The sequence below is a fragment of the Lepidochelys olivacea genome (genome assembly GCF_965140295.1).
Source record: "Lepidochelys olivacea isolate rLepOli2 genome assembly, chromosome: 7".
Classification (NCBI taxonomy): domain Eukaryota; kingdom Metazoa; phylum Chordata; order Testudines; family Cheloniidae; genus Lepidochelys; species Lepidochelys olivacea.
In genome coordinates this window covers 85,178,194-85,428,707 of record NC_140417.1, presented here as the reverse complement: position 1 = coordinate 85,428,707, position 250,514 = coordinate 85,178,194, and the positions used below count along the sequence as shown (strand labels likewise).

At 43.5% G+C, this 250,514-nt stretch overlaps 4 protein-coding genes across 6 annotated transcripts; 1 reads left to right on the top strand and 3 right to left on the bottom strand.

The window, feature by feature from the left end:
- Window positions 1-841: 841 nt before the first annotated feature.
- On the bottom strand, window positions 842-23,930 carry PPA1 (inorganic pyrophosphatase 1). The gene is made up of 11 exons (XM_084633955.1): window positions 23,768-23,930; window positions 20,274-20,338; window positions 15,241-15,294; window positions 14,013-14,132; window positions 12,517-12,603; window positions 12,030-12,156; window positions 10,829-10,956; window positions 8,453-8,538; window positions 6,682-6,751; window positions 5,310-5,349; window positions 842-1,212 (listed from the first exon to the last, which is right to left on the bottom strand). The coding sequence occupies exons 1-11, from the start codon at window positions 23,829-23,831 to the stop codon at window positions 1,181-1,183; spliced, it is 873 nt and encodes a 290-aa protein (XP_084490081.1). The 5' UTR covers window positions 23,832-23,930; the 3' UTR covers window positions 842-1,180.
- Window positions 23,931-24,565: 635 nt separating this feature from the next.
- On the bottom strand, window positions 24,566-68,492 carry NPFFR1 (neuropeptide FF receptor 1). Its single transcript, XM_084633017.1, has 5 exons — window positions 67,687-68,492; window positions 62,248-62,418; window positions 54,053-54,227; window positions 29,005-29,103; window positions 24,566-24,842 (listed from the first exon to the last, which is right to left on the bottom strand). Exons 1-5 carry the CDS (start codon window positions 67,691-67,693, stop codon window positions 24,749-24,751), a joined length of 546 nt encoding a protein of 181 aa, XP_084489143.1. The 5' UTR covers window positions 67,694-68,492; the 3' UTR covers window positions 24,566-24,748.
- A 39,913-nt stretch (window positions 68,493-108,405) lies between these two features.
- On the bottom strand, window positions 108,406-222,349 carry LRRC20 (leucine rich repeat containing 20). 3 transcript variants are annotated; one of them, XM_084634351.1, is made up of 5 exons: window positions 221,849-222,349; window positions 201,565-201,694; window positions 183,384-183,533; window positions 151,098-151,265; window positions 108,406-111,419 (listed from the first exon to the last, which is right to left on the bottom strand). In XM_084634351.1, exons 1-5 carry the CDS (start codon window positions 222,050-222,052, stop codon window positions 111,259-111,261), a joined length of 813 nt encoding a protein of 270 aa, XP_084490477.1. In that variant the 5' UTR covers window positions 222,053-222,349; the 3' UTR covers window positions 108,406-111,258. The 3 variants fall into 3 exon arrangements, with proteins under 3 accessions (XP_084490477.1, XP_084490479.1, XP_084490478.1); XM_084634353.1 differs by lacking the exon at window positions 221,849-222,349 and adding an exon at window positions 221,610-221,693; XM_084634352.1 differs by lacking the exon at window positions 221,849-222,349 and adding an exon at window positions 204,959-205,115.
- EIF4EBP2 (eukaryotic translation initiation factor 4E binding protein 2) lies at window positions 221,643-247,428 on the top strand (the record flags this gene model as incomplete). Its single annotated transcript, XM_084634354.1, has 3 exons — window positions 221,643-221,781; window positions 236,824-237,000; window positions 238,541-247,428. 3 exons carry the CDS (start codon window positions 221,643-221,645, stop codon window positions 238,570-238,572), a joined length of 348 nt encoding a protein of 115 aa, XP_084490480.1. The 3' UTR covers window positions 238,573-247,428.
- Between the last annotated feature and the right edge of the window lie 3,086 nt (window positions 247,429-250,514).

The window sequence follows — 250,514 nt, the reverse complement described above, 5'->3', positions numbered from 1 at the left end:
TTCAGAGACAGGAATAGGAAAACAAGGTTTCCTGCACTTTCAACTCCCCCTTCAAAGTTAAGGAGGCAATAAACTAGTCATTGAGCTGACCTAGTTGAATAAACTAAAGAGAAAATCTCTCTGCAGCTGCAGAAACTACTGCCATCAAACATTGGTTTAGCACTTCAAACTCTGGTTCCAGGTACTTAGCTACCAGTTCAGTAGGTTTGGCTTTTTTTAAAAAGCTTAGCCACAAAAATGTATTGCTAAGTATCTTTAAATATTTTAATAGTTTAAACCTTAACATAGATTGTCAGTTTCAGAATGTTAAATAGGTTTATTTAAAAAACCAAACCTGTATTTAAATAAAAGTATCCAAATGTATTTAAATCAGATTAGATTTTTTTAAAAATCAGTTTGTATCCACCCTGATATGAAATAAATAGAATTTTTGGCTAACTGGTCAGTTTTAGTAATAATGAATTACTTGCAGCAACAGCACTTAGAGTTGATTAAATTTGTGTAAGTTAATATACTCAAGCAAAGGTTTCTGTGCTTTAAGGTCTTGCTGATGCACAGGAGTAGGTGGTTTGTAATTAAGAACTGCCATGGCAGTTGAGTACTGCTCACCTGAGTGTTTAGGTATATGCATTTTTCAACCAAGGCACCACATTTTTACAATCACTGAAATTAAGTGTCGTGGTCCTTCCTCCACAGAATCCTTGTGCTGTGAAGCAAAAGATGAGCATATGCAGCCTTTGTCTCTTGATAGAAGAAATTTGTTTATTTGATTCAGAGTAGCTTTGTGTTTAGACAGAATACTGGGAGAGAAGAGGAGGAGACAGGAATCCACAGAATGAACTTCAGCAAAATAATTTTATTTCTTACTAATGTACAGTGAACACCCATCAAGTATTCTATACACAATTGAGTTGAACAATTACTGTTGTGATGTACAAAGATACATATTGAGACACATGAAACTGCTCTTTTACAAAATGATTGCATTTAGTTCTCCACATGACTTTAGTACATCTTGAACATGCCACATTGGTAGATATGCAATTCTGTTATGATAAGTTATCTATAAGACAAGACTGTTTTTTCCTCTGGAACTGTAAGCTAGTATTTCTCATTCCTTCCCCTACTTAGGGCTTCCTGGTAGGAGAAATGTAGGCATTTCAACATCCACCTTTAGGTCTTAGTTTTTCTGGTAATAGAACCACTTGTCCACTGTAGTCAGAAAAGGAAAAGAAAAAGGGAAAAGAAAAAAAAAGGTTTAAACCCAGTTATCATTGTACATTTAGTTCAAGTTCTCCAGGACCCCACAGACCATGAATATTTCTGCAGAAGAGTTTGTGGACCCAATGTTATCTGCCTGTGGCTATTAGGGGTTACTTACCACTCAACTCTTTCAAACTTTACTAATTTCCTCAACCCCTGGGACTGTCAAATGTGATTTTGGAACTGCTCCTGCTCCCACTGCAGTCAGTGGAAGCTTTGCTATTAACTAGAATGGGAGCAAGACTCTTCTTTTTGGCATTTTATCAGTATTGCTAAGTAGAGAAGCAATTAGAACGGTAACAATACAGACTTAAAATTAACTAAGCCACACTGATGTTTGCAGTCCTTGTACTTAAATATTTTGCTATCTCAGATGCAATACATAAATTAATAATTTTGTAGTCAGGGATTACAGTAGCCTACAACCATGCTGATTTTATTTTTTAGTTCCATAATTCCCTAGCATCTGAGACATAAGAGTGTTGAGCAACTGTTCCCAGAGACTGAAGTCCTCCTCCCCTCCAGCCTTCCTACTACACTGAAATTAATGTTTTTACACAATAGTGCACTGCAAGCATTCTGCACAGGGTCTAAGGCAGTACTAAATACTTTAAAATTCCAGAAGAGTTCCTGACTAGCTGTGATAAATGAAGGGGGGGGGGGAGGAGGAGGAGAGGAGAGTGGCTCCCTGCGATGGGCACCCAGCTAGCCAGCTGTAAAATCCCTCCTGGTAGCTGTTCTTTACTTGATTTACCTGTAAAGGGTTAAAAAGTCCCCCAGGTAAAGCAAAAAGAAAAAAAGCGGGCATCTGACCAAAAGAGCTAATGGGAAGGATAGAACTTTTTAAAATTGGGAAAAGCTTAAATTAAGCACCCAAAATAGCTTTCTTGGAGGTTAGGTTAAAGGTTACAAGCAAACAAAAGCATCTGAGGTTAGTACAGAGAAGTTCACAAGCCTTAAAAAATAAACAGAAATAAACCTAATTGAGGTCTTCCTAAACATTTCTAATTTACTTAAATATTTTGGTTGTTAAAAGTAGTTCTAGATATGATTTTAATATTTGGTTCAAACTTTACACAGCATTCCTGCTGCCCCATCTCTTCAGCCCAGAGAGAACAACAAAGGGAAAGTTACTTTCCCAATTTTAAAAAGTCCTAGCCTTCCCATTGACTCTTTTGGTCAGGTGCCCACTGTGACATTGCACCCCATAATGCTTTATAGAAATATGCTTATGAATGTAAATATGGCATAACTGGAATATGTTTTATGCTACATGTGCTATGTAACACATCTCTGCAAAGGTTATGATCTACTGCAGGGATTGGCAACCTTTGGCATGCGGCCCATCAGGGAAAGCTGCTGGCGGGCCAGGACCGTTTGTTTACCTGTAGTGTCCACAGGTTCAGCCAATTGCAGCTGGCCGCGGTTCGCCATTTCAGGCCAATGGGGGCTGCGGGAAGTGGCATGGCCGAGGGATGTGCTGACCACTGCTTCCCGTAGCCCCACTGGCCTGGGGCAGCGAACCATGGCCAGTGGGAGCTGTGATCAGCTGAACCTGTGGACACTGCAGGTAAACAAACAGTCCCAGCCCACCAGTGGCTTTCCCTGGCAGGCCGCGTGCCAAAAGTTGCCAATCCCTGATCTACTGAATATATTGATCCTATTTGTATGCATGTATCATTTTTGTATTTGAAGTTATAAATATTGGCTGTGTACTTGTTTGATTTTAAGTAGCCTCAGTGAAGCATTTGGTCAGCTTCTTGAGAAGACAATTCTCAGTAAGTGCCCAATCAAGAAACACTTAAGCTGACAAAAGACTTTGATAGATGCCAATCCACATCTGAGCTTTCCTGGGAGCGTTCCTATAGAGAAGTCATGCATAGACATGTGACTTGTCCAGGTGACTCCAAAACTCCATCTTGTAGAGGGGATTCTATACAGGGGAGGAAGGGATTTCCACCCACAAGAGAGAAACTATATAAAGCTCTGGGAGACCCCTCCATTTTTGTCTTCAGCTGGCTCAAGAGGAAGCCTCCCCAACCCCAAAAGATACCTGAGAGAAACTGGAACAAAGGATAATTACAGGGGTGTGAGTGATTGCTGGACCCAGAGTAGAAGGAGGCTAGTCTGTAAAAGAAGCTTACTGGAACATCTCTACGGGCGAGATTTCATCTGTAATCACTTTCTTACTGTATTAGGCTTAGACTTGTGTGTTTTATTTTATTTTGCTTGGTAATTCACTTTTTGTCTGTTATTACTTGGAACCACTTAAATCCTACTTTTTGTATTTAATAAAATCACTTTTTACTTATTAATTACCCCACAGTATGTATTAATACCTGGGGGGGGGGGGCAAACAGCTGTGCATCTCTCTCTATCAGTGTTATAGAGGGAGAACAGTTTGAGTTTACCCTGTATAAGCTTTGTTACTGTAAGCTTTATACAGGGTAAAATGGATTTATTTGGGATTTGGACCCCATTGGGAGTTGGGTATGTAAGTGCAAGAGACAGGAGCACTTCTTAAGCTGTTTTCAGTTAAGCCTGTAGCTTGTGGGGGGATGTGGTTCAGACCTGGGTCTGTGGCTGTAGCAGGCTAGCGTGCCTGGCACAACCAGGCAGGGCTCTGAAGTACCAAGCTAGCAGGGAAAACAGGCTCAAAGGTAGTCTAGGCACATCAGGTAGCAGTCCCAAGGGGGTTTCTGTGATCCAACCTATCACACCCACTTTTATTTTTCTTTATCTGGGGGACTTTTTAACCATTTACAGGTAAAGCAACAGCTAACAAGAGGAATTTTACAGCTAACTGGCTGGCTGGGTGTCCATCAAAGGGAGTTACCCCCCTTCCCTCCCACACACACTTAATTTATCAAGCTAGCACTCTCTCCAAACTTAGTTAACAAGAAAGTTTAATCTGTGTTTCCCCTTCTTAAGCAAACTTCAAACTTGTTACTTTAGAACTTAATTACTACACTAGACTCTCCTTGGCAACAAGGCAGCCATTTTGATTACCCACTGATTAGACAATGGTGCAAAAAGGGCTCTTAGATTTCAATGAATCCTGAGGCATGGAGTTGGGAGCATTACCCCAAAAAGTTGTGTGGAGACTGATCCCTTTATGGGGTGAGGGGCTTCAAGATGGCAGCTCATTTCAGGCATTTCTCTTTATTACACAGTTATGATCCCACAACTCCCGAAGTAAGGGAATCTGTGAAAAGGTTTTAGTAACTGACTTACTCTAGGACTGCATTGGTGCTAGCAGCCTCAAGATTTTAAGGTTAGAGGCATGTTATAGCATCATATATAGAAAAAAGGATGGATGACCAAAGAATGCTTATAGTTGTGACAGCTGCTTCAGTAATGGCATCATCAATCATTTAACCTTTTAACCTTAACCTTACTAGGAATATCCAATTACAAGTTTAAAGATACAAGCATATTCAATGAGGCAAAAGCATTTTTAATGAACCTGTCAGACAGTAGCAAATGCTTTAGAAACTGACTAGAGAGAGTATTGGTTTTCTGGCAACTTGTCTGGTTTTTGCTACTTACTTCTGGCTCCTGGGGGTATGAAATCAAGCCTCTCTTTTTTCAGCTCACTTATACATTGCACTATTAATAGATATGTTATCCTACTACTGTAAACTTTTCCCCCTTCACTTTTTTGGCATAAAGTAGAGAGGTGTGGATTCTGCTGCATTCACTATGCTTCCAGTCCTCTGGATTGCTTTTCCTAAAGCTCAAGAAACCTGCTAATCCCAGTATTCCTTCCTCTCTCCTTGCTAAAGCTATTCAAACAGCAGTTAGAATGCTTGATGCTGCAGCATCTTCACATGTACAAAATTAGGAGCTGAGTGGAAAAGTTAGATATTTTTAAACAGTTACTTACAAAATCTAGAGTTCTAAACAAAGCTTTTAGTTTATTTCCAATGCTTTTAAAAAAATGTTACCATACTTAAAATATTTGCAGTAAATTTTTCCTATAGAATCTCTCTTAACAAACGTTTCTTAAAGTCACTTTGGAATGAGACGTAGGTGTTAAGGCTTACCTTCAGGTGGTATTGTATTGGGAGTTCCACAGGGTGGTACCTGATAAATAAGACGTGCATTAATGGTTTATGACTATGGAATCTATTGAGGTACTGTTAAGATCTGGAGACTACTATGCTTCTTGGTGTTCCCAAAGCCCGCTCTTCACTAAACTAGATTTAAAATCCAGGCTATATAAATATGGAGAGAGATTCATACCAGCCAATACTGGAGAACTATAGGTGATTAAGAACACAGCTATATATTGTCAGTATTCTGTAAATCAGTACAGCTTCTAGATAATATGGAAGTAATCAAGCCAGCTATTTTTTGGTGGCATTCTGCACTAAGCATATCTACCTCTACAAAGGCAAGCAGATAATATTCTATTGTCTTTCTGCAGCCATAGCTATTTAATGTCCCAATACTGGATTCCAAAAAACAAGAGCAAAGGACATTTAGAATTAGTTTTGGATTCCAGGTTTAATATTTCCCAAGGAGTATTTGCTTTTCTAGTGATAAGACGAAAATATATTGTGGCTGGTGACAATTCCAGTCCACAACCTAATGAAGTGTTCTATCCTCAGAATTTTACCACGTAATTCTGACACAGCTATAACATGACACTTTTAGAAAGCAGAGTAAGTTAAACAGGTTTATATCTTCATCTATTTATAAACTGGTCTCTGCTTCTGATAAGAATTATTTTAACATATTGAAAGGATTTGTTCATTACCTATCCATTCACACTTTTTTGCATCACTTCTATTAGAAATTGCCTAATATTGTGGTACTCCAGACTTACAGGTATAGCCAAATATTCTGAAGTGCTTGAATTCCTCACCCATTTAGAAGTTTTGATTAATGCAGTACACATTAGATGTCAGACAATGCATTTGACAGGAAATATTCTCAAGGAATCAGAAGGGAGTCCTTTGGAAGTCGTTCTGTCGCAAATATCATGCATTCTGAGGGCAAAGGGTAGCCTATACTTTAAAAACTGAAGTTCATGTTATGTCTAGCTATTCATTTTCAAAAAGTTCTTCAAACATTTTAACTTCAAGTCATTTACATGAGTTAATGATACAAAAACAAGTACTTTGCTCCAATTAAAACAGTGTTTCAAAAGAGATTCCATCCCCAGATGAGCTGGGCAAGTAGAAACTCTGAAAAAAGGGGTTTCAGTTTCTGTACACGCCTGCACCTCTGCTGACTAAAAGTTCATGCTTAGATTGGCCGTTTAGAGTGATTTTAGCCAATACAACAAGTTGTTCCTACAGGGAAAAAAGTGTTTCTTTTAGTGTACCACCTAACCTCCTTTTGTCTTTTCTTTATAATCACGGACACTCGGTGCTTTAAAAAATAAAGATACCCAAATCTATTTGTACTTACTGCTTCCACAGTAGCTTTAGCAGATTCTTGACTAATACAAAAAGCGCTGTCTGACACAGTTGTATTTGCGCTAAAAGAGAAAGGTCAATCGTGAGAGCCAAGTTCTTTCCCCAAGAGTATTAGACAACAGCATTAATGGTATTAAGGTTACCAGTTTTAAAAAACACAGGCTGAAGGCTCAGTTTTTGAATGAGCTACAGAATAAGTTGCTAATACTAGAGTAACATAAGAACGGCCCTACTGGGTCAGACCAAGGGTCCACCTAGCCCAGTATCCTGTCCTCTGACAGTGACCAGTGCCAGGTGCCCCAGAGGGAATGAACAGAACAGGTAATCATCAAGTGATCCATCCTGTCGCTCATACCCGGCTTCTGTCAAACAGAGGCTAGGGACACCATTCCTGCCCATCCTGGCTAATAGCCATTGATGAACCTATCCTCCATGAATTTATCTAGTTCTTTTTTGAACCCTGTTATGGTCTTGGCCTTCACAACACCTGGCAAGGACTTCCACAGGTTGACTGTGGGTTGTGTGAAGAAATACTTGCTTTTGTTTTAAACCTGCTGACAATTTCATTTGGTGACCCCTAGTTCTTGTGTTATGAGTAGTAGTAAAAACACTTCCTTATCCACTTTCTCTGCACCAGTCATGATTTTATAGACCTCAATCATATCTCCCCTTAGCCGTCTCTTTTCCAAGCTGAAAAGTCCCAGTCTTAAAATCTCTCCTCATACAGAAGCTGCTCCATACCCCTAATAATTTTTGTTGCCCTTTTCTGAACCTTTTCCAATTCCAATATATCTTTTTTGAGATGGGGCAACCACCTCTGCACACAGTATTCAAGAGGTGGGCGTACCATGGATTTACATAGAGGCAACATGATATTTTCTGTCCTATTATCGATCCCTTTCTTAATTATTGCCAGCATTCTGGTCGCTTTTTGTCTGCTGCTGCACATTGAATGGATGTTTTCAGAGAACTATCCACAATGACTCTAAGATCTCTTTCTTGAGTGGTAACAGCTAATTTAGACCCCATCATTTTGTATGTATAGTTGGGATTATGCTTTCCAATGTGCATTACTTTGCATTTATCAACATTAAATTTCATCTGCCATTTTGTTGCCCTGTCACCCAGTTTTGAGAGATCCTTTTGTCGTCTGCCTGAGTCTTAACTATCTTTAGTAATTTTGTATCATCTGCAAATTTTGCCACCTCACTGTTTACCTCTTTTTCCAAATAATTTATGACTATGTTGACTAGGACTGGTCACAGAACAGACCCCTGGGGGTGACCACTATTTACCATTCATACCTACCCTTTGTTTCCTATCTTTTAAACCAGTTACCAATCCACGAGAGCACATTCCCTCTTATCCCGTGGCAGCCTGCTTTGTGTAAGAGCCTTTGGTGAGGGACCTTGTCAAAGGCCTACTGAAAATCTAAGTACACTATATCCACTGGATCCCCTTGGTCCACATGCTTGTTGACCCCCTCAAAAAATACTAGTAGATTGGTGAGGCGTGATTTCACTTTACTAAAACCATGTTGACTCTTCCTCAACAAATTATGTTCATCTATATGACTGACAATATTGTTCTTTATTATAGTTTCAACCAGTTTGCCCGGTACTGAAGTCACGCTTACAGGCCTGTAATTGCCGGGATCACCTTTGGGACCCTTTTTAAACCCCTAACATAGACTTCTATTAAGTACTCCCATTTGGTTAGAATTTTTAACAAAAAAGCAGTGCAACAGAAGAGTTGTAACCTACCAATTGATTTCTCCTCCATCTGTTTTTTTAGATATTAGAGCTGTCCAGTGTTCATGAGTGCTTTTGATTATGTTAATTGCAAAGTCCTAAAATTAAAAAGGATAAATTCCATATTACTGGCAAATACTCTAATGATCCCCCATTCTGTCAATTAGATAGGAACCAACAGAGTCTAATGTTTATAGTAGATATTTTAGAAGAGCAATTTTCTTGCTATAAACAGATTAAGTATCTCTACTATTATTTTGCCCTCTGTCACTATTAGTATTATAGTAGCAGCTTGAGCTGCTAAATGAGATTAGGCCCCCTTTGTGCTGGGTACTCTACAGATTCCTAGTAAGACACAGTGCTTGCCCCAAACACCTTAACAGACAAAATGGGGGATTATAAAATTTCTCTTTCAAGATGGAATCAAGATGCTGAAGGAGACATAGTAAGTTTGTGGCACACAGAAGAACTGAACTCTGATCTCCTAAATCTCATCCAGTACCTTTACCATAAAACCATTTTCCTCTCTCACTAACAGAGTGTCTACATTAGTGAAAGAGGTTGATGTCTGCTAACATGTGTTGGCTGATCCTGACCTAATCTCTATCCCGGGGTGGCCAACCTGAGCCTGAAAACGAGCCAGAATTTACCAGTGCACATTGTCAAAGAGCCACAGTAATACATCAGCAGACCCCCATCAGCTCTGCCCCCGCTCCCAGCACCTCCTGCCCACCAGCAGCCCCATCAATCAGCACCTCCCCCTCCCTCCCTGCACCTCCCAATCAGCTGTTTCGAGGCATGCAGGAGTCTGGGGGGGGGGGTGGGAAGGGGAGGAGTGAAGGCATGGCAGGGGTGGGAAGGGGGGCAGGGCCTGTGGCAGAGCCAGGGGTTGAGCAGTGAGAACCCTCCAGCACCCTGGAAAGTTGGTGCCTGTAGCTCCAGTCCCGGAGTCAGTGCCTATACAAGGAGCTGAATATTAACTTCTGAAGAGCCGCATGCGGCTCCGGAGCCACAGGTTGGCCACCCCTGCTCTATCCTCCTTCCCTAGTTTAAGCAAACTCTTAGATACAAAGTACTGAAACACCTAACAGAATGGGTGCGACAGAAAAAAAGAATAATAGCTATGTAGACTAGCCGTGACACTGATCAGTTTTTGGAACTATTTTCTGAATATTTAAAGGAAGGGGACATTTCCAATTAATTTTAGGCACAAATTATGTTAACACTTTTTTCTTTTACACATTTAAATTCAAAATACTTTTTAGACTTATGTGTAGCCTGACACACACACGAATCCTTTTCTAGCATATGATCCAGAAAGTGAAACTAGTAATGTAATGGTTATAGTCACAGCCAAGTGAAATGCTTAGTGAATATGGTTAAAAGATTATTTTTTTAAAATTCTTGTTTCGCTAGTTATAAATAATTGGAAAGAGAGGGATGCCATCAAAACAAAATCCTTACACCCTGAGGAAATCGGTGAGAATTTCAGAATACATGTACAGTAACTTAGAAGAGGTAAATCAGCTCCTTGGTTATAGCAAATTAGGACAACACGTCTGAAGGAGAAGGGTGTGTACACAAGTGCACCACCCAGTCTTCATGGGCTACCTGTGTGCTTTTGTCACCTGCTAGGAGGCTCTAACAGGCCAAGATATGGGGGGGGGGGGGGGAGGAGAGAAGAGATCAGTGAGATAAAGGGAAGCACCAGTCATGCCCCCTTTGTTCTGGCTAAGCTCCACATGTCAACAGAAAGTCATTGGAGTTACTGTGCTGGTTCTATGCCAGAAGATCCTGTGTTCTGGAGTGATCCTCCTGTAGAGGGATACACCTATTTTATGTGTGGTTTCCAACAGCTGGGGGTGTTCAATAGCTGCATTGCACCTGAGGATGTAACCCTTAGTGTTTCTGCTAGCAAGCAAAATAAAGATGGGGTTGGGGAGAGCTAGAAGAGGAATAAATCAGTGATTTCTATTACAGTAGATAAAATAAAGCTTAGTCAAGTGGCCTAGGTTTTCAAGTGAAACTTCAGTTTTGCAGTCACACTAACATTTAAAACAAAAAGGAGTACTTGTGGCATCTTAGAGACTAACAAATTTATTTGAGCATAAGCTTTCGTGAGCTACAGCTCACTTCATCAGATGCATTCAATGTAGCTCACTAAAGCTTATGCTCAAATAAATTTGTTAGTCTCTAAGATGCCACAAGTACTCCTTTTCTTTTTGCGAATACAGACTAACACGGCTGCTACTCTGAAAACTAACATTTAAGTATACAATATGTGCCTCATGCTTAATGTATAGACTATTGTTCCTCAACTGTAATGTGCTTTTTGGACAATCAGATTGGTTTTACAGATTTACAATAATGAAGAGGTGGTTACATTACCTTGTCTTTAAATTCTCCATTAAATGCAAACTGGTTTTCTGGCTTCCCATCAGGAACCTTGTATCTTCTAAACCAGTCCACTGTAGCTTCTAGGTATCCAGGTTTTATCTTTCTGACATCATCGATATCTAACAGCAGGGAGGAAAACAAAACAAAAAACTCTTCTTTATCATGCAAATAGGTGCAGTCTTAAACTAGTCTGTGCTATGCGTATAATATATTTTTGTCCAGACCACCTTGGAGTCTCACACTACTGAGGAAGATAAGTATTATGATTGTTGGCTACAGTACAACACCTGAAACATCTCCTAAAGAGTGTATGCCTAGCTCTCATGAGAAGTCATTTGTTAGGGACAAGTTTGGCTAATGTACTATAAGTCAATTTTTAAGATAGAGGGTGGATTTTACATATCTAAGAAGAAGATTTACCTCCCTGCCCAAGTTCATGTCAAAAAGACAAGAAACAAGTTAATTTGAGACAGCAAGAAGTAGTCAGATTTGAGGCTGGTTGATCCTCAGAGTATATCCAACTGTCAAAAGCACAGAAGAGTTATTTTTCAAAGATAGGTATTGATAACCTTTAATAGGTCGGATTAGCCCAAGTTATTTTACTGGAATCTTTTCTGATTTTCAGGGGAGAAGGGGCAGAAGGAATTTTGACCTTTAGTCAGGAGAAACTTGAGTGGAGAACTTAGGTGTGTTTTGTCAGACACCACATGCTCATTTAGCTGTATGGACCCGATCAAGCCAGCTGTTGCTCAGAGGTGCAAATTGTGCCTTGTGCCTGCGCCAGCAAAATCTTATGAGTGCTGTGTATACAATTCACCCTCAGTGGAGTTTCTACTATCACCTTCCCTCAGGGTTTTGGCTGCACAAGGGTAACCAGCTCCCACTGGAAGCTTCCAAGCGACCTCTACCAGCAGAGGTGCTAAAGGATTGTGCTGAACTAGTACACCCTTCTGCGGCTTAGGCCAGCACCACTTTTAGGAATATGTAGATCCCTTGGCACAAGAAGCAGGATGGGAGTGAAAAAGGGGGTTGGGTTCACCTTGCTCTGCCAAGGCCCTGTGCAGAAGCCGGCTAAAATCTAGCTCTAGGGATTTTAAATGCAGATTTTTCCAGCATGAAGGAACATTCTGTTCAAAACCCCCAGTTGGGTAAGTAAAAGGCCAAAACAATGCCTTCCTCCTGTGCTACTTACTGTTATAGCTGGCTGCTTCAGGGTCTTCAATATTGATTGCCATTACTTTCCAGTCTGTCTCCCCCTCATCAATCAGCGCTAGTGTGCCCAGAACTTTCACTTTAATTACTTCTCCTCTTGAGCATACCTAATTAAATAAAATTTATTAATTATTTCTACCAATGTGCTATGGGATGTGCAACATAAGACGAATTACAATTCAGTAAAATGTTAACATTCAAAACAAGTTCAGTAAGAGGATCAATACAGAAGACTGAATGGCTGGAAACTAATGTAAATCACACCACTGGGTAGCCATTAACTTGAACTTTGACATGAATTTGGGGAATTAAGATTCATTACATTTCAGCACCAGAAGTCTCCATGGCAGCATTAAGAGAAGCCAAGTTCTTAATAAAAGACCCAGAAGTTAGGTGGTCTCTGAAGTCAGTTAATTAACGGATTACAGTTCTAAGAAATAAACATCCTTTGTAAGATAGCACATTACCTTGCTTCCAATTTCACACACATCAATTGGATCATTATCTCCATAGTAGCCAGTATTTTCATCTTTATGTCCTGGATTCTCCCATGTCTACGTATGAGAAAGAGATTTTTAAACTAGATGAGAGCCCCAGAGATTCAAAATGTACATGAATGGATGGCTGTGAGTTTTTCATGCAGGCAGCAGTTTTCTAGTGAAGAAGCTTAATTAAGATGGAATGTTTCTCCACTGGGTTTCAGCAGGAAGAAAGTCAGTTTTGATTGCTGGTTAGGAAGTGTTCACTTTTTACATTTGTTTACACAGCCTGTTTACTTTGTCCATTTCCATTTGGTATTTCTAGATCAGGATAAGCTGCATGCTCACTTTTTCTGACTGTTCTTTTCAACTACTTCTCGTTATCAGAACTGACCTCACTTTCTCCTAGGTCAGAGGGAAGGATACCGAAAGTTAGCAGGATAATTAAAAGACAAAACAAGATCAGTGTTAAGATAGCCCTTTTACAATAACGAACTTGTAGCAGCATTATTTACATATTTATGCTGGCAGGCAGGCAGCCAAATCTGTCCATCTTTGGTGGTGGAAAGTTTGTCCACACACTGCCCTTAAATTCAGACAAAGTTCAGAGAAGGATATGGAAGAGATCCATTCTGTACAGGTTGTCATACAATGTGTTTTGTTAGCTACAACATTAACTAAAAACCTAGCTTTTATTTATACGAGATAGAAAGTCTATTTCTAGAAAAGGCCAGGACTGTTCAAATTACTGATGTGAAGCCCAGCAGAATGCAAGTATTAATACTGTATCTTATCTAAGGTGATTTTAGTATATTTAGCCATAGGATCCTAAAGTATGTTCAAGTTATGTATACATTAATGACTCTCTTTGTGATATTTCACTGTCTGTACACAACTGAATGTAGGGTCTCCTGACAGGCTGCTTTTAAGAAGAATTTGTCTGGGAAATCCAAGTCAGACCATTAGATGAAGCACCAGGGGTCTGAAACTTACACATGGGCACAGAATCACTCCCATCAGAGAGCACTTACCAAATGCCTAAAACATTCTTCTCATATAGCAACATTCTTCAGTGAAGACTATCCACCTACTACTAATTTCTGAAGACTGTTGTTCAACTGAATTGATAGTTGGTAGGGGTCATTGTAGCTTAACAGCTGGCTTTTTATTACTGGTATAAAGCCAGTTTTATTCTACATCGGTATTTTACTGCAAGTTTATATTTTTGTTAGTTTGTTTACAACATGACTTGCATACTTACCTTCCTCTTGAGATTTCTGTCACTGTCACTACATATTTCCCCTCATTAGCATTTTCTATTTCAGTTTCAGTCTGAATAGATTCAGCCTGGTGTTTTGTTAGCATGGTAGCATTCACATTTTTTAAAAAAAAAAACATATAAATATGTTCAGGATGGTGTTTGTGTGGCTAATATCTAGTTTCCACCACAAGAAAAAAGGTAAGATATATGTACAAAGCAATACCTGTGGGATAGCACCGTAATTCCAGATATAGCCCTTGTGGGGAAATACATTAGCAACGTAACGCAGCTGTCCTTTCTTCACATCTTGTTTAATTGGGTTTAGAGGATCCTTTGTTGCAATCTGAAACAGACAAATGCAGTTACCTGCACATTTTTTACCTAACTAAAACGACGACCATTTAGTCACCTAGACCCCAGATGTTCAAAATTAGGAATCTGAATCTAATCTGAAAACTTATCAACTCCCTTCAAAGTCAACAAAAGCTGTTAGATTCAGTACCTTTGAAAGTCTGGCCACACAGGCAAATGCCAAAATATGCCCAGAGGCTTTTTTTCTTTTTCATAGAAAGTCTTGGCCTGGGTTCTCCAGTAAAAATAAATACTATTGACATCATGGGTAAAATTTGCCTCTGGAAGAGTTGCTTAAAATGGTATCCAAACCAGTCCTATTTGGAATGAGCCCCTTACTTGGCGATTAAGATACATTACAGATTGTAGTTATTAGGATACAGGCTCTCCCTTAGTGATCCAACTAGTCAGGGGCCAGAGGTAAAGGAAAGGCTACTCCCAAGGGAGGTATTCAGATAAGCTGGAATGTGGAAGCCTTCCAAAATATACAATTACTCTTAATACCCAAACCCATCCTTCTTAAATTATGCTTATATAGCCTGCAGCCATTCCAGTGCCCAAGTAGTATGGGCCAAACTAATCCCTTTCCTGGAGGAGGTCTCGTCCACTAGGCATCTGGGGCTTCAAGCAAGAGTCTTAAAGCTCCACCAACACCTGGGTCTTGGACTGAAGAAGACTACACCTCACATAAGAGTGATCCTGGCCTACTATTACAGTGTTCCTAGTTCATTTAGCAGTTAACTACAGTAGAACTATGATTTAATAAGTTTTCATAAAACTGTCCATACTCTGCAATTTTTTTATACAGCCAAGTGTGCTTTGCAACTGTTATATACCTAAACTGAGACATCAACACTGGTCAGAGCTTTTAAGTTTCATGATATTTTGCTTACTTTAGTATTAATACATAATAAAGCTAGTTACCAAAGTTTTACATTTAGGTCTGTTAACTTGGCTGTCTTCTGCTTGTTCCAGAGCAAAGTTGTACTACATTAGACTACTTTTTTCCTTTCAAAAAAGCCACACAGATTCAGCAGTGCCAGAGATTTAAGAATTAGAAGCAGCCAGACCTTCAGTTATGGATTTTATCTTCCACTTACCTCCATCTTTGCATTTGTCCATCGAGGTACTTCCACAACCATGTTGAACACATTCTGAAACAAGCAAGAAGCAGATCAGCAAAATCTCTCTGAAATGAGAAATACATCCTCATATTCTAAAGGAAGCGCAAACTAATCAAAAGCAGGTTTCAGAGTAACAGCCGTGTTAGTCTGTCTTTGCAAAAAGAAAAGGAGTACTTGTGGCACCTTAGAGACTAACCAATTTATTTGAGCATGAGCTTTCGTGAGCTACAGCTCACTTCATCGGATGCATCGATGAAGTCGATGAAGTGAGCTGTAGCTCACGAAAGCTCATGCTCAAATAAATTGGTTAGTCTCTACGGTGCCACAAGTACTCCTTTTCTTTAATCAAAAGCAGCAAGTTATTTAAAGTTCTAACACATTTTGCTGTGTCCAAGTGAGATAATTTTGTTGTATCTTGATAAAATCCTGCTGCTCAGTCAGTTAAGTGTCAACAGTAAAGTGTTCAATATTCAGACTAATGTTACTCCTCCCTGCAAGCCCAGCATTAAGGCTATTTTATATTCTGACAGTAGGTTTTTTACACTGTTGGTGCAACACGCATCTTTTCAGCAACATAACTCCATGACACTAGTAGATCCTGAAATACCAGTTTTAAATTAAGTTTAGTAAACATATAACAAGAAGTATCTCATGTGAGTTTCTAGTGAGAAACAAAATGGAGTCCAAAGAAAGCATAAGCAGATCCATGACACTAAAAGGTTTCATTTTTCATTTGCAGGGTGAATATAATTGAGGCAGTTCTAAGAAAAAAATGCTTCTGATAGGCATTCTACATTGCAGAAATACAAACTCCACCCCGACTAAAAAAAAAAAAAAACAACCAGAGATCTCCAAGATATTCTGAAAATCATCCCTCCCCGTGTAAAGATGGCCCATCTATAGCTCAGGCATATTTAATGTAGTATTTTATGTATTTTAGTAGGTGCAAGGATTGTCAGGAAGTCAGTAGAATCTCAGTTATGAGCATGTTGGAAATGAACATTGTTCGTAACTCTGAACAAAACGTTATGGTTGTTCTTTCAAAAGTTTACAACTGAATGTTGACTTAATATAGTTTTGAAACTTTCTATTATGCAAAAAAAATTCTGATTTAACCATCTTAATTTAAATGAAACAAGCACAGAAACTTTTTTAAAAACTTTTCCTTTAAAAAAAAGTTTAAACAGTACTGTATTTGCTTTTTTGGGGGGGGAGGGCGCGCGCGGGGGGGGAGTCTTTCTTGCTACCTGATTATGTACTTCTGTTTCCAAATGAGGTGTGTGGTTGACCAGTCCGTTTGTAACTCTGAGGTTCTACTGTATAGAACTGTCTCTTGCAGTACTGAGACTATGGGTGCGACTTGGCACGAAACTTCCACCGAGATGAGAGTTAGACCAACACAGAGTACTTCTTCTGAAAGTCCCATACTAGAGTCATTTCTTCCTCCAGAGCTCAGAGCTTTTTTGTATTTTTTTTTAAAAGGCCTCCCCCACAACTAAGACTGGCTTATTTTTTTCTCAAAGTGCTGAGTACCTGCAACTCCTGGCTCCAAATCAACCGTTGGTTCATCTAATCCTCAGGTTAAGCAGCATTAGTATTTCAGAACAGTTGTATCAGAGATGCTAAATCCCTTGCACCTGCATTTCACCAAAGTTGGATGACTAATGGTTTGCAATCAGTGTTACATGTTCTCCAATTTCAGTTTACTACACCTACTCTTTCAATGTTAGGGGCTCTTCTCTGTGGTTCAGAGCTCCATTAGTGTTTGTGCATTGCTCTACTAAGGAGGGAGAGAGAAAGATCCATTAGTGTGGAAAATGCAGTGGATCAGAACAGAGTAGGTAAGGTGTGATTGTTCAACCAGTGCTTAAGTGTATGGAAATAAACATAACTTTTGAAGGGAGGGAGAGGAGGTTGAAGGGTATTAGCTAAATTCAAGATAAGGCAACTTCTGGAAACTTGTGTATATGTAGAAGCTAGTTCATATTTGGGAAATTAAGTGGGTGAGTTTGACATGGTTTAGAAGGCATGATTAATACATTAAGATAGTGTGACTTCACATTTGAATACTAGGAGGACAAGAGCCCACGTACAGATAGGTTTGGCACATCTCAAATCTTAGACTGAAAAATACTTCACAATCCTCTCAAGATCTTAAAAATACCAGGATTAAGAGCTAGAGTCAGTGTCCAGACAAAGTAACGTAACCTTTTGCCCTAAGCTGGACTCCCTAACAAAACAGCTACTGAACCAGCAGAGTAACCAGGAAAGTTCCCCGAGATAACCATGCAATACAAAGAAAAGTAACACAGTCAACACTGCATTGTGTAGTTGTATACAATATTAATCACACTTGTTTCTCCCCAATGACTTTTGTACACACACCCCACAGACACTGATGTAGTGTGCTGCTTGTTTACCAATCTGAGATTAGCAGTTAACCGGTAATACTCCAAATCCTGAAGCCGATAGGCACTGCTCCAGACACCTTCCCATCCCTCCGCTCCAATTTTTGTTTTTACCCAGTTCAAGAAAGACTGAGGAGAATGAAAGTATAACTTTTGTTGTATTTTATTAGTCTAAGTTACATTCCAGAAACGTGCTTTTGGAAGTTGGAAGTTTTGCACGAGTTGATGGGCAAGAAGATACTGCTCTCCACCACATTTGGCATATAGTGCTTTGTGAGTGGCCTTAACTTGAAAGTGTCTTCTCCTTACCACCCAGCTAACTGCTGCCCTTAACACCCTCCCCAAGTTATACATAAACTTACACACTACATAGGAGTTGGTCTTGAAAGTATCTTGGTTCTGCTCATATGAGGTCTTGCACACACTACTGGAAAATTAGAAGATTTGTTTCAGCCCATCTTCCCTTTATATCCATAACACCCCGGTTAATACATGAAATGCTTCCAAAATGTTTGTCTGTATCTACTTTAGTGGTATAATTCTGACAAGTCAGAAAAGATATTTTTACCAGGAGGGTTTACTGTAAAAAGCAAGAGCTAGCTAGCAGACCGTGCACCTACCTGATCTTCTGGGCTCTTGCCTCTTCTCTTACCACCCTCAGAATTCAGTCATGCTAACCCTTTCCCTGCAAATGTGCACTACTTCCTCAAACCATGTCAGAGGAAAATTTTCATGGAGAGGAAACCCATGGGCAGAACACAACAGTCCAAGGAGAGGTTGGGTAGCTTTCACTCGCTGTATTCACAACACAGGATGGCAGTTTCCCAGCTTCCCTTTATTAAACTTGAGGTTTTGATATGCATATGCTGTGGTCCAATGAAATAACAGGAGAACTGTCTTTCCTAGACTAAGGAAGGAGGAATGCAGAGGGTGCCAAAGACTAGTGCATAGATTTGAGCTTTTTATTTTAGCGTGTGCAACATCTTAACAGATAATTCATCTATTTTTTAAAACTCTACATTTTAATACTAGTAGCAAGTGGAAATAAAATGGCATATGACCAGCCAGCTCTCTACAAAAAGTAGTTATTAAGGCAGCACAGACAACTCTACTCCCATCTATAGGTCCTCTTTGTAAGATTGAGCTCCACAAATAACTCTGCATAATAGGAGATTAGAAATAGTACCTGAGGAGGGAGGAGGAATGAGTTTAAAAAAGAGGGAGGGGGAAAGAGACATCCCTGTGACACAGATTTGTATTTGGAGCCAACATCTTGATCAAATACTGACATTGCATAACTTGATACCATTTCACAATTTGTCAGAAATCATTTTGAAATGCTGAGTCCAGAAAAACCTTCAACTCTGCTACAGAGTTTGACCCATATTCAGCACTCCCATGGATGTCAGTGGAAGTACCACAGCAGTTCAAGGGGCTTTAGAGACTTTAAAAAAGGAAGCAGTTCTCCAGATGTAATGGAAGAGAGTCTTACACTACTCCCATCACCACAGCACAAGCTTTGCCAATTCTGAACTAGCACTATGTTTGGACAAAAGTACCAAAAGAGGTGGTAAATACCCTGGGAGGGGGAAGGAGGTGGGGGGGAAGTACACACAATGAAAAATTCCTTCCACACAGCATATCATTCCCAAGATCCTGAGCTGCTATTCAAAAATGGTGCAGTTGGGCCAGACCTTGAAAGCAAGTTGGAACCACCATTTTAAGTTGCAGGAGCTGCCAACAACCTTAAGGACTTGTTATGGCACCCATGGATCACAGAGAATGCAGGGATTCCCCAGCCACACTCCTCTCAGAGCAAGATAGTTTTATAGGAGCTACTGGAATGGCTCTGGGTAACCTGATGATCTCGCCATACACTGGGAGGTTACTTCAGTAGCTGGTTAAACTGGAATTACGACAGATCTTCATTTGGAAAGTGACACAAAGCAGCCCTAATGCAGCTAAGAATTTAGCCCCAGAACTAAGAAGCACTTCAGGACGCTGCAACGAAGACATACAACAATTTCAGTGGAGCTTATACAACAATTTCAGTGGAGCTTTACATAAGGATTCTGCTCATGGTATTAGGGCCTAAGTCATCACTTTTCAAATTCTTCTACATTAGCATTCTTAGAAAAGTTTACAATTTTTATAGCTTTCATCCATGAAACCAACCATTGCATAGCTCTCATCCATGAAACCAACCATTTCCAGTTTATAAGACGAGTAACAATGTTATTTCACATGTCTAAGTTAATAAAGTTAGTTGCCTAAGTGGCTTGGCATCAGAAGTTATTTACTAGTTCCAAGGTACAGAAGACCTTATCATTCATTTTATGGCTAAGTTTGTACGGAATTTCCCTTATCAGCAGAGAAAGTGCATGATGTAAGATTCCACCTAACCCAGTTTGCTCAGTTAGAGAAATTGCAGTTGCACTGTTTAGCCAGCGGCCAACTACTATCATAGTTTATGTTGCAGTTATTTACCACACAGATGCACTGAAAGGAGAAACCAATAGTATCTGGAGGGAAGAGATTTCTAATAGAAAAGTTCTCATAGTGGGAAGCTAAGAACCTGCTTAATATAGCCATATACATTACCTTGCCAGCAACTGGATATATTGGAATATCATGGAATGGTGAAATGTAGTGTCCTTTATCATTTTCTGAAAGAACAACATATTAAGCTAGTAAATAAAGATGCATTACTTAGCGCTAATGAAAATAATTTAACTATTATGGCTATAAAGTTGTCTTTATTCAAATGCCTAGCTTAGAAGATGTTGACCATGTCCTGAAATAGTAACAGGGAAACTAATGTCAGTGTTACTACAGGCAGGTCTACATTACATCCAGGATTGACGCTCTGAGATCGATCCACCGGCGGTCGATTTAGTGGGTCTAATGAAGACCCGCCAAAGCGACAGCAGATCGCCCTCCAGGCAACCCCTATACTCTACCCCGACAAGAAGAGTAAGGTAAGTCGACGGGAGAGTTTCTCCCATCGACCCCTCGCGGTGTAGACCCCGTAATAACTTGACCTAAGGTACACTGACTCCAGCTACATTATTCACATAGCTGGAGTTGCATAGCATAGGTCAACTTACCGCAGTAGCGTAGACATAGCTTAGTTACAGTTCCATTGCTGCAACATAGGTCTTATAAAACTCCCCATGTTTCCTCCAGAAATACAGCACAAGACTTATTAAAAAACAGCCATCACTTGTTTGCAGAGCTCACCTTAATATTTGCACAAATAATATTGTAAAGGATTTTTTGTTTTTAAATAGAGGGCTGTGAATACATGAAGGAAGTAACAAGACATACCTTCTCCAAGTAAGGCATGATTATGCTGCTGTGTCTATCTCCCTAATCTCAGCGCAGTTTAAAAGAACCAACAGATAGAAACATTCTATTTCAAACTCTAAGGAGAAGTTGATATCACAGGTGCATAATACCCTCAAGTAGTTAGACAAAGATCCCTGGGAATAATGGAAGTAGAGTCTCTAATGTGTCACATTCTATGGGGGAAATGGCATGGGACAACCTCAGATGACACCTATGGAGGTGACTGTCAAGATTATAAAAATATTGATAATTGTCAAACACTGGCTGGAAGAAGGACAGCAAATTACATCCAGATCTTATAGGAAGTGGTCTAGATTCACTTTAAGACCACCACAAGGTTTAATTAGCTTGCAGATATAATTTGTCTTGGAGCTGTATCCTAAGAGCTCCCCTAATAACTACATACAGAAGCCTTGTTAATAAGCAATACTTATACCCCTCCCAAGTGCTATAGATCACCCAGTAAATCAAAGTGGTTCCAATATGTATGGCACATGCAAAGGGCTTATTTGTTGAAGGCTACCAGCTAGTTAAGGTTGGCTAACCTCATTCATGAGTTACAATCAGACATTTCCACCCCCTTCTAGCACTGCTGCACACATTTTCCAGGGAAGGGTGGGGGGGGAGGGGAAACATCCTCACCTGCGTACCAGGAATGAGTCTGAAGCTGTTTCCTGCCCCAGCTAGCAGATAACTGGACAGAGTATGAGTGGGAATGAAGCCAGAATCCTATGCTCAGCAAGCCCAGCACCCTTGCAGGATCTTTGCAAGACTATCCTGCCCAGGACTGCTAGTTACTAATTTAAAGCACAGTCAGCGTGCTCAGTGGAAATGGCTATTATCTTTGATGTTCGATAAGTTGAAACAAAATGGTCTGCAAAACTACGAAAATAAAGAAGTAGTGAAGACCAGGACTGGGAAGTTCACTGTAGCCTGGTGTAGACATTCTGCTTTCTTTCACATTTTGGTACAGTTCATATTTAGAATTGCAGCTGATATTTAAAGCCATGATGGCAAGAGTGCTGCTGTTACAGCCTGCGTAGAACAGAACTTTGAGGGATCTGAGAATTAACAGTTTCAGTTTGTAGGTTTTCTGGTATTTTCTACAGACCTACTTATTTCAGCATAAATGAGTTACTTTGCTAGTTGCCCTCAAGAGAGTTGTTTGGTTCCCCCTCAATAAAGCAAGACTTTGGAAATCTGATCATTCCCAGCAGACAATGTGAAACAGACAGCTATTTCTCCTGTTGACTGAGCAATACTCATTTTAACTCCCCACCCCATTTTCTCTCCTGCTCCTACTCCATGAGTCGGAAAGCATGGAAAGATTCTGTTATTCATACCTGTGTATTACCAATTAGTATCACCCAGAGATTTTATAATGTAATGGACAGTGTCTGCTTTTTCTCTGTGGAATAAATTTCAAATCCTAGCAGGTCAATATTAGATATTAACTCTTCCTACTAAACAATACAGTACTAAATTATCACTTTCCTAGAAAGACTGTATTGGATACAAAATGTTTCATAATCTCAGTTAAGACAGCCATTAGGAGATTAGTCACTTAAACGGCTAAGTTAGAGAAGCCGGCTAGGATTCTTAGGCTATCTCCCTTCAGAAAATTGAGTTGGGAACATTGTATTAAGTCAAGCATTTTCTTCTGCTGAGGTGCAACAGAGCAGGTCTATTATTTGTGGCCAGTTCAGTATCATGCCCTTTTACTCCTAACGATGGAAAGCGAGCTACTAAGGAAGCCAAACAGATGATGCAATACTCAGAGCCAATTTTGTTCTATCCTTCAGTCCCAGCACAAGTTCTTACTTGAGAGCTATGACAAGTTGGGAGTGGATACAGTTGGGAACTACTTCTCTCTCTGTAATCAGGCAGAAGATTTAGGGGATGCAGGCAGAGCAAGTTGATGGCATTATCAGAGGTGTCAGTTTGACATGTCTGGTCAAGAATAAGAGGAAGAGTTAAGTCGCCACTTCACTGAGGGAACAACTAGGTCTTGTGGGCTTCAACGAAGGATTTTGAAGAGCTGATAGGTGCATGATGAACAGTCTCAAGGACGTGGTCCTACAAGCAGCTCGTTTCCCCTATGATCTTTCTGCTCTCCCATGCATTTAAATGTGGACGATACCTCCCTCCCTCCACATTTTCACCCCTTCTACGTTTAAAAAAAAAAAAAAAAGCAGCATAGGAATAGAAGATTGGCCCCAGGCGAGTTGACTTTGGCAGGGCGGCTGCTCGAGACACGCAGCCACGCTTTCGTTGCTTCCCCGCACGACAGGTGACCCCATTCCCACCAGCCCCTGCACCCGGCCAGTGCCAGGCGGAGCCCCGGGGCAGGGTGCCTCCTAGGCCAGCGCCCCAGGTTACCGCCCTAGACAGCCCGGCCAGGCTAAAGGCCGTTCCCCCGGGGACAGGGCTGGAAGGAGCAGGAAGCAGAGAAAAGCCCTTTACAGGATTATCTGGCGGCAGCGGCAGCAGGCACCTTGGCCGGCCCCACCCGCGCCACGCTCAGACTTTAACCCGCTCGGCAGCCGGGCCGGCGAGGGGCGGGGGGGGCCAAGGCAGCTCCGCACGGATCTGGTCAGCGGGGCCGGGCCCAGCCCCCCGGAGGCGAGGGGGCGACCCCAGGCCGGAGGCTGCCCCCAAGCCGGGCGCTATGCCGCCTGGCCTCCCCCGGGGCGGGATCCCATCGCCCGGGCACCCCGCGCGGAGCGGGGGGGCCGCCGCGCACTCACTGAAGAAGACCCGGTACTCCAGGCTGTTGGGGGTGGCGCGCTCCTCCAGGCTGTAGCTGGCCATGGTGCCACCGGCAGCGAACGGGACAAACTGACACACGCCGCACCGGCTCCTTCACCAGGAACGCCAGCACTGCCGGGCACAGCACTGCGCAGGCGCCGGGCCTCTCCCCCCTCTTGCGCCCCGCCCAGCCAGCCCTCAGGAACAGGAATGCGCAGGCGCATGGCCAAGTGGCCCTCGGACGGCCTCAGTGCAGAGAACAACGCTGCGCAAGCGCATTCTCACGCCTCGCCTACTTCGAGATAGTGGCCCATTAGCGCACGAGTTGTGCGCATGCGCGCTCTTCTCGGCCTCGCTCGAGCGGGCTGTCAAGAGCACACGTGGCTTTCCCCGCAGTGCTCGGCCCGCTTTCTTTCCCCGGCCGGCGGAATATTTGGCACCCCGAAAAGGTGATTCCCCCTCCGGGGTCCAGGTGGCGCGTGCCGCTGCGTCCCAAAGCCCGCTGCATATTGACTCGTCTGGGGCTGCCTTTTGGTCTGTAGTTCACGTGGATGTGCGGCCCGGCCCTGCCCCCAGAAGTCAGCGCAGTTGGGTTCTAGGGGATCCGGCTCAACCCTCTTCTAACTCTGCCCTCTCCCTATCAGGGCCAAAGGATTCGCGCAGGGCCCTGCAGCCCTTATGGCACAAGCATTGTCACAATAAACGTTAACAACAGCCAGAAGAGCGATGTTTTATTTCTGTAACTCGTGGCCAGTGATACAGTAATGTCATTAATACCATTTTGTACAGCATGGAGAGAGTGGTTACCAAACGCCAAATAACAATTCTGATACAGGAGGGCTCTATTCACAGTTACTAGAGGCAAGAGGTAGTGAATACTGATATATTAAACAACGAGAAGTACTTGTGGCACCTTAGAGACTAACAAATTTATTTGGGCATAAGCTTTTGTGGGCTAAAACCCACTAATTGGTTAGTCTCTAAGGTGCCACAAGTACTCCTTTTCTTTTTATGGTGATTAGGGCTTTCCTCAGGGTTAGTTTCTGTCTGAAGGGGTAAACAATGCAACGAAACCTATGAGAGGAGGAAAAAGAGTATTGCTTTTAAGTTCTGCTGAGGTGCTTACTCTATGTACCAAGGGACATTTATAGAGGCCTTTTCTGACTTTTCATGCAGAAGATCAAGATTTGAGTCCTCCCATCCTGACTTCTGTCCCTGTAAAGAGGTACATTCATACTGGAGCAAAAATGATTTCAAACCAATAATTGTACAAGATGCAGTTTACTTGATGAGTCATTTTTCTCATCGTCAGACATCAGCCTGCATTGTGGAGCTAAGTCATTGCACAATACAGAAGAGTGAGAAGTTTAGCGGAAGGATGCTGTAGTGATTAGGTCTTACAACACAGGCTGATGTCATAGTGTATGTGAATGTACTGACCTGGATCACAAATAAACTCCTATTGAGTATTAAAGAGCAGGGCTATATTCACATGTCACCGTGAAAAAATATAAACCCAAGAAAAAAACAAAGAAATTACAGTTAATTGATTTGGTGGAACCTCCACCCCCAGCAATTCATGGTTCAATCTCTCCCTTTTGACATTTACAAGTGCAAATTGCTTATGGAATGTAATGAAAACAAAGATGATGTAATATGACTCGTTAAAAAAAAGTGATTTTTTTAAAACAAAAAGTTTGATGTTTTATTCCTTTACATGGCCTAAAATATCATGCAATGAAATGTTTTAAATGGGCATTGATGTTTTAGGAATCAGCACACTGAACAAGGTGCTGAAGTTCCCTGTAGCCTCGCCTAGAATCAGCGGTACATTTTCTATTATATGCATGATTTTTTGAAATATTTTAAGCAGTCTGGACCTGATTCTCCCTTACCTTGCCCATTGCACAGTCATTTATGATCCTGTAAAGTGAATACTGAACACTGCCAAGTCAGAATTTTCCACTCACACTGGTCTGGGCAGAAAGATGCTGTAGCGATCAGTTGCTGTAAGGGATGATCTCATGGTGTTCCTATGTCTGCTTTTTCATATAGGTGCCATCTTGAAAGAGGAGAACTGGAAGATTCTTCTAATTTTTGGTTCTCGGAATCCTAGCTGACAAAGTGTGGTGACACTACAAGGTGACATCAATGTGTGTTCTAACATTACCATGTGACATAATGTGATGATGGCAATTTGGAGGAAAAAAGCAAAAAACTCTGATGAACATTTGGGTTTTCCTATGTTCTGTAAAGATAGATCTCTCAATCAGGAAACTGACTGGAAAAAGGAAAGATGATCTAGGTCGCGCCTATCTAAATAAGAATGTTGGCAGATGCATTGTCTCGTCTTACCCAGAATAATGAAGAAGGGATGGACAAGAAAAATATAAACTGATATTTTTCAGCCTACCAACACTACGTAATCTTGTGAGCATTCATTTGTCTGCTATGCTTGGGGGTATCTATGTTATAACACATTCTTTCCTCAACTGAATGGCCAATGTGATAACATGGTTCCTAAAAGAGATTATAAATGTTTTTTCTGCCCATATGTGAAATAAAGTGCCATAACAGACTCCCTTACCCATGGCAGACAACTGTTTGCACAAATTTTTTTTTTAGTGTAGACGAGCCCCTACTCTGCACACATTGACCAGCAGAGGATACTATACCTTGTATGGCACAGAAAGGCTACATAAAATCATAGAAGTGTTGGGCTGGAAGGGATCTCAAGAGGTCATGTAGTCCAGTCCCCTGCACTGAAGGCAGGACATGCCCACTAATGGATTCATTTGCAGAGAGCATTCAGCTGTGGCACAAGGAACCCATCCTCGGTATTTCCTACATCTGGTATCGGGGCATTTTAGATATTGCCTTTCCAATGGTTACTGACACAAAGAGGAAAGGACTTTGTTTATTAACACAATGTAATCTGTTGTCCAGAAAAAGTGATGTTACAACATTTTTCAGATTGTATCTCAGACACCAAGGCCTGGACTGTAATACAATCACAGCTGTGTTGGGGAAACCATTTACCCACACAGCTGTGTCACAAGTGTTTTGTAATGTGGCATGCTTTTGTAAGTGTGGATCAGACCTAACAGTCTTATAGTCACATTAAGGGTTAACATAAATGGTCTTTAGAACACAGTTAGCTAAAAGTTCAGGACACAGCTGTGCTATAATGGGTATCTTAAAACAACTGTAACTGCAGTGTAGCTGGGGCCAAAAATTGTAATTACAGGGAAGCACCTAGAGGACCTCCACACTTGTATTTTCTAAAGGAAGGGAGCTGAACATATCTAACTGAAACTCCTTGCTGGCTCTGTTTGTCAGGCAAGTGTTCTTTGTCTCTTCAGCTAAACTAACACTATTGATAGATCAAGTCTTTTATGCATTTCCCACAACCTCTTTCTTGCACCCACTCATCCACCTAAAGATCAAAGGCATTGTAACATATTTTGTCTTACTTAATTTTGAACATGTTTAAACACCTGGTTTGCTTTAATGGGTAACATTCTGTTGGGATGCTGTTTGCCCTCCATCTGAGCTCTAACAGAATAAAACATCTGCCACAGATAGAAGGATGTTTTTTGAGTCACAACATCAGTTTTCAGTTGCTGAGTCACAGATTTTGCTGCATTTAAAAAATACAGATGAGAGAATCCATTTTATTTTAGGGGTGAGTATTATTGTGCCTTTTGTTAGCCGCTCACTGGGAAATGTTAGTCTGAGTAATGAGCTATGTCAGAACTGTATCTCAAACTCTCTCACACAGAGCTCTGTGTTACTCACTGGGAGCTATTTATACAATTTCAGAGAAAGTAGGAGGACAATCCATATGCTTTCTACCAATACCATTGAGAACTGAATTCCATACCTATAGTAGAAGAAAGGCAGTTCACTTTTTATGATGACCTACAACCATTATGTAGGCATGGACCTCTTCTGTCCTAACATGTTACCACACTTTATTTACATGGCTACTGTGATGAAATATGAATTTTTGCCATTTTAAAGGAATCCTATGTGTGCCTCAGTTTCCCCTATGTGCTGTAGTGTTGTCCAGGGGATAGAAAGGGTGGTTTGCTCTCTGCAAAGACTCAGCTATGAATGGTGCCCAGCTGTCTGGGGTTTAGGCTCCATATCAATGGAGCTTTTGAGAAGACAATGGCAAATCCAATCACTGGGACTTTGATATCTAGCAACCAACAATCATGGATGGCACATCTCTCTGCAGGAAGCCAAGCAGTGTTTGTCCTGCTGGAGAACAAAGGACTGGGGAGGTGTCGGGAGAGCGGTTAAGGATTGGCTGCTGGAGGAGTCAAGGACACATGTGAACTGGGACGAATGGAGGTCAGAAGGACAGGACTTTGGATTCTGTGCTGACCAGGATGGACTCTGCTGTAATTTTCTTTTCTCTGTGCTAACCAAGGACTTCCTATGCTGTGTTCCAGTTGACTAATAAACTGTTCCGTTTTATAATGCTAGCTGAGTGTTACTGCAAATGCTGATGGAGAAGGTGCTCCCTAAGGATTGTGCAAGTCTCCCTCATGGTCTTTCCTTGTTGGACTTGCTGAGTGGAGTTCACAGTGTGAAGCGGGGGTGCTGAAAGACCAGAGGTCCCGCCTAAGGAGGTAGTGAAGCTGTGTGGCTCACCTTGGAGGAAGAGTGAGGCACCTAGGGGGGCTGGCACATTGAAGGGTTCCTTCCAGAGAATGTTCCTTCCAAAGCTGGAGCCATAGCACCAATCCTGTGGATCCATGACAGTTACCTTTCTAGCTTCCCGGCTGCCGATTGCACACATCTTGGACTTACATGCCAATATATGGTAGGCCTGAATCTCTTCTTTCCTTTTTGTCTTCCTCTTCTATTTTCTTTCTCTCTCCACCATCACACACATTTTCTATTGTATCTCCTGGATCCCAAGTGAATGGGGTGAGGGACTGATGGAACACAAACAGCACTCAGCCTGTATGTTCTAGGGGAGGAAAACAGGTACCATGAAGATGCAGTATCCTGCCACCAGATGCGGCTCCCCAGAGAAACAGGACTGAAATGACCACAAACCTTGCTCTATGCATCCGATGAAGTGAGCTGTAGCTTACGAAAGCTCATGCTCAAATAAATTGGTTAGTCTCTAAGGTGCCACTAGTACTCCTTTTCTTTTTGCAAAACCTTGCTCTGTTTTTAGCAGGCAAATGGCTAGAACGAGAGTACTGTGGACACGTACCTTTCCACTGCAATGGCCACCAGAGTGAAAGCTGAAGAGGAGACAGACATCCCCTGCACCAGTCCACTCATTTTACACATGATGTTGTCAAGTGGCCAACTTGGAATTACACAGATAGCATCATGGGGACACATTCCTTAAGGGCCTAGACCACCAGAAACCCACTTTGCAGAATAAGCTGCATTCACCTAGGGTTGTGCAGAGCTGCCAAACCTAAGCCTTGTGAACAGGCTGATAAACTGCCGGTCATAAAACATGACTTTCAAGGATTTGTGATCTGTCTGATCTAAATTGCACTGAGCTGGCGCTTGGCAGTTGAGTAATTTTCTTTTCTAAAAGAAAAAAAGCAGAGTAAATCCAATTTTCTTCCATACAATGTGGGTGATGCCTAATTCACAAGCCTGAGGATACCCCATTTAACCCTCAGTTTCTACCTTGCATTTTGGTCGCAGTCTTTCTGACTGAGGTCTGGACCAAACCCTGTAAACCATCAATGCTGCCACTAAATGCAGTTAGAGAACTGTGCAGTTTTCACAGCTATTAAAATTTGTACAGATGTTCAGCAATCCCCTGCAGATATATTCCAAAGCCTGTAAATGTACCAGTTTTAGCTTGATTTCAGCATGCATTCAGCAATTTCCTCTAGATGTACCCATTGGTCATGTGATTACAAATCAGTTTCTGAATTGGTACTAGGCTTGTGGTTTGTTATCACACTAACATGTCCTTTAGTAATGTAGTGACTTTTTAAAAAGGTGTGGATAACTGTGGGCCAGCATGAGGTGAGGATGATACTAAGCCATACTCCAGTCCATGACATTCTGCATAATTACATATTCTTTAAAGTATACCACATTCTTCCAAGACCTAGTGAATAGCCAGACATAAATGTCATCCCTGGTCATCCTCTTTTAGAGTTGTATTGAATATTTCTAACATTAATAACCAGATTTCCATTTTTGTACAACATCTGCACAGGCACTTAGCTAATAGTCTAACTCAATATTTATTACAATGTGGTTCTTCTATGAAACATGACTTGTTGTAGGGCTTTCTTTTCTTGCTCACTATTTCCAAGTCAAATGTGCTCAGTATACAAATAAAAAAAGATATTTTTTCTAACTGCCAGCTCTGTAAATGAAACATAGGATATAAAAGCCAAGCTGGACTTCTTTGGCTTGTACATGATACTCAATAAAGGTCCTGCAATCGGAACTTAGTTAACAGTTCTGGTGATGATTTACATGATTATCCAGTTCCCTAAACCTGTGGTGAATCTGCAGGGTGCTCAGGAGTTAAAAGGAGAAAAATAAAATTTTAGTTACCAAAATCAGCAGCTATGACTGAATAAATGCAGGGAGCAGATTGGCTGAGTAAGAAGGGCGATTTTTTTGCGTTGTCCCTTGCCAGAGTAAGTTTGCACTTTAAGTACAAAATAACTATATAAAAGCAATGTTAAGGTTATTTTTTGTGTCAAAATATGTAAAGAAATGCAAAAATTAAAGGTTTGTTTTTTACTCTGAGAAGTGGCTGTATAAAAGTGACACCTTCTGATAAATCACTTTGGGTCCTTTGTGTATTCAGAGTCAGATCTGCTTACCTCAATGACAAAAATACATGTGATTCTTTTTCCTCCTGTTAGCATTGCAGACATAACACAGCTAAGTTGGAGTGAACCTGATCCTATTCTATCTTGTGTAACCTCAGCAGATTTGTTTGCAAGGCAAAAGGGTTGTACAGAGGTAAATAAGAGTATAATCTGAAGACACTAGAGTTGCATAGGACCTAATTTGGCCAGCAAGAACCTTAAGGTTATTACTCTTCAGATAGAAAGAACCCAGTCTAAATATCAGACCCAGATTGAGTTTTCAGGACTGGCAGATAGAAAAACATCTTTTTTACTTGTTAATTGAGCACATTTGGTAATCACTGAGACACAATAAGGATGGAACCCCACAATGGCATTTTTACAGAATCGCTTTTCAAAGTAGAAAAAACGGTTACCTACCTTTCGTAACTGTTGTTCTTCGAGAAGTGTTGCTCATGTCCATTCCATTTTAGGTGTGCACTTGCCCACGTGTGCAGTTGTAGGACATTTCTACCTTAACGGTATCCATAGTGCTGGCTATGGCGCCCCTGGAGTTACACTCCCATGCAACAGTATATCAGGCATTGCCAACCCTGCACCCTCTCAGTTCCTTCTTGCTGGTAACTCCAACGAGGGGTAGGAGGGTGGAAAATGGAATGGACATGAGCAACACATCTCGAAGAACAACAGTTGCGAAAGGTAGATAACCTTTTTTTCTTCTTTGAGTCCTTGCTCATGTCAATTCCATTCTAGGTAGGCTCAGAGTTCACAGCTTAGCAGCTTGCAGTACTGCCCTACCGAAGCCAGCATTGTCCCAGGCCTGCTGGGTTAACGCATAGTGGGACATAAAGGTATGGACAGATGACCAGGTGGCTGCTCTGCAGATGTCCTGAATAGACACCTGGGCCAGAAAAGCTGCCGAGGAGGCCTGCGCTCTGGTACAGTGGGCGGTGATGATCGCCAGAGGTGGCACTTTCGTTTGGTCATAGCAGAAGTGAATGTAGGCCGTGATCCAAGAAGAAATTCTTTGAGTGGATACAGGGCAACCTTTCGTCCTGTCGGCCACGGTGACGAATAATTGTATCAACTTATGGAACAGCCTGGTTCTGTCAATATAGAAGGCCAGAGCCCTCTGGACGTCCAAGGCATGTAACCTATGCTCCTCCTCCGATTTATGCAGCTTTGGAAAGAAGACTGGTAAGTAAATGTCCTGACTCGAATGAAACTGAGAGATGACTTCGGAAAGAAATGCTGGGCCTGGTCTGAGCTGGACCTTGTCCTTGTAGAAGACTGTGTATGGTGGCTCCAAGAGGAGTGCCTGAATTTCGGGTACTCGGCAGGCCGACATCACTGCAACTAGGAACGCGACCTTCCAGGAAAGGAGAAGGAGGGAGCAAAAAGCCAGAGACTCAAAGGGGGACCCGTGAGCTGCGTCAGCCCCAGATTCAAATCCCACGGCAGGACTGGATCTCTGACTTTTGGGTAGAGGTGGTCTAGGCCCTTAAGGAATCTGGCTATGATGTCCTGAGCAAAAACCAACCTGCCCTCAAAGGGTGGGTGGAAGGCTGAGATGGCCACTAGATGGACCTTGATGGATGAAAGGGACAAGCCCTGGAGCTTGAGATTCAGGAGTTAGTCCAGAATAAGATCCAGAGAAGCCCATTCGGGATGGACACCTTTGTCCACGATCCAGCAGGTGAACCGTTTCCACTTTGCCAGGTAAGTCGCTCTGGTGGAGGGCTTCCTACTTCCCAACAGGACGCGCTGAACCTCAGTCGAGCACTGCTGCTCCTGCGAGTTTAGCCCCTCAGCAGCCAGGCCGTCAGATGTAGCGTCAGATGATGGAAATATGGAAGTAAGCGTCCTTTAAAATGAGAGCAGCATACCAGTCTCCCAGATCCAGGGAAGTGACAATGGAGGCCAGGATGACCACGTGGAACTTCAACTTCTGGAGTGACTCGCTGAGGCGACGCAGGTCTAGGATGGGTCTGAGGTCCCCTTTTGCCTTTGGAATTAGGAAGTAGCAGGAGTAGAATCCTCTGCCTTCCATGTTCTGAGGAACCTTTTCCACAGCCCCCAGGCAAAGGAGGTTTTCAACCTCCTGAACGAGGAGTTGCTTGTGAAAAGGGTCCCTTAAGAGGGACGGGGAAGGGGGGTGGGAGGGGTGGTTGACTGTAAACTGCAGGGTGTAGCCCGAATAAATGGTATCTAGCACCCAGCGGTCCGAGGTGACACAGGACCAGGCCGACTGGAAAGGACGGAAGTGATTGAGGAAAGGGAGGGTTGAATCCAGTACATTGGCTGCGGCGCCATCCTCAAGCGCACCCTCAAAGTGACTGCTTCTGGCCTCCCTGACTTCTGGGAGGGTCAAGTTGAGCAGCCAGACAGGAAGAGGACTGGTAGCATCTCTTAGGCCCTTTGTCCTTGTTCTTCCTCTGTAGGGGCCAGACCTGGGAGCCCCCCAGGACTTAGACTGTGTGGGGGGAGGAGGTGGAGGTGGAGGAATGGCTTCCTGGACTGCTGCGGGGTGTGCAGACCCAGGGAATGGAGGGTGGCTCAGGAGTCCTTGAGCCCATGGAGCCTAGAGTCAGTTAGCTCAGAAAAGAGCCCTGAACCTTCAAATGGCAGGTCCTGTATTGTGGTCTGCATCTCCTGAGACAGCCAAGAAGCCTGCAACCAGGAGCTGTGTCACATGGCTACCGCTGACAGGACCACCCTGATAGCCAAGTCTGTCACATCCCAGGCCATTTGGAGGACTCCGCGGGCCACCACTGAACCTGACCACTGCCCCTCCGGTAACCACAGTGGGGCTATCAAGAACTGAGTCTGCCTACTGACTCTGGTAGGTGAATGGCGGGGCGACGGGGAATAGTGCCGCCTGCTGGAGGAGCAGTACTGGGGGAAGCGTGACCGACGTTGAGACCACGAGCGAGACCTCCAGGATGGGGACCGATGATGAGGAGACCTTCTGGGAGAGGGTGTCTAGGCAACCTATGGCCAGACAGTCGTTGGTACCAGGGGCGGTGCCATGAGTCTAGTCCCCTGCCTAGTAGGAGGGGATCTCAATAGAGATCTTGGCTGTCCGGCTGGCAAGCTAGGATGCGGTGCTGGGTCCTGAGGCCACAGCAAGGGGGACTTGCGTCTGTGATCCGGCGAACTGGGGTGTTTTGCCAGTCTATGCTGCAGCACCCTGGTGGCCTTCCCCTTTGGTGCCACAAGCGGAGATGTGTTGGTCACCTGGTGTGACACCTGTGGAGTCAGTTGGCCTATCTCCTTGGCCGCCGAGACCGTTTCGGGCATTGCGGGCCTCATCATAGGCTGGGAACCCTTGCCACTGTCTGGGGTGTGGACTGGGTCCTTGGCGGGGCTGGTGGGTTCAACCTCTGCGGTACCCCTGTGATTGTCTGTAGCAGGTGCATGGCCTGACAGAGGTCCTTTGCCTGATGCGCCTCTGTCCTTCAGTGCCGAGGGGCTTCGTTTCTTGAGCTTCTTCTTCGGCACTGGTGAGACAGAGCGGTGCTGGGCCAAGTCCAGTGCCAGCGGTGCGCCCTGTGCCGAGGCCAAAAGTGCTGGGCGTAGGTGCCTCAGTGTAGGGTTCTGACACCAGATGAAGAGCAGCCTCCATCAATAACTCCCTCAAGTGGATATCCTGCTCTTTCTGAGTCCGCAGGCAAAAGTTCTTACAGATCCGGCATCTGTCCTTTGCCTTCTCCCAGAAGCTTAAGGCAGCTATCGTGCAGATCGCTGATTGGCATCGGCCTGATGCATGACACACATGGCTTAAAGCCAAGCGAGCAGGGCATACCCCGCTTGGGGCAAAGTCCCAATGGGGGACACTCTTGACCAAGGGCTTGGCTACACTTGCAAGTTAGAGCGCATTAAAACAGCCCCAGGCGCCCTAACTCACGACCCGTCCACACTGGCAAGGCACTTAGAGCTCCTGGACTCTGCAGCTGGAGCGCTCCTGGTAATCCACCTCCACAAGAAGCATCACGCTTCATTTGGCCTTATATATATATTTAACAGCCTAAACAGTAATCAAAATATTTTATATGTTGAATATATAAATAAGGTAATATTTCTAGAAGAACCTTAGCTTTGGCATTCCCTGTTACCTTCACCTTGCACTAGTACATTTGTTTTTATTTCACTTTCTGTAGCAAAGAGTTGGTTCAATTTCCAATCTGATTCTCACTCCCTGGGTAAACAAGATCTGGGATTGCTGTAGTACTGAGGTAGTTCCCTCAGGCCTAGGGGAACGGTGGTATCTTGCATCTTCTCTGCAGGAACCCCACCTCCTAATTTTAGAAAAGTTGTTGCTGTTGGGATCCATAAGGACTGCAGTCCAGTTGCCCAAGAGTGGGGAACCCAATATTCAAGGCAGGATGGTACAGAGTGGGAGAAATATAGAGACCTTTAGGGGCCCTCCCCAGGAAGTGAAGGATTCCCATGGGAGAAACTCGGGAAGACTGCTTGTTATTCTTGTGATGAATGTGGCCTATCTCAATTTGGATACTTCAGTTTTCTCTCTACAGATTACCAACAACGTTGACACCTAATGACACCCCAGTTTGCATGGCTGCAGCACAGAAGACAAGTCCTGGGCAGGCATTATTTCCAGTCTGTAGAAAGGTAAAAGAATTGGCAACCAACTCAGCTTTGACTGCACCGTGCATTCCAAATCTCTAAAACTTCACAGTCAATTTCTAAGAAAATATTGTTTGGTGTTTAGTAATTTACTAGAAATTGTTCCGGAAGTCAGGCTGGAAAGAATGAAATGAGAAGCCACCCTCAAAACTTTCATGAACAGAAGAAAAAGTGTTAATTTCCATCTTCAACACAGCACCCGTCAGCTGGTGGAAAGAGTTGGGGAGGAACAAGATTGCCTTAGTGTAAATTATACAGTCTTGTTTCACTGTTTGCCGCATTTCAGGATCATAAAGCTAGTTCTGTATTATGATGCAAACCCGATCCCAATGGGCCTAAGTGAGGTCATTGCTTACCTAAGCATTTCTGACATGCTACTAAACAACTTGTTGCCATAATTATGTGCTCTGCTGGGAGTTATATTGATTAATGCACCTGACACTTGTGGAAAAACATCTAGTGCATTACCATTTACATCATAGGTAGGCTGTACATTCTAGCTTTTCTATTGCACATATCCTCTTAATTGTTGGGTTAGATGGAACCAAACAAATTACTTGTTAAGCAGCTATAATCTATTCTCATTTCATAGGGGGTAGTGACCCTTCTGCAGTGTATTTGGAAATAGAGGAGCATTATTACTGAACTATGTGCAGTGAGATGTGGGAAGTATTTGATGCAGAGAAGCAGTAAGAAACAATTACCTGTTATATTGTACTCCATTTATGTGTGTTGCATCATGTGTAGGCTTTAACGAATCCTGCTAATTACCATGCATAATGTGATTGCTCTGTTCCATTCACACTGTGAAAAATAAGCTAGCCATTGTGATAATTTAGGTTGAAAGAGAGGAGAGAAGTTTTAACCTATTATTTATCTAAAATGTCACACACTGCAAATGAAACATTACAAAGATAATATTTCTACAATAAAGTGAAAAAAGGAGGTTTATGTAGACACCAAATTTGGTGAAGTTATAACAGGGATGCATTTGGGCGATGCTCTTTATAGTTCACAATTTATAAGAAAACAAGAAAAAATGTCCTGATCTTTCAAAAATCTCATTCTTTGTTGAGTCAGCCTGTGTGACACTGCTGCCCATATTTTTCATAGTAATATTATGATAGGATTGTGTCATAGTCGTAATGTATTTTATGCAGGATAGATCATGTGAGGTATCATTGGAAAGTTATGATTTACTGAATATGATTATTCTATTTGTATGCATGTATCATTTTTGTATCTAAAATTAGGAATATTGAATACATCTATACTACAAAAGTGTTTGCACCTGGGGAACGCGCACCAGACAGAATGCAATCAGTCCGGCTGGCTAGCTGGGGACAAGTCAATGGACCATTAGAGAGAACAATAGGTCTTTGAAGATGCTAATCTCCCGCCTTCCTGAGCAGCTTTCCTGGGATGCTATAAACTGCCTCTGAATCATGGCTGCTTTGACACTGCAGGGTCATGTGTTCAAGTCACCTGGTATTGGACTTCATAATAGAACACCAGTATTTTTTCCACAGAGGGGTGGGTGGGAATCACACTGAAAGACAAAAGATTCCTGCCATATATAAAGCCTATTTAAGTCAGGGGAGTGAGTTAATCAGGGTTTGTTTTTCACTGAATCCTTGTTCAGGATGACTGCTGTGAACATCTAAGGGTTTGTCTACACTGCCAATTAACGACAAAACTTTTGTTGTTCACAGGTGCTTAAAAAAAGCTCACCCCCCCCCCGAAAGACAAAAGTTTTGCCACAGCAAGTGGCAGTGTAAATAGCTCATTGTTGGCAGGAGAGCTCTCCTGTTGACAACCCGAATCCCCGCTTATAGGGGGTGGAAGTACTTTGTTGGCAAAAATGCCAACAAACAGCGTTTACACTGCCCGACTTTTAGCGACACGGCTGTCTCTCTAAAAGCTGTGTAGTGTAGACAAAGCCTAAGAAACAAAGACAAAGTGGGGGAGAAGTATTGAGCCCAGGGTGGGAAGTTGTCTGGCCTGTGAAAGAACTACCTGGAGTTTTAGGCTGCAAGCCAGGGTGGATAAAAATCAATGATTTAAAAAAAAAAAATTAAAAAATCAGATTTTTTTTATTTAAATCGGATTTTTTTTGATAAAATGCTTTTTGAGGGAAAAAAAACCTACTAAAGATAGCTTTGAGCTATAATGTATCTTAATTAAAACTATCTCATCATGGAATAGGGATTATAAATTCTAATTCTACAGTATGAGACAATAAGAAAAGGAGTACTTGTGGCACCTTAGAGACTAACCAATTTATTTGAGCATAAGCTTTCGTGAGCTACAGCTCACTTCCTCAGATGCATATCGTGGAAACTGCAGCAGGCTTTATATATACACAGAGAATATGAAACAATACCTCCTCCCACCCCACTGTCCTGCTGGTAATAGCTTATCTAAAGTGATCATCAGGTGGGCCATTTCCAGCACAAACACTTCCTCAGCTCTCATCCCCTAAAGCCCCTACTCTACTTGCGCTATATTGATGACATCTTCATCATCTGGACCCATGGAAAAGAAGCCCTTGAGGAATTCCACCATGATTTCAACAATTTCCATCCCACCACCAACCTCAGCCTGGTCCAGTCCACACAAGAGATCCACTTCCTGGACACTACAGTGCTAATAAACAATGGTCACATAAACACCACCCTATACCGGAAACCTACTGACCGCTATTCCTACCTGCATGCCTCCAGCTTTCACCCTGACCACACCACACGATCCATCGTCTACAGCCAAGCTCTGCGATACAACCGCATTTGCTCCAACCCCTCAGACAGAGACAAACACCTACAAGATCTCTGTCAAGCTTTCTTACAACTACAATACCCACCTGCAGAAGTAAAGAAACAGATTGATAGAGCCAGAAGAGTTCCCAGAAGTTACCTACTACAGGACAGGCCTAACAAAGAAAATAACAGAACGCCACTAGCCGTCACCTTCAGCCCCCAACTAAAACCCCTCCAACGCATTATTAAGGATCTACAACCTATCCTAAAGGATGACCCAACACTCTCACAAATCTTGGGAGACAGGCCAGTCCTTGCCTACAGACAGCCCTGCAACCTGAAGCAAATACTCACCAACAACCACATACCACACAACAGAACCACTAACCCAGGAACTTATCCTTGCAACAAAGCCCGTTGCCAATTGTGCCCACATATCTATTCAGGGGACACCATCACAGGGCCTAATAACATCAGCCACACTATCAGAGGCTCGTTCACCTGCACATCCACCAATGTGATATATGCCATCATGTGCCAGCAATGCCCCTCTGCCATGTACATTGGTCAAACTGGACAGTCTCTACGTAAAAGAATAAATGGACACAAATCAGATGTCAAGAATTATAACATTCATAAACCAGTCGGAGAACACTTCAATCTCTCTGGTCACGCAATCACAGACATGAAGGTCGCTATCTTAAAACAAAAAAACTTCAAATCCAGACTCCAGCGAGAAACTGCTGAATTGGAATTCATTTGCAAATTGGATACTATTAATTTAGGCTTAAATAGAGACTGGGAGTGGCTAAGTCATTATGCAAGGTAGCCTGTTTCCTCTTGTTTTTCCCTACCCCCCCCCCCCCAGATGTTCTGGTTTAACTTGGATTTAAACTTGAAGAGTGGTCAGTTTGGATGAGCTATTACCAGCAGGAGAGTGAGTTTGTGTGTGTATGGGGGTGGGGGGATGTGAGAAAACCTGGATTTGTGCAGGAAATAGCCCAACTTCATTGTCATGCACATTGTGTAAAGAGTTGTCACTTTGGATGGGCTATCACCAGCAGGAGAGTGAATTTGTGTGAGGGGGTGGAGGGTGAGAAAACCTGGATTTGTGCTGGAAATGGCCCACCTGATGATCACTTTAGATAAGCTATTACCAGCAGGACAGTGGGGTGGGAGGAGGTATTGTTTCATATTCTCTGTGTATATATAAAGCCTGCTGCAGTTTCCACGATATGCATCTGAGGAAGTGAGCTGTAGCTCACGAAAGCTTATGCTCAAATAAATTGGTTAGTCTCTAAGGTGCCACAAGTACTCCTTTTCTTTTTGAGCATACAGACTAACACGGCTGTTACTCTGAAACCTGTCAGTATGAGACAATATATTCATGTAATGTTTAAGAAAAGTTTTGTAAATGAGTTCCAATAGTTCATGGATTAGGGACCCAATCTTATGGGGTTCCAGGGGCTTCTGTATAGATTATTTCGGTTAATCTTTCTTTCTGTCTACCCAGTGGGACTCAGTGCTCAGTCTAGAAGATACCATCAGAGATGTATAGTTTTGCAGTTCTCAAACGGTGGATTTGTTTCTCCAGAGATAATATGCTTGTTAACAGCAAAAACGTTTTTAAATAAATAAATAAATAAAATATAGAGGTGAGAAATAACAGACCTCAACCCTATTGTCCCTCTGCAAATTTGTGTACACAGAGTCAATCCCTTACCTCTGTCTAAAAGTGCAAAGTTTCGAAAAGTTCAACAAATAGAAGATTGTTGGGAGTGGAATAGACCTGGACAAGGAGAAGGTTGTTGGGAGCGGAATAGATCTGGAGATAAATGTGAGAAGAGAGGGACATGCCGTAGAAACAAAAGTGAAACTGTTTGAGCTGCATATTCCAGAAGTCTTGAGGTCTTTCTGAGTGTAGCCTTCATTGATTTGAGATCTACCATACCATTCTCTCACTAGAAGGAAAAACTTATAATGGCAGCAGGCCATAAAAGAGACCCAGTTTGGGAATAAGAATCATTCAAAAATATATGTTTGCTGATGATGTTTTAAAGAAAGTCACACCAGTGAACTGGTGGAAGTCACTTAAGCACTTGGATTCAGAGACTGTTGAAATGATAATCTCACTTTTATCAGCAGTAGCTTCTTCTACCGGTGTAGAAAGAATATTTTCTTCCTTTGGACTAATTCATTCCAAATTGAGAAATCATTTGGGACCTGAAAAAGCAGGAAAACTTGTTTTTTTTCCCTGATTATGAACAAACAAGGTGAAGACGACTGAGTTAGTTGCAGAAGCCAATATTTTACGTTTCTCATGTTGACCTGGCTGACATAGTCGATTTAATTTTTGTTGTTTTTTTTAAAAAATATTTAACTATCTTAGTTAAAAACAATTTTAACAAAAACAAACCTGATTTTAAAAAACTTGACTGTTGAACTAAATTAAAAAATTCATATGCTTCTTTGGTTAAAATATTATACGTTTGCTGTTGAAGAAAAAAAATCCAGAATACATAATGTTGTTGTTTTAGTTAAATAAAACAATTTAAATGTCTGTCTGGTGATGTTCTCCTCCTAATACAGCATGGCAAGAAAATCCTCCAAATATTAGTGACTAACCTGTTGAATTGGAGATAGTTCACCTCCCAGTGACTTCATAAATATCTGCTTCAATTATCTTTGGTAAATGAAATAACCAAACAATCATTCATTTTCTGATGTAGCTGTAAAACTAATCTGAAAAGTTTTCAGGATAAATCACTTAAAAAGGTATAGTATATACCTTCTAAAAATGAAACCTACATTTATCTCTGAGTTGTGAAGAATATGTATTAAGGTTATAACAACCATCAAGAATGCACTTTTATGTAGAAATCCATGATTAAATTGAGTCTTCCTGTTTAGTGATTTAAATCATGATTTAAATCAATTTGATCTAAATCAAATCCACCCTGTTGCAAGCAAGAGCAGCTTGCCTTCAAGAACCTCTGAAATCTGCCTAAAACAAGTTTTAGGATGAGAAATTACTATTTGTAACCAGTTTCTTTAGTATCTTAAGCTTATATTGTGTTTTTGTTTTATTTGCTGGGTAATCTGCTTTGATCTGTTGGCTATATCTTATAATCACTTAAAACCTATCTTTTGTAGTTAATAAACTTGTTTTTGTTTTCTCTAAAACCAATTGTTGGAATTCATAAGGGTGGGGAGAAGAGGGCCAAAAAGCTGTGCATATCTTCCTCCATGTTGTCACCCACCACACCCTGATCTACAATTCATAGGGACATCTAAACTGATAAACAAAATCAGGTTATCCTAAAACCCGATAATCCCTATCTTCCTTCCATCTCTAAATTAATTGACTGTGCAGTGTACAATTGCTGTCTGGAGTTCCTCTCCTCCAATTCTATCCTAGATCTTCTCCAGTCCAGCTTCTGTCCCTTGGACTCCGCTGAAACTGTTCTTGACAAAGTCTCTAATGATCTCTTCCTAGCCAAGCCTCAGAGCATCCTCATCCTCCTTGACCTGTCACCTGCCTTTGATACAGGTAAGCATGCTGTTTTTCTTGGAATCTTGTCCTCCCTTGATATCCATGAATCTGTCTTCTCCTGGTTCTCTTCCTAATCGTTCTTTCAGCATATCCATTGGGGAATCTGCCCTACCCCCACGCCCACCTTTCTGTGGGGGTTCCACAGGGCTCTGTCCTTGGTCCCTTTCTCTTCTTCCTCTTCATCTTATCTCTGGATAATTGCATCCACAAACAAAAATTCAACTTACAGCTCTATGCTGATAACTCACAGATCAACCTTTCTGCTCCAGACCTGTCTCTTTCTGTTCAAACTAAAATCTCAGCCTGTCTCTCTGACATCTCCTTGTGGATGTTTAGCCATCAACTCAATATGGCTAAAACAGAGCTCTTAAGTTCCCCCTCTCCCTCAAACTCTCCCTCCTATTTCCTTTCTCAATCACTGTGGACAGCATCAATCCTGTCTCCTACTCAGGTCCCTAGCATGGGCATCATCTTTGACTTGGACAGCTCTCTACGGCTATGTCTAAATTTTTCTTGAGTCTATCTGCATAACATCTCTAAAACACAATCTTTCCTACCCATCCACACAGATGAAGCTCTTGTCCAGGATCTCATCATTTTGCATCTAAATTACTGCAACAGCCTTTTCTTTAGGCTCGACAAGTGCAATTGTGCGCCTCTCATATCCATTCAGAATGCAGCTGCAAAGATTATTTTCCTAGCCTGTCAACCTGATCATGTCATGTCTCTCTTTGCATCCCTCCACTGGCTCCCCTTCTCCATCACATCAAACATAAGCTGCTTGCCTTCACTTTTCATGTCCTTCACAATCTATTCTATTGCCCCTTTGCTATTGAGAGGTAAATTCCTACCTCTGATTGGCCAATGATGCCAGCCTTTATTGCCCACTAGTTACATTTTCAAACAAGCACTTTGTGCTTTCCCTCATGCTGCCCTTCCCACTTGAGAGGAGCTCCCCTTAAACATCCACAAAGCTACGTCATTATTGCTCCTTAAAACTCTCCTTTGGTGTGCTGCCTACAAAAAACTTGATGGGGTAGGCCACTGGTACTACTGCCTATGATGCTGACCAATACTGTCTCATGGTTTCCTTATACTCCCCTGTCCATCTGTTCTCTCTTGTCTTACATTTAGATTGTAAGCTCTTTAGGGCAGGAGCTGTCTTTTTTCAATGTTTGTAGAGTGCCTAGCACTATGGGGTCCTGGTCCATGCCTGGGGCTCCTAGTTATGGTAATACAGAGAATAAAGAAGAAAACTCAATATCTAATACAGAGTGACCCAGAAGGGATGGGGGGAATTTTAATGTCCTTTCCCCACCAAAAGAGCTGGCCAGCATTATTAAAAAGCTCAGATGAGTGCATCAGCTTTTTCTCTGTTTTAAATCTGGCTCTCACGCTCTGAACTGCAGCCACCATCTTTGTGTCTGGCATCCTAAAACTAGACAGGGTTCTCTTCAGAGTCTGGTCAGAGGGATCATAGTCTGTTGAGCAATTCTGTAGCTTCCCTCCTTTCCATAAACTATCCACTATGGCTTACTGCACCATGGTGTTGTCTGTTATATAGTGCAAACTACCTCTTCAGTAAATGAATAACCACTATATAAGTATTAGAGGGTTTATATCTTTGTATTCTGTAGCCAGTAGAGAGTGATGTTATCTAACACATTTGACAAAGTTTGGCATTCCGTCCAAGAGGGGGCAGTGGTACATGTACACACTAGCCATGACATTAAAGACTGAGCATCTCTATTTGCTTACAGGGCTAGAAACTGGGAATTGGGCCCAGGTTTCCCACCTGACAGTTTAGAGAACTAATTACTAAGCCACCAGGGAGGTAGAAAATTTAACGCTAAATGTAAACACCGATTTTTTTTTTTACTGTGGTTTCAAACTGGACTTGCAGCAGGGTATTAAATGTGCTTATGTTAATTATTACATTGTAGTGTCTAGCATAGCCGGTAGTTAAACTATTTCACTACAAGTTTTCTCTCCTATTAACATTCAGCCAGTAGGGAGGTGGAGAGGATGGCAGGACAAGCTGAGATACACAACATACCATATGACATAGAGGAAATTACATAGTGTACAGGACGTCAGGAAAAAACTACTTGATACCTTTCCCAGACACAAAGATTCCAGTATTTAGGTTCAGGTATACTCTGAAAAGTGGTACTGTTAAAATGATATGAGACCCAGACGGTTCTTCTCATTGATAGCAGTGAAAACGTACCAGGGACCTGAAAGCTGGGTTCTTTCTACTTCTCATACTGTCACCAAAAATACAGATTTTGCACTAGACCTGGCTAGCACTTATGCAGGTGAGCAGTAACAGGAAAGAGTAGGGAGCCTTCTCCACTTGTGCAGCTTGCATAAGGGTCAAGCAGAATTTCAGATCCTGATCTCAGAGGATAATTCCTTTCTAAAGCACAGGGACTGGAGAAGAGAAGATGGAGCCAAGGCTCCACTCCATTATGCTGAGAAGAATATGTTGAATCCCTTGAATGAGGTAGCAGTTTCACAGAATCATAGGACTGGGAGGGACATCTAGTCCAGTCCCCTGCACTTATGCCAGGACTAAGTATTATCTAGACCAGCCCTGACAGGTGTTTGTCTAACCTTCTCTTAAAAACATTTAGTGATGGAGAGTCCAGAACCTCTAGTTGTTCCAGTTCTTAACTACCCTTAGAGTTAAGAAGCTTTTCCTAATGTCTAACCTAAATCTCCTGTGCTGCAATTTAAACCCATTGCTTCTTGTCTTGTCTTCAATGGTTAAGGAGAACAATTTATCATCCTCCTCTTTATAACAACAACTTTTGACGTACTTGAAAACCGTTATCATTTCCCCTCTCAATCTTCTCTTCTCCAGACTAAACAAACCCAATTTTTCCAACCTTTCCATGTAGGCCATGTGTTCTAGACCTTTCATTATTTTTGTTGCTCTCCTCTGGACTTTGACCAATGTGTCCATGTCTTGGCTGAAGCATGGTACCAGAACTGGACACAGTACTCCAGTTGAGGCCTTATCACTGCTGAGTAGAGTGGGAGAATTACTTCTTGTGTTTTGCTTACAATACTCCTGCTAATACATACCACAACGATGTTCACTTTTATTGCAACAGTATTACATTGTTGACTCATATTTAGTTTGTTTTCTACTATAACCCCCAGATTCTTTTCTGCAGTACTCCTTCCTAGGAAGTCATTTCCTATTTTGTATTTTCTAAGTATAGTACTTTGCATTTGTCCTTATTGAATTTCATCCTATTTAATTCAGACCATTCCTCCAGTTTGTCAAGATCACTTTGAACTCTAATCCTGTCATCCAAAGTGCTTGCAACCCCTTCCATCTTGGTTTCATCTACAAACTTTAAGTTTATTCTCTGTGCTGTTATCCAAATCATTTATGAAGATGTTGAATAGAACCAGACCTAGGATAGATCCCTGCAGGACCCCACTCGATATGCCCTTACAGCTCAGTTGTGAACCATTGACAACTACTCTCTAAGATTTTTATGATTTTCCAGGCTGTTGTGCACTCACCTTATAGTAGGCTAGTCTAGGCTATATTGCTCTAGTTTGTTTATGAGAAGGTCATGTGAGGCAGCACCAAAAGCCTTATTAAAGTCAACATCTACTGCTTTCCCCCTTATCCACAAGGTTTATTCCTCTGTCAAAGAAGGATAGTGGGTTGGTTTGACATGATTTGTTCTTGACAAAACTATGTTGACCGTTACTTGTTTGATTATTTGCTCCATTATGTTTCCAGATACCGAAGTTAAGCTGACTGGTCTATAATTCTCTGGGTTGTCCTTTATTCCCCTTTTTATAGATAGATACTATATTTGCCCTATTCCTGTCTTCTGTGAGTTCTCAGAGATCATCACTAGTGGCTCAGAGATCTCTTCAGCCAGTTCTTTAAGTATGCTAGTACGTATTTCATCAGGCCCTACCAACTTGAAGACATCTATCTTGTCAAAGTTATTCTTAACTTGTTCTTGCTCTATTTTAGTCTCAGATCCTACTCCATTTACACTGATGTTCATTATATTAGTTCTCCAATCATTGCTAACTTTTTTGGTGAAAACTGAAACAAAAAAGGCATTTAACACTTCGTCCATTGCTGCATTTTCTGTTATTATCTTTCCCTCCTCTTCTAATAACGGGCCTATCCTGTCCCTGGTCTTTCTCTTAATTTCTCATGTATTTTGTCACCCTTTATATATCCCCGCTAGTTTAACTTCGTTTTGTGCTTGGCCTTTCTTATTTTGTCTGTATATGCTTGTGTTGTTTTTTTGTATTCATTCTTTGTAGTTTGACCTAGTTTCTACTTCGTGTATGATTCTTTTTTGAGTTTCAGGTCATTGACAATCTAAGCCATGGGGGCCTCTTACCATACTTCCTATCTTTCCTGTGCATTGGGGTAGTTTGTTTTTGTGCTATCAGTAATGTCTCTTTAAAAAACTACTAACTCTCCTGAACTCCTTTTTGTATGCTTCTCTGCACACTGGGGATCTCCAAGAAGCATTTTATTCCTTGAGTCAGAGTATCTGCAGTTCTCCCTGTGGGGAGGGGTGGTGCTGCATCACCCCACTGGCACATTTTAACCCTCTGTAATGAGAGCTGAGTTGAGTATTGTGTTGATGATACTAAACATGAAGCAGAATATACTGCGGCTGAATTGGTTCTGCCATGCCAGCAGGAGTAAAAGATGTTGCTTGACTATAAGTGAGAATATATTGTGTGCTTGGAAAACTCACAGAGAACAGACTGAGTAAAAAAAAAAAAAGTGATTTTTTACATATGCTAGTCATTTTCCTAACCAAAATTATGTTAGTTGGTTTATACTCTCCGCATTCCTATTTTAAACACCACTGTAATGCTAGTTTCCTTTTGTACTGGGGACCAACAAATAGAACAAGAGTATCAAAAGGGTACTTATATGAAGGAGAAAGGAATAAGGAAGCCGTCATAAGTGCCACAGAGGATTCAGAGAGCTGCTAGGAGGGTTGGGGAGTGGGGCCCTCCAAAAGCTGGGAAGGACATATGAAAGATCCTGAGTAATAGCGTGATCCAACCGTGTCAAAGAAGTTGTAAGCGGGTCAAAAAAAGCAACAGCAAGAGGCATGGGAGAAGTAGAGAATATTAATGTTATTTTGTCTCTTTCTTGTGTCCAAGATAGTGGTCTAATCCCATACCTGATCAGCTTCCTTATTCATTTAAATTGCTGCTATGTGCAGGGTTCCCAACATCTCTTCTAATTGGGAGCCCAGGGCAAACAAGCCCGGTTTGATTTATCTTCCCTAACAATGTTGCACTCCTACAGTTGAGTGTCCTACGCCTGTATGAAATAATCTCTAATAAATCCAGTGCATTTAACTTGTGAGTTTGATCAGATCTTTTTGCTACTGAATGTCTGGTTAGAAGAATGCAATTAAATGAGCCTGGTTTTATTTTTACTGTAATCAGTGACTCTAGCATGAAAGTTTCATGGATCATATATGACATTTAAGTAGATGGAGGGAAAATAAACCCAGCTGGTTGCACTGAGTTTGAAACACACAAAATTAAAAACAACAACACTGACAGATTCTTCTAATTAATTCATGAGCTTTTTTTCAAGTCTCCATGGTACATGACAAGAGCTCCAATGGAAGAGGGTTGTTGTAACAAGAGAGAATAAGAGCACCACAGCCTCCTGTCATGCTTATTTCAGACATCCTATCATATATTTTGCCTTTCAGAAATGTTCATGATGATAGGGAAGAAAAGAAAAGCAAATTGCTGCTTTCTTCTGAAATCTACTTGCTGCAGAGAAACACAGCCAGCCAAATCTACACTCAACGCTACAGCCCACAAAAGAAAAAAGTATCAAAGGGAGAGGGAGGCAAAACAGCTTTTAGGAATTAATTGAATTGCTCTGCTAATAAATTTTTTCTGTCAATCAAGTCGTTATTTGTATTTTAATGGCACTCGGCGCTCATGATTACAGTGTGCCATCTCATGCAATTCACTGGAAGATGGCTTCTCTGTTGAATTAAATGCAGCTATTTCCCGGCCCTTTGGTTTTTGTGAATTTAGTAGCTGTGAAAGGTGGAGATTGCAGTCTGGTATTTACTCACAGAACAGATCAAGAACCACCAGTGACAGTGACAACTAGCTTCCCTACATGTGCCTCCTCTCTGATCTTGAGGGACTTTTTTTAGAGGAAAGAAGGGAGTTCATTCTTCAGGCCTAGTCAGTCTTTCATCTCTCTGCTGAGGTTACCACAAGGGTGCCAACGGGTGCCAAGTATGGCTGTTGTTTTATCATGTGGTTACTTGCCCACACAAACGACTGAAACCATCAACTTCTGGAGCTGCTCCACTGTACTTTTCAGTTCTGATATAGTTTCACACATTTACATTGCCAAGAAAACCTTTCCAATCTTTGAGGGATGAGAAAGAAGATACTGCCAAAGGCAGGGAGACTGCCATGCAGTGGATCTGAATTGCTAATATCTTAGCCCCCAATTTCAGGAAATCTACATGGTGTTTTAGTGGCCCCCATGGGGGGAGTTCTCTCCAACATCACCCTCCTGGTATTGTTTCTGAAGCAGCCTATGTTAGGTGATCTGCAAATGATACTGGAAATAGGAAATAAACTGGCATGTTCTTGATGTGGCTGACAGGTGTTGGAGTAAGGATGGGAAGAAGGGGAAATCCAAAAGAGAAAGACTGGATCTCTTATTGGACCTTCACAGCATTTAAAACTCCACTGCACACTGCTGCTGCTGCTTCTTGCCAATGATATTCTGGGTTCAGCAAACCTTTATAGCATCAGAGTGCCCACTGGGTTATAATTTGTTTGTTTACCATTATCTCCTGAAAGCTAGTAATATATAATTCATCCAGAAACAGTCAGCTACAAAAAAGAAGATGAAGAAGCAAAAATACAGATTTCAGAGTAACAGCCGTGTTAGTCTGTATTCGCAAAAAGAAAAGGAGTACTTGTGGCACCTTAGAGACTAACCAATTTATTTGAGCATGAGCTTTCGTGAGCTACAGCTCACTTCATCGGATGCGTACCGTGGAAACTGCAGCAGACTTTATATACACACAGAGAATATGAAACAATACCTCCTCCCACCCCACTGTCCTGCTGGTAATAGCTTATCTAAAAAAGAAAAGGAGTACTTGTGGCACCTTAGAGACTAACCAATTTATTTGAGCATGAGCTTTCGTGAGCTACAGCTCACTTCATCACTTCAGCTGTAGCTCACGAAAGCTCATGCTCAAATAAATTGGTTAGTCTCTAAGGTGCCACAAGTACTCCTTTTCTTTTTGTGAATACAGACTAACATGGCTGTTACTCTGAAGCTTATCTAAAGTGATCATCGGGTTGGGCCATTTCCAGCACAAATCCAGGTTTTCTCACCCTCCACCCCCCACACAAATTCACTCTCCTGTTGGTGGTAGCCCATCCAAAGTGACAACTCTTTACACAATGTGCATGATAATCAAGGTGGGCCATTTCCAGCACAAATCCAGGTTTTCTCACACACCCCCAGCCCCATACGCACACAAACTCACTCTCCTGCTGGTAATAGCTCATCCAAACTGACCACTCTCCAAATTTAAATCCAAGTTAAACCAGAACATCGGGGGGGGGGGGGGGTAGGAAAAAACAAGGGGAAATAGGTTACCTTGCATAATGACTTAGCCACTCCCAGTCTCTATTTAAGCCTAAATTAATAGTATCCAATTTGCAAATGAATTCCAATTCAGCAGTTTCTCGCTGGAGTCTGGATTTGAAGTTTTTTTGTTTTAAGATAGCGACCTTCATGTTTGTGATTGCGTGACCAGAGAGATTGAAGTGTTAAAACTTCAAATCCAGACTCCAGCAAGAAACTGCTGAATTGGAATTCATTTGCAAATTGGATACTATTAATTTAGGTTTAAATAGAGACTGGGAGTGGCTAAGTCATTATGCAAGGTAACCTATTTCCCCTTGTTTTTTCCTACCCCCCCCCCCAGATGTTCTAGTTTAACTTGGATTTAAACTTGGAGAGTGGTCAGTTTGGATGAGCTATTACCAACAGGAGAGTGAGTTTGTGTGTGTATGGGGGTGTGTGTGAGAAAACCTGGATTTGTGCTGGAAATGGCCCACCTTGATTATCATGCACATTGTAGGGAGAGTGGTCACTTTGGATGAGCTATTACCAGCATGATAGTGAGTTTGTGTGTGTGGTTTTTGGGAGGGGAGTGAGGGGATGAGAGAACCTGGATTTGTGCAGGAAATGGCCCAATTGATTATCATGCACATTGTGTAAAGAGTTGTCACTTTGGATGGGCTATCACCAGCAGGAGAGTGAATTTGTGTGGGGGGATGGAGGGTGAGAAAACCTGGATTTGTGCTGGAAATGGCCCAACCTGATGATCACTTTAGATAAGCTATTACCAGCAGGACAGTGGGGTGGGAGGAGGTATTGTTTCATATTCTCTGTGTGTATATAAAGTCTGCTGCAGTTTCCACGGTACGCATCTGATGAAGTAAGCTGTAGCTCACCAAAGCTCATGCTCAAATAAATTGGTTAGTCTCTAAGGTGCCACAAGTACTCCTTTTCTTTTTGCAAAAATACAGACACTCCTCTCCACTCTCTCCCACAAAAAAAAAAATATGTGGGAGAGAAGGCCCACATTTGCCACTGACATCTGCCCTAGAAGTTCCTGCTGTTTTGTCTCTAAGAGTTGGTATAACTCCGCCTTCTTGTGTAGGAAATAGATATTTGCGCAGAGTTTCTGCATTACTGGCTTGATTCCCTGTAATGTCACAAACTGTAGAAAGTGGGAAGGGATTTCTGTCTTCAAATTGCTCAAAAGAGATATAGGTAGATCAGTGTTGCCAAGTCTTGTGCTATTTGATGCTTTCATTAAAGCCCCAGTGTCATAAATATAAAGGGAAGGGTAACCACCTTTCTGTATACAGTGTTATAAAATCCCTCCTGGCCAGAGGCAAAGTCCTTTTATCTGTGAAGGGTTAAGAAGCTCGGGTAACCTGGCTGGCACCTGACCCAAAATGACCAATGAGGGGACAAGATACTTCAAAATCTGGAGCGGGGCAAAAGGCTTTTGTCTGTCTGTGTGATACCTCTGCCAGGAACAGATCAAGGATGCAAGCCCTCCAACTCCTGTAAAGTTAGTAAGTAATCTAGCTAGAAAATGCATTAGATTTTCTTTGTTTTGGCTTGTGAAATTCGCTGTGCTGGAGGAAATGTATATTCCTGGTTTTGTGTCTTTTTGTAACTTAAGGTTTTGCCTAGAGGGATTCTCTATGTTTTATCTTCTTTATATTATCTTCCATTCTGATCTTACAGAGTTGTTCTCTTATCTTTTTTTTGTTCTTCTAATAAAGTTCTGTTTTTTAAGAATCTGATTGCATGTTTTGGGTGTTAAAAATCCAAGGCTGGTCTGTGCTCATCTTGTTTATTCTCAAGCCTCCCCAGGAAAGGGGGTGTAAGGGCTTCGGGGGATATTTTGGGGAAATAGGAACTCCAAGTGGTCCTTTCCCTGTTCTTTGTCTAAATCACTTGGTGGTGGCAGTATACTGTTCAAAAACAAGACGAAGTTTGTGCCTTGGGAAAGTTTTTAACTTAAGCTGGTAAAAATAAGCTAAGGGGGTCTTTCATGCGGGTCCCCACATCTGTACCCTAGAGTTCAGAGTGGGGAAGGAACCCTGACATGGTGGCAGAGCAGTGGGATCATTTTGAACCAAAGATCATTTTGAACCAAAAGCACAGACCTGAAGAGGTTTTTTGTTTGTTTGTTTTGTTTTGTTTTACTGAGAGCAGCTAGAGGGTTTTCTGTCTCTTCGTCTGTAGGCAGAGGTGTTAGTTTTTTAACAAAAGGATTTTTCTGTAGGCTGAGAACAGCTATCAGAGGCAAAGGTATCAGGTTACAGCACAGTGAATTGGGAATTCACAAACAGGTTTTTTTCCTTTCTAACTCTCGGGTATAGCTAGGTTAAACACAGAGAGGCTAGGATGACAGAAAGCAATGTCCAACAGAAACTGGAATTAGCCAGATTGGAAGCTGAGGAAAGACAGAAGGAACATGAAAGACGGGTAGAACTCAGACAGATGGAAACTGATGCACAACCAGCCAAAGAAAAAGCTGCTAGGGAGGCAGAAAAAGCCAGGGTGGAGGCAGAAGAGAGACAGGAGAGCTATGGAGGCAAAAGAAAAAGAAATGGAGGAGAGGGAAAAAGAGAGGAAGTGCACTGGAGATAGAGAAAGCAAGGGCTCAGCAGAATATACCGAATAACCCTAACAATCCTTCCTCATCAATCCATATATGGGATCGACTATGTCCACAGTATGATGAATCCAGTGATATTGCTGAATATTTTCTCACCTTTGAGAGAGTGTGCACACTCCATCAAATTCCTGACGCTCACAAGATGACCACATTGGTTGCTAAATTGACTGGAAGAGCTCTGGACATATTCAACAAGATGCCTATTGAGGAGGCTTCTGACAATAATACATTCAAGGATTTGGTTTTAAAAACAATTTCAAGTTACACCTGAAATTTACAGAGTAAAATTTCGAACCCTTTAGAAGGGCCTGGACTAAGTAATGTGGCTTATGTAAACCAGATGAAGGATCTGTTTGATAAATGGCTCAAAGGACGGGATGTAACTAGCTTTGGAGGAATGCGGGATTTGATGGTACAGGAGCAATTTCTGAATGTGTCCAAGGATGATATAAAAACAGCGTTTATGGGATAAGAAAATGGACTCAGCAGAAAATCTTGCTTCATATGCTGATCAATATGAGCAGTCCCAGACAACCAGAGAGGCGAGGCAAACCGGAACAAAACGGGTGGAGGGAGGAGAGAGGAACAACCCTGGTCACAATTTGAGCAGATACCAGAAGGGACACCCTCAGACCACACCCTACTATCAGGGACAGCCCAAGGCCCCAACTACACCCCAAGGAACACTCCAGACACTTATCGTCCCACCACACCATTCTCCAGCAACCCACCTCGGTCCAGTGACCAGTCAGCTGGGCGATGTTTTAAATGTAACGAGCCAGGGCATGCAAAGGCCAACTGCCCCAAGAACCCCAACAGATTACAGTTCATTGCACCAGAATCACACCAGAGGTCCTCAGGCCCAGATGCCTCCCAGATAGCCTCAGAGTGGAGGGAAACTGTGAGTGTGAGCGGGAAGAAGATTATCGCGTGGAGGGACACTGGAGCACAAGTGTCGGCTATCCACCAATCCTTAGTGGACCCCAACTTAATCAACCCAGAGGTCCAAGTGACGATTCAACCCTTCAAGTCAAACTCTTTTGACTTATCTACACCCAAGTTGCCTATCCAGCACAAGGGCTGGTCAGGAATGTGGATTTTTGCAGTCTATGATGATTATCCCATTCCCATGTTGCTAGGGGAAGACTTGGCCAACCATGTGAAGCTAGCTAAGAGGGTGGGAATGGTCACCCGCAGCCAGGCTAAACAAGCTTCCCCACCTATCCCTGTTCCTGAGCCTTCTACCAGGGCCCTGTCTGTGTTACCGGAGACTCAGATGGAGATGGTGGAACTGGATCCCCTGCCAATGACTGAAACAACTATAGTGGAGCCAGTTGCAGAAACCCAACCAAAGCCAGTCCTAGAACCGGAATTGGCAGAGCAACCAGCACCAGAACCATTGCCAGCACTGAGTCCAGCGCTTGCAAACCCGTCTACAGCTCCAACACCAGAGGGCACCACCGAGCCTGCACTGGCAACAGCAGTAGATAAACCTACACAAGAGGCTCAGCCGGAGCCTGAACTGCAACATAGTGCGCCAGCGGAGAGCGGTTCACAGTCAACGGAAACTGCCCCATTACCTGCATCACTTCCAGAGGGACCAAGCCCAGGAGTTATGAATGTATCAGGTACAGTGCACAAATGTTGGGGCCTGTATGTCTTCATTGGAATGATGTAGACTTGGCAAGGAATGAGCAGGAAGAGCTTGGGGATTCTTACTGTGCTGCTGTTTATACAGTCTGTGAAATGGGACTAAAGGGAGAACATCAGTTTACAGAGTTGCTGGTCCCTTAACCCTCAGAGACAAAATCACGATATTCAATGTGCAAATCATAATCAGAGATGTTCCTCTCTGCCTGCATTGAAGTCCACCTTTGTTTACAATATTTCCACCAGATCTCATTCAGTACTATTCACAGAGGCCCTGCCTTTCTCTCGGTTCCTAGGAGAGGGACATCCAGGTCAAAGATCAACAAATTCTGTTGGAAGGGTGGAATGGTGGAAATGTGGAAAAATTTGCCTCAAGACCTGAGACTTATGATTTAGGAAATAGTTGTACCCAATGTTCTACATTACTTAAGCCTCAGACTAAGAAAATCCAACAGTCTCGAACAGATTCCTCCTCCAGTTCCCCCAACCCTTGGGACTCATAGTTCCTAAGCCGCTTCTTTCCTTCCCTTCCTTCAGACTTTTCTTTTGTGATCTGGGTCACTGTTCATTCCCTTGCTTACCTGTGATCAGGTTGTCCACTAGGGTGGTTGGCATACAGAAGGTGCCCACCAGCAGATCGTGGATGGCCAGGTTGAGAATGAACATGGTGACGGTCCACATCTGCCGATTTGTCAGCACGGTGACACCTGGAAGCATATTGCCAGTGTAGCCAGACAGCCAGCCCCCCACTCTCAGACCAGCATTGCTGGAAACACAGGAGGAAGCAGGAACAGGGCACTTAACATATATTCCAGCACAGCCTTTGAAGCTGTGAAAGCACAGGTGTGCTGCTACAATGTGCCTCTGGGAACAGATACAACGATTAAGCTCACAGCAGGCAGAGGCCCTGTGACAGACATGGCTGTTAGCCCCTACTAAATAGCGTGATGCACACACACCAACATCCTAGTTGGGAAAATATTTACCCTGATAAAAGAAATGTCCAGTAGTCGACACTTATTGTTTCTCTCCTTTGCAAGTGTAAACTACTCTTGCGAAAGCTGGCGTCACCCCGACAGAGCAGCCTCAATTTGGCATAAGAAAGGAGAAAGAGAATAAAGGAGTACAGAGGTATAAGTAGGGGACCTACAGCACCATGATTTTTGAGTGCTTTTCACTATCTATCTGCTGGTCAGATAAGTGACAGCCTCCCAAGGCTTCTGCAGCTAAGAGGGTCCCTACGCCTTGTCCCTTATTCGTCTTTCCGCGGAATTGAGTGACCGATCCTGGCTTGGCACCGCTGGAATCGAGAGATGCAAGGAGGGTAAGAAGCACCCACACCTGATCTCCTATCTTTAGTGTACACATATTTTGAAATAGAGCTCTATACTTTGTTTTCTTTCTTTGGGATTGTGGCTTCAGTTTTGTAACTTGTTTGTGTGTGTAACATCTCTACATTTAAATAAGTAGGCACTAGCAATTTTGTAACCACATGATTAGAATCTAGCTTAATAAATTTTTGGTAACCATTTATGCATAAGCCTGACTTGTTTTCTCTGGTTTACTGTAAAGCAGCCAACACAATTAAAGAACCTCAGCCGTTTTGGCTCTAAAGCCTGGCCATTAGGTGAGAGTACTAAGAGCCTAGCGTTGAGTTGTGCCGCCTCCACGGGGCAAACTCTTGGGGCACCTGTCAGTCAATCCTGGCTGCCCGCTGCGAAGGAGCTCTGAGCTCTAGCAGTTAAAGTCACGGGTGTGGAGAGGCTCTTAGTGCTGCCATTGGGGCACCTGTCAGTCAGTATTGACTGCCCGCTGCGAAGGAGCTCTGAGCTCTAGCAGTTAAAGGCACGGGTGGTTAGGACCTTGGGGCATCCGTCAGCCTAGCCCGGGCTGCCCGCCGCGAAGGGACAGTGCGTCCTAGCGGTTAAAGTCACGGATGGTATAAACGGGCATAGCTGGCACCTCACCAAACATCCTTGGCCGTCGGCTAACAGAAATTGGCGTCACGAACAGGATTGTGATATAGGCTGCACTACAGTAACACAATGAAACCAGTCATGATAAACACCACAGAATTCCCTGAGCTAGAGAAAAGTTTGACCCAAGAGGGATGGGGAAACCCTCTGTGGAGCAAAGAACTGCTGGAGAAATATTGGGGAAAACCAGCAGAGATCTGGCAGCATTTCTGTAACTGGAGAACTGCCTGCAAGATGAAGAAAGGGAAAGGAAAAGGTGCTTGTATATGGCTGCTTACTAACGTTTGGCAAGCTGCCTGTAAGGATTATCATGGTCTGGCAATAGAATTTAATAGGCTGCAACAGGAAAGGGACACACTGCGCCAGGAATGCCAGAATTTAGATACCAGAGTAAGAACACTGAATAGGGATATGGAACATCTTCAGAAAAGATTACTTCCCTTAATTGAGAAAGAAGGGATAGAACGAAGGGAAAAACTGGAGACTAAAACACGCAGTATCAACCGGGCTAAAGTTGAGACTGCTCTCTGGCTAGACCCTGAGGAATGGGATGGAGACATTTGGGATTCAGCAAATGAGTCCCCCTCCTCTGAGGAGGAAGGTCCCTCTGTAAAATTAAGACCAGCTATCACACATCACAAATCAGAAGAACATGAGGAAAATTTGAGTGGGGCAGAGCTGGATGAAGAAGGGGATGACAATTATCCATCCACCTCTTCAAAAACAAAGAAGGGAGGTAAAAAGGGAAAAGGGAGTAAAGCTCCAACACACTTTACCAAAATTACCACCCGCCAATATACTCCCATGGAGTTAAAAACAATCCAGGGAGATTTTGCTAAAAAGCCTGAGGAAGGTATAATAGAGTGGCTGGTCCGCCTCTGGGACACTGGGGGTGGATATATACGCCTGACAGCCCAAGAAACTGAGCGCCTTAACTTAGGTGCAGGAATATTCCTGGAACATTCAGAGGGGAACACCCCTAAAACACTTTGGTCTCTGGCTTGTCGATGGGCAAGAGGTATTTACCCAGCAGACCGAGATGAACCCACAGTAATGCACTGGACCAACATAGATGAGGTAAAAACAGCTCTATTAACTGTGGCTGTTATTAGCATGCTTGGCCAAAACCCTCAAGAGTTAGCCTATGAAAGCCCATGGGAGGGTCAGGTAGATGTAGATGATCTCAGACCCCTGCTTAAGGGAGTTCCGAGTAACCACAGGGCTATGGCACTGTCCCTTAGATCAGAAGCTGCAGCACATAACAGTACCTTTCGGGCACTGCTAAACCTTCTGGTGTCATACTTTAGAGAATTCGGAGACATCAGAGCACTGACAGGCAAAGCTAAGATGCGTTCCCTTCAGGGAAACAAGGGGGCACCATCTAAAGGACATAAAAACAAGCGAGAGCCAACCCAGGAGGAAAAGGAGCTTAGAGCCAAGTTGTGGAGACAATGTCTGGCTTTAGGTTATCCCAGAGATGTGATAAATGGACTGCCCACAGAGCGGCTAAAATTATTCACCACCTTTAGAAGAGCTGACTGGGAGACAACTAATGCTACTCCCAGTGCACCTCTGCAGCTCTCTCCTCTTTCCCCACCTGCAGACACCCGGTATACTCCATTGCTGCAGCAACTGCAAGAATTACCAGAGCAGGGAAACTAGCTTGCGGGGGCCAATCTCCTCTCCTAATAAACCAGCTTAAATCCAAAGAGGAGAAAACAACAGCAAAAGACCCCCGGATACATGTAACTGTAAATGACAAACACATTATTCCTTTCTTAATGGACACAGGGGCTCAAAGGTCCATGATTAAGCGAGAAAGTTTTCAGGGCTCGCCACCTACTGGCGGAAAGCAGGTACTTGTTACAGGGGTAAATGGCAGTACCATAACTTACCCATTAGTTAAGATAAAACTGGATATCCCATTGCAACCCCACCATCAGCCCCGAAAATATGAGGTGATTTTGGGCAATGCCAACATACTGGGCATGGATGTTTTAAGAGGAAAGAAGGGAAGGATTAATGGGGAAAGATGGGCTTTTGGAGTCAGTTCTGTTCCTCATGCCACCCACCTGGAAGAGGAAAGCCCTCCCCACTATTCTGTAAACTTACTTAGCAGCGCGCCTGCTCTCCCGCCCTCAACAGTAACAAACATAAAGCAGTATAATGTCCCAGCTGAGGCCATAAGCCCTGTTACTGACCTGATCAAAGATTTGGAACAGCGAGGAATTTTAATTCGTACCCACTCTCGCTTTAATTCTCCTGTGTGGCCCATCAAGAAACCAAATGGCAAATGGAGACTCACTATAGACTATAGGAAGCTAAACAGTAACACTGGACCATTAACTGCAGCAGTCCCTAGCATAACAGATATTGTAAACACCATACAAACCTGGGATAAACCCTGGCTAGCAGTATTAGACGTAAAGGACATGTTCTTCATGGTCCCTTTGCAACCAGCTGACCAGGAAAGATTTGCTTTTACTTGGAAAGGTGTACAATACACTTTTACCCGAATGCCACAAGGGTTTAAACACTCACCCACTATTTGCCATGGGGCACTGGCAAAGGTCCTAGATGACCTTATACTGCCACACAATGTACAAACTGTGCAATACATTGATGACATCTTAATAGGTGGGAAAACCCCAGAAGAGGTACAGGAGGCTATGAATCAAATCAAAGGAGCACTAGAAGCCCTTAATTTAGAGTTACCAGCTGAGAAATGCCAAGGTCCCTCCCAAGAGATAAAATTCTTAGGTACTGTATGGATGGGAGGTAGGAGGTCTGTGCCTAATGACACTGTGCAAGAGCTAAATCAGGCACCCTCCCCTGAAAGTAAAGATCAATTGAGACAGATTTTGGGAACCCTGGGGTTTTGGAGAAAACATGTACCTGGCTTTGCCATTATAGCCAGACCATTGTACAATTTGTTAAAGAAAAGTGCTGCCTGGGAATGGGCTCCTGCCCATGAGGAAGCCCTCAGACAACTGATAGGGGAGATACACACCTATCAGGCTCTGGGTCCCATACATCCTGAAGCCCCATTCCATTTGTACCTAACTGTGGGAGCCACTGGAATGTCTTATGCTCTCTGGCAAGAAAGTGACACTGCTCCCAGACGACCAATTCAGTTTGGTTCCAAGTCATGGCAAGGGTCACAGGCTAACTACACGCCTTATGAGAAGGTGCTTCTGGCAGCTTACACAGCCTTGAGAGAAACTGAGGAATTAACTCAGGATAAGGACATCACAATTCACACTCCTCTTCCAATCATTAAACCTATATTGGAAGGGAAAGAGTTACCACCTGGTGTAGCACAAAAGATGACTATCCAAAGATGGGCACTTTACATACACCACAGGGTAGGGAGTGCAGACACTGCACAAAACCCCACTATGATTCAGGAATCCCTATGGAAAGTAGGAATGCCTGATGAATACCGCCTACCACCACAGCAGTCTCCCATTAAGGATGCTGCCCCATTTGATCCTTCTAAGCCTGAGGGAGTATGGTTCACTGATGGCAGTGCCAGGCTGGTCAAAGGAAAATGGAAGGGAAAAGCTGCAGCAGTGCCTGCAGACACCTCTGCAGCACCCCTAACTGCTGAAATTGATGGGTCAGCACAACTTGCAGAATTAGCTGCAATTAAACTGGCCTGTGAAGCAGGAGCCACCGCAGTATATACGGACTCCTATGTGGTATGGGCAGGTGCCACTCAGTGGATCACTAACTGGAAAAATAACCACTGGGAAATAGGAGGTAAACCAGTCTGGGGACTGGAATACTGGAAGTGGTTATATCAGCATGCCCTGCAACAACCCCTGTCTATAGGACATGTCTCAGCTCATCAGAGGAATAATACCCCAGCTGCACAGTTAAACAATTTAGCTGATGCAGCTGCCCAGCTCTTTACCACACAAGTAGAATGGGAACGCTTATATTCATGGTTACATGATAATTTAGGACACACAGGAAGTGATGAGTTAGTGCAGCAAGCACATATCAGGGGGTGGCCTATCACCCACAGACAGGCTAGAGACCTGGTACAAGCCTGCACTATTTGTGCTGAGACTAGAAAACATATAGTAGAAGGACAAAGGTTTGCCAGGCTAAGAGATGGAAAAACACTATGGGCAACCTGGCAGGTCGACTATGTCGGACCACTGCCCACTACAAGGCAGAGGTGGAAATACATCTTGACTGGAGTAGAAATTGTTTCAGGGATTGGTTTTGCATATCCAACCCGATTGGCAACGGGGTTGTCCACAGTTATGGGACTAAACCGCTTAACAGCAATTGTCCCAATGCCTCAAGAAATCCAATCAGATAATGGTTCGCATTTTAAGAATAAACTTGTAAGGGAATGGACCCTTAACCATGGAGTCCAATGGACCTTCCACCTTCCATATCGACCTCAATCTAATGGCATGGTCGAGCGCTGGAATGGGTTGCTAAAGAATCATTTGAAGCCTACTGATGGCACATGGGGAGACAGACTGGACGAAGTGGTGCAGAGATTAAACAACAGACAGACTCCTACAGGAAGTCCAATCAGCAGGGGATTCTTCCCTACAGGGAAAGCTATCTCCCCTGCCAGAACACCACTGCACAGTTCCAAGTATGCTCCCGGAGATACTGTTGTGATTAAACACCCAGCCCTGGGAACCTTTACCTGCGTTTTGCACGCCTATAAAGAGAAAGGTGTATGGAGTGCCTTAAATGCTGATAAAAGGCTAATAACCATTACAGAGGCTTGGATCGCATCCAAGACCGGCTGACCATGTGATTTATTGCAGGAATGGTCCCATCGTTCCGAGCAACCTGCCAGCTAACCTGTCAGCAAAATGGATCATGCAGCAGACCTGTTTGATCACTAGAGACTACTATGGACTGTTGATATATTTGCCATTACTTATAATAGCAGGTGTAATTTTTGCTTTTGGTTTTAAAATAAGTTTTTTAGCTAGAACACGACCCACCAGAGATATGTTCCTGCAAGCCCTCATGATCCTTCTGTTGGCTCCAGTCACCTTGGCAATACCAGAACATCCTCTTCGGGGAGCAATCCAAACCATCGCCTCAGCTGCTGGTGCTACAAATTGCTGGATGTGCACCTTGCTAGATTCAACCAATGGACTGGGAATTGAATTTGTACCACTACATGCAGTGGCTGAGAATGGACAAACCTCATGGATGCAATGGTTAGCTCAACACTTGGGATTCTCCCTCTCCCCGTTTTACATTCGGTTGTGAATACTGTTTTAACCATTTTAATTATTGTAATTGTTTTTTGTGTAACTTTATGTATTATGAAGCGTTTGATTCAAACTGCTCTTTCCTCCACGCAAATCAGATACCTAGAGCTAAAAAGGGATCCTACCCAATTCCGCGAACCCTCATCCTCTAATTTGGTTGTTGGGTATTTCTAGATTTCCCCAAGGAGGGCAAGAGGTGCTGGCATCACCGCCACCTTGCAATCTGGGATGTAGTGTGGTGCATCAGGGGGTGGAATGTAGCCAGACAGCCAGCCCCCCACTCTCAGACCAGCATTGCTGGAAACACAGGAGGAAGCAGGAACAGGGCACTTAACATATATTCCAGCACAGCCTTTGAAGCTGTGAAAGCACAGGTGTGCTGCTACAATGTGCCTCTGGGAACAGATACAACGATTAAGCTCACAGCAGGCAGAGGCCCTGTGACAGACATGGCTGTTAGCCCCTACTAAATAGCGTGATGCACACACACCAACATCCTAGTTGGGAAAATATTTACCCTGATAAAAGAAATGTCCAGTAGTCGACACTTATTGTTTCTCTCCTTTGCAAGTGTAAACTACTCTTGCGAAAGCTGGCGTCACCCCGACAGAGCAGCCTCAATTTGGCATAAGAAAGGAGAAAGAGAATAAAGGAGTACAGAGGTATAAGTAGGGGACCTACAGCACCATGATTTTTGAGTGCTTTTCACTATCTATCTGCTGGTCAGATAAGTGACAGCCTCCCAAGGCTTCTGCAGCTAAGAGGGTCCCTACGCCTTGTCCCTTATTCGTCTTTCCGCGGAATTGAGTGACCGATCCTGGCTTGGCACCGCTGGAATCGAGAGATGCAAGGAGGGTAAGAAGCACCCACACCTGATCTCCTATCTTTAGTGTACACATATTTTGAAATAGAGCTCTATACTTTGTTTTCTTTCTTTGGGATTGTGGCTTCAGTTTTGTAACTTGTTTGTGTGTGTAACATCTCTACATTTAAATAAGTAGGCACTAGCAATTTTGTAACCACATGATTAGAATCTAGCTTAATAAATTTTTGGTAACCATTTATGCATAAGCCTGACTTGTTTTCTCTGGTTTACTGTAAAGCAGCCAACACAATTAAAGAACCTCAGCCGTTTTGGCTCTAAAGCCTGGCCATTAGGTGAGAGTACTAAGAGCCTAGCGTTGAGTTGTGCCGCCTCCACGGGGCAAACTCTTGGGGCACCTGTCAGTCAATCCTGGCTGCCCGCTGCGAAGGAGCTCTGAGCTCTAGCAGTTAAAGTCACGGGTGTGGAGAGGCTCTTAGTGCTGCCATTGGGGCACCTGTCAGTCAGTATTGACTGCCCGCTGCGAAGGAGCTCTGAGCTCTAGCAGTTAAAGGCACGGGTGGTTAGGACCTTGGGGCATCCGTCAGCCTAGCCCGGGCTGCCCGCCGCGAAGGGACAGTGCGTCCTAGCGGTTAAAGTCACGGATGGTATAAACGGGCATAGCTGGCACCTCACCAAACATCCTTGGCCGTCGGCTAACAGCCAGTCATGCACATCAGGAAGATGAGGATGTAGGCCAGGAGGAACAGGGCAGCTATGGGGGCGGAGTGCTGATAGTGAGATGAAAAAGCGTACTTCTCCCTGAAGACACGGGTTCTGCTGTCATTCTTGGAGTATGGTGAGCTGCTGTTGGAGGGGAGAAAAATGTCCCCTGCGGGAAACAAGGTAGAAGAATAAACTCGTGAAGGCCCCATTTGGTAAAGGGATTATGTGATTCACATCAAACCTTTTCCAAGGCATTATGTGGTTTATTTTTATTTACATTTTCATGTTATATATATAAAAAAATAATGGTGCATGATTTATGACGAGGCAAAGCTGGACAGAATAGCAGCATAAACTGGTCAAATGACTCAGCAGAAACCAATAAGCAACTAGCAGGTCTTTTCTTCAAGGATTAATATTGAATAAGAAATGATAAGTTTGATAGAAAGCTGGGTTAGATTCAGTCCTATGGCCCCTGGATGCAGAGCCCATCCTTCCCAAAGACTTTCTCCCCACGTAATCACTATTATAGCTCTTCCACCTTAGGATCTGTGTGAGGGGAGCGGGAAGCTCAGCAGGAGTTACTCTCTTGACCATCAGGGCCAGGCACTGCAGTGCCCTTGCCCTATCACTGACCAATTTTCACTTGGCTCATTATTTGCTGCCCACACACACATTTGACAGAGATGTCATGAATGGTTCACACGGTTTGGCGAGAAATCATTCATAACTGATATTATCCCTGCAAAATTCACACTCGTTACTAGAGATGTCACAATGATTTAATTAACGCTTGCAAAGTCTTGCTATTACCAACTACAAAAAGCTACAAATGAGTGGCATCTTACTGCCATTTTTGTCTCACCAATTTTGACTAACACCACCAGTCTTGGTTATGCTGAGAAATAGAAGCAAGATCCCACTGCAACCCCCCCCATATCCCAACTGACTTTCAGCTGAGTGGAAAATGTAAAAAATGTGAGGCCCATTCTTTGCACTTTGCAAATTCACCCAGGTTCTAGCCCCTGCAGGTTCTTACAAAAACAGCCTCTTCAGGTACGACCTAGATGTCTGCCTCTCACTGAGAGAATCAAAGATGAAGTAGCTGTAAAGTGCAGATTAGAGCAAGATACTGGGGATCAGGGCCCACAGTTTGCAGGGGCCCTGGGCTCAGCAGTTAATCAGAAGCAGAATAGCAGGGAGTGGTACAGCATACAGCCGAGTGCTGTAAACTGACTTCCTGATGCAGTGGACTTGGATTGTCTGGGTTGCCTCATTCTTGGGAGGATGATCAAAGACTGACTAGCAAAAGCAGTGGGAGCTGGTAAACCTCATTGCCAGTGGTTTTGGTTTGTAAACTCAAAATAAGGGATGGATTGGAACCAAGTCCAATTTCACAGAAACCCCAGAGTTAGGAGTTTCAAATGTGTATTTGGATTTCAACTCATCTCCACTTAAGACTGGGAGAAAGACAAATTCACATCCTACAGGCTAGCGGGAGGAGGGTTAGGGGGAAAATAGAGGAGGTAGAGGAGGGTTGGGGGAAAGTAGCTTGTTTGGGGAGGCAGAGGAGAAGCTGTGCAGAAGGCTCCAAAACTTTGATGGATATAGGCTTTGATTAACTTTAATACACCCTTAGTAGTCATGACCTGATGGGTCCTGTGTCCCTTGGGTCACTTAGGGGAAAGAGGAAGGCTCATAGAGGCTGCAAACCTTTTGCATTTTATTGTTATTAATTATAGGATGGGGCCAACCCAAGCCCCATGTCCAAACAGTCTGTACTTTGGAGATATTCTGGCTTCAAACCCAGCCCTGTAGTTTTCCTGCTTGAGCCTCTGTAGTTCTTAACTACTCAGTTATTCTAATTGTGATTTTATTCCTCTCCTGTTGCTGGTGTCCTCTGAGCTTCCAAATTACTATTAACAGGCTTCTTTACAGCTTTTCTGAATGGGACTTGTCCTGATTAGTGTTTCTTTTATCGTTATTCCAAACACTTTCTCTTCCACTTTCTCTTTTACCCTTTGCTTGTCTGCCTCTCCTGTACAACATTATTTGTCCTGAGATCTCCTCAATGATAACGAATGATGTCCGAATTAGAGCTAATGACCCTAGGGCAAAAAGGTGAACCTCACATGGTCATACTGAAGATGCCTTTGCAAACTCAGTTTCTTGGTCTGCTCCTGCAACTGCATCCGTAAAGACAGAGCCCTGAACTCATGGAGACGCAATTCAAGATCCAGGACCTTGTTTTGTTTATTTGAAAATGTGACAATCAGCAGTGATGAGAGATGTTATCTGGTCTATAGATGAAATGTAATAAGGAAAATATAAACCAGATATGTGAAGTGGCATGCGAACTATAAACTTCCCACAGGGAACACGTCACCTTTGCATTCCTTCATTATGATTAATAGTAAACAAGTATATATAGTACTTGGTGTGTTAAAGCATTTGATTTCTTTTGTTTTAAGTGACTGTAGAAGCAAAGGTGCAGTTGCACTTGAAGAGAAGTTCTAGATCTCAAACAAAAAGCTGCCAGTTCAGGTCTGCTCTGGAAAGTGTAAGAATGGCACCATAGGATTCCATGTTTATTGTTGTTCAATCATTTCTACATCAAAGCTGTTTAATTCACAAGTATTAAGCCCATCTCCTGCCCCCCACCCCCCGAAAAAAAATGCTGCTCCTCAAAATCAACCTGCAGCCTTAAAGTTCAGCTCCTCTTTCTGGCTCATGTATCACTAACATTAAAGATTAAAATTCTGATCAGAATCTAGTGGTTAATTCTGTTGAAGATGTTCAAACCAGAATAAACTCACTGTTTGTATTGTAGTAGCACCTAAAGACCCCAGCTGAGACTACAACCCCATAGAGTTAGACACTGTGCAAACAAATAGTGAGACATAGTCTTGTCTCAGAGTTGACAATCGAAGTAGACAAGGCAGACAAAGTGTGAGAGGAAAAACAGAGGCACAGGGAGATAAAGGGACTTGCCCAAGGTTGTACAAGTCAGTGACAGAGCGAGGAATAGAACCCAGTTTTCTTGAGTCCCAATCCAGGGCCCTATACTGCCATTGTACCACTCATCCTTTGCCTCTGCAGGGCTGGTAGGAGCACAAATTGAAATTCATCAGCAGAGTATGCCCCCCCACAACTCAGAATTCACACAAAAGGAAGAGACTGGTTGAGTAAGAAAGCACCATTTCTACATACTCTCTTTTCATAGTCAAACAGCACTTTCAGGAGCTGTAGAAGTTACAGCACATTTGCTTGTCATGTTTGTGCATGCCAAGGATGTGCTTTTGGTAACAGCAGGATGCAGCAATACAGGCTGCTCTTCTGGTGTCACTGTGTGAACAGTGGAGTATAACTTGGCTTAAAGACTACACGTCCAATCAGAAGAAGGTACTGGATTGTGTCTGAGCTATCTCTGGTCAGGCAACTTTCATTAATCAGAATAGGTAATGTCGATAGTTAACATGGCCTGAAACTTTCCATTGCAAGACACGGTGTTCAGTTGCTAGACCTTGGCCAAACTTTAAGTGTTTAAGTAAAATTTCCCATGCCAGTTGTCTGCTTAAGGCAGACATTTTTTTGGAAAATTTCAGCTAAAATGATTGAGCCATTTTTGAGAACAAGATTATGGTAAAAATATATTATTCTGCCCCTGTTAAAAATAATTGCTATAAAACATTTTGTTGAGAAGCTCTAGCTAATCTATGCTTTGCAACAGGGACTTGAAATGTGGCCGGGGAGTCACCTTGGTGTCAAGGAAGTGTCTTTTGCCAACCCAAGGAAGATTTTGCCATATTTAGGTAAATTATAATCACTGAAAAAAAATCTCAGTTCACACCATGCTCAGTAGAGACTTGTTAGAATTTGGCAGCTAAATCCTCGGAAGAGTCTCTCTCTCTCTGCAATTGCTCCTTCCAGCTGCTGGGGGCCATGTTGGTGTTAGGTACAGGAAGACTCTCGTGTGCTCTCGGTGTTTCCCGTGCTGCTGCCCAGTAGCACGGAGGAAAAGGGAAGGAACTGCCTGACTCTAATGCAGAGAGGAGAAGAATGGGGTCACAGAAAAGGGACAGGTGCAAGAGAGGTCAGAGAATGGTTGGAGAAGACAGGAACAAGCATGGAGAGGGGCATAAGACAGGGATGGGGGAAGGGCAGGAGCCATTGAAAGATGGGAATGTGTGTGGTGGTGAGGGGGAAGAGCAGGAATACAGGCAGGGACAGGAACCAGGGGAGAATAGCAGATGGGGAGGGGACAGGAGCTGGGGGAATGGAGGGATAGATGCAGAAGGGGATAAGGTGAGGCTGGGGTTGAAACACAGGCAGAAGGGTCACTAGTTGAAGGGTTTGAGTTGGGCACGTAAGTAGCCTTCAGTCAGGAAGGATGCTTTCCCCAGCATTTATTTTGATCAGTTGGGAGAGTCATCTGTGGGGGGAATGCGAATATTGAAAATAGGGTCCTAGGCATGTTATTTCCCTTGCTGATGTAAGGGTGTCTGAAAAGCCTGATTCACAGCCCTCTGAAGTCAATTAAAGTCTTTCCTTGAATTTCATGGGGGTTTGGATCAGGCTCCTTGTGTGATTATCCAGGCGTGAGCTGTTATGTGCTTATCCAGAGGAATCCACTTTGGTCACCTGTGATGTGATCCCAGATTATATCAATGCATTTCAGTGTGTAAATTGAAATTTGCTTTAGCATGAATCTTCAAACTGGTAAAGTTTTCTATGAAGAAAATTAGTATAGTATTCTCATCAAATGTGTGGTTCCACATATGTATGAAGCCTTGATAGCTGGTGGAAAAAAGGCTCCTTTCTTTACTCTGTACTTTTATTAAAATGGCAATTAAATTAAATGCAAAAAACTACATTATTGCAATTTTTAGATATTTCTAAACCCACAAGAGCCAGGAAATGCAAAGTTATGGCTTCCACTGCAACTATAACTTGACTAAATTTAACTTATACTAGGTATTAAGGCTTAAATATTAACAGCCTAGAGTAACTCTCTCTCTCTTTTCAGAGTAACAGCCGTGTTAGTCTGTATTCGCAAAAAGAAAAGGAGTACTTGTGGCACCTTAGAGACTAACTAATTTATTTGAGCATGAGCTTTCGTGAGCTACAGCTCACTTCTCTCTCTTTCTCTCTCTCTCACACACACACACACAGAGTTATGGTTGTTGTGGAAGCCACAGAATGCATGTTTCCTCTCCTCCTTCTCTCGTTCTCCTTTTCTGCAGTGTTAAATAGCTTTCCCATACATTTCACAGAAGACAAATATACCATAATAAGTTACGCTATAAGAGACTGAGCCAAAGCCCACTGAAGTCAGTGAAAAGATTCCTATTGACTTTAGGTCAGGCCCTAAGAGAACTGAATTGAACACCTGCAATATATATTTGACAAGGAGATAGAAACTGGATGTCCTCACCTTCCATGACACAGCCTGACCCCGATTCTTGCTTCAGTATATTGGAGTGTTGTATTGTTTGCAGGTAGACTGGAGTCTTCAGATCAGAGCCACTCCTTTATGTTTCTCTTTATCTAGCTGCAGCCTCCTACTATCAGAGAGGGAGCAGCAACTCTGCTGTGGTGATGAATGCTATCTTGATCCACTGCACTCAGTCACTCACCGCAGGTTCTCAGAGCTTCAGGATAACTCACAAAAGATACCTGCAGAATTGGAGCTTTTTTCCCCTCATAAAATTCCCATAGAGTTCAAGGGTTCTCAATCCTCAGGGCAGTCTACTCCAGTTCCAAGGAAGGAGATGAAGGGAGGTAATATTTTTGTCCAAGTCCAAGAAGACAGTCAAGTGCAAGAACTATGTTAAAGCAATGGGGTTATTAGTTAAGGATGACTGGAGTCCAGGCTGGAGACTTGGTTAAATCCACAGACTTTGTGGATACTGAATTTGCAGCTATTCCAAAAATGCTTTTTTGGGGGAGGGAAGAATCAGAATCCTTTTGCAAAGACACCTGTTGAAATGCTTCCTAATGCTCAGTCCCTTTGATATAGTCTTTGTTATGGGATTAAGACATCGCAAAATGCTCCAGCCCTCTCACTCAAATAGCTCCAAAAATTTCTTCCCACCATCAGAGTTGCAAGCTGAGCTCTTGGAGCTGTTTCCAGTTCAGCTGGAAAATGAAGCACATGTTGTTAGCTCATCAGCCCTCTTGCATTCTCTGTGCATGACTTCTGTCTCCGCTCAGCTTCTGCTCCTCGGACTCTCTACACACCAGCTCTTACTGCTCAGCCGCAAAGAGGCTGATTCTATTAGTTAGGGGCAAAGAGTGTGTGTGTGTGTGTGTGGCGAGGTGTGTGTGTTCCAGTAACATTGTCATGGTTACTGGAACACTTGCTGGATGTACAGGCAAACAGCTGGTCAATTAATTACAGTATCTGCAGCCACTCTCATTTATCAACTGGGCAAAGGGAAGGGTTTAGTCACGACACTGAATAACAAGAAAAATCAGACTTATCTCCGGCAGCCTTTTCTGGTCTTGCAAGCTGATAGTGTGAGCTCTTGCACCTTGTCCAGGGAACAGTGTTTTAGTGGCACAGTGCCCCACAGAATCCGTTAACCCGAGTCCGAAGGGATTGAGTACTATCTCAACTTTTTGTCCAGGTAGCAACTGGACACAGAGTGACTCCTTCCCCTTGTGCCGGTGAACATGAGAGAAAAGGTATAGTGCTGATGAAGGAACGGCCAGCGAAGCAGATTTTCTGTGTTGAGAACAGGTGTCAGGATCCTGACAAGGGCAGTTAGGACCAAGGATCAGAGCAGCATCAAACCCAAGGCTGAGAGTAGTAGAGGAGTTCATAGCTAAGTTCCAGGCTGGGATTAATATCAACCATCAGAGTCCATGTCATGTGTCAGGGGCCAGGTCTGGAGGCAAGGTCCAAATCAAGCTGAGGTGAGAGCCAGGAGTTCAAGAGCAGGAACAGCCATGGCAGCTACAAGAGATCCAGTGTTCTCTGCTTGCTTCCTGGGCCGCTCCTTGGGCTTATATAGGGTGAGGAGCCATGAGGCTGCTGCCTGTCAGATCCCTTGAGACGGGACTGCCCATGGTCCATGTCCACAGCAGGTCATGGAGTGTGAGCTGGTTACAGCTGTTGCTGGGTGGCAGTGTGGAGGTGATTACTGTCTAACAGCTTTGCAGGGCTGGGTTCAAGATCCACTGTGACTTACATTAAGGTAATCAATTATCTGCTATTTGTAAGTTTTCACCAAATAGCTTGGACACACACATTTCAGCCTAGGGGCTGTTTTTAAACTCTTCAGTTTGTCTGTTCCTGGGATGTGAGGGGAAGGATGGTTCAGCAGTTAGGGTGTTAGCCTTGAAGACTCATGTTAAACGCCCTACTTTGCTATAGTCTCCCTGAGTGATCTTGGTAGTTCACTTAGGGCTTGTCTACAAGGGGCAATTTACCAGTATAAATGATGATGGTAAATTTCTCTGTGTAGAAAGGCTCTTAGTCTCTCTGTGCCTCAGTTCCCCATCTGTAAAATGGGGATCATAGGACTTCCCTACCTCACAGAAGTGTTCTGAAGATAAATTCATTAAAGATTGTGGGCACTTAGATATCACACTAATTGGGGATGTGGAATCAAATAATTGCCTTCAATAGATAGTTTGTGAGCTAGATGATTGGTCTACTTTGTCAGTTCTGACTGGATGCCTGAAACTTTTAAAAACAGGAGACTAATCATAGAACTGTAGAAATATAGGGCTGGAAGGGACTTCAAGAGGTCATCTAGTCCAGCCTCTCCTGCTGGGGCAGGACCAAGTACAGCTGGACCACCCTGTCCAATGTTTTTCTAACTAACAACCTGTTGTTAGTAAGTAGTGAACAACACACATTCCATAGAAACTTTCAAAATAATCACTAGTGCTAAAGTTTGCCAAGTTTTCAAGATTAACAAAATTTTTCACCACAGCAAGGCAAATATTCAAATACTTATGACTAATATGACTCCAGAAATAATGGTGGACAAAACTTTATTTCAGAAATCCATAGTCAATCTGCTTGCTATTTGGCCAACACTAGTCAGAACAACATTGAGCCATTTGAGTGTCCACCTATGAAAAAAAAAATACATGCGTATGCTTCTAAAGCAAAACAAGTCCCCCACCCTCCTTTAAAAGGTAAGAAAGTGATGGAAGTGAATCTTTGCCTGCTTTGCAATTCAAAGAGGCTCAGATCCTCCAATTAAAGGGAAATGAAGTTATAAATAATTTATAGCGCTGTAAATATGCACAGCCCTTAGTGGTAGTGGTGGAATTGTGGTGGTTTATTTGGACAGAACTGAATATGCAATTGCTTTTTAGCGAGGGGGGAATTGTACCGAGTCACTTTTTACTATTTCTGTAAAGTTGCCTTATTGAGCTGATTCCTACCAGCAGATGTCTCACTCCTACAGAGCATGCCATAGCCTGAAAGACGCCCTTACCTTAACCAAACGTTTTCACAGAGTGCAGAGTGGCTTGGCAGAAGGCTGCAGCATTGTCTACGAAAGAGACCAAAACTCTTTTCTTGGGCTGCCCGAGGATGAGGATGAGGATGGTGCAGGGAATATATTGGTTGTTCCCAGGGCCAGGAGGAGAAGAAGAGGGAAAGTGACAGCTCAGAGGAAAGATTAAAAAAAACTGTGGGTGTACCATGCCTCTGCCAGCCAGTTGAAGATGTGGCACTACAAGATTTCACTTGTAGTTTCAGATGAAACTTCAAGGTAAAATTAGAGCCAAAAGGTAACTACTAGGCTGATGATATAACAGGTGGTGGTGCTAGTATTAGTTATTACTACTAGTAGTACTATAGCCTCAGCCACCACCAGTCCACCTTACTTCTGCCTTCCTTCAGGCTCTCAACGCTTCCTCCTATACTTCCTTCCTGTCTGCTTATATAGGCCTGGGTGCTAGGGGGCATTTTCATCCAATTAGCCCCGCAACTGCATCAGCACTCAGTTAATTGGTCTCCTGTCTTTCAGTCAGAGCTGAATTAATGTAAAGAGGTGGGGATTTGAGTGACAAGGTGCTGTGTTAGCGCCTGAGTCCGCACACCCTGTTACAGACATATATAAGTATTTTTAACTGTCTTTGGTGCAATATGTGTCTTGTCCATTATGGAAAACGGTCAATAACACTGTGTACTTTGCTCTGCATTTCATATCCCCTCACATCTCCTGTTCTGCTCTTTGGTCTGCTCCTCGGCCCCTGCTTCTTTGCCACATGGCCCATATCTCCTCCTGTACCCAGCACAACATTTCCTGATGCCTGGTTCCCTTCTCCCTGTACTTTCCTCTGCCTTGGGTGCTTGGCAGCTCTGGGCTGCTCTGTGGCTCTGGTCTGGTCCCTGATAGCTCCTGTTTTCTCTTATTCTCTTAACAATCAGTAGGCTTCTTCTTATTCTCAGCTGCTTTTACAATCCTCCAGGCTGTTCTTTGCAATGGCCCTGGTCTACACTACGAGTTTAGGTTGAATATAGCAGCATTAGATCGATTTAACCCTGAACGTGTCCACACAACGAAGCCATTTTTGTCGACTTAATGGGCTCTTAAAATCGATTTCTGTACTCCTCCCCGATGAGGGGATTAACACTGAAATCGACATCGCCAAGTTGAATTTGGGGTAGTGTGGATGCAATTCGACGGTATTGGCCTCTACGAGCTATCCCACAGTGCTCCATTGTGACTGCTCTGGACAGCACTCTCAACTCGGATGCACTGGCCAGGTACACAGGAAAAGCCCCGCAAACTTTTGAATTTCATTTCCTGTTTGGCCAGCATGGCAAGCTGATCAGCACAGTTGACTGTGCAGATTTCATCAGCAGAGGTGACCATGGAGTTCCAGAATCGCAAAAGAGCTCCAGCATGGACCAAATGGGAGGTACTGGATCTGATCACTGCATGGGGATACGAATACGTGCTATCGGAACTCGGTTCCAAAAGACAAAATGCCAAAATATTTGAAAAAATCTCCAAGGGTATGAAGGACAGAGGCTATAACAGGGACCCACAGCAGTGCCACGTGAAACTTAAGGAGCTCAGACAAGCCTACCAAAAAACCCAAGAGGCAAACGCCCACTCGGGGTCAGAGCCCCAGACATGCCGCTTCTATGATGAGCTGCATGCAATTCTAGGAGGTGCCCCTACAACTACCCCACACCTGTACATGGACTCCTGTAAGGGAGTCTCACGCAATAGGGATGAGGATTTTGGGGTTGAGGAAGATGATGAGGAGGTGGAGGTTGAAGATAGCGTACACCAGGCAAGTGGAGAAACTGTTCTCCCTGACAGCCAGGAACTGTTTATCAACCTGGAGACAGTACCCGCCCAACCCGGGCTCCTGGACCTTGAAGGTGGAGAAGGCACCTCTGGTGAGTGTACCTTTGTAAATATAATACATGGTTTAAAAGCAAGCGTGTTTAATGATTAATTTGCCCTGAAGACTTGGGATACATTCGCTGCCACTACAGCTACTGGAAAAGTCCGTTAATGTGTCTGGGGATGGAGTGGAAATCCTCCAGGGACATCTCAATGAAGCTGTCCTGGAGGTACTCCCAAAGCCTTTGCAAAAGGTTTCAGGGGAGGGCAGCCTTATTGCGTTCTCCATGGTAGGACACTTTACTACGGCAGGCCTGTGGCAGGCACGTAGTCTGGAATCATTGCATAAGAAAACATGGCAGCGTGTTGTCCCGGTGTTTGCTGGCATTCAAGCAACATCCGTTCTTTATCTCTGTGTTATCCTCAGGAGAGTGATATCATTCATGGTCACCTGGTTGAAATTGGGGAATTTATTAAGGGGACATTCAGAGGTGGCCGTTCCTGCTGGGCTGTTTGCCTGTGGCTGAAAAGAAATAATCCCAGCTGTTAGCCACGCGGTGTGGGGAGGGGTGAAGTGATCATCCCAGAGAATTGGGTGGGGGAGGGTTTAGTTGGGTTTGTGCTGCACGTTAACCCGAAAACATCAGCCCCTCCTTTTAAATGGCCAATGTGTCTTTTTCAATTTTAATCTCCCTTTTTTTCCTCCCGCAGCTGCAAATGTTTCAACGCTGCAATTAGCATCTCCGTCCCAGAGGCTAGCGCAGATAAGTAGGTGAAAAAAAGGTACTTGCAATAAAATATTCTCTGAGCTCATACAGTCCACCCAAACTGAAAGAGTCCAGCAGAATGCGTGGAGGCAGACAACGGCAGAGTCCAGGAAAGCACAAAATGAACGTGAGGACAGGAGGGACGTGCTCAAGAGGACAAGTGGCGGGAGCAACAGGAGAGGTAGCGGGATCAAGCGGAAAGGTGGTGACAGCATGATGGAAGGAGGCAGGATGCAATGCTGAGACTACTGGAGGATCAAACTGATATGCTCTGGCATATGTTTGAGGTGCAGGAAAGGCATAGACCACCACTGCAGCCCCTGTGTAACCGCCCGCCCTCCTCCACAAGTTTCATAGCCTCCTCACCGAGATGCCCAAGAACATGGGGGGTGGGGAGGGGGAGGCTCCGGGCACCCAACCACTCCACCCCAGAGGACTGCCCAAGCAACAGAACGCTGGCATTCAATAAGTTTTGAAATGCAGTGTGGCCTTGTCCTTCCCTCCTCCCCCACCCCACCCGGTGCTTCTCCCCCCCCCCCCCGGGCTACCTTGGCAGTTATCCCCCTATTTGTGTGACGAATTAATAAAGAATGCATGAATTTGAAACAACAATGACTTTATTGCCTCTGCAAGCAGTGATCAAAGCGGGGAGGGCGGTTGGCTTACAGGGAAGTATAGTGAACCAAGGGGGCGGGTTTTCATCAAGGAGAAACAAACAGAACTGTCACACTGTAGCCTGTAACTAGAGCCTAGAACTGTAGCCTGTTCAACCATGAAACTGGTTTTCAAAGCTTCTCTGATGCGCAGCGTGCCCTGCTGTGCTCTTCTAACCGCCCTGGTGCCTGGCTGCATGTAATCAGTGGCCAGGAGATTTGCCTCAACTTCCCACCCCACCATAAACGTCTCCCCCTTACTCTCACAGATATTTTGGAGCACACTGAAAGCAGTAATAATAATGGGAATATTGGTTTCGCTGAGGTCTAACCAAGTCAGTAAACTGCACCAGCGCGCTTTTAAACACCCAAAAGCACATTCTACCACCATTCTGCACTTGCTTAGCCTATAGTTGAACAGCTGCTGACTACTATCCAGGCTGCCTGTGTACGGCTTCATGAGCCAGGGCATTAAGGGGTAGGCTGGGTCCCTAAGGATAACTATAGGCATTTCAACATCCCCAACAGTTATTTTCTGGTCTGGAAAGTAAGTCTGTTGCTGCAGCTGTTCATACAGACCAGAGTTCCTGAAGATGCGAGCGTCAAGTACCTTTTCCAGCCATCCCACATTGATGTTGGTGAAACGTCCCTTGTGATCCACCAGTGCTTGCAGCACCATTGAAAAGTACCCCTTTCGGTTTATGTACAGGCTGCCTTGGTGATCCGGTCCCAAGATAGGGATATGCGTTCCATCTATCGCCCCACCACAGTTAGGGAATCCCATTGCAGCAAAGCCATCTACTATGACCTGCACATTTCCCAGAGTCACTACCATTGATAGCAGCAGCTCAGTGATTGCGTTGGCTACTTGGATCACAGCAGCCCCGACAGTAGATTTGCCCACTCCAAATTGATTCCCGACTGACCGGTAGCTGTCTGGCGTTGCAAGCTTCCAGAGGGCTATGGCCACTCGCTTGTGAACTGTGAGGTCTGCTCTCATCTTGGTATTCTTGCGCTTCAGGGCTGGGGAAAGCAAGTCACAAAGTTCCATGAAAGTGCCCTTCCTTATGCGAAAGTTTCGCAGCCACTGGGAATCATCCCAGACCTGCAACACTATTAGGTCCCACCAGTCTGTGCTTGTTTCACGGGCCCAGAATCAGCATTCCACGGCATGAGCCTGCCCCATTGCCATCAGGATGGCCAAATTACCGGGGCCCATGCTTTGAGAGAAGTCTGTGTCCATGTCCTCATCACTCTCGTCACCGCGCTGCCATCGCCTCCTCGCCTGCTTTTGCAGGTTCTGGTTCTGCATATACTGCATGATAATGTGCGAGGTGTTTACAATGCTCATAACTGCCTCGGTGATCTGAGCGGGCTCCATGCTTGCCGTGGTATGGTGTCTGCAAGAGAGCACGAGAGCAGAGTTGCAGGGGAAGCAGTGGTTGGATGACCAGTTTTGCAGACCTACTGCACCGTCTGCTGCCAGGACACAACAGCTGAGCGGGCTGCATGCTTGCCGTGGTATGGCGAGACAAGAGCAGCTGAGCAGAGTTGCAGCGGAAGTGGCCCTACGAGACCACCAGGAGAGCAGGAGAGAAGAGTACCAGCGGAAGCGGTGGATGATGACAGTCATATAGAGGACCTGCGAGGTGGATTCATAGCATCAGGAGAGCAGAATGGCAGAAGAAGCAGTCATTCGATGACGATGGTTTGCAGACCTACTGCACCGTCTGTTGAAAGCAGTATGGCACCCACATGGAAAAAAGGCGCAAAACGATTGTCTGCTGTTGCTTTCACGGAGGGAGGGGCGACTGACGACATGTACCCAAAACCACCCGCGACAATGTTTTTGGCCCATCAGGCATTGGGAGCTTAACCCAGAACTCCAGGAGACTGCGGGAACTGTGGGAAAAGCTACCCACAGTGCAACACCCTGAAAGTTGACGCCAGCCTCTGTACTGTGGATGCACTCCGCCGACTTAATGGGCTTAGTGGGGACACACACAATGAACTGTATAAAATCGCTTTCTAAAAAATTGACTTCTATAAATTCGACCTAATTTCGTAGTGTAGACATAGCCCGGAGGAGGAGTTATTGCCACGTGACCTGCTAGTGTTCTGAACAACACCTTGCATACATGGACCTCAGTCTGGGAACTACTGCCATAGATCAAGACAACCAGATCGTATAATCAAAAATAAAAGTAACTATAAAGAACTAAAGTCATGTCTCCCTGAGCTAACACAGTGCTATCCTCTGTAACTGTCTTCACCAAATGGAACATAAAATGGCTACCAGTCTCTGCAGACAGTAGAGTCCTTAATGATTTAAAGTTGCAGTATGCAGAAAGACAAAGGATAGTCAGAGATCTACTGTAAACACCACACTGACTTCCTGCTTTCCTCACAGTGTGAAGCTCAAATGCCTTAAACAATGGTTTAAAAGAATCACTCTCTTCTAAGGGCCAAATGCTACAACACCCTGAGCGCATTCAGCTCCCATTGACTTCAGTGGCACAGGACACTCAGCATGTTACATGAGCGGGACCTGCACCTAAGCCCCTTTTCCCCATCCGTTTTGTTTATGGTACTTTTAATATCACTCACTCTGGCAGAGAAAATAGGAAGTTCAGCTTTCTCAGGCTCTTACAGAGACAATTTAGTTATAATGTAGCAATACTGTCAGTCTGAAACAGCCGTCTCCTTCACGATCTTACAAATTCAATTTTAACTTTTAGCAAAAGCTCTGAGTTCATATTTAATTGACTGTGACACTATTCACTTCTGTTTCACCTAAAACATTGCATGGTGTGGATGGCATTCTAAACCAGCTGCCGTATTTCACCCTGGATGTGGCTCCGTTTCAGTGGTAGGTGAATCAATCACTAAACTGTATGTCATTTAGCATTGTGCAGAATAATCCAATACATGTAAAGGGTACTATACAAATCTATAACAACAATATTTTCAGTGTGGGAAATTTCTAATTGCTCATATAACAGGTTAGATTTCTGAGGATGATGTTCAGATAGGCAGATTTAGAGCTGTCCAGAAAACAAGAATTCTATTTTGTGAAAAATTTTGAGGTTTCGTTCTGCATTAGGATGAAACTGAGACTGTTGGAATTTTTGTGTGAAAAAGCAAGGCAGTGAAGGGAAGAGACATCTCCCCCTTTCACCTTCTCCCACCCCAATAGCCCACTGAATCTGCCTGATTAGAGCTAGGACTTGAATTTTAGCAACTCTGGGCAGGGAAACTTCTCTCCTGTTAAAAGAAAAGGAGGACTTGTGGCACCTTAGAGACTAACCAATTTATTTGAGCATAAACTTTTGTGAGCTACAGCTCACTTCATCAGATGCATACTGTGGAAAGTGTAGAAGATCTTTTTATACACACAAAGCATGAAAAAATACCTCCCCCCACCCCACTCTCCTGCTGGTAATAGCTTATCTAAAGTGATCACTCTCCTTACAGTGTGTATAATAATCAAGTTGGGCCATTTCCAGCACAAATCCAGGTTTTCTCCCCCTCACAAACCCACTCTCCTGCTGGTAATAGCTTATCTATTCTCTCCTGTTGAAACTGTTGGACACTGTAGTTAAATAATTAAATATCCATTGTGCCAAAGAGACAAAGTGAGAGCCTGACTCTGTAGCCCACTGATTAAGTCACTCATCTGGGAGGTGGGAGATGCACATTCAAGTCAGTGCTGCAGATCAGGTGAGTGGCAGGGTATTGGCTGTTCTGGGGTGGGAGTCTCTGTCACTGACCTGATATTCCATCCTGGCGCTGAGAAGCCTTTCTGACCAAAGTTTCATTGAAAGGGATAGTTTTCTACAAAAAGTGTTGGTTTTGATGAGTCAACGTTTTTCTGACAAAAAACATTTGTCAAAAATCCTGAAACAGCTGTAGGCAGACTGTAGCTGCATATCGGGGTAACTCTATTTTCACTAAGAGGGTGGTGAAACACTGGAATGCGTTACCTAGGGAGGTGGTAGAATCTCCTTCCTTAGAGGTTTTTAAGGTCAGGCTTGACAAAGCCCTGGCTGGGATGATTTAACTGGGAATTGGTCCTGCTTTGAGCAGGGGGTTGGACTAGATGACCTTCTGGGGTCCCTTCCAACCCTGATATTCTATGATTCTAAGGGGGCACATTTACGGCCTCTATTACTTTTATATTTCATCCAGACATGGCTGATTTAAAAAATTTAGTCCACCTGTTGGATCTCTTAGACACAGCCTCTTGGCAGCCAGCCAGAAAGCTGCTATAGAAAATCGCAAGCTGAGACAGGGATGATTTTCATTACCGATGAGCAGCTCCTCCATCTCCCTGGCAACTCATCCAGATGTGCCGCTTGTAAACTATTGTTAAATTCATAGATTGTTGTGGGGCCAGCAAAGCATCTTTCAGAATTTATACTGCAGTCTGGGCATATTAGTGGATAACTCTGATCACTGACCTTGTATTACAAATGCCTCTTGGCTGTTTGTTTCTATTCTCTGAATATTCCTCTTTTCACCACTGCCTAATTGAGTTCACATTTGTTAGGTTAGCTGACAAGACTGTAGCTAGCTGCTTCTCAGTAGAGCAAAGAGCTATTTAATTTCAGTGATTCTTGATGTTTGTCCGTATTTGATGCCCATACTTCACCATCTCCATTTTAACTGTGTTATACTGCAAGGCTAATAAAATTATTTTCAGAAATAATACAGCAAACCAAGGGGCAGGTGAGCAGAGGGGAAATGATACAGGAAGGAGAGGAAGCAGCAACTGTAATAGGTACTTCAGCCACTCTCAGCCAAGACTCCAGGAGGCAAAACAGATGAATTAAAGACTGAACTGTTCACAAGGATTTCTTTCTGCATTGATAAAACGTACATTTGGGGGACTGTCTCCAGAGAATTTAAGGTAAGGTAGCCAGCTTTAAATTTAGTGCGAGGTGAACTGGATTGCTCAATGGATTTGTAATAGAATAAGATGTCTGTTAAAGTTACAAAGCTGATGTTAGGATATAGATATTCAGGCCTGTCTGCAAAGGCCTGTACTTTAAGAATTTAGGTGTATTCTTATCGCTTGGCTAGTTCTAGAGGTATAAAAGAAAGAAATCACTGTCTGCTGGTGTAAGGGCCTTCTCTTACTGTGACAGTCTGAGGCCCTGTTCTTAGGCTAAGGCCTTTGGCTAAGCAACAGAGGCAGCCATAAGCTGGGAAGCGAAAGGTCACATCCTCACATTCCAAACTAGTCACATTGAAATAAGGTGCTATTGGGCTGTTAGGCACTATCAGGACAGGACTGTATTCCTATCACCTCCAGAGAAAGGGAAGTGCCTAGAAAATGTAAAAGGAAACTTAGTTTGATAGCATCCTGTCTGGCAAGAACTCACTTATCAATAGCTGGGATGTGAAATCCTCACTTCTGTATTGTTTTGTCATTATAGTTCCCACTTTGCTATTGTTTGTCTGTATAATCTCTGTCTGGTTCTGTGATTGTTCCTGTCTGCTATATAATTAATTTTGCTGGGTGTAAACTAATTAAGGTGGTGGGATATAATTGGTTACATAATCATGTTACAATATGTTAGGATTGGTTAGTTAAATTTCAGGAAAATGATTGGTTAAGGTATAGCTAAGCAGAACTCAAGTTTTACTATATAATCTGTAGTCAATGAGGAAGGGTGTGGGTGGGCATGGGGGTAAGAAAATTGGAATCATGTTTTGCTAAAGGGGGAAATGGGAACAGGGAATGGGAGTAAGGAAGTTGGAATCATGTTTGGCTAAGGGCAGGAATGGGAACAGGGACACAGGTGTAAGGCTCTGTGGTGTCAGAGCTGGGAAGGAGGACACTAAGGAAGGAAACTGGAGAATCTTGTGTTGCCATGGTTATTGCCAGGGCTTATATTCAACTGGAGCTGTCTGGAGTGGAACTCCAGTAAATATTTTCACCCCCCTGGAGTTTTTATAGCATTCTGAGGGGGTGGCGACGGAGAGCGGAGGGCGGGGGAGGGCTCCAGGAAATACTCTACGAGAATTTAAGCCCTGATTATTGCTCTACCTGTCCAGTGGAACTTCAATTTCTAGGGCCACAAACTAGTAACAGTTATGTCTATTTTTAGACATGGAGAGGTCTAGATTAAGGTATGGTGAGTGCATTTTGCCTACTCTCTGCTCTACAATAATGTCTATGCAAATGTGCATGTAAAGACAAGAAGAAGTTTGGATCTCAGTGGCAGAGATTAAAGCATTCAAAGGGATCAAGGAGGTCTCGGTCTTTTTCTGCATTTCCTTTATATTATAAATACCCTGTCCTATATAGCCATTGCCTACTGCTGTAAAACACATCCATGTCAGATTACTAATTTTGGTTCACCATTTTCATTATATTACTCCTAGGAGTTGTTAGACTCTTGACTAGTATCTGATGATGGACAGGTATATCAGGAAAATCCCCATAGTATTACTCTGGGATAACTGCTTGCTGCTGCTGATAATTTAGCTTTTTAACAGAGAAACTTGCTGCAGCAGAATATGAACATCATTGATTTTTATTTCAGATAAGCAAAGGCAAAGTGGGAGGACAGTAAGGGGCACCTATTAAAGAGAAAACTCCTCTTGCTGTCTGCCATTATGTTTTTGTCCAAGAAAAACTTTCCCATCTAACCTGGGTCTCTTTCTCTCTCATCTCATGTTTGCCTGAACGTACCTTCATGTTCATTAAAAGAAATGGATAACACTTTAAGACTGGCAGGCACTTGGACTGGCATGCACTCTCATTCGGAGTACTGAAATGAATACCACAAAGGGCACCATAACAATTCCTTCTCTATCTAGCAGGGAACCTGGAGATGTGTGAAGGGGAGGGGAGAAGACAGAGGTAGTGGAGGTGGGAATTAATGCAGTCCTGGGTTGGATTCAAATGAAATGATCAGCTTCAACTTCAGCATGCTGGGCTTATAGCCCAATGTAATGCTGCTGCACTCCCCACATATGCTATATGAATAGCAGATTCTAATACACAGAATACAGTGGCTGGTCTCTGAAGAACTCTTTTGTAGAGGGAAAAGATGCAGCACACTATTAACAAGAACAATCCTGACAGGAGGCTTGAACTCAATTCTCCTTCTCCAAATTAGCAGGGATTTGGAAATAATGTTAAGGTAACACTAGGTTTTTGGGGAAATATTATGGCCTACATTTCTGCTAATAATTCTCACCTTCAGCCCTGAGGTGCCTCCTTGGGGGGGCCCACAGCTACATGCTGGGAGTAACAGGCTTGGCTTAGCATTCAGGAATGCCCTGAGTGCTAAAACCCTAAATTCCCTAAAACCAATACTCAGGAATCAGGGTATGTTCCTTCTCAGTGGTGCTGGGATGACACCAAATCCATTTTGCCTTCTACCTGCCTCCTTTGAGGGCAACTTCTTTCATTACTGTCATAAATATAAAGGGAAGGGTAAACCCCTTTGAAATCCCTCCTGGCCAGGGGAAAGCTCCTCTCACCTGTAAAGGGTTAAGAAGCTAAAGGTAACCTCGCTGGCACCTGACCAAAATGACCAATGAGGAGACAAGATACTTTCAAAAGCTGGGAGGAGGGAGAGAAACAAAGGGTCTGTGTGTCTGTTATATGCTGGTTTCTGCCGGGGATAGACCAGGAATGGAGTCTTAGAACTTTTAGTAAGTAATCTAGCTAGGTATGTGTTAGATTATGATTTCTTTAAATGGCTGAGAAAAGAATTGTGCTGAATAGAATAACTATTTCTGTCTATGTATCTTTTTTGTAACTTAAGGTTTTGCCTAGAGGGGTTCTCTATGTTTTTGAATCTAATTACCCTGTAAGATATCTACCATCCTGATTTTACAGGGGGGATTTCTTTATTTCTATTTACTTCTATTTTTTATTAAAAGTCTTCTTGTAAAAAACTGAATGCTTTTTCATTGTTCTCAGATCCAAGGGTTTGGGTCTGTGGTCACCTATGCAAATTGGTGAGGCTTTTTATCCAACATTTCCCAGGAAAGGGGGGTGCAAGTGTTGGGAGGATTGTTCATTGTTCTTAAGATCCAAGGGTCTGGGTCTGTAGTCACCTAGGCAAATTGGTGAGGCTTTTTACCAAACCTTGTCCAGGAAGTGGGGTGCAAGGTTTTGGGAAGTATTTTGGGGGGAAGGACGCGTCCAGACAGCTCTTCCCCAGTAACCAGTATTAGTTTGGTGGTGGTAGCGGCCAGTCCAAGGACAACGGGTGGAATATTTTGTACCTTGGGGAAGTTTTGACCTAAGTTGGTAAAGATAAGCTTAGGAGGTTTTTCATGCAGGTCCCCACATCTGTACCCTAGAGTTCAGAGTGGGGGAGGAACCTTGACAATCACCAAGAACAAACCTTCACAACCCAACATGATAAAGATCAAGATCAGGCACAAAGTCAGTTAAATTCCTGATGGGCTTTGGACTAGTGGCACTGAGCAAAATTTCAATATTATTGCATTAGACCACTGAGTCTTATTAACAATGTCCTGCTCATGGCAGCATCTTACAAATATTGTTATAGCCTTAAAGTGCCTCAATGAATTGAGAAACCTGATTTACTGTAAAAAGAAAAGGAGTACTTGTGGCACCTTAGAGACTAACCAATTTATTTGAGCATCTAAGGTGCCACAAGTACTCCTTTTTTTCTTGCGAATACAGACTAACACGGCTGCTACTCTGAAACCTGATTTACTGTGAGAAGGCCCACTGAATGTTAAACTTGACATTGGCTATGCCACAGCATGAATTCCTCTTCTTGAGGTGCAGGAGAACTTTCCCTTTAAAATATCTTGTGAAAAGTGGTGCACTGGAAATTAGGAAATAAAATGTATGTTTGCCATTGAACTGCTTCTCCAACGGAGAACAAAACACAGGAAGTTTCACACTGACCAGTTTTGGTGGGACACAGGCTTTTTCAGGACAGTATTTCACCAAAACAGGCTGAGAATAAGAGCCTTTTAAGAGAGGGAGCAGTGTCATAGCACGTGTTCTGTACCTACGGTGAAATCAGCTATTCCTCTAGACAGGCCTGAGATGCAAGAATCCACACAACATGTAGGTATGAATCCCACTTCCTGATGCTATCCAAAGTTTGTTTTAACCCAGAGCTAGTGTCTGGGTCATTGGAGTCATGCGTAACCTGGCTCCATATCTAATGATTGCATCCCCTCACTCCTGGACCACGGCTTAAATTCTCATTGAGTATTTCCCAGAGCCCTGGGGTTTGGGGCTTCAGCCCCATGGGGCGTGCCAGGACTCAGGGCTTCAGCCCCATGGGGCGTGCCAGGACTCAGGGCTTTAGCCCTGTGGGAGGCGCCAGGGCTCAAGGTTTTAGCCCCATAGGGCACACTGGCGCTCGGGGCTTCAGCTCTGTGGGGCATGCTGGGGCTCCTGTGGATTCGAAAATATTTACCAGAACTCCGCTTTGGACAGCTCCGACTATGCAGAGAGTGAGCTATAAATGGCAAAGCAGTCCTATTATGCTGCTTTTGCACACAGTCTATAGACTGGATAAGCAACTGATAAGTAGGGAAAAGGATGAGAAAGACAGAGCCAGCAGAGGATAAGCAAAATACATAGGTGGGAAGAAGAGGAAAGACACAGGAAATAGAAAAGTGAAGAGAAAGGACTTGGCTGTGGGGAAGGGTGAGACAGGGGACGATAGAATATATGAAGGGGTGAGAGAGAAAGTGAAAAAAACAAGAAGACAGGCATGAGAGAAGGGAAAGATACAATAGAGAATGTTACATGACAGTTCTATAGTCTAGGCCTTCCTGCCCTTAATTATACTTAAGAAAAATGGCTGTCACCACTGTTTTCCCCATTTTTCCTACTTTCATCTCTCCCTCTCTCATTACAATGTGTGGCATCACTTGGATCAGATCTCACCACAGCCAGACGGCAGGAGGCTGGTCCAATCTTCAGCTAATGTGCTTCTTCGTAAACAACATCAGCTCTTTTCTAACCAGACTGGTGGTGAGTGCTCGGTGAACATTTTCTTTTTGAGAAACTGCACTTACAAATGATTATTTAATGAGCGCTGTGCAATTATTTATTTCATCACAATCCCAAACACAGTGAGAACCCAGCACTGGATGACAGCACCATTTTCTTCTGAATGCCTGATAATTACTGTTCACTGCAAACACAGGGAACACAGAAATATTTAAGAAATACGAAGTATTGCTTGTTGTGGCAGAGAAAAAGAGCTGCAGTCAAGTGATCAGCTACTTATGGGGAAAGCAATACCCACAAACTGCACCATTACCTTAGTGGCTTAATACCAAGAGGAAAGATTGTCTTGACGTTAAGGCACTAGTCTGCAACTCCAGGAGCATGGGGTCAGTTCCTGGCTCTGCCACAGCCTCCCTGTCTGGCCTTGGGCAAGTCACTTGATCTCTCTGTTCCCCAGTTGTAAAATGGGATAATACTTCCTTTGTCTATTTAGAGTGTAAGCTCTTTGGAGCAGGAGCTGTCTTTCACTGTGTGTAGGTACAATGTCACAATGGGGTCCTGATTCAGTTGGGGCTTTGAAGTGCAACCATAGTACAAATAAATAATATTTTTCTGACTTTCCAAAATCATTTGACTTTTAAACTGGTGTAGTTTGCTCTCATTGCCACTCATTTCCCTTCATTCACCTTGGCTTTAAGGGGCAGTGACTGGACGACAGTGTCCGTCTTATTCTTGATAGTGGACTGTCATTATGCAAACTTTTCCACTGATAGCTAAAGCCCATCCTTCATACCATGAAGGATCTGGTACTTCAGCCCTGGGCTTCTCTTGAACACATTATGAATCACGCTAAACTATGTGGTTGGGGAATCCCCATCTTTGGAGGCTTTAATAACAAATTAGAGAAACATCTGTTAGGGATGGTCTGGGAATACTTGGTCCTGCCTCAATGTGAGCAAATGGACTAGATGACCTCTGAAGGTCCTTTCCAGACCTGTATTTCTATGATTCTATGATGCTCAAACCCCCTCCACTCCTCAGACATGTTGCAGGCTTTAGTCTGGTTACTGGACACAGGTCCTTTCTACACTATGTGTTTTAGCCATGTGACCTCACCACGTGACAACTATGTCCCTTAACTAGCTTACATTTATGAAGTAGATGGGCTCTTAGAATCCCCCTCCAAAACCGTGAAGTCATGATTTGTCATACCAGAGCAGGCTATTTAGGGTGACTAAATAGCATGTGTGAAAAATCAGGACAGGGGTGGAAGGTAATAGGCGCCTATATAAGACAAAGCCCCAAATATCGAGACTGTCCCTATAAAATTGGGACATCTGGTCACCCTAAGGCTATTACACCCTGATTTAGCAAAGCACTTAAACACAGACTTAACTTCAACCACATGCATCCCTATTCAGAAACCACTTCACTTCAATGGGATTTAAATACCCGCTTAAGTGCTTTGTTTAATTGCCGTTTTAATGCATCTGGTTCAGCAGTATCAAGCAGTAGGTTGGAAAATCTGCCCAATGCATCTGGTCAATCACAAACAGCTGTACATAGAGGGTCAGGGGAAGGGAAATCTCCCCTCTCTGCACAGGTAATTAATTTATGCCATAAAGTATGAGATCCACCTACTATTGTTAGGTTATTTTCCATGTGGTAGAAGTGGACAAATGGTAATACTCATTAGATTAAACCAGCCCTTTTTAGATTCCCACCCCAGTATTTCACTCAACAGCTTTCCGTGGCAGAGAACCTCCCAGGCTGACTATATGCTGCAAAAAAACACCATTGCCTTGATGTGATTGAAAGTGACTACCATTTAAATGGAACCTAGTGGCCCTTGTTCTCATGTTGTGGGTGAGGGTAAGGAGGAGACTGATTGATTTTCACTATAACCTTCATAATTTTGAATGTCTCTAAGGTGCCACAAGTACTCCTTTTCTTTTTGCGAATACAGACTAACACGGCTGTTACTCTGAAACATTTCTAGGCTAAACAGTCTCAGTCACTTCTGCTCCATTTCGAGGTGTCACTTGCTCCTGCTGTGTTTCAGCTTTTAAATTTCCAAATGCTTCAACTTTTGTCAGCTATTGTAATCTGGAGATTTTTAGGGAAAAAAATCATTTAAAACAAATGCAGTGGACTAAATAATTGATTTCCAACATGGAAAGAGCCAACACCTCCTGCTCATTTCCTATGATGTACTGACAGACAAGCTTTCTGTTGACATTCAGTTATGTGGAAAGAACTCATCACATTGAGGTCAAGGGGGTAGCAGTGACAAGCTTTGTGATGATGAAGAGCTGAGGTCTCTGGCTGCCCCTGAAGACATCGTAAAATAAGCCAATGCCCAATTACCAGCCCAACTTTTTGAAGATGACTAGAAGGGAGTTATTTAGAGTTGTCATTTCCCTCCACAATCACCATCAGAGGATTGGGACCATCACTACTTGTTAATGCCTCAAGACAATCAGCTGGCTAGATCAGAAGAGTGACAGTCCAATTTAGTGGGCATAACATTCCCAGCCTAATGAGATGGATCTTTTACATAAAAGTGTTCCATATGGAATAAAAAATCTAAACTACTACTTTGTGAGTTTTTTAGGGTGTGGGGTGGAAGGAATTACATAAATGCAAGGTGCTTTACAGAGAGTGAGTGCAGATTTACAACATCTCTGCAATGGAGATATTATCTCCACTGTTCAGCTGAGAAAACAAATAAAGAGGCTTGCATAAGGTCACACTGGAAGAATGTAGCAGATTTAGGAATAGAACCCTAATTTCTTGACTTCTAGTCCCCCATTCCTGTGCCTTAACCATAAGACCCTCACTTCCATTCCTACCCTCTGTCTTTATCAGTGAAACTCTTCATGAGTTACTTGAAACTTTCCTTTAGATCGGATTACAATTGTTTTCCCGCAGAAGCAATGTTCCAAATGAGAAGTGAGTACATAGGTACTTAGGTACCACACTAAGGGGGGGTGGTATTAAAAGCTAGATAGGACAGGACTTTGGTATAAACCCCTCTCACAGTGTTGGAGAGCAGGTGGCTCTGCCTTCCCTTAGCATTCACAAATAGCACAGAAACTGATGCTCTTCATTTCTTGTCATTTCTGAGACATGCCATGGGCTGCAGAGCTGATGAGGCTGGCTCAAGACTCTAATAAGACAGGCAAAGCCTTTCAGCTGATGTAACTACCCAGATCAAAGCATAAAGTCCTGACAGGCCCATTCCACCTTGCAACTGGTTCATTTGCAGCTGCCACTGCTAACATGATCTCTCTTACGCAGAGTATAATCTCAAGTGAATGCATCTTAAATAAACAAGAGAATGTAAGTGAATGATAATTCCTTCATATCCTCTGCCGACCTGATCTGATCTAGTGATTTTTGCTCACTCTCTTCCCTCGTGCCTGGCTGTGCTTATGATGAATATTCTGTGTCATGACTACACAATAGAACAGAACTTGGTTTCATGTTGTGCTTTTCATACTTAAGAAGGAATCCTAAAGAGCTTTACAAAATGAGCCAGATATTGTGAGGTCAGAGACTGCGTAGGCAAAGGCAGCAAACATTACGCACCAAGCAGGAGCTCATGCACAGCATAGCTAAGTGAACCTGCTTAACTGCGTGCTGGCCAGGACACCAATCTCCTCTCTTACCTTAAACCAGGGGTGGCCATCCTATGGCTCCAGAGCCGCATGCGGCTTTTCAGAGGTTAATATGCGGCTCCTTCTATAGGCACCGACTCCGGGACTGGAGCTACAGGCACCAACTTTCCAACGTGCCGGGGGTGCTCACGGCTCAACCCCTGGCTCTGCCACAGGCCCTGCCCCCACTCCACCCCTTCCCGCCCCCTCCCCTGAGCCTGCCATGCCCTCGCTCCCTCCCCCCACCCCCAAGAGCCTCCTGTATGCCATGAAACAGCTGATCAGGAGGTGCAGGCAGGAAGGGAGAGGCGCTGATCAGTGGGGCTGCCGGTGGGCGGGAGGTGCTGGGGGGGGAGGGGCGCAATCTGATGGGGGCTGCTGACCTATTACTGTGGCTCTTTGGCAATGTGCACTGGTAAATTCTGGCTCCTTCTCAGGCTCAGGCTGACCACCCCTGACCTAAAAGAACACAAATATGTCAACACCAGCAGGCTGTGCTGTTATAGCTCAACCAGTATAGTTATACTGGCGAAGTGTTCCTAGTAGGGACACAGCTATACCAGCAAACCTGCTTTTGCTGGTATAGCTTACTCCGGCTCCCCAAGTGACATAAGCTATACCAGCTGTCATTTTCCTGGCTGAACACCCATTCTGGATGCTCACAAGGCAACTGTGTTTGGACTCGCATGCTGGATCTGTGTGCTTATAGGCTCCCTCGCAGACAGTCTCTGGCTTCTTGGGCATGCTTCCCAGGCAGTGACTCTGTCTGGTACCACTTCCAGGGAACTGGACTCTGAGGTCCAGTTGCCCAAAGCCTCCAAACCAATGTTAACCCCCAAAGTCCTCCCAGGACTTAAGTACACCCTCCCCAGAACTCCACCCTTATGGGTACTCTGGTTTATAGTTTAAGCCTCCAGGGACATGTAAGAGTTGAAGCAAGTAACATGCACAGACTTTTCAGTACTCCTTTTCTTTTTGCGAATACAGACTAACATGGCTGCTACTCTGAAACCAGACTTTTCAGAGGAATTTCTAAGCCAGTCACACTTCACTCATAGACAAATAATGAGTGACACAGATGTATGCAAAATAATAAACACCTGCTCCCAATTCCCTCTCTCAGTCATCAACACTCTTGAGGATTTTGGGTACAGATTGGTGCCATCAGAGGTCTCAGGTCCCCTCTCCTTGACTCTATTCCTGCAGATCAGTCTTCTCTTTCTGTTTATGTAGGCTCCTCTAATTCCTGCAGGAAGCCCCCCTCAGCTTGTTCAGTCTGGTGGTCAAAATGTACTCCTGCTCAGTAGGCATGTCCCTTTGTGTTTCCTGAACTTCCCAGATTGTGTGTGTTTAAAAAAAAAACAGTTCTAACAACTTATTTCTTCCTTCCTTCATTTCTGCTGAGGAATTTGCACGGGTCCAGCCCCCCTCCCTGCAGACCATCTGGATAGACCCAGATTTTCCTAGGCTGCAGGCATCTCATTGTTTTAAGATGCTCCCATTTGAATGGGAGGCTATTCAGGTTAATGATGCTCAACTGTTGCTGATCTGGGAGATACATGACACCAGCCCGAGTAGCAAATGGTTGATTCCACATATACTGAGGGATTCAGTGATACAGCATTCAGAGTAACAGCCGTGTTAGTCTGTATTCGCAAAAAGAAAAGGAGGACTTGTGGCACCTTAGAGACTAACCAATTTATTAGAGCATGAGCTTTCGTGAGCTACAGCTCACTTCCTCAGATGCATATCGTGGAAACTGCAGCAGGCTTTATATATACACAGAGAATATGAAACAATACCTATTCCCACCCCACTGTCCTGCTGGTAATAGCTTATCTAAAGTGATTTCCAGCACAAATCCAGCAATATCATAAAATCAATCAGCATTCATATGTTTTACACAGACAAATTTCCCAAACTGTCACGCTGGCAAGAGCACAATTTTGTTCGTATAACTGGGTGTGACACTTCCCGGGGGTATGCCTAGTTGTGGGGTACCTGGCTCCCACCTGCTGTTAGAGTGAGGAAGACTTGTCAGGGAGCTGACCCCTGGCAAGCACTTCCATCTGAGCCCATGCAGGTTCGGCTATTCCTCTGCAGGGTAGCAACAGGCACACTCCAACCCCAGAGTCCTCCGAGAATGTTCCTGGAATGCCCTCTGCCCCGACCCACAGAACAGTTACAGAATTCCAAATCCTCTGTTCCCAAAGGAACAGTACATCGCAGCTTACCAGCTACACCGCAGAACAGCTCTGCTGAACACACAGCACTTAATTTGTTTATAGAGAAACCAAGTCTAAGTTTATTTAACAAAGAAGAGATGAAAGAATAGCAAGCAGCAATTCTGGAAACAAAGGGTTACCTTTAAAATAAAATCATAACACATTCTAGAACATAAACTTAACTAACTGGACATTATTATGTCATAAAAGCAAAAGCTCACTCAAAATCCTTCCAGCGTACTACAGCTTGGCTGCGATCTTCCGTTCATTAAGCAAGCCCACCATCAGTTTACATCCTGTGTGTCCCTTTGCAACCTAAGAAATATAAAAACAGTGCTTGGATCTTTGTTCATGAACCAGACATCTTCCATCTATGTGTTCCTCCTGTAGATTTTGCAATCTCTTGTTAATTTTTTAATCTTGATCAGCTGGTGGTTTAGTATGCAGATAGGTATCCATTGTGAAGTATGCAATTCTCAGTTTGCACATAATTAGATAGATAAGTGTTTCCTGCCCGTCTGAAAAGACATATTTGTCACTTCCTGGTGACCTGCTTTAATTCACAGACTTTAAAAATATAATTTCCAGTAGCAATACATAACTCCTTAAAAATTATCCTTCCATATATTTTGCAATGGTTAGATGACCAGTGTGTTGTTAGTTCTCAGTAGAGACCTCCCAGGCCACCCTTTAGTGAATTATTATGCGTATAAGTGACTGAGGGGATCCCTGCAAAAACTTTGTGTGCCCTGTCCCCTCTGCCAGTTGGCATCAAGAGGTTCCTTGGTCACAATGTCTATACGAGAGGCTTGCGCCTGTACAGCTATGGCAGTAAAAATACTACCCCCCTGAAGAAATATCTATGCCAGCAAAAGCCTTCTAGGGTAGATATAATTTCTGCCTGAACAGCCATCAAGGAGGATGAGAAAAGATGGAAGTTGAATCTCTAATCCAAAAGGAGGCATCTCTCGTATTATTTATATTACAGTAGTGTTTAGCGCCCCTGGGAGTGTCTACTCACCAACAGAGCACCCCCTTGTGTTGAGGACATGGCATTGCAGGGCCTCTTCCCCTCTAGCACCCCTTTATATCCTGGTTCCACAGCACTCTGCCACTGCCTGAAAGACCAAAACGGACACCGTGTAGAATCAAGCGCGCACCTGGGTTTATTACGCACAGCGCTGGCAGAGTGTCAGCGTGCTTATTAGGCTCAGAGACACTGCCAAACAATTGATTACAGTGGATTATATGGATTTTCCATAGGCAGAGGGAAATGACGGGGTAGGCAATCCCAAACCCCTAGATAGGTCTAGCAGCAAGACAAGATAAGCACAGTATCCAATAGCCAAAAATTACATACAGTCTCTGCCCATGATTTCAGGTTAACAAGTAACATACAATTAGTACACAGGTGTTTTCCTTTAAACAACGTATAAACTGTGTTAGTATAAAATATATATCTTGAATTCTGATTTGGGGTCCATAGGAATGAAGTAGCTCCTCTGATTGTCCACAGGTACCTAGGGGTTAAAGCAAAGAGACAAATGAAAAGTACATGGCAATAAAGATTGTTTTTCAGTTGCTCATTTGTGTTTCTAAGGCAGGCACTGGTAGTGGCTTGGAGGAGGGGTGTACATCTGTGAGAGGGAGGATATCATATCTAATACTGACGTGTTTGAACCTCTTCCATAAACTCAAGGTTGGTGTGTGGGAAAGTACCTCTTCCTAGAGAAGAAGCAGGGCCCTTTCATTCCCATGGTCTGTTCTCAACTTTGAGATAAAGCCCCCAGTGATAATTTCCATCTGGCTTCTTGCTGACCAAGCTTATCTCAGCAATAAGCAAGGTTGTCTTTTGTTTGTTCTGATCTCTTAGCTAATATTGTTCACTATTTGCTAGGCTTCTGGCCTCCTGACCAACCTTTGGACTTTGGGCCTGTAAAAAGAGCTGACGTGGTCTATATATCAAGTTGTTACATAAACAGCATATGGATTTTATGCCCATCTCTCCAGCCAGGTCAGCTCTCAGCCCCGACCCCTTCTGAGGATAACAGAAAATAAGTTGAACCTCAACTCAAAATAGCCACCTGGGCATTAAAATTCATAACATAAAACTAGTCCTTCATGGAGATCCAGGGCTAAGGTTAAGCCCCTGACTGGGCCAGGTTACTTGGATTAGGGTAGGGAGAGCTAGCCTACCCTGTCCTGGCTTCACCCACAACTGGCACTTAGTTGAAGCAGCCAGCCCTTTTTATCTGGCCTTCAGGGCCCTCATTGACCTCTGCCTGTCCCCAGCCCTTCTAGGTGCCAGAGAACCAACTCTTGTTGGTTCTGCCTGCAGCTTATCATGGAAGACCTCCCTAGGCATCCTGTGGAAGACTGAACTTACTGCTCTTCACTTCCAACAGGTCATTTTCTTGCGGGGTGCACCAAGGCAGCAGGGCTTCTGTTACCAAATACCTGATACACCCACTCACAGAGCCCCGCAGAGATCGGGGGCCCATTTTGTACAAACACATCTTACAATCCCTGCACAGAAGAGTTCAGAATTTAATTACACAAGACACTCAAAAGGCAGGAGGTGAAACAGAGGCACAGGGAGCTGAAGTGACTTGCCCAAGGTCATGTAGCAGATCAGTGGCAGAACTGGGAATTGAACCCAGGTTTCTGAACCCCCCACTTTAGTGCCCGGTCAACTAGACCATGCTGCCTCTCATAAGCCAACATCTATCCTAGTGTTGCACAATATAGAGTATTAGTAGTAGGGTATTAACCAAAATCCTGGAGTGCAGGACTTTGACCTAGAATCCATAATGCATTCTTAGGCCATGAAATAAACGATATAAACTACAGCCCTCGCTTTTTGATCAGGGGTTTTTTCTACCCACTTAAGAGTTTTGACTCTAAGCAGCTATATTGTAAGGTACCTTTGGACCTGTGGCCATCTTTAGAGCTTCTGGTGCTGCAAAGTGGAACTAGACCATAGATTCTTTCCCCTAATGAGTCTTTCATGTCCCCACTGAAGACCCCCTATTTTCTAACTCCTGTTCTATCAACCACCACTGGATTCAGGAAGCAGCCAGAACCCACTTTGGAGCTTGTCAGTATTACTGTTTCATCAGCAAGAGGGGTCAATCTGGATCAACATAAAGCCTCCTTTCCCTATTAACAGCAAAGCATATTGCCTCTGCAGTGCTCTCTGCCCCTACGAGCCTGAGCAGCTTGTGACAGAAATCAAACCTGCTAACCAGCTGGGAGTACAGACTGAGATGTTTGAGCCTGCAGACTGGCTGAGAAGAGACTCTGTTCCATGCAAGAGGAGCAATAAGGAACAGGACAATCAGAAATGCAGGGCTCCCAATCTCAACTGCGCAATCTTCTCAGAGGGCACCCTGGTACTAATACCAGATCTCACTGCAGAGTAGGGAATAAAGACTGCAATTTGCATTTTAAACCTTATGCAAAAACCCAGTGATCTGCCAAACGGTCTTGCCCTTCCAGGTGCTTACAGCCTCGTAAAGCACATGCCATTGTTTGTCTCCTGCTCTCAGATTCTAACCCTCAACCCCGTTCACAGCTCCCATCCTCTATGCCTTTAGTTTTCACAGCACAGTTCAATTTTCAGCAGGCTGGAGCATCAAAATGTGGATGTTTCCCATGGTGGCTTCCAAGTTTGATTGTTGTCCTACAGAGCAAGTGTACTTTAATCACAGCAAGAGAGCCCAGTCCATTCTCCCTGGCTATAAATCTTTGAGTGACCTGTAATTACTGAACCTGTTCCTGTGGCCGGAGCATGGGAAATGATATCCATCATTGTGACCAAGTCCACACAAACTTCATAGAATCATAGAATATCAGGGTTGGAAGGGACCTCAAGAGGTCATCTTGTCCAACCCCCTGCTCAAAGCAGGACCAATCCCCAATTAAATCATCCCAGCCAGGGCTTTGTCAAGCCTGACCTTAAAAACTTCTAAGGAAGGAGATTCTACCACCTCCCTAGGTAACGCATTCCAGTGTTTCACCACCCTCCGAGTGAAAAAGTTTTTCCTAATATCCAAACTAAACTTACCCCACTGCATCTTGAGACCATTACTCCTTGTCCTGTCCTCTTCTACCACTGAGAATAGTCTAGAACCATCCTCTTTGGAACCACCTCTCAGGTAGTTGAAAGCAGCTATCAAATCCCCCCTCATTCTTCTCTTCTGCAGACTAAACAATCCTAGTTCCCTCAGCCTCTCCTCATAAGTCATGTGTTCCAGACCCCTAATCATTTTTGTTGCCCTTTGCTGGACTCTCTCCAATCTATCCACATCCTTCTTGTAGCGTGGGGCCCAAAACTGGACACAGTACTCCAGATGAGGCCTCACCAATGTCGAATAGAGGGGGACGATCACGTCCCTCGATCTGCTCGCTATGCCCCTGCTTATACATCCCAAAATGCCATTGGCCTTCTTGGCAACAAGGGCACACTGCTGACTCATATCCAGCTTCTTGTCCACTGTCACCCCTAGGTCCTTTTCCGCAGAACTGCTGCCTAGCCATTCGGTCCCTAGTCTGTAGCTGTGCAGTGGGTTCTTCCATCCTAAGTGCAGGACCCTGCACTTATCCTTATTGAACCTCATCAGATTTCTTTTGGCCCAATCCTCCAATTTGTCTAGGTCCCTCTGTATCCTATCCCTGCCCTCCAGCGTATCTACCACTCCTCCCAGTTTAGTATCATCTGCAAATTTGCTGAGAGTGCAATCCACACCATCCTCCAGATCATTTATGAAGATATTGAACAAAACCGGCCCCAGGACCGACCCCTGGGGCACTCCACTTGACACCGGCTGCCAACTAGACATGGAGCCATTGATCACTACGCGTTGAGCCCAACAATCTAGCCAACTTTCTACCTACCTTATAGTGCATTCATCCAGCCCATACTTCTTTAACTTGCTGACAAGAATACTGTGGGAGACCGTGTCAAAAGCTTTGCTAAAGTCAAGAAACAATACATCCACTGCTTTCCCTTCATCCACAGAACCAGTAATCTCATCATAAAAGGCGATTAGATTAGTCAGGCATGACCTTCCCTTGGTGAATCCACTTCCCCTTACTGTCTTTCACCAGTACTTCCACACTGCACCGTGCACGGCTTACCTTTACAGCCTCTAATCCTATCAAGGTCCCCGAAGGTGGAAAGGAACTCATTAACTGCACTGACAGCTTTCCAGCTAGCCATTGGAAGCAGTACACATCTCTATATGATGACCAGAATCTAGGGACCATATCAATCTATTATACAGCAATTTTCAAAATGCAGGAGACATGAAAGGCTTGTCAACTTTCCCCCCCCTAACTAAATTATAATTGGACTAACTCAGTTTTCCCCTTGCTATAGTAACTCTGACATATTGATGCCAAAAAGTGAGCTCATTCTTTTATCTGTGAAAACATAAGGGGTCAGACCCTCTGCTGATGTAAATCAACATAGCTCCATTGACAGTAATGGGGTTACACTGACATACACCAGCTGATGATCACAAGCAGTGTGAGGAATGTTGAGCCAGCCTAGTATTAAACATGCATATTTCTTTGGTCTCTCCTGCTTTTCTCCTTCCAGCATTTAGTATCCAACAGAGGCCTTATTACTGAGATATCACGTCACAATGGGAGAGTAACTGGGTGCCCAGATAGTATGTTAATGGACATCATATACAAAGATCAATAAAGAACAGTTCAGATAATGGATTTCCAAGATCTACTCCCTGGTGAAAATGGACTTCGGTGGAACGATGCTGATTATACCAGCTAAGATCTGGTCCTCACGATTTTCCTTCATTCAGACATTTGAATTTCTGTAGCGACACGGTGACTGTCAGGGAGAAGATGAATTTTAATCAATTCTTGAAAATTGTCCGTATGTTAAGCAGCTCCTGTGTTTAATTTCAGGTCCTAATTCTCCCAAGATTTAACAGGGCTTTTGAGCTTTTGGGTTCTTTTTCAGCAGGAATCAATTTTTTAAAAATTCTTTCAGCAGAATAAGCGCTATAAATGAAACTGATGGTCTTATTATGGATTCATCTTCAGGATATCAGGTAACTAACACATGGGAAAGGCAGGTGGGGTGAAAAAGGGAGTCCTACAGTGAGTGCAAAGGTAGGGCTCTCTTGAGAAACCAGCAGAGTGATATGAAGGTTTGAGATGGAGAAAATCTTGGCAACCCTGACGGTTTCTGGAGTTGATAGGAGGGAGAGGGGTTAGGACTGATCCAGCCATTGTTATCATTCTGCTAGCTGATCTGTTTACCATTGTTTTCTACAGTGCTCATTACCATACTAGACAGGTGCTTCTGTTGAAAATCAGAGCTGCAGAATGAAAGCCATAGTAGCGTCATAGGGGATATGTTCTCACATTACCCTTTTGGTTGACTAGCTTTGGTTCTGTAGCTGTTGTAGATGACTCAGGTTTTTTGGTTTGATGTGTCTGATAATAGGGCTTTGGCTGGGGCACTCTGCTCTTAGTGTTCCTGTTCGATGGCACCTTCCCTCTCCAGTTACAGCTGGGGGTTGGGAGGTTAGGGTTGGTGGTGTCTTCAGGTTCCAGCTCTCTTGAAGCTGCTGGGGTTTCTGCTCTCTGACTTCCAAAACAGCAGTGCTGTTCAGTGATTATAGTCAGGGAGATTGGTGGAAGGGCAGAGCTGGTGGTGAACATTAGTTCACAGTAACTTGGCCACACACAGCAGCAGGTGTTTTTGCCTATTATTCTCCATAGCAAATCTCAGCTAGGGAGCAGGAGGAGTTAGGATGAATTTGACTGAGATGGCTGCTGCTGCCCTCTCCTACTGCTACTGAGCTTGAGCCATAATGCCTTGTGTTGAGATCCTACCAGCTCTCACAGATTCTGCTAATGCAACTTTACAGCGTATATACATAGAATCATAGACCATCAGGGTTGGAAGGGACCTCAGGAGGTCATCTAGTCCAACCCCCTGCTCAAAGCAGGACCAATCCCCAATTTTTGCCCTAGATCCCTAAATGGCCCCCTCAAGGATTGAACTCACAACCCTGGGTTTAGCAGGCCAATGCTCAAACCACTGAGCTATCCCTCCCCCCCATAAGTCCTTCCACACTATCTATGCATACATGTCACAATATTGGATGGGGCTAAAACTGAAATATAAACTTTATGGCTAAAAGCCCCATTGATAGTGTGGAGTCTAATGTTCACTATTTAAATGCTACTAAATGCAGACAGTCAAGCAGAAAAAATATAACTGCAAATGCTGTGCTTACTTATTCAATTTCCTCCTTTGTCTACTGTATCACCAAAGCTTAACAGACAGCCACCCTCACAATATTTTCCCGACTCAGCTCAAGGACTAATTTTGTAAATTTATACCTTTCTTTGCCCACAATCTGAGAGCACTTGCTGACTGGGAAATGCATTGAGGACAGCAGCAGCTATCACTTCGTATAACAGCTTAAATGTGAACAGCACATTACAGGGCCATGGCATTGTTGTGAGATAACCAGATGCTGTGGGAGCAGAAGAAGGCACAAAGCTGAAGTAGGGCTGCCAAATGATTAAAAAAAATAAATCACATATTAATTGCAAGATTAAAAAAAATAGCCATGATTAATAGCAGTTTTAATCACACTGTTAATCAGAATACCAATTTAAATTTATTATAAATATTTTTGGATGTTTTTCTACATTTTCAAATATATTGATTTCAGTAACACAGAATACAAAGTGTACAGTGCTCACTTTATATTATTTTTGATTACAAATATATGCACTGTAAAAAAGATAAACAAAAGAAATAGTATTTTTCAGTTCACCTCATACAAGTACTGTAGTGCAATCTCTTTATCATGAAAGTGTAACTTACAAATGTAGATTTTTTTTATATAACTGCATTCAAAAACAAAACACTGTAAATCGTTAGAGCCTACTAGTCCACTCAGTCCTACTTCTTGTTCAGCCAATCGCTAAGACAAACATGTTTATTTACATTTCTGGGAAATAATGCTGCCCGCTTCTTATTCGCAATGTCACCTGAAAGTGAGAACAGGTGTTCGCATGGTACTGTTGTAGCCGGTATTGCAAGGTATTTATGTACCAGATATGCTAAAACATTCATATGCCCCTTCATGCTTCAATATCACTACCTGTCAGCACTGATAGATTGTGCTTTTGAAGAGCTAACATGGCTGTGATAGTGGCTTTATTTCTAAGCAGGTGCTGAACCACAGCCAATGTGGAGTTTCATCTAGTTGAAATATCTTGTAAAAGAGGTTCTTGTTTCTGCCCATTTGTGGCTTGTTGCATTTCTAGCTCTGTACTGTTAGGTGGACTGAGTTTGAAACGGCCCACAAGTTTTCTACATTTTGCCAGCATGTTTTCAAAACTGTCAGCACTGAGCGGCAAGTGCTACTGTAATGGATTGCTGCAGACTGTGAGTGATGAACGTTATATTCAAAAGGCAAACGACTGGCTACTGCTATCACATTACGTGGACTGTCAGTACTAATTGTTGTCACCTTTTTTTGAATATTTCATTCTTTTGCAACATCCAAGAAATGCTCCGCATATGTTTCAGGATGATGTCTCGCTTTTGTATATGTTACTGTTAAATCAAACGACTGCAATGTCCATGCAGCATCAATCAGATGTGCCGTGACTCCAAGATAGCTGCGATTGCTCAAGGATGTTCTGTAATCACCAGTCAAAGCAACAGCTAGTGCATTTCTCAGAAGCTCCAAACTTGTAGTCTTCTCCTTGTGATATAGGTCATGTATTTGTTATGCAATGGTTCCTCGGGAGGGCAAGGTTTATGACTGATTGGAAGATGCAATTTGAATAATATCTCTTAGCCCTCTGTCGTTTACAATGTTAAGTGGTCTGCAGTCCATAGCTAATCACTTTGCAATAGCATTGGTTACGCTGTTATACTTTGTTTGATCCATGAGGTTATAGATAGGGTGACCATATGTCCCAATTTTATAGGGACAGTCCCAATTTTGGGGGCTTTTTCTTATATAGGCACCTATTACCCCCTACCCCCTGTCCTGATATTTTACACTTGCTATCCGGTTACCCTACTTATAGAGAGCCTCAAACTTTGTAAGTGTACTCTGTCACAACTGGTGGGATTCATTTGCTGTCAGTGGGTTATCTGTAGCACAAGAACGGGAGGCGAAAGCATGTTTAGCGGGGGGCGGTACTGCAGACCTGAAGTACTTTGATGGGATTGGAACTCAGCCTTGCAATAGCTACAGATAACAGTCTTTTTATCCAGAGAACCATCTGGAAGTTTTTTAAAAATAAAAAAAAATAAAAAACCTTCCCTTTCAGAAGACCTAAACTTTTGCTGCTTTGCTCCACTAACTTTTTCTGATATTTAATCACTCTAGATCATGAAAACACAGTAGAACTGTGCCAATGTCTGCCAAACGATGAAGTACAGTAAGTGAAGATCAAAAGAGAGGTGTGCGATTAACTCTCGTTAAAAATGCGTTAATTTGTTTTGCATTAATTGCTTGCTTTAACTGCAATTAATTGACAGCCCTAGGCTAAAGGCTAAGAGTTGACAGTATCCAACAAAGACTATTATACAACAGTCCCTAAGCTAGTCTTCGCTTTAGAAAACTGACTTTGCAGTAGGAAAAAAATAATTAATAAGGATCAACGGTTCCAGGACTCTGCTCTTTTTGTTCTATAATTGCACAGGATGCAATCTTGGCTACTCTTTCAGGCTGCTTCTCTCACTCCTACCCATATTCTAAAACCACAGCATGAAAGGACTTTATAATGACAGGTTTCAGAGTAACAGCCGTGTTAGTCTGTATTCGCAAAAAGAAAAGGAGTACTTGTGGCACCTTAGAGACTAACCAATTTATTTGAGCATGAGCTTTCGTGAGCTACAGCTCACTTCATCGGATGCATACCGTGGAAACTGCAGAAGACATTATATACACACAGAGACCATGAAACAATACCTCCTCCCACCCCACTGTCCTGCTGGTAATAGCTTATCTAAAGTTATTGTCAAGTTGGGCCATTTCCAGCACAAATCCAGGTTTTCTCACCCTCCGCCCCCCCCCCCCCCCCACAAACTCACTCTCCTGCTGGTAATAGCCCATCCAAAGTGACCACTCTCTTCACAATGTGTATGATAATCAAGGTGGGCCATTTCCTGCACAAATCCAGGTTCTCTCACTCCCTCACCCCCCTCCAAAAACCACACAAACTCACTCTCCTGCTGGTAATAGCTCATCCAAAGTGACCACTCTCCCTACAATGTGCATGGTAATCAAGGTGGGCCATTATAATGTGGGACTTTATAATGTGTCAGCAATGGCTTAAATGATAAAACCACAAAACTAAAAGTCAACTAACATTTTCCTCATGGCCAAATTAAATTTTTCCCCTCTCTGTCCAAGAGTGTTAAAAAAACAAACATCCTATTGGAGTTTAAAATAATATTTATTGGTCTTGGAATGGATTTAGAATCATCAATATTTTGCCTGCGGTTCAAAGAGCACCTACACCATTTAGTGCTTGTTTGGTTTTTTTTAAACAAGTTTCTAGCAGGAAATAAAACTGTGATGCACAAATAACAGTCAAGTAGTTGAGATGCAAAATTTGATCTATGTCTTTAGAGTCCTTCCTCTCTCCCAAACTTGAAGGAGAATGTCAACTGGATTCTAAGGAAAGGAGTACTTGTGGCACCTTAGAGACTAACCAATTTATTTGAGCATAAGCTTTCGTGAGCTACAGCTCATTTCATCAGATGCATAAAGTGGAAAGTACAGTAAGGAGATTTTATATACACACAGACCATGAAAAAATATACATTGTAAGGAGAGTGATCACTTAAGATGAGCTATTACCAGCAGGAGAGTGGGATGGGGGGGTTTCCACTTCATGCATCCGATGAAGTGAGCTGTAGCACACGAAAGCTTATGCTCAAATAAATTGGTTAGTCTCTAAGGTGCCACAAGTACTCCTTTTCTTTTTGCGAATACAGACTAACACGGCTGCTACTCTGAAACCTGGTTTCTAAGGTTTTATTTTAAAAAAAACAACCCATCATTTCTTTGTCACCAAATAAAATCTCTGTAAGAGCTACTGGCTTTGTTCAGCCTGTGAAAAGTTGTGCTTTGCCATACAGAACTAGCTTGCTAACAGCACATAAACTAGCTACCAACTGTCTTCACAGAGCAGAACTAAACAAGGAGCCAGAACAAGTTGCTTAGCTGCTGCGTCACGACTCCAGCGAGAAACTGCTGAATTGGAATTCATTTGCAAATTGGATACTATTAATTTAGGCTTAAATAGAGACTGGGAGTGGCTAAGTCATTATGCAAGGTAGCCTGTTTCCTCTTGTTTTTTCCTACCCCCCCTCCCCCAGATGTTCTGGTTTAACTTGGATTTAAACTTGAAGAGTGGTCAGTTTGGATGAGCTATTACCAGCAGGAGAGTGAGTTTGTGTGTGTATGGGGGTGGGGGGGATGTGAGAAAACCTGGATTTGTGCAGGAAATAGCCCAACTTGATTGTCATGCACATTGTGTAAAGAGTTGTCACTTTGGATGGGCTATCACCAGCAGGAGAGTGAATTTGTGTGGGGGGGTGGAGGGTGAGAAAACCTGGATTTGTGCTGGAAATGGCCCACCTGATGATCACTTTAGATAAGCTATTACCAGCAGGACAGTGGGGTGGGAGGAGGTATTGTTTCATATTCTCTGTGTATATATAAAGTCTGCTGCAGTTTCCACGATATGCATCTGATGAAGTGAGCTGTAGCTCACGAAAGCTTATGCTCTAATAAATTGGTTAGTCTCTAAGGTGCCACAAGTACTCCTTTTCTTTTTGTATGATGAGTTATAGATATGTACATATGTCTGTGTTTCAAACTTGTGCTATGCTTCTGGCTGACACCCCTATAGAGTTTGGCATCAGCACTGCTTAGCCTGCTTGATGGCTCATTAAGGAAATCAACTGTACGATGAACCCATTGAAAGGGTAAAGGGCTATACCTTATTATTCAGCAAGACATGCAGGGGCATGCCTATGGACAGAACTCTAAGGTTTCCAGGCCATGTGCTGGGCAGCTTGTGTTTGGAAAAAAGGAAATACAAGCTGCATGGCAAAAGGCATTTAAAAGGCAGCTGGATCTTCTCCATTTTGTTTTTTGGTCCTGCTTCTTGTCTTCATTCCTGCTTCTTACCTCTGGAGTAACCTTTCTACAAATGAAGTTTTGAACAAAGGACTAAATGACCCATCCAAACTGTGGATGTGTTCCAGAGGGATTTTCAATCCAGCAAGCTCACCAATACTGCTAGGAACCTGATGGATTTTGAAATCTTTGTATGTATGTGACTCTTTTACCATTTAACGTCTCTCTTCTTGTTCTTTTTTTCCCCTTTATAATAAACCTTTAGTTTTAGACACTAAGGGATTGGCTGGGAGCATGGTATTTTGGGTAAGATCCAAATCTATACAGATCTGGTAACGTGGCTGACCCTTTGGGGTCAGAACACTTTACATATGTGAGCAGAGTTTTTTAAATAACTTCTCCCTGTACTGGACCTATGGGCTGACTGGGAGCCAGAGAACTGGAATGCAATAAAGGGGGCTGTGTGATTTCTCTTTTTGCTTCTTAATAACCAGTGTGGGGGATCAGAAGCACAGTCTGTGACTGGTTGGGGAGTTTAACTTCAGTGTTACCCACTAGTCTTGGGAATATCTGCTCCCCCTTTTGCAGCCTGTCCTGACCTTGGCAGTGAGGGCTACCCTGGGCACCCCGGGTCACAGAGATTTTCAGAACATCACACAAGACAGATGGGAAATACCAATTGTAACCAATTACTGAACCCACATTACATCCTTTCACTACAAGGTTCTCCTTTACTTTCCCCTTCTTCAGACTCCTTTCCTTTGCGACTCTACGTTGTGGTTACTGTCCTTTCAGCCAAGGAAGAGCAGACCTCTTTTGAAGCAACTCATCTCAGTCCAAGTCGACTGACTGAAGGAATTGCTGTTGAATGACATGAGTTGCCATCCCAAGGACAAGAAAGTGTTGCTCATACAATATTGCACAGCTGCTGCCATCCACCAGGTTAGGCAGAGATGAGAAATCAAATCCAATGTGCTACCACTAGGGCTGTCCAAAAGAAAGAAATTCAGCCAACAGAAGTTACTTTTAATGGGACATTAGAGTCTGAAGTAGTAAAGAATTCCACAGTTAGGGCTCCTGGACCAAACAAAGGAGCAGCCTCTCTCATTGGGACCCTTTTGGGGAGTGCACTAGAGGTGCTTCAGTTGGAAATGGTATTTTCCCTTGTAGTTGGGTGACTTAGTGCATCCTTTATCACCTCTGAAATGGCCAAAGTGTTCTTTAGCTCTGATCCACAGAGCAAACAAACAATTCAGCCTCAAAAAGCAAAGATAAAGGGAAAGTCACTGTAAAGCATGCATATACAGAAAACAAATAAGGCCTTTAGAATCATAGAATCATAGAATCATAGAATATCAGGGTTGGAAGGGACCCCAGAAGGTCATCTAGTCCAACCCCCTGCTCGAAGCAGGACCAATTCCCAGTTAAATCATCCCAGCCAGGGCTTTGTCAAGCCTGACCTTAAAAACCTCTAAGGAAGGAGATTCTACCACCTCCCTAGGTAACGCATTCCAGTGTTTCACCACCCTCTTAGTGAAAAAGTTTTTCCTAATATCCAATCTAAACCTCCCCCACTGCAACTTGAGACCATTACTCCTCGTTCTGTCATCTGCTACCATTGAGAACAGTCTAGAGCCATCCTCTTTGGAACCCCCTTTCAGGTAGTTGAAAGCAGCTATCAAATCCCCCCTCATTCTTCTCTTCTGCAGGCTAAACAATCCCAGTTCCCTCAGCCTCTCCTCATAACTCATGTGTTCCAGTCCCCTAATCATTTTTGTTGCCCTTCGCTGGACTCTCTCCAATTTATCCACATCCTTCTTGAAGTGTGGGGCCCAAAACTGGACACAGTACTCCAGATGAGGCCTCACCAATGTCGAATAGAGGGGAACGATCACGTCCCTCGATCTGCTCGCTATGCCCCTACTTATACATTCCAAAATGCCATTGGCCTTCTTGGCAACAAGGGTACACTGCTGACTCATATCCAGCTTCTCGTCCACTGTCACCCCTAGGTCCTTTTCCGCAGAACTGCTGCCTAGCCATTCGGTCCCTAGTCTGTAGCTGTGCATTGGGTTCTTCCGTCCTAAGTGCAGGACCCTGCACTTATCCTTATTGAACCTCATCAGATTCCTTTTGGCCCAATCTTCCAATTGGTCTAGGTCCTTCTGTATCCTATCCCTCCCCTCTAGCGTACCTACCACTCCTCCCAGTTTAGTATCATCCGCAAATTTGCTGAGAGTGCAATCCACACCATCCTACAGATCATTTATGAAGATATTGAATAAAACCGGCCCCAGGACCGACCCTTGGGGCACTCCACTTGATACCGGCTGCCAACTAGACATGGAGCCATTGATCACCACCCGTTGAGCCCGACAATCTAGCCAGCTTTCTACCCACCTTATAGTGCATTCATCCAGCCCATACTTCCTTAACTTGGTGACAAGAATACTATGGGAGACCGTGTCAAAAGCTTTGCTAAAGTCAAGAAACAATACATCCACTGCTTTCCCTTCATCCACAGAAGCAGTAATCTCATCATAAAAGGCGATTAGATTAGTCAGGCATGACCTTCCCTTGGTGAATCCATGCTGGCTGTTCCTGATCACTTTCCTCTCATGCAAGTGCTTCAGGATTGATTCTTTGAGGACCTGCTCCATGATTTTTCCAGGGACTGAGGTGAGGCTGACTGGCCTGTAGTTCCCAGGATCTTCCTTCTTCCCTTTTTTAAAGATTGGCACTACATTAGCCTTTTTCCAGTCATCCGGGACTTCCCTGGTTTGCCACGAGTTTTCAAAGATAATGGCCAGTGGCTCTGCAATCACAGCCGCCAATTTCTTCAGCACTCTCGGATGCAACTCGTCCGGCCCCATGGACTTGTGCACGTCCAGCTTTTCTAAATAGTCCCTAACCGCCTCTATCTCCACAGAGGGCTGGCCATCTCTTCCGCATTTTGTGATGCCCAGCGCAGCAGTCTGGGAGCTGACCTTTTAATCCAATTAGGATTAAAGCTCACAATTTCACTCAAACAGAGCTGTCTTGCCCGGCCCTTTTGTAAAACCATTCCCCATGATGCCTCCATGCAGATATGTTTGTTTATCCACAGAGAAAATACATCATTTATCAGTTTAGATAAAAATGGAAGTGCTCCTTGGGATTGGGAAATTCTTTCCTTGTTCTACTTTCCAGTGTATATCAGGCAGCTGAGGCAGCGTTCAAGACTTATCAGCTATTGAATGCACAGTAGACAAAAGAATAGGATAGGCCAATGGTGACTTTTGTTGCCCCAAGGGCCCAGCAGGTCAGCAGCAATCTTTTACTTTAATTTCTGGTGCTTTGTAAATGTGTACCTGTTCACAAAAGCTGCCAAGCCTCTAGATTGAGGGTGGATCCACAATTTTCTTGAAGGGCTCCCATGTCCTGCCCCCATTAAACTAGGCATCTTTCAGTTCTGAGACTTACTTTCTTTGAAAGGTTAAAAAAAGAGAAAGCAAAAATACCCAAGATGCTTTTCACATTTAATTACCTAAGTTTTGATGGCACTGATGATTCTGTCATGTGGTAACAGTAAAGAATCACCAAAAGTCACTTTCTTTTCATACTGAAACTATTTGAGGAAGGAAAATGATGTCATCCCTAAATCTAATCTGCTTCTGTCACTGTAGAGCTCCTGTCTAGAGCCCTCACCTAGCCTTATTCTGCCTGGTTCCTGCTAGAATTTTAAACAAACCATGCAGACATCTTCATATCTTGTCCCTCTTTTTTCTGGAAAATCTTTAAAAACAAAATTGTAGATCAGTTTGAGTCAGTTGCTTCACAGCTCATCCAAATCCGATCATCCTCTGGCCTTGAGGAGGGTTTTGTCCAGTTTATTTTCTTGGATTATGAAGGATTTTGCTCAGCCTTCACACAGCTGGTAGTGTGAATACCATTGTTAGTGGAGTCACACAGCAGTCCAACTAATTCAGAGACTTGAAGGCTAGAAGGGACCATTATGATCATCTGGTCCGATGTCCTGAATAACACAGGCCATAGAATTCCACCCAGTGATTTCAGCATCAAGCCCATAACGGACCCAAACTGGGTTTGCTACCTGCTGAATATTCTACCTGTTTCTTCCACACTAAGTGCCTTGATCTGTCTTATCCATGTAGGATCTTGGGGCACAGCTGTGTCCAGTGACAACAGCTGTTGGCCAATATTTTTACTCATTCAGTTTTATCAGGACTAAGTCTCCTGGTTTAAGTTTTGGGCTGCAGTCCAACAGCTAACAAAGAAAGCATGAGATCTCACAGATTTGGTATCTCTCAGCTTCACATCTTTAAGAAGAGCCATTAAGCTAAAGATATGCCATATAGACTGGGAGCATTGATCTAATCTATCAACCCATAAGAAGATGAGCTGGGCTTACGCTGGTCATTGTTGTGCCAATGTGGTGGGAGTTGGCCTACAGCACAGAAATCTAATATGGGATCTTTTTGGTGTAGAATTCTCTCAACAATCTGTTTTGTTCCTTCAGCAAGTTCATTCCCTTGTTGGAAGAATTAATATGCTTAACATCACACTGTAGCCCAAAAGCTTGGAATTTAGAACTAGCAAACTGTGGTCCATGGCCAGTGGCTTTCTTCCAAGTGCCAAAATAATAAAAAGTGCATTTTAACTATTCTGTGATTTGTTGGCTTGTGTGTCTAGTGAAAAGTAGAATTTCTATAAACCTAGAGAAATAGCTAAAGGCTACCAGGTACCCATGGGCCCTTTTCTTCCTGGTGGAAAAGATTCTTTGAGTTGAGTTTTTCTGGTGCAAGATTTGCATGATTCTACTTTGAGTTTTAGGTGCACCCCTAAGTGGGTGGCCACTCACACACCAGTGCTTTCTGAACCATTGGTGTCCCTCCTGGATCTCTTCCTTCATGTGATCCTGCAAGGATTGTGGGCTTCTGTACAATCAGCATAGAGCCTCAGATCTTCATAGAGTTCTCCTCACTATGGACAGAAGGCAAGGGCTGGATCTGGGACTTCTGCTAAGTAACATCTGATACCATTTGCAGTTGTGTATCATCACTAGCGACTATTTGAATCAATTCTGATTTCTGTAGTGAGGTTGGCAGGCCACTCAATATGGCACCCATGTGTGTTTCTGTGTCTTTGAGAGCCTTTGAAGAATCTAGATGATCAACAAGGTTCCTAGATAAGGTATCAGCCACCAATAGGGAACTCCCTGGTGCATATTCTGTTGTATGTTTAAACCTCAAACACATGAGTAGTCTGTTTTTTTATTACTAATTAGGTAAATGGCCTGTGATATGCAATGAGTTTTAAATGATCAGACCCTGCAAATATCTTGTGAACCTGTCATATTCCTCTATGCTCTTTTTTTATGGATGTACCATGTCATGGAATCTGAAATAACATGCGACGATATTCCAATCATCTCTGTAACTAAAATAATACGATGTTAATTTCTCTGCAGGGCTGGCTCTAGGCACCAGCAAAACAAACAGGTGCCTGGAGCACCATATTTCTAGGGGCGGCATTCTGGCACTGGCCACGCTGCCCCAGCTCCCCTCCGCTCCCGCCTGCTCCCCTGAGCGCGCTGCCGCTGCTCCGCTTCTCCCCCCGCCTGCCCAGGCTTGCTGCACGCCAAACAGCTGTTTGGTGCGGCAAGCCTGGGAGGGAGGGAGTGAGGGAGGGAGGGAGGAGAAGCCGAGTGGCGGAGCGCTTGGGGGAGGCGGCAGGGGCGGAGTGGAGGTGAGCTGGGGCAGGAAGCGGTTCCTCTACCCCCCTGTTACTTCCTGCGCTCCCTCCCCCTCGCTCCCCTCCGCTCCGCCTGCTCCCCTGAACACGCTGCCTCTCCCTTGCCTGAGGGGGCGGAGAAGCGGAGTGGAGGTGAGCTAGGGTGGAGGGTTGTGGGGGGGAGCTGCAGGAAGCAATGAGGGGGGGGAATGTGGCATGCCCGGGGGAGGAGGCGGGGCTGGGGATTTGGGGAAGGGGCGGAGTTGAGGCGGGGGAGGGGCACAAAAAAAGCGGGGGTGGCCAAAAAATTTTTTTTTGCTTGTCGCGGCAAAAATCCTAGAGCCGGCTGTGTTTCTCTGACATCAGTGTGCCATCATGAAAAAATCCTGAATTAACATACAGCATTATATTCAAACGTGCACACACCACTTCTTAAGTCAGGAACTTGGACTCAAGATCATGGTTTTCAAAAAGAAAGCAGAGGTAATATGGATTTCAAAGCCAGAGCAAAAAAGAATGTCCGGTTCTCAGGATGTAGCAGCTGGTTAAAGGAATCAGTTTTATAACCAAGGAAGGCCAGATGGGAAGAACAAAACTGCTCTCTAGGAGGTGAGCATACAAGAGATGTAGCCCAAGGGTATATTTATTCTGACACTTGACATTTCACATGCTGATTAAATGAAAATTACTTTTTGGCAGGCGAGCTTTAGGAATCAATATCACTGCTTCTACTGATCGGCCGATGTTACTAAACCAACCACCGATTTTATTTCAAAGTAAAGTTTCATTGTGAATAAGGTGGGTCTAGAATAACAAACCCTTGTACTCAACTTGCCCTGAATACCAATATTTGAAAGCAGCCAACCTTTTAGAGATGAGGTGAGCAGTAAGGACGTAAATGTACCCCCAATGAGTGTTTCCCCATTTATAAGGTATGAGCTGGGTGAAATCTTGTTAGGGGCTGAGTTAAAACCTTGTTCAAACTGATATGTGAACTCACCCTGCACAAACTGTGCGTTGTAAGAAACACGTAAGGGGCCACACCAAAAACAAGGCCCAACAGCGTCTGCCCAGAAACTAGCACCCTGTGGATGGAGTGTTTGACTGGGTGTATGTGTGTGTGTTTGTGTAAGTAAAAAAGACAAGCTGGAAACAGAGCCAGCAGACTGAGAGGCCAAGCAGCAGCCTGTAAGCATAGTTGACCTTGGAAAAAGCTAGAAAATGAGTCTAGTGGGTCTAGTGCAGGGGTGGGCAAACTTTTTGGCCAGAGGGCCACATCTGGGTGGGGAAATTGCAGGCAGGGCCATGACCATAGGGCTGGGGCAGGGAGTTTGGTGCGGGAAGGGTGCAGGGTGTATCAGGGGCTCAGGGGAGGGGTTGGGATGCAGGAGGGGGTGCGGAGTGTGGGAGGGGGCTCAGAGCAGGGGGTTGGGGGCTCAGGGCAGGGAGCTGGGGTACATGAGGGTGTGGGGTGTGGCGGGGTCTCAGGAAGGGGGTTAGGGTGCAGGAGAAGTGCAGAGTGCGGCAGGGGCTCAAGGGAGGGAGTTGGGGGCTCCGGGCAGGGGGTTGGGGTGCAGGAGGAGTGCAGGGTGCGGCAGGGGGCTCAGGGCAGGGGATTTGGGGCTCAGGGCAGGGGTTAGGGTGGAGGAGTTCAGCAGGGGGCTCAGGGCAGGGGGTTGGGGTGCAGGAAGGGCTGCGGATTGCAGGGGAAAGCTGCCAACCACCAGAGATCATTTCTCACCAGCAAGTTAAATTTTCTGGTTCCTCCATTCACCCGATTCTCTCTTGATCCCCATCAACAGGAAACTAGGTTAAAATCTATTCAAGCAAAATATATCTACCATGTGAACAAGGGACAAGCAGTGAGCAGCTCATGACAGGACACACTCAGAGAGATCACTAAAACCAGAACTAACATATACTGGAGTGACATGCAGAAACCACAGGTTTTCAAACATGTTTGAACATTCCTTCACCCCTGCTCTTGTTAATGTCGATGCACTGCCAGTCAACAGTATTACATTAGGAGTATATCAAATTATCTACACTTGAGTTACTCCTCTCAAGCAAGCCTAGCTCACTGCGATATAACACTTGAGCTGTTGTAGCCACTCTGGAGCTGCACTCACTAGAGTGTGGCACTAAGATGGCTGGGGACACACACAATCCATGGTTCTAAGTGATGTAGTAAAATAAGCCATTCTATGAATTATTTTCCACTAAATTGTGAGATAACTTTTCTGTCCTTTCTGGGCACAGGGAAGGAATTGTGGGAAGCCATTGGAGAACTGCTGGCACTTGAGTGGAGCTAGCCTATGTTAGCAACTGATGAATTGTGCTCACTTGAGTTTTGCCCTATACCTTCCCTCTCAGGGCAGCCAACTTGACTTAAAAGTACCACCACACTTCAGTAAAGAGTTTGTGTGTGTGGATGGGACTTTAAGCTAACGGCAACATTCAAATTATAAGTTGAGTTAACTTTGCAGTGAAGACAAGCCCTAGGAGGCTGAACAGAAATTATTTATCTTGGACAAAATCAACAAATCTGTCAAAAAAAAAAGCGGGGGGAATGGAAGAAGGGGTGATCGTTATGCCTTTTCAATCAAATGCTGAATGTAGAACGAGAAGAAGAAAAGGAGTTGTCTGTAGATAGGATATTTTTTCCAAGAGGACCTCTGTACTGTAAGACAAGTTTTAGTGTCTTGTTTTGATGCTCATAGAGGTGCCCAGTTAATATGCTCCATATAACAGCTGGCTTAGATCCTAGGGGAAAGCCACCAAGCTCTAACTAGTTGAAAAGAAAAGTCCATCCACAGAGTATTTTCATTCAATCCTGGACCAGCAAGGCACTGTAAACAAGTGCTTTCCCATTATTCATGGGACAGAGCCTCTCTCCACCACTCTTCTGCTCCATACCATACTTCGCCCTGAATAACAGGGCTTTGAGTGATACAGGAATGGAGTAGGCTATTACATTGATCTCTGCTGAAGCAAAGTGTTATTCTTTTAATAGGTCTCTTCCTTGTCAGACTCATTGCAGAAGGCTCTGCTGTGAGACTATTTCTCGTTTTGTTTGGTGCATAGAAAATACACTCAGGAGATTGAGTGTCTTACCTGATCTATTTCTGCATTGCACTTTCCCTTCTGTTGCCCTGGAAGTTTAATCTTTTCACAGATTTATTCCTTTATCAAATAGCAATTTACTAGGGCCTCAGTGCATTTTTGTGTTCTGTGTATTTTAGACAGCTGTAAAGAAATAACAATAAGCAGATTCACTTTCTAGCAATGAAATACTGATTCTGAAACACCCCTCCCACCCCCACACAATCCTCCCCATCCCACTCCTCACATCTACAAAACCTCACACACGCAGGAGTGATACAGCTTGCAAAAGCTGGTGAGCCATTCTAGATCAGCATGCCCTGCAACTGGATCCCCTAGCTTTCCCTTTAAAACCATTCTCAAATGAAGTCACACCAAGTCCATGCAACCAAAGTCAGTGTTTCAGGCTTGCGGAGGAGCAGCATGTGCTCCCTTTGGAGACACCAGGAGGTCAAATTTTATCAGCGGCCTGGCAATCACCCGGACCTCCTCGTTCAGGGGATTTGACTTCAGATTTACACTCTGCAGCGACTCCATTGAAGAAAGTTTCTCAACAGGGACATCTGGAACAAGAAGAACATGCACAAAATAAACAACCACCTGGATTACAAGAGAGACACACATAAGCTGGTCAGATCCTTTGGAATTTAAGATCATTGTCACTCACATCCCTAGGTGCAATCAGTCTGTGAAATGAAATGAATTCAATGTGAGATGGTGAGAGATGGCAGCAGCTGCTCTCTGTGAGTAGTTGCAGCCCAAGAGCTCAGGGTTTTGAAGCTCTAGTAATGTTCCAATTTCTATTATTTATTCATAAGAAGAGGGTTTAACTGCAGGAAAGGTATATAAATTACACCCTCGGAGAATCGAACCGGGAAGCTGGGCATACGAGTGGCCTTGCTTTAGATGATTGCCAGTGTTGCCGACTGATTTTGGAAATAAAGCTATCATTGAAGGCATGAATGTGACTTTATTATAAGATCTTGTTTTCACACACTCATCAGGTTCTGAAAAATATTTCCTTTAGGCTGAATTGTCCATGCCTGGTCTCAGCCCAGAGGTGAATTATTTCTGGAAAGTTTGAGGAAAAACCATTTGAGTTATGGGATACTGCAAACATCTAACACAATTTAGCAGCTCTGCTACTCACCAGGAACTTGGACATTGTTGGGGAAAACTATCTAGGACAATCTATCTGAAGGGATTCTGTCCCGTTGAAATGCACAGATCAAACCCCTCTCCTCTTCCCCTTAGAGGAAAACTCATTAACATTCAGAACAGGAGAAAACTGTTGTCTGGGTGGGGAATCGCGGATCTTACCATTCTGAAAACTCTCTACAAGTTGGGTGCATTCTGCATATTGTAAACTTTAATTAAACAATAAAGAAATTATGTTTCTGTCATTTCTTTTGCAAAGATACAGTTACCACAATGTAAGCAGATGTGCAGCTGCCCTATTTACCCAGCCTTACAGAAAATACTTGGGAGTACTTCATTGACGTCACAGAATTATTGATTTTATTATTTGCATTACCCTAATGTCCGGGGTCCCATTCCAGATCTGGGACCCATTGTAATGTTTATAGTGAAAGACATTGTAAGGAAGAATCGCCGTCATGAAGAGCACTGCCTTGTTTTGTGGCATGGTTTTAAGACCACTTTTCAGACATTCTTGTCCAAAAGGCTTCTTGAGATATTCCCATACCTGTACGGAGAAAAAGAACTGAAATTCTGCATCACACTGAGTAGATTTTTTTTATCTTGGTTGCCAGAGAGCTCCTGCTATGTACTGTTCCCCCACAACAGGTCTTTTGAAAAAATATGGTAATAACTCCCTCACCTGTAAGAAAGCAAGAAAGGGATCCAGTTCAAGATTCCAAATACAGATGTATGAAAGAGTATGAATACACCTCTCTAGTCTTCAAAGCTCATGGCAAAAATCAGTGGAATGAAACAAAATATTTCCTTCCTGTTCAAGCCCTTAGGCAACTTGTATCACACTTCCCAGCCATGTGAAAACTGGGGGAAATGTAAAATAATGGTCATGTCACTCAAATTCACATGCCTCGTATTTAATATTAATAGGGGCTTGTATATTCTGTTTTACCAAGACTTCCCAACCTTCTTCCCAACATGACAATGTAACTCTTGTTCAGATTTGATCCCGAGAGACTCCAGATAAGAATTCAGGCCTGAAGTGAGATTAGAGCAGTGGCAGAAATCACTGTACCCTGTGCCCTCATATTTATGCAAGAAGCTCTGAACTGCAACTGCAGATGTGAATACCTCAACATTCTTCTTCCCAAAGCTCATAGGTTCCTCTTCTTATCTCTCTTTGGATTATTTATGTCTATTTTCTTTGTGCCTTACAAAAATCATTAATGATAAATCAGTCGTTTCTCCTATGCCACATCCCAGAACCATGACTGACAGCATCAGTGTAATTGTATTGGAGCTGGAGGGCGGAAATATAGTCACCAACTACACCCCAGCAGTCGTACTGGCGACCCCATAGAAGGCAGCCAATGGCAGCTGTGGGATTGTGGGAGAACACATCAGAGGAGGCTGATTACAACTATGTAAGAGGGTGATCTCTGTTCAGGTCCCAATGGACAGATAGTGCCAACTGTGAACAATTTGGCAGTCACATCAGAGAGGCCAGTGATTGAAGTACTCTGTAAGTAGTCCCTTGTTGGTCATTGTTGTGTGGAAACCTGCACTGCTGCTTCCCCTGTTGTGAGATAAAGTAGAGAGAATTTCAGTTTCTAGGGCTATTGGCTGAGTACCTTTTAACAGCACTCAATTCACTGATTTATTTAGAAAAATGTTTATTAAAACAAAAAATTTTCTTTTGCTAACAGACTGACCCACTTCAAAACTGCACATTGTAATTGATTAAACTGGTCTACAGAGCTGATTAAAAGGCAGTTGGAAACCACCATCCCTGCAAAGCACTGAGTGCAACCAGAACATTATTTATCAATAAGCTGAGAGAAGCAGGCATGGAAGTCACAGACATATGCACAGATGTAACAGCTGAATTTTTCTATTAATTATAAATGAGTCAACTTCCCTCCTCTAGATAGAATAATCAACTGGGATGGGGGCTATTTTTTTGGAAAAGAAAAAATAATTAGCTCTGAGGATCCAATTTATTTGTTTTACATTGTAAATTTGTAGATATTCCAAAAAGCATTTTATTCAACAGAGTGTTCTTATGCACATACTGTCCACTAAAATATTATGTTCACAAGCCTTCAGGACAGGGGTGAAAGTAACTTAAGGAACTTACTGGTACGCAGGCCCGGGGTCCTGAGCAGTGGGGGGCGTGCTTGGGCAGAAGGGGTGAGGCCTGAGGAGGAAGGGGCGGGGCCTTTGCATCCCAGGGTCCTTTAAATCGCCACTGCTACCCCGGGGCTCCAGCAGTGATTTAAAGGGCTCAGGGCTCTGGCTGCGGTAGCGGTGGCCAGGAGCCCTGGGCCCTTTAAATCACCGCCATAGCTCCATGGTAACTGTAGCTGTGGTGGCAACTGGGAGCCCCGGGGATCTGGCGGTGATTTAAAGGGCCAGGGGCTCCGGCCACTGCCGGGAGCCCAGCGCCCTTTTAAATTGCCGGCCTGGGGAAGCTGCCCCCTACTGGTAAGGTCAGCTGTGTACTGGCTCTTGCCGGTATGCCGTACCGTACCGGCTTACTTTCACCTCTGCTTCAGGGACAAGCTCTCCAAACCACACCCTAAAAATATATATCAAACTGAAGCCACAGGCGCGCCCACACAAATACTCTTGCAGATACGTTCAATCCCACAAAAAATGAGTTTTTAAAGCCATACGCATGGCACATTACCACAGACCTAGCAGAGGATCCAGTTCTGTTGCTTGCCCACATGTTAAACGACCACCCAGCTGCAGGATCAGGCTCACAAAAAGTACACTCACAGTATACACATATATACAAATCCTCTCCCACACATCAGGCTGGCCAGTCTCTTGCCCTAAGCAGCTGTGTTCCGTACAATTTAACTGGCTTCATCATGTGAGCTGTGATAGGTCTCGTCTTTGGGTGGATAAAAGGTTGTAACATTGCAATGTTACATCAAGATGATATATATTTTGTTTTAAGAGTTTCTGAATGTTATGGGGGGACAGAGATAGTCTCCTTCCATAGCTCCCCTTAACTTACACACCGACACGGTTGTAATAATTGGGCTTACAAGTTTATCCTAATGGTGAACTCAACTGTAAAAATTGTGTGGAAGTTCATAAGATGTCACAATAACCTCTAACAACAAATGCTGATGGCAAAAGGTATGAAAGGAAGATAAAAAAGACTCAGTCTAAACAAAAAGGCCTGCCTATATAACTCAAGCACTGTGTGAAGATCATGCTTGGTAAACAAGAAAAGTATGGAACCAGAAATCAGTGAACCAAAATTGGTGTGTCAGATACTCGGCGTAATTGGTGGACAAAATAATGAGGAAATGGACTATTCAGTCCACCATTCCCTTTATGGGTCCTTAAAGAAAGAAATTTTGGGGAGAAAAAATTAGCTATTGAAGCAAGCTTCAGTGTCATGGCTGCCACCCCCACCAACTCCTGGGATCTGGGGCTTTCATCATCCTGATTCAGAAACATGTCCTGACCAGCCCAGACCAGCATGAGGTATCCAGATGACATTCCCACCATTACCAAGTGTATCCCAAACACCATGTGTGACAAAATGGGATAGGACTTTAAAAACAACAGCAACAACAACAGCTCCATCCAATCTCAACTAACTTCTCTTTTCCCCAAAAGGACAGTTATTACAGTCTTTGATACCAGCTAAGACCAGCTATCAAACAAGACTCTTTTCCTTCTAAAATGTCTCTGCAGGTAAAGGGAACAATGGCTGTTCTTAAAATGGAAGGCTTAATACATTACATTTCAAATGTTTTAATTGTTTTTCCTTCTTTTCTTTATCTTTAATAAAAGGTTAAAAGGATTTTTAATGGTGTGTTTGCCATGGTACTAAGCAGGTTGAAGTCTCTGTATACTAAACCCTGGTCCTTGTTTAATTGTTGTTTAATTGTTTAATTGTTTAATGTTGGACAGTAACTGGCTTATGTTAACATCTTTAGCTCATGTAGTCCATCTAAATCAAAACAAAATATACACATCTGACACAACCTCTAACTCTCAAGCAAACCGCTATGGAAAAAGAATGAGGTTTTTTAAAAGCTCCAGAAGGATGGAAGTGGAAGCTGCAGATTCAGCGCACTCTGGTGTGACCCTCCCAGAGGTTTCTCTAACAAGGTACATGGTCTAAAAGAAGTCACGTGAAAGTATAATTGCTGTTTTGTGTTCCCTAGTTAACCCCCCTATGTGAAATTTCTTTTTCATACTAAAGAGTGAATTTCATTTCTCAGTTATGGTAATAGTAACAGTGCCTGGGAGAAAACGCACAAGTAAAATCCTGTGTATTGCTGACAGCAAATTGATTCCTATGTAGAGCTGGTCAGGAATTTTTCAACAACATTTTTGACCTGAAAACATTTTGAAATTGTTGACATTTTTTTACAGTGTGCGCTTATTGTTTATGTGATGCTTTATTTCTGAGCCTCTATTTAAACTCTTGTGCCTTAGGTGATGGTAGTACTGGATCCAGGAGCTACTGGATTAATTGCTATTGTCCCCTGCCATGTGACAGGGATATTAACCTTCTGTAACCCTGACCTATATCAGATGATTGGAGCCAGAAAATAAAATCAGAATATCAGGGTTAGAAGGGACTTCAGGAGGTCATCTAGTCCAACCCCCTGCTCAAAGCAGGACCAATCCCCAATTTTTGCCCCAGATCCCTAAATGGCCCTCTCAAGGATTGAGCTCACAATCCTAGGTTTAGCAGGCCAATGCTCAAAACACTAAGCTATCCCTCCCCCCGAGATACAGAGATAAAGATTAATCTCTTACCAGCACTCCCATTTATTACACCTTATTATGGGTGAAAGGAGTTACGGAGAAGGAGCCTAGGTGGTGTGTGTAGTTGAGATGGAGTGATGCAAGATTTGAAATGAGAAGATGCAGCTATAAGTTTTTTCCTGTCTTTTCTGTTTGTTAACCATATGTTAGTGCTTATCTTCACAACGATAACCAAAAGCTTTAATTACACAGTATGCTGGTGGCAAGTTGTATTTCTAAATATACTTTATCATCTCTACAGACATCTAGCTCTCTGGAAGGAACCTGGGCAGTTTTTCCACTGATGTGAAGTGATAGGCTGCCAAAATGCAATTTCTGCCAGCAACTTCCAGAGATCTGCAATTTATCCCTCAGATCATATCACTGAAGATTTGGCAGTCATTTGTTGAAGCAGTTCAGATTAAGCAATGAGTGGGCACTTTTCTACAGAGCTCAGTTAACCTGGAGGTAGCAGGATGGAGGGAATGAAACACAGACTGTACCCTCAATTCTGAAATTATACACAGGGTATCACATGGGAGGGCTATAAACCATTCTTACAGCATAAGAATGTTATGTTCTAAAAGTCCAGATCCACTTTGGGTCCAATCCAACGCCCACTGCAGTTAATGGGAATCTTTCTATCCCACTGCAGTTAATGGGAACCTTTCTATCAGACTCATCGCACTATTTTTGCTAGCTTAGAACATAAAACAAGACTTTCCTTCTCCCTCCTACCCTGACAGGACTGAATCCCAGCTGCAAATTACAACTGGCTGATAACTATCTTTTGTTAAATATATCAGTTATAACTGAGAAAAAAAAGATGTAATATGAGCAGGCACTGCCCCCCCCCCCGCAAAAGAAAAACACTGATGTGAGGACTGAGTAAGGGGGAAAATAATTATCAAGGTTTACCACATGGGAAAGGACAAAATGGCAGGGAAAGAACTTGCGAAGTGGGGTAATAAATGTGGGATTCAACAGCTCAGGTTTACACAAGTAACAATATAATCACTGACATGTCTGGTTATTCTTTCCCCACTGATTTTACCAGTGAGATTTTTTTTTTCTCATAGACTTTAAGGTCAGAAGGGATCATTATGATCGTCTAGTCTGACCTGCTGCACAACGCAGGCCACAGAATCTCACTCACCCACTCCTGTAACAAACCCCTAACCTGTGTCTGAGCTATTGATGTCCTCAAATCTTAAAGACTTCAACGTGCAGAGAATCCTCCAGCAAGTGACCTGTGCCCCATGCTGCAGAGGAAGGCAAAAAAACCCCAGGGCCTCTGCCAATCTGCCCTGGAGGAAAATTCCTTCCCGACCCCAAATATGGCGATCAGCTAAACCCTGAGCATATGGGCGAGACTCACCAGCTAGACACCCAGGAAAGAATTCTCTGTAGTAATTCACATCCCACCCCATCTAATATCCCATTACAGGCCATTGGGCATATTTAACACTAATAGTCAAAGATCAATTAATTGCCAAAATTAGGCGATCCCATCATACCATCTCCTCCATAAACTTATCAAGCTTAGTCTTGAAGCCAGATATGTCTTTTGCCCCCACTGCTCCCCTTGGAAGGCTGTTCCAGAACTTCACTCCTCTGATGGTTAGCAAACTTCATCTAATTTCAAGTCAACTTCCTGATGGCCAGTTTATATCCATTTGTTCCTGTGTCCATAATGGTATTGAGCTTAAATAATTCCTCTCCCTCCCTGGTATTTATCCCTCTGATATATTTATAGAGAGCAATCATATCGCCCCTCAGCCTTCTTTTGGTTAGGCTAAAAAAGGCAAGCTCTTTGAGTCTCCTTTCATAAGACAGGTTTTCCATTTCTCAGATCATCCTAGTAGCCCTTCTCTGTACCTGTTCTAGTTTGAGTTCATCCTTCTTAAACATGGGAGACCAGAACTGCACACAGTATTCCAGATGAGGTCTCACCAGTGCCTTGTATAACGGTACACCTCTTTATATCTACTGGAAATACCCTGCCTAATGTATCCCAAGACTGCATTAGCTTTTTTCACGGCCATATTACATTGCCGGCTCATAGCCATCCTGTGATCAACCAATTCTCCGAGGTCCTTCTCCTCCTCTGTAACTTCCAAGTGATGCATCCCCAGCTTATAACAAAAATTCTTGTTATTAATCCCTAAATGCATGACCTTGCACTTTGCACTATTAAATTTCATCCTATTACTATTACTCCAGTTTACAAGGTCATCCAGATCTTCCTGTATGATATCCCAGTCCTTCTCTGTATTGGCAATACCTCCCAGCTTTGTGTCATCTGCAAACTTTATTAGCACATTTCCACTTTTTGTGCCAAGGTCAGTAATAAAAAGATTAAATAAGATTGGTCCCCAAACTGATCCCTGAGGAAATCCACTAGTAACCTCCTTCCAGTATGACAGTTCACCTTTCAGTATGACCCATTGTAGTCTCCCCTTTAAGCAGTTCCTTATCCACCTTTCAATTTTCATATTGATCCCCATCTTTTCCAATTTAGCTAATAATTCCCCATGTGGAACCGTATCAAATGCCTTACTGAAATTGAGGTCTGCAGAAAAGGACCTAGGGGTTACAGTGGACGAGAAGCTGGATATGAGTCAACAGTGTGCCCTTGTTGCCAAGAAGGCCAATGGCATTTTGGAATGTATATGTAGGGGCATTGCCAGCAGATCAAGGGACGTGATCGTTCCCCTCTATTCAACATTGGTGAGGCCTCATCTGGAGTACTGTGTCCAGTTTTGGGCCCCACACTACAAGAAGGATGTGGAAAAATTGGAAAACGTCCAGCAGAGGGCAACAAAAATTATTAGGGGACTGGAACACATGACTTATGAGGAGAGGCTGAGGGAACTGGGACAGTTTAGTCTGCGGAAGAGAAGAATGAGGGGGGATTTGATAGCTGCTTTCAACTACCTGAAAGGGGGTTCCAAAGAGGATGGATCTAGACTGTTCTCAGTGGTAGCTGATGACAGAACAAGGAGTAATGGTCTCAAGTTGCAGTGGGGGAGGTTTAGGTTGGATATTAGGAAAAACTTTTTCACTAGGAGGGTGGTGAAACACTGGAATGGGTTACCAAGGGAGGTGGTGGAATCTCCTTCCTTAGAGGTTTTTAAGGTCAGGCTTGACAAAGCCCTGGCTGGGATGATTTAGTTGGGGATTGGTCCTGCTTTGAGCAGGGGGTTGGACTAGATGACCTCCTGAGGTCCCTTCCAACCCTGATATTCTATGATTCTATGATAAATTAGATCCACTGCGTTTCCTTTGTCTAAAAAAATCTGTTACCATCTCAAAGGATATCAGGTTGGTTTGGCACGATCTACCTTTTGTAAAACCATGTTGTATTTTGTCCCAATTAACATTCACCTCAATGTCCTTAACGACTTCCTCCTTCAAAATTTTTTCCAAGACCTTGCATACTACATATGTCAAACTAACAGGCCTGTAGTTACCCAGATCACTTTTTTTTCCTTTCTTAAAAACAGGAACTATGTTAGGAATTCTCCAGTCATACAGTACAACCCCTGAGTTTACAGATTGATTAAAAATTCTTGTGAATGGGCTTGCAATTTCATGTACCAATTCCTTTAATATCCTTGGATGAAGATTATCTGGGCCCCCCAATTTAGTCCCATTAAACTGTTTGAGTTTGGCTTCTACCTCGGATAAGGTAATATCTATCTCCATATCCTCATTCCCATTTGTCATCCTACCATTATCCCTAAGCTCCTCATTAGCCTCATTAAAGACTGAGGCAAAGTATTTGTTTAGATATTGGGCAATGCCTAGATTATCCTTAATCTCCACTCCATCCTCAGTGTTTAGAGGTCCCACTTCTTATTTCGTTGTTTTTTTCTTATTTATATGGCTATAGAACTTTTTTACTATTGGTTTTAATTCCCTTTGCAAGGTCCAACTCTACATAGCTTTTGGCCTTTCTCACTTTATCACTACATGTTCTGACCTCAATAAGGTAGCTTTCTTTGGTAATCCCTCCCATCATCTGCTCCTTGTAGGCTTTCTGCTTTTTCTTAATCACCTCTCTGAGATGCTTGCTCATCCATCTTGGTCTACAACTCCTGCCTATGAATTTTTTCCCCTTTCTTGGGATGTAGGCTTCTGATAGTTTCTGCAACTTTGACTTGAAGTAATTCCAGGCCTCCTCCACCTTTAGATCCACGAGTTCTTCAGTCCAATCCACTTCCCTAACTAATTTCCTTAATTTTTTAAAGTTAGCCCTTTTGAAATCAACAACCCTCGTCACAGATCTATTTTTGTTTATCTTTCCATTTAGTCTGAACTGAATTAGCTCATGATCGCTTGAACCAAGGTTGTCCCCTACAACCATTTCTTCTATGAGGTCCTCAGTACTCACCAAAACCAAATCTAAAATGGCATCCCCTCTTGTTGGTTCAGCAACTACTTGGTGAAGGAATCCATCAGCTACCATATCCAGGAAAATCTGAGCCCTATTATTATTACTAGCACTTGTCCTCCAGTCTATATCTGGGAAGGTAAAGTCTCCCATGATCACACAATTCCCATTAGTATTTACTTCATTAAAAACATTAAAGATGTCTCTATCCATATCCAAATTGGATCCTGGCAGTCTATAGCACACCCCAAGCACTATCCCAGGGGAGGCTCTAGTAGCTTTCTTCCCCAATGTGATTTTTGCCCAGACAGACTCGGTCTTATCCATTCCATGACTTCTTATTTCTTTACAGTCTACCTCATCATTGATATACAATGCTACTCCACCACCTTTGCCTTTATTTCTGTCTTTCCTAAACAGCAAATACCCTTCAATACCTGTACTCCAGTCATGACTACTATTCCACCATGTTTCTGTTATCCCTATAATATCTGGTTTCACTTCCTGCATCAGTAGCTCTAGTTCCTCCATTTTGTTTTTAGTTGCTTCTGCCTCTACTAGCATTTGAAGCTGAATCCTTCCCATGTGGTATTTCAAAGAGGTGAAGGTGATTGATGAATTGATTAACACATACATTTACATCTTTTCTATAACTTTGGAGATAAGAAATTGTTGAACTCTGACAAATTTTGGCACTTATTAATTCTTTCCAGTTAATACCTAGTATTTTCTTAAGACATTTACTTCCAAAAACATTTAAATGTTTATATCTTTGGTGGCTTCCCAACTTTCATATCCATATATTAAGATGGAAATGACATTTGAGTTGAAGATTCATAGTTTGGTCATTAAGTCATAGATTTTCAATGACCAAATTTGTGACATTATCGTCTTCTGGTTTTCTTATTTTAAGTTTTCTTAATATAGCTGAAGAAATAAAACTGTGCAGTATAGTAAGTGTTAGAGGAATGAGACAGTGCCTATGGTTTCAAATCTATTTCTGTTAATTGATTTACATACCATTGGTAAATTTGGCAAGGTGTATGTGTCTCTAATCCTAGATGTAAGAGTTAATAGGCAGTGACTCAGCTATTGAATGTAGTGGAATTCTGGTATAATTATATGTTCACTCTATGCAGTTGCAGAATGGCAGCTGGGGACGACAGAGAAGCTCCTTTTATTAGGCAGACTGATTGTCTGAGCAATGATGTAAAGATTTTCATTCAGATATTGAACTGAAACAGTTGCTCTCCCAGCCTCTAATCTAACTGGTTACCTACCCTACTAATGTTTGTACATTGTCCTAAAAGTGGGACTACAATCAAATATCCTCTATAAATGCTGAAGGGTCTTTGAAAGATTATGATTTTATAGGAATAAAACTGTTTCTCAAGGTGGAAGACTGTTCCTTACTGTTCACAGTTCTTCTTCTATGTCCATGCACCATTACTCTGTGACTCTCTAACTCCTGTTGTTCCCAGATGAATTTGAAAGCAGGCTCTCTTTAAATTCTATTGTTTCTGTGTTTCCTTAAACAGAATTGCCTGTTTATGGAACTCCCTTATGCAAACTCAGTGTATCTGTGTGCAGTACACACCCCTTATTTAATCTCAACCTATCCTTAACTTCAAAGTTGCAACCAAATGTCTCCATAATTACAGCAATGTAATTAACTAATTGGTACAAAAACCCAGCTCGAGCATTCAGTGTGAGCAAGAGCATTAGCTAGAACTAATAGGCCTCTGCTGGCTCTTTTTGGAGGATAGTAAGTGTTTTAAGTTATTGCAACCCAGCTTCCCCTGCTTGTGTGCTACTTAGAACAAGCAGCTGAACAATGACTGAACTGCAGCCACTGGAATTAGTGGCTACTGACCTGTCACAGTCCTCCATCTTGGGCCTGTTTAAAGTCTGGTTGACTGTCAATGTATAGTATTTCAAAGACAGGGTGAGGATGATTGATGGAGAAAGAACAGGAGAACAAGGGGAAATGGAAACTGCTTAGCCCATGGATTTGATTATAGGATCATGGCCTACATCTGGAATTGAGAAGTTTGGAATTGAAACAAACAAACCCTAAAGCTACATTTAGCTTGCTTTCTTTATTTTGAGAGATGCAAAATTAAAAAAAAAAATCACAGAAAACAAGGTCTACCCATGCTGCAACTGTTGATAACAAACAACTAATGTTTGGTCATATGTGCAGAGCTGCTTGTCTTTGGGCAGGGAGCTAGCAAATAACTGATCTCAGGCTAAGCAACTCACTTTTTTCAGTGGAGAATATAGATTATAACTAATGTCTGAGTATATGTTTGTGTGCCTATTTGTATTTGCAGATGTGTTTGATGTGTGGTGTGGGGTTGTTCTCTACCTCTAGATTCGGTTATTATTAAAGTCTACTGCTTGGCATGAAATTTAAAAAAAAAATCCAGTAGTCACTCTGTCTGCATGGTCTATAGTGTTTTGTGCTGTTTATGGAGAGAAAGGTCAAATTAGCAAAGCTTACTCCCATAGTTCTGCTGACATCACAGCCAAGTTGGCTTGTGATCTATAAACAATGGGAAGAACTATATTTGTCAAGTGGAGAAGGGCAAAAGTCTCAGGAAAAACTGGACATATTGCAGTACTGACTATTCCAGGGGCTCAAATGTCAGGGCCCCCAAAATAATTAGGTTAACTTAAAGAATAACAAAATATTTAAATAATAAATGTGGAGTTCTTTTTAGTTGCCTTCTGGTTTTGGACCCTTTGGGGTCGTGTTTTGAAGCTTCTCTGCAACCGCGAAGGCTAGAAACTTACTTTTTAAAAAGATGAAATCCAAGATTTTTATGTAATCACAGAATCCAGGGTCTTAAAGAACACACTAAAATATTGTAAGACTTGCAATAAAAATCACGAAAGCTGGCAACACGAATATGGAGTACAATTCTGCTTCACCTCATTAGAAAACCACATCTGTTAAGCAACAAATTTTTGCTGGTTTCTTTTGTCCTTGGCTAAATTAGGTATAATTGTACAGGTAATCCTAAACTTCATCTTCTGGCTTTACAATCAAAAACATACTCAGATTTACTGGGTTATATGCAGCAAAAATGAACAGTTGAAAGGCACTCCTTGGAGATTTCTATCATGTAGACAATACTTTTGCAGGGAGGAGAGGGGTATTTAGACACTTCTTTCACCCCCGCTTTCCCCTCGCCTGTCTTTACTCTTGTGTCTCCATCGGAGATTTTCCCTGAACATTAATTTCAGTCTTCACCTATTGAAGTGAACTCAGCTTTACATCCATAATGTTATGATTCCTTTTTCAAGATGTTGTGTCCACACTACTGTGTTTTCTACTGCAAATGGATGAAGATTCCTGTTTTAATATTGTCACACCATTACAATTATTTTGTTTTATCTTGGGAAAGGATTAAGATTATGAGATAACCATCTATTATGTATTACTACTCCACCCCCAAATGACCGACACACATCTCATATGGAAATTAAAATAGTTAGACCTTTTCAAAAGGGAAGCTACTTGACTGATTAGTCATCCAATGCACACATTCAGGACTTAATTAGCAGCACAACTTTTCAATGGTTTTTGTCAGTTAAACAAAAAGAAATAATACGGTTTCATAATTAAACCAAATAGTAATTTTCTCAGCTCAGAACATGGCTATAATTAATTAGAAAACCAAATCCTTCAGCTCTAAGTGGTTGGGATGGATTTTAAGAACTGTAAAAGGAAATAGACAATGAGCCATAACAGACCCATAGATTCTCTGTCTACAGAAAAGTGGGGATCTAATCTGAAAAATTACTATGTAAAAATAGCACCATCTTTCCCAGCAGGTCTTCCCCCTCCCATGTATATTTTAGAGGTATGGGCTACCTTTGTGTTTTACTGGCTCTTACTCCGGTTAGCCCTGCAGAGTCAGTGAGCCACATTCTATTCCATCGTGCACATCATCAACAGAATTGTTTACTAAATTCCATTTAATAACTCCTGTGCAACCTCTTTGCAGATAACTCCATAGCTGCATTTATTCCTAGGCAAAAATTATATTCAAATGGAGGGGAGGATGAAAGTGGGTTGGTACTTGGAGGATAAGCCCCAACCCCCACCCCAGCATTACAGGGATGTCCTATTTATCCTCAAATCAAGCATTACAAAGGCAAAGGCTTATACTTAAAAGAAATTCAAATATGCTAAGGTAAGAAATGCACAGTAACGGCACGCAATATCTGTATCAATGGCCTATAGTGAAACCATGCAATAGCCATATGATTAATTTCTCCTTATGGCATCACCATGAGCTGGTGGAATGATGAGTCAGTGAGGCCACCAAGATGGCGAGGGTCCTGGGTGGGTGGGGAGCCTGCCATTGAAGGCTGGAGTTGTTGGAGTCTGGTTGAAGTACTTGCTACTGCACATTGGGAGACCACCAGGAATGTTGTGTGTTTGCAGCTATGGATGAAGAGACCATTAGGCAGATGGGGAGTTGGCCATCAGGCACTGTTTTAGAACCCATCACCACTGGGGTTTGCAACTGCATTTGAAACAGTTTCCAAGTACAGCTACAGCCAAGCACAGTTATAAGAAGGATTTGAGTTCCCACACAGCACAATTTCAAACCATGTGCCAAGAGGCCCAGAGGATTCAGGGTGCCTGGGGTCTTTGGTGGCGGGGGTCCTTCCGCTCCGGGTCTTCGGGGCACTTCGCATAAGACATGGACCCGAAGGACTCCTTGCTGCTGAAGTGCCGCCGAAAACTCTTGTGGGGGCCCCTGTGGGGCCCGGGGAAAATTGCCCCACTTGCCCCCCCCCCCCCGGGCAGCCCTGCCAAAAGGTGTTGAGAATTCTTACTATAGAGCAGCTGGGGCAGGGGGATCTATAGCAGGATTTCTGCAGGCAGTTATCCAGGTGCTAAATATAACAAACTTTCTGGAGAGGAAGTGTGCTAGTTACCCCTGTGTTGTGAAATGATTGGCAAGCACAGTTTGGGCCTGGGTATTGCTAACATGTTTCTGTCCCCAAGTGAGGGCAGCAATAGGATTCTCTAGGTTTGTTCCCGCCTGCCCCTTCCCTTCCCTGGATTTGTCTTCCCTTAACATCCTTCCCTCCGTCTCTACTTCACCCACAGAATCAGAGAATCTAGAGATAAAAGACCCATTAGGTCATCTGGTCCCTCCTACCTCAGCCAGTGCAGAATTCTTCCTGACAGTCTATTCCCCAGTAATGGCAGTCTTATAGATGGTATAAATTAAAGTTTCCATAGCCTCCATTGGGAGATTTTGCCACAATATCAGAGCCTGACACATCACTCACGGAAGCAATTTAAAAGAGTCCCATTAACTTCAATAAAAAGGAGTACTTGTGGCACCTTAGAGACTAACCAATTTATTTGAGCATGAGCTTTCGTGAGCTACAGCTCACTTCATCGGATGCATGCCGTGGAAACTGCAGCAGACTTTATATATACACAGAGAATATGAAAAAATACCTCCTCCCACCCCATTGTCCAGCTGGTAATAGCTTATCTAAAGTGATCATCAGGTGGGCCATTTCCAGCACAAATCCAGGTTTTCTCACCCTCCACTCCCCCACACAAATTCACTCTCCTGCTGGTGATAGCCCATCCAAAGTGACAACTCTTTACACAATGTGCATGATAATCAAGTTGGGCCATTTCCTGCACAAATCCAGGTTCTCTCACCCCCCTCCCAAAAACCACACACACAAACTCACTATCCTGCTGGTAATAGCTCATCCAAAGTGACCATTCTCCCTACAATGTGCATAATTAAGGTGGGCCATTTCCAGCACAAATCCAGGTTTTCTCACATCCCCCCCACCCCCATACACACACGTGCAGTTTCCACGGCATGCATCCGATGAAGTGAGCTGTAGCTCACGAAAGCTCATGCTCAAATAAATTGGTTAGTCTCTAAGGTGCCACAAGTACTCCTTTTCTTTTTGCGAATACAGACTAACACGGCTGTTACTCTGAAACATGTCATTAACTTCAATGCGAGTTAAACCCATTAGTTACTCTAAATTGTTCTTAATTTTACCCATTATTTCACATATCAGACTAAATTATTCCTCCCCCTCCTTGGTATTTACATACTTCAGGTGTCTGCAGTCAATCATGTCCACCCCCAATCATTCTTTAGCTGAGGGGAGCTATAGCTCTTTAGCTCTTTTAATCTTTCCTCAAAAATCAATCTCTTCAGCCCCCTGCTTGTTCCTAATGCTTTGCAATGGAGAAAGCAATCACCTCTGAGAGGGGAAAAGGGCAGACTGTTTACTGCAGCCTCCTCCCCCAATGTTTCCAACAAGGGCTCCACAGGCAAGATGTGCTGATTCAATTCATCCTCTGACCAGCCTGATCCTGCCTTGCTCATATTTGGAGACATGCTGACCAGATCTAGGCCCCACACCTCAATGCAGACTTGCTATATGGGAGAGCCTGCAGCCCCTGTTACATAGATGAAACCCATGTGAATCTGGTTCACAGTCTGTTCTCTCCCCACCTCCCCTTTCCATCTCTTTTCCACACCTGTGTCTTTTGTTCTGATACCTGCCAACAACAGTGCTGCAAACAGAAGAGTTTCATGCCATCATCCCTCTGCAGCGGATAAAAGTAGAATAATGAGTGATTTGAGGATCTGAGTCTTTACCTCTGTGGACAGTTCCAGGGCTGGCCTTAGGGGCAGGCAATCAGAGCTGTTGCCCAAGGCACAAACTTCCAGGGATGCCAAGTTAGGTGAGGTTTTCCACCCTGGGCAACAAAACATCTCAGCACAGGTGAGGCCACATCTGTAGTAATGCATCCAGTTTGGGGCCCCCCACTACACAAAGGATGTGGACAAATTGGAGAGAGTCCAGCGGAGGGCAACAAAAACGATCTGGGGGCTGGGGCACATGACTTACAAGGAGAGGCTGAGGGAACTGGGCTTGTTTAGTCTGCAGAAGAGTGAGGGGGAATTTGATAGCAGCCTTCAACTACCTGAAGGGGGATTCCAAAGGGGATGGAGCTTGGCTGTTTTCAGTGGTGGCAGATGACAGAACAAGGAGCAATGGTCTCAAGTTGCAGTAGGGGAGGACTAGGTTGGATAATAGGAAACACTATTTCACTAGGAGGCTGGTGAAGCACTGGAATGGGTTACCTAGGGAGGTGGTGGAATCTCCATCCTTAGAAGTTGTTAATGCCCAGCTTGACAAAGCCCTGGCTGGGATGATTTAGTTGGTGTTGGTCCTGCTTTGAGCAGGGGGTTGGACTAGATGACCTCCTGAGGTCTCTTTCAACCCTAATCTTCTATGATTCTACCCTGACCACCTCCCTGTGCAAAGTGCTTCTGCATTTTAGCATGGTGCTACCGTGTACACCAGTTGTCCCAGTCAGAAAGTCTGACACCATGTGGCCTATTACTGAATGGCAACTGAGAAGAAAGCATTTATTCCTGATGGGACAACAGGAATTATTATTTCACATGATATTTTTATTATATGTAATGCTAATGCAGAACAAAGCATGGGAAAAGACACACCTACCATGCACAAGTTTATTGCAGCAACCACTGCAAGGTTGCAAGAAAGCTTAGGGGACCACCACTAGGAAGGTGGGATGCCCTAGTGATGGCTTGTGAAGGTGTGTGGGACATTGCATTAGTGATGGGAGATGAGGGGGTGAGTGCCACACCTGGGGCTGTCTACTAAGATATGGGGAGAAGGAAAGGGGAAAAAAACAAGTAAAGGGCTGCAAACTCTCAAAAAGATCTTCAGCAGGGCTGCTTTGTGAGACCTGGGTGGGCACCTAGTTCTCCAGGATCTGTGTGGGCGTCAGATTTAATGGCTTGCGTTGCTCAGACCTGACACTGCGTCAACATGGCATTTTTTGTAATAATGTGCTTTTAAAGAGTGACCTGGCTAATAAGAGGCATGCTGAACACACTGAAACCAATAAATACGTTTACAATATGGAACAAAACTGATCACTTCAGACCCCAACTGAGTAAAGAGGTATAAATTAAGCTTCTATTACATTGCACAAAAATTCTTCATTAGAAGAGTTCACAGGTGGCTTCCTTTTAAAACAAAGTGTAGCGAGAATCCTTGTGCCTGATTCTCCTCTCACCAGTCTCATACCAATAGAACTCCACTTACTTCAGTTGAGCTACTCCCCGTGTTCACTGGGATGAGCAAGAGGAGAACCAGAACTCCTGCCTCCTGAGTCTCTTTCTATTTAATTCAATGTGTTTGGGAATGTGTGAGTGTGGTGCCATGTAAACATCCCAGCCCTGTGTACTGACTCAGCCCCCAGCAGTTGTTTGGGCTTAAGGACATCCCTGGAGGCTCCCTGCTGTGTTCAGCTGCCATCAGGGGTAGTCTCAAACCAAAGGGTCCAGGGAGCTTGATTATCTTGCTGCCTCTAAATTCCTCAAGGAGCCTGAGAGCAAGGGCTCCTTCCCGGATAAGTAAAATTCAGTCCTGTAGCATTTACAGATAATGTAGTGAAGCCTCTGCCACACCAGCAGCACTGGGAATTGATGCTGTGTGTGCAGAGAAAAGAGCTGCTTCCAACTACGCCTCTCTTCTGTAACAGTCTCTGCCTTCCTTAGCTATCAAGCACAAGACTTGACTGTCTCAAAAGGAAAAGGCTGTTAGGGTTTCACTTGGCTTAATCAGAGCTTTCATCACATTCTGGCTCATCTAAGTCTGACCATTGCAAATGTGGGTTCTTCAGGTTTCAGTCAAAGTCAGAAGAGTATCATTTTGGCTAGTTATTGACTAATGATAAAATGTTCAAAAGCGGTCAATGGGACTGAGGTTTCTCAATAACTGAGGTGCTTTTACATTTTTAATCCTAAATCTATAATGCGATAATCTCCTTCTCTTCTCTCAGACTACCTTGCTCTAGTGCTTGTGGGATCCGGGGGGAGGCAGCAGCGTCTGGTGATACCCTCTCTTAGGAGGTACTTTAAAAAAAACCTAACTTCTGTTGCATACCAGAAACAAGATAATTAGTATTTGTATGGGCCCCAGGGATAAATCCACTGGACCCTGAGAATCAAGAAGGGTTCTTTACTTCACGTGCATCATTAACAACAACAGAAGTTTATGCAGGGGAACTGCTGCCCTCAGTTACACCTGTGCATCTTTATTGCCTTCCAATTATACCCTTAGTGACACTTGTGGAACTCCACTGCTGTCAATGTATGAACGGTTGTAACTGACTAGCCCTGGACCTGGAATGTAGTAAACAATTCTGCTGTTGTACAGCCAAGAATAGAATTCAGCTCAATCTTTTTAACTGCATTGGTTCTGGAGGATTAACAGGGATATCAAATAGCATAAACTTATTTGAGTTACTAGACTCAGGAGACAGAACTCTGGACACTTGCAGGGAGTAAAGTCACCCATATGCAGTGTGCCACCACAAAGCCTATGTGCCTATTTTGAGGATTTAAAGCGGAACCATGAGAAGGGCAGACGGGAGGAGGGGAGTTAACTTTTAAAAATCTGTTTAATCGAAGCTGGGACCACAAAATGCCTTAACTTAATCATATGGCTATAATGTGGCATCACTACAGTTGCCCTAACTGTGTATTTCCATGCATTGTAATATAAATATATCCTTAACTCTGAATGCTCTGAGTTTGTAATGCTTACTTTGGACATAATTAAAACACTTTTGTAACATTTGTTTCCCTTACATTACTGATATGTTCTCTCCATTTTAACATAGCTTTTTGTTTGGAAATAAGTCAGTATCATTATCTAATGCAAAAGTTGCACTGGTAGGAATACTTAAACAGTGTTACTCCATTGGAGATCTATATATATATCTCCAAGTAAAACACCTGTCCTATTATTAACAACATTTCTATTATCAAAGATTCATATTTATGCAATTCAATGAATGTAAGTAGATATATTCCATAAAAAGAAACTCCTCTTACCCATGACATTATGGATGCTGATATGGAAGGAGAAATTAATCTTTTGATCAGACAGAAGATTTTAATGTTGAAATGTAATGCAGGTTGGGTTTTTTTTTTAACATCAGGGAAACTAGCAAACTGTGAACAGCCTTTTATCGCTCTCTCTCAAAACGAACAGCTCTAGATCCTAACCCTCAGTACGAGGCTATATGAGATGGAGCTCAGATAGGTTTAGTCCCCTCTTTTTTCAGAAGAATGGAACCCAATTATAAAATTCATTTCTGCATAAGTCTGCTAAATTAACTTCTCTATTACAGGGGGACAAATTAATGCAGCGATCTTACATTACCACCACCTATATTATTTTGGGCTACTATTCCAAATGAAGACACTGTTCAGTTAGAGATTGTTCCTGCCCAGTGCTGAACACTTCCTGACAGGGGCCAAGACCTAGATCCACAAAGATACTTAGGCATCTATTCCCCTAACTGGGGAAAGATGGGAGGACAAATGTCTATCTTGCCTGCAGGGCAGAGGCCTCCTACGCCTTTTAGGAGAGTGCTCTAACCATTGAGCTATACAATATTTTCATGTGGGGCTCCCTCACTCTCCCCTGGTGAAATTCCACGTTGAATATATAATTAGCAACTGATTGGAACAGGGGACTGGACCATGGTTCTCCCACTTTCCAGGTGGGTGCCCTAACCTCCAGGGTACAGTCATTTAATTTAATAGCAGCAAGATCTTCATTGCCTTCTCCTTTAATCTGCATTGCCGCTGCCAACTAGCGCATTTGTCCGTTCTGTCACTGCACAGCATTCATATTTATCTTAGTCCTTTTTCATGTCTGTGTAAAAAAACCCCAAATTACAAAAAGTATTTTTTTCATATGAAACAGAAACTGACCCATTCTCTTTTGGCATCCATGTCTCTCCAGTATAGCTATACATCTTTAGAAAACATATCAAGCTCCATTTGTTGTACCGCAGCAAGGGATAATATTTACATGCTAATGGAAAAACAGGTACTTCTCAGGAATGTCATCCACAGAGTTAAAAGTCCTCTCAAGTAGCAGGATTGCTGTTTCTTACCTATTCAGTGTAGCAAGTAACATGTCAGTTTATGCCATGACACTGATGGCTATCTGCAGGGAGCCAATTTTACCCCATGGGCAAACACAAGAGCATGGATGATTACTGGGGGACCAATGTGTTAATCTATACCTTTCTTACACAACTCACAGAGTATACACATTGGAACTTGTAAGCACTGACTGAAATAAACTGATTCTCTAAACTCAAAAAACAAACAAAGGAAATATATAGATTCCTGTTTCTGGTCCTTGTTTACATGAACAGTACCTATGTTGTGCAGAAACAGAACATTAAATTCTTGACAGGACCTACAGAAAAGACTATTTAATGAGACCTATGCTGCAACAAGTCATAAAGAGACATCTCTGGAGCAATGAGATAGAAAGGAAGAAGGGTCTGTATTTTTTGAAAGATGGGAAGGACTCCCTTACTTCATTATTGCCAGGAGAGCTAGACTAGTATTTATCAATGGGAAACGCTGCTGCCCTTCTATCGTTTTTCTTTTTAAATGAAATGAAAAATAATTCTAATAAGGACAATGAAGTTCTTTTCTCCACCCGTTGCCCATTCCTTAGCAGCTGAAAACATGGCTGTGACCTACGTTCTGCAGAACTACTATTGCATTCGGCAGCCTTCCAGTGCAACAGAGCGGTGGTGACACAGCAGTTTCAGATAATTTAGTGAAACCAACAATTATTTAACTTAACTATGAAAATTAATAATACAGTCAAGCCAGTAGCCCTTCTTATTTACTAGGGTATGCAATCCCTATATTTTTAATTGTCCATGTGCTGTAGAATCTTGAACTGAAAATGCATAACTATCATAGAGGGCTAGGGTTTTGCAGTTGGCTAGGAGAAAATGGAAGCTTCTGGCCCCTGGAGTTTGGGTTTGTGGGATAAGCACATTAGTTTGATATTAAAATAAGCAGCAGTAAAAGAGTTAACAGTCTTGAAACTGAAATGTACATAGTTAGATTTCAGCATTAATACCCCCATTGATATGAAAAGGGAAAGTTCATTTCTGAATGCAAATTTTTGCAGGATGTCTGTGGACTCAGGCAGGCACAATGAATTTATTTACACTCATATTTCCCTTGCAGCTAGAACCTTTTTTTTAAAAAAAACAAAAAACTTAGAACCTAGAGTCTAATTTTGCAGCAGTGATGGATTCCATAACTAATTCCACGGCCACTGAATCATGAAACATACAAAGCCCTATTCTTCTGTTAAAAAGTTGCAGAACAGCTAAGCTTCACTGTACTCTTCCTTTCCCAGCATATAAGTTATTCAAACACAGTCAGTAGAAAGTAAATATTAACTGGTCATTTCAGTATGGCCATTCTTTATCTGTCCTTGCCAGGTTGCACCATGTGCTAGTGAAATCCAATGGGCCAAATTCTCCGCTTGCATAATTCAGTATGTCTAGCCTACTCATTTGGGACGCAAAGCTGCTAGCTGTAATTCTGTCTACCTCTCTTGATTTGGATTTTGAAAATTAGATTAGATAGTTCTAAGGGATGAGCCTAAGCTGGCAGGGAGATGGACTGAATAATTAAATAATTTCTATTTGTAACACCGAGAATTGTGGCAGCTGAATGCAACCAATTGGGTCTTAGGCCCTGTTACATTACATCACTATGCTCATGCAGAGCCAGGGAATGGGGGGCTTTGGGCCTCTCTATCCTGGTGCTGCCAAGGGCCAATTCACTGAAAGTTCAGTCTGGTGCATGACAATCAAATCACATTCCTTCTGCTTTTGATCACCACCAATAATACAGGTAACTGAATTGTAGTTGTTAGGATTGCTGATGAGGAGTACAAGGCAAAAGAGAATGCACCTTTGCTTTTTCATGCCTAGATGGGACTCTGCAGCACAGACAGTAGTAAATATTGGGCAGAAAGTTGGTGCCACTTTTGTGCTCAGTATTCTGAATATCATTCTGCTTTAACCATGGCAGCATTTAGTAGATCTGGCTAGAGTTCGCAATGGAAAGGAACTTAATTAAAGAATCCCAATTAATACAAATTTCTGAAAGTGGAGGAATGAGAGCTTGCAAGTTCTCAGTTATTGCAAGCTTCAAGTCCTGTCCATTGCTACCCCTTCTAGAGAGTAGAGCTCAGAAGCAAGTGGTGTCTCTTTGGGTATGTCTAGACTAGGATAGGGATATGTGTTTGTTAAACATGTTAAGCCACTATGTTTTAAATCTCTAGCATAGGGAGGGCAAGTTGCATTTTAACACTTGTTTGAAGTGAACCCTAAGGGAGGAGCTTGCCTTTTACTCTAGTAGACATATCCTTAGATACCACACACTTCCTCTTCTGTAATGATTCCAGCATCACAGACTAGCCTCCTGAAAATCCCAGGCCGACAGCTGAACCCAAAATTCTGCCATAGCATCAAGCAGCCTGTCTACATTTGCCAGAGCCAGCACATTGCTTGCATACTTGCCAAATCCTACTATTTCACCTCTTCCGCCGAGTTACCTATAAGATTTTGTGCATTCCTGTATTTTGTCAGTGTAATAGGTGTCTCTGGTTTAAAAATTAACACATGACAATGAGGGAGAAGGGAAAATATTTTGCTCATCACCAGATAGTGAGAATTACAATATCCCCCGAACAGCAGCTGCTGGGTGTCCTTGCACCTCAGAATGATAACCGTACTGATCTGAATTAGAGTATCTCTAATTCATGTGGCAGAAGCAGAAAGCATGTGACCAAAGAACACTGTAAATACAGCTTTTATTGGCTGGAATTTAGGATGCCTGCATAACTCACAAGTGGCTCTGGAGTTATTCCTTACAAAGGGGAAATAAAGTATATTAAACCACCACATTGATGTCATTCCAGGGATAGGAGGAACCTGCAGAGCAGCTAGGGATAGGAGTATTTTATTAAAATAAATGGCTCCTGTGCAACCCTGCCGCTCTGAGGCCAGTGTAAGGGTTTTGGCAGGGATATGATTACGTCCTGGTGATTCCAGGCTACTGTAATGGCCCAACTGAAGAGGCAAACAGGGTCTGGCCCTAAGTCTTCTGAGTCGATTGGGAACAGCTTTTCTCCTAAAAAACCTTTTCGAAGAAAGAAAGTCTCTGAAGTGTCGCAGAAATAATTCTGCAGTCCCACGGCAACTCCAGCCTAGACAGCTGGAGTTCTGGCTTTGCCTTACAGATGGAAAACTATTGTTAATTGTTCCTCTTCTCTTTGTTTTCACCTCTGGTAGGCATGTAAAGCTTCCCATTCTCTGTATTCCTAAGGCTGCTACGAAATGCTACAGTGATGTTACTATCGGAATGATATAGCAGAAAAAGCCCTGGATTTCAACTGTGAAATAGTCCTCATTTTAAGCATCGCCATGGGTTACAAGCCATTTTAATTATGACGATTAAGCACAGTGGTTGACCTGCTCTTCATCCTGAGTGTACTGGTTCAGCAATATATTACTGTCATAGGTCCATTCAGGGGCAAATGGCTTACCTTTAGATTCACAAAGATTGTGGTTTGCTGAGCTCTTCACAATAATGCAGACAGCACTGATGACACTGTAAACAGCACCAGTGGGATTTCAGTCTGCCAAATGCACTTTCAGTCACTGGTCTACTGAGTGTGTAATTAAACCTTCTTTTGCGAGGGCCTTTGAGATTAGCGTATCTTCATAAGCCAAGGCAAAAGAGGGTACCTGGGATCCCCTAGAATAACAGTAGGGACAGTTACTCCATTTATGACAATGTCATTTGGTGGGAATAATGTCCTGGACAGTCCACGAAGGTAGACTCTCGATTGGCGGAAAACCCTGAGGTCATAAACTTTTCCAGTGCAGCCCATGTTTGCATCCATTAATCAGCCTCTGTGGTCCACAAAAGCCTGCGTAACAATGGAGTTTATGCAGGCTTTTGGCCTTTTGCTGTTCGTGTTTTCATGCTCCTTGAAGAGGGCAAACTATGGGCACAAGTCCCATTGGGCAGTTACTTCAGGGATATTGCTTATAGCTGCCTCTTTGGTGTAAACCACAAGCCTGACTGCTTCAAAAAGCTGCTCCATCACTTTGCCAACACCAACTGATTTTCCAACACCAAACTGGTTAGCAATAGACTTGTAGCAGTCTGGGGTAACCAGCTTCCAGATGGTTATAGCAACCTGCTTCTGGACAGGCACGACTGCCCTCACGCACGTGTCCTGACCCTGGAGTGTCGAGGTAAGCTGCTCAAAAAACTCCAGAAAAGTAGCTTTTTTCATGAGAAAGTTCTGGAGCCACTGCTGGGCATGCCAGGTCTGCATCATGATGTGATCCCACCAGTCTGTGCTTGTGGCCCTGCTACATAAGTGCCGATCTACAACGGCTAAATTGACAGTCGCGAAACAGCATCAGCCAGTGTAAGTTTGCCATGTCTGCATCATGGTTCTCCTCCTTCTCCATCAGGTGCCTTTGGTGGATCAGAAAATGCCACTGAAATGTCCACCGGCGCCTCATGGATGCTCTGCCTGTTTCGTGAAACAGGAGTAAATAGCCAAGCAGGACGAGTACTTCAAATAGTCACTCCTCCATGTTCCTGGCTCCAGTTGCCTGGAGCATGCTGACCCAAAAGATAGCTTGGCAGGCTGTATTGGCAGGCTGTGACTACTTCCTGTAAAGTGCAGCAAGATGGACAATCAAGTGTTCCCATAGTGCTCCACAAACATGGGTCCTGAGTGGCTACAGTTGGGGAGGGTGCTAGGAACTATGGTCTGCGTAGTGCAGTTTAGATGCCCGAGTGTGAATGTGAGACCCAGGTCCAGATATTCGAAACCTAGGTTTAAATATTCAGGGTGGACGCTGAAGCCCAGACTTACAAGCACTGAGTCTGTGGGCTCGAGTCCCACTGATCCCGGGCTTACGTTGCAGTGTAGACATATCCAGTGTGGCCCTCACAGTAGATCACAGCAGCTGTTAGAGCTGTTCTAATTTATGACAGCCTCCCCACTACTGCAAGAACTTCAGGGATGTTGAGCAGACCAGCCATTCTCCCTCCCACCCTTAGTAAGTCCCTACGCTAGGAGTTGAGAATGTAATGAGGGCAGAGAAGGGCTGCATATGCAAGTTCTGCACTATCCCTGTAATAGGGGAATTCCCCTGGGGACCACTCAGTCCCTTTTATGGTCCTGTATAGCAGTAGAACAATACATAGGGGACACAGAAGGGGCTAGCGTCTGGCCCTTAGATTCTATTTTCAGCTCTGCTACTCTATAGCTTGAGTAAGTCACTTACTTTCTCCATGCTTCAGTGTTCTCCTTAATTGTAAATAATTCTCTATCTCCCAGACTAATGGGAGGCTACATTAATTAATATGCCTAAAACAAACTGAAGTATTCAGTTGTAAGGTGCTACAGAAATGTCAAGTATTATTTATATATATTTTGGGGAAGAAGGGGAGGAGCTGTGTAGCTTTCACCGCCCATTAGGCTCAGCAATTCCTTTGTTTTACCACAGTGTAGGACTGGGAGAAGGGCAGGGATTCTTTTCACCTTTTGTTACATGTCAGTTGTAAGCTCAGTGTAGATTCAGTTCATCACTTCAGGACCATGATGACCAGTAACAGCTCTCAGAGGGAGACAATGCTGCCTTGCAGAGTTATTGACTGTGCCTCATTGTGAATTAATTTCTTGGCTTTTGCTATTCATTGTCTTTTGTAGTGATCTGAAAAACCTTCTGGTCTCCTAACTCCACCATGTGCCTCAGGATAGGATTAATCTCAAAGTTATTATCAGTAAGAGGTTTTTCTGCATAGCTTGCACTTGCTTTTCTGCCCCTGTATGCCATAGACTTCTTTCGAACTATAGGTCCAGATCTCCCTACACTCACACTATGTTTCATGTACAGTATTCATGTGTAGTTTAAGAGCTACTATGCCAAAGCAATTATGGGAAGAATTAGAGAAAATTACAGCCTTGCATTGCTTAATATCCATGTAGCTGAATGGGACTGCAACTAAGGCCTTTAATTAGGAAGTGCTAATAAGTGACTTGTTAGCAGGAAAGATGAGCAGCACAAAACTACAAAGCCTTTTGCAGAGCTAGAATGAGCTGTAATGCACTTTCAGTACATGTAAAATACCACATCAAGGGCCTCCTTGTGCTACATGTTGTTTTTTTAACCACAGGAAAGGTCCACTTGTACCTCATCTACTGCTATATTCTCCACAGTGAGGAACAGGTGGAGTGCTGAAAAAACATCATACCTACATGATCTCAGAACACAGTAAGATTTAGTCTGATCAAGGCTTAAATTCCCTCTAAGCTGCGCGGCCATGTGGCAGCCTATTAAGCGCCGCGCAGGAGCTCAGGACTGCGGCAGGGAGAGGCACCCCTTCCCCCAACCCAGCCCCTGCCACGCGGAGAAGCACCCCTTCCCCAAACCATCCCCTGCCGGGGGGAGAGGCACCCCTTTCCCCAGCCCCAACCCAGCCCAGCCCAATTCCAGTCCTGCCACAGCTGGGGGAGAAGCGCCTGTCCCGTGGCTCCAGCCCCAGAGCTGCTGCAGGGAGAGCAAGCTGGGGGAGGGGAATCCTCTCTCCCCACTGTAGCCCTGGGGCAGCCTACACCCCATACCTCTCACCTCTAGCCCCACCCCACAGCCCACACCCCCAGCCAGAGCCCTCACCCCAACCCTCTGCCCAAGACCCTCATCCTCAGCCCCACCCTGAGTCCTCACCCCCCACACCCTAGCCCTCTGCCCCAGCCCTGAACGCCCTCCCACACAATAGGATACAGTAAGTCCTGAAAGAAGAAACAAAATAGAAAGACATTTTCCACTGAGCAATCTAATGCATCTTCATCCTAGCATTTTTAAACAGAAGATGGATATTTGACTTGCTGCTTTCAACAACAATAGTCAACGCTTCCCCATCAATATATTTACACATAGAAATTCCCTCATGTGGCGAACACTACTTCCCTCTTTCCCTGCTGTCTTTGTTTCTTTAACTGGCCGCTGGGAGAAAAAAAAAGTATAATACCAAGGGCAGGATGAACTAGGTTTGATCTTTTAATTGGTACTTGCTGAATGAAACTCCACTGCATGAAGTTATTAATATTCAAAACAGTTCATCAAAGTGACAGGTAAGCCTTGAAAGTCAGAGCTCAGGAGTAAGTTTTCAAGATTCCCCACTCGAAGCAGCTTTTCTGTGTGGTACTACTACATTCCCCATTTGTGCTGCTCCTCCAGAATGCCAACATACAGGGGGGAGAGGGGAAATCTGGAAGAGGGAAATTCTCCCCCGGCTTTAGTAACTAACAGCACAGCTTTATCTAATGTGTCAGACTTTTACAGACAAGTATGGTACATACCTGACACTTCTAATCAAATACGGATCCTAACAGACAGTTTTGAAAATAAGGTTCTCTTATCAGTTGATCCCAGATAAACACCTAAAAATGTTGGCTGCTCCTGATATTCACCTCCTCATGTGAATCGTGTCTGCTGTGATATGTCAGACTTAATTCTTTAAAAATTCACTCTGAAAAATAATTGCCCTTTTATCTGCATGTAATTTGATGGCTGTCACTTTTGTTCAGTTTGTTATGACTCCTAATGCTTCACTTTGTAACATTAAATATTTGTTTTACTAGATCTGGTTATGTCAGTGAAGACATGTGGTCTCTTCCCCCGCCCCTTTTTAGTTTTGTTTGAAAGATTTTACAAGTCTAATGATTGTATTTGTCCATGTGTACCAAACAGAATATTCACAGTTTTTAGAGAGGGACACCGAAGAGACTAAAATATCACTGTCACTTCTTCAGAGGTTTCTTATCATAATGTTAACACACCTCATGGAGGAATGACAGTAGAAGTATGCAGTAGTGCTCCATACCACACCATATGCCATACAGAATCTAGGGCAAGAGGGGTGAAGCAAAGCTAGCCCACACCTCATGGCCAACTAGTAGCATAACTGTTCATATTAATGAGGCAGTTTCATCATCTTCAAAGTACAATAAGTCTTCAGGTAACAAATGAATATGCCTCTAAACCCAAAGGGCAATAAATGTTGGTGTTATTTCTGATGACTGATCCTTTCACATTTAGAGAGAAGGTGGATGAGGTACTGGAATATCTTTTACTGAGCCAACTTCTGTTGGTGAGAGAGACACGTTTTTGAGCTACACAGAGCTCTTCCTTTCCCAGACCGGAGGAAGAGCTCTCTGTAGCTTGAAATCTTGTCTCTCATCAACAGAAGTTGGTCCAGTAAAAGATATTACCTCACTCACCCACCTTGTCTCTCTAATATTATGGGACTGACACAGCTACAACCACCTTTCATGTTTAGGAACTTGAACCAAAATAGAAACTAGGGCAGCTCAAGCCATAGCTTGGGTCAGCTAAGCCCTACTCTCTAAGAGTATGTCTACATAGCAACTAGATACCATGGCTGCCCAGTCAACTTCAGCTTGCGAGGCTCAGGCTTTGGGGCTGATTGATTGCTGTGTAGACTTCTGGGCTCAGGCTGGAGCCCAGGTTCTAGGACACTGCAAGATAGGAGGGTGCCAGAGCTCAGGCTTGAGCCCAGAAGTCTACACAACAATCAAACAGTCCTGCAGCCCAAGCTCCAGAAGCCCGAGTCGGCTGGCACAGACCAGCCACAAGTGTCTAGTTGCTCCATAGGCATACCCTAAAAGGAAGTCCAGCCAAGCAGCCTCTGAACAACAAACCCTAAAGAGGTACTGCAGCCCAGTACATGCTGTAAATTTCCTCCTTTTATTAATTTTTACACTGAATCCATTTCATTGGGTTAATCTTCTAGGAAAATAACCTGCCAGAATCAGTCAGTTCATCCCATTTTGTGCCCTGCAAAAATAAAAGCCTTTTCCTGAGTGGCAGAGCAACGATTCAGTCAGTAAATGCAGTGAGAGTTTGGAGTTAGATACAAAGTCAAGTGATGAACACTTTCTTAATGATGTGTAATGATACTGAAACGAATGCTTGGTTAAAGGGGCTGGAATGACAGCTCTTGGTATGAAGGTCTCCATTTTTGCAGAGCAGAGGGAACTGCCACACTGATCACATCAATAATCCCTTCATTCTGTCCCCAACAGATGATACTAAAGGATTCAGAAGATAATATAAAGCCTCCCTGACAGCCAATTAAATAATAACCTCCCTATCTGAGAAGTTTCTTCTTAACTCTAGGCTGTCACAGTTGGTTTGTATCCTGAAGCATAAGGATCGGGGTCAGATTAAGTCCCCTTGTAGTAATACACCATACCAGCCCTTCTCTGGTAGCTTCTGAAGATTTTAAACTGTTATTTAATTTAAAAAAGTAGGTTTCTAACCCTTATGGCTGCAAAGATGTTCTGAACGGAGGCAGCACTGAGTCTGCAGACAGACACAACTGCTCTATGCCTTGTGGCCCCGCTGTTGCTATAAATAGACTCCGCTGTTGCTATAAATAGACTATACAGTTTTTGTGTGGAACCTTGCACCATCATTATAATAAATATATAAATCAAAGCCTGGAAAGTTCTGCTTTTCTATGGAAACTTGAATTCCTGACTTATTTATGTAAAAGGCTTTTATCACTGTCGGCAAGCGGGCAGCACTTATTTGCTCATGACATTTTCTTCTAAAAATCTGACTAGATGGCATCCTGTGCTCAATGCTGGACTCTTGATTACTGTACTACTGGAAGATGAGTTGTAAAATTGGAAATATAAACCTGTTAGCAACATTTCAGAAAAAGCATCAAATGAAACACTCCATTTACTTATTTGTAACAGAATGTCTTAAACATCAGGCAAAAGTAAAGTGGCTAGGTCTCAGAGATCTTCTTTATAAGATGTTATCCCATGCAGTTGGGGACTTGGTCACAAAGTATAATCCACCTTATAAAAAGATAACTCTGATTTATTAGACTTATCACCTGTTCTACAAAACAATACAAAAACAAAAAAAAAATCCACTAATATAATCAAACGATTTCCAATCTCCTTATAGGTTAACAGCTAGACATCCTGTTTACATTACTGTTTTATGTGTTAAAGGACACTGGTTCGGCAAGGCACTTACACATGCTTAATTTTAAGCATATGATTAGTTTCACTGACTTAAAGTTAAGCACACGCCTAAGTGCTTTGCTGAATCAGGACCATATTCTAAAGACTCTTAAAAAAACATGGTTCTGATTCTCCTTTCATAGCTATTTACCATTAGAACAATTTCCTTGAGTCCATTGCCTTCCTCCTTTCCCCTCACTCCCTCCCTTTGTCTGTTTGCATCTGCTGGCTGGCCTCTCTCATTAAATTGCCAAGGGTTAAGCTTGTATCTATGCGTGGTAATGCACCTCCTCCATCTCACTGGACTTAGCACTTCCCCCTCTGGTGGTAGAGAGGCCTGGAGTAAATCAGCCCCCTTCTAGACAGTAAAAAGAAAAGGAGTACTTGTGGCACCTTAGAGACTAACCAATTTACTCTAAGGTGCCACAAGTACTCCTTTTCTTTTTGCGAATACAGACTAACACGGCTGTTACTCTGAAACCTTCTAGACAGTGTTTCTCTTTCCCTTCTGTGTTTACTTATCAGTATTTTCAAGGTAGGCCTTGGTGCAGGCCTAAGAAGAAAGGAAACAAATTTACAAACACAAAAACAAAGGGGGATACCTTTCCCTGCCCCCTCACTGAGCAGGGGGTGTCCTGCTGTTGACCCCGGGCTATTAGTCCTTCCTCTAAACAGGCATTCAATTTTAGTTGTTTTCCTCCATGAGGAGAGGGGGCAGCCTCTCATCCTGGAGAAGCCTATTTCCCTACTGCCACTAGCCTTGCAGCAGCTTGTTTCTCCTCCCTCCCACCAGAGGAGGGGTTTTAAAAGGTCTCAGGCAGTCCTTAATTGGACTCAGGTGTCCCTAATTTACCTAAGGCAAACCCTTCTCAACTTGTAGGAAAAAAGGCCTTTACAATTCTAGGGCTAACACACCCTTTGAGGAGCAGTGGGTGCTGTCTGGGATTCTCTGCTTAGTGTCCCCTTCAGGTTCCCTACTTTTGACCCTTTCACCTTCACACCTGTCCTTGTTTTCTCTTTTGTTGTCTCTCATACTTATTTGAGTCCCAGGCTCAGTAGCTCCTCTCCTTAGGCTGGGGGAGGAGCCTTTAGCCTTATTGGGATCCAGGAAGTGGGCAGGCAAGGCACAAGCCTGCCCACTTCCCAGAACCCAACAGGACCACCCTCTTGCAGCCATCCAGCATGACTTTGTCACCACACATACTAGTATGATCCTATTCTTTCTCCTTTCATTTTCTCCAGTCCAACATTTGTTGTATGACAAGCAAAAATATACAAATGCAATTGAATTTTGTCATTCACAATAAGTATAAGTTGGATGCATAGTATTTATCCCATCTGTGGATCAGAATGTACACAAGGCAAGTAGCAATGTTAAATGATCATTCAAAGTAACACCAAACAATGATACTGTTTCACACAGATCTGTCCTTTTGCCATCACAGGTTTGACTCCTCTCACCTACACCAAAATGACACCAGTTTAACTACACTTTTTTTGAACCATGTAAACTTAATCTATGCAAGTATCACCGGATAATAAGCAATGCGTTTTTTACTAACACTAAAGAATGTTTCCAATTCCATTTTAACTCAGAATCCAGTGAAACTGGAAAAGGATGGAACCTGACACTATGAAATTAAAAGAAGCCAAATATTTTATCTCAGAAACATTCCTTGTGTTCCTGAGATTTCTTTCAGATTAAAAGAATGCCAAGACCCCAGAGAAAGCAAGACTTGTCAAGTGATGAAGCTTTAGCTTGATGCACTTCTGCAAATCACTCTAGGGTTTAACCATGCATTATATAGGCAGCTGCTTCACTCAACTCCATGAATCAAAGGCAGTTTTACATCTCTCCCGCCTTCTGCATTTGTATGGATTAGCTAATCACAAAAGACCCTTCCAGGTGTTTGAAAAATAAATACCAAACCAACAAAGTGAGGAATGAAAAGCTAAGAGTTCTTGTGTCCTTTGATTTATGTTTCACGTGTTCCACGACTATGCTGCTGTCAGCGGTAATTCTTTGCAGCAGCAGGAGGGACTCAAATATTCTTAGGGTGCATCACCAATTAACTTTAACTGGAAACATAAATAGGTCCATATTCTACACTGAGAAAAGTGGTAGACTCACTCCTTCATTGAACCTATAAAGATTTCACCCCCATTGCTGAGTACCCCATCTCATCCAGACAGTGGAGCCCCAGGTTAACACTAGAAACTTTTGCTGGTATAGCAATGTTGGTCAGGGTCTGATTTTGTTATGATGTTTATATACCAGCAAATGCCCTACCACAGATGAAGTTAAACTGGTATAAAAGTGATTTTGCTGGTATAATTTTTTTGCTCAGATCTGGTCTACACTTTAAAGTTTTGCCAGCATAGCTATGTCGGTTCAGAGTATGAAAAAAACATACATCCAGCCAACATAGCTATGGCAGCAAAGGCCCTAATGTCAGAAAAATCCTTTTGCTGCTACAGCTTATTTTGTTCAGGGAACTTGTTTGCTGGTATAAGCTGCATCTCCACTAGGATTGTTTGCCATTATAGCTATATGCAAACTCTTTCTACTATAGATTAGTCATAAATCTGAAATGTAATGACATTTGGACAGGAAGACACATTATAATTTTTTAAAGGAGTCTGGGCAACAGCTGCTGCAGGGTAAAATGTAACCCTTTCAGTTTGGTATGATCTGTATTTATATATATTTTAGGTTTACACTGAAACAAAGTCCAAGCTTTCAACCCATTCCCTGGTGGATGTTTGCCCAGATCACAAAATAACATATTATACTTTACATGTTTTCAGTGCTGTACAAACACTTAACTATTAACTGTTTGTGGTACATTCACACCCTGAGGCCCTGAACAGTATGGGGTTCCCATTTTGCTAGGCACTGTGCAAAACACAGGAAGACACAAATCCCTGCCCTGAAGAGTTTATAATCTAGTTTGAAACAAAATGCAACACGAGTGTAACAAGCAATGGGGGAAAGAGGGTAGCTGGGAGGGCAGAGGAGGGTGTCACGATTGCTGCACTAGCTGCACCTCTGTCCCCTCTTCTAGACTCTCTGAGTGCCTCTCTTCAGATGTTGGGTCTCATGCATGCCTTTACTTTCTCTGGGTAAAAAACACTTTCTCCCAGTGTTAGACCGGTTCTCAGCCAATGGTACCCAATGCATCAACCATGATTATTCTGCATCATCTCCAGCATCTGTTTCTACATACCCCTATCCTTTTCCAGGCTCTTCCTTGTCAATTCTCTGTTCTACTTTTTCATTAAGGAGACCTTCCCTCCATCGGTCTTCTTATGCCTCTTCTGGGCTGCAGACATGAGGTCTCCAAGCTTGGAGATAAGATGTTTTTCACCTTACTTCCACTTTGTATAGAACCCTTGTACCAATCCAGGGTTTGTTGTGGACTAGGAAGGTTATGGGGGGTGAGAGAAGCAGGGGGTTGGTTAGTAATGGCATGTGCACCTGTGCAAGCCAGTGGTGGGCTGGGGCCCTGGGGAGAGTAGGTGGATAAGGTCGGCAGGGGAGGCAGGGGTCAGGTTCATAATTGCACATGCATCTCTGAAGACCATCTGTACTTTGGAGGAGATTACCCCTGAGGCATGTTGCTAAAAGGCAGAGAAAGGTCTTGTTCAAAAAGCCAATGGGCAGACCAGCAAGATATGCAGTGTTGCTATTCAACCAGAATGGTCCCCCCAGATCAGTCTGTAGGAGCGGAAGGACTACCCTGTTTATGCACATGGCCCCAAGAAGGCTACACTGCCTTGCAACGTTTGCGCCAAAATGCAGCAACATCTTTACCTTAATTTTTTTTATGACATCTGTAGTTCAGCACAAAGTGCACTGCAAAATAAACAGATTTCTGAAGGGATTGTTGTGAACCCAAGAGGTTAACAATGCTGAGGCCAGGTCAACACTGAAAAGTGAGATTGACCCAGCTATGTGGCTAAAGGGTGTGAAAAATCCACACCACTGAGTGATGCAGTTAAGTCGCCCTAACCCCCAGCGTAGACTGCTCTAGGCCTGTGGAAGAATTCTTCCATCGATCTAACTAAGTCGATGAGAGAATCCCTCACATTGCTGTAGTGACCATCTATATTGAAATCCATATTGAAACAGTTGTGCTGCTGTAGTGTTTCAAGTGTAGACGAGCCCTGAGAGTTTGACTGAAAATAGCCACAAACACTTTATAATCACGATGCATTTTGAAATGTCTCACTTCAGGAAATATATTTCCCAAATGCTAAGGTAGCCAACAGCTTGGGGAATTGCTCAAACTGTGAAGCAAAATATTTGTATTGCCTTTTCTCTCTCTGTACCTGCTGTTTCAATAAACATGCCTGCATTACAATGTATTTGATTTGTAACCCCTATGGTGCTGCCAGATTGAGTGAGGATGGGACGGGGGTAGAGGGGAGTGAGGAGCGTTGGTCGTCCAGGGGGGAGACAGAGAGAGAAAGAATGCTAAGCAGCACAGAAAGTGGGGTTTGGGGGGTGACAGTTTGGCTGATGCCTATGGTATTTGATATTTCAGAGAAATAACATCTGTGGAGATTAAATTCTCTGCAGTGGGAACCATTTTGAGCATGTGGCAGGGTGGGCATGGAGAAATAAAAGCCAAGCAAGCTCGGAAAGGCTCCCAGCTCACATCTGTCCAAGTCGACAGTGACCTTGGGGTCCCCAGAACAAAAGTTGTTTCTATTCCCCTATGCAGTTGTACTGCAGCACAGCATGTCATACTGGCAGAAGAGGTCTTCTCCCCAGCATTCTCATGCTGGGTGTTTGCCTGGGTTCTGGGAGCCACCCCCAACATTCTCTCCTCCTCAGGCTCTTGCATAGGGAAGACATCCTGACTCTCTCGGTAATCTCCTCCATCCTGGAATCCTGATGGGGCTCAGGGGCCATGGCCTCTTGGGTGCCATTGGTGTTCTCTAGGAAATATTTGGGTTTGGTATCAGCCTCCTTGGCCATAATCCAGTCCAGCTCACGATAGTAGGGGCAGGAACTCGTGGTGTTGCCAATGGTCTTGTTGCTGTCCTGGTTTTTTTAATACTTCTGCTAGAGCTCCTTTCCTTTGCTGCACCACTGCAACTTGTCCCAGGAATGACTCCTCTCTGTCAGCAGCTTTGATATACCCTGTTATATCTTGGCATACTAGTGGGTGTTTTTAAGGCAGGTTTGGACTGTCTCCTCTTCCCAGATCTCAAGGGGATTCGTGATATCTGCATGGCTCCATGCAGAAACCTGAGACTTGGTTGTTCTAATGCAGAGAAGGATATCTAACTCCAGGAGTGTGTACTCACAAATGCGGGATACCTAGCTACATGCCCAGCATTTAAATAGGGAGATAATATCCAGTCAATAGGGCCCCAGAGCAACAGAAGGCATAAAGGTAAACAGACAGGTCAATCCAGCTGCGAGACAACGGGGTGTGGGATAGCAGTCAGAGGACTGCCAGAAATGAAAAAGTTAATCTGAAATACAAACACATCCACACAAAGCTTTTTTCTAGACTAACTCAGCTCAAAATGGATTTAGTCTGTTTTCATAGCATACTATCCAATTCACAGACAGTCACCAGATAATTAAAAAAAATACCTTCCCCTGTACGCAAACCCTTAGTTTTCTGGTGTGCCAGCTAAGTTAAAACACAGTGAAAAAAACCAGAACTATTAGTTAAAGTATCAGAGGTTTCCAACCTTATTTTAAATTGTGTTTTCAGACAACAGGGTTCTCTTTTTTGCATTTTAATCTTGTACTGCAAAAAACATTACTCAAACCATATACCATTTTCTTTAAAAAAATAGACTTCTGCTATTTCTTCTTGTATTTTTGCAGCAGAGTAAGTGAATATAAGAAAGCTCACATAAAAAATGAATTTCTGATGTGAGAAGTGTGGAAAATAACTCTGAAGGGATTCAGAACTTGGCACCATTATCACACTCTGAATCTGAATCAAACAAGCAACAAGGAAAAAAAACCTCTGCAATGATCTTTTTCCTTTCTATAATTACGAGGAAGAGGAGGAGGAAGAAGTTATTCTCTTGCCTTCCTTTCTTATAAGCAATTTCAGACATTGTCTCCTGTTCAAAACATGCTTCTCTTTATTTGTGTATCAGGGCAAGCTTTTAATTGGCTTACTATCTGGCCAGCAGCCTAAATACTCTAACTGGGCCAATTATAGTTGCCTCATAGTTTACAATTGATCCTTCCTTCACAGAGAGGTTTTGTCTATTGTGATCAAATTAAAAAGGTATTATCTGTTACCCAGTCTCTCTTGCTCTGTGCTACCTTACCAGAGAGACCAAAAAGGATTTTATTGGGTCAAAGCTAAAATCCAATGAAAATAAACCATGTGCAAAACATGGGGGGATACAAAGCATAAATTGTAATTTTCGCTATCCATCTTAGTTGCCTTGCATGGAGCACATGTACTAACAGAAACCTACTGATTAATTCTGTTACAGACAGGATCAGTGAAATGGCAGGTTTTTAGCATCCCTTGCACTTAATGTAAGGTACCCTAGGCTGCCTACTTGTGAAGTTTTCAAGGCAGAAAAAGCTGATTGCCTGAAAACAACTGTACTTACTGGCTCCCTGGCCGGTTCAGATGTTCATCTTGTATAGTGAGTTATCACAGGATGCTAGGGCTTGCCAGAAAGAAAGAAAGAAAAGCTTTAAGAAATGGCACATCATGTGATTAGATGCACTGCTGAGAGGTCAGTAAACTGAGTTGCTCCCTGTTCCTCTTCCCAGAGACTCAACATCCTTATTAGACCCATAGGGTACCCCTGATTTTCAGCCCACTGAGTACTGTTCTTCCAGCAGAGATGATAGGACAATTGGAGCTTCTTAATGCTTCTCCTTATTTGGCTGCAGAGATTGTAATTGGAGAACATTTAGCACAACTGAGCACAAAAAGGCATTGAAGCTGGGAGAATGTGCATATGTGAAAATGAAGTCTGGCATGTTTAAAGGGCACAGATTAATTTAGCAGCATATGACTGGGGTAATTTACTTCAGCAGAAGATCCTTGAAGTTATAGCTCTCGGATAGGTGAAGTGTGGAGTGCAGGACTACTTGTGAGGGCTACAAGAGTTTTTAATCAGCTACAAATGTCACCTAGTTAATTTGACCTGAAGAAGAACTCTCTGTAAGCTTGAAAGCTTGTCTCTCTCACCAGCAGAAATTGGTCCAATAGAAGATATTACCTCACCCACCTTGTCTACTTGGTTAATTAATTTCTTTATTTCTCCATCATGGCTCAGTATTTATTACCATATAAGTTTAATGTGCCATGATGAGTAAGAGAGACTGTATATAACAGAATCTGCTCTTACATAATGTCCTTTAATGCAGAGCATCACCAGACACTTTGTAGAGGGAATCCAGTCGTTCTCTGGAGGGCTCACAGAGCCATTGGTTCCCCATTTTATTCTACCTTAAAGACCTCAAGTTATAGCAACTTTCACTCCAGCAGACGGGGCTGGCAGTGGCTTGCTTCAGAATTCATCAAAGTTGCTCCTTGTCAAAAGGGGCAGTGAGGGAGAAAATCCTATCTCCCCATTTCAGGGCTGACAGAAAATAGGGAAATCTTCAGAACGCTGTTACAAAAGCAAAAAGGGAGGAAAGACATTAAGATGAAGTTTTTCAAAGCTGCCTAGGGGATTTGGATACCAGTTAGGAATTGGCTATCCTCGTCCCTTAAGTGGCTTTGAAAATCTAAACCTAAATATCTCAGTGGAGCCACTTGTGGAAGGAGGTGAGAACTGCAGGTGAAACAAAGAAGGATTTGGCAAAAAAAGAAAAGGTTGTTAAGTGAAAAGAGAAATGTTCTAGGCTGAATTATGTATGTACAAGAGTTATGCGAGGACTGCCATGAAATAATATTTCCCAGCAGGATAGCCAGTTTGAGGAAAAAAATTACTCTGCCATTTGATGGCACTGGAAATCAGACTGTGAAAGCTGTTGTAAGGTGATTTATTTTAATAAATTTAACAGCTTGTTCAACCACCCTTACGTTAACGCTTAAAAAAACAGGATGTTTCTTAAGCAACTTGAACGTCGGTAGTTTCCATTGCCTTCTACACCCTCCTTTTCCCTGTAGCTGGAGAAGGGGTCCCAGTGGTTTTTTCTGTTGCAGCATGGGATCATGCAGTAGGGAAAATGTTGAGAACCACTGCTTCAAAGAACACAAAAACGGTAGGTCAAATTTTGGCCTCCTACGGACTCTTTAATGCTGAAAGCCTTTAGACTGAGAAGTGCTGGTACACACAACGAATATGAAACAGAATAGTATTAAACTGGTAACTCTAAGTTATGCCATTCCAGTCAGTTGAATTGTCCAACTTTAAAAAGAGTTGCTGTGAGTTGCAGTGATACTTTTGTCATTTATCACAAAGTCTTCTGCCAGTAAACCAGATCTTTGTTGTTAAGCGTTCATCTGCTTCTGTTGCTTATGCATAGAGTCAGTGACCTTAACTAGCTCAAACATAATATAGGCCGTGACAGCTTCTCCATTTCTAATTTCAAGAGATGCATGTGCTTTTATGTGTCTGTATTTGGCCTATAATCCTCCGTATGTGGCATGACATTTGGTTGCTTTGGAGATGATTATGATGAAACAAAATGAGACCTGTGACTCGATGACAGACAAACTGCTGGAATAGGTAGCAGATAATTATTTAAGAAACAAAATCCTGTTCTGATTCAAACTCCCTTAATAGAAAACATGAGGAAAACTACTACAAAACAAAATTCTGTCCTTGAGATGTCATCTGGGCTATTGTTATCTAACGTTAAGGCACTTGATTTTCACACTCTCTCCTGTTAGGTTACCTGTAATCTCATTCTCTTCAAGGTTGATGGTTTCAAGAGCCTTCAAGGTAGTCAACTGCTCAGGAAAGTGTCGAAACTTGTTCCTGGACAGGTTGATCATCTTCAGATGTAACAGGGTTCTCATCTCTTCAGGCAGGCGATGCAGATAATTCCCTTCCAGGTTGAGTTCTACAGTTTGGGTGGGAATGGGGGCAGGGGAGAGACAAAGTGACATCATGAAAACAAAAAAACCCACAACCCCAAATCCTACATTGCTGCTGCTGCTGCTGCGATTCCTTAGTAACAAGGGAGAAGGAAAAACAAGATTTTTGTATGAGAAACAACCACATCCATCCTTTATTAGCCTGTTATATACGTGGCCTAATCCATGGTAGGAGTAAATTCTTTTGGGCTAAATTGTGGCTTTTAGCCAACCACAGCCTTACATTGAGAGGGGTACAGAGCTGCACTGCCCCAGGGTAAGCACAAGGGAGCATTATGGCTCAAAGAGGCAGGTTGCATCACTGAGTGCTCCTCTTGCATGGGGGAAATAATCTGAGACTCCCCTTCTGAGGCATGCAGCACACTCTCCTCAGCACAGCCAGCCAGTGGAGCTATCTATGACTCTGACATCACCACCTCATTTCTCCCACACTCTTTTGGAACAACAGTTCCTAGAGGGGAGCAGCCCTTCTGCTTGGTGGGTGACTGGGCTGTGCAAAGGAGAGTTCTCTTACTCCTGACTTCACCACTTTGTGTAGGTGCTGGCCACAATCTAGCCCTTTGAAATCTTGTCAGCAACTGCAGCTAGGCTTCTCATTAAGGGGCCAGTTCTGCCACCCCTGTGTCACAGTGAGCAGTACCTTATTTCATGTGCAGTGCCACAGATTTCAGTGGGGTTACTTGTGGAGTCAAACATATTGATTGCAAATAAAGGGAACAGAATCAGTCCCTAACGGATTCCAAACTAGAAATCTTTCTATAGCCGCATAAGAATTTCAACACGGAACAGCATATAAATTCCTGTGCATTAAGAGGAGACTAATGCTCTGAAAGATCTGAGTGTCTCAGGGACAACAATTTCCAAAAAAGAACGTTATTAAGCTGCAGTTAAAGATGAGAGTGTATATCCGTGATTTAAGGACAAAGTGCCTCACTAGAACACTGGGTAATTATTAGAAACCACAATTAGTGCCCAGAAAATCCAGAACTATGGATAAACTTATCAGATATTTGTACATTTGACAGCATGAAAATGCTCCTCACCTCATTCTCCTTGCCAGCCAGAGCAATGTGGTGAAAGATTATTTAAATAAATTACAGAAACTAGTTCGATGTTGATGGTGCTTTCCTAAAGGGAATTAGAGGTAGTGCAGGTAGCACGGCCTATTATTCACAGTGCCTGAAACTTTCCATTATAGGATCCTGTCTTCAGTTACTTATACCTTGAAAAACTTTAACTACTTGGGTTAAAATTTTCCATGTTGAGCATCTGCCTGTGATGGGGATACAAACCCCACACTGGACAACAAGGGGTTAAGGAGCACTTCTGGACCCACCTTGCCCTGCCCTCCTGCAAACCTCAAAGCCTGCGCTAGCTGGAGGTGGAGATTAAAACGGGAAGCAGAGCTGCTGAGAGGAGGCAGGCAATGGAAGGGAACAGACCCTCTGCTCTGAGCTCTGGGGAAATACAGCCCAGGAGCTCTCATTGCCTGAAACCTGCAACACAGACTTGATAAAGCCTGCAAAGGAAAGACTGGTGATTGATTGTGAAGGTTTATTTGTGATTCTTTAATTTACCCTGTGGGGGAAAAGGGGACTTAGGTAGGAAGTGATCCTTGTAGGCAGCTTCTTAGCACCCCAAGGTACAGAACTTAGCTGCCTACCATTAGGCTCTGGATCAGAGCCTGGTGGAAAGAATGGGCTCAGGCTCCCCTAAAAACTCCACAAGACGTGACAACAATAGGAGCCTTTACCTGGGTGGAGAATCCAGCTAGTGAAGACCCTGACTGTTCAAGGGCCAGACCCAAAGTTCCTGAACTCCGGTGGAAGCCCTGAAGCCCTGTGGGTGCTATAAGAATTTTCTGTGATTGGACTTTCTTTTGGGATATCCCAAACAAGGATGGACTGGAATATGTAACCCAGCCAGTGGGGCTGAGCCACAAAAGAAGGGACAGACCCCACAAGACAGAACTGTAACTGAAAAGGGGGACATCAGGGAGGGGGACACACCCCTGCCTGACCACTAGACAGCACTGGTGCTGAGTGTTCCTGTTGATGACTGGTGGAGAACATGGGCAGGCTCGTTCCAGCTCTGTTAAAGGGAGGGAGAGAAAAAAACAAAACAAAAAAGCTTTCCTTATCAGTCAGACAGAGGAAACACAAAGACGGAAATGGAGACATTGTTGAAGTGGGTAACTGATAACCTGCAGCAACAGGGTATAGCAGCAACACAAGCTGTTGCTGCAGGTGAGCGCCCAGCAGCAGTAACAAGCAATACAGCAACAGCGAAAGCAGCAGCTCGCTCGAGAGCTGGTAGCGTCACAACAAGAACAGCGGTAGCATCTTCTTCAGCAGGTGCTGATGCTCATAGACCCAAAAGGGAGCGGCAGATCCTCCTGCAGGAGCCCCTAATCCAATCCCAACTACTAGGATGTTGGTAAAGCTTACAAAGATGGAACTGGAAGATGATTCTGCGGCATTTTTGGTTATGTTTGAACAAGTGGCAAGAGCAGCCCACTGGCCGCCGGAACACTGGGCCATTCTGCTGCCCTCATACTTGACCGGGACATCCCAGCCTGCATGTAGGGGACTAGACCTAGGCAATGTGCAAGACTACGCTCATCTGGACTTTGCATCTGAAATGTGTCGCAGTGTGATGCAGCAGCTGCCCCTCACTGGCAGAAAAGGGGTTAAAAGCAGCCCTAGGGAGGCTGCGCCAGAGGCAGCTAATTAAGAGAAAGGCTGAAGGGAGCAGCCACTCAGGGCCAAGTAGCTCCATACAAAGAGGGATCTGCAGGACAGAGGAAGGCAGTTCTCTGCTGGGAGCCTACGGAGGAAGGACTGTGTCTCTGGTGGGATGAGAGAACTGCCAACAGCTTGGCGAGAGCAGTGCTGCTAGCAGGAACCAGGGGAGCGGGAGACAGCTCCTGGCTGGTTGCTGGGGATTGCAGGCTGAGGACCTGAGGCAAGGGCAAAGAGGATGCTGGGGCCACAAGGAAGTGGCCAGAAAACTCGCTGCAGTAGCCACTAAGGGAAGTGGCCGAACAGTGGACTGCAGGTCTTCCGGAAGCGGGGAGCACAGTTTGTGGCACGGATGGAGGGCTGTGTTGCTGAAGAGGACGCTGCAGTCCTTGGAGAGATGTTGGTCCTAGAGAAGGAATGATGGCAGTGAGGGACCACCTGAAGAGGGCACACTAACAAGCAGAGCTAATTCCCAAGACAGCCAGCAGGAGGCACCACAGTGGTGAGTGAATCCCATTACACGTAGTCATTCCCACTGAGAGAAATATTCACCAGGGGACCAGCTCCAGGTGGTAGCCCAGAAACTCAAGGAACACTGCTGCTGCTCACTCCAACCTGAGACATGAGCTGGAATACAGGTGTGGCTGGCAATAGAACAGTTTACCCAGATCCTCCCAGCTGGGGGGAATGACTCAGGGTTGAGGCATTGATCTGAGACTTTGGCCAAAGTTGTAAATTTAACAGACAATTAAATAGTTGCAACCAGACCCCCTTCTTAGACACTGAGGAGTAGTTACGCTGGGATTAGGGGACCAGCCCACCCCAAGGCATGGACTAGATAAGGAGGCAGGCCTGGCTGGATCTGTAGCTTGAACATAGAGTTACCAATGGCCAGAGAGTACAGCAAGGCCACAGGACCATGGCTCAACCAGGAATGGAAACCTAGAGAATATCTAAACCCACAGAAGGGGTCAACCCTGAAGACCAAATTCCCCCTGGTGATGAACCAATCATCACCACCACTGGGGAAAGTCATTTTTCCATGTGGGCAACAAGGTCATTTCTGCTGCGACTGTTCCTTTATGGAATATGACTATGGACAATCCTAGACAGCTGACATTAGGGCCTAAAAATGGGGCCCAACTAAAATAATGGCCCCAATGAAGGTCAAGGGGGTAGGGAAGCCTGGGGTAGTTGACTTAGGGTTCAGCCAGATTTTGATCAGAGAGCAGCTGGTAAGCAAGGAGGGCTCCCCTGGACAAATTGTCTTTCTCTGGTGTGTACATGGAGATTTATGACCCAACCCCATCAAGTCTGATTTTTGGTAAGAAAACATACAGGAAACCTCTTTGTAAAACTAGTTTCTACCCTTGGATATCCAGTAATCCTGGGCAGGGACTGGAAATACTTACAGAAATTCTAAAAGAGTGGAACAATCACCTACTTGTGGGGGGCCACCCTGCTCCTGGAGGCCCAAGAACTCGTGAGACCAAAGGAACTGGTGTGATTGGATGAAACAGAGGACCCCACGAAAGGGACCTCCCACCAGGTGAGAGGCCCTCCCCCTTCCCCAAAGACTAATGAGAACCCACACCGATTGGATGGAGAGCTCCTAATCAGAGAGGCAGATTTCATAAGGGAACAGAGAGATGACCAGACACTAAGACAAGCTTATGATCAAGTGGCAGTAGTCAATGGTATAGTGGACCCTCAGCTGCTAAAGCAATGGCCCCACTTTGAACTTAGCGGGGAACAGTTATATTGCCTGGAGAGGGACCACTGAACTAACGAGACAAAAATACAGTTCCTTGTACCAAGAAGATATCAAAGAGAAGTATTACGGCTCACCCACTTAATCCCATGCAGGGGGCACTTGGGGTTATTAATAGGTTCTATTGGCCAGAAGTGCACATAAAGGTCAAGGACTACTGCATGTCATACCCCGAGTGTCAATTGGCAGGACCCAAGAGGACCCCAAAAACTCCCCTCAACCTGCTTCCTATAGTGGGGGTACCTTTTGAAAGAATAGGGATGGACCTAGTGGGGCTGCTGGAGGAAAAACATATCAGCATATCCAGGTGGTCCTGGACTACACAACTCAATAGCCCAAAGCCATCCCCCTCCTCTCTATGAATGTAGCAAGCATCATGGACCAACTTATGAAGCTGTTGACCTGACCAGGATACGGAAAGAGATCCTAACCAATATGGGAACTAATTTTGTGTCGTGTTTGATGAAAGAGCTGTGTGCTCTGTTAAAGGTTAAGACTCTAAGAACACCTGTTTTCCCCTCCTCCCCCAGATGGATGGATGAGTTGAATGGTTCAATCGGATGCTGAAAGAGATTATGAAAAAATTTGTATAATCAGATCCTTGTCACTGGCACCAGTTGCTCCCATCACTGCTATTTCATAGAATCGTAGAATATCAGGGTTGGAAGGGACCTCAGGAGGTCATCTAGTCCAACCCCCTACTCAAAGCAGGACCAATCCCCAACTAAATCATCCCAGCCAGGGCTTTGTCAAGCCTGACCTTAAAAACCTCTAAGGAAGGAGATTCCACCACCTCCCTAGGTAACTCATTCCAGTGCTTCACCACCATCCTAGTGAAACTTTTTTTCCTAATATCCAACCTAAACCTCCCACACTGCAACTTGAGACCATTGCTCCTTGTTCTGTCATCTGCCACCACAAAGAACAGTCTAGATCCATCCTCTTTGGAACCCTCTTTCAGGTAGTTGAAAGCAGCTATCAAATCCCCCCTCATTCTTCTCTTCTGCAGACTAAATAATCCCAGTGCCCTCAGCCTCTCCTCATAAGTCATGTGCTCCAGCCCGCTAATCATTTTTGTTGCCCTCTGCTGGACTCTTTCCAATTTTTCCACATCCTTCTTGTAGTGTGGGGCTGTCACAAATATAAAGGGAAGGGTAACCACCTTTCTGAATACAGTGCTATAAAATCCCTCCTGGCCAGAGGCAAAACTCTTTCACCTGTAAAGAATTAAGAAGCTAAGGTAACCTTGCTGGCACCTGACCCAAAATGACCAATGAGGGGACAAGATACTTTCAAATCTGGAGAGGGGGGCGTTACAAAGGGTTCTGTCTGTCTGTGCGATGCTTTTGCCGGGAGCAGATCAGAAATGCAAGCCTTCCAACTCCTGTTAAGTTAGTAAGTAATCTAGCTAGAAAATGCATTAGATTTTCTTTTGTTTAATGGCTGGTAAAATAAGCTGTGCTGAATGGAACGTATATTCCTGCTTTTGTGTCTTTTTGTAACTTAAGGTTTTGCCTAGAGGGATTCTCTATGTTTTGAATCTGATTACCCTGTAAGCTATTTACCATCCTGATTTTACAGAGGTGGTTCTTTTACCTTTTCTTTAATTAAAATTATTCTTTTAAAAACCTGATTGATTTTTCATTGTTCTTAAGATCCAAGGGTTTGGGTCTGTGTTCACCTGTACCAACTGGTGAGGATTATTATCAAGCCTTCCCCAGGAAAGGGGGTGTAGGGCTTGGGGGGGATATTTTGGGGGAAGACCTCTCCAAGTGGTCTCTTTCCCTCTTCTTTGTTTAAAATGCTTGGTGGTGGCAGCATACTGTTCAAGGACAAGTTTGTACCTTGGGGAAGTTTTTAACCTAAGCTGGTAAGAATAAGCTTAGGGGGTCTTTCATGCAGGTCCCCACATCTGTACCCTAGAGTTCAGAGTGGGGAAGGAACCTTGACAGCGACCCAAAACTGAACACAGTATTCCAGATGAGGCCTCACCAATGCCGAATAGCGGGGAATGATCACGTCCCTCAATCTGCTAGCAATGCTCCTACTTATACAGCCCAAAATGCCGTTAGCCTTCTTGGCAACAAGGGCACACTGTTGACTCATATCCAGCTTTGGTGTCAGAGAGGTTCTGCAGGCATCCACAGAATTCTCCTCATTCAAACTGTTACATGGGAGACAGCCTCAGGAGATTTGAGACTTCCCCCAAGAAGCATGGGCGGAAGAAGGACCAGAGACAATAAATATGGCGCAATACATACTCCAGTTACGAGAAAGATTTAAGAGGACCTTGCAAAAAACAACAACAACATATTGAAAGCCCAACAAAACCAAGAAAAGGCCTATAACAAAGGGACAGGTACTGCTATTTGTGCGATGGTTCAGAGTCAAAATTACTGGCCCAGTGGCAGGGACCATTTGAGGTGGTAAGAAAAGTGGGACTTACTGACTACAAAGTCTGACAGCCTGGGAAGAAGGAGGAAATGCAAGTATAAACCACTAACCATTTGAAAGCCTGGAGAGACCAGGAAGGACTCCTAATAACACCCTATCCACCTGAATTAGGCCCGCAAGTACCAGTGACCCCAGTATCCCGAGCTGTACCAATGGGAGAAGAGCTTCAACCAGAGCAGAAGGCCCAAATGCAGAAGGTGATTGAATCCTTCCCCACTGTATTTTCAATCTTGCCAACGAACCCGGACAACCGGTCCGTGAGAACCCACGACCATTTCTGTGAAAGACACATATACAAACTCTCTCATACGGAACAAGGTTCTTGGCCTCTCTGTGTTGGGGTTTCCCCGATCTCTCTTTCACTCAGTTCCCCAAGAACTCAGTTCAACTCCAATCTCATTACTCAGGTTCCTATATTTGTACAGCAAAGCTACGTTGAGTTGAACAGACTGAAGCGTATGGGTTAGGTATAGGGCATATCACCCATCCATATTGTTTATTTAACCTTTTAAAGCTGATTAAACTTGCCTAAAGTGTTCTCTGCCAGTTTCCCCAGCCTATCATTTGCTGCCTTCCAATGCTGGGCATGACCGGGGCAAAGGACATGGCTGAGATGTGCCTGTACCTCAGTGATTCCTAGATGCCTGGGCTCTTAGAATTTGGCATAAGTTGGGAAGGGGAGGGGGACCAGGAAGGTTCAAGGGCCCTAGGATCAGGGGACCGCAAATGTGATTTTAAAGTACATTAGTACAGCCCACTCCTGAGCTACACTGGTTACACAAAGACCAGACTTCAGGATCTGGCTCATACTATGCAGAATCTCTTCCAGCCTCTTGCTGGGGAGGGGCAAAAATATCATTTCTTTTGCCCAACAGCATCCAAAAGCAGCCCCTGTCTCCTATTTGAATACTGATATTTTAATGTGTCTTACTTGTTTGAACCTCAGGAGCACTGAATTAACCATGTGCAAGGTGAGTTACCTGAGTGATGCCAGAAGAATTTTGAAAAAATTGATATCACCTACATGGAACTTACATTTTCTCTTCATTAAATTACCACTTTTTTGGGCACTAGCGGAATGGATAGAAAAAAGCAATTAATGCCTGATAGATAGTTATTAGGGGCTCAGCTAGGGGACCCTCATTATTGTTTTTCATCTCTAAAAACCTCACTTCTAGAGCAAAACCTTGGCCTTTAAATACATAATTCACAGAGAGACCTGGATTTTCATTTAATACTCCAACTAATGAGAAGCCCTCTGAAATCTCAAAAAGCTAATGTATTTTGAAGAACTGCTCTCTCTCTCTGATGTGATGCTTCAGGAATTCATTATTAGACACTGCTTTTAGAAATAGTGTAAAACTAACTAAATAAAAGTGACAAGGCTTGTCTTGAAGCAGATATCAGAACATTACACTTGCTCCCTATAGATGAAATTCTGACTCTGTTGAAGTCAAAGGGAGTTTTGTTACTGACTTCAGTAAGACCAGGATTTCACCCATATGTTCAGTGTCCCTGTAAAGCAGACTACTTATATCCAACACAGCAGAGCTGCTCATGCAGTAGATTGAAGAGTGGGGTTGGAGGAAAAAGGAGAATTTTTAATTTTTAGCACAGAATTCCCCTAGGAGCAACAATTGCATTTATGCATAATGTAAAATTCAGAAGAGATGTAGCCCCCAGGACACAGAAATTCTAAGGTTTGCCTTTGTCTGTAAGGGAATACGTGTCCTGGGAATTTGAGTCTGATAAAAAGTCCTAAATCCCAAGTCCAATACAACAGCACAAAACACAATGTAGCTCAATAAATGTAGTCAGTAAGAGCTTCAGGAAAGGGAGTCTCTGTTCTTGGAGACTGGGCATACAAGGGACCTTGTAAATGGTATTGCTGCACAAAACCATGGAGGTGTCGGTGGAGGAAATATAAATCAACAGCATGGTGTAGCTATCCAACCAGTGGAGTCTGAGCAAGTTTCTGTGGTGAAAGAAGGCAGGAGCAGAACATGCTCTGCTACAGAGTTCTGAAAGCTGGATTTATAATTTGAAAGACCAAGCATAGAGATTCACTTCCAACTGGTAAACAGAAAGGCCCTTTCCAAGTAAAAATTATCACATGGGAATATATGAAATGCAATACAGTACACAGTAAACTAGTCATCAGGATCAGATGACCGTTCTCCCCATTCTTTTAGCTTGAGCTGATTTCCAGTAATTAGAAGTTGTCCTATTTTTGCACCACTAGAACATGGAGCCCTAGTGATTATGTGACAGGAGAGAGTATGTGCATATTGCTTTATAGGCTTAATTACTGTTTTGTTTAATATTAGAAACTGTTGTTTTGATTAATTTGTGTCGATACTTAGCACGTTGACACCTGTAAACCATTTAACTGCAAGATTATGGAATTCTGTTGTTTCTACTGAAAGAGGTACCTATTTCATAGAGGAATATGCAGTGATGTGAACAATCTTAAGTACTAGACTAATAGGGCAGCTTTATGTTCATTGCCTTTGTGCCAGCAGCATAGTGCAAAGGACACTTCAGGTCAAACACTGCAAAAGCAGCAGGGACAGTGAAGTTGCACATTGTACCCATCAATAGGCTTCCCTGTAGAACACAGATTCTATTTTCATTTGTATGTAATACATGTATGCATTTATTTAATTTATTATTAATGCAAGTTCCACTTTTACAAATGACTATCTTGCCTATCTCTTTATGGTTTGTTTATACATTTCTGCTGTGAATCTTTTCATGTGTCTTCAAAATGAAACACAAGTTATTTTGCAAGCAGTAGCGCTAATCAGCATTCTATGTTTGTGAAAGTGGCTTTAGTCTTATAAATTAAATATACACCATGAATTAATGCTACTTTTCTATTTCCACATGCACCAGCTAACTATTCTGAAGCTTAAACAGAGTAACAAAAACAAATCATCACATATGACTTGCTTTTATTTGCATAAGGACATTCTGTTTACATTGTTTACTTATCTTCAAATTGATTCCAAAAGTCTGGTCCCACAGAACCCCTAGCCATTGACCATGGACAATTAGGGCTTCCTACTGAAAGAAGCTGCACATGTGAATAAGGTTATGCTTGAAAACACACCCATTGAACTCAGTGGGATTGAGTTAAAGTTACTCTTTGCAGGATCCATGGCCTATATTATCAGATGTTCAAGGCTGCCAACCAAATCTCACTCCAGCAAACCTCTTTCTAATGATGGTAGTCGCCAGGGAATCAAGCTCTATCTTCTGGAGGCTACTGAAGCCAAACCGGGAGATTTTAGGCCGCTAAAAGTCTGGCAGCGCAGCAGGGCTATGGCAGGCCCTGTGCCAGCCCTGGCCCCGCACCGCTTCCGGAAGCAGCCAGCATGTTCCTGTGGTCCGGGGGCGGGGGGGTGGGGGAAGAGGAAGGGGACAGGGGGCTCTGCATGCTGCTCCAGCCCCATGCACCGACTCTGCAGCTCCCATTGGCTGGGTACTGTGGCCAATGGGAGCTGTGGGGGCGGTGCCTGCAGGATTGGGCTTTGTGTGCTCTCAACCATTCTATGGACCTCACAAACTGATCAATCAGAGAGGAAGGAGTTAATCTCTGTACATGCCCTGAGGGGAGGGGAAACATGCATCTCTCCAATTGTGGGGCTGCCAGATTGGTCCCCAGTGCAGATGAGGGCAATCCTGAAATCTGCTCTAATCTGCACCCTGACTTCAAGGACACCTGTAGGTCTTGCAGTAGGTAGGGCATAATACTACTCCCAGGAGTGCTTTCTACATTGGAAACTCCTGCAGTGGCTCTGTCCCAAGCCCTCTGTATGAAAGTATTTTCTAAGAGGCATGAGGCCATTTTGCACCAGCTAGCAGCTGACACATTTCTGTTGCGGGACATACCAATGGGGAAGGAGCTCTATCTAGACACTGTAGCTCTAAGATGTGCTGAAAAGTTAGTCACAATGTTCGAAACTTCAAAATAGACCTTTCCCTAGTTTGATCTCTCCTTTGTGAGCCCTTTGGAAAAACAAAGGAAATAAGCATTTGTCTACAATAATCTTCACATCTTTTAAAGGATAACCCGTGCTTTGCAGTGATGAAAACTTGATTTAATCATATCTGTGCTTTATGGGCTTTACAACATCTATATCCCACTACCTGGCAGCTGCCTTTACAGTGAATAATCATCAAGGAGTCCATTAGAACAGTAACAGAGGCAAAAACAGCAGGAAGAATTGAAGCAAGTAACTGTGGCAGGAGGCTGTGATTTTAAACTGGCGATGGAAGAATATTCTGAAAGAAAGCTCTCAGTGGGAAAAGCTATACAGGAGGTAATAAACACAGGCGTTGTAGACGCATTGCTGTCATAATTCAGCATTAAGTAATGAAAAATTGCATCTCTCACCCAAGTATCTGTTACTTCTCTGGAAAGTGTGCTAACCACTGACCTATGGGATAGTCTGATGTGGGGCTCCCTCACTCTCTCCTTTTGAAGCCTTTCCCCTATGGATAAAGCAGGAATTGTTGGAGCAGGGGGACTATACCCTGGTCTCCTGCCGCAAAAGGGATGTCCTAACCACTGGGCTATAGCATCATTCCCACTCCTTTTCTCTCTCTGGCCCTGGCAGGATATTTCAATATTATTGTAATCAGTTCACTTCATGCCAAGCAGATATAGGGCCTGATCCAGATCCCTTTAAAGTCAATGGAAAGACTCCTCTTGACTTCAATGGGAGTTGAATTGGGGTCTTAAATTCTTTATCATATATTCATATAGAATGCCCTTGACTAGCTCTCTGTCTCTCATCATGTAATTGTAGCCCTGATCTCCCAAACCACAAACTAATTGATGATTGGAATGGAAAATGTGATGCTTGAGAATCTCTCTTCCTCCTTGTTAACAGACACTAGGTAGATTATCACCATACGATGGACAGACTCTTTAAATAGTTAAAATGGGGTATCAAGCTCAGAATTTGGATTTAGGAACTAGTCAAATTCGTGCGATGCACTGACTTGCAAAGGCTCAGAACTTGTATCCTAAGTCTGACCCAGTGGTCCCAGTACTGTTAGGGACTGGGATAATTGAGGAGACAGTACAATTGGTTTCAAGAGGAAGAGATCATCTAATGTCACGCTGATGCATCTCTCAAGTTTCCTTATCTGACATAATGAAGGTTCCATTTATGTGGATGCTTAATGAGGTAGTTTTGAAGCTGACTGGATTTTAGCCCTGTGACGAAGTGGGACTGTTCTTAATGTTTTCTCTGAATAGTGTGGGGGTGCCTCAGTTTCCCCTATTCAGTTCTTAAGTATCTAGGTGGTGGGATAAGGGTGTATTATCATTGCAGAGCCCTAGAGGGCAGGTGTGTGCAGGGGTCTGGACACAGAGAATGGCCAACACCCTGTTTCCTGGCAACTGATGGCCTGGCCCTTCCCCACTGCCAGGTGAGAGCTAAAGGGTTGGAGAACAAAGGAATCAGGTGACTTCCTGGCTGGGGAAAGGGACAAAGCCCAGAGGAGGAGGGGTGGGAGAGAGTTTCAGTTTCAAGCTGGGTGGTCTAACGCAGGGAACCCCAAGGCTGGGGTAGAAGCTCCCTGCCCACCAGAAGGACTTGACTGAGGGGTCCTGGTTGTGCCCATAAGCTCTGTTTTAGACTGTGTTGCTATTGTCCAATAAACCTTCCGTTTTACTGACTGGCTGAGAGTCACAGTGAATCCCAGGAAGAGGGGTGCAGGGCCCAGACTCCCCCACATTTCGTGACAAGCCCTATAGGCTGAAACTGACCCCTGTGCAGAGGTGCTAGCACAAGATCAATGCACCACATCATTCTCACTCTCACTCTAGCACTCAACAATAAGGGTCAAGGAGTATATAACCTTTGTTTCAGGTTCTCACATTCTTATATTAGATCTTAATTTGCAACAGACTGAACTGTGCAAATGAGACAACAAAAAAAGCTGAGCAATCTGACTGGTTTTTATTCTACACAGCTGCAAAGCCCAACAGGGGCACCATAAGAACATGGCCCACTGTAACAGTCGCTTACAGGAAAACCAGGCTGATGCAAGGCAAAGTAGGAATTTCCTCCCCAGCTTACACTGACCATGAAGTAACAGTCAACATTTCGTTCACTAACTTGACTCCTCACATTTGTTCTAACATGATACAATTTTGCTGTGAGGACAAGGATTTCACTAAAGGCCAGATCTTTTAGTCCTCATAATCATGGTTAGTTCCTAATATATGAATTATCGTTTTGAAGAATGTTTCCTTTGTGGTTTACTCAGGAAGGAAAGAATAAATAAAGCATCTCTTGGGGCAGACCTGGGCTAAGTGTCTCACCTGCCATTAGCACAGAGCATTTGAAAGTAAATTACTCCTGGGGGAATTCTGCACCACTGTGCATGTGCAGAATTTATGTCCCCTGCAGATTTCTTTGCTTCCCCACAGAAAAATGACTTTCTGAAAGGGAAACCACAAGAGTGGTCATGCAACCCTCCCCAGCAGTATGTTTCAGGGGCCCAGGGCAGACAGCAGAGAGGTAAATAACTGTGAGGCAGGAGGCAGAACTGGGGAAGATTCGGGCTCAATGGGTAGTGATCAATGGCTCCATGTCTAAATGGCAGCCGGTATCAAGTGGAGTGCCCCAAGGGTCGGGCTTGGGGCAGGTTTTGTTCAATATCTTCATAAATGATCTGGAGGATGGTGTGGATTGCACTCTCAGCAAATTTGCGGATGATACTAAACTAGGAGGAGTGGTAGATACGGTGGCAGGTAGGGATAGGATACAGAGGGACCTAGGCAAATTGGAGGATTGGGCCAAAAGAAATCTGATGAGGTTCAACAAGGATAAGTGCAGGGTCCTGCGCTTAGGACAGAAGAATCCAATGTACCGCTACAGACTAGGGACCGAATGGCTAGGCAGCAGTTCTGCGGAAAAGGACCTAGGGATGACAGTGGATGAGAAGCTGGATATGAGTCAACAGTGTGCCCTTGTTGCCAAGAAGGTCAATGGCATTTTGGGATGTATAAGTAGGGGCATAGCCAGCAGATCGAGGGACGTGATCGTTCCCCTCTATTCGACATTGGTGAGGCCTCATCTGGAGTACTGTGTCCAGTTTTGGGCCCCACACTACAAGAAGGATGTGGAAAAATTGGAAAACGTCCAGCGGAGGGCAACAAAAATGATTAGGGGACTGGAACACGTGACTTATGAGGAGAGGCTGAGGGAACTGGGATTGTTTAGTCTGCAGAAGAGAAGAATGAGGGGGGATTTGATAGCTGCTTTCAACTACCTGAGAGGTGGTTCCAAAGAGGATGGTTCTAGACTATTCTCAGTGGTAGAAGATGATAGGACAAGGAGTAATGGTCTCAAGTTGCAGTGTGGGAGGTTTAGGTTGGATATTAGGAAAAACTTTTTCACTAGAAGGGTGGTGAAACACTGGAATGCATTACCTAGGGAGGTGGTAGAATCTCCTTCCTTAGAAGTTTTTAAGGTCAGGCTTGACAAAGCCCTGGCTGGGATGATTTAATTGGGGATTGGTCCTGCTTTGAGCAGGGGGTTGGACTAGATGACCTCCTGAGGTCCCTTCCAACCCTGATATTCTATGATTCTAAGACCCAGCTGACTCCTATCCTGCACTGGGCTCAGCTGCTAGTCTTGGCTGGGCAGGGAAGGATGGAACTTCCTCTTCCCTTGCACAGCATCAGGGGCTGGGTCATACCCACTCCCAGATTTCTCCCCCAGCTGAAGGAAGCTCTGCAAACTCTCCCCTCCCCCCTGCTTCCTGCACCCATCACTCCTCAGCTGCAGGGGGTGAGATCCCTGTAGAGGGAGCTGCTCCCCCATCCTCCCAACCACTGTGCATCCAGACCCCCTCATACCCAGACCCTCCTGCCAAGCTTCACACCACCACACTCAGAAACTCCCCTCCCGCAATGAGCCCCACTCCCCCTGCACCTGGACCACCCCGACAAGCCATCCACAACCCTACCCCACCAAGCCCCAACCAGCTGCATCTGGACCCTCCACTGAGCCCCACCACACCCATACCCCCACCAAGCTCTATTCCTCCCACTCCCAGACATCCCACTGCTGAGCCCCAACCACCTTCACCTGGTCCCCCCTGCAGAGTCCAATTACTGTTGCACCCAGAACACCCCCAACAAACCCCTGTGCATCCAGATCCCCCCACACCCTCATCCCCCACTGAGCTACCCGCACCCAGTTTGCCCCACACAGAACCCTCTCAACCCACACCTGGATCCCCCCACACTTGGGTGCTACCTTGCTGAGCCTGCCTGCCCACACCTGGTGCACTTGGCACAGAGGGGCATGGCCCTGGAGTGTTTCTGGGGCAGACTCGGTCCTTGAGCTGTGTCAGGGTTGGGGGCAGCCTCACTGCTGAGTCCGTGTCCGGGGGCAGCTGTACAGTGATCTTCCTCCGCTGTGCAGCCAGTGGCCTGTGCTCCCCAATGCCATGCTGGAGCCTCCACATTTATTTGACAAGTGAAATTTGCAGAATTATGCAGAATTTTAAAATACTGTATGCAGAATGTTTCTATTTTTCGCACAGAATGCCCTCAGAAGTAGTAACTGCAATGATGTCTTGCAAAACACAGCAGCACCAAAGCAGTATCCACCAACTTTCACAACCTCAGCTCCTCCTCCTCCTCCTCAAGCTTCTAGAGTCATTTCACAAGCCATGAAGTCAGATGCCAGGCTACTGAAATAAGTTATGAAGTTGCTATTAAGGCTGACATCTAGCTACTTATATGGCTACCATCACTCCAGCTTCTGAGTGCTTCCCCAATTAGAAATTTCTCTTCTTCCCCAGTCTCTAGGAAAAAGAGCTTGATTAGTTCATTGTGGTTTTTGGTTTATGTTGCTTCCTAAGCTACCAGGCACTGGCCGTGCTGCACAGTGCCTTGTTTTACCCTGGGGGGATGCTACTGAGCTCTCAAAGAATAGCGATGAAAGGCTTCAGAGGGAATCCCAGGAACTCATCTTTGACTGAAAGGACAGAGAAGGGGAGTTGAGAGAATACCAGGTAAGATTTCTTATGGTTACACAGTCCTGATGATCACAATCGCAGAGCTGGTGATATTCTCCTCCTTCTACCCCCAACAGCAGAGGGCATTTTACAAGGAAAAATATTGAAACACATCATAAACACTTATCTGTATACCAGTTTGTTTGCCTCCTTAGTCTAATATTTATACATTGTCCAATTCACATTCTTCTGCTGCCCCATCATGGTGTTATCTGAGCACCTGGCATGTATTCTCCTCTTGCTATATACATGTAGTACCCACTAATGATAAGGATTAGAGCTCCTTATTTATTCACTGATTTACTTCAGTGTGACTTCATGGCAGACGAGAGATCTACTTCCTGGTGAGGTAACTAATTTTTTCAGTTACTGGAGGTATGCCTCAGTGTGAAACCATGAGCTTGCCACCTCTTTGATAAGAATCCTGGACAAGACAGGTGGCCAGTAATACAGGGAATTCACTAGGAGATGTAGCACTGGCTCTTGTTCAGATGCAGAGTGGGAAAAATAAACAGAGGTTTATGCATCTGCTGGACAGTTATTCTGAAGGAATAAAACCTCTCTGCTTACCAACCCTTCCTCCCCAGGGCATTGATAAAGCCAATAAATATGCAAATTTGTGGCATAAATAAAGCTTCTTTTCATCGTAACTGACAAACACTGTTGGCAAGAGCTAAAACATATGTACTGCTTTTCTCCATAACTGTATTTGCTCTTCTGACAGATTAATTTTCTTTACTCTGTATTAATTAAATGTTTTACCTTCTATCACTCATGAGCATTTTGATGAAAGGATTGGAAGGCTGTCCAGTTTCACGACAGCATCTGTCATCCACTCAAATGCTATTATATAATTTTCTACAGTAAGTCCCATACAAAAACAATAGATCTGTCTTAATTTCCTACAGTAATAATATAGTAAGGAAGTTTATTTTCTTTTTCTTTTCTGAGCCACTGGTGGAAGGACCTAGATTACTCCAAAGCACTGTGATAAAATGCAATTGTATTTTGTTTGATGACTGATAGGAACTGATAAAATTCACAATTCCCTGATGACATAATTCAGTGTTTGCAGAGTTTAATAGTAAATTGTAGGAGAGAAGGGAATAGCATGTGTTTATGAGAATTTTGAAAGAGAGAGACTCAGTGAAGCAGAGAGATAAGGGAAGGCTACTCCAGAGGGCAAGGGCTTCAAAGAAGAAGGCTTTTGCAAAAGAAGTGGTTGCAAGCACATTCATTAATATTCACCTCTCTGTCCCTTTACACACAGAGGAGAAGATACCCTAGAAGAATTTGCAGCAGCCTGCTCCATGGTGTATACCAGGGGTCGGCAACCTTTCAGAAGTGGTGTGCAGAGTCTTCATTTATTCACTCTAATTTAAGGTTTCGCATGCCAGTAATACATTTTAACCTTTTTAGAAGGTCTCTTTCTATAAGTCTTTAATATAACACTAAACTATTGTTGTATGTAAAGTAAATAAGGTTTTTAAAATATTTAAGATGCTTCATTTAAAATTAAATTAAAATGCAGAGCCCCCCGGACTGGTGGCCAGGACCCGGGCAGTGTGAGTGCCACTGAAAATCAGCTCGCGTGCCGACTTTGGCACGGGTGCCATAGGTTGCCTACCCCTGGTGTACGTCTACACTGCAGTCAGAGGGATGACTGCAGTACAAGCAGATGTATTGAGCTAGCCTTGATCTACCTAGCTTGATTAACAGCAGCAGCGTAGCGGTAGCAGCACGGGCCGTACAAGCCCATCTGGGACTCTCAGAGTATGTCTACACTGCACTGAAAAACCTGCCTGTGCCAGCTGCCTCGGGCTTCCAGGGCTTGGGCTGTGCGGCTGTTTAATTGCAGTGTAGACTTCTGGGCTCAGGCTGGAGTCCAGGCTCTAGGACTCTGTGAGGAGGGAGCATCCCAGAGCTGGGGCTGCAGCCTGAACCGAACATCTACATCACAATTAAAGAGCCCTGCAGCCCAAGCCCAGCAAGTCTAGGTCACCTGGCATGGGCCAGCCGTGGGTGTGTAACTGCAGCATAGACACACCCTGAGTATGTGCTCAGGCAGCTAGCCTGGGCTGCTGTGGCTTTACTGCTACTGTTATTAGAGCTAGTTTGATCAACATTAGCTCAGGCATGTCTGCACTGGTTGTTGTCACACCTCGGACTGCAATGTAGACATACCCATAGAGGAAGGCAATTTGGAACTGAATCCTGAAATGAATGGAAGCCAGTGGAGTTGACCATGAATAGGGTGGCGCTGGTACATTCCTTTGTATCAGGAAGAAGGCAGCCAGTAGCATTCTCCATATATTAGAATCGGGAGTGCATTAGACTAAGTGGAGTCAACACAATACCACAGAGGTGGTGGTAGGTACATTTGCAGACAAGAGGAGTATGGGAGAAAAAGGATAGTTTATAGCCATAGATGAAACCAAGGTTATATACAGTGAAAGTTAATGGAGGGTCTGAGCTGAGGAGGAGAAAAAGGGAGACGGCAGAGGTGTGTTTGATCATGCTTCTCTTGCCCAACCTCTCTTAAAACAACACTATCAAGTTAGGGCCAAATTATCCCCTTCAATGGAAGTAGTGGGGAAATCTCTGAAAGGAAGCTGTTGTACAGGACACCCCTTCACTCCCTGCCACACATACATGTTGTCGAGCCAGAGGGATGTGGCCTCTACTGGAAAGCCCAGGAGGCCTACCCCCAAAATTACAGTCTCACACTGTATCATCTTTTCTAAGCCCAGCAGAGGCAGGTGGTACAAGAAACACAATGTGCTTTTCTCATCCCTGTCCCAGAGTCCCCTTCTGTGTAGGCAAGAGAGTTCTCTGCACACGGGGATCCCAGTAGGACAATCTAGGCTCCTAATTTTAAAACATGTTTCCTTGTCTGTGTCTAGGGACAGAACATTTCAGAAAGGTAACTGACATTTTATTATTTTAAAAAATGGGTTGCAGAAGGTTTTTTGTACATTTTTCTCTGCTTAGATGTTCCAAAGCACTGCAGTGTTTGCATTGTAAGTAGTGCAGAAGGGTGTATTTGCTTTACTTTTTAAAAGGGAACTTTCCATTGACATTTTTAAAGATCAAGGAAACATTTCTCTCGGTCTTTGCTTCTGGGAGAACTTGTTTGTAGAGAACTAACATTGTGGGGCGAATTTGACCTTGTCCCTTTCAATCCCGGGAAAATAAACATAAAAAGCACATCAACCCAGTCTAGGCACAGAAAAAACAGTTCTTGCCCTTACATGACCCCGAACTAGATTCAACATGGCTCACAGACTACAGAGCTTTAAAAGATAATTTGAGACTATTATATGTGAAGAATTACTATCATTCCCAAACCAACACAGCCACTTTTCAACTTACATCAAAAGCAAATTCTTCCAAGGGAAAATAAATACAGAATGAAGTTTGCTACACTATGACTTAGAATCCATCAGATATATATAAAAATTTCCCTGTAACTGGAGAAGTTATAAAAATGCAAAATTCAACAGGCTGTTGTACTTCTGTGTCTCTTCCACTATTTTATTATCATCACAGGTGTGCATCTCCATTGACGTAGAAACTTATTCAGATGCACAGGACTTTAGGTAAGCAAATAAACAAGATGCAGTTGCCCACTCTTGTCCACTTTCCCTGGTATATGGTGACATCACAGTTAAACAGAACTGTCTGTCTATCATAAAATGACAGAGATTATACTTAGGTTTTTAATTCTCCATTGCATTTAAAGACCATCTCACTTTTGCTATAAAAATTCACAAGTTAAAAACGTATTATTTGAACAGGACTAGGGTTACCATACATCTGGGTTTACTTGGACATGACCTCTTTTTTTGGTCCTCTGATCTCCGTTAGGGCAGCACAGAAGTAAAGGTGGCATGGTGTGGTATTGCCACCCTTACTTCTGTGCTGATGCTGGAGGTGGGTGCAGCCTACAGAGCTGGGCAGCTGAAGAGTGGCAGCTGCTGTACCCCCCTCCTCTCCCCCGGCAGTATCCTCAATTTAGGAACTTGAAATATAGTAACCCTAAACAGGACACTTGTAAATTTAGAACATTTCAAATTATTTTTAATCACTAGAAGTTGTTCTAGTAGTTAACTTATTAACTCAAGTTTTTGGTCATCATGTTAAATTATGTGAATGAGTTATCAGCTAGCATAAGGTGGCACACTTCCATTGAGATATGAGTAGTTAGAGCTGGTCCTGTAACATTATACTGTCTATATACTCTGATTTAGGTGGCACCTATTAAGGACAACCTTACATCAGTGTACTGCCCAATGGAAGCTCTGGGAGGAATGATGCTTCAGAAAGATCCATACCTCGTAAGACCAGCCATACTGGGTCAGACAAATGGTCCATCTAGCCCAGTATCCTGTCTTCTGACAGCAGCCAATGCCAGTTGCTTCAGAGGGAGTGAACAGAACAGATAATCAACAAGTGACCCACTCTTGTCCACTCCCAGCTTCTGGCAGTCAGAGGCTGGGGACACCCAAAGCACAGGGTTGCATCCCTGACCATGTCAGCTAATAGCCATTGATGGACCTATCCTCCATAAACTTATCTAATTCTTTTCTGAATCCCGTTATAATTTTGGCCTTCACAATATCCCCTGGCAATAAATTCCACTTGTCAACTGTGTTGTGTGAAGAAATACTTCCTTTTGTTTGTTTTAAACCTGTTGCCTATTAATTTCATTGGGTGGCCCCTGGGTCTTGTGTTATGTGTATTAGTAAATAACACTTCCTTACTCACTTTCTCCACAACACTCCCATGATCCTTGGCACACAGTGGAAGCATGCCCACTTGTACTGGCTGATAGGGCTATGAACTGTAGAGATTACAGAAATTCCTGCAGAAGCGTGGTTTTAAATGAAATTCTATGTAGCCAATTTACATGAGGGAGACTGGGTCATAGGGTTCAGAACATTCACTTGTCAAACTTCCTGAATCACTTTGCTAAATAAATGTAACACTTAGAGCCATGGGGAAGCCTTAATCAGCAAGGAATTGCTGTTTCCCGGCTCATCCTCAGACAGGGATTGTCCTCCCTCCTCTCTCCCAACTAAAAAGTAAAAAAAAGTTAAAACTAAAAAGAAAGCAAAAGCAGAGCCAGCACCAAATCAACAACACATTTTAGAAGCTTCCTTCTTAAGATCTGCCTTGTTGTATCTAACATTCACACAGTGCATTATGTGAACAAAATATCCCTGAAACAAAGTTTTCCCTTTAAGAGTTTTTAAACTATTGAGGGAAGTGCCAATTTTAAACAGAGCTTACCAGTTATTAGCTTAAAGTGACCTCCGGGTACTTCCACTGTCTCGCCCATGCTTATGGTCATATCTCGGAGCCCTCTCATTGTTTGGATACTAGGAATCTAGGAATTTGCAATGTCAGAAGGGACCATTGTGATAATCTAGTCTGACGTCCTGTGTAACACAGGCCATAGAACTTCCCCAAAATAATTCCTAGAGCATATCTTTTAAAGAAACATTCAATCTTGATTTAGAACTTGTCAGTAATGGAGCATTCTCCATAACTCTTGGTAAATTATTCCAGTGGTTAATTACCCTCACTGTTGAAAATTTATACCTTATTTCCCATCTGAATTTGTCTAGCTTTAACTTCCAATCATTTTGTTATTGTAATACTCATCTGTTCTTATAAAGAGAAAACCCATGAAGCAGAGATGAGTGTTCCAGAAGGCTCAACATAACATTATCACAGCAGCATTAAAAGATGGTATTAAACTCTTTAAAAGCTTATGCAATTGAAATTTATTTTAACAAATTGATATTTAGAGTCTTTTACTTTCCTGTGCCTTTCAAACTTGTTTTTTTATTTGGATACAAGCAGTTAAACTGAAAACCTGAATTCCAATGGGGTAACAGGAGCTAAGAACCCTTTTATAATTCTCTAGATCTTAGTTGCACTCTTCCTTGAAAGTAAGCAGAGGAATTTACTTCTGTCACTTTCCATATTCAGTCAGTGCAAACTTCAGCATCCTTCCCTCCGAAGAATGTTCTTCACGCCTCACAGTTTTGCATGCACACTGTCTCCACAAAATGGTCAGATGTGCCAAAGCAGAATGTGCAGAGAACAGGGGGAGCAGATCTAACATCCCCCTCATGTGAATGCTTCCAGCTGCTAGGAGACTGATGAATTAATGTTACAGATAAAATATTAATGCTATGGAGAGAGAATGCCTATGTATTAATAACAACACGAGGAATATATTCGTGCTTTGGTGAGGAGCTTAGAGTGTAAAGAACTATTATCTATAAATGCTAAATATTATATTAAGAAGGCTAATTAGCCAGTAGTCCATTTCAAGGGCCCATGCATTCTGGGCCCTAAACATCACATCAACTCTTGCCTCTTTTTCCACTTTCTATATTCAGTTGTGTCCAGATTCCCTTCCCTTCTTTTAAACTTGTATTTCAATCCCTCCACAAGCATGGTGAAGAAGTAGGATGTATAATTATACTCCCTCACCCTAAGTAGGAAATTATTTGGTACCACGGTACCCTTCCCACCCTTCAAGAAGCCAATTTCTCTTCAAGAATCAAAGGAAACAGACTCCTTCATAGGCAAGAGGATTTGTGGTTTATCTGCCATAACTAAGCGGCTTGTGGCTGAGGAGGCCATCTAATCAGCTGATGACTAGGGGCAAAGTATCAGAGTGGTAGCCGTGTTAGCCTGTATCAGCAAAAAGAACGAGGAGTACTTGTGGCACCTTAGAGACTAACAAATTTATTTGAGCATAAGCTTTCATGGGCTAAAGCCCACTCCATCAGATGCATGTAGTAGAAAATACAGTAGAAAGATATATATATACATACAGAGAACATGAAAAAATGGGGGTTGCCATACCAACTCTAACGAGATTCATCAATTAAGGTGGGCTATTATCAGCAGGAGAAAAAAACCCTTTTGTAGTGATAATCAGGATGGCCCATTTCAAACGGTTGACAAGAAGGTGTGAGTAACAGTAGGGAGAAAATTAGCATGGGGAAATAGTTTTTAGTTTGTGTAATGACTCATCCGCTCCCAGTCTTTATTCAAGCCTAATTTAATGGTGTCCAGTTTGTAAATTAATTCCAGTTCTGCAGTTTCTCGTTGGAGTCTGTTTTTGAAGTTTTTTTGTTGAATAATTGCGACTTTTAGGTCTGTAATTGAGTGTCCAGGGAGGTTGAAGTGTTCTCTGACTGGTTTTTGAATGTTATAATTCTTGATGTCCGATTTGTGTCCATTTATTCTTTTGCATAGAGACTGTACAATTTGGCCAATGTACATGGCAGAGGGGCATTGCTGGCATATATCACATTGGTAGATGTGCAGGTGAGCGAGCCTCTGATAGTATGGCTGATGTGATTAGGTCCTATGATGGTGTCCCTTGAATAGATATGTGGACAGAGTTGGCAACGGGCTTTGTTGCAAGGATAGGTTCCTGGGTTAGTGGTTCTGTTGTGTGGTTGCTGGTGAGTACTTGCTTCAGGTTGGGGGGCTGTCTGTAAGCAAGGACTGGCCTGCCTCTCAGGGTCTGTGAGAGTGAGGGATCATCTTTCAGGATAGGTTGCAGATCCTTGATGATGCGCTGGAGAGGTTTTAGTTGGGGGCTGAAGGTGACCGCTAGTGGTGTTCTGTTACTTTCTTTGTTGGGCCTGTCCTGTAGTAGGTGACTTCTGGGTACTCTTCTGGCTCTGTCAATCTGTTTCTTCACTTCAAAAGGTGGGTATTGTAGTTGTAAGAATGCTTGATAGAGATCTTGTAGGTGTTTGTCTCTGTCTGAGGGGTTGGAGCAAATGCGGTTGTACCGCAGAGCTTGGCTGTAGACAATGGATCGTGTGGTGTGGTCTGGATGAAAGCTGGAGGCATGTAGGTAAGTATAGCAGTCAGTAGGTTTCTGGTATAGGGTGGTGTTTATGTGACCATCGCTTATTAGTACTGTAGTGTCCAGGAAGTGGATCTCTTGTGTGGACTGGTCCAGGCTGAGGTGGATGATGGGATGGAAATTGTTGATATCAAGGTGGAATTCCTCAAGGGCCTCTTTTCCATGGGTCCAGATGATGAAGATGTCATCAATGTAGCACAAGTAGAGTAGGGGCATTAGGGGACGAGAGCTGAGGAAGCGTTGTTCTAAGTCAGCCATAAAGATGTTGGCATACTGTGGGGCCATGAGGGTACCCATAGCAGTTCCGCTGACTTGAAGGTATACATTGTCCGCAAATGTGAAATAGTTGTGGGTGAGGACAAAGTCACAAAGTTCAGCCACCAGGTTTGCCGTGACATTATCGGGCATACTGTTCCTGACAGCTTGTAGTCCATCTTTGAGTGGAAAGTTGGTGTAGAGGGCTTCTACATCCATAGTGGCCAGGATGGTGTTTTCTGGAAGATCACCAGTGGATTATAGTTTCCTCAGGAAGTCAGTGGTGCCTTGAAGATAGCTAGGAGTGCTGGTAGCGTAGGGCCTGAGGAGAGTCTACATAGCCAGACAATCCTACTGTCAGGGTGCCAATGCCTGAGATGATGGGGCATCCAGGATTTCCAAGTTTATGGATCTTGGGTAGCAGATAGAATACCCCTGTTTGGGGTTCTAGGGGGTGTTTCTGCAGATTTGTTCTTGTGCTTTTTCAGGGAGTTTCTTCAGCAGATGGTGTAGTTTCTTTTGGTAACTCTCAGTGGGATCAGAGGGTAATGGCCTGTAGAATGAGGTGCCTAGCAGACTCTTGTTCATATTACGACCTATTCATGATGATGACAGAACCTCCTTTGTCAACCTTTTTGATTATGATGTCAGAGTTGTTCCTGAGGCTGTGGATGGCATTGTATTCTGGACGGCTGAGGTTATGGGGCAAGTGATGTTGCTTTTCCACAATTTCAGCCCATGCCCGTCGGCAGAAGCACTCTGCAGAAGTCCAGTCCGTTGTTTTGACCTTCAGGAGTCGTCCACGTAGAATCCTTCTTTTTGTAGTGTTGGTAGGAAGGTCTCTGTGGGTTAGTATGCTGTTCAGAGGTGTGTTGGAAATGTTCCTTGAGTCGGAGATATCGAAAGTAGGATTCTAGGTCACCACAGAACTGTATCATGTTCATGGGGGTGGAGGGACAGAAGGAGAGGCCTTGAGACAGGACAGATTCTTCTGCTGGGCTAAGAATATAGCTGGATAGATTAATAATATTGTTGGGTGGGTTAAGGGAACCACTGTTGTGGCCCCTTGTGGTATGTAGTAGTTTAGATAGTTTAGTATCCTTTTTCCTTTGTAGAGAAGCAAAGTGTGTGTTGTAAATGGCCTGTCTAGTTTTTGTAAAGTCCAGCCACAATGAAGTTTGTGTGGAAGCTTGTTTTTTTATGAGAGTATCCAGTTTTGAGAGCTCATTCTTAATCTTTCCCTGTTTGCTGTAGAGGATGTTGATCAGGTGGTTCCACAGTTTCTTTTACAGTGTGTGGCAGCATAGTCTGTGTGGTACGTAGATTGTAGAAGGATTTTTTATCTTCAATCCTTCTGGTATGATGTCCATCGGTAATCTCTCAATTAAACAAGTGTAAACTACCAGAGTTAAATCTAGATGCACACCAGTACACTTGGTCCTAGAAGTCTGAGCTGTATAATTATGAGACTAAATCCACTCAGGTCAGAATTCAGCCAAAGCATTCAAGGCAGCCATTTAATCAGTATCATAGTACTGTCCAGGATATGTAATTACATCATATCTGCCCTTTTGGGTTGCTGGGCACACTCAGCCTTCAGTCTCATGTCTCCGAATATACCTAGGAGATCCATTATGGCACTAGATCAAGAATAATACCACCGTTGTTTCTGTTTTTCCCCTGCTCCGTCCTGTCCTTCAAAAAACAAAAATCCCCCACAAAATAAAACCAAGTATGCCACACAGAGATAACTGTTTGTTGTTTCGAAGGATTTGTTCTTTGCTTCTGCCAAGCGTCTTCAGGCAAACAGTGTCCTGTAAGATGGTGGGGGTGGGGGGAGGAGAAGGAAAAGCTATTTCATAAGCTTAAATATTAAAGAAATAATTTAAAATAAAGATGCAAGCAACTGCTTGCTGAACTAGATTTCTTCAGCAGCATGGGGCCGAACTAAGAAGTTTAACGGTAGCACAGGGACCTGGATTCATTCTTCTAGATCTGTGATAACGTGAAGAATTTACATAGTGAAAGGGCAGACAGATGAGGTGCCAGCATTGTCTTGTGACCTGTTTGTCTGGCGCTGCACTGACGAAGGAGGCAACCAGCAAAATCCATGATGTAGAGATTGCACAGAGATGTTTGTACCTGGATCTGAACTTTCTCATGGTTCAAGCATGTTTGGAAGAGGGTTATTCATCAAGGTCTATCTCTAGCACAAGCCTTCAGCCCATTAACAATCCATACTAGAGCCAAAAGACCACCTGTGCCACTTAAACAAGCAAATGAGCCAGCACACAAACAACTCCAGCTCTCCCTTTGACAGAATCTTGTTGTACTCTTGGCCTTGTGTGCAAATTGGTTGGAAAGAGGTGCTTTCCCACTCCCCTGAACTCCTGCACAAGGGAAAATTCTGTTTTACCTGTGAAATTTCATTCTAGCACCATGTCAGACAGTTCACTGTGTGGTGTTCCTTGTCTCCATGACAACTAGAGGCAGAGTAAATCTTTTTTCTGAGCCTGGGTTTAGGATTGCCCCTCAGGAAGAGCTTTCCATAACAATAGCTTCCAAAACTTGAAAAGAAAAAAAAAATACTAGTGACACAAAAGTTTAGAAGTGCTATTCAACTAAATTATCTGCAGCAGGGATTTAACATAAAATATAAATGTTTCCTAGAAGAACACTTTCTTCCCCTTCAAACTATTTAAGTGAGAAATATCCCAAAAAAAGCCCTTCACATAATGCAGTCCTCCAAGGGAGGATCAGACTGACATTGAATCACAGAAATGTAGGACTGGAAGGGACTGGATAGGTCATCTAGTCTAGTCCCCTGCACTGAAGCAGGACTAAATATTATCTAGACCATACCTGACAGGTGTTTGTCTAACTGCTCTTAAAAACCTCCAGACACAGAAATTCCACAATGTCCCTACATAATTTGTTCCAATGCTTAACTATCCTTATTCAGTTAGGAAGTTTTTTTCTAATGTCTAACCTAAATTGCTGCAAATTAAGACCATTGTCCTCTCCTTATCCACTGATGACAATTTATCACCCTCCTCTTCATAACAACCTTTTATGTACTTGAAGACTGTTATGATGTCTCCTCTCAGTTTTCTCTTCTCCAGAACTGGACACAGTACCCTAGCTGAGGCCTTATCAATGCTGAGTAGACTGGAAGAATTACTTCTTGTGTCTTGCTCACAACACTCCTGCTACTACATCGCAGAATTATGTTCACTTTTTTTGCAACATGTTAAACTGTTCACTCATATTTACTTTGTGATCCACTATAATCCCCAGATCATTTTCTGTAGTATTCCTTCCTAGACAGTGGAGGGTCCAAGAATGAAAACTCACCGATAAGTCAGAATTTCCCCTCTCTCAGTTCCCTCCATGTCAGATAGGCTTCACGGTGGTATGTAGTTCATCTCTAGGGCCCTACCAAATTCACGATCCATTTTCGTACATTTCATGGTCATATCTTAAAAATCTTGAATGTCATGATTTCAGATATTTAAATCTTAAATTTTACGGAGTTGTCACAGAGCATGAATATATATTGAAAAATGGCAAAACATAAACATGTAAAGCCCTTAAGTTAGGGTTCTCAAACTGGAGGTCACGACCCAACAGGGGGTTGAAAGCTACTGTGGGGGGTTCCGGGTTATTCCACCCTTACTTCTGTGCTGCCTTCAGAACTGGGTAGCTGGAGTGCAGCACTTGCTGGAAGGGTGCTGAGCTCTGAAGGTAGCACTGTCACCAGGAGCGGCATAGCCTTCAAAGCTGGGTTTCCAGCCAGCAGCCGCTGCTCTCTCGCCGCCCAGCTCTGAAGGCAGCATAGACATAAGGGTGGCAATACTGTGACCCCTCTACAACAGACTTGAGGCCCTTTTTTTGGGTCAGGACCTCCAGTTTGAGAAAAGACCAGATTTCATTGTCCGAGATTCTAACTGTATCTAATTTAGATCTAAGAACCAAAACCTGAAGTTTAATGAAAAGGTGACAATCATTGTGGCCTGTTCCCTCACAACCATCTTTAAGCTTTGTGGCTGGGGAGGGGCGGGGAAGGCATAAAGGAGGCCTTTTAGACCTTTTTTGAGATAAGGGGACCATAACCTCTGCTTTTGAATGTCTTTTTCTTACACTTTTTTAGTTTTCCAACTGAAGTTGGATGTAGAGAGGTTAAATCAACAGGTTTCCAACCAGGCTTGTGATGAACTCAAAGTCTAGCTGATCTAAAAACTGTAAGCACCCATGAAATTAAACCCTTATTCATGCTTAATGCTGGAAGTTTGGCTGAGGAGTTGAGGTATCCTGCTCAAAGCCCCAGCTTTAGTTATTTCTCCTTCTCTTTAGAGGATCTAGAAGGGAGACTTTCATAAGAGGTTTTAAGACTTTCTGCTGCTCTTTTAAGTGCACACTGTAACCAATATCATTCACCAGTCCCTGGGCCAAACCCCTGAGACTGCTAATTGAGAGAGGTCCTATGAGGAGAACAGTGTATTTCCAGGTAGATTGAAAGGACAGTCTGCAGACTTGTAACCTGCATTATTTCCCTGAAAATAATAGTAGCTACTTAATCACTTCACCATCGCTGCCTGCTGCTGGGTGTGGACTGAGTGGAGCCAACTGCGCAGAACGAGGACTGAGCCAGAATCACTGAGGACAAATGAGACACTGGTATCAAAAAGGTCACAGGAGCCCATACCTTTCATGGCAGTTGAGGCTTTGCACCTGAAACAGTTTGTGGGAAAGGGGGATGTTTTGTGGCCTTCTCAACCACCTCAGCATAGCTCATATATATGTGCTAGGTGGGACAAGGAATTTCTTTTTCCTGGTTACTATGGGAGGGGACCTTGCTTTCCCACTTCCCCTGAGATTCAGAAGGCTCCAGTGAAACTTTTCTGCTTACTCTGCCAGCTATGCGAATGGCATCCCATGCTTAGGGAAGAGGCAGGGGGCTTTAAGGAAAAGGAAAAAAAATCACCTTACCCTACTTTCATGCCACTGATTCTGGCTCGGGCTCAGTGAAGGGAGTTTCCATGCAGTCTGCTCACCCATCCCAAGGGGTGGACCTTAGCCCCTCACTATCTGGAAACAGAATTCCTGGGGCTTGCTGTCTGTCACTTCTCAGAGAGTGCGACATTCACCCTCCTCACTGAGCCAGAAGAATTTTTTGTTTTAAGTTTAGCGGTTTTGAGGAGGAAAACCCCAAAGCCCATGAAGAAACAGACATTTAATTAAAAATCATTCAAAGATCCTGTGAAATTTCAGCTTCAAAGGAAGCCCTGGACTGGAGTCTGCCATGTATGCCACTGGAGGCAGATAATTCTGGGAGTGCTTCCTGAATGGCAATCCTAAACCCAGGTTTAGAACAAAGATCTGTTATTTCTCCCATTGCCATGGAGACCCCAAATACCCCACTGTTTTGTGGCCTCCATGTCCAACATGGAGGAGACGGAGAATTAAATACTAACCTCCCTCAGCTCTGAATAAAGAGAGACAGCTGACATGTCAACACTAATTCTTTAAATGGTTTAATCTAGCCTAAATATTATTTCACGCACTTGTTTATAAGGAGTTTAGACATGACTCACTCACTCTTTGTATTGGGTTATTTTGGCTACTTGCATTACAAAATAAAAGTAATACTTTAAAAAAAAATCAGCCGTAATGGTTATAACAAAATAAGCTAGCAAACACCATTTTTCCAGGAGTGCAAAAATGATGTGTGATAAGTTTTGATGATCAACATTAGGCCATCTCCGTCAACAGTAAAGTAGCTTCCCATCCCCACTTCCCTGCCCACTCCTTTAAGTTGTACCTGCCTACGTTCACAAGACATTACTGGCAAAAAAGCTTCTTGCAGTCAGTAAAAGACTACATTCCAGCAACTACAAACCATTATTACCCCAGCTATCCAGTCACTGCTAGGATACCACCATTTACTATTGGCATAGAGCCTTGGCCTTTTCAGTTAGGGTGTACTATTGGTTTGGGAAGGAAGCATAATCAGATACTCAGGGGAAATGTTCAGAAGGAACATGGAAGAGGGAATAAGTGCCCCTTTCCGTAATATAGAGGGTCAGGAAGGATAAAGAGAGCTGCACTTCCAGGGTTTAAAGTAAACCTTGAAATCATGGTAGGTGGAAGGGAGAAGTGATGCACTGGCAGTGACATTTCATTCATAGTCACCTCACCACAGTTATGTAATTAATAAATCAAAATATGTATCTGTGAAAAACGATACATTCTCAGATTATAAGACAAGACTTCCTTCCAGAGTTATATGGGCACAGGAATGTGAAGAAAAAGATGTAGGAACCCTAATCACCCTCCCTGTACATAAAAACATAAAGATGGCCATACTGGCTCAGACTAAATGGTCCACATAGTCCAGAACCTGTCTTCTGACAGCGCCAGAGACTTCAGAGGAAATGAACAGAACAACAATTATTGAGTGATCCATCCTGTCATCCAGCCCCAGCTTCTGTACACACTCATGGCTAGTTATCTAAGGGTGTAACAAGGTAAGGTTACACCCTTCCATGCTACTAAGCTTCCACAGCAAGTAACAATGCTGTATATAGACATAAACCATATTTAAAATTAATCATGCTATATGACCTGGTTACAAGCTTAAAAGACATAGTGCAGATGAACCCAAAAGGCTGGATACAAAAAGATAACTGGGTATATAAAGAGATGAGAGACTATGGTGTGACTGAGACATCAAATTAGTAAATGATAAGTTTGGCGTGTGGCAAGGAAGCAACTGCTGCCCCCAAGTACAATAGGTACTTTTCTGATAAGTGGCTCAGCCATGCACCGGGGTGTGTGTGTGTGTGTGTGTGTGTGTGTGTGTGTGTGTGTGTGTGAGGAGACCGGGGTGTGTGTGTGTGTGTGTGTGAGAGGAGACTCTCATCCTTTGCAACTAGGAGACGACTCCTGTTAGGACCCAATTGAAAGTGCACTCTCCCATTGAATTATATAGGCTTTGAATAAGGGTTTTCACCTACATATCTCAAAAAAAGAGAGATTGTGCTCTCCTTTCACACAAAGTGGCAAAGCCTCCAAGCTTTTCTTCAGTTGCCAAAAATAAATGGTAGGAAGTGATGACAAAATGTCCATTCTTTCAAGAGAAGGAAGCAGTTTTTGAACAGAGTGTCTTGTTGCTGAAATAGTTATGTATTGTATGATAATCGTGTTAAGAAAAATATTTCTAGCTCCGGCACTGGTTGTTCATTGTGTGAATTTGTCATCCTAGATTTTAAGTAGATATAAGTAACTTGTCACCTCAAAAATTGAATTTGAGTGGACTGACAAAAGCCTGGTAAGTGCAGGTTGGCAACATATAAAAACTTTCCACACAGCTCTGCCAATGGACCTCAGTCTTGACCTGCAATATCCCCTATTATTCAAGTCCTGTGACACCACAGAGCACTGCCAATTCACCTCACTGTTGATATATAGCATCTGTAATCTTATGCACAGGCATTTTGTCAAGATAGAACACCAGATTCTTATCTCCCTTACAGAAGTGCAGATCAGGAGTTATACCATTTATGTCCATGAGTTATACGACTGTAATACTCATTTAAGGGAGTCAACCCTTAATACCATGTCTCACTTTAGGGATTACTGGAAGCCAAATTTATTTTGTGAAAGAACAGATCCCAACATACTATATGGAGATTGTAATACAGTATGAGAATGAAAATAATGAGAAATATTGTGTTCCATTTAGCACAAGCTGTAACAGAATCTATATCACCATTATTCAGTGCACCATTCACAAAGACAGCTGCAGACCCATGTGTCAAAAACATTGTGTTACAGGCATCTAGCAACAAACAGGTCTATCCCTTTCTCTCCTTTTTTGTGGTTACTTCAGGAGACTCACTCCTACCTCTCATCTGGCTGAAGGTGGTGATGAATTTGCTGGTCACAGACTTGAGTTCATTATTGGCCAGAGTTATGAGATGTATCCCTTCGGCGACATTCCTCATGACTTTGTAAATGCCAATAGGGAACATCATCAACTTGCAGTCAGCCAAATCTGTAGTGAAACAAAGAAAAAAGGACACAAACATGCAGAGCAGGATAGTGTGCACAGAATGCTTCAAGTTACTACCATGTTCATACATTTTATTCTATCCATAAGAATTAGAGAACAGCATAAGAAGAGACAAATTGTCACACTCCTAACGTTACTGGTGCAGTATCAGTTTGCATTTAACAGGGGACATTCCTTACTGAGAGGAGCTCAAGACTGTGCAAGAGGATTATTACAGCCTAAAGTTTACCTAGAGATATGAGAATATATTAGTTTTTGCTTTGTGGATGCAATTTCTCCACCTCATCGACTTTTTCACAGCAAGGACAGTGACATTTCGTCTGAGGGCTTTTTCCTCACCCAAAACTCTAGCTTGTGCTCCTGCGGCAATGACTCCCATGGGATATTACAGTGATTAAAATTGCTGGGATGCAAGAACCCCCAACCGTTCCCCCTCCCACCCATGAAATGCCCCTCAGTTCCTGAATAGAGCCTCCTCCAAGGGTTGGCACAGAGCTATCCCTCTGGCTCCTGTAGATAGATGGCTTCCTGAACCAAGGTATTGCACCAGGGGAATATGCGGCTGCTTTGTGGCTCCATGGCACCAGCACAAAGGGACTTCAGGGGAGCCATGACGTAGGCCAGAGTGGTGAGATGGAACAGGTACCTGGGAGATACATGCAGTACACGCACAAGCTGTACAATAAGCTTCTGATACAAAGTACTTGTGGCTGGCCTGAAAGCTCTGCAGCTTATAATGTGCCATTTAACAACTTACATGTGGTCAGGCAGACAGGAGCAAGGGGAGTGGCTGCTGCTGAGAGATAGGAACCCAGTCCCCTTACATGTAGGGGCAAGATTCACTGGCACAGGGAGCTGCCAGCAAGGATGCCTGCACCACAGGAGGAGAGGGCATTCACCCCTGGGCAAGGAAGGTTATTTTTTACCCAGGAAGTCTATAGGAATCCTGTTAGTAGAGGCTGCAATGGGTATGTAATGAATTAGAGATTCCTCAGCCATCCTGCCCTTACTCCTCCCTGACCAACACCACACTCTTTTGGGCTTGTACTGGCTGCCTGCAGGAGGAGGCAGTGTTGCTGCTCCACAGTACAGCTGTAGCCTCCCATTGATACCATCCATTTAAACTGGCAGAAACGTAAACTAGAAGCGATGATTTATATTTCTGCTGTTAAAACTGATCTGGCTAGCCACTGGTCTTTGCTATCAGTCAGTTTGTTGTTTTGGATTGTGCCTCACCGACAATGGAACATGCCCCTCCTGCTACTCTTAGCAAGGATCAATAATTTCCCTTGGCCTTTTGGTGAATGTCAAGTATAGCATCTGTTGCTCTTCTATCTCTCTGGGGGAAATGAGGGGAAAGATGGATTACACCTCCCTAATGTATTGTGGTGAGAGCCCCAGAACACCTATAAAAATATATCAAGTATCTCAGAACTTCCTTGAGCAAAAAGCACTTCATGTGATTTTGCCTCCTGAGAAGTGATTAGAGGGCCTTAGTGGAATAGAGAGTTGGTTTCCTTTTTAGGAGAGTATGGGGAATTGTTCTGTGATGCTATCAAACTGCCCACTTCAGAAGGCAAGTAATCAAAATCTGCCTTTCCAGTATGTTGCTGTTCATTGAATTTCTCTCCTTAGCTCCCTCAAGCCCCTACTCACATCTATCTCCACTCTAAATTTGCATTACAGACGAATACAGTACTCTATCTACTATTGTACACAGGCATGTTTAGCAGAACAAAGCATAGTATGCAAGAAGCACTGCTGGTTTTGATAAACTTGAATTCTTATAATCACTTTGAGGTTAATCCCAAGTGAAAAACAATCTGCCTCAGTTTACAGTGTAAACACACAGTGATTAATGACCTAAGTCCCCATTCATCACATAATCCATGTTGTCTCTACAATCATAATCCCACACTTCAAATTCATGTTGATTTTTAAATATGCAGATAAACACTTATCCATCTTTTTGTCTTTGTCTCTATCCCTCCCACTTTACCAATGCTAAGGAAAATGTGTAAGTATCAGAAGATGGGAAATCCTTTGTTCTAGAAGCTCTCCTCCTCCTCATGGTGTCCTTAGCCTCTGTTTGCCAGAAGCTGGGAATGAACGACAGGGGATGAATCACTTGATGATTACCTGTTCTGTTCATTCCCTCTGAGGTACCTGGCATTGGCCACTGTCAGAAGACAGGTTACTGGGCTAGATGGACCTTTGGTCTGACCCAGTAGGGCCATTCTTATGTTCAAAATGATGGGCCTTTAATTGTGCCAGAAGGCTTTACATAAGCCAGATTCAAAGGGCATTTCTATTCTGAAACAGGAACTATGTGTAAGTAGCCCCTGTTTAATGCAACAGGCCCATTCCCCATACAGATTCAGAATCACCTTTGCTGACTTTCGTGACAACACTGTATGGCTTTTCCTGCAGAGCCATCACAGATAGGAAACCGTGAGCTCATGCTTCATGGACACAATTGAGAACCAGATTCCAACTGCAGTACCTGTGGAACTCAATTGCATTCCAGTTGCTTTACTCGGATAAGTAAAGATGTAAGAGGCTGGCACAGGTGCAACTGAGCACAGGCTTTCACCTGCAGAGTCTTCATCACTGATGATACATGAGCTAGAGCGGGGCTTTTCACAACGAATTTTTTGGTGGCCTCAGAGTGTGGCCACCAACTTTTGCTGGTGGCCACTATGTCAGTTTTTCCTAAAATACTTAATTAATTTTAGAAAAACAAATAAATATACACAGGTCCAAATCATAGCAATTTATTTATGTAGGGGTTCTTTTGCAGACTCAGTAATAAAAATAATGTACAATGGTCTCTATTCTTTACTGGACCTAAACAGAATAGAAACACAAATAAGATGCTTTGCATGTTCTTGGCTTTTTTGTTGTTATTTCTTCTGTTTTTTTTGGTTGAATTTTTATTTTTAGACTTGCTAGCCAGTAAGTCTGCTTCTGTGCAAAGTGATATTTGTATGTTAGTATCACTTTTCACAGCAGCAGACTTGTTAGCTAGCTGGGAGGCAGTGAAAAGTGATACTAATAAACATACAAACATCACTTTTCACAGAAGGAGACTTACTCAGCCCTGTCAAGCCGGGGGACAAATTAAGCCTTGTATGGAGAGGTGGGTAGGGAGGCAGCAGGGGCCAGGGATGATGGGATGGATGGGTGAGGGCCTGGGGAGGCGGACAGCAGGGACCAGGAGTGGTGTGGCGAGACCTGAGCCCTGCAGCCGGGAGATGGAGCCAGCCGCTGCGCAGCCAAAATCCAGAGCCCAAAGCACCGTGGTCAGAGCCCATGGCTGGAGCCTGCCACCTACCACCCCAAGGCTGAAGCTGGAAGCCTGAGCCCCACTGCCCCCTGGAGAAACTTAAAGGCAAAACACAAAATTTCCAGTAAGTTCTTGCAATGTATTTGGGACAAATTTTCAGGAATTTTAGAATTCATTCTGACCAAGAGAATGGTAGCAAATCTGAAGGTGAAAGGCAATTTGGATGAAAATGATTAAGAAATTTAGATTTTATGATTCTAAGAAAAGGAAAGAGTGAGATCAGCTGAATAAGGACAATGGACTTAAAAAAAGAAGACTTGAACAAACTCAGAGAAATGACAGGTAAGCTCCCCATGGGAAGAAAATCTGAGGGATAAAGGAATTCAGGAGAGCTAGCTATTTCTCAAAAGGGACAATATTAAAAGCACAATTTCAAACTACCCTGAAGCAAAGGAAACACAGGAAGGACAGCAAGAGGCCAATATGGTTCCATCAGGAGTTCTTTAATGACCTGAAAATCAAATAGTAATCCTACCAAAAGTGGCACATGGACAAATTGCTAAGGTGGAGTAAAAAAGAATAACACATGCATGTAGGGACAAAATCAGAATGGCAAAGGCACAAAATGAGTTACACTTAGCAAGGGACATAAAAGACAACAAGAAGTTCTTTAAATACATTAGGAGCGAGAGACAGACAAAGAAAAGTGCAAGTCCTCTACTTCACTGTGGAAGGAGAACTAAAAAATGACGACATCAAGAAGGTTGAGGTGCTTAATTCCTATTTTGCTAACTAAAAAAGTTAATGGCAACCAGATACTCAACGCACTTAATATTAACAACAAGGAGGAAAGGACACAAGCCAAAAGGGAAAGAACAGGTAAAAGAATATTAAGCTAAGTTAAATGTATTGTATTCAAGTCAGCAGGGCCTGATGAAATTCATCCTAAGGTACTTAAGGAACTAGCTGAAGCAATCTCAAAACCATTAGCAATTACCTTTGAGAACTCCTGGAGGGCAGGCAAGGTCCCAGAGGTGTGGAGAATGGCAAACATAGGGCAAGTCTACACTAGAAACATACTGTGGTAGTACATGCACACACTACCCTCCTTCTGTTGGTGGTGTTTGTCCTCACCAGGGGCCCTTCCACCAACTTAAGATGGGCAGTGGGGGGGGAAGGGGGCTGAGAGCCCAGGCTCTCGGCTCCCCACCAGGAGCCAGCTGCCCCCCTGGTCCAGGCTCTTGGCTTCCCACTAACCACCACGGGGAGCCTGGGATAAGTAAACACAGTGTCTACACAGGCACTGCATCACCCTAATTATACTGACATAAGGCCTACGCCTCTTTTGGAGGTGCAGTTATGCCACTGTAGTAGGGCACTTACATCGGTTGGAGCAAGGCTGTAGTGTGTACACTGACATAATTAGGTCGATGCAAGTTGCCTTACGTTGACCAAGCCATAGTAACTATATTTAAGAAGTTTCAGAGTAACAGCCGTGTTAGTCTGTATTCGCAAAAAGAAAAGTAGTACTTGTGGCACCTTAGAGACTAAACAAAGAGGACCCAGGGAATTATAGACAAGTTAGCCTAACTTCGATACCTCAAAAGATGCTGGGACAAATTATTAAACAATTAATTTGTAAGAACCTAGAGGATAATACAGTTATAAGGAAGAGAGAGCATGGATTTGTCAAGAACAAATCATGCCAAACCAACCTAATTTCCTTCTTTGACAGAGTTGCTGACCTAATGGATGGGGGGAAGCAGTAGATGTGATAGATCTTGATTCAGTAAGGCTTTTGACACAGTCCCACATGAAATTTTCATAAGCAAACTACGGAAATGTGGTATAGATGAAATTACTATAAGGTGCATAAGGTGGACGCACAACTGTTTGAAAGACCATACTCAAACAGTAGTCATCAATGGTTTGCTGACAAATTGGGAGCCGTATCTAATGGGGTCCCGCAGGGGTAAGTCCTGGGCCCAGTAGTATTCAATATTTTCATTAATGACTTTGATAATGTAGTGGAGAAGATGCTTATAAAATTTGCAGATGACATATTGCTTGGGGGAAGGGGAGGTTGCAAGCACTTTGGAGGACAGGATTAGAAATCAAAATGACCTTGACAAATTGGAGAATTGTTCTGAAATCAACAAAAATAAATTCAATAAAACACAAGTGCAAAGTACTTCACTTAGGAAGCAAAAAATGCACAACTACAAAGTGGGGAATTACTGGCTAGTTGGTAGTTCAGCTGAAAAGGATTTGGGGGTTATAATGGATCACAAATTGAATATGGGTCAACAATGTGACACAGTTGGGAAAAAGCCTAACATCATTCTGGGGTGTATTAACAGGAGTATCCTATGTAAGACATGGGAGATAATGGTCCTCCTTTCCTTGGCACTGGTGAGGGATGATTTAGCTGGGGATTGGTCCTGCTTTGAGCAGGAGGTTGGACTAGATAACCTCCTGAGGTCCCTTCCAACCCTGAAATTCTATGAGGCCTCAGCCAGAGTACTGTGTCCAATTCTGGGCAATATACTTTAGGAAAGATGTGGACAAATTAGAGCGAGTCCAGAGAAAAGCAACAAAAATGTTAAAAGTTTTAGAAAACCTGACCTGAGGAAAGGTTAAAAAAACTAGGCATGTTAGTCTTCAGAAAAGAAGACTGAGCGGGGAGCAATAACAGGCTTCAAATATGTTAAGGGCTGTTATGAAGATGAGGTAATCAGTTGTTCTCCATGTCCACTGAAAGTAGGATGAGAAGTAATGGGCTTAATGTGTAGCAAGGGAGATTTAGATTAGACATTAGGAAAAACTTTCTAACTAAAAGAGTTGTTAAATTCTGGGATAGGCTTCCAAGGGAGGTTGTGGAATCCCCATCACTGCAGGTTTCTAAGAACTGGTTGGACAAACACCTGCAAGAGATGGTCTAGGTTTTCTTGGTCCTGTCTCAGTGCTGTGGGGGTTGGACTTGATGACTTCTCGAGCTCCCTTCCAGCCCTTCATTTCTATGATTCTTTGAAATTTTTCAGTACTCCGTCCAGGCTAATGTTAAGCTACTCAGGCAGCGAGTCTTCCACCATTTCCTTTGGGAGATCATTCCACAGACTAATTGGCCTTACCATCCACATGTTCTTGAAGTTCAGCTTAAATCATCCTTGTTTTAATTCCATTACTCCTCCTTATTTTCCCTTGGACTGCTCTACGCAATATTTTTTCCCCTCTCGGACATTGAACCCTTTAAATACTATTACCTCCCCACCCTCCTTGGAGTGTGTTGACTTACAACGTATGTTTGGCTCCTTAAATTTGTTCCTATGAATCATAGACTTTAAGGTCAGAAGGGACCATTATGATAGTTTAGTCTGATCTCCTGCACAATGCAGGCCACAGAATCTCACCCACCCACTCCTATAACAAAGCCCTAACCTATGTCTGAGCTACTGAAGTCCTCAAATCTTGGTTTAAAGACTTCAAGGTGCAGAGAATCCTCCAGCAAGTGACCTGTGCCCCACGCTACAGAGGAAGGTGAAAAATGCTCCCCTTAGCTGTCCTCTAAAGGGCTAGGCCCACACTGGAGTGCTTACCACTCAGGAGCACATGTGTCTTGAGCTCCCTGGCACACAGGCTGAGGGATCACTCCTCTTAGGTGAGAACAGCAAGCTCTCCCTTCTGTAAGCAGCCAACTCTATTTGTCAGTGCAAAGGGAGGGGAAGGGACTCAGCTATAGCCCCATCTCCTTCCTGTCTCATTTGGGATGGCTGGGAATTAATCTGCAGACTATGAATTATTCAGTGTAGCAGTACCACCTACCCAGTCTGGTTTCAAGCTGGCCTCTGCCTCAGTTTCTCCTCACTCAGCTTGAATCTTCTAACCTGCCAGTCTGGTTTGGTTGCTGCAGTGAGTTCACCCTCCAGCTAAGTCACACAGAAAAAGTCCACCACTTTTAGGGTATCCAAGTCCAAAACAATGTTCAACACATAGTCTAAAGCTAGCCACAGCCCCTCCTTCCTGAGGGTCTATTTGTATGACTTCCCTCTCAAACTTCAGACCCTCTTCAGACCACCCTCTGGGCTTCACTTTCACCCCGCAGGCTCTCATGGACTCCTCTGAGTCTCTCTCTGCTGACCCCTAATGCTCAGGACTTCCTATTTGGAGTCTCCCTTCTTTCTCTTCTGGCTCTCCGCGTTTATTTCATCTCCAACCCAGAAGGCCTTTAGTCTCTTGACCTGCCTGCCATGTGATTTTGCTCATTTTCTGCACATGGTGAGGTGAGCTAAACGTGTCACAGGAAGGGCTGACCTCATCTCCCCTTAGAGGGCCAGTCACCATGTGACATTTAGCAATATTTGAATAATGAATTTATACAACGTGCAGCAACTCCTAAGCAGATGTGAATGTTACCGGCTGCCAGTTACTCACCCAATTCTAATGATTACGTTCTGCTTATATTTCTTCCACCATATGTTCGTGCTGGGGGCAGTGCTGATAATGAAATAATTTTTTCATTCTGATATTTTGAGGCACAGTATGAAATGCTTTACTTGAGCCCAGATTATCATATCGTCTGCATTCTCCTGATAAATCCAGGTGCAGTCTCAAAATTACTTCTCTAGTCATAATATTTAAACAGTATCAGAAAACTCTCCATATCCAAGGCTGAAAGTGGAAAATGAAATGATTGTAACTTAATATGGACAAAGTACTTGCTTCTCTGCCAATCTGTCCCTCTTCTTGAAAAATAAATCTCTTTTCTCTCTAGTATTTCCTCCATCTATTTATGTCCAGATCCTCTTTCTGCCTTTCCTCATATTTTATGCCATTTTAAGAAATTCCTTGCCTCCCCTTTATCCATTTTGAGGCATTTCACTTTTTTGTTAGGTTCCATGTGATGAAGATTGTGCCACTTCTATGATAAGATCTTCACACATGGATCCTCCTCAGTTTTCCTTCAGGATCCTAGGTCAATATGTAGGGAGTTGCAACACCAAAATGCTGAGCTGAAGGAGTTTACTCTTTAGTGGGCAAGGTGCAAAAGGAAACTGAGGCAGATGTCAATTTTCCTTTCCAGCTCCTAGTTTGGACAGCAACCTCAACTGAGCTGGGGATCTCTCGCTAACAAGCGTAAACAATAAAGTAAAATGAATCTTGGGTGAACTTGACTCCTGTGCAGAAGGGCTGTGCACTTTTATGTCCTCAAAACAGTTCTTACATGGAATTAAGAGTGGGACTTCAGTGATGCACAGGCTTTGTGCTGGCCCTCTGCAAAGGGATGAATGTTACCCCTTGTGTGCAAATAATTCTTGTTTATTTCATTTTGCTTGCTGGCTCACATAAGATAAAATGTGGGGAGCTAGAAAGGTATCAGTACATCATAGAAAATCTGCTTTGGTGCTGATCCAGTTCCCACTAAAGTCAAGAGAGAGAGAGAGAGAGACTGCTTGACTTCAATAGGAGTCTGATCCAGCCTTTGACCCTAATTCTTATCAACTCTTACTGAGTCAACTAGTTTTACCATCCTACCTCCTAAACATTGTGTGTGTCTTTTGGGATCTTGACCCCACAATTGAGATATTCCTGTCTACAATGGAGTCCATGGTTTCCATGAATTATCATACTTCATATGATTTCAGTGTAATTCCACTATAAAATATTCAAAGAGTTTCACACAAATAATGTGAGTGTCCAATTAGCCCTCAAGCATATATTTTTCCACCCATCATATTCTTTCATGTTCTTAAGAATAAGATGAGCAATACTGCATTAAATTGTGATCACAGTCAATTATTTTATAGGACAGGTCCAAATTATTTTTATGAATAACAATATGTATCTTTCATCTGACACTTCAGTTAAACAATCCAGTATTCCTGTGATGGGAAAGACTGCCCATCAAGAAATTAAATTCAATATAGATTAGTATTAATAAGAAATAGGGAATTATAGAAAAATATAATTACCTATGACTGGAACTAAAAAAAGATGCTTTCCTAGCTGATACTTGAGGGAAACACAGACAAGAAGGAGGGAAAATAGTCTTCTGATTACAGCAGGGTACTGGAATTTAGGAGACCTGGGTTCAATTTCCAACTCTGCCAATCTTCCTTGCATAAATCTTAACATTTCCATGTCTAAATTTCCTCATCTGATAATATTACTTACTACCTCACAGAGGTGCAGTGAGTATAAACTCATTAATATCTGTTAGCTGCTCAGGTACTACAGTGACAGGAGATACACACGCTCCCAAAGTACCTACACAGCGTGATAGCGTGCAAATGGACTTTGTTTAACAAAGGTGTATGCAGAGGAAAGCTAACATATAAGCAAGATTTTAAGAGTTTTTAAAGAATACATGAAGAGACAGAGGATGGAAACACATACTGTTTAATAAGCAAAGACAGAGTTCCACTCAATGTAGAACAACACTGGGACAGACATACAATGGATCTAGGGGGTGAAGATGGGGATATAACTGGGGCACTTGGACAAACCTGAGTCCTTATTTACACCCTAGTTATCTTAAATCTGTGACTGCAAGAGCGTACCTTATCTGGCTGTGCTGTTTAGATGAGATGCTATTTTCTATAGTTTAGTTTTGATTCAGTATGGTTTTCTCTCGATTTTTCTAATATTTTTCTTTATTTAAAGGGTCACTTGCTATTTTAGGTATAAATCACTGTTGTACATTTACTCCCTGGTGCAGGGGGGTGGGGGGGGGAAGAAGGGGCTTAACTGACCTGGAGCACTTGGTCAGAGCCAAAGGGTAAAAGACTGCCCCCAGGAAATACTACCATTGCCAGACTCTTACCAGCAGACAGTAAGGTCATGGGGACAGCTCCCTTTTGGACAAGTTTTACAGAATTTAATAGAAAATTACAACCTTCAGTAATTTCCTACAGAACCCTACTGGTGTCATTCTTTGTATAGGACTTTTTCCACACAGGCTGAGTGAGCACTAGACATGACAAGAATCAGTGACCAAAGTTTAAAATTCTCTAATAATGTCATTGGAAACAATATTCATCTGCTAATTTATAGGGCCTGATTCAAAGCCCATTAAAAGCAATGTAATTACATTGACTTCAGTGGGCTTTAGATCAGGTGCATAGGTTGCATCTATACCAACATACTTTGTAGCAGTTTCCCGCATATAAGAAGCTGTCTGAACAGACAGGATTCAGATGATTTTACCATTGCACTGTCTAACCCTATAGCAGTGAATTATGGGTCCTAAATTTGCTAAGGGGACCAGAACAGGTTCCCTTCAGTCAGAAATACTCATTAGCCATTCTGTTCTTATTTTGCTATTAATTTTTGTCATCAAAATGAAATATCAAAGCCAATGATTTATTCTTACTTCCAAGGCAATCTATATTAGAACAACATAAAGCTATATGAAGTGATAGTATAAGGAAAACTTGACAGGAATTAAAGAAAAAAAACAGAGAAACAGCAGCAAGTCTTTAATTATAAACAGCAAAATTTGGTCTTGCAATAATCAGAAGTGATAAGCCTGCATTGGAATCCAGTTTCAAAATATCCTCATTCATTTTTCCACTGTCAGTGTATGTGTGCGTGTCTGGGGGGGAAATCTGAGAATGAGGTGAATTCATCAAATAACCTAGTTTTAGCCATTGTTCAGAAATGAAACTGCACCACCTACTGGATTTCTATGCAAACTGAATCAAGTCAATTACAGGTTTGATTGAGAACACCAATATTTCTGACTTGTCTTTATGTTGTTTTAAATTATTTTAATATTTAAGTATTCACAAGTAGTCGCCAGTCATCTCTCTCGGTCTCAGGTCCCTCAAAGAAAGAAATCCATTGCCAAACGTCACATCATTGCCAATGCGTTGGTTCTCTTCCTGCAATCTCCCTGAATGGGAATTCATTTGTAAAGATAAATTTGGGATTAACAGTAACCTGCAAAAAGGCAAAACAAAAAACAAAAAAGGATTCTGCATACTTTTTTGCTTTTTTCTGACGTATAAAGAAGGCCTGAAAGGTATTTTTGTTTGGTTGGTTGTTGTTGTTTTTTGTTTGTTTGTTTTTTAAAGAAAGAGAGAGGTTTTTTCCCCCGCTTTGTTCATTAAAGTGGAAAGTCAAGTCCTGTATAGTCTAGAACAGTTTATAGTGATTGGAGAACTAGTAAAATTGTGATATCACAAGAGGAAAGAAAGTGAAAGTTGAGTATCTAAGAAGGGAAGTTATTGACTCTTGTTTTTTGTTTAAAACAAACCTATTTAACTGCAGTGACTAATTAAGATTTTGGAGAAAGAGACCTCATTAGGACATGAGAAAAATCAAGCATGAGAGTAAGTGTTTGCAGGGTAGATCCTGAGGTTTGTTAAAAGGTTGTTAAGGGTAATAGGGTGTTGACATTTAATACAGCTAGCACCTAAATATTTTTAAATCTCCCAATAGATTTATACTTTGTAAGGCCAGAAATGACGACTTTAATCATCCAAGTCTGACAGAATTTTACCCAGCAATTCCTGCATTAAACCCATAATTTCTGGCTGAGCTGTAGCATATTATTTAGGATATCCAGTCTTGATTTAAAGTGACCAATTCCCCACCAAGTGACAGAGAATGAACCACATTCCTTGTTGAGATATTCCAATGATTATCTGGTAATCTGGAAATTTCTGGTAATTTTTACCACTGGTAAAAATGTACTGCTTATTTCTAGCCTGAATTTATCAAGCTTGAGCTTCCAGACATTTTATCTTGTTATGCCTTTGTCTGCTAAATTAAAGAGCCCGCCTACTATTGGTAATCTTTTACCCCGGAGGTAAAGTCATCTCTTAACTTTCTCTTGGATAAATGAAATAGATTGAGCTTCTTTACACAAATATATTTTTTAAATTAAATGTTATAAAGTCTAGAGACATATTACTAAGCCAGTTCATGCCACAATACAGTGAATTTCACCAATTCCCCACTGCCGAGTAATAAATGACCATCTCCTATAACTTCAAGGCAACTTCTGATCCACCACTCAGCCTTAACTTTAACCTTTTACTTTTTTAAAAAAATAACATACATATCAGCCTAAACTACTGACATAGAGAGGCACACATTTTCTCTGAAATGTGGTCAGTAAGACCTGAGGACTGTTCTGGTGGAATTTAAACTTGTCAGTTCTATGTCCACCACCTTTGTACAACACATTTTCAATACCCAGTAGGCCAAATCTGACAGACTGTACTCAGCCCTTATTCAGGCAGAAGTCTGTCTAAATACACCAGTATTGCCAAACCAGAGCATATATAAATCAAGAGTCAGGCTCCCAAAAAATCATGAGATTTTTAGTAAAAAAAAAAAAATGTGGGGTGCTTTTTATTTGCTTTCTGGTTTCTGTGCCTTCAGGGTACACACAAATCACATTTTCAAGTTTTCTGTGCAAAACTAAGGGAATTAGAAACTTGACCTTTCTTTTCATTAAAGATGTGATTCCCAGAATTGTGTGATTCTCAGAGCTGGAGCTTTAAGAAAAAACAAATATTGTGAAAGTTGTCAAAATTGGTACATATATAGAAGGGTGAGATTGAAACTCAAAGGTAGTTTTGCTGGTAGGGATTTATTGTTAAATGTATACTGCTGTTGCAGTAGTGGTATTAGTGGTCCAACTGTAAAGTCTTATGTATAACTTATCAAGAGTTTGTCAAGAACACCCAGAGCTTAGGATGGATGCTCTTTTATGTAGCTAGTAAAAATTTCCATAAATATATCAACCTTGTTGCTTAAAGAAACAAACAAACACTTGGTGAATAAAGAGGTTTATTTTGTTTAAATTTACCTTTGGATGAGATTGAGCATGAGACCTAAGTTCCCTGTAAGCTATGTGGCCATGCAGCAGGCTATCAAGGGCCTCGCAGGTGGGGAGAAGAGCCCCTCCCCTGACCCAGCCCAGCCCAGCCCAGCCCCACCCTGCTGGAGCTGCCGCGGCTGGGGAGAGGCAACTCTCACCCGGCCCCGAGCTGCTGGGGCAAGAGAGGGCTGGGGGAAGTCCTATCTCCCTGCTGCAGCCCCAGGGCAGCCTGCACCCCAAAGCCTTCATCCATGGCCCCACCCCAGAGCCTGCACCCCCTTGCACCCCAACCTTCTGCCCCATCCCTGAGCCTGCATCCCAAACCCCTCATCCCCAGCCCCACCCCAGAGCCCGCACCCCCAGCCAGAGCCTGCACCCCCCGACACCCCAACCCTCTGCCCCAGACCTGAGCCCCCCCGCCACTCCAAACCCCTTGGCCCCACCCCCACCACCTCCATATTGGTGCACATAACAAAATTCATTCCACACATGGATGTAAAAAATGAGAGCGAACACTGCATGAGACCCGTGTCTATGTACTTTTCCAAGCTGTGGAGGAGCTAACAGAGTATTGAGAGGAAAGGAGAGTAACATATCTATCAAGGCTTTGTGTCACAGTGCCATCTGGAGTACCCTGAAGACCTTTAACAGGAACCAGGCTAGACAGAGTAGAGCTAGCTGGAAAATAGTCTCTCCCAGAAAAGTCTGACTTTTCAGTGAAGTATTTTGTCCCCAGACTGAAATATTTTGATTCAACATGGTGCTGTCATGCCTCATGGGAGTTGTCATTCTCCTCTATGGGTCTTACTTTCTGGCCAAACTACATCTCCCATGATATACCACTCTTCTCCATTCTCGATGAAGGGTGGGAGTGCACGTAGGAGTCACTAACCATGGTACATCAAAGGAGATGCAGGTCAGACAGAAAGCCTTGCCCAGTTCCATTGAGAAGAATGGGAGCATAAAGACACCTGATCTACTACTTCTGTGAGACACCACAGCAGCATTTGAATCATAAAACAGGGCTACCCCTACGTGTTTTGCTGTCCATGATGGAAAATGTTTTTGATGCCATCTTACTCCCTGCACCTGACCAGCTAAATGATGAGGTGCCTCCCCAGTTGATTTGCTACCCTGGCAATTGGCAACCTGGGCAACTGCTCTGGTACCCATGCCTAAGGTCAGACCTGTCAAAATATCAGGATTTTTTGGCCAAAAACCCAAAATGTTTTGGTTTTCAACAGAATACTGAAATTTTCTGTGGAAAGCAGACACTTGGTAAAAAATTTCATATAGACAAAACCCAATTTTCTGCTGAAAAACCTACTAAAGAGACATGGAAGAAGACAAAGTTTAAGAGCTTACTGAGTAAGATACTGCATCCAGTTTCATCCCATCATGTCATTAATACACTTGCTAAATAAAAGCATTTCACTGAAACTTGAGACTCCCTGCTTTCTTGCGAATACTACAAGCTTTAACAAAAGAAAAAAGTGAAGCTTTTAGTGAGGACTGTCCCAGGTTTTGCTGAATGCCCCAAAAATTGGGAGAAAATCTAGGAGTTGGAGATCCATGGTTGCGGTGAAGCAAGGGAAACTGACAAACTGGTGGATAAAACAGAAAGCAGCCAGGTAACCAGAACTGTAAAAAGACATCACTGGTGTGGTGTTGTCATGCCACTGAAGAGCATGAAGCGTGCTGTTAAGATGAAGGAATGATGTAGGCAGGATGACTGGGAACAGGAAGAGCATCATTAGCATGAGGTATGAGAGCCTGAGAAAAAGTCTGTTTCAACAGGAGCGCATGGGATAAGTTCCAGTTTCCAGAAACTGAGCAAACCCAGAAAGACAGAGAGAAATCAGTGTCTTGAAAGACATGGCTGAACTGAAGGCACTAGTACCCATTAGTTGTTAGTTGGGTTGGTCTCTCAGTTTAAAAGCAGATATCAAGCAGTTCCCTAAATAAGAGGATGGAGATATAAACACCTTTTCTGTGCCCTTGGAAAAACACAAATTGGAGAAGAAAGGTGGGTCCTCCACTTGTCACTTTGCCTGTCATGGTAAGCTCTAGGGGCTTATTTTTGGATGAGCCAAGGAACTATACAGTATCTTCTAGAATAAGAAAGGTATTGGGAACAAAGTTCTAAATGAGTAGGGAAGCAAATGCTTCCATCAGGCCAAGAAAGGGTAACGGAGTGTGATGGTAATTACAAAGCCATGCACCTAAGCAGTAAGGAGAGGGTTAAGGTAGGCACTGGGAAGCAGTAAGCATCCCAGATGGAGCTCATTATGATGGCTACCTCCAGAAGGCAGAGGGCTGGCTAAGGGAAGGATGTTCTTCCTGGGAGAAGAAGATTTGCTAGGCAACCAGCTATGCCTGTGGGGTGTTTAGAACACTTTCCACCTGCCTAAGGAGAGAAGTTGCAGGTAGTAACTAGACCCAATGAGGATTTAGTTAAAGCAAGCCAGTCCTCTGATTTAATTTTTTTAATTAGGGCTTTACCATACCATTCATTATATGTTTTTTTAAAAATCTAGACTTACTCTCAGTCAGGTTCTCTACTCTTCAAGCTGGAAGTGTAAACTGCAGCTGAAGGCAATATACTGTAGTCACTGATCAAGCTAGCACGCTAAAAAGAGAGTAACTGCAGCATGGGCAGCGGGATGGGCTAGCCACCTGAAATGGGCTCTCAGTATCTCTTACAGGCATGTACTTGGGGCAGCTAGCCCCTCTCACTGCTTGTGCCACCACAGCTAAACTCTATTTTTAGCATGCATGTATGTCTCCTTGAGCTGGCATTTATACCTCTACTTCAAAGTACCTCTGGATGGGGAGAGACCACCCAAGATAGAACTTCCAAAGGGTGCCAGAGGGAGAAGAGTGAAGGGCAGACAGTAACTTGCCAGTATCTCAGCCATATTGGTGACAGTATGTTAAAATTGCCCATGTCCTCCTTATCATCTAAGCCTAAAAGATACAAGGCCCATGCAGCGGGGCTCCTCAGGAGCATGCTGTTGAACTGATCATACCATAGTCACACTATCAGTCTGTTATGTGCTACAGAATGAAGTGAGGCTCCCATGCCTTAGAAGAAAGTATAGCGGCTCTCTTATTTCCCCTGCTAGGCATGAAGACTGATAGATGAAGGAGCAAAAAGAACAGCTGTAGAAGATGTTCAACTGTTCTTGAGGTATTTTCATTTCAATCAAGCCCAGATTTTTTATTCTTAATACTTTATTATGGTAGCGTACAAGGGTTCCATTTAGGATTGAGGTCCCACTGTGTCAAAGGTTATACAGATGGAAAAAAAAACAGTCCGTATCCTGCAGAGCTTATGTACCTTTCTGGCAGCACATAGGATGTCCAAGTATCTACACAAAGAGCCAACTTAAAAAGCATCCAAGGACACTGATAGGGGATAAAGAGAAATTAATTAAATGATAACTAGGAATCAGTTAAACCTTCTAAGAACCTGTGGTCTTCCTGGTAGGCCTAATTCCCGAACTACATGGACAATTCCCATTACTGGGTGGAAAACCATAAACTAATGACTGATGTGTGTTGAATATGAAGGACAGATGATTTACTAGATAAAATAGGGCTAAGTCAACTATATGGCCCTCTCTGATTTCATTAAGGGGTGCTGACAGTTAACTTTGAGGATATTGTTGTAAAATTTGCCTTTTTAATAGATTTGGGATTGTACATGTCCCCAGTGCTAACTGTCTAGGTCATCTATAGTGGTGGACTCTATACTCTGAATAAAGACTGCACCTGTGACATACCAGAAGATGACAGTGTTGACAGAAGTGAAAGAATAACTGGTTTCTGTACTCACTGTACACCTCCCTACAATCAGATGGGGAGGACCATGTACAATACAAAGACTGTGGTTCTCATTTTGGACAGCAGCCAAAAACTGAGCTCAGCACAGCACAGAAAAGGGCTGGAACACAGATGGCTGTGTGTCACCTCTCTACCTTACAGACTGTGGAGATGGCTGGAGACTAGAACAGTCCGTGGCAGACACAGGAATTGCCCTAACTGATGTTGTTCTACAGTGACTCTTTATGGAGCCACCCACCAGCACAGAATAGTCAGCGGGCAGTGTGGTCCAACTATGCCTCCTCACGCCCCTACCATACCACAAGGTCTTGTGATGCACTAAAGGCCAGCACAGGACAATTGTGCTGGCTCTGTGCTCCAGTGGGAAACCCTTCCTGTGACAGTCTGTAAGGGCTGCTTCCACTCCCTCTGCAGGCCCTTTATACCACCAGTGAGGTGTAAAATAGGACACTGAGAAGGCAAAAATCTAGCCCTCTGTTTACAAACAGATTGACATTTTCAAAGAGAACATTATTTCCATCCTCCTACAAAGGAACTAGTCAGCATACCAGGTTGGGGGCACAGCAGGCTGCAGTCTCTACTCCAAACAGATGACACAGGGATCTCTGCCAGAAAGCTAACCAACCTGGCAATAATTGGCACTTTTAAAATGCACAATTCATTGAAAATAAATACAAAAAAAGCTTTTGTATTATGAAAATAATTAAAGTATCCTGCTGCAAACAGTTAATTATTAACACTATTTTCTGAACCATGCACATCCCTGATGACATTATTAAGCATGCTAGCACACGCATGCCAAAGTTAAGTGAAAGAAGCCATGTTGGCCTCTGCTCTCTTTGGAAACATGGATCAGGAGATGGAGAAATCAACATTTTTCAAAATATAAATGGAACAGATTGGTAGGAAAACTAAAAACCATTCTCCAGCTGTCTTGGTAACAACCTTTTAAATGACTGAGTCCGAGAATAATGGCCTAGTGTCCCTGGTTGAAGGGCCCCTCTGTATGGGACCAACTCACACTGTGAGCAAAGCCAGACTGATTAACTCACCTAGCGAGTCTGCTCCATTCTCCACTGTTTCATTCACCTTTCTGGCAACTCTGGCTACAGCTTCCCCCATCTTTTTCTCCATGCAGGCACCGCACCCAGTCCCACCAGGGAAGCACTTCCACAGAGGAAACTGTGAATGAGGAAACAAAAACAGTGAGGGTCCAGTGTGCTAACATATCATGAAAGGGACAAGTAAAAATAGCAGTCAATGGGACAGGATTTATTCCTGGTAAAATGTTATTAATCAGAAGTAAAAATCAGGACTGCTATTAAGGGGAATCTGCTGCATTTAACCTCACAACTACTTCCCCATCTGTAAAATGAGGATAACTGTGGCACAGAGAAACTAAGTGACTTGCCCAAGGTCCCACAGGAAGTCTGTGGCAGAGGGAGAACTTCCACCCAGGTCTTCCAAGTCCTAGCCTGGCACTCAAACCATGGAACATCCTTCCTCCCCCACTTCCTTTCTACTCCACTCTGCAGTGAATAGTGAATTTTTACAACGGGTCAGATACTCCATTGCCCTGCATTTTATGTAGTCATTTACAATAGTACAAAGTAAGTGAGAAGTATTACTAAATCAGAAATAGCGGTTATTTGCATGTACTTTCCACTAATGTAAGTAACTACACTGTAACTACATAAAATACTCTGAATTTTTAATTTAATTAATGAACAGACTCCATGAACTTCAATTTTAAATCTCCCTTAATTACTCGTTACTGTCATTATTGTTGCACCATCCAAAAGACTACAAAATGAGTAAATGTATCTTTAAAATGATTAATTGCTTTGAGTTATATTCTTAAATCAAAATGGTCAGTCATGGCTATCAAAATAAAAAAAAAAGACATTTGTAGATTCTTAATATTAGACTACCTTTTGTTAAATCTATTTTTTCCAATAATTAAATACTGAATTTTCACACTAAATATAAATATGTAAATTAAAAAAATTAACACCTTTTCCCAAAACCAAAAACACCAAGCCCCACATATTGAGCCCCACATGAAGATCTGAGTTGTTCAGGATGTCAGAACTCCTAACTATATATTAAATCACAAGGACTCCCATGACCCTACAATCGTCTGAATATTTAACTGTTGGACTAGATTATCCTTTGTGCACAGGTGGCGGAAGGGTACAACAGGAAAAAGAAAAACCTGTGATACTCTCCTTAAATTCTGGAGGATTTTCTTTATTATATGCAGAGGCAGATTAGGGGTTTGTGGGGCCCTCGCCCAGAACAAGTGGGGGTCCCTCCCCATCCTTTCTATCTGCAGTGTGTCTCCCTACCCCTACTGCTCCCGCCAGGGAAATGTGATTGGGGCATGGGGGCTTTCCCAGCCCCGCCCAGCACTCCTGCCAGGGAGTCGGGTTGGGGCACGGGGGCTTGCTGGGCAGGCAGAGTGTGGCAAGCCCCGGTGCCCTAACCCGGCTCCCCAGCAGGAGCACTGAGCATGCAGAGTGGGGCAAGCCCCCACTCCCTGACAGGAGCACTGGGCAGGTGGCAGAGCCGGGGCACCCGGGCATAGGCCCCGTTGGCCTAGTGGCTAATCTGCGCCTGATTATATGTTGTCCCATTTTTGTTGTCTCACCAGGGCGGAATGTCTACTTGGTTCCCTATAGTGCGTCTTTGAAACATTCTGTGTGAATGTGTGAAAGGTAGACAAAATGAGGACATATGGCCTCATTTAAAAATTCTTAGAAGCAACCCTCATAATGAGTAGTGGAACACGAGTTATTTACACACATAAATTGAGGTCCAGAAAAAAACATACAAATAAACATGGAAAAAAGGAACCAGAGCGATAATACATGCAAATGAAACCTAGGTATATCCAGAAGAGGGACTGTTCAGTTCACTAGTCCTTACAAAAATACTTGTGTTTTCAGTAACCTGAACTTTCCAGCAATTAAGACAGCAGGCCTCTAATACCAGGCCTTCTCTGGGTTCCTCCCCATTACCTCTTTACTAGGGTTCACTTACGAAGTAGAAGGCAAAACTCTGCTTCTAACTACCTCTCCTACCACCAGCCAACTCTAAACTTCACCTGGAAGTATGCAGAAATCACTCAGTGATTGCTGAAGTCATTGGTTGAATGTCTTAGGATGCAGAGACCAGCCCTATCGCAATAACAGTTGTGCGCAGTGATGGATCGGACCGCCCTTTTTGTGAGATCACAATACTCAGAAGTTATGGGCTTGAAGCAGAAATTACTGGGTGGAATTCTATAGCCTGTGTTATGCACATCAGACTAGATTATTATAATGGTCCATTCTGACCTTAAAATCTATTAATCTATTTTGTTTTCAAAAGGGACCTCTGGCATTTCTGTTGGCATGAATTAATAGAAAACTGGGGAGACAAAGTACAAAGAATTTTAGCTCAAAAAGAATTGTAAGAACAACAGATGAGCCAAAACGGGAAAGAAGTAGAAAAGGACCAGTTGATGCATCTAGTAACATCATGCAAAAGGCAGCAGCCTAGAATCCCAGTCTATAGCTGGTCAAGCAGCACATCTCCATGTCATGCCTCCTTTGGATGCTTTTGGTATCTTGACTAAGGAGTATGCCTAAGCCCTCCTAGACAGTGACCCAGCAGCAGTGGTCCTATATTTAGTTGACTGAGCAGTAAAAATTAAAATACTAGACTGGTGGCAGAAACCCAAGACTTCAGATCCAAGATACCTTGCCATGCAAATCTGATACTGAGTTGGGCTGCAATATTGCCTAAGCAAACCCAAGTGATATTACAACCAAATGCTGTCACAGTCTGCATTGATCCAGTACAGCTTACTTTTTCATTTATGGGGAAAACTAAGGATGATTAACAGCAATATCTGCATACATCCTACAATTACTTCACCTGCCACCCAACTATGATGAGGCAGGAAGACCCCTCCCTCCCCCCCCAGCCACAGAAGTTGGAATTTCACCCTCCCCACACTTTCATGTTCAACTTCCAATTTCCAACACCAAAATGTACAGCATGAGAAGTTATTTGTTTTCCCACTCTCGGGCAGGAGGAGAGAAGGCCACCCCCTCTCTTGCCCTCAGCGCCCTTGCAGCAGGAGCGCGCCGCTGAAATGCACAGAGCAGGAAGCAGGCTGCGTGCATTACAGTAGCCTCCTTTCATTTCCAGCGGCGGGGCTCTCCGTCTCACTGTTTCCTGGACCTGGCGGACGCAACCCCTCGGGCGAAACGAGGGCCGACGAGTGCATGTTAGCAGCCTGCACTGAGAAGTGGAAACGCTCGGGCTGCCTTGGCAGCCCCACGCCGTCGGGGAGTTCGGCGGTATCCGCAGGCCCCATTGTGTGCGAGGGGGAGGAGGAAGCTCTTCTAATCTCTCTCTCCGGGCGAGCTGAGGGAAGAGGCGGACCATCTCTCTTACCCAGCACCAGCCCCACGCTGCTGCTGCTGCTGCTCAGCCTGAACTCCCAGCTCCGTCTGTCCGGTTTCCCCCAACCATTGTGAAGAACAGCAACAGCTGCTTCTGCAGCCACGCTGCCGGGGACAGGAAGCGGGGGAGGGAAACCCGAGGCGGGGGACCTGACAGAGAGCAGGAAAAGACCCAGAGCCAAGAAATGCAGGAGCTCTGGCAGCGGGTTAGGCACAAGGGTGAAGAAGTCGGTTCCTTAATCACGGCTCCTCCTTCCAAGGTCAACATGTTTTAGGTTTCAGAGTAACAGCCGTGTTAGTCTGTATTCGCAAAAAGAAAAGGAGTGTCTCTAAGGTGCCACAAGTACTCCTTTTCTTTTTGCAACCTGTTTTAGGGAATTCATCCAGGTAAGATTACCTTTTTTTTTTTTTTTAGAAATGTCACCAAAATAAATAAGTGACTGTTGTACCTATTTATCTTAGGAATTATTTATTAATAATTAGAATAAGGATGGGAGTACTTGTGGCACCTTAGAGACTAACCAATTTATTTGAGCATAAGCATTGGTGAGCTACAGCTCACTTCATCGGATGCATACTATGGAAAGTGTAGAAGATCTTTTTATATACACACACAAAGCATAAAAAAATACCTCCTCCCACCCCACTCTCCTGCTGGTAATAGTTTATCTAAACTGATCACTCTCCTTACAAGGTGTGTGATAATCAAGGTGGGCCATTTCCAGCACAAATCCAGGGTTTAACAAGAACGTCGGGGGGGAGGGGTGTTAGGAAAAAATAAGGAGAAATAGGTTACCTTGCATAATAACTTAGCCACTCCCAGTCTCTATTCAAGCCTAAGTTAATTGTATCCAATTTGCAAAAGAATTCCAATTCAACAGTTTCTCGCTGGAGTCTGGATTTGAAGTTTTTTTGTTGTAATATAGCAACTTTCATGTCTGTAATCGCGTGACCAGAGAGATTGAAGTGTTATAATTCTTGACATCTGATTTGTGTCCATTTATTCTTTTACGTAGAGACTGTCCAGTTTGACCAACGTACATGGCAGAGGGGCATTGCTGGCACATGATGGCATATATCATATTGGTGGATGTGCAGGTGAACGAGCCTCTGATAGTGTGGCTGATGTTATTCGGCCCTGTGATGGTGTCCCCTGAATAGATATGTGGGCACAGTTGGCAACGGGCTTTGTTGCAAGGATAGGTTCCTGGGTTAGTGGTTCTGTTGTGTGGTATGTGGTTGCTGGCGAGTATTTGCTTCAGGTTGGGGGGCTGTTGTTAGGCAAGGACTGGCCTATCTCCCAGGATTTGTGAGAGTGTTGGGTCATCCTTCAGGATAGGTTGTAGATCCTTAATAATGCGTTGGAGGGGTTTTAGCTGGGGGCTGAAGGTGACAGCTAGTGGCGTTCTGTTATTTTCTTTGTTAGGCCTGGCCTGCAGTAGGTGACTTCTGGGAACTCTTCTGGCTCTATCAATCTGTTTCTTCACTTCCGCAGGTGGGTACTGTAGTTGTAAGAATGCTTGATAGAGCTCTTGTAGGTGTTTGTCTCTGTCTGAGGGGTTGGAGCAAATGCGGTTGTATCGCAGAGCTTGGCTGTAGACAATGGATCGTGTGGTGTGGTCAGGGTGAAAGCTGGAGGCATGTAGGTAGGAATAGCGGTCAGTAGGTTTCCAGTATAGAGTGGTGTTTATGTGACCATCGTTTATTAGCACTGTAGTGTCCAGGAAGTGGATCTCTTGTGTGGACTGGACCAGGCTGAGGTTGATGGTGGGATGGAAATTGTTGAAATCATGGTGGAATTCCTCAAGGGCTTCTTTTCCATGGGTCCAGATGATGAAGATGTCATCATTATAGCGCAAGTAGAGTAGGGGCGTTAGGGGATGAGAGCTGAGGAAGTGTTGTTCTAAATCAGCCATAAAAATGTTGGCATACTGTGGGGCCATGAGGGTACCCATGGAAAAGAAGCCCTTGAGGAGTTCCACCATGATTTCAACAATTTCCATCCCACCATCAACCTCAGCCTGGTCCAGTCCACACAAGAGATCCACTTCCTGGACACTACAGTGCTAATAAACTATGGTCACATAAACACCACCCTATACCGGAAACCTACTGACCGCTATTCCTACCTACATGCCTCCAGCTTTCACCCTGACCACACCACACGATCCATTGTCTACAGCCAAGCTCTGCGATACAACCGCATTTGCTCCAACCCCTCAGACAGAGACAAACACCTACAAGATCTCTATCAAGCATTCTTACAACTGCAATACCCACCTGCGGAAGTGAAGAAACAGATTGATAGAGCCAGAAGAGTTCCCAGAAGTCACCTACTACAGGCCAGGCCTAACAAAGAAAATAACAGAACGCCACTAGCCGTCACCTTCAGCCCCCAACTAAAACCCTTCCAACGCATTATTAAAGATCTACAACCTATCCTGAAGGATGACCCAACACTCTCACAAATCCTGGGAGACAGGCCAGTCCTTGCCCACAGACAGCCCCCCAACCTGAAGCAAATACTCACCAGCAACCACATACCACACAACAGAACCACTAACCCAGGAACCTATCCTTGCAACAAAGCCCGTTGCCAACTGTGCCCACATATCTATTCAGGGGACACCATCACAGGGCCGAATAACATCAGCCACACTATCAGAGGCTCGTTCACCTGCACATCCACCAATATGATATATGCCATCATGTGCCAGCAATGCCCCTCTGCCATGTACATTGGTCAAACTGGACAGTCTCTACGTAAAAGAATAAATGGACACAAATCAGATGTCAAGAATTATAACATTCATAAGCCAGTCGGAGAACACTTCAATCTCTCTGGTCACGCGATTACAGACATGAAAGTCGCTATTTTACAACAAAAAAACTTCAAATCCAGACTCCAGCGAGAAACTGTTGAATTGGAATTCTTTTGCAAATTGGATACAATTAACTTAGGCTTGAATAGAGACTGGGAGTGGCTAAGTCATTATGCAAGGTAACCTATTTCCCCTTGTTTTTTCCTAACCCCCTTCCCCCCTCAGACGTTCTTGTTAAACCCTGGATTTGTGCTGGAAATGGCCCACCTTGATTATCATACACATTGTAAGGAGAGTGATCACTTTAGATAAGCTATTACCAGCAGCAGAGTGGGGTGAGAGGAGGTATTTTTTCATGCTTTGTATGTATATAAAAAGATCTTCTACACTTTCCACAGTATGCATCCGATGAAGTGAGCTATAGCTCACGAAAGCTTATGCTCAAATAAATTGGTTCGTCTCTAAGGTGCCACAAGTACTCCTTTTTGCGAATACAGACTAACACGGCTGTTACTCTGAAACCTAGAATAAGGATGTGGGCTTTGACTGGCTATAAGTCAAAAATACGTCTCAGGTCACCCCCACACTGACACATCCCTGTGATCATTAGACTGTTTTGAGATAAGTAAGATTTCGCATTTCCTAACCTGAAGCTTTAGCTTTGTTTCTGTGCAATATGCTGTCACAGGTCACACCTTCACTTCACTTCTAAAGCTCCGTGTACGTTTGGAGCTAGGGTAGGATTCCCTACTCACTAGAAATACTCAGGGTACGTCTACAGTACAAAATTATTTTGAAATTATTCTTTTATACATTCGGTCTACTGTGTCCCCACTAAAGCACGTGAATTTGGCGGATTGCGTCCACAGTACCAGGCTGCCATCGAATGTCGGAGCGGTGCACTGTGAGTAGCTATCCCACAGTTCCTGCCGTCCACGCCATCCCCACCACCCATTGGAATTCTGGGTTAAGCTCCCAGTGCATGATGGGACAAAAACATTCTTGCAGGTGTTTCTGGGTGTGTGTCGTCAGAAAGCTAAGGCAGACAATCGTTTCACGCCTTTTTGGCGTGCAGACGCCATACTGCTTTTTAGCAGACGGTGCACCGCTGTTCTCCTGCTACTATGAATCCACCTGTCCAACTCAACTCTGCTTGGCCATTGTGAACTGAGCAGCACAGCTTCCGCAGCCAACTCTGCTCTCCCGCTATTGCCACGCTTCCAAGCTTCTCCATGTTGTCTGTCTTGGGCTCCCATCTCTGTGAAAGCCACAGAAGACAGCCATTTTCAGCCGTTGTTCCCTTTTTCTCCCCTTGCAGCAGGCGCAAATGTTTCAATGCGGCCCCTATCTACTCCGTCCCAGAGGCTGGTCCAGATTAGAAGGCGGAAACAACGAACTCGGGACGACACGTTTGCCGAGTTCATGCAATCCTCCCTCACTGATAGGGCCCAGTTGAATGCGTGGAGGCAAACAATTGCGGAGTCGCATAAAGCGTTACATGAATACAAAGAGAGGAGGGACATGCACGATGAGAGCAGGCAGGATGCTATGGTCAAGCTCATTGGGGAGCAAACTGACATGATCCGCTGTATGGTGGATCTAATGCGGGAAAGGCAACAAGACCACAGACTGCTGCTGCAGCCCCTGAATAACGGCCCTTCCTCCTCCCCAAGTTCCATAGCCTCCTCACCCAGATGCCTAAAAACACGGGGGGAAGGGGGGAGGCTACAGGGACCCACACAGTCAACCCCAGAGGATTGCACAAGCAGCAGAAATTTGGCATAGCCTAAATTTGATTTGGTTTCTGGACTTGTCCTTCCCTCATCCTCCACCCCCAAACCAATACTCCCCCTCCCCCATCTAGCTTCTGATTTCTCTCAATCTTTTGCGCAACAAATAATAAAGAACAGTTTTTAAACAATCGTGACTTTATTTCCATATATATATATATAGGGGGCAGGTAACTTTTAAGAGAAACAAACACAATTCTCACACTTTACCCTGGACAGTCATGAAACTGGCTTTCAAAGCTTCTCTGATGTGCAGCGTGCCCAGCTGCGCATTTCTAATTGCCCTGTTGTCTGGCTGTGCGAAACTGGCCACTAGGCGAGTTGCCTCAACCTCCCACCCCGCCATAAACGTCTCCCCCTTACTCTCACAGATATCGTGGAGCACACAACAACCAGCAATTACAATTGGAATATTGATTGTGCTGAGATCTAACTGAGTCAGTAAACATAGAATCATAGAATATCAGGGTTGGAAGGGACCTCAGGAGGTCATCTAGTCCAACCCCCTGCTCAAAGCAGGACCAATCCCCAATTTTTGCCCCAGATCCCTAAATGGCCCCCTCAAGGATTGAACTCACAACCCTGGGTTTAGCAGGCCAATGCTCAAACCACTGAGCTATCCCTCCCCCGCATGAGCTATCCCTCTCCCCCAGCGCCAGCGTGCTTTCAAATGTCCAAACACACATTCTACCACCATTCTGCACTTGCTCAGCCTATAATTGAACTGCTCCTTACTACTGTCCAGGGTACCTGTGTATGGCTTCATGAGCCATGGCATTAAGGGGTAGGCTGGGTCCCTGAGGATAACTATAGGTATTTCAACATCCCCAACAGTAATTTTCTGGTCTTGGAAGTAAGTTCCTTCCTGCAGCTGTTCAAACAGACCAGAGTTCCTGATGATACGAGTGTCATACACCTTTCCCGGCCATCCCACGTTGATGTTGGTGAAATGTCCCTTGCGATCCACCAATGCTTGCAGCAGCATGGAAAAGTACCCCTTGCGGTTTATGTACTGGCCGCCCCTGTGTTCCAGGGCCAAGATAGGGATATGCGTTCCATCTATCGCCCTGCCACAGTTAGGGAACCCCAGCGCATTAAAGCCATCCATAATGGTCTGCACATTTCCCAAAGTCACTACCCTTGATAGCAGCTGGCTACTTGCAGCACAGCAGCCCGCACAGTAGATTTCCGCTCTCCAAACTGATTCCCAGCTGACCAGTAGCTGTTGGGCGTTGCAAACTTCCACAGGTCTATGGCCACTCGCTTCTCAACTGTGAGAGCTGCTTTTATTTTGGTGTCTTTGTGCTTCAGAGCAGGGGACAGCAAGTCACAGAGTTTCATGAAAGTGGCCCTACGCATACGAAAGTTTCTCAGGCACTGGGAATCATCCCATACCCGCAACACTATGCGGTCCCACCAGTCTGTGCTTGTTTCCCGGGCCCAGAATCGGCGTTCCACAGCATGAACCTGGCCCAACAGCACCGTGATCTCCCAATCGCCACATGCCGTGCTGTCTGTGTCCATATCCTCATCAGTATAGTAATCGCGCTGTTGTTGCTTCCTCGCCCGGTTTTTGCAGGTATTGCACATACTGCTGGATAATGCGCGAGGTATTTACAATGGTCAAAACTGCAGCAGAGATCTGATCGGGCTCCATGGCTATGGCGCCTGCATGGGTAATCCTGGAAAAAGGGTGCAAAAAACGTAGGAGAGCAGGGTGGCAGCAGAAGCTGTGCTGTTTGGTTCACGGTAGTATTTTAAAAGATACATTTTAGAGCACAAAGAGGACACTGTTTCTCAGTGAAACAGGCAATTCATAGTACACAGCACATGTTCTTTCTGTACAAGGTCTCATTTTGCCTCTTATACTGAAGTGCCTGCCACTTTGGTGTGAGTAAGCCATCACATGCAGCCAGGCAACAGAATTCAGCTTGCAGGCAGCCTGCGGGCTCTCTGGGATGATCGCTTCACACAACACTCCCCCCGCCCTCCGACACACACACATACCCACCCACCCACCATGGGGCTCTGATGAGGCTCTGAAAAGGGATGAGCCCTTTAAAATAAATGCGAACAGCCCAGCGAGGCTCTGATGAGGCTCTGAGCAGGGATGATCCCTTTAAACTAAACACAAAGAGCCCAGCGCGGTTGGGTTTCCCCCTATCGTGTGGCTCCAATCAAGCTCTCACTCATCAGAAGTGCGTTCTCCAGGGTCATGGTCCAGGAGCATGCTTTGGGAGTAGGGGGAGGCTATTGGCTCCAGCGTTAAGAATAGTTCCTGGCTAGGGGGGAAAACAGATTCCCCACTTGCCGCCTGTGCGCCGTCCTCCTCCTCTTCGTCCTCCAAAAAAACCTCATCCTCCTCGCTCCGTGCTACTCCCCCCTTGCAGGTGTCCATGGACAGTGGTGGGGTAGTAGTGTCGCCACCCCGCATAATAGCATGTAGCTCACGGTAGAAGCAGCATATATGGGGCTGTGACCCAGAGCGGCTGTTCGCCTCCCTGGCTTTTTGGTACACTTACCTGAGCTCCTTGATTTTTGTACGACACTGTTCTGTGTCCCTGGAGTACCCTCTTTCCATCATGACCCTGGAGACTTTAGTGTACGTATTTGCATTCCTTTTTTTGGAATGTAGTTCTGCCATAACAGATTCGCCTCCCCAACATACAATGAGATCCAGTACCTCCCGTTCGGAGCATGCTGGAGCTCGTCTGCGAATCCGGGACTGTGTGGTCGCCTGTGATGGTGGACTGTGCTGATGGTCGACTGTGCTGATGGTGACCAAACAGGAAATTCAAAAGTTCCCGGGGCTTTTACTGCCTACCTGGCTAGTGCATCGGAGTTCAGAGTGTTGTCCAGAGTGGTCATAAGGGAGCATTCTGGGATAGCTCCCGGAGGCCAATATCGTCAAATTGCGTCCACAGTACCTGTAACCCAGAACTGCGATCTCGATTTTAGCACTACTCCACTTGCCAAGGTGGAGTACAGAAATCAGAGTAAAGAGCCCTTTAAATCGAAAAAACTGGTTTGGTCATGTGGACCGAACCAGTTTTATTTCGAGGTAACTCAGCTAATCCCGAAATAACCGCATACTGTGGACCAGGCCTTAGTTGCCCTAGCTCCCATTGAGCTAGTGCACTAAAAATAGTAGTGTAGCAAGAGTCATCGAATCATAGACTATCGGGGTTGGCAGGGACCTCAGGAGGTCATCTAGCCCAACCCCCGGCTCAAAGCAGGACCAATCCCCAATTTTTGCCCTAGATCCCTACATGGCCCCCTCAAGGATTGAACTTACAACCCTTGGTTTAGCAGGCCAACGCTTAACCCACTAAGCTATCATGGGATAACCATGCCGACTACATGCCCAGGGGGTTCAGGTGGGTTTGTACTTGGCACGGTTAGCCTATGCTGCTGCTGCTGCTCACTGCTACCTATGCTACCCCAGCTACACTGCTATATTTAGAAGGCTAGCTCCATGAGAGCTAGTACAACTATGTTTATGCAAGCAAGAAATCACACCCTCAGCTCCAAGTGTAAACATACCCTAACTTTTAGGATATGCCACTTGAAGTGACCCAAGAGGTATTTTATCATGTATAGCCACTCAAAACCCCATTTCCTCATTCAAGTGCTATTTGTAAAAATAGAAGGTGTGGAGGGATGCGTGGTATGTAGCAGCATATTATGTAGAAATAAAACCTTTGGGTTAGAGAAAGGCATGTCACATCTACTTCACAACATATAACATTTGCATGGTTGGGTCACTGTGGGGGTGACCCAAGAAGTCACAGATAGTCAAAATTTTGTCACAGCTATTCAAATCTAGTTCCTTATTCAAATGACTAATAATATTAATATTTATGTTCTTTATACAGGAGGTGTGAGGGAGATGCTGAGGCGGCACAAGTGGGAATGGGACTTGGGGTGAGAGGGCGGGGCTGATGTGGCACAAGGAGGAACAAGGTTTAGGGTGAGAGGGAGTTTGATATGGCAGAGTGGGTTCAACTGAGATGGTGACACTGAAATGGTAGGGCTGGAGCTCAGAGAGGTGCTAAGGCTGCAGAAGCACAAGCAGGGACAGGGTGAGAGTTAATTGGCATGAGATGGGCTTAGGCTCAGGAGGAGTTGTGGAGATGGCATGAGCTAGGGCTCCTGGTGCACAGGAAAAAGTGAGTTCCTGATTTCCTAGCAGGAAGAAGCAGCAGAGTTAGTCAGGGAGGCAGCTCCAGGCACTAAGTTGGATGGGAAGCTCTGAGGTGGCACAAATGGTGTGAAATGATCAAGTTTAGGCAGGAAGCACTGAGGCAGTAAAAGTGGGTGCATGATCTGAGGCTGGGGGGAAGTGACTGAGAGAGGGGGAAGGCTGAGGTAGTAAGCTGGAGAGACAAGAGCAAGCTGAAGGGCATGAATTACAGCTAGCTCACTGTCATAAAGGGAAGGGTAACCAACTTTCTGTGTACAGTGCTATAAAATCCCTCCTGGCCAGAGGCAACATCCTGTTACCTGTAAAGGGTTAAGAAGCTCAGCTAACCTGGCTGGCACCTGACTCAATAAGGGCACAAGATACTTTAATATCTTGTGGGGCGGGGGAAGATTTTCGTTTGTGCTCTTTGTTTACGTGGTTGTTCTCTCTTGGGACTGAAAGAGGCCAGACATAAATCCATCTTCTCCAACCCATCCTAATCTAAGTCTCCAATATTGCAACCAGTGTAGGTAAGCCAGGCAAGGCGAATAAGTTTATCTTTTGTTTTATGTGAATTTTCCCTGTATTTAGAGGGAGGTTTATTCCTGTTTTCTGTAACTTTAAGGTTTTGCCCAGAGGGAAATCATCTGTGTTTTGAATCTGAATAACCTGTAAAGTATTTTCTATCCTGATTTTACAGAGATGATTTTTACCTTTTTTTTTTAATAAAATCCTTCTTTTAAGAACCTGACTGATTTTTCCATTGTTCCAAGATCCAGGGGTTTGGGTCTTTGCCACCCAATGCAACTGGAAGTGCCCAGCATTCTGCTCCTTCCAGGGTCGCAGCCCGGGCTCCCTCATGGAGATATTCCTGCTACCCTGGAGAGGTCACCTGCTCTACGCCTTCCCTCCATTCCCTCTCGCGCACGAAGTCCTGCTCAAGATCTGCAGGGAGGGGGCAAAGGTAATTCTGATAGCTCCAGCGTGGCCTCGCCAGCACTGGTACATCACGCTGCTGGAGCGGTCAGTGGACGTACTGGTCATGTTGCCTCTCCTCCCTGACTTACTCACTCAGGACCACGGTCGCCTCTGTCATCCCAACCTACCGTCCCTCCACCTCACGGCTTGGAAGCTTCATGGCTGAACCCCACAGAGCATCTGTGCTTGGAACAAGTAAGAGAGGTCCTGCTAGGCAGCAGGAAACCCTCCACTAGAGCCAGGTATCTGGCAAAGTGGAAAAGATTTTTGTGTTGGTGTGACCAGCACCACACCCCCCCAGCGCTGATACCTCTCATCTTGGAGTACCTCCTGCACCTGAAACAGCAAGGCCTGGCAGCATCCTCCATAACGGTTCACCTCGCTGCCATTTCAGCCTTCCATCGGGTACGTCTGGCTGCTCGGTCTTTGCCAACCCTATGGTTGGTCACTTTCTCAAAGGCTTGGGCCATTTATATCCTCAGATCTGCCAGCCTGTCCCTGCATGGGACCTTAACCTGGTCCTTTCAAGGCTCATGGGGGCCCCTGTTCGAACCGCTGACCACGTACTCCCTCCTGTATCTGTCCTGGAAGACAGCTTTCCTGGTCGCCATCACATCTGCCACATGAGTCTCTGAGCTAAAGGCCCTCACCTCAGAACTGCCTTACACGGTTTTCCACAAGGATAAGGTGCAACTCAGACCACATCTGGCCTTTCTCCCCAAGGTTGTGTCACACTTCCACACCAGCCAGGACATTTTCCTACCCATCTTTTACCCAAAGCCTCATGCTAGTTCCCGGGAACAGTGGCTACATTCCCTTGATGTCTGAAGAGCCCTAGCTTTCTACATCGAGCACACTCAGATGTTCAGAAAATTGAACAAGCTATTTGTAGCAGCGGCGGACCGGATGAAAGGCCTCCCAGTCTTTTCCCAAAGAATATCCTCCTGGATCATGTCCTGCATTCGCACTTGCTATGAGCTGGCCAGAGTGCCGAATCCAGCTCTCACGGCACACTCCACTAGGGCCCAGGCCTCACCAGCAGCATTCCTGGCTCAGGTCCTGATCCAGGAAATCTGCAGGGCAACAACTTGGTCCTCAGTGCATACCATCACCTCTCACTATGCCATTGACCGGCATGCCAGAGACGAAGCGGCTTTCGGTAGAGCGGTCCTACCATCAGCATTTCCTTAACTCCGACCCCACCACCTAGGTAAGGCTTGGGAGTCACCTAATTGGAATCGATATGAGCAATCACTCTAAGAAGAAAAAACGGTTACTCACCTATCGTAACTTGTTCTTCGAGATGCGTTGCTCATATCCATTCCAAACCCACCCGCTTTCCCCTCCGTCAGACTAGCCAGAAGGAACTAAGGTGGTGCCAGGTCAGCAAGGTCATATATTGAGCACCATGAAGGTGCCACTCCAGGGGGCTCCACAACCAACCCGACGAGTGCTGCTAGGGGAAAAGCTTTCCGACGACTATGCATGCAGCGTGCCACAGCTAATTGGAATGGATTTGAGCAACGCATCTCGAAGAGCAACAGTCACAATAGGTGAGTAACAGTTTTTTCACAGATCTCTGCCTGTATTTGCCTGCCTTATTAGGGAGATCACCCTGTAACTGGGGTTTAACCGTCTCTGCAGCAGTGATATTGTAGGATCTCTCTGTTATGTTATCCGATTAAAATATGACCATGTAGACCATTGTTGCTATCACTGTTATATAATTGCAACAAGTCTTGTACAAAAGTATGTGAAGTAAGTTGTCCATGGAAAGGTTATGATTTGCTGAATATTATGTGATTTGTATGCATGTATTATTTTTGTATCTGATGTTATGAAAATTAACTATATACCTGTATTTCAAATGTTTGCTCCTGTGATAACACCCACATGGTATTTAGCCTCCAGATCTTGGAGGGACTATTCAAGTTAAATGGCTCATCAAGAAACACTTAAATCACAATGGACCATGGGAGATGCCTATCTACACTTCATGGTTTCTGCTAGGACTACGCAAAATCATGCATGGACATGTGACTTGCCCATGTGACTCCAAACACAATTTTGTTACCTGTAATTTTCCACAGTGAGAACAATGGGTTTCCCTTCAATTGGTAGAAGGTATAAAAGGCCCTGGAAACGTCTCTAATTTTCCTCTTTCCTACTCAACCCTCTGGACTATGAACTTATACAAATAGGAGCATTCTAATCAAAGGACTGAGGATCTTCCAGTGATTTGGAAGCAACCAGAGACTTCACAAGCCAGCAGTCTATTCCATTACTGCTACAAGCCTGATCCTAGAACTTTGCAATTGTTGTATGTATTTGATTCCTTTAACCAATTTTAACTCACCTTTCTTTCTATAAATAAACCTTTAGATTTTAGATACTAAAGGATTGGCAGCAGCATGATTATTGGGTAAGATCTGAGTTATATATTGACTTAGGTGTGTGGATGGTCCTTTGGGATCAGAAGAACCCTTTTCTTTGATGAAACTGGTTTTAAAGAACCAGTCATCATTAAGTCTAGTGTTTTTGGTGGTGATACAAGGACTGGAATGCCTAAGGCGACTGCTTTTCTGACTTGTTTGCCAGTGTGATGAAACAGAAGTTTACTTTTGTTGCTGGTTTGGTAGAACTTATGGGAGACTAGCCACCAGTTTTGGGGGTGTCTGCTCTATTTCTCTGCAGTTTGTTCTGAATTTTGTATTCTCAGTTGTGACCCACAGAGGCACAGTGAAACTCACTCCTTTGACAGGTTTGCTGGTGAGATTGCCCTGTAATTGGGGTTCTCAGATCTCTGCCTCTATTTGTCTGCCTGGTTAGGGAGACTGTCCTATAATTGGGGTTTATGTTTCTTGCTATCAGTTTGATTGTTTAGTGAGAGAGACTGGTTTGCGATTAACCATGAGGTCTCTCCCCTTTTTTCTCTTGGCAACAAGAGGGGTGAAACACTATGACAGAACAGTGTGAGTGAAACTTATTCTGTCAATGCTCAGGCAGTACCCCTTCTGTGGGTGTCATAAATATAAAGGGAAGGGTAAACCCCTTTAAAATCCCTCCTGGTCAGAGGAAAAATCCTCTCACCTGTAAAGGGTTAAGAAGCTAGGATAACCTTGTTGGCACCTGACCAAAATGACCAATGAGGAGACAAGATACTTTCAAAAGCTGGGGGAGGGAAAAACATGTCCTAATACCAAGAATGCATTCCAACACTGACTTTTATCATTCATTCTTTACCAATCACTATCACAAATAAGACTGGTTTTAAAAAATGGTGATACTCTCTCAGTGTCCGCCTACAACCCAAGATGTACCCACTCATTATACCAAAATAAAGTGTAATTCAGAGAAGATTGTGCTATCTTCATAATATGGTTATCCATTGCTTGTCTTGTATGCTTTGAACATGAGCAAAATATTTTTAAATGATATTTAAATGGTCATGGGGCTTCAGAGACAACACTCATTGGCAATGAAGACACAGTTTCTACCTCACTTAGTGCTACTGCTTCATGCTGCCTTCTTTTGGAACAAGATGCAGCCACCAGAGAAAAATATCAATTCATTGCATTACCACCAATGAAGCCAATCTAATCTCTGATCACAATAGCATTTCATAATCACTGCCACCCTTGTGCTCTCAAGATATTTGGTCTTGCTGCTAATGGTTAGTGTTCTGGAGTTGTGTCCCAGGTGCCACTTGGGGCCATCTGGCAGGGGGCTCGAGATACCACACCCAGGGATCCCTTAAATGTGCATGTATCTACATCCTAGTTTGCCAAAGAATGCCATGTAAGGTCTCTGCTGCAAGCCTGTGTTACACTGGACTTCATAATCATTGCAAAATGTATGTATGCATAATATGTCAGGAGTTATGCACATAAACTGAAAATTATGTTAAGGTCTGTGACTTGGAGCTGCTCACCAAAAGGTTAGACTCAAATTAGAGAGGGATTTTTTGTTTGCAAGTAAGCACTCATTGTGAAGTGTATAATATTCAATTTACATGTAGACAGTCTGAGCACAGTGCTAATCAAGTAATTGTAAGTCTCCAGGGGGGATTATACACAGGAAAAAAACAAGCAGTGGGGGTTAGCCTGTTTGCAAATGGAAACAATGTATGTTTGGGATTATAACTGCAAACTGAGTCTCTGTACCTACATCTTTTACCTAGGAAGTAAGCTGACAACGGTTTGCTTCATGATAGGAAGATCACAGGTACGCCTGGCTGTAATACGATGGAAAGATTTTGGGTGAGCTTTTGTTCTGTATGACCTGACAAAGTCTTGTTCATTAAGTTTAGGCTCTAGTATGAGCATTATGATTTTATTTTATATTTAACCCTTTGTTTCTAATGTTTTTGCTTGCTGTCATTTGAAATTGCTGTTCTTGGTTAGATTTATTTAGAGAGAAAACGAATAAGTTTGTGTGTGTCAAGCAGAGCTGTGTTCTATGGTGCAACTGGTAAGCTGTGGTGTACTGTTCCCTTGGGCACAGAAGATGTGAGTTCAATGACTGTCCTGGGAATCAGACGCTGGACATTCCAGGGAGATGCTCAGAGGACTCGGGTTAGAGTGTGCCTATCATTAACCTATAAAGAGAAAGCGGGCCCACAGCAGTCTGGAAAGCAGCACTTGTTTCCAGAGGCTGGGGGTGTTGAGGAACTGACCCACAGTAGGCACAGATAAAGCTTCCTCACACTAAGAGCAGGGTGTAGCCAAGAGAGCCATGCAGAAAACCCAAATTTATCTCCCAGTTCCTGTCAGTCTCTGGCTAGCAGTAAATGGGAATACACCAGATGCAGGATGTCTAGCCACAAGGTAAAATATACTTTGTTGCACACTCAACAGTAAAATGTTCAAGCTAATGGACTATGTCTTTTCTCCCCACCCTTTGTTTTTTAAAAAAAATATAAAGCAAAAGACTGATTTTCCCCAGGAAAATTCAGCATAGGCACTGACAGTACAAGCTTCTTAATCTTGCTCCATAAATGTGTTTTAACGATCACCTGCATCTCTACAGCTTGTCTACACTTGGAAATTGTACAGTTTCTGAACACTGTTGGCAGTAGCCATGTTAGCTGAATGAGGGCTGAACAGAGTTTGGGAGTCAATATACTACAAATTGTGTTCAGTGACCTGCCAGCTAACCACTGAACTGTGTTCAGCTCCTATTCAGCTAATGTTACTGTTGACAGCTGTGTTAAGACCTGGCAAAATGTTCATATTTTAACTGGGCCTTTAAGGTGAAGGTAGTTCAGTTTCCATGCCTGGTTAATCATTAGCTTCTCTCCTAACACCACCACTAAGGGTTCCAATGAGCGCTACAGCTATGTATTCATTTATGATATGGACACCTGTCCATTACGAAATAGATTGAGACCACCTGCTCATTTCACACAGGTCATCAAATTGCCACTCATTACTTTCATCATTACTTCAGCCAGTGGGCAGGAGATGAAAGGTTTAACTTCTTATCTCCTGAGGCATCCAACAGCAGAGCTTGGTTGTTTGCAAGAATTACAAAATACACAGTGTAGTTTGATAGCAATTAACTTGTCCTCAGACATTTCACTAAACAAATCAGCATATAAGTATGGTAATGATAATAAAGTTGCCCTAATTACCCTGACACAGTTAATAAAAAATAACAGCACTACAGCAAAATATTGCAAGAAAGCTGGTTTCATGGTACTTTAGGTTACAAAATCGCACTAGCACAATCAATGCCAATTTTGTGGATGAAGATGTAAGAAAGAGGCAGAGACAATACTTAAAATGAAAGTCCAAAAACCAACCAGAAAAATAATTGAGACTTCAGAGAAAAAAGATAAAGCAAGGACAAAAAAATCCAAGTTGCTTTTAGAGACAATCGCATGATTTATTTTGAAACTTTAGACTAAAAAAATCCAAATATTAGTCATTTATGCTCTACAGGCATCTCCAGGCTGCTGTGTTTAAGTTATGTATGTGGGTGCCATTATCTAACTTTCCCACAGTAAGTAGATGCTTGTTCACAGCATCACCTCCTCAGAGCAACCACCACTTAGGAGCAACACGTATGTTCTTTAGAGGAGCTCCAGTTCCTTATTATTTAATCCCATGTTACAAAAAATAGGCAGAGAGCGCTGTTGCTATATATGGTACACTACTTATTAGATGTTCTGGGCCTTATTTTTTGCATCCCTTGTCCTCCCCCCATCACTCCCCCTCCTCGCACCGTCAGAAATCTAGATTGTAACCCCCCCCCGCGCAGTGACCGTCTTTATTTTTGGTCTGTAAAGTGCCTTATTAGGCACCACTAGTAATCTGTATAAATAAAATAAAAGCGAGCCCTGCAAGGCACTGTTGCACCACAGGCTTGCGTGCACACGGGGTAGTGAACACGCACGTGTGTCCCAAGCATATTGCCAGCCCTACGTGCGGCTCTCCGGCGAGCTCGGCCCAGGAGACCCGAGCAGCTCGCGAGCCGGGGCTGAGTCCCCGCTGGCGCGGCCTGTGTCCAAGGGGGCGAGTCGCCCCCGGCTGTGCCCGAGGAGCGGGGGGCACAAAGCGCTGGCGGGAGCGCCACGTTCCCGCACCAGCCCGCGTAGCGGCAGCTGCCACAGGCCGCCCCCACCCCCCGGGCTGCTCCTCCCCTCACGTCCCGTCCCGCCCTTCTCGGCCGTCGGCCCCCGCCCCGGGTTTCGTGCTCCTGGCGGAGGCCGAGGGAGAAGGTGGCGGTGGAGGCGGTGGACGGAGAGAAAGCGCCCAGGCACCGGAGAAAAGAGGCGGCCGCTGCCCCCGCCCCCGCCCCCGGAGCGAGTCCAGCGCCGCCGCCTCCACCACCTCCTCCTTCAGCGTCTCTGCCCACCCCGCCACCTACCTCCCCCAGCAGCCGGGACAACGGAGCAGGGCGATGTCTTCCTCCGGCGGCCACCAGCACAGCCAGAGCCGGGCCATCCCCACCAGGACGGTGCCCATCAGCGACACCACGCAGCTACCTCATGACTATTGCACCACGCCCGGGGGGACCCTGTTTTCTACCACTCCTGGAGGTAAAGAGCACCCCCCAGTTACCCCTGCTGGCCAGGCCCAGGCCCAGGCCTCCCTCCGTACACGCACCAGGCTCCGGGCTGCAGGCAACCGCTCGGGGGTCCGCGCAACCGGCTGCGGGGAAATGTGCATGCAATTAACGGGAGGGAGAGAACAGAGATGCGGCAAAGTACGTGCAGTTAGCGTTACACAGCTGACAGTTTTAATGGGGGAGGGGGAGCGTGGAAAGCGCATGCAATTAAATGGGGGAGGGGGATTAGCAGAGAAGTACATGCGAGTAATGCTACACTGGGTGCAATTGAGGGGGAGACCGTGCGGGAAAGTGCAGATGGTGATAAGCGGACTAGGCGCGACCCCCACTTTCTCTGAAGCCCTCAGGTTTATTACTCCTTGTGCGGTGGGGACCTCGTCTATAGGGTTACCTCTTTTCTGTCGTCTTCCCCGGGATCTCAAAGCAAAGGGGTATCGGCTAGTGCTACACAGGACCGGAGGCTTTGGTGGGGAGCAGAGAGAAATAGGTGTACCAGAGATCGCTGTACAAAGCGGGGAGGAGAGCCTCTAGCACTAAAAGGGCCCTTTCCCCCCTCTGTATGTATTTGTAATGTTTGTTTTTTATTCGGAAGGAAGGATGGAGGGGAGGGAAGGAGATTGTGCTGGATCTGGAGCCTAGTTGCACTGGGCCCCAGGCTCCTTCTCCCTTTTTGGTGTGGGGCTAGCAGTGAGATATTTGTAAACAAGGCCTAGGAGTCTAGGACAAGCCCGTGTCTGTTGCACAATAAGAGAGGAGAAGTGGGGGGGGGAAATTCTCCAGCAGCTGCAGGAGGGAGAGAAACATGAACTTCACCGAGAACTCGGGACGCACCCCAGTGTGGAACCAGCCTCTGGCCGTTATCAAGGGGGCTTGGGATTCTTTTAGCTCTGACTAAAGAAATGCATCAGCCAGTGGAGGGCTCAGTTTAAGGAAGTGCTAACTTTGCACTGCAAACTAACATGGATGTAGACTGTGCAGCAATCTCCGTGTAGGCCTGTTCTTGGACAACAAGGCCTGTATAAACCTATTGATATGCCTGCTGCTCTTGTTGATTTTATTAGTAACAGAGCTAAATAGGAGTCAAGGCATAGGAGCACCAGATACCCTATTTGTATTTAAAAACTAAAGCTTAACCTTGTCATCTCCTCCAAGACAAGGCTGACTCATGAAATCATTCCTCCCCGCCACCCCAAATAAACATCAATTAACAGTAAATCCCATGATGTGTTATCTAGCCTAAACGTTGTGTGAATGGCAGAGTGCATACAGACAGGGTTCCTGAGCTAAATATTGACTCTGTTCCCCTGAGGGGGACCTCTTGGGGAAGCACTCCCAGATATTTCAGTTGGCAAAGCTGTTTTGTTATTAAATAGCCAAACAGTCATTTCACAATAGTTTTCAAAGTCGCTTTAAAAATAGTGCCCTGGTTCCTGGCTTAGATCAGTGGTAAAATATGTGGAAAGAAATTATTAGTGGAACTCTATTGTAATTTTCGTTATGGTCAAACAGGACTATAAAACAAAAATATTCAGAGATGAGAACCTGCTGTTTTTTTGCAGTATAGTTTTCCCAAAGCCCAAACCTCTTATTTCCACTTCATTTTAGGCTCAAGATTGCTTCTATTCCTCTTAAACTGGGTGTTGTTTGCCCTTTCGTTGTTACAAATTATGCAGATTATGTGAACATGTGAGTTCCACATCATTGCTCTATCCTATTTTTCTTGTGTCCCTAACTTTTCTCTGCTGGGCATGGGCAGGTTTGTATATATGTATGTTGATATCTGCTAGAGAAGCAGGCTTATCCTCCACTGTCTCTTGACTTCTTCCCTTGCTCGCTTTGCACATAGCTATAAAAATGTAAACACTAGTGTGACTTTTCTGTGGCTTCCAGAAAGTAGCAAATACAGTTCTAGTGATGTGTGTATTTTACAGGCCATGTGTAATATTGCTGCATCCTCCTGTGTAATGGACTTCCATCATTGCACTTTTTCTTCCTCCATATTAGATATTTTAAAACTTTTTCTGTCTATTAAGGTATTAAGTGGGGTCTTGATTTTGTTATGGTATTTTGTGTTGGCTGGAGGTGGATTGCCATTGAAGGTCATCTGTAAATGAAAGAAAATAACTAGATTTATTAGAAGTATGTGCAGAATGTGATAAAAAAAAGCTGGATAAAAGGGACAAAATATTAATAAATGCATGTTACCTAAATACTTGTTCTGAGTCTACTGTGGGTTGTGAAATCCCTACTTGGTGTGACATTGTAGAATGTATCGTGCTGGTGGTATCAAATCTTTAAAATATTCACAAATGATGATTTTAAAAATTTTACAAAGTGATACTCCAGTCGTTTAACCTTCTCAAAAATTGTATCAGACCTCACAGGCTTATATTAGTCTACAGTGGGGTTCTGTGTGTTAAGAGTAGGGTTGCAGGACTTTCTGTTCCTATTTTTCCTTAATTAGCCTACATTTTAGAAATTACTCTGGGGCAAGAATACCCCATGGGAGCTTCACATCTGTACTGCTGCTACCCAGAAGCACCAGAATGAAACTGAGTAGAATCTGTTTGCTGTTCCTGCTGCAGAATTATAAACAGGAGTAAGAGAGGTACAAAGGGTGTTGGATGCTGTAGAATTTGGGGTGCAGAGGAGAGCTGAGCGAGTTTGCATTGTCTTCCCTGCACACATCCCTTCTCCTACCAGCACTGCACTTTCCCAGCAGGAGCAGCAGAATGCAGTTGACTGGAATTGTTAATTTCACTTTGCTGTCATTGCTTGTGCCTTGATGGGATTATAGAGGGATCTAAGGTCCATCTTCTCAGCCTGGCATATTCAGGGAAGAAGTAACATTTAGAATGTTTTCATTGGGCGATCCCAGAATCCTACAACAAGGAAGACGCATAGTTAAATAAATATGAGGAGAGATGCACAGAAGAAATGTGAAAGGGAATGATGAATATAAAGGGTGGGAGGAGAGAAATTTTTAATTAAATCAAAGTGGGAGTGAGGGGGAAACAAAGACAGACCTCAAAAATGAACTCCCCTACCTTTTTGAATTAAAAAAGGACTAGAAAAATCCTTCCACCTCATATGGTTTCTGCAACAAGCCACATGGAATGCTGCCCTTGGTTCAGTTGTAGGTGTGACAGTTTAGTGAGTGTTTCTGAATGAGTTGTTGATCCATACTGGGAACCTAAAAGAAGAAATAATGTTAAGTGTGAGTTAATGTGCTGAATATTCTTTTATAATAATAGTTAATATTTAGGACTTCATTAAAAGTTTACAGGGTCAAATCCATGGATGCTAGACAGTACTGATGCTAAGTTATTTTTCATACAGTTCAGATTTTCTTTCCCTCCATTCAGAGTGTTCTTGATGGGTTTATTTTAAAGCAGTATTTGAATATAAAGGTTTTGAATAAATCATTGGTAGCTACATCTTGGTGCTTTTAAATGTATCACTCATGGAAATGAAGGACATATGGCACTAGCTTGAGTCCATTGCACTACAAGCAGACAGTCTGCAAACTTCTTCGTCCCACACTCTGCCAGTTAATCCAGATCTGCTTTGTCTCTGATATCCCTCTTCTAGGTCTTACAGTTGGCAGCGTCTACTCAAGTACCAAATTGTGATGTCAAAAATATCACTGGTGCCATCGCTCTGCACTTAAAACACCTTTCATCCAAGGATCTCAAAGTACATTACAAAGATAGGAAATAGGACTGTATTATTTATCTGTATTTTACAGATTGGGCCTCAGTTTTCTTATGAGGCTAAGTGACTTGCCCAGGTTTATAAGAGATAAGTGGCAGAGTCAGGTATAGAACCAACAACATCCAGTTCCCTGCTCCTGAGAATTGTTGCCTTCTGGAAAGATGCTCCCAAAATAAAGCGTCTATGTCTATCTGAATTTTTATTGATTGTTGTTGTAAGTAATGCCTAAAATCACTATAACCGAGATTAGCGGTTGAAGGAAATCTATATTTTTAATTTATTTACTTTGCACATTCTGACAGCACTTTCTGGCCAGTCTATTTAACTGTTTCCCCGTTGCTCTGTCCTCGCTGTTGTGCAAGACCCATATTTTTTTTTTTATATATTAAAAGAAAAACATGATTGTAAAACTCCTAGTATTGGTAGCTGTTAAATTTGTATTTTTTAAACTAACTTCATATTAATGGTGTCCTTTTCATAAGTGACACAGGTAAGAGTTTATCCCAGCTATCAGAAAATTAAGAGCTAGTGCAGAGCCCTCGGGAACAGAGTATTGAAGACTAACATTTGTGAGTGTGGCTGAGGACAACAGTAGGGGACAGGGAGTGTACAAAAACAGAATCCTAGTTCAGTGCTTAGGGAGCAGCAAGAGCCGGTAGAAGCTAAGGACAGGCAACACGGAATTCTGAATGACGATGCGGAGGCTATAGCTAGGATAGATCGTCCCATTTGTACAGAGTCCATTCTGTTTTCAGAAAACAGTTGCCTGTCCTTTTGAGTTCATGGTAGTGCTTTAATTTGAAAGCCACCAACTATACCTTATCACCTGTCATGGACATTGGCTGTTTTCCCACGTTGACAGAAATTCTTATAAGAAAGAGGGGGTCCTGCCTTTAATAACTTCCTTCTGTAGACAGTTTCTGGGAATGTTTTGAATTGATCCAGTGTTTAACTCTTGCCTTCAGAGGTGCCTTTACATGTGCAGTCCTGGTGAAGGGTCCCCTTAAAAATTACCAGTTCAGAAAACAGGACTGGAGGTCCCTGCGAACTACCCTCTTTCTGGGAGGGTGCCCTTGACTATTTTTTCATCGTTCTGTTAGTGGCAATTACTATTTCATGTTTCTCAGGAGGCTCCTTTGCTGCAAAGTGTGCTTTTTATTTCAGCTTATCACTGGAGTAATCTCTCAACACCCACAGTTTGAGAACAACTAAGGCACTGGGTGGTTGGTTTTTTTCTTTTTCTTTCCCCTCTTGAACGGAGGTAGGAAAATATTTTGTGGACTCCTGATGCCCCCTGAATCTAAGTAGCAAAATTTCTGAAGAATATTTCAGCTGGTTCCCTATTAGTAGTACATGAAATATTAAATAATATCTCCCAGAAGCCCTAATCAGGATCAGGACCCATTGCTCCTTCTTGTTGCTGTGCAAGGGGCGCGGGGGAGGAATAAAATAAGACTTCAGGTGTTCCTCTGCAATTCAAACACAAAGAGCTTTGGACAGGATACAAAATATCTTGTTGCAAAACAGCTGCTTCTGGGTAAGATGTCTGATGCTCCCGTGAGGTGTGGAATGACTGAGAGACGCATTGCCTAGAAAAATTCTGAGTGTAACTCTCAAACATGCAACTCTGATTAGCTTTAAACTAGCAATGCGAAGGTTGTGTTTGATCCATTTAAACGTTTATTTTTCTAAGGAACAGACTTGATTCACTCAGAGCTGCAAGTTGTTGCTCTGACTCACAGCTTCGTGCATATAATTTTAAATGCCTTTTCTTAGTTTACTTTTGTGTCTGTTCTGTACTGTTTAGTGGTCAGAAAAGGGATTACAAAATGGTTCTGTTGTGTTCATGCTCCTCATGTGTCTTTTGAGTCATCTCCGTGTACTGTCAAAACCAAGTTTATTCCTGTCAGCTCTGGAATAAAGCTGTGGCACTGCAGAAGAGAAGTGCCTTATTTTCTTCCTTCCGTCCACCAACAGGCTGTCTAGTTCTTTTCCAGAACCTGTGTGGTGAGGGATGATCTGGGACCACAGCTTGGGTTTTTTGTACACCAGGATGATCTTGCACCACTGGCAGCTGGAAAAATCTTGTTTTGACTTGAAACTGAAAAGATCTGATCATAGAAGCAACCGATAAATACTTTAAAAGTGGGACATGACGATGACTTTTCTGACTGTAGCTTCACTTCAGATTAAAAATAGTGTTCTCTGTCTTTCTGCAGTTCTAATCTTGGAGTGAAACCTTGCACTTTACATCTTCAATCCTGACAATGTAGTTTCTGCTCTTAAATGAGTGTTCTGCCTCCTTAAATAAGGTCAGCTCCCAGACTACTGCACTGGGCAGCACAGCATGGGGAGGAGGCGACCAGCCCTCTGTGGAGAAAGAAGTGGTTTGGGACTATTTAGAAAAGATGGACAAGCACAAGTCCATGGGGCCAGATGCGCTGCATCTGGGAGTGCTAAAGGAGTTGGCGGATGTGATTGCAGAGCCATTGGCCATTATCTTTGAAAACTCATGGCGATCGGGGGAGGTCCCGGACGACTGGAAAAAGGGTAATGTACTGCCCATCTTTAAAAAAGGGAAGGAGGAGAATCCGGGGAACTACAGGCCAGTCAGCCTCACCTCAGTCCCTGGAAAAATCATGGAGCAGGTCCTCAAGGAATCAATTCTCAAGCACTTAGAGGAGAGGAAAGTGATAAGGAACAGACAGCATGGATTCACCAAGGGCAAGTCATGCCTGACTAATCTAATTGCCTTCTATGACGAGATAACTGACTCTGTGAATGAAGGGAAAGCAGTGGACATGTTATTCCTTGACTTTAGCAAAGCTTTTGCCATGTTCTCCCACGGTATTCTTACCAGCAAGTTAAAGAAGTATGGGCTGGATGAATGAACTATAAGATGGATATAAAGCTGGCTAAATCGTCAGGCTCAACGGGTAGTGATCAATGGCTCCATGTCCAGTTGGCAGCCAGTATCAAGTGGAGTGCCCCAAGGGTCAGTCCTGGGGCCGGTTTTGTTCAATATCTTCATTAATGATCTGGAGGATGGCGTGGATTGCACCCTCAGCAAGATTGCAGATGACACTAAACTGGGAGGAGAGGTAGATACGCTGGAGGGTAGGGATAGGATACAGAAGGACCTAGACAAATTAGAGGATTGGGCCAAAAGAAATCTGATGAGGTTCAACAAGGACAAGTGCAGAGTCCTGCACTTAGGATGGAAGAATCCCATGCACCGCTACAGACTAGGGACCGAATGGTTAGGCAGCAGTTCTGCAGAAAAGGATCTAGGGTTACAATGGACAAGAAGCTGGATAAGAGTCAACAGTGTGCCCTTGTTGCCAAGCAGGCCAATGGCATTTTGGGCTGTATAAGTAGGGGCATTGCCAGCAGATCAAGGGATGTTTTTGTTCCCTTCTATTCAACATTGGTGAGGCCTCATCTGGAGTACTGTGTCCAGTTTTGGGCCCCACACTACAAGAAGGATGTGAAAAAATTGGAAAGCGTCCAGCGAAGGGCAACAAAAATGATTAGGGGACTGGAACACATGACTTATGAGGAGAGGCTGTGGGAACTGGGATTGTTTAGTCTGCAGAAGAGAAGAATGAAGGGGGATTTGATAGCTGCTCTCAACTACCTGAGAGGGGGGGTTCCAAGGAGGATGGATCTAGACTGTTTTCAGTGGTAGCAGATGACAGAACAAGGAGTATTGGTCTCAAGTTGCAGTGGGGGAGGTTTAGGTTGGATATTAGGAGAAACTTTTTCACTAGGAGGGTGGTGAAGCAGTGGAATGCATTACCTAGAGAGGTGGTGGAATCTCCTTCCTTTGAGGTTTTTAAGGTCAGGCTTGACAAAGCCCTGGCTGGGATGATTTAGTTCGGGTCCTATTTTGAGCAGGGGGTTGGACTAGATGACCTCCAGAGGTCCCTTCCAACCCTGATATTCTATGATTCTATGAAATTGTATCCTGTGGATGCCTACCTGTGACTGTCTGAAACTCTTACATCTAAGTGAGGCCCTGCTATTGGTTCTAGGATCTTTCTAGAGCAGGAAGCCTGCTCAGACAACAAGTTCTGAAGTGTGTGAGTAATATGTTTGATACTTGGGGTAGAAAGGCGAGAGAAATCTTGGAGAGGCATGGAGGAGGATTGGACTCTTCTTTGGGCCCAAGGAAATGCCAGTATATCCTGGTGCGGGATATTTAAACAGCTTTCCCCAGTGCTGATGCCTCTATGTTCCTAGGTTCCAGTTAATTATTGAACTTTCAGGCAGTGTTGCTGTCTTTCCTTAAACCATCAGCTGCTCAGTAGGTGTTTGAACTATAATATGTTCATTTTTCATAGAAGAGCAATCAAAGATGTTTAGTCTGTTATATCTGTGACCATCACCTCTCTTCCTTTTAACTTCTCTCATCCCAGTCCATCACGGCTATTCCTACCTCCTTCCATTTCTCTGCTGTCCCCTCTCCTTGACAGATACTACTTTTCTTTAACTCCAGGGTCTCCATTTTCAAGGCCTCTCTCTTCTTCACACCAGGGTCTTTGTTCCCTTTCCTGGACGCTCCGTCCAACTCATCAGTTTCCAGCATTGGACCTCCCCCACTTCCTCGGTTCCTGTCCCCATGCTGCTGAGTGCCTCTGGAGAAAAGTTTAACTTCCTTCACTACAGATAGATCCTCCTTGCCATCATCTCTATGACTTAATATGCCAAACAGCTTTTTTTCTTTCCTGATGGACTCCTGTACCCACAGCCCTCATGACTGCTTCACCTTGACTGTCTCTTCAAACCCACTCACCTATTGTACCTCCTTTTCAGCCCAAGTTTTTAACAATTGGTGTCAATTTTTTCTTTTTGAAAACATCTGCCATGAATTCTTGTTCCATCCCCTCCACCCCTACTCTTAATCCTGGGATCCAGCGCTGAGCTCTTTGAGGCAAGGATTATTTTTTTGTTCTGTATTTGTACAGCACCTAGCATTATGGGATCCTGTCTATAACTTGGGCTGCTAGGTGCTGTCACGTACAACGAACTGTAATGGTGTGGCCTTCACACTCTTCACTTCTCACCCCTTGACCTTAACCCCCTCAATCATCTCTCCTCTCTTGCTCATTTTTATTCAGTCTCTCATTCTCCTTTTCATCTACCTTTGTGTACAACAAAAACCAAGCCTAACTCCACACTGCCTGCTTTCCTGGCTTCCAAACTTGTTGTCATCCTTGACACACATCCCCATTTATCCTAATGTACAAGGATGCACTATTTCCAAAACCTATTGTTTTCTGTCTTTCCCTACAGCTCTGACCTTTACTATGCTTTGTTAATCTTCTGCATAGTTTCTAAGGCCAGAAGGGACCATTCTGATCACCTGGTCTGATTTACTGTGTAGCACAGGCCATAGAACTTCCCCAAAATAACTCCTAGAGCAGATCTTTTAAAAGAACATCCAATCTTGATTTTAAAAATTGTCAGTGATGGAGAATCAACCACAAACCTTGGTACATTGTTCCAGTGGTTAGTTACTCTCACAGTTAAAAATTTGTCGTCTTTTCCTTCATAAAAAGAAAAGGAGTACTTGTGGCACCTTAGAGACTAACCAATTTATTTGAGCATAAGCTTTCGTGAGCTACAGCTTGCTTCATCGGATGCATACTGTGGAAACTGCAGAAGACATTATATACACAGAGACCATGAAACAATACCTCCTCCCACCCCCCTCTCCTGCTGGTAATAGCTTATCTAAAGTGATCACTCTCCTTACAATGTGTATGATAATCAAGTTGGGCCATTTCCAGCACAAATCCAGGTTTTCTCACCCTCCACCCCCCCCACACACAAACTCACTCTCCTGCTGGTAATAGCCCATCCAAAGTGACGACTCTCTTTACAATGTGTATGATAATCAAGGTGGGCCATTTCCAGCACAAATCCAGGTTTTCTCAGCGCCCCCCCCCCCCCTTACAAAACACACACACACAAACTCACTCTCCTGCTGGTAATAGCTTATCCAAAGTGACCACTCTCCTTACAATGTGCACGATAATCAAGGTGGGCCATTTCCAGCACAAATCCAGGTCTTCTCACCCCCCCACCCCCACACACAAACTCACTCTCCTGCTGGTAATAGCTTATCCAAAGTGACCACTCTCCTTACAATGTGCACGATAATCAAGGTGGACCATTTCCAGCATAAATCCAAGTTTAACCAGAACGTCTGGGGGGAGGAAAAAACAAGGGGAAATAGGCTACCTTGCATAATGACTTAGCCACTCCCAGTCTCTATTTAAGCCTAAATTAATAGTGTCCAATTTGCAAATGAAATCCAATTCAGCAGTTTCTCGCTGGAGTCTGGATTTGAAGTTTTTGTGTTGTAAGATAGCGACCTTCATGTCTGTAATTGCGTGACCAGAGAGATTGAAGTGTTCTTTTATGAATGTTATAATTCTTGACATCTGATTTGTGTCCATTTATTCTTTTACATAGAGACTGTCCAGTTTGACCAATGTACATGGCAGAGGGGCATTGCTGGCACATGATGGCATATATCACATTGGTGGATGTGCAGGTGACCGAGCCTCTGATAGTGTGGCTGATGTTATTCGGCCCTGTGATGGTGTCCCCTGAATAGATATGTGGGCACAGTTGGCAACGGGCTTTGTTGCAAGGATAGGTTCCTGGGTTAGTGGTTCTGTTGTGTGGTATGTGGTTACTGGTGAGTATTTGCTTCAGGTTGGGGGGCTGTCGTTAGGCAAGGACTGGCCTATCTCCCAGGATTTGTGAGAGTGTTGGGTCATCTTCCAGGATAGGTTGTAGATCCTTAATAATGCGTTGGAGGGGTTTTAGTGGGGGGCTGAAGGTGACGGCTAGTGGCGTTCTGTTATTTTCTTTGTTAGGCCTGGCCTGTAGTAGGTGACTTCTGGGAACTCTTCTGGCTCTATCAATCTGTTTCTTCACTTCCGCAGGTGGGTACTGTAGTTGTAAGAATGCTTGATAGAGCTCTTGTAGGTGTTTGTCTCTGTCTGAGGGGTTGGAGCAAATGCGGTTGTATCGCAGAGCTTGGCTGTAGACGATGGATCGTGTGGTGTGGTCAGGGTGAAAGCTGGAGGCATGTAGGTAGGAATAGCGGTCAGTAGGTTTCCGGTATAGGGTGGTGTTTATGTGACCATCGTTTATTAGCACTGTAGTGTCCAGGAAGTGGATCTCTTGTGTTGACTGGACCAGGCTGAGGTTGATGGTGGGATGGAAATTGTTGAAATCATGGTGGAATTCTTTTCCATGGGTCCAGATGATGAAGATGTCATCAATATAGCGCAAGTAGAGTAGGGGCGTTAGGGGACAAGAGCTGAGGAAGCGTTAGTTCTAAATCAGCCATAAAAATGTTGGCATACTGTGGGGCCATGCGGGTACCCATAGCAGTGCCGCTGATCTGAAGGTATACATTGTCCCCAAATGTAAAATAGTTATGGGTAAGGACAAAGTCACAAAGTTCAGCCACCAGGTTAGCCGTGACATTATCGGGGATAGTGTTCTTGATGGCTTGTAGTCCATCTTTGTGTGGAATGTTGGTGTAGAGGGCTTCTACATCCATAGTGGCCAGGATGGTGTTATCTCTCTGGTCACGCAATTACAGACATGAAGGTCGCTCTCTTACAACAAAAAAACTTCAAATCCAGACTCCAGCGAGAAACTGCTGAATTGGATTTCATTTGCAAATTGGATACTATTAATTTAGGCTTAAATAGAGACTGGGAGTGGCTAAGTCATTATGTAAGGTAACCTATTTCCCCTTGTTTTTTCCTACCTCTCCCCCCCCCCGACGTTCTGGTTAAACTCTGTAAGTATCCTGTAAGTATGGCCTTCTTCTTTTTTCCCAGATGTAGATACTTTCATTTAGCCATATTAAAATGCATATTGTTTGCTTGTGTCCAGTTCACAGAGTGAACTGGATCGCTCAGTCAGTGACCTGTTCTCTTCATTATTTACCACCCCCCCAATTTTTGTCACCTGCCAACTTTATCAGTGGTGACTTCATGTTTTCTTCCAGGTCATTGATAAAGATGTTATATGGCAGGGGTGGCCAACCTGAGCCTGAGAAGGAGCCGGAATATACCAACGTACATTGCCAAAGAGCCACAGTAATACGTCAGCAGCCCCACATCAGCTCCACTCCCCTGCTGCCAGCTCCTCCCACCCACTGGCAGTCCCGCCGATGAGCACCTCCCGATCAGCTGTTTTGTGGTGTGCAGGAGGCTTGGGGGGGAGCAAGGGCATGGCAGGCTCAGGGGCGGGAAGGGGTGGAGTGGGGGCAGGGCCTGTGGCAGAGCCAGGAGTTGAGCCGTGAGCACCCCCCGGCACATTGGAAAGTTGGCGCCTGTAGCTCCAGCCCCAGTGTCGGTGCCTGTACAAGGAGCCGCATATTAACGTCTGAAGAGCCGCATGCGGCTCCAGAGCCACAGGTTGGCCACCCCTGTTGTAGCATAGAGCCAAGAACCAATGCTTGCAGGACCCCACTAAAAACAGACCCATTCAATGACAATTCCCCATTTACAGTTACATTTTGAGAACTATCAGTTAGCCAGTTTTTAATCCATTTAATGTGTGCCATGTTAATTTTATATCTTTCTAGGTTTTTTAATCAAAATGTCATGTGGTAACAAGTCAAATGCTTACAAAAGTCCAAGTATATGACATAAGTACTATGACCATTATCAACCAGACTTATAATCTCATCAAAAAAAGAGATCAAGCTAGTTTGACAGGATCTTTTCCATAAACCCATGCCGAGGGTTATTAATTACATTACCTCCTTTAGTTCTTTATTAATCAGGTTCCACATCTTGGCCGGGACCAATGTCATGTTGACAGGTCTATAATTACCTGGATCATTCCATTTACCCTTATTAAAAATTGGTACTATGTTAACTTTCTTCCAGTCTACTGGAACTTGTCCATTTTTCCAAGACTTCTTGAAAATCAACATTAACAGTTCAGCGAGCTACTCAGACAGCTCTGTCAAAACTCTTGGACACAGGTTATCTGGACCTGCTGACTTAAAACTGTTTAGCTTCTGCTTAACATTATCCAGAGATACTCGTAGAATGGAATGAGTGTTATCACCGTATTATGAGAAATATTTCTTCAACACTTCTGCCTTTTCTGCATTATTATTGATAATTCTATCATTTCCATCTAGAAATGGGCCAGTAACATTGTCAGTATTCTTTTTGTTCCTAATATATGTATTCAACTCATTATTGTCCTTAAATCTGTTGGCCATAGATTTCTCTTTGTGTCCCTTGGCTTCCCTTATCAGTTTTCTACAATTCCTAACTTCTGATTTATATTCATTACCATCAGCTTCTGCTTTCTTCCATTTGTTATTTTTTACAGCTACCTTTGCTTCCTCTCTAAACTAGGTTGTTTTTTAACCAGCACAGCCTTCTTCCTCCAGTTGTGGGATTGTAGCTTATTGGGCAGTAAGTAAGGTGGTGTTAAATGATTCCCAATTACATTCACATTTTTCTGATTAAATTACTCCTCTCAGCTGATTTGGCTCATAATTATTTTCAGCTTTGTGAAATTGGCCTTATTGAAGCACCGTGTGAGTGAGACTTGGAAACAGGTAATGCCATTTTTGACATAGAATGCTACTCCCCATCCCCTTTCACTCACTCGATCCTTTCTAAATGGGCTCAGTACAGGTAATCGTACCAGTGGGAAGCAGTCCACATCACAAAACTGTCACCATGATTAACGCTCATCGATACAGAGGCCAGCAAGGGTGACAACTAGTATCTCATTGTACAGCTTGATACAACTGTCCTTTCCCCTAATCCCCTAGAAGTCCCACCAGGTTACACTGGGAGCACTTTGGAGAGGATACTTGCATTATCCTGTCCATGTCATCTGAGACTATGGATAAATAGAAGACTTCAGTGTCCAGAGCTGTCAGTTTCCTTTCACAAACACTGCATTAATAACAACAAAAAAGTTGTAAAAGTTAAGGATGGTCAATAAGTCTGGTTTGGACTTCGTTGCGTCTATAATGTTAAACTGAAGCGAGTCTACTTACGTTTATTTGGTGTTTATAAGGTGGGGAAATATGGAATGTTGATATTTGTTGTACAGTTTGAGAGAACACTGAACAGTTTGAAATGAAGTTGCCCAGCAGTTCCTTGCCTTTATTACTTCCTTAGGTAACAGAACAAGACTGAAATGTGGAGTGGGGGGAGAGAGAGTTGTTATTAAATAGGACTGGTTTCAAGTTAAGACTTTTTTTTTGTATCCTTTCATTTTGAGGGCACCATGAGTTGGCTCAAGGGTGGATTCTCCAGTGCTGGACATAGTTCTGACTTGAGAGCACCTGAATGTAGGGTGTTGGGGCTTTCTTTCCTATATGGTCTGGTGACATGCATTTAATCGGTGCCTCTTTAGGATTGCAGGAGTGGGGGAAAACTGGCTTTTGAACAGAGTTAAAAGGCAGTGCCATTGTGTAAATAGAGCAACAGGAAGTGATTGGAGTTGACATATCCTCTCCCAAGCCCAAATGCTGCTTTTCATTTCTTTTCATTTTACCAGCCTAGAGAATGGGACTCCAAGTGGTTCCTTCGTCTAAACTAGGGGTGGGCAAACTACAGCTCAGGGGCTGCATCCAGCCCTCCAGATGTTTTAATCCGGCCCTCGAGCTCCCGCTGGGGAGCAGGGTCCGGGGCTTGGCCCGCTCCAGCCAGGGAGTGAAGTTGGGCTTGCCCCACTCTGCGTGGCTCCCAGAGGCAGCGGCATGTCTCCTTCCAGCTTTTACACATGCGGGCAGCCAGGAGGCTCTGCGCGCGCTGCCCCCGCAGCTCCCATTGGCCAGGAACCGCGGCCAATGGGAGTTGCAGGGGTGGTGTCTGCAGACAGGGCGGCGCACAGAGCTGCCTGGCGATGCCTCTACAAAGGAGCCGGAGGGGGGGACATGCCGCTCCTTCCAGGAGCTGCTTGACGTAAGCACCACCCAGACTCTGCACCCCTGATCCCCCTCAGTCCCAGCTCGGAGCACCCTCTTGCACCCTGAACTCGTCATTTCTGGCCCCACCCCAGAGCCTGCACCCCCAGCCAGAGCCCTCAGCCCCTCCCACACCCCAACCCCCATTTTGTGAGCATTCGTGGCCCACCATACAATTTCCATAGCCAGATGTGGCCCTCAGGCCAAAAAGTTTGCCCACCTAAAGCCTGCTCACGTTGACACGTCATTATCAACTCACGTTCTGTATATATTCTTACATGCTGATTTTTCTCCTTTTGTCTGACTGTGTGCTAGGTACCCGAATCATCTACGACCGTAAGTTTCTGTTGGATCGCCGCAATTCCCCCATGGCTCAGACCCCACCATGCCATCTCCCAAATATTCCAGGAGTTACCAGTCCTGGTACCATGGTTGAGGATTCCAAAGTGGAAATAAACAATCTGAACAATCATGACAGGAAGACTGCAATGGGTAAGAGAGACTGGGTGATGGTAGTGGTTGATACTCTGGTTAACTTCTTTATAGCTCCCTTATTTTTGACTTTAGCAGATCTTGTGCTCAGATATCAGTGATGGGCTCGTTATATATAAATACCTGCAGCCTGAAATTTAGTATGTACAGTAGGTTTCCTTTTTCAGAGTGATTTTTTTTCCCCCCATAGTAGTTCAGTAATTGTTGCTTAAGTCTCAGGGAAAGTAAAAAAGACTCGTCTGGTTTCAGAAATATTTAACATACATATGGCTTCATTTTCCTCTTCCCCTTCCCCCCCATGAAGCTTTGCACCCTGAATCCGTCATATGAAATAATACGTTTAGAGGGGTTTTGTATATCTGTTAGGGATGTAAAATGTTAACGGGTTAACCAGTAGGCATTAGGCTTACCAGTTAATGGACCTTAACTGTTAATCCACACACCGCCGGCTGGACCACGGCTGTGCTGGCCAGATCCTGGCTGTGCAGCACCACACATTGCGCCCGGTCCCACCCCACCAGCCAGCCGACGACCCAGCGCCTGTCTCACTGCCCAGAGCAACCCCAGCCCTTCTCCCTTTAATTGGTTAACCTTTTAAATGATATTTACATTCCTAATAGCTGTAAGAACTTTATACTGCCATCCATTGCTCCTAAGCATCTTCCATAGAAAATTGCTAGCCATAGTGAAGTCCCTAGTGGACTTCATAAAGTTTTTGGTATTCCTCCCTCTTTTGGGAAAAATTTGTTTGGGGGGGGGGTGTTTTTGTTTGTTGGGTCAGGATTGATTGATTTTTGAAGCAGGGAGCATTTGGGTAGATGAGAGTGCCAATGTGCAGGCCATTCTTGCCATGGTAGAAAAGCTTTTATAAAAAATGCAGAAAGCACATTTGAAGATCAAAAACTCCTATGTGTACAGGGGTGTGATTAAACAGGTAACTGTTTCCTGCTGTATCATATCTACCCATAGACAATGGACCACTGGGTGGCTTTCAGACTATCTTTTTTTAAAATCAGATGTGGGTAGCAAGAGTCAATGCTTGTAACTTCAAGGGGACAAAGTATCTTTTGCAGTAATACAGCTCTTTACGTGTTCATAGGACTGTACATGCATTAATTAATATTTAGCAATAACTAGGACATTTGTATTGAAGTCAAGGCTGTTACTGAGCTTCATAGGGCCTTTTACAAATAAAGAACATAAAATAAATTGACAAAAATTTGTGACATTTTGGTGATTTTTTTTTTTAAAGGCTGCCAACTTAAACTAAAGATTACTGAGACAGGGCTGTCCACTCTGTCCTTAATGCACACTGCAAGTGATTGCAGCATTTCCCAAGAAGAGCATGTTCTTCCATAATGGATTATCTAATTTGCCCTATCTGCTGTGCAAGGTTAATTATGGGAATGAAATCTTCCATTATATTATTTACCAGAAGTTATATTAGGAAATAGGGTTGGGAGGTATGTAGGGATTGTCTTTCCTCTTGAGGGCTTTCTGAGATCTCCCTCTAATGCTGCTCTCCTTTTTCTGTTGCCAGGGGATGATGCTCAGTTTGAGATGGACATCTGATTACCCCAGAGCATAACCATGGAGAAGCAGCAATTCCTGATACCTGTACATACTCGATTCTGCTAATAGGATCAGTAACTGAAAGGTGGAAGAGGCAGCGGTAGCAGCAGTCTCCATCAGACTCCCCACCTCATCTTCCAAGTGCCAAAGGATAAGAAGACTAGCTCCCCAACCCTGCTCCCCCCCCCCTTTTTTTTTTAACTCCCATTTCCCTGCTCTGTGACTGAATGGATGCCCTTGTCAAATTATACAGAGCTGAGGAACACTCCAAGTGGAACCTTGGCATCTCGCACTTTAGAGGCACCCTGTCAAACCATACACAAGTGAGAACGTACCTCCATCACCAATTGGATATTTATTGCAAACAGCAAAGGGGCCAGGGACTAGTGGATTTATGCTCAGTGGAGATGGCATTTTCCCTGTTCCCCTCCCTTCAGCCTGATCCCAGCTCACAAAGGGCTTATGTGTGCACAGCAAGTAACCAGTTGTAATATGGTGTCTCAAATACTTGCAATCACTCGCATTTTAGAAACTGCAAGGAATAGTGGGAGACAGGTAAGAGTCTCTGCTCAGTCTGAGTTGCTTTTCCTCAGTGGCCAGAGCACTCACTTGAGTAACTCTGGGGGAACCTGGGTACTAGTCCCACTTGTGACCTGTCTCCATGACTCTGTGTGCCCTGCAGTGTAACATGTTCTCTTCTGGAGAAGCATAACCTTAATTCATTTGCTCCTGTACCTCCTTGGTTTCTATCCTGCTGCCAAACTTCTTTTTGATACTACTTCTTAATGTTGTGTGTATTTAGAGGAAGCTATTCAGTTCATTATACTGCTGATTCCTCCTCTTCCTTTCTTTCCATCCCAAAGGAATGCCACCCAGAACTTCTCACTTTCGGAAACTTAACCCTTTATTCCCTGAGTACTTTGAGTGAGTTCATCAATGCGAAATCAAAACTTTTTTTTTTCTGGGATATGGGGGATGGGTATCTTATATTATCCTCAGGACTTCCTCCATTTTTGCCCTTTTGCCCTTGTTAGTGTCTCCTGATTTCTTTGCTGGTTCACCCTGTAGACTGTTGTATTGAAGGTACTGCAGTAATGGTTAATTTCCAACATCCCCCATCTCTCTTGCATTAGGAGGAGTGTTTTTCCCCACTAACAGTTTTAATGAATATACTTATTAAATGTTTATAGTTTCAATTTTAAGACCTCCCATCTGAAGGGAAAAAGCAAATGTCATCGCTTCTCATCTTACACCATCCTTCCATTCATAGTTCACTGTGCTCCTGTCATTCACTGACTCCATTACTTTTCCTCCAAGTTGTTGGCAACTTTTATGTTCACTGCTGGGGTGTATATTGGCTGACTTGTAAAAGTGAACATTCACCTGTGTGGGTCATTTTTGGTTCCACACTGTCCAGGGCTGCTTCTGTCCATATCTTGCCAAAGGGATTAGCTGGACTACTGTGGATTTTGACACGAATGTGGTGCTTCTGGCCAATTCCTGTCTGCCCTTGCCACTTGAAAGTTCTTGACGGGTTTGATTTAGTTTGCTGAGGGCATTGCTCAAACTGTAGCTGGACTTGTTTCCCATTGCCCCGCTAGCTGGGAGACTGTGTATCTGACATGTGAGTCAGAAATTTACACAGCTCAGTTATAAATTGGAAAAGACCCTGTTTTCTCTTTTGGTATGCAAAAGGGGCACTTTCCTGGTAAAATATTTCTTTGGGGAAGGAAGGTTTCCTGAAAAACTCTTATTTTTCCCTCTTCCCTTCAACATGTAAATAACACAGGAACAAAAACCCTTTGTAATGTTTGATCTCACACTAAAGAGTCTATTCCTGAATCTGGGAAATGCAGTGTTTCCTTAAAGCTTGGTGATGGCCAGAGAAGTGACTAAAACTACATCTCTATGTTCTGTATTTATTCTCTGGCATTATGCCACCTCTGTTTAGTATGAAGGATGCTATAGAAAGCTCAGTTTTACTTTGTGTCTCCCAGATCCAATTTGTTCAGTTCAGATATTTATAAAGTGCACTGCGAGTTCCTCCTCATGTAGGAAACAGTTTGACCTTTTTTTTTTTTTTCTTTTTCCTTTCCCATTCTGCTTCATGCATCATCACTAACAATAGTTTCTGGAATTTAGCAGGCAGTTTTGTTGATGAGGCAGAACAGAATCCAGATTTGCTCTGTAGTGCTGATAATAGTAAAAACTTGGGTTTGTCAGTGAACTAAGCAGAGTTGATTTGGGAGAAACAGGAAGAAGAAATGGGCAGTGACAAGGTATTATTAGTCACTTTGCTCATCATAATGATACGTTTTGTTTTGTTCGTAACTTCTAAACTTTTCAAAGCACTACCCGGGGTTCAGCTATTTGACTCTTTTATAACAAGAATTGTGCAGCTAAAATCCTGTTGCAAAACTGAAAATTTATCCTTAAGTGTACGGTGCACCAAGAGCTTCCATTATGCAACAATCCTCTTAGCTGTCAGCCGGAGAAATCATTCTGACTGCTGTCAACTTGAGATGTATTTTTTAATTTTTTTTTTAAATACCCAAGGCAAGAAACAAGCATCCAGAGAGGAAAGATGGTCTGGTGGTTGAGGCATTGGAGTAGGATTAGGAAAATCTGGGGTTTGTTTCTGGCACTGCCACGGTATTCCTGTGTGACCTTGGGCAAATGACTTAGTCTCTTTGTGCTTTAGTTTCCCATCTATAAAATAGGGATAACAGCACTTTCCCATATCACAAGGGTGTTGTGAGGATAAATTCATTAGTATTTGAGAGACTGTCAGATACATTTTTATGCTTTCCTATAACCCCTATTTGCATTGTATGTTTTTAAAAAAGCACAGGAGGATGTCATGAAAGTGGAGATCGTGTTAAAAGCACCAGCATTTTGTGCAGTGATGGGTCTCTACTGTCTTGTGCTTTATCTCTTCTCCCCCCACCCAGCTCCCCTGGACATGCCATGGTGCCATGAAAAATGATGACTGAATAAAAATAGTGCACTCAACAAACTTTCTCACTTTGCTAGTCAGTTTGGATAGAGTTCTCACCTATTTTGGTCAGTGCAGTGTCCTGTAACCTTAATGCCCTGTAAGAAGCAATTCCACACAGTCACACTCCCACACTCTCACTTTCAGTCTGAATTTAGATTTTGATTAAAATCTGCATTTCTGTGCCTCCTGCTGCTGATTGCTCTCTTTGGCCATCAGTTGCATCTGTGACTCCAGCAGTGTGGGGTGGAACCTAACGTACCTTCCACCTTGGTGTCATCCTAGTTGAACAATCAAAATCTGAATTCAGTTGTTTGCCATTTAAAATGGCACCATCAGGTTAAAAACAATTTATTTTAAACATGTCGTGTCTTGTTTGTTAATAAAACCAATACAAAATATAATTAATGTATTTTTATCCATTAATAATTCTTGTTTACTATTTCCACTACACTTAGCTTTGGAACATAAGAACGGCCATTCTACGCCAGACCAAAGGTCCATCTAGCTCAAATATCCTATCTTCTGACAGTGGCCAGTGCCAGGTGCCCCAGAGGGAATGAACAGAACAGATAATCATCAAGTGATCCATCCCCTGTTGCTCATTCCCAGTTTCTGGCAAACAAAAGCTAGGGCCACCATTGCTGCCCATCCTGGCTAATAGCCATTTATAGACCTATCCTCCATGAACTTATCTAGTTCTTTTTTGAACCCCGTTATAGTCTTGGCCTTCAAAATATCCTCTGGCAAGAAGTTCCACAGGCTGACTGTCCATTGTATGAAGAAATACTTCTGTTTGTTTTAAACCTGCTGCCTATTAATTTCATTTGGTGACCCCTAGTTCTTGTGTTATGAGAAGGATTAAATAACACTTCCGTATTTACTTTCTCCAGTGAAAGTGGACAATGAAAATATTCAGTTATTTTATGGTTCTTAAGCACCACAACCACAACGCAGGGTAACATGTAAATCCAATCTAAATGCTCTGTTTGTTAAAACTGAAGGAAAGGTGATGATGAAAATGTTCAGTTTTGTAAATTCTTTATTTTATTAAACCTAAATTTTGCACTTACATTTTTGTGTCCCAGAAATTACAGGTCAGATCTTTCCGTGCATTGGGGCAGCTTTGTATCACTCCATCAGTGCCCTTTTTAACCAGTTTTAGGCTGCTTCAGGATTCTCCATGCATAGTGAGGTCCTTGGGTAGTGCAGAGCCATCATAGCAGTTCCTACACTCGCCCCCTCCCCCCCTTTGCATTCAGCACAGGGGGTGAAGTTAAGGTAACCCTTGGCTCCTGTATTGGCCCCTTGATAGCTAAAACAAGTTAGAGTAGCCCTTAGACTGCTCTAATTTGTGCTTTGGGACTAGCTCAGAGATTGGGGAAACAGCTCCCTCTTACCTAATATGATCAGCTTTAATCCTTATTTTTAACCATTAAAACATAGGGCCTGGATGATGCACTGGGTTACTGCAGGAACCTATTCACCTTCAGGGACCTGGGTTCGGATTCTGTCTCTGACCATAAGTAAAAATGAATCTAGCAGGTTCATCCTAATTCCTACTACTCCACTTCATAAAACTGCAACCCAGTAGCTTGGTTTATGCTAAGGGAATTCCAACCACTTGTCAGTTTGGCTGGAGCTGTCATGTAGATTAGACTCCAGGTGCCCTGAACCATTTTTACTGAATTCATTTCACAACCTGCAGAACACTTTTTTCTTTTTTTTTAAACCAGTTCAGTGAACAAACAGTTCAAACTGTCTGGGGCCTGGTCTACCTTACGGCTCCAACTGGCTTCAAAATCGGTTAGCTGAACTAGTTTTAAAACCAGTTAAGCTTTTTGGGAAAACTTGCCCAGCATAGATCAGACCAGTCTGGGATGATGGGCGGCTGCTGCTCAGGAGAGAGAGAGGATGAAACTACTGAGGGGGGATAGCGGCAGAGCTGCCTGAAGGCAAACTAACAGTCTCACTCTGTGCCTGGCTCTAGCTAGGGCTCTTTGTCTCCCTTCCATGAGTATCAAATTTTGACACATTTTTTTTTAAAACCAAGATGGAGATGGATGTACTGTTACTGCATCCTTCCCTCCAGGACTGCTATGGGCACACGTGGATGGTGATAGAAAATGCTTTAAGATGTCTGCCTGCCTTGGTTTCATTAGCCTTAGCCTTTTCCATTGGGGCATTGTTCCTCAGCAGCACCAGGCCCAGAGCCAGCCCTGCCCCTAAACACTCCTTGCCTTGAGAAAAATCACACCTTTCAAAACCAAACAAAAAAACCCTCTTGCCTCTCAAATGACCCACTGTCCTGGCTGGCATGACCAATTTTCCCATTAGCTTTGCTTTGGTCCTTCTCCATGCTGATTTTTATTTTGAAGGGGGTTTAAATACTGTGTTTTCTTTTTAAAATGAATTAAACTGAACAATAACACAGGGAACTCAAAGATGCAGTGTTGCCTGTTTAGACTTGATTAGGTTTAAATTCATTTCATCTTTACTCTGAGGAAGGCGTGCAGAGCTTTGAAAGAAGGATCACAACTTATGTAAGATGACTCCTATTGATTGATGTAGAATAATAGTGACTTATGCTATATAGAAAGAAACCTGCAGTGAACCTTCACATCTGACAATGACAGTCATCTCACCTTGATTTTCTGTGTAACCATTGTCAGTTTTTCCTGATTTTGAGTTTTATGCTTTTAGTGAAAGCCCAGGCTCTAATCCTGCACAGCACCGATCGCTGTGCTGGTGTGAAACCCCACTGAAGTCAGTGGGGCTCTGCACAGGTGCTGGAGTCTGTTAAGAGAACGGATTGCAGAAGAGGGTCCATCTACAGCATGGGATGGGGAAGGGTTTCTCCAGGGAGTTTTGTTTCCTAGAGGGAGGTTAAGGTGTGACATTAAATCCAAAACAATCTGTTAAATCTTCTTGCAAATAGTATCATGTAGCTATTTTTGATGCTGGTTCATGTGCTGAATTGACTACACTGAAAACAGCATTCCTCTCTGTGTCTGAGTAAAGGTCCACTTCTGAAAATACTTGTTAGCTGATTTACAGTGCCAAGAGCTATGGGACAATTACCAATAAGCCTTTGTCACAAGTGTCCAGGGTGTACAAAGCTTTAAAAAAGTGGTAGTTTCCTTTTTAAGCTTTGGTATTGGCAATTGAGCACCTTTGTGACAGTCCTAATGCATGCTTCCATTTTGAATTAACTCTGCTTAATCATCTAATTGTTCAGTCTGTGTATACAGTAATTCTCCTCTGGACCTGTGTGCCAGTTCTCTGAAACTGACCTTGGGGAGAGGAGGGAAGGATAAAATAGCTTCCAGTTACACCCTGCCCAGTGGGTTTCTATTTTGCAATGAGCATTCTCCTTTCATCTCTAGATATTAGGAGTCAAATGTGGTTTAGTTTTCAAATGAAATGAGTTGTTGGTATCAACCCCATGCCTGGTGGCTGTTTTGGGCTTCTGCACTTTGTATGACTGGCAGTATGTGCTGGGAAGCAGCCAGAAGTGCTACTGGTCACACACTTATTCTTCTTATAAATCAGGTGTATTAACAGATGTGTGGGAAGCTTGCTCAGCACTTTCCTGCACTCAGCCTTCTGTGTCTCTCTCATGTCTATTTGCTGTTAAACATATCCTCATTTCTACCATGAACAGAAAATGTGCCAGGTGGCATGGAGCGCAGCTCATCTTTCTTTCTCCCCTCCCTAGCAGTCTATCAGCTGAAAAAATCCCAAATTTTTGGTACCTTGACCATTTGCATTCAGGTTCCATCATTTAGAGTCAGCACCACTGGGCTTCTTTCCATGCTGTTGAAAAGACAAATGTAATTCTTGCATGTGGGTTCCTTGTGGTATAATACTTTAAGGTCACCAGTTTTGCCATCAGAGGGCACTGTGATCCTCCCTAGGCTGCTATCATCTTGCACGTGGAATTGACTCTGTCCTTAAGGAAAACACATTCCTCATAATTGTCTTTGTCTTGTTTAATTTTTCCCAGTCTCTATATTCATATCTAGGAAACCTCTACATGACCCCAGAACACATGGGCTTTTTGTTGACATCTAGAATCCAGTCACTGAGACAAACAACAAAATCCAAACATCTGGTTGGGAAAGAGTTAACCACTGTTCTTAGCTAAAGAAAGGAGTACTGCATCTTTGCAGGGACACTGTCATTCTGTATGTGTTTAATTTCATTTTTCACTTGTATTTCCGAACTATTTACCTTGTAAATTTTAACTGGTAACTTTCCCTTCCCCACCCCCAAAACTTGATGGTCTTGTTGATGTAAATCAGCCTGGGAGTGTGGGGGGGTGTCTTGTCTGGGTTCACCACCATTCTCCTCCCATTGCACCTTCCCTTTTAGAGCTAATATTGCTCTTCCACAATTCCTAGTGCCTGTTCTTTGTTAATAATACTGCCCCTGGCTACATTTGAAAAATACCACTTTATGACAAATCAGTATTTTCCCCATGATCTAAACTCAAATGTAGTTTTGTAGTGGCACTCATTTGGCATCAAAGATGCAGGGCTTGCCTCTTTTTTGATAACTGATTTTTATATGAATGTTTCACTCAGATTGTTGCAGCATCTAGTTTTCAGTGACCCCCTTCTATCTATTCTTTCCCCTAGTTGTCCATCTAGGGAAAACAGCCCCTTCCTCTGAACTCATGCCGGAGGTTTTTGTAATGCCTTTTGGTAGGGAGGGAGTGATGTAGTATATGTGGGGACTCTTGTAAAGCTCAACAGCACACCTCTCAAATCGCCCCTTCAAACTAAATTCACCCCTCATTCCACGTGAGCATGGAATGTGTTTTCTTTTGTTCTTGTACATTAATCTAAGAAATTCTGAATAATAAAATTGAGATTATAGAAAGAAATACTTATTACACAGCATTATTTTAAGATGCTTGTCCTATGCCTCCGTCATTGTGACTTAATCCCACATAGAACGTTTGGCAGGTTGAGAAGTATGCTCTGATAACTTATCTGGCAAAATTGGTTGGCTATTCATTAAGTGAGAAATCTCCACTGGGGGGCAGGAGCAGAATGTGTGCAAATATAAATGTGTGGGTAGGTAGATGTTCATAATCCACACACAAATATATAAAAATAAATATATTTTACTTAAAATCGCAGGAAGTGTTGTTGGATTCTTTGAAAGATGAAGCAGCACAAGGAAGACTAACTTTGCTAAGTACAAAGGGCAAACAGTGGATGTGTGAAGCCTCAGTTCTAGCAGAGTGATTCTTCCTACAAAACTGCTCTAAAAACCAAAATCCAAGGATTTAACTGACCTAAAACAGGAGCCAAGAGGAACATACAGCAGGAGTGAACTTTAACCATTTTGTTAATCACACCAGGAGTGAAAAAAGGGCAGTGAGCACCTTGGTCCCTACTGACTGGGAATAAAACATCCTGCTTCCCATGTCCATATCTGCATCACTGCAAGATGGTGACCCAGTGCCTTTCTTCACCTCAGATAGGAAAACTGTTTGCATCATTGTGAAACAGCTTAGCTGAGTTGTGAAGGTGTCTTGAGAGCATAGAGGACAGTACCAATCTTATGACAATTCATGGGTGTCTGACATATTTATAAACTCACTGTTCTTAAAGTCTTTATAAATTTTAAAAAGTCCCATTGACACTTTCTTCTTTTCTCCCTTTCCTACCCCATCCCCTTTCAATTTTAAATGTGATTTTGGCTGAAAAGCAGAGACTGCTTGAAAAGTCATTGGGCAACTTCTGTACAATTCAGTTTTTACTGTTCTTGAAACAAACAGGTGTTTGGAAAAAAAAGCTCTCACCAATGGTTGCTGTTATGAGATCAATAAAGATCTTGATTATATTAAACTATGTTGTTGGGTTTTATTTTCTTTATGATGAGTTTCTGGTCAGTGACAGGAAGTCAGGGTCTTTAAAAAATTGACCCCTTGCTTGCAGTTACATATGGCTCTCTTTAAAGATTCTTCCAGTATTTTGTGGTTAAAACTTTAAAAGTCCAGATGAAAGGTGAGGGGCATTTGGGGGCCAGATTCTCCTATCCATTTTCCACCCTTCCTTATGGATCTCATGTTTCTAGCTGAAGATTATTGGATGGGACTCCCTAATCAGTAGGATGCTGCTGCTGCTTTTGGGCAACACTTAACTTAGATGCTCACAACACAAGAAGCATTTTAACTTGCTATGGCTTTTCATCCCTGGCTCACTGACTTCTCGTTGCGTACCACAAAAGCAGTTGATGATAAATCAATCATTCATGTCACTTGCACCCCACAGCAAATGGTGCAGAGCCAAGTGCTCAAAATAACTCTGGGCTTTAGCCTGCAGAAGGTTAGAGTTATAGCATTGGATGGATCTTATTTCCTGACTTGCAGCACTAGTCCTAAAAAGCGCACTTGTATAGTTATGTTGCAGTTTAGTGAGGCTTTCCTTGTATTCATAGTTCACACTTAATGCATCCTCTGGATGAAAAGACTCATTTGTTCCTTGGGTTTGGTATTGTACCCCCAAGTCTACTGGATATGTTCTAGTTCCCTCCCCTTAATATCACAGTAAATGGTTGGAAGGGAGAGTAGCAGCTTTCTGGCATCTCTGCCCACTAATGCTTTTTTTATTTGCACTGTTGTCAATGTAGCAGTGATCTACGCCACTACATTCTATAGTAAGTACAGTGCTATTACCAGCAGGACAGTGGGGTGGGAGGAGGTATTGTTTCATATTCTCTGTGTATATATAAAGTCTGCTGCAGTTTCCACGGTATGCATCCGATGAAGTGAGCTGTAGCTCACGAAAGCTCATGCTCAAATTGGTTAGTCTCTAAGGTGCCACAAGTACTCCTTTTCTTTTTGCGAATACAGACTAACACGGCTGTTACTCTGAAACAATGTAGGGTAGTACATTTATGATGGTTCCTCTTCAGGCCCAAACTCCTCACACTTACATGCATAATCCCCTGATGAACAGCCACCTCTGGGGTGAAGGAAATTTTGGCCAGTGACTTGGGACAAACCCATACTCTTAAAGAATTGCTTTGGACCTTTAACTTTCATTCCCACAGTCCACATAGAACTTGGGTGCTGAGGGACCTCCGGTGAAAAGATGACTCTCATACTGATCTGACATGACAAGTGATCAAGGTAAGTTTGATGGGACAGAGAAATACTGTGAGCTAGTAAAAGTATTTGAGGGGGATCATGAATAAGGCTACAATTTAGTTGCGGAAGTAACGAAATCCATGACTTCCAGTGACCTCCGTGACTTCAGCTTGCGGTGGTTGGCAGCTGGAGGGTCACCTGCCTCTAGTGGGATGCCTCTGGAGCTCCAAGAGGCTGTGGGTGGCTGTGGAGGAGTTCCCAGCTGCTGCGGAACCTCCAGCTGCCATGGGTGGTGGAGGAACCCCTGAGCCCCAGCCTGCAGCGGGGAACCCCCCAGCCCCAGGCGGGGGAATCCCCCCAGCTGCTGCAGGCAGCTTGTATCCCCAGTGCAGCTGCTCCACTTCAGGCAGTGTGGGGATTCGCAGATCCCTATTATGTCAGGTATATTTTTAGTAAGTCACGGACAAGTCACAGCTTCTGTGAATTTTTTTTTTTTTGCCCATGACCTGCCTGTGAATTTTACTAAAAATATCCATGACATAATCTTAACCTTAATCATGAATTCAAGAATGGTTTAGAGGTCTGCAGGTGTTGGTGGAGAAACTTGCCATCCCTCTAACTCAGAACAGCTTCTGAAAGAGGACTTCAGTTCTTAAAACTAGGGCTTAATGACCTTTGGTAAACAAACAAATCTGGCAACTATGTAAAATACAATTCACTTTCTGCCTGTTCACTCTTTGAAAAATCTTTGCCTACATTTTACCCAAACAAAGAAAATGGCATGAATAGGCACATGTTTGATTTTATGTACAATACTTATGATTCCTTTATTGGTTTTCAAGGATATCTCCTATTTATAAAACAGTGCCTACTAGTCCAAGTACCAGTTAAGCCTTGAAGCCGTTGTTTAACTCATATATGAACAATATATATACACCAGGAAGAACAAAACAGTTCTGTGTAGAATAAGGGTAGAAAATAAAGTGTATGACTGTTTTATAAGAGTTCTTGAACTTTACAATACCAGGACTGCCCTGGGATTTCCCTTCTATTTAGCTCTATGGAAAGTACAGAGTGATTGCAACCCTGTGATACCTGTTCATGACTTCTGGTTGAGAACCACCATTGTAAAGTATGGAGCTAGGGTTGCTAGTGGTTTGGGACTCTACCCAGACACATGACTTGGAATACTATTTTTATACTTTGGGATGAATAATAATCACTTCTCTGGTCATTGTCAGCTGCAGAAGATGAAGGGAAGGGTGCCTTTGTGCTGCTGCCCCTTTTCGTTCTTTGCAACGTGTTTGGGATAGGATCCGTTCCCCATCGTTTGAGAGGAGGGGAATTGCTAACGTCGAATGAGCTGCTTTTCCCTGTGTAAAACAAACAATCTTCTGCATCCTTAACTTTCTGAGAGTGGCTAAGTGGTATGAAGCCCAGGTGGCTGCATGATTGGCACTGCATTTCCCATGTTTCTGAGCCTGACCCATAGCTCTGCCTCTGTGCTACTCTGCCCACTCAGGATGCTGACCCCAGGCTGACAAGGCAACGGAATCATGCTGTAGGAGAGGAGGGATTAGGTAGCAGAAATGCATGAGCACTGCGAGAGAGAAACAGTAGAGATGGAAAGGAAAGAAGAAAAATGATTTTTCAAAAAAAGAATACCTTGCACTAAAGAGAAAAATATATAAATACTCTCCTCTTATTTTCCCCTTTAAACAATTGCAGTGGTTGCCATAGAGATGGCGGCGCTGGGGCAGCTTTTATAGTGGGGGTGCTGAAAGCCACCAAACAAAATTGTAAAGCACTCAATGACTATTACTTTGAAAGGGGTGCTGTTGT

Excerpts from the sequence above, each read along its gene's own strand:
- PPA1 (XM_084633955.1), bottom strand. The coding sequence starts at position 23,831 with ATGGCCAGCTACAGCCTGGAGGAGCGCGCCACCCCCAACAGCCTGGAG. Across the intron at positions 10,957-12,029 it reads TGAAGCAGCCAGCTATAACA|ATATCGATGATGTCAGAAAG; the intron begins GTAAGTAGCACA and ends CCCTGCTGTTAG. Across the intron at positions 1,213-5,309 it reads CAATACAATACCACCTGAAG|TGGACAAGTGGTTCTATTAC; the intron begins GTAAGCCTTAAC and ends TTCTGACTACAG.
- NPFFR1 (XM_084633017.1), bottom strand. Across the intron at positions 54,228-62,247 it reads CCTGATGTGCATGACTGGCT|TGTCTGGCTACACTGGCAAT; the intron begins GTTAGCCGACGG and ends TGGGGGGCTGGC. Across the intron at positions 24,843-29,004 it reads GTGGCCATTGCAGTGGAAAG|GTTTCGTTGCATTGTTTACC; the intron begins GTACGTGTCCAC and ends CTCCTCTCATAG.
- LRRC20 (XM_084634351.1), bottom strand. The coding sequence starts at position 222,052 with ATGTACTTCTCTGCTAATCCCCCTCCCCCATTTAATTGCATGCGCTTT. Across the intron at positions 151,266-183,383 it reads CACCTTCAGCCAGATGAGAG|AACTCAACCTGGAAGGGAAT; the intron begins GTAGGAGTGAGT and ends CCCAAACTGTAG. Across the intron at positions 111,420-151,097 it reads TGAAGAGAATGAGATTACAG|ATGTCCCTGTTGAGAAACTT; the intron begins GTAACCTAACAG and ends TTCTTGTTCCAG.